The following is a 288,358-nucleotide window of genomic DNA, read 5'->3' as shown; positions in this document are numbered from 1 at the left end:
TCACTGAAAGAGGCAATGGAGAGTCCTAATGCAAAAGACTGTCAGGAGGCAGCTGACTTGGAATATGAGTCACTGCTGGAAAATGAGACATGGGACTTGGTCGACTTGCCAAGAGACAGAAAGGCAGTAGGATCCAGATGGGTGTTCAAAGTCAAGCATCATAGTGATGGAAGAGTGGAACGATACAAGTGTAGACTCGTTGCCAAGGGCTACAGACAGTTGTATGGTTCTGACTCTGATGAAATGTATTCACCAGTGGTACGATTCAGCTCTATTCGTACATTACTGTCCTTTGCTGTTCAAAAAAATCAACATGTCCACCAGATCGATGTTGTAACTGCATTCCTCAATGGAAACCTGGAAGAAGAAATATACATGGATCAACCAGAGCGCTACACCAAACCAAGGCAGGAACATCTGGTGTGCAAACTAAAAAAATCAATCTATGGACTGAAACAGTCTCCTTGCTGTTGGAGCAAGGCTTTCACAGAGTTCATGATGGAAATTGGATTCAAACTGAGCACATCAGACCCCTGCGTGTTTGTGAGATCAAGACAAGAGCTTGAAATACTTGCAGTTTACATGGATGATATGATCCTGATTACAGAGTCACCTGAGAGCATGGACGAGCTCAAAGCGGCTCTCAAGGAGCGCTACAAGATGAAAGACATAGCATGAGCTGTCCTACATCCTGGGCATCTCTGTGATCCAAGGTAAAGAAAAGAATCGTGTCATTCTTCAGCAGAAGCATTACATTGAAGCCATACTTCGGAAATATGGAATAGATAATGCAAATCCCCTGGCAACTCCTGCAGACGCCAACGTCAAGCTGAAAAAGAGTGACGGTGTCAGTGAGGCAGTGCACCAACATACCTATCAGTCAATGGTTGGAAGTCAGCTGTATGCTGCAATGGCGACAAGACCAGACATACTGTCGCTCAAGCTGTGAGTGCTATGTCAAGGTTCAATGCCAATCCGGATGCTTCACATCTGACTGCTGTAAAGAGGATACTTTGATACTTGAAAGGGACATTGAATCTTGCTCTGAAGTATGAGAGGTCAGACTCTGGAGCTTTAATCGGATACTCATATGCTGACTGAGATCAGGATGATCGCCGGTGAATAACAGGCAACATCCTCTTTCTGAGTGGAGGAGCAGTGAGCTGGCTCAGCAAGAAACAAGCAACATTTGCACTTTCAACAGCAGTCTATGTCCACAGTGATCCTTGAAGACAACCAAGGAGCCGTTCGCAATTGCAAAGAATCCTGTAAATCACTCCGGGACCAAACACATAGACATTCACTACCATTGCATCTGTGAATGTGAGCAGAATGGACAAATGGAACTGCAATATTGTCCAACAAATGACATGAAAGCGGATATCTTTACCAAGCCACTAGTTAGACAGAGATTTGAATATCTCAGGGGAGAGATTGGACTTTTTCCTGTTTAAAATTGCTTGACAGGTGTATGAAGAACACTGCCTGGTCCATGCAATTTCTGAAAAATGTGAAAAAGAGTTCCAGTAAAACCAATATGAGAGGAATACTGTTTTGAAAAAAAAAAAAAAAGTCTGCAAAGAATGCCAGAAAAGGGAGTGTGTAAAACAAGTTTAAAATATTATTTTCTCAGGACTTGGTGCTATTGTAAAAGTAAGTGGGTGTTGTAAATGGGCAGTACTTTTACCAATAGATGGCACTACTGCTCTATCATCGTGTTACTTCTGCTTGTATGTGTCGAGTGAACGTTCTGTGTGTTCATGCTCCCTGCAATAAAGTTTGTGTTTGAAAACAATAAAAGTCCTGTGTGTGCATGGGTCGGAGGAGCTCTCTTGGTTCATGAAAATTGCATTGCTGGCCAAGAAAGCACTCCAGCGTCTCTACTTCCTACGCAAGCTGAGAAAAGCCAGAGCCCCACCTCCATCATGACCACTTTCTACACGGACACCATTGAGAGCATCCTGATGAGCTGCATCACAGCGTAGTACGGCATCTGTATTGCGCCCAGCTGCAAGAGCCTCCAGTGCATAGTGAGAGAAGCTGAGATGATTATCAGTGTCTTTCTGCCCTTCTCCAAGGTCATCTGGAGGTCCAGGTCACCTCACCTGCAAGGCCATCTGTATTGCAAGCGATCCCTTCCACCCTTCCACGCAAACACACGTTGGGCTCTGTGCCCTCTCCCCCTCCCCCCGCTCGCACACATACACACATTGGACCCTGCAAAAACTATCAAAGAACAATCATGTACTCACCCACACATACAAAAACTGTTGCACAGGCACTTTTTAATGACTGCCTTCCCTTTTAATACCACTACACCTTAACTTTTTTTGAACTTCACAATAACCGTATCAGCTCGTCATAACTTGCTGTTGTCTGTGACCTTATGTATGATTTTTTTGTACTTCTTTGTTTTTAAATTTTTGTCATTTACCTACTGCTAACAGCATCTGAAAATGTGGCATTAATTTAGGGATTTACAGAAGTTCTTGTAGCAAAATTCAGTAATTAATAAAATACCAACTCTCCAAACCAAGAGTACACCCCCTCTATTTTTTTCTAATAAAAATATTCAAAGCTGAATCAGTTTAAAAAAAATAAAGATGAGAAATAAATATAAAAAAATGCACTTTCCAATGCTCAATATGTTTCATGCTGGTTATTAATGTATTTTCTTCCATACCTCTGAATGTTTGCATGACGGTCAGAGCATACTTGGTAGCCTTGTCTGTGTGATGTCATAGGATTATGCCAGATAAGCAATTTTGTCTTAGGACCCTCTTTAATGTTCCTGTTACCATGGCAACTGCCTCAAAATCTAGGGTAGTCGTTTCTTTACCTCCCTTAAACAAATAATCTCTATATCTCCCCTTCAACTGGTAATAATTGTGTGTGTGTGTGTGAGTGTGTGTGTGTGTGTGTGTGTGTGCGTGTGTGTGTGTGTGTGTGTGTGTGTGTGTGAGTGAGTGAGTGAGTGTGCATGTGAGAGAGTGCATAAGTGTGTGTGTGTGAGAGAGAGAGAGAGAGACCACTTGCATGCACTAATTTATTTGAGATACAGGTGTGCTTTTCTGTACGACATGAATAGAGGTGCATCATTCATGGGTAATGATCCATGAATGAACATATCTCAACATCTTACAGATAACAAACTCTCCCTCATTCTCTACTGGACTCATTAAACATTACCATTTTTTTTTCTTTATTTGCAACTGCTACTTTGCACTAAGAAAACCGTCATGCTGCCATTGCACCATATAGTATCATGGTATTTCCTACTGACCTTTGCACTACACTGTACACAAAATACTTCAGCCATCAAATATGCACTTTAAACATCATATATCATAGTTTAATGTTTACAATTTAATGTAACAGTGCACTTTACTGCTAATTTGCACTCTATTGTTATCATTAATATGTCACCGTGGGATTGTGAGATATGTCTTCTCAATGCCTCTGTATGTCCAGTATATGCGGAGAAACTGTCAATAAAGCTGATTTTGACTATGCATTTTAGTTTTACTAACACTAAATTTTGTAAATAGAATATATTCTCTGTCTCTGTCTCTCAGACAAACACACACACACAAATTCCAAACACTCGATCATAGAATCACTCCAAGAAACATCTACTTGAACCAATGTAGTGTTTGATAGTTTCCATGGTAACATGAAGGAACCCAAGGAAGAGAACTAACATATTAAAAGAGAAGACTGCCCCCCAATGGCAATAAAGGAAAAGGTAAAAAATAGGACAAAGAGAAAAAGATGAGAACAGTGTGTTTGGCTAAACTTGGGAACTGCTGCAGCGAGAGACATTAGATAATCAATTATGGGAATAAATTTATTGAGGCATGCAATTAATGATTATTCTTGCATATTATCAAATCTAACTTGTTGACTGTTAAATACAAGCAGCTGAACAATTCCTCCTGTGAACCTGAAGTAATGATCACATTTTAGTGCATGATGACAAAATCAATTATTTTTTTAAAGAATGGACACAAAAACCAACTAATATTCCCCTTTTCAGAACCACTGTTCTGGCAACTGGGCACTACTTCTCAAATTGTGAGAGAGAAAGTGAATAGCCTCATAGCCTCCAATGGCTTACAAAGTGTACTACAATCCTCCGATCCAAAAAGTATGTCAGCTGAGCTTGTGGCTGATGCGTTTCAAATAATACCGCATGATGAGAAGCTTGGCATGTCCACTGATGATGAACTGTAAATAAATGAAAGGAGTTTATGTAGTTGAAGCTAACCACTGGTTTGCACCCATGCCATCACAGCTAAATTGGCCATGCCAACCCAATTATAGAAGTCAATGATCTCGAATCATTACATTGCATGCTGGAGAAAAAAAAACAAACTTATGACAGAAATTTATTTCAAGTTTATGGAGGCAATGTTTGATGTGAACCAGACAGAGCTGGGCGCAGTGATAGTGGCCCTCATGCATTTTCTCAGGGAACTTGTTGACATAATGGCAGATATACAGCTGATTTTTTTACCGCTTCCTTATCAGCATAGACCCCCAGGACTTTAAGATTTTCGTGGTTTGAGGGCAACAATCAAAGTCAGCAGGTCATTGAGTACACCTTAAAAGTGCATGTCATTTGAAATTTTCCATCCCCTTCAATCACAATGTATGGTTTGAGGGCTGCAGCTTTGCATGGAAAAAAGGAACATGGCTCTGTGAGGACAATTTTCTTGAGGAATTTCTATATGAAGGACTTGCCTCCTTCCCCACCAATGAATAATTAATCTCCATTCTGAAGACCGCAAATTCCATGCTATCAGAGTCAAGGATCAATATCTGAAAAAAGCCTCTAAAAGTTGCATGGTAATTGAAGCCTTTCTTTCTGAGGGCTGGGTTAAGAGCATTTTCCTGCTTACTGCTACAGCTTAGTTAAGGACTTACATGTAACTTAATGTCTAAAATATTCACCTCTCAAGTGATCTAGGAGAATAGGGCCTTTCTGAGAAAGAGAATCCTATCCCCTATTCTCTACCCTCTTGGACATGTGCTCCCTGTAACACTCCAAGGAATGCCTCTAGTTAAAGAGTTGTCATCAGAAGCATCCAGCTGCAACTCTCTTCTCTCCACTAACAAGAAAGAACAGAAGCATCTAAGGACAGATTCCCTTCCAGCACTTGAAAGCTCCAAACTGAAAGAACAAACATACCTGTGTCTCTTCTTGCCCTGAAATACAAGGATCTCCTTATTTTTCGTGATGATTTTTCCATGGCCATATCAGCAGTCACATACCTCAAAACAATACCAGTGGAAGGACACACTCAAGTTTGTTTCTTCCAAGGCTGGAAAAATGTATTGCTGAAATAAACAATGACACCCAGAAACTCACATTTTACAAAGATAGTCATATTTCCTCATGTTCTGAGCCAGTAACACATCTGTCGAACACCAACTGGTTTGAAGAACTTGCCCACTGGTAGAGACATGTTCAGCTGGGTCAGAATTCTTTGCTCTTACTGAACCAGTTGCATATTCTTATCTCTTTCACCACAGAGGCCTCTGTACCTGAAATAGGCGTACACGAGTTTGAACAGTTCTCTAGAGGAAGTCCCTCTGTCAAACAATAGCCAAAATGATCAAAAGAATCAGGTAACACACACAAAAAACGCAAACAAATGAAAAAAAAAAGATGATTAAACACAAGCAAGATCATGATCATCAATAGTGAACAGCTCTATGTCTTTGCTGAAAAACATCAAGTGGTGCCATCTCAAAGGCAATTGTGCTGAGGAAGTTGTACCCTATTATTGATGCAAATGGCCTACTGAGAGTCACTGGGCACAACCCTCTTCTTATATTCCATGGCAAAAGAGACAACCTGTCATTGCTCTAAAATCATCACATTACTATCTTATTAGCGTGACATAAACCTGTGGATGACAAACGCACGTCCTGCCTTGAGGAAAATAGTAATACTTAGGCCTTTAACACTCACTACTCCTGACACATGGCTTGTGTCTGGGAAAATAATTATTTAATAATAATTTTTCCTTTATTAATGCTCATGGGGAAATTCATTCTCTGTAATTAACCCATCATGGATGAACTATGAGCAGTAGGCTGCTGTCCACCCATGCCTGGGGAGCAGTTAAGGGTTCAGTGTCATGCTCAACAACACTTTGACATAGATGTGGCTCGCCAGATAGAAATTGAGTTTAAAAATGAAGAAAAACAAAAATGTGAAGGGGCAAGACACGGCTAAAGTCATTGGTGTGTATGTTCCAACTGCATTGCTCTGCAAATAGAAAAAGCGTCTGTTGAGCGCTCCAGTGTTTGTCATTAATGGTTCACTGTAGCTGCAGATATTAAGGAAGTTCTGTTTGTCCACAAGCAAGGCCCGACTCCTTTCTTCTCTTCTTGTCCTTTGGGAAGCTATGTAGACTGGAATTAGTCCCTTTAACACACGTTCTGGCACAAACCTTTGAATGGAAATTGCCCTTAGACCAGAAATTGCACCCAAAAGTAGCACTGTGTGATATTATTACCGTAAATACCATTGTGAAAATATTTTATGTAACTGCAAATGTACTGTTCTATGTGAAACTATGCTTATTATCTGAACCCATGTTTATGCTGAAGATAATGTCTTGTTCTCAGTGGAAAAGTACTGAGTGTGTAATTCTCACATAATTGACCGATAAGTCAAAATTGTAGCATGTACTCAGCCTTGATGAACCAAATTTCTATATCTAAATCAAATGTCTTCTAAACAATATGTTCTTCACCACCTCATGTGTAAAACCAAGTAGTCCAACAAGCACAGCTCTGAACTGACAGGACATTGACCTCCAAGATGGTACCTCCTCTCCTGCAGCCCACTCTGTGCTATGCATGACTCAAAATAAACATCCAAAGATCATTCTGACCATTCTTATTCTTCTTCTTTTGGCTTTTCCTTTCGGAGGTCACCAGAGGTCTCCCTGTAGACCCCCTGACTGGCAACTCCAATTCCAGCATCTGTCAACCAATATATCAACTATACCTCCTCGATTACATGACCAAACTATTTCAGTCTGGCTTCTGACTTGCTCTCCAAAACATCTAACATCTGCTTTCCTTTTGATGGACTCATTCCTGATCCCATCCTTCCTTGTTACTCCCAAAGAGAGCCTCAACAGCTTAATCTCTAAGACCTCAAGCTCTGACTCTTCTTAACCATCATTGGAGTATTGAGGGATCACGTGAGGTCCTTGCGTATGTGGACATGCCAGTATTAGACGCTGCTCCCCCTCTCAAGCTCAAGACTGCAGAGGAGCACTGCATGATGAGGTCTCCTCCTTCGTCATGCCCACTACCGTCTCCCTGGCCTTGTCTGTGTTGATGGTGAGGTTTTTGTCCTCACACCACTTCAGACTGGCCATATCCATCCTGTAGGTGGTTTCATCTCCACCGTTGACGCATCCTTTCACTGCGGTTGGCTGGGAAATTCAGGATGTTGTCGTCCTCATGAAACGTGAGTCGTAGTTGAACAGGGTGTAGAGGATGGGGCTGAAGACACATCCCTGAAGAGTGTGTGTGTTTGTGATGCTGGCTGAGGTCTTGTTACCTATCTGACAGACTGGGGTCTGCCAGTGAGGAAATCTGGGAGCCAGTCAGAGGGTGGGATGCAGGCCATGGGTGGACATTTTGTGGAGTATGACCATGTTGAATGCAGAGCTATAGTCTACAAAGAGTATCCTGATGTAGGAGAAGGAGTAGTGGAGGGTGGCGGCTATGGCGGACCCGTTGGGCAAGTATGCAAACTCCTGGGGGTCTACGGTTTCTGGAATGTTGTTCTGAATGTGGCCAAGAACCACTCATGATGATCTGAGTGATAGCTACTGGCCTGTAGTCATTCAGGCTGGTGGGCGGGCTACTCTTGAGGAGGTGGGCGAGGGTTGTGTTCTTGAAGCAGGTGGGGAAGGACGAAGGGCTCTAGCGAAGGGAGCGGTTGAAGATGGCAGTGAGAACATCAACCAGCTCATTGGCACAAGGTCTGAGGGCCCATCCCAGGATGTTATTAGTCTGGCCGCCTTTCGTGGGTTGATCCTTCTCAGCGCTCCAGCGTACCTGGTCTGATGATTTGGGATGTCGTAGAAGGTAGCGCAATCATCTTGGGAATTGAACATTGCTGGTTCAATTCTCAGGTCCTCCCTGTGTGTCAGTGTTGTGTAGAAATACATTGAATCCCTAACTGCTCCCCTGGCACTGGTGGATAGCAGCCTACTGCTAATGGTTCATCCATGATGGGTTAATTACAGATAACACAATTCCCAATGGGGATTAATAAAGGATAAATCAATTTATTATCAATATTGTTGGGAAAGAGGAGGGGAATTGGAGGTTGACAGTGTGTAATTCATCTCTGAGTTGTGGTTCTCAAAGACAGCGTAGAAGATGTGGAGGTCATCTGGCAGGCTGTCCGCAGATGCCGATGCTGGTGGAATTTTAGTTCATGATGTGCTTTCGGCATTGCCACAACCGCCCAGGATCAGCAGTGGAATAGAAACCATCCAGCTGCTCTCTGTACTGATTCTTGGCTTTTCTAATGTCCCTCAGTCAGTACTTAGCAGCTTTGTACTCATTGGCAGCATGTGGCATACCTGACTGTTCAGCCAAGGCTTCTGGCTGGGGATCTTCCTGACTAATATTGTGGACACAATGTTGTGAAAACAAGTGATGTACCAAGTCACATACTCAGCATTCTCCTGTATGCGGACAGAAGATTACTCCTGAGTGGCTGCGGTCTTGAGCACATCCCAGGTGGTCGTAGCAAAACAGTCTTGCAGGATGTCATCTGAATCTAGGGTCCAGAATTTGATTTATCTGGTTACGGTATTTGTCCGTTTCAGTCTATCTCTACATGGGGTATAGAAAACTGATGTGATCTGATTGTCTGAAGTGGGAGCAGGCTGCAGCCCTGTACGTGCCATGGATGTCGCTATACATGTGGCTCAGGGTGTTTGTCTCAGGTGGGAATGTCCACATGTTGGTGGTATGTGGCTAGTACAGTTTGCAACGTGCACTGGTTGAAGTCGCCATCTGCAGCGCACAGGGCATCAGGGTGTGTTATCTGCATCTCACTGATGACATCATGGATCTCACCCAGCGCCGCAGTGAAATTAGCCTGCAGTTGGATGTAAACAGTGGCTAAAAATACAGCAGTGTAGATAATAGGGATGGCATTTAAGCAGCAAGAATTCCACATCTGGCAAACATTGTTTTCATACAGTCCGCACGTTCAAACAAATGCAAATTATAACAATTTTAGTCGATGGAAAACCACTTGTTTTCTTCGTAAATTTCATAAACTCATCGGTTATAAAGTAAAGTGAGATGCCAAAATGGCGAATGTTCAATCAATTCATTGATAAATAAGAATAAGAATAAGAATAATATGTCAATTTTTTTGAGCCATGTTAAAATTTCTGACATTTGATACATAATTTAATGTATTCAACCAACTTTAAGCATGGGAGGAGTTCGGCGAGACCAAGGAGAACAAATTCCAGTAGCCTTTGAGCAGATTCTGGTCCACCATTCGGCGGTTCAGGGGGGGAGGCAGTGCTTCGTGAACACTGTGTACAGTGGGAGCGGGGCGCTGTTGACCTGAACTCGAGACAATTTAGATTGGTAGAGCGAATATTTCCAAGACTCCACCAATCCTGTGAAAGCGCCTTCCAATGAGGAAGCAGAGCCGGCTGGGGCTGAGGTTGCTGAGGAAGTCAAAAAGCTCTGCAGTAGCGGGTCCTCAGGGGTGGAAGAGGTCTGCCCTGTGTTCCTCAAGGCTTTCTATGTTGTAGGGCTGTCCTGGCTGGCACACCTCTGCATCATTGTGTGGACGTTGGGAACAGTGCAGCTGGGCTGGCAGACCGGGGGGTAAGTGGAGGAGATGAAATATATTTCGGTGTTGTTCACTAGTGAGGGAAAGATGAAGCAGGAGATTGACAGGCAGATTGGTTCACTGTCTGCAGTGATACAGACTCTGTACAGTTCTGTTGTGGTGATGAGGGAGCTAAGCCAGAAGGTGAAGCTTTCAGTTTACCAGTCGATCTACATTCCTACCCTCACCTATGGTCACCAGCTGTGGGTAGTGACCGAAAGAACGAGATCGCAGATACTGACTTCAGCTCTTATTCTTCACTACTTCCACTTAGTCTTCCACTACTCTTTGTCAACTTTATTGTGTGGGTCATCAACTTTATCCCTCTATAGTTGCCGCAATTCTGCATATCCCCCTTAATCTTAAATATGGGCACAATTACATTTCTTCTCCATTTCTCAGACATCTTCTCACTTTCTAAGATCCTTTTGAATAATCTAGCCAGATACACTTCCTCTGCCTCTCCAAGACACTTCCATACTTCCGCAGGGATATCATCAGGACCAACTGCCTTTCCACTCTTCATTCTCTTCAATGCCTTCCTAACTTCACTTTTACTAATTTGTGCTTTTTTGCGGTCTACAATAGCCACCTCTTCTACCCTTGCCTTTCTTTCATTTTCCCCATTCATTAGTTCTTCAAAGTACTCCTTCCATCTTCCCATCACTTTTTAAGCATCTGTCAATGCATTTCCCTCTCTATCCTTAATCACCCGGACCTGTTGTACATCCTTTCCATTTTTATCTCTCTGTTTCGCCAACCTGTATATATCATTCTCACCCTCCTTACTTTCCACCTGAGCATACAAGTCATCGTACGCCCTTTGTTTTGCCTTTGCTACCCCTCTCTTTACCTTACATTGTATCCACTTGTACCCCTGTCTGTTCTCTTCAGTCCTCTCAGTATCCCACTTCCTCTTTGCTAACCGTTTTCTCTGTATATACTCCTGCACTTCCTCATTCCACCACCAAGTCTCCATATCTACTTTCCTTCCAGATGACACACCAAGTACTCTCCTACCTGTCTCCCTGATAACACTACCTGTTGTTGTCCAATCATCTGGAAACTCACCCTGACCACCCAGAGCCTTTCTCAACTCCTCCCTGAAAACCATGCAACACTCCACACTCCTTCAGCTTCCACCACTTTGTCTTCTGCTCTGCCTTTGTCCTCTTCATCTTCCTTGTCACCAGAGTCATCCTACAAACCACCATCCTATACTGTCTGGCTACACTCTCACTTACAACTACTTTGCAGTCATTGATCTCTTTCAGGGTACCTCATCTATACAAGATGTAGTCTACCTGCGTGTTCCTACCTCCGCTCTTATAAGTTACCCTATATTCCTGTTTTTTTCTGGAAGAAGGTGTTCACCACAGTCATTTCCATCCTTTTTGCAAAATCTACCACCATCTGTCTGTATACCATCTGTATACCAAATCTGCCCATCACTGCTTCATCCCCTCTATTGCCCTCACCTACATGTCCACTGGAGTCTGCACCAATTATCACTCTCTCATTTCTGGGAATATCAAAAGCACATGACGGGGTGCCAAGAGAGGAGCTCTGGTATTGTATGAGGAAGTCTGGAGTGGCAGAGAAGACAATGACATTGGGATCTGTAGTGAGAGCAGAAAACAGGTAGAGGAAATTCTAGAGAGGTGGAGGTATACTCTGAAAAGGAGAGTAATGAAAGTTAGTCTCACCAAGACAGAGTATATGTGTGTGAATGAGAGGCACTCGGGTGAAGCTACAGGGAGTGAAGCTCAAGAAGCTGGAGGATTTCAGGTACTTGGGGTCAACAGTCCAGAGCAACGGAGAGTGTGAAAAGAGGTGAAGAGACGGGTTCTAGCTGGTTGGAATGGGTGGAGAAAAGTGTCAGGGGTACTATGTGATAGAAGACTATCGGCCAGAATGAAAGGAAAGGTGTGCAAGACAGTGGTTAAACCAGTGATGCTGTATGGCCTAGAAACTGTTACAATGACAAAAAGACAGGAGGCAGAACTAGAGGTTGCAGAGATGAAGATGTTGAGGTTCTCTTTGGGAGTGACCCGGATGGATAGGATCAGGAATGAGTCTATCAGAGGAACAGCACATGTTAGATGTTTTGGAGAGAAGGTCAGAGAAGCCAGACTGAGATGGTTCGGTCATGTCCAGAGGAGGGATACTCAATATATTGGTAGATGGATGCTGGAATTGGAGCTGCCAGACAAGAGGTCTCGAGGAAGACCAAAGAGAAGATTTATGGATGTAGTGAATATGAAGATAGTTGGTATGAGAGAGGAGGATACAGAGAACAGGGTAAGATTGAGAAAGTAGATTCGCTGTGGCGACCCCTGAAGGGAAAAGCTGAAAGAAGATACATTACATCTTTCTTGGCAATCCTTAATTTTTGTGAAGGATGTATGCCCACTGAAATGCCAAAATGACCTGGCACACCTGTATATATATACACACAAACACACACAGCTAACACACACAGTGGAACCAGCTAATTGAAGTGGACACGAGGAAAGCAAAAAGCTGTCTTACCTAATTGAGACAAATACAGCTGGTGGTAATCAAAGGACAAGCAGCTTGTTTCAATGTCACTCCAAAATAGAGGTTACCCAGTGATGGAACAAGAGCATGGGAAGAAAATAGAATATATGACCCCCCCAATTTGATCTAGTGCTATAGGGCCCATTGTGACAGAGTTATTCGAGACTTTTAAGAGATCAAATAGATCTATGAACCATCATAAACATACTTCAATACTATGAGGGATCAAATTAATTTATCAGAAAAGTATTTTCAAATACAGCAATTTCAAAAGTAGTTCATTTTTGTAAAAAATCATTCTAAGAAATGGAAAAAATTACTGCCTGGTTCCAAATCTGCTCCCAGAAACTGAGTCATCCGTCTTAAATAGTTCAACTTTGTTTGTGTAACTGGTGCATCAATCTCAAATGCTTGGTTTATTCTTCAAAAATAAATATAATTTGAGCATCAAGTAAAATCATTGCTTTTGGCAACCTCATCAGGTGGACTCTGTGCTATTGAAAAGGAGGAACACATGAGGAGCAACCATATTCAAGTAAACAAGCTAAACAAGAAATATGTTGCTCTATTCCTTTTTTCTGGAATCTCTAAATTCCTCTATTTATAATTCATAGGTAAATATTGTGAGCTTTTGTTTTTGTTGTATATTTTTTTATAACACATCCAAGCCTGCAACATACAAAGCACCCTATGGTATCAGCAACATCACATACTTAATTTTAGAATTTTTGCGTCCTAAAAAGATTATTTTAATCAAATAAGAAATAACATTTTGTGTTAGTATGTATGTTTAAATTCTACTTTTATCAGGTCTGAATGGGTTAAAAAAATATCACAAAAAATAGAGACTGACCTAAAAAGGGAACTAGTTTTTGGTGCTGTGATTAACTCACTGGGGACAAACATTTTATTTTCAAAGTAGAATTGGTTCACCTACTCCCTATTGCACATCTGAAACCAAGGGTAGTAGAAAATAAAATTAAAGATACAAAGAATCTTTGCCATTAACACCAGTTTCCTTTTTAGCTTTTAGTCTCTAATCACCCTGTCTTTCATTGTTTGATATCCTTTAAGCCACAGGAGCAGAGCGATCATGACTGTGAAACATAATTCGTTCTTCAGATGCTAGCATTATTCAAAGATTTTTTTATTTTTTTTAAAGTAGACATTTCATGACATACAAGCCTAAAAATGTATTTATGGATCTATGCATGCATTATACACATGTAACTGTGTGTGTGTGCGTGTGTGTGTGTGTGTTTGTGTATGCGCATGTTCAATATGCTCCTTCCACAAGTTCACCCACGCCTCATTAACAATTGAAGGTCTTGGGTGTTAGCTGTAATGACAAGAAAAGAGGTTATCAGGCCTTTGTGATACAATAAGCAAAGGGGGACATAGAGTTCATCTATTAGCTGTAGTTAGTTGCTAGCTATCTAAAGCAACCATTTATTTACTTATCTATTTTTTCTTATCTAGGATTTTTCTAGCTGAATTCTGGCATCCAAATTTGACATGTCTTTTTTTAAAATGAGTGTGGATAGCTCCTACGCCTCAAAAGTTGAGCATGTAGAGCAAAATGTGATGTGTACTTAATTCCGTTCATTATTTGAGAAATTTCCATCTATCATTGAATCTTTTGAAATTTGATTTCTTGTATCAGGATGCCCTGGGTGAATGTATTCAAAGGCTAAGGGAATTTCATCCCACTTATTTTATAAATAAATATAATGTCTGTTTGTTTTTTTCCTTGGATCTATACTTGATCACCTATCACACACACACATGCACACACACACACACACACACACACACACACACACACACACACACACACACACACACACACACAAACACACACACACACACACACACACACACACACACACACACACCAAGTTTCACATTCACATTACCGCACCACTCCAGAAGATGTCATTGAAAAGAAGTGTTTTGGATCAAATCTGACAATTTTAGGTTCATGATAGATTCATGAACCAGTTTACAGTTTTGTGTACAGCTGAGTATCAATATTGAGCACTTATATATATTTCTTGTGCCTCAAATACAGACTTTTAACCTAAAACATATCACTGTTATTCAACCACCACGTGTTGAACATACAGGGGATCAAATTCTTTGTTCTAAGGATGGACCCCCATCCAGCATGCTGCAAATAAACTCACCTTCTCACATTCCCCCTATGTGTGGTAGACATTCCAGAGGTGAATGCCATAAGGCCCACCGGATTATAAGGCGCACCTTCAATGAATGGCCTATTTAACGTCCCGGGGCATGGTGAATATTCCAGTGGTTAGTGTGGGTACCAGAGACTCAGTCCTCTATCCAAGTACTCTATTCTAAAAAAGTTAACAAGTCCATCAGCCCATCACTGTATCCCTTGCTGGACTGTTGCTCACTAGTATAACTATTGAAGACTGAATACATGGGCTCAACTTGTCAGCTCTTAAGGATTTGGAGCAGGAACAGGTGCGGTCACTGCTGTCAAAATATTTATCTGTATTATCTGGATTGGAGGGTGATTTGGGCTGCATTATCTAAATTTCTCACAAAATTCCTCTGTTGGATTCAGTCCCAGTGAAACAGCGCTGTAGGCGCATTCCTCCTTTTGACTATGAAGCAATCATGTCCCATATCAACAAGTTCCTCCAGAAGTTCATTAGGGAAAGCAATTGCCCATTTGCCTCCCCTATTGCTCTCGTAAAGAAAAAGGACGGCGCTTATGTAAACTGCGCTTCAGAGGCCTGAAGGGTAAATTGGTCTCAACACTGGTCCAAGCCTACGCTGATTTTCATCTTTCGTTCATCCTCGAAGTGGATGCCAGTTATATCGTGTTAGAGGGCGTCCTGTCCAAGGAACAGGACGGGAAGGTGCAGCCAGTGGCCTAAGCAAGTGGAACCCTTAGACCCGCTGAGAGGAATATGAGTAATTACAACTCCATGAAGTCAGAGTTCAGGGGTCTCAAGTGGATGATAAGTTGAGGGAGAAGTTTGGGAAATATTTGTTGGGACACCGGTGTATTATTTACACGGACAACAACCCCCTAAGACTACACCTAAGTAATCTGTCTACCTCCAAGCTTGTCATGGTCAAACATTGCTGGGCAGAACAGTTCGCATCATTTGACTTCAAATGATCAAATGATTCAAATGTCTAAATATTGCTAAAATATTGCTCCAGACCAGGGGTGTCAAACATACCCCCCCCAACCCACCCCACTCCCGGCCCGCAAGGAGGTTCGATCAGGCCCGCATGATTATTTGAAAATGAAAAATGCATAAAGGACAAGGATTTAATTTTTTAAATCAAATGCAATTTGAGAATTTTCCGCCAGGGGGCGCAGAGTAGGACAGGGTAGAAGGCAATCCGCATCACTGAGACATACCAATCAGCAGACGTTATCAATGCGCCATCTGCTGCTTGTTACAACATTGTTTCTACCCTGTTCTCTACCTCACCGCTACTCCCTCATTAGCCAAAATGTCGTTATTAAAACAGAGAAAAGTAGATAAAGCGTGTAGAATTTTCAAAGAAAAATGGACTACGTCCTATTTATTTACGGAGACGCATGGGAAACCTTTGTGGTTGGTGTGTTTGCAAAGGGTTTCGGTATTTGAGTAATATAATATTCGGCGCCACTTCAAGACTCATCACAGCGAAAAATATAACAGCTTGCAAGGACAACTGAGAAGAGATAAGATCAATGAATTGCTGGCGGGTCTGAGAAAACAGCAGTCCTCTTTCACCGATAGCTGAGAAATCAGTGAACAGCAGTAAAGGCCAGCTACCTAATTGCTAGCGAAAATGGGAAATTTAATGTTGGTCACCAGCTTCACCACAATCAAGTATGGTGGAATTCTACTGTTCATGCAACTCCATACATTTTCAGTATGTATTGTATTTGTATGCATGTTTCATGTATGAAGTTTACACATTTACAGGACAGTTGAATACTTTCTTCCACATTTAATAGCACTCTTTTTAGTTTGTAGGCTGTAGGCAGGGATTCAATTTAGATTTCATATGCACATGTGTAAATGGTTTAAAAATCCCTTTCTTTATAGGTCTCATTTAATCTTAAAGTGCATTATTATCTTTTTCAATAGCAATTAATTGTTAAAGTTTTGTCTCTGGGAGCAAATCTGCTGCAGATTGCTGTGCGTTGGGGAAGCGCACAGCTGGTGCTCATTACCTGCAAGCAGGCAAGGTCATTTGTGCTCACTCTGTTGCTGTTTACCGTACATTTGCATTCACTTTTGCTCTGGTTCTATTTTCTGTGCTCTTGCGTTTGCTCTTACTCTGTTTCTGTTTCTCTCACTCACGCTTTTCTGTTTCCCATGATGTTTCCCCATTATACCCTCAGTCCTCTCAAACTCCCGTGCCCCCGCTGAACCCTTGGTCCCCACAGACTCCCATGCCATTGGCTCCATCCTTCATCCTTCCCTCCTGGCAGTATAAATGACCGCATCTTGCCTGCCCGCCACTTCCCCAACTTGACCCCACGCCTGGTAGTGTACACCAGTGCATCTCACCTAGCTATCACTTTCCCAATGAAAAACCTCTCCTGTTGATTTATATCAGTGCATCCTGCCTGGCAGCCACTCATCCCAATATGCCAGGGTAGCCATTCCTCCCTCTTCATGGTCTATGCAAGTGCTTACGGCTCAACCGTCCGTCCATCAACCAGACTCCCCTTCGACAAGCTTGGCTGCCAGGTCCCTTGTAACAGTTCAACACCCAGCCTTGCAGACCTCCATCTCTTTTGGTTCCACAGAAAAAAACAACTTGGTGTGGCAGGCAAAATAGAGGGATAGATAGCATTGTTTGAGCGCTTCTTGAATATAGTTAGTGGACTATACTTTGGGACTGATTAGGGAAAGATTCAAGGAAGTCCGAGGAAGTGACAAGTTGGGGATTAAGTCTATGCAACAGCCCCAGGGGTGATGTGGGGGAAACTGAGAGCCTCATGCAAAACAAAAGACATCATGATAGGCAGAGTACTGAGGGAATTTCTGTGGAGCGCAGTTCTTGGGGACTCTCAACTGAGGTTGCTAGGAAGGGAATCAGGGGTTTGGCTTTCTTTTGAGGCACCTTCCATGCATGTTCAATCCCAATGGTAAATCTTGCCAGATTCCCATGAAATAACAGGAGACTGAAGTATGAGCTAGATACAACATCTGCCATGGAGCTATCAAGGGCCAGGAAAACTGTATTTACAGTGCGGCGCAACTACCTGGATCTCTACAGGGCCAGCCAAGAATCTCAGTGGATGGGCAGAAGCCAGCTAGTGCTGGAGTTGACTGTGAGGGGAGTGGAGAGCAAGTGGCACAAGTCAAGGGATATGAAATTGACAACCGAGCCTGAATTGGGAGATTTTTGGCGTAGACGAATGACAGAGCGGTAGAGAGTGTCAGGTTTGTAAACAGGGTTGCACACCAGAAATTATAGCATCACTTCTGATTTATTCACTCGAGGATGTGGCAATGACATGCCCATGGCCACCGAAGTATAGACACATCCCTTAACTCGTGCAGTGCTCACACAGCTGTGAGGTTGATGGGGTTTACTTGCATCAAGTCTTGGCACTGGTCACCTGGTTTAAAGCTTGACCTCCTATTAGTGGGGAGCACCTAAACAATGCGCAACCCAGATGGCCAACTAGATGAATTTCTCCAGGCCTAGACTCTTTTCATAGATCAAGAGTGGCAGAAAAAAAGAACTGGATCTAGACCTTGGAGATATGTTGTTAGTAGGGTAGTGCATTCATCCCAACCACTTGCAGAGGCTAGAGAACAGATCTTTATGGAGTACTCCATGATGCTACATGAACCCTGGCGGATATAGTGCAGCTGGGTCTGTGTGGAGGAGTCATTGATGGGCAACCCAAAGACTTCTTTGAAATGTTTGACAAAAATTTTCCTCAGAGTCTACAAAAGGGCCATCTTGCTGACAGAACTCTGCCCTCCAAAGTGGCTTTATTTAACAAGGCTTCTGTTGATTGTTCACTGACAAGGTGAATGCTTAAATTTTACTCTTGTGAAACCAAAGGTTTAGGATGCTGACATGGAAAAGAAAGGTAGACTTTGACTAAAGTCGTAGTGTCGGTAACGAGATTTCTGACCTCCTGAGAAGGGGCAACATTCAAGCGGTTGAGGGGAAATTCAACCCCAAACATAAATGCTTATTCTGAAATTTCCTGTACCTGAGGAGTTTGCATACTATATCTCTATATTAGATCATCTTTGAATGACATTGAAATGACCTCTTACTGTTTTTTTGTTTGTCGTTTCATAAACCACTATAGACCGGCGGTGATCCCACTCAGTATGATCTTTTTAATGGTGTTTGGCTCAACAAAAGAAACTTCAATCATTGATGAGGTTCATTTAAGATAATGATGTCAGGGCTTAGCATTGAATTCTCATACATTCATCACCTACTTGGCTCACAGCTTCTGTTACCTCTCAAGTTTTTTTTTTGTAGTTTTCCATTGTTCCAATAAAACATTTTACCTTTTCTGTGGCATGTTGCTTTGTGCTGGCCCTTGGTTAATTTTGTCAACACAGATTAACAAAAAAAAACAAAAAACATTTAGATCAAGTGGTAGCTACTATCATTGTTTGGCAATAGAAAGCAAGTTCGACAGTAAGTGGATGAAATCAAATATGCTGTAGTGCAGTCTATGTATGTTTTGATATATCACAGGTGATAATGAATGGAAAAATAAAGACAAGACAAAGTCTGTGACTATTTGATTAGAATATTGAGTCTTCTCCAGGACAGCAGGGATCAATATCCATGTTGACTATGCTCACATTCCCCATGTGCACGCTTGAGGTTTGTGTACATTTTTACATGAATGATTATTTTATTCTTGATGTGTATGTGTACGAGAGAGAGAGAGAGAGAGAGAGAGAGAGAGAGAGAGAGAGAGAGAGAGAGAGAGAGATTGTTTAAACATTAACTGAATCTGTACATCTGTCTGCTGTACAATATAGAGACATAGTGCGATGGCAGAGGAATGGTGTTTGTTGGCCATCTGGCCAAGTGCCAGTGCACAGCTCAAAAGAAGGGAAAGGAGACAATCGACTCTTCAGGGGCATCTCTGCTTCTCATCTCTGCCTCCCCAAATCCTTACTACCAATGACAGACCCTTAAGCCCGTTGCTTCCCCTTCTACCACATAATGATGCCCAGGCTTCTGAGCCCTCTCTTTCTCTCCCTCTGCTTTTCTTTTTTTCCGAATCCCATCTTTTCCTTGCAGTTGTCCAGAAGAGTAGAAGTACCAGAGGTTCTATTTGTCTATAGAAATTCATCAATAGTTACTGCTGTAAAAAAAAAAAATATATATATATATATATATATATATATAAAATAAGTATATTAAGAAAATTAACATATTATCCTACAAAAAGATTACTTCCAAAACAGAACCATATATAAAAGTGAGGTTGTCTTCAAGTACAAAGAAGGGAAAATATCCCGACCTGGTTGCGGAGTGTCTGGAAGCTGGCAGAAAGACCACCAGCTACCCTGTTGAGTTGGGATGCCGAGGCTTTGTAGGGCTGTCAACCATGTGCATCTTAAGGACCCAGGAGTGACCAGAGGCAGCTTGAAGAAAGCGGTGAAAGAGCTGGCAGAGGAGGCAGAGAAAAGCAGCTTTTAGCTCTGGCTGAGGAAGAAGGCCAGGTGGTGGGGAAAGAGCAGCTGACTCCAACAACAGCAGCAGGATTAACACCACTCAGAAGAGTGACAGGGAGATGTCCCTGTTGCTGTCCCGTCACCCAGAGATGTCCCAGGCCCAAAGGGAGCAAACTTTGATGATGGTGGGTCCTGACTGGCAATCCTGCAGTGGGTGTCCCTGCGGCTGACCTATGGGCGCCAGAGGAGATGCGATGTTATCAGACCACCAGCAAGCAAGGAGTCGACCCCTTCAAAAGTGTGCATGCAGATGTGAAAAAGTGACCATATTTAAGAGGTTGCAAATCCACCAAGGGAAAACAAGGTGCAGTCAGGAAGGCTAACAACAACCTCACACTGCGCCAGCAGGTAAGACAAGAGGGACTAACAGCAGGGTTGAAAACCACAGAGCCAATGGACCCAATGTTGCTGATGGCATGAAGGGCACACAGCAAGAAGGCCCCCTGGTGGAGGCAGGCCCCTCGCATGTGCAGCAAAACCCAGTACCCACCATTTCACACAGAACAGAGGTACAAGGAGAGACTAAGGAGCCAGCAAGAAAAAATAAGATCAAATTGCCAAAATCAAGCAAAGCAGAGGCATGGCACATGGCGCTTTAGGAAAACCTGGGTACGTGCCTCAGCCCATGCCACCAGCAGCTGGATTCAACACCATGCATACCAAGCTCAAAAAAGTCAGGCGAGTTGTTAGGAAAGCAAGGTCTTCTTCTGCCCCTGGCCCTAATTAATTCCCCTATAAGCTCTACAAGAACTGTCCCAAGGCGCAAGTGCTGCTATGGTACCCGATGAGAAGTGCCTGAAGGAAATAACCTATCCGATCAGAATGGCAGATTCTGTGCACCTGCACCAAGACAGGGCCAGAGACCTCTGACCAGCGAAGACAGAAAACCAGAAGTTAAGTTCCAACCCTTGAGTCATCAGATTCCAGGAGCCATCTTCCAAGCTCCCATGGTCAAAGCAAGGGCCATCCACCAAGCTTGGACCCAAGCCAATACAGATGCAGCAATATGACATCTACCATCGCCGACCACCTCCAGAGTGACTTTTCCAGAAGAATTGCAATCATTTTGTCATGAGTTTCTGCCCACAGGTTCAGAAATTCAGCACATTATGGCAAAGATTCTGAGACCAGTAGACATTGCCAAGGTTCTAGATGCACTACCAGACCAGCAGACATCAGCACAACACCCTGATTTGATCCACAAGGATAACAATGTCTATCATCATGCCCTGGATAGAATGTGTAGGGCCATGAAGACAACCTTCCCACCTTGCATTAATATGGCTGCTATAAACACATGTAAACTAAAGACAGATGAGTCAGTAGATCATCACATGACCCTACTGCTAAAGCTGGTCAAGGAAAACACCTGTTTGGAGTATCCAGATTTCGAACGCCTGCTACCATCTGTGACGGAAAGCCTGCTATGGGAGACATACATGAAGGGGCTCCTGGGAGGCATTGCAACCCAGGTACGGCAACAATATATTGGTTATCAGGAGGACTGCCAATGGACTGAGCTGCACAAACATGCCCGACACACACAACAACAACAAGACAGCAAGAATGCAAAAGATCGTATTTAATCATGTCAACCCTTTCGGTATAAGTACATGGAAAACAGATTGCATTTTTAGTCGATTCAGGTGCAACCCAGTCGGTAATAAGGTCTGGGGAACTACCAACAGAAAAGCTAAGTGGCGAATCCATATATTCTCTTGAGGTTGAAATATAGTATATTGATATGATTTGTTTAAGTAGCAATTGTGCTCAAGTAGATATAAGGCCATGGACAGCTTTTTGTTTTAATTACCCTTCATGTTGAGTTTGTTATATACTACACAATTTTGTGCTACTCATCAAAAATGACTGCTCCAATAAGATACATCATAAAATTATAGTTATTCATATTGCATCACTGTTTGTTGTGTTAGGTTGTTTTATCAACTTGAGCTCTTGTGAGTAATACGGGCTTGTCTTTTTTATTACCATTATTATTATTTGATTATTTCTTTTTATGGAATTTGTGCCTCATTGGTCTGAACTCATAAATCTTGAATTTAAGTGGAGTATTTCATAATAAGAAATAATCAGGTGAAATATAGCCTCATGTTAAACACAGACTATGCTGAATTAAAATTACAAGGACATATGTTTTGAAGTCATCGAGAGAAACACCTGTTATGTTCCTTGTGAAAGATGAACTGGTAGGTTTATGATTGTCAGTAGGACATTTTCCCCAAAACATTTCTGTGTTCTCATCAGACACTTCCTCCTCTGATCAGTCCCCATTTTCAGTTTCCTGTCCTCTCTCCTCATCATCAGTGTCATCAAATACATAGCTCAGAGAATGTTAAAGGTCTGTACATTCTTTGCAAGAACAGATAAATGTGTTCTCTTTACCAGCACTTGCTTGGGAGTTCTCAAAGCTTGTTCTTAACAAATCAGGGTGCGCAATGGGTAGCGTTTCTGCCTCACAACATGAGGGACCCTGAAGGAACCTGGTACGATACTACGAAGCTTCTGTGAGGAGTTTGCATGGCGGTACCATTGCAATATATTCCCGAAGGCTAAATGGTGTGTACAAATGAAGAACGGTCTTCACCCTGGTCATAGGAAGTCAATCCTAGCATTATACATCGCGCTGCAGTGGCTAGTAACAACACTAGTAACAATAAATTCTTCCCCTCATCAATGTCAAAAGTCGTTCTCCAACTTTATCAGCTCAAAAGTTGCCATCTTTGTCAAAGTCCACTCTATTGTCAATTTCATACAGAGGATTGAAATATCGTTTCTCTAAGACACATGGTACAAAAGAACAAAAAATAAAAATAATGCCACAGATAACAGCAAGTTTAGACAAGGTAGTAGGCTTATCATACAAGTTAAGGAGGAAATGTATTTGGGGTTGGGGGAACACAGAGCCCATAGTGTGTTTGGGCGGAGGGAGGTGGGTGAAAGGGTAGGGGAGGCAGAGCAAAGAAGGAGTTGAGTTTCCTGACAGCCTGGTAGATTAAGCTGTCTTTGGGCTTGCTGGTGCAGGCCCGTAGATGTCCCAATCTCCTCCCTTATTGAAGCAGGCTAGAAGAAGTTGTGAGACAAGTGGGAGGGATTACCTGCAATACGGAGGGCATGGCAGGTGAAATGGGTGCGGTAGATGACCTGAAGGTGAGAGGGATACCAGCAATCCTCTCACTTAAAGCAGGATACATTTCAGACACAGTACCATGCTGTGATGCAGCTGCTCAGGGTGCTCTTGATGGTGCCCCTTTAGAAGATGCTCGTGATGGATGGTAGGGCCCTGGATCTCAGCTTGCAGAGGATATAGATATACTGGTGTGCTTCCTTGCCCAGTAATGCAGTGTTCATGGTCCAAGAGAGGCCCTCTGACACGTGTGCACCATAGAACTTGGTGCTGCTCACCCTCTCCACCAGAGTACCATTGATGGTCAGAAGGGTGTACCAGGTGCACTTTCTCCTGAAATCCACAATAATCTCTTTTGTGTTCTCCACGTTCAGAAAGAGATTGTTCTCTCTTCAGCACTCGGTAAGGCAGCTCTCCTTGCTTCTGTAACCAGTCTTGAGACCAACCACAGTCGTGTCGTTCACATACTTGATGGGAGGTTTGGTGTTGCGTGTCAGTGTGCTGTAGCGGGATCAGCAGAATGAATAGAAGGGGGCTCAGTACACATCCTTGGGGGACTTTCTTTGTCCACAGTGGTTGTGCTGTATGTGTTTCTGCCAATATGTGAACTAGTAGGTATTCAGGTAGGTGGGGGGATAACCTGATGTACTACATGACCAGGTGCTCGCAGCACATCATCAAAATGGGAGTGAGTGCAACCGGGAGGTGGTCATTGAGGCAGGTTTATTCAGGACTGTGACGATTGAGGTGGCTTTGAGGCATTTCGGAACAACAGCCTGTCTCAGAGACGTGTTGAAGATGTCCAGGACGACATAATGTGAGGTCTTTCACACAGTCTCTAAACACACAGCCAGGAATGTAATCAGGACCAGGGGTTTTGTATGCAAAACAGTCAGTAACTGGTTGCTAAGAGGAGGTGGTGTCTTCTGTTCAGATATGCTGTTCTGTGCCTCAGAGCGAGCGAATATTACATTCAGCTCATTCAGCAGAGAGGTTTGGCTTTCACAGGCCCATGGTGCAGGGTTGTAGTTCATGAGGGTCTGTAGCCCCCTCTACAGGCTGTGAGTTCCATTTCTGTTGCTGAAACAATGAGCAATCCTCCTTGAGTACTGCCTCTCGGCCTTCTTAACGCAATTGGGCAGGTTGGCCCTGGCTGTCCTCAGACCAACCATGTCCCTGGCTTTGAAGGCAGTATTCAGAGCCTTGAGGAGCCTGTGGACCTGGCCTGTCAGCCAAAGTTTCTAGTTGGGATGAACAGTTATGGTCTTGTTCTCTTTGACATCATCCATACACTTTGTGATGTATGTTGTGAAAGACTTGGTGTAGTCTTGGAGGTCTGTTGTGTTGTTGGAAGTGGCAGCTCACTTGAACATGCCCCAGTTTTTGTGTAGAAGCAGTCTTGAAGAGCCTCTGGCCAACTTCATACCTGCATACAACTGGTCTACTGACTTTGACCAGTCGTCTGCATGATGGCATTAGCATGACAGAGATGTGATCAGAGACACCAAGGTGGGAAGGGGCGAGGGCCATGGAAGACATGATCCAGAGTATTGATCCTAAATTGGGAAAGTTAATATGCTGGAATATGTTAGGTAACACATTCTTTGGGTCAGCATGTTTTATGTCCCCAGTTATGTTTAGGAAGGCATCAGGGTAGGCTTTCTGCTGCTCACTGATGTGTTGGTGAAGCTCTTTCTGAGCCTCCAGCCTGGTGTTGGTGGTGGTTATAGGAGGGATGTCCACAAGCAGTATAGCCATGAATTATCTTGGTTGATAGAAAAGCCCCAAATCCAAACAGTGTTGAGCACTGTTTACAGACCACAACAACATTGCAGCACCAAGCATCACTAATGTAAACACCAACCGCTACCACAGGTCTGACCTCCCTCTATAAGAGCTCTGTCCTCTTGATAGCATGATAGCTTGGTGGCACTGTCTGGAACGCTGTCTGTGAGCCATGTTTCCACAAACCCAGACACTGCACTACTTTACACCGTCTATGGTATTTTGTAGTGGGTGTATATGGTCCATTTTCTTGTCCAGTGACACCTCTGCACTTACTCCTCTTCTGTTTCCTTGTGCCAGCTGTGTCGATATCACAATGTTTTTTGTAGCGTTGTTGCTGTTTCTCTCAGATTCCTGTAATGCTCCAGTGGGCTGGCACCAAGAGGACTTAACTGGAGTTTTTAACATGAATTGGTTTAGTGTACTATGGACAACTGAAACATGTATTTGCTATAAAGCAAGGATTGGGCTATCATTGCAATGTTGAATTAGGAATAAAATAACACAAAACAAAATTTGAAAAAAATGTATAAGGAGGAATGGGAGAGAAACACTTATGTTACAAAAGCAGAATGCCCAGTCCCAGAGGAGGGCACTACAGGTCATTGCAAGTCAGTAGCAGAAATCAGTACATAATTCAGTCGTTTATGAATAGGCTTCATCGTAATTTTTCTGTGTCTCTAGATTTCATTTCCAATGGTTGTCCTTCAGATTTGGTTATCCAACTGTGCTCTGTGTATTGATGCATTTTAACACTGTGTATGCTATTGACGAGATTCCTGCAATATGTGCAAGGGTTTTACCCAGTGTCCAGCCAGGTTAAGATTTGGCTGAGGTTTTACTGGATTGGGTGTTCTTTAAGTTGTGATTTGGCTGGAAACTGCCAGGCTTCTTTGGCGACACTGTCCAAAGCTAAAGACAACTGACAGGATAGTTTGAGCTTCTTTTTTAATCTTGTTTATTATTATTTTGATCTTGTGATCTCACTACTCCTGTGACGTCGTAAGGTTATATTATCAATAACATTAACAGTTGTATAAACAGTATTGTAGCAAGCCATGAGTGTTGGGGTTTTTGTTGATACTTGTTTTCTGTGGGATTTTGGGGTTGCTGGGAATTTTGTGGGTGTGGTTTGGGGTGCAAGGAATTCTTGGGTGTTTTCACCTGGAATTGAGCAGGAAAAGAGTTGTATTCCAGTCTTTTGTGGCGTGGCTGTGGCCAATAACAGCTACTGCTAATTAAACAGACGTTTTACTGTCAACCAGGTGTTTTCCCTGACTAAAACGCTACAGTATGTTACAGGAAAAAAAAGTCTGCTCAGGTCTCACAGGCATCTGATTCAGAAGTTTTCTGCAATTCTTTCTTGTTCCATAATTGTAAGATGTGCATACAGCGTTAGGGAGTGCCTTGCTAACAAATATCAGCAAGCATGTAAACAGCTGTGTGTGTGCCACATTAATGAGCCCAAACAAGCTGCTAAGAAGAAGACTGGCTACTGGTGTTACTCTCCTGCACCACTTGAGATTGCGAACTGAAACTGATTTTTGGTTGCTTTTTTGCAGGGCGGGAAATGAGAAACTAGTGTTCTTTTTGTTATCTTCTTAATTGTGTCATAAAATGGACAACCTTAAGAAGAAAATTAAAATCCGGTTTGGATTACTTTTTACTCATTTAATTTATGAGTCCAAATAGGCAGCCACATTCTGAAAATGCATGAAGCATTTTTACTCCTGCATTTTATTTTTAAATTTGACACTTGTACTTGAAATCTGATAACATTTTGCCAGGGCATGTTTTGAAAATAAACTCAAATGTCTTTTGCTTTTTGATATAGATTGTGTCACAGAATGAGCAGTCTGGAAGAAGAAAATGAAAATTTAGTTTGAGTTACTTGGATTACTCATTTAGTTATGACTAAAATTATCCAGCCATGTTCTGAAAAAGCATCCGGCTCATGCACTTGAATTTAAATTCTAATCATTATTTGTTTCCATACAAAATACAGTATTTGTGACAAAATTTTTCTCTCTTTGTGTGTTAGTGTTTGTGGGTTGTTGACTCCTTTATTATCAAAGTGCACTGCTGGGATCATATCTTGCCTTTTACAACAAGGCAGGAAAATGACTGAAACATGTATATTCTCCAAGCCTCGAATCCCTCTCTCAGTATTTTCAACTGGAATGTAGTCAAAATATAACCTCATGACTAAGAATACTTTTCTCTTGAATCCAATTTATTTATTTGTTTATTTAAACAAATCCTAGGGAAATGTATTTATTTTTGTTGTAATTTAATTTTTTTAAATTTTACAGTTACCAGGCAATCATTTCCTTACTTTTTTAACATATGTGATACTCTCTACATCTCACATGTAAAGTACAAGGCCAAGTCATCTACAAGCTGCTTTTACTTTCACAGATCATAATCATTTGGTAATAGAGAAGCACACTGAAATTTCAGAAATATTTGTTGTATCTAGACAGCACAATTTTTCAGTGAATTTTAAATCAATATTCTTTTTGCTAGACATTTTCTTCGATGGTTCTTTGCTCGAGCCACCCCCTCACATATACTTTATGCTCATCACCTTGTGGGCATATATGAAGAGCTGAAACACAGCATTTTTTTTTAATGCAGGCCTGGAATTGAGGGTTCAAAATGTTTTTGAAATTGTGCCCTTTTGGAATGAACCAGAACTTGGTTCCAAATTTGCTGATCACAATTTGAGGCACGTTGGTCCTAGCTCTCCAATCACTGTTGGAATCACTGTTGCCTTATATCCCAGCATCATTTCCTATTTGTCTCCGGTCCCTTATGTCTCCTGAGCTGTGCATGTGTTCTTGTATTTCTTGTCAATCAGCAGAACATGTGTTTGCTGTCCTATTATCCAGATTCATACTTCTTGTGCACCAGACAACTTTTTTGGTGGAGGTTTCAAGGATAACAAGATGTTTTAAGGGGGTTAAGTAGAGGTTAAGGGGGGAGAGGTTAAGTTAGGGCATGTTGGACTGATGACTCACTACACAAACCACGAATCAACTTCTGTGTATGCCATTGTTCATATTTATTCCATCACCGAAAAACCATGCAAAACAAAGCAAAGCACAGCTGGCTGTTCCAAAGGTTCAGTTCAAAAATTGTGTTCTCCTCACTCACTCCCTCTCCATGCAACTGCCGCAGTGAAGAATGCCCAATCAATCTGCAGAATATCCCCAGAAATGAGAGAGTGGTAATTGGTGAAGACTTCAATGGGCGTGTTGGTGCAGGCAATAGAGGGGATGAAGATGTGATTTTCAGATTTGGTATACAGGATAGGAATGCAGAGGGACAGATGGTGGTAGATTTTGCAAAAAGGATGGAGATGGCTGTAGTGAACAACTTTTTCCAGAAAAAAACAGGAACATGGGGTAACTTATAAGAGCGGAGGTATGAGCACGCAGGTAGACTACATCTTGTATAGACAAGGTAACCTGAAAGAGATCAGTGACTGCAAAGTAGTTGTAGATGAGAGTGAAGCCAGACAGCACTGGATGGTGGTTTGTAGGATGACTCTGGTGACAAGGAAGATCAAGAGGACAAAGGTAGAGCAGCGGGCAAATTGGTGGAGGCTGAAAAGAGAGGAGTGTTGTATGGTTTTCAGGGAGGAGTTGAGAGAGGGTCTGGGTGGTCAGGGTGAGCTCCCAGTTGATTGGACAACAATAGCTAGTGTTATCAGGGTGACAGGTAGAAGAGTATTTGGTGTGTCACCTGGAAGGAAAGTAGATAAGGAGACTTGGAGGTGGAATGGGGAAGAACAGGAGTGTATACAGGGGAGCGGTTAGCAATGAAGAATTAGGATACTGAGAGGACTGAAGAGAACAGACAGGAGTACAGGGAGATACAACGTAAGGGAAAGATAGAGGTAGCAAAGGCAAAAAAAAAGGTCGTATGATGACCTGTATGCTTGGTTGGATAGTAAGGAGGTTGAGACTGAAAGGTTGAAGCAAGGGTAGAAGACGTGACTATTGTAGACCACAGCATAGCGCAAATTAGTAAAAGTGAAGTAAGGAAGGCACTGAAAAGGATGAAGAGTGGACAAGCAGTTGGTCCTGATATACCCATGGAGGTGTGGAAGTTTCTAGGAGAGGTAGCGGTAGATTTTTTGACTAGATTATTCAACAGGATCTTAGAGAGTGAAAAGATTCCTGCGTAATGGAGACGAAGTGTGATAGTGCCATTTTTAAGAACAAAGGGGATGTGCAGAATTGCGACAACTATAGAGGAATAACGTTGATGGGCCATACAATGAAGTTATGGGAAAGAGTAGTGGAAACTAGACTGAGAGCAGAAGACAGCATCTGTGAACAGCAGTATGGCTTCATACCTAGAAAGAGTACTACAGATGCAGTATTTCCCTTGAGCATGCTAATAAATAGAGAAGTACAGAGATGCATTGTGTTTTTGTAAGCCTAGAATAAGCATATGGCAGGGCGCCAAGAGAGGAGCTCTGGTATTCTATGAGGAAGTCTGGAGTGGCAGAGAAGTATGTTAAAATGGTGCAGGACATGTATGCTAGCTGTGAGACAGTGGTACGGTGTGCTATAAGGCTATCAGAGAAGTTCAAGGTGAAGGGGGGACTCCATCAGGGATCAGCTCTGAGCCCCTTCTTGTTCGCAATGGTGATTGACAGGCTGACAAATGAGGTTAGACAGGAATCTCCATAGACCATGATGATCTGTAGTGAGAGCGGAGAACATGTTGAGTAAAATCTAGAGAGGTGGAAGTATACTCTGAAAAGGAGAGGAATGAAAGTTAGTCCCAAGTCAGAATATATGTGTGTGAATGAGAGGAACTTAGGTGGAATGGTGGGGCTACAGGGAGTTGAGATCACCAAGCTGGAGGATTTCAGGTTCTTGGGGTCAACAGTCAAGAGCAACGGAGAGTGTAGAAAAGAGGTGAAGAGACAGGTCCAAGCATTTTGGAATGGGTGGAGAAAAGTGTCAGGCATACTATGTGATAGAAGAATTTCAGCCAGAATGAAAGGAAGGTGTATAAGCCAGTGGTGAGACCAGCGATGCTGTCTGGCCTTATAACTGTTACAATGACAAAAGACAGGAGGCAGAACTAGAGGTTGCAGAGATGAAGATGTTGAGGCTCTCTTTGGGAGTAAACAGGATGGATAGGACCAGGAATGAGTCTGTCAGAGGAACAGCACATATTAGATGTTTTTGAGAGGTCAGAGAAGCAAGACTGAGATGGTCCGGTCATATACAAAGGAAGGATAGAGAATATATTGGTAGACCGATGCTGAAATTGGAGCTGCCAGGCAAGAGGTCTCAAGGAAGACCAAAGAGAAGATTTATGGACGTAGTGAGAGAGGATATGAAGGTAGTTAATGTGAGAGAGGAGGATACAGAGAATAGGGTTCGATTGAGAAAGTTGATTTGCTGTGGCGACCCCTGAAGGGCAAGGCCAAAAGAAGAAGATGTACATATATATTATATATATACATATATATATATATATATATATGTATATATATATACACACATACACACACAAAAACAATATGGCCAAAAGAATTCACTCACCTGCCTTGACTCACATTTGAACTTGCATAACATCCCATTACTAATCCCTAGGGTTCAGTATGACATTGAGTCCATTGGTCCACCCTTTGCAGCTATAACAGCTTCAAGTCTTCTGGGCTGGCTGTCCACAAGGTTCAGGGGTGTGGTTATGGGAATTTTTGATAATTCTTCCAGGAGCCCATTTGTAAGGTCACTTACAGCTGTTGGACAAGAAGGCCTGGCTCTCAGTCTCTGCTTAAATTCCCCCCAAAGTTGTTCTATCGGGTTGAGATCAGGACTCTGTTCACGCCAGTCAAGTTTATCCATATCAAACTCTGTCATCTATGTCTTTCAGGACCTTGCTTTGTGCACAGGTGCAGTGGTGTCACCGCTGCTCCATATGGAGAGGAGTCTAATGAGGTGACTTGGGCATTTGGTTAAATGCCTCCTGGATGCTTCTTCGGTGAGGTGTCCTTAAGAAGACCCCAGACATGCTGGAGGGATTGTGTCTCTCGGCCAGTCTTGGAATACCCCAGGATCCCCAAGTGGCTGGGGAGAGGGAAGTCTGGGTCTCTCTGTTTCAGCCGTTGCCCCGGCAGCCCTATCCTGGATAAGCAGTAGAAGATAGATGGATGGATGGATATATATATATATATTTATATATATACTCAAATGTATTATAACTGCTATTATAATACCTTACATTTCCTTGCAGGATTTTTTTGATCTGCATTTAAACCATCAGAGATGAAAACCATGAGCACTAGGCAGTGAATGTGCTCTGGTAGAAGGGTGATTATGGGTGATTCAGTGCCTTGCTCAGCAGTTCTTTGCAAATTGATTTTTTGGTTACAAGACAGCCATCCCACAATCCAAGCCATACCGATCCTTGAAATGATGTCTGTTATAGACATGTTGCTGTGCACGTGACATGCAATTGCTCTCACACCAGAGAGAAACAAAGCATTCCTGCCATGTTGATACCTGTCAACATTTGCACTTGAGACAAAGAAAAGGAACAAATCAATTTCAAATGCAGTCAGACCACATTAATAATTTACATCTAGTTGCAGATTACTCTTAATATTCTTATATAATCCCCAACAAACACACATGCATCAACCTTGAGAAATTCCTGTGTAAAATTTTCAAGGATGCAACTTCATAGGTCAAACAGGAATATTTAGAATCACGTTGTCCCTCGTCATGGCATCCAAAAAGAGCATATTAGCAAGGGCAGGATATGTAATGAATGTGAGGTTTGTACTTTAAAATCAGACACACTCAACTAAAAGAGGAAAAGAGATGTCTCTGAGGCACATTATTAAATATGATGGAGAAACATGCAGCCAATGCTTCAAAGACAAGAGCTTTTCACTTTATCTAATCCCAACAAAGGAATGCTTATTCTTTTGTTCTAAGCTCCCTCTTTCTTCCATTTGAACATGGAACGAGGGATCCGGGGAAGAAGGGAATGTTTGCCCAGTCCAAACAGGGAGAAAATAAAGTCTTTGTTGGGTTTTTTGTTTAGTTAATCTCACTACTGCTGATGAGTGAGTCGTAGAGCTTATGATCATCTCCTCTGAAAAGAAAGGGAAAAGTGAAAATGGGGGCTTTAAATAAGAATAAAATAATAATAAAGCACACCAAAAAGATAAATACATAAAAACAAGCACCCTCCATCTTTCTCTGGGTTGACCAGCTCTTGCCACACGCTTGAGTACAAACACATATCAATCACTAGAGAGAACAGATAAAGAAAATGAACAAACAAAAATAAAACTTGACACTTTAGTGCTATTCGCCACCTCAAAAGGATTATTCTTTCTAATCTGTTCACATGAGTAAATGTAGTCCAACAGTGGTTGGAAGATAATAAGCAAAAAATGATATATACATATATATATATAGCTTCTTCTGCTTCTTCTTCTTTTTTCGGCTTTTCCCTTCAGGGGTCCCCACAGTGAATCAATCTTCTCCATCTACTATCACTTCTCTCCAAAACATCTACATGTGCTGTTCCTCTGATGGACTCATTCTTGATCCCAACCATCCTGGTCATTCCCAAAGTGAACCATAGCATTTCATCTCTGCATCCTCTAGCTCTGCCTCCTGTCTTTTCATCATTGGAAATGTCTCAAGGCCATACAGCATCGCTGGGTTCACCACTGCCTTGTACACCTTTCCATTCATTCTGGCTGATAGTCTTCTATCGCATAGTACCCACGAAACCTTTCTCCACACTTTCCAAGCTGCGCTAACCCGTCTCTTTAACTCTTTTCCACACTCTCCGTTGCAACTAACTTTCATTCCTCTCCTTTCCAGAGCATACCTCCACCTCTAGATTTTCCTCAACCTGTTCTTTGCTCTCACTACTGTACAGATCACAATGTCATCTACAAACATCATGGCTCATCAGATTCCTGTCTAACCTCATCTGTCAGCCTGTCCATCACCATTGCAAATAAGACGGGGCTCAGGGTTGATCCATGTTGGAGTCCCACCTCCACCGTGAACCTCTGTTACCCCCACAGCACACTGTCTAACAGCTAGCATACATGTCCTGCACCAGTTTAACATACTTCTCTGCAACTACACACTTCCTCATACAATGCCAGAGCTCCTCTCTTGGCACCTTGTCATATGCTTTTTTAGGTCTACAAAAACTGAATGCAGCTCCCTCTGGCCTTCTCTGTACTTTATTGGAATTCTGAAAGCAAATATTGCATCCGTAGTACTCTTTCTAGCCATGAAGTCATACTGTTGTTCAGAAATGCTGACTTCTGCTCTAGTTTCCACTACTCTTTCCCACAACTTCATTGTATGGCCCATCAACGTTATTCCTCTATAGTTGTCGCAATTCTGCACATCCCCTTTGTTCTTAAAAATGGCACCATCACACTTTGTCTCCATTACGCAGGAATCTTTTCACTCTCTAAGATCCTGTTGAATAATCTAGCCCTTTCCACTCTCATCCTTTCCAATGCCTTCCTCACCTCACTTTTACTAATCTCTGCTACTTTGTGGTCTACAAGAGTCACCTCTTCCGACCTTGACTCTCTTTCATTTTCCTCATTCAGCTCTTCAAAGTACTCTTTTCATTGTCCCGTCACTCTTCCAGCATCTGTCAATACATGTCTTTTCTGTCCTTAATCACCATGACCTGTTGTGCATTTTTTCCATCTTTATATCAATGTTTCACCAACCTGAATAGATCATTTTCTCCTTCCTTACTGTCCAATCCAGCATACAGGTAATCACACGCCCCTTGTTTTGCATCATTATTTCGACCAACTCTCTACCTTTTCCTGTCATACTCCGAAATTCAAAGTCCCTTCTCTCAGTCCCAGACTGTTTCCTTTCCTCTTTTCTCTCTGCTTCCAAACACGCCTTCCTCCTCTCTTTCTTTGACCTACAGCAGCCCTGTTTCCATTAGTTCCCTGTAGGTCATCGGTGCCAATGGCAGTTGTTGTTAACCCGAGCCTCGACCTATCCAGTATGATCTGGTTATTATAGTTGTTTTGTTTGTTTGGTTTTGGCAAAAGTTTTCCACCGGATGCCCTGCCTGACGCAACCCTCTTCCTTTAATCGGGCTTGGGACCGGCTCAGGGAGACACTGGCCCATGTCTCCCCCAGGCTGGCTCAGGGCGACAACGGCCAGTGCCGACCTGAGGCTGCATTTGGGAATCCAAGCAAATGTTGATTTATAATCTGAAATATCAGTCAGTTCTAAAGTTAAAAAAGTTTCTTTCTGGATACATCCCGTTGACAATTTTGTTTCCATATTTCTTTCCCTTTCTCATATTTTCCTCTCTTTAGAAACAATGTGAACGGAATTTGAACAATTCTATATACGAATGATCTCTATACATTCATTTTTGGTTGTTCAGATCAGTGACGTGTGTTCAGCAGAGGCCAGAGAGGCCGGGCCTCACCTGTCATCATTGAAAGAAAAAAATGTAAAATGAAAAAATAACTTGATGGTTATATTCATTGAGTGATTTGTACTATAATTATTTTCCACTTGATAACGCAATTTTTAGTTGTTTTTTTTTTCCGCAAAACCGCTGAAAAAAAATTGCATTTACTGTTCAAATATGAAGGAGAGACATTTGGTGACACAGCAAACAGCTGAGCCCACTATGAATCACACAATGATTATATTAACTGCTGGCATCCTATGCACTGAGACTGTATTGCTGTCTCTGTGTGTGTCACTATTAAAAAAACACTTTTAATATATGAACTAAATTTCCATAGATTAGCTGATGTGTATTATGTTTTTCGTCAACAACTGTAACGTGTTTCTTTTAATCATAAAACAACTGCGAAGAGACATTAAGTGTCAGGGTTTCATACCTGATCCCGATTTGTAATCAGCGCCAGCTGCAGCAGATGCCGCTAATCAAGATCCCTATAAAGGGCAGCGGCATGCGCTGCCTGGCGCCGGGGGATTGAGGCTCTCAGACCACTGCAAAGCCCTGCCACGACTGGACCCCGTCCCTGGCTGCAACCCGTCCCGTCTGCAACCCCTCCTGCCATTTCAACGCAATAAAAGCGCTTTCAACCCATCCCTGCTCTGAAGTGTGGTTCCCCGCTTGAGTCCGCCCCAGCGGCACGTGACCGAATCCCCCGGCCCACATGGACTCAGGGAACCGCACCCACCCGCTCCGTGGGGCGCCAGGAGGTGCCCATTGAGGGGGGGGACTGTCAGGGTTTCACACCTGATCCCGATTTGTAATCGGTGCCAGCTGCAGCAGATGCCGCTAATCAAGATCACTATAAAGGGCAGCGGCACGCTCTGCCTGGCGCCGGGGGGTTATGGCTCTCAGACCACTGCAGAGCCCTGCCACGACCGGAACCCATCCCCGCCTGCAACCTGTCCCGTCTGCAACCCGTCCTGGTGAGACCCAGCCTCCGCAGTCCCGTCTGCTACCCGTCCTGCCTGCCCGACGCCTCTCCCTGGTCGCAGAGTGCCCGACGCCGACCCTACCCAGATCCTGTGTCCCGTCTGCAACCCGTCCTGGTGAGACCCAGCCTCTGCAACCCATCCCATCTGCAACCCGTCCTGCCATTTCAACGCAATAAAAGCGCTTTCAACCCATCCCTGCTCTGAAGTGTGGTTCCCCGCTCGAGTCCGCCCCAGCGGCACGTGACATTAAGAGAGGCACGCTGTTACGGTGCCTTGTGGTGGGGGGCACTGGTGATCCCAGGGATCCGTCTTACTACTCAGCTACAGAATAATATAATTAGCAATAGCAAGCTGCAGTTAGCAAGTCAAGTGCAGTCATCCAGTTTTTTTTTTTTTTTTCTCAACCTCATCAGGCTGTACAGCTCACGAACGGTGAGGGATGAATGTAAGTCTCCTGGGCAGCTTCTCAACTTCCTGGCCCAGAAGGATTTCATCCAAACCTTTCCTGAGACGACTAAGTTGCTCCAGCTGGTGGTCACTGTTCCTGCTACGACAGCATTGCTGTAGAGGTCATTCTCAGCACTGAAAAGATTCAAAACATTCACTTGGGAAAAAAAATAGTAATCCGAGAGGGACTATAACTGCCAAGTTTTGGGGCAGATCTGAGTTGTGGTTGCTTGTTATGTAAGTTGAAGAGTTGATCTGAAGAAACTAGGTGTAAAGGTTTTTTTTTATGCTACTGGGTGTGTTGTTCATTGGAACAAAAGATTTGCGCACATGGACCAGGCCAATCTGCACCCTCCAAATCACTAAGAAAGACCCACCACCAGTACCAGCCCCTGGTCACATCCACATGAGCCTCAATTCATGTGATCTAACAGGTTTCACTCCTTTGTTTGGCTTTACCTTTTAACATTCCAATCTAGGTAATCTCACTGATATGCTCTTTTGTTCCAACGAACAACAACCCCAGTAGCTATAACAACCCCCCCTTACACCTCATTTCTAAGAAATTTAAGTCCAGTTGCCAAGACAAGAAGATTTTGACAAGAATCTAACTGTAAACTGCCCAATTGTCAGCTGGAGGTTATATGGTGATGAGTCCAATAGGACTGCATAAACTTGAATCTGATACTATGCAAAGAAAGTGGACCCAGCTCTGGTGGTGTTCGAAGAGACCAATAATCCCTGCAGAGACCCCTCACAGAACTTTTCGTGAGTGTGAGGCAGTCCTCTAAGTTCAAAAAGCAGAATTAAACAGAATGGGCACAGTCTCGCCAGCATGGGAACCCTAAGCCAGTGTTTACTGTTCTATGACCTCAATGGAATCTGCATTGGTCCTCATGAATCAAAGGTATGATCTTCAGCCAGTATCCTCTTTTTGTTACCCTATTGCAAGCATTCCCTAGGAGACAGAGGAATGTGATCCCCTGTTCTTTGTACAGACCCTCGAGTCCCCCTTTTTAGAAATTGTGACTGACCCCTGTGGCAAGGGATTGGAACAATCACCAACTACAAACAAAACTCCTGCCCACTTTCTGTGGTCGACACCCGTCGGCTGAATACCTTTTTTTCCCAGCTGGGCAGCACCACAAGCAGCGAGAGATGGCCACCTGCAACACTCTCCACCCCCAATCAGCACACCATCTGCACACCAACTCACATCTATCTTCGCTGTCATATTTAACAGGTCACTGAAGGAGAACACTGTCCTGACATGCCTGAAGGTGAAGACCAAAGTTTGATCCACATCATTTCCTACCCCAATGCACTCAGCAGTCACATACATAAATTGATATGGCTCATTGCATCAACTCCAATAATCATGAAATATCATTACCATGACTGGTAATGAAAAAAAAATCAAGTCCACAATCCCTGCTGACCTGGACCAGTAACGTAGTGCCTGTAAAACCAACAGATGCACTGAGGATGCCATTTTTGTCCTACTCTTCATCGCTCTGACAAACCTGGAGACCCAAAACACATATGTGAGGATGTTTTGTTTTTGTTTTTTTCTTGACTTCAACTCTGTCTTGGACACAAACAACAGACATAGTTTCCTGGGAATGGCATTGGTTTCCCGTCTGGAATCATTTGACAGTAACATTTTAATTTGTTTGGTTTGTCCACCAGACTTTCCTGGCACCTTTTCACACTCACTAGAAGGTACAAATCAGTTAGCAGCTCTTCTTTACTCAATTGTCTGTGACTCATGACTAAAGAACCAGAGATCCATTAATGGGAATAAATCAAATAATTAGTCATTGGCTTCAGTTATTCTGGCACTGTGTACACTTATTAACAACTTTATACCTGACTGATCTCAATGAGCCACAGCCCAGTTACAAAACAGTGCTGGTGTGCTCTCCCCTAGAATGGCTCCAAGAGAGCTGCCTGATCTCCCAAATTTGTGCATGGTGCCCGTTAGTTTTTTTTCAAATCTAATAGCTCAGGAGATTCAATTTGAATTAGGGGTTGCAATAGCTGGTCTTGTCTAAGATAACCAAAAAAAGCTAGTGTGAATGCAACATTAGTGTCAATCATCAGGGTACGTCAAAACCTGAATTCTTAAAGTGATCATCACTTTGGACCATTTTTCTTTTAGGGGACCTGGCCAGGGGCCAAAGCCCCCAATAATAAGGCCTCACAGGAAGCTCCCCCGCTGTAATATGACAATTCAAACCATTACAGTGGGGAAAAATGTATTTAGTCAGTCATTAACTGTGCAAGGTCTCCCACTTAAAAAGATGATAGAGGCCTGTCATTTTCATTATAGGTACACCTCAACTATGAGTGATGGAATGTGAAGAAAAAAAAATCCAGAAAATCACATTTACTGATTTTTAATGAATTTATTTGCAAATTATGGTGGAAAATAAGTATTTGGTCACCTACAAACAAGAAAGATTTCTGGCTCTCACAGACCTGTAACTTCTTTTGTAAGAGGCACCTCTCTCCTCCATATATTACCTGTATTAACGTCACTTATTTGAACTGGTTGTCAGAATAAAAGACACCTGTCCACAGCCTCAAACAGTCACACTCCAAACTCCACTATGGCCAAGACCAAAGAGCTGTCAAAGGACACCAGAAACAAAATTGTAGACCTGCAGCAGGCTGGTAAGACTGAATCTGCAATAGGTAAGCAACTTGGTGTGAAGAAATCAACTGAGGGAGCAATTATAAAATGGAAGACATACAAGACCACCAGGTTTACCAGGGTAATCTCCCTCGATCTGGGGCTCCCCCCCTGTGGGGTCAAAATGATCACAAGAAAGGTGAGCAAGAATTCCAGAACCACGCAGGGGGACCTAGTGAATGACCTGCAGAGAGCTGGGTCCAAAGTAACAAAGGCTACCATCAATAACACAATACTCCACATGGCACTTAAATCCTGCAGTGCTAGACTTTTCCCCCTGCTTAAACCAGTGTCCTCCCCCCTGCTTAATCCAAATCCCAGAGAGAATTTGGATGATCCAGAAGAGGATTGGCAGAATGTCCTTTGGTCAGATGAAACCAAAATAAAACTTTTTGGTAAAAATTCAACTTGTTGTGTTTGGAGGAGAAAGAATCCTGAGTTGTATCCAAAAAACACCATACCTACTGTGAAGCATGGCAGTAGAAACTTCATGCTTTGGGGGTTGTTTTCTGCAAAGGGACCGGGATGGCTGATCCGTGTAGAGGAAAGAATAAACAGGGCCATATATCGTTAGATTTTTAATGAAAACCTCCTTCCATCAGCAAGAGCATTGAAGATGAACTGTGGATGTGTCTTTCAGCATGACATGTTGAGCTCCTAGTATCATTGGGACCTGCAAACCCCTCAACCATAATTAAGTGGCAGCTCAAGGAAGGGGTGATGTTAAAGTGTTTAAAAACGGCAATATGACAGTGTATAAAACCATAAGGCAGTTACTGACACGCATGTTTGATCCAAAACACAGCACCCAGGTAATGAAGGAGTGGCTTCGAAAGAAGCATTTCAAGGTCCTGGAGTGGCCTAGCCAGTCTCCAGATCTCAAGCCCACTGAAAATATTTGAAGGGAGTTGAAAATCTGTGGATTGCCCATTGGCAGCCCCAAAACATGATTGCTCTAGAGGAGAGCTGCATGGACGAATGGGCCAAAATACCAGCAACAGCGTGTGAAAACCTTTTGAAGACTTACAGAAAACGTTTGACCACTGTCATTGCCAACAAAAGGGTATATAGGAAAGTATTGAAATGAACTTTAGTTCTTGACCAAATACTTATTTCCCACCACAATTTGCAAATAAATTCTTAGAAATCAGACTATGTGATTTTAGGATTTTTTTTTTTTTTTCCGCATTCTGTCTCTCATAGTTGAGGTGTATCTCTGATGAAAATTATAGGTCTCTATCATCTTTTTCAGTGGCTGACTGAATACTTTTTTACCTCACTGTATCTGAGTTCATGGTATATAATTTTGATTTGATCTCAGTTTTGTAAGTGATTTATATGGGTGATCTTAGTGATCATTGAGTGATTTTTGCTGATTATTTGAACCTTTCACCTGCTAACTGTTAAGTAATGACTTGTTTCATTTTAAGGTGATTTGACATTCTTTGGTTTTTGTCAAATTTCTCATAGTTTCTAGGATATTTATAAATTTGTATCAATAAATACCATACTAAATGTGTTTAAAAAAGATAGCAAATGTTTTTTTTTCTTGATTTAAACAGACAGCCCCGCTAGGTTTTTAAGTTTTATATAAAAACAATATGTCAATGAAATTGATAGGTCTATGTCACTTTAAAAACACACATAATAATCTACAAATCTATTATTAATTCTTATTCTATAATTAATTCAGTATCCAAAAAAAAGATTCAGTCTATCAATTGCCCGTCTCCTAATGTACAGAAAAGAATTAACCTGGTTTAAAATAATATCAAGGAAAAGGCGGTCACTTACATGTTGCATCTCACTCAGAAAGATGAAATGGCGTGAAAGTTTAATGCCCAGAGAAGAGAAAGACGAAATTGGATTTTGAGCAACATTGTTAAATGAAGCTGTGTGGTGCCGATGGAGAATGGCCTCAAACACAAGGTAGCTATTTCTAGGTTGATTGAAAGAGCAAGGGCTCTTTCATTAATTGAGTGTTCATTACTGATGGGTAGAATCCACATGCATGGATATAGTCCCATTCAAATATACTGCTCAAAAAAATAAAGGGAACACTTGAACAACACAATGTAACTCCAAGTCAATCACACTTCTGTGAAATCATAGTGTCCACTCAGGAAGCAACACATATTCATTTTGACTTGTTTTAAGGACATTACATCAAAGTTGGATCAGCCTGGAGTTTGTTTTTACACTTTAATTTTGAGTGTGATTCCTAATCCAGACCTCCATGGGTTGATACATTTGATTTCCATTGATCATTTTTGTGTGATTTTGTTGTCAGCACATTCAACTGTGTAAAGAGCAAAGTATTTCATAAGAATATTTCATTCATTTAGATCTAGGATGTGTTTTTTAAGTGTTCCCTTTATTTTTTTGATCAGTGTATATAAACTCAGAAGTACACATGTCTGTCTAATCTGTCTGCATACACATGTGCACACGCACTCACTGGCACGCAAACATACACAAGTCTTCAGACACAAACTCAAACAGATTTCTTCATAATTAGGACAACACTGTATTCTTGACAAATCGAAGATCCACTGCCCCTCACAATTTTTCTTCATCTTTCACAAGAATGAAGAGGTATTTTATTTACAGAATAATTTCTTAATTTTATGATTGTTAATTTTCTTTATATTGATAATACGTGAGTGGGCTCTCGGAGCAGAGTAGATGATCCAGCAGGGGTGGCCAATCAGTCAGAGGCTAAGAGCCACACCTCTCCACTCCTTTCACCTCACTCTCTCGCTCTCTCTTTCACACAGAGACCTCTTCTCTGCCAGATTTCCTGTAAATGTCACACATCAACATGATAATGACAAAAAACGACTCCCACAGAACTAAGACTTTACATACTTTTCCATTGGCAAGCTTTTCAAGAATTCATTGAACCCTTCTGTCCAAGCAGGTTTCAGTTGGTCCTCATCACAAAGATGATGTCTCCAACTCAGCCGCAGCTTCTTCTGTTACCAGCAGGGGTGGCAAATAGCCCATCTCCGCATTAAATGGGTCAACGAGGAACATAATAGTAATGTAATTTTTGGAAAAACTGTGTCTGATTTTATGCCTGACCTTTCAAAGTGACCAAGTTGTGCTTGTGAAGTTCAGTCAACTTTGGAAATTCCTGGTAGACTGTAAAGCACAGTAAAAAAAACATAAAAGCAAAGAGCCACATGTGGCTCAGAAGCCGCAGGATGGCCAGGCCTGTACTACAGTATGTGCATCAGTTAAATAAAAGATACTGAACTTTAAGCTGGACAATCGATAAAGAGTTGCCAGGAATAAAGCTGTTTTGCTTCTGTCCCTCATCAAAAGCGTGTCAGTCCTGTCACGTCCCCGGGGGAAAGAAACCAATTTGCAAGCTGACATCTCAGACATATCTCCGGATGAGGGTATTGGTAACAAAATGTGTGTGTGTGTTTATGTGTATGTTTGTGTGTGCATGTGAATGTGCATGTATATGTGGGTCTGTGTCCGATGCTCAAAGGTGTTTGATAAATCTCCAAAAATTCTCCTGTAGTACATACACAGCAAATTTCTCAAAATTAAAACACTTACAGATTTATAGTAATGCAAGGGTACATACAGACATTGAACAGAATTTCAAGTTTTGCAGGCAAATAAAATGTTTCTGTTCTCACTATTTTTCTCAGCTTTAACAGAATTGAGTCTGGTTTTTCATTACTTTCACAATTAAAGTCTCTAGCTTAGCTTTTATTTACTTGAAAAATTTGATTACGTTTGAATTTTATATTATCTACTAAAGGTTGAGACTAAATTTCCTCAAGCTGTAGACTGTATGTATTTTGAAGAGGTTTTGCTCCTACTGAAGAAAGAAAGTATGAGTTTTTATTGGAGGCTATGTTTAAAATTATGTGACTGCATGAATAAATACAAGGACAGGTAATGTCCATCCATCCATCTATTACCGCCCCTTATCCAAAGTCAAGTCGTGGGGGCAGCAGCCGGAGCAGAGGCCCAGACTTCCTTCTCCCCAGCCACATGATCCAGCTCATCTGGGGCGATCCCCCAGCATTCTCTGACCAGCCTAGAGACATCGTGGATGTTTCCTGGGAGGTGTCCAGGAGGCATCCTGACCAGATGCCCCAGTTACCTCAGCTGACTCCTCTCTATGCGGTGGAGCAGCGACTCTACTCTGCGCCCCTCCCCCGTGATCGAACTTCTCACCCTTCTTCGAATGGAGAAGACTCATTTCAGCCTCTTTGATCCAGAATCTCGTTCTTGCAGTCACTACCTACAGCTCGTGACCATAGGTAAGGGTAGGAATGTAGATCTACCGATAGATTGTGAGCTTCACTTTTGCTCAGCTCCCTCATCACCATGACAGACAAGTATGGAGTTCACATCACAGCAGACAGTGCACTGATCCGCATTACAGTCTCCTGCTCCATCCTTCCCTCTCTTGTGAACAAGACCCTGAGATACCTGAACTCCTCCACTTGGGCCAAGACCTCTTCCCCAACCCGGACAGGGAACTCCACCTGTTTCCAGTATAGCACCATGGTCTCAGATTTGGAGGTGCTGATTCTCATCCCGTGCACTCGAGACCATGGACTGATAAAGCCAAAAAAAATCCCAGATAACCTTCAAACCCTGGCTTCGCTTAGAAATTCTTTCCATAAAAGTTATGAACAGAATTGGGGACAAAGGGTAGCCCTGGCAACTCTCATCAGAAACCAATCAGACTTACAACTGGCCTAAGGTCCACATTGCCTTTACGACATAGCATCATACACCGGTCATACAGGGACCAAGCAGGGAACCGAGAGGTGACATTCCAGTCCAGGAATGGGGACTGCCAAGCCCCCATGCTTCAGCTGCCGCCCAGCTCACACTACACCCGACCCCACTGGCCCCTCCTATGGGTGGTGACCATAGGGGAGGAGGAATCCATGTCGACCTTGCCCAGCTGAGCCCAATGGGTGCAGGTCAGGCCACCAGGCACTCGCCATTGAGGCGATCATACTGATCATAAGAGGTCCTCTGAGCCGCGCTTTGTCTGATCCCTCACCTGGCAACTGGTTTCCTTGGGTGACCCTTTCAGGGGTATACAGCCCCTGACAAGAAAGCTCCTCGGATCATTGGGACGTGCAAACCCCTCCACCACAATTAAGTGGCAGCTCAAGGAGGGGCTGATGTTAAAGTGTTGAAAAACGGTAATATGAAAGTGTATAAAACCATAGGGCAGTTAGGTCAGAGGAGAATAGCCAGACTGGTTCGAGCTGATAGAAAGGCAACAGTGACTCAAATAACCACCCGTTACAGCCAAGGTAGGCAGAACAGCATCTCTGAACGCACAGTACGTCGAACTTTGAGGCAGATGGGCAGCAACAGCAGAAGACCATGCCGAGTGCCACTCCTTTCAGCTAAGAACGGGAAACTGAGGCTACAATTTGCACAAGCTCATCGAAATTGGACAATAGAAGACTGGAAAAAGGTTGCCTGGTCTGATGAGTCTCAATTTCTGCTGCGACATTCAGATGGTAGGGTCAGAATTTGGCGTCAACAACATGAAAGCATGGATCCATCCTGCCTTGTATCAACGGTTCAGGCTGGTGGTGGTGGTGTAATGGTGTGTGGAATATTGTCTTGGCACTCTTTGGGCCCCTTGGTACCAATTGAGCATCGTTGCAACGCCACAGCCTACCTGAGTATTGTTGCTGACCATGTCCATCCCTTTATGACCACAATGTACCCAACTTCTGATGGCTACTTTCAGCAGGATAATGCGCCATGTCATAAAGCTGGAATCATCTCAGACTGGTTTCTTGAACATGACAATGAGTTCACTGTACTCAAATGGCCTCCACAGTCACCAGATCTCAATCAATAGAGCATCTTTGGGATGTGGTGGAACGGGAGTTTTGCATCATGGATGTGCAGCCGACAAATCTGCGCCAACTGTGTAATGCCATCATGTCAATATGGACCAAACTCTCTGAGGAATGCTTCCAGCACCTTGTTGAATCTATGCCACGAAGAATTAGGGCAGTTCTGAAGGCAAAAGGGGGTCCAACACGTTACTAGCATGGTGTACCTAATAAAGTGGCCGGTGAGTGTAGACCACAAGATCTCCCCAACCTGACCACCCAGAGCCTTTCTTAACTCCTCCCTGAAAACCATACAACACTCCTCCCTTTTCGGCTTCCAGCACTTCGTCCTCTTCATCAACAACTCTTTTGTCAACAGATTTGTGCCACAACCACCGTCCTTTTGTCTGGCAAAACTCTCACCACAACTTTGCAGTCACTGATCTTCGGATTATACAAGATTATGCATCATCTATACAAGATGTAGTCTACCTGCATGCTCTGACCTGCGCTCTTATAGGCTACTGTACATTTGAAAATTCTACCTCCATCTGCCCCTCAGCATTCCTATCCTCGAAACCAAATCCGCTCACCACTTCTTCATCAACTCCATTGCCTGCACCAACATGTCCATTGAAGTTTGCACTCTCTCACCTCTGTGTATATTCTGCATCACTTCATCTAAATCACTCTAGAAATTCTCTCTCCTCCTCCAGTTCACATCCCACCTGTATGGCATAGCAATGAGCATCATAACATCAATTTCCATTTTCACTTTTTACCAATGTGATTGGCTTAATAAGAATACCCCCAACACCTGACTCCGAAGACACGATTTGGTTGCAGACTTCCTAAAAGAACTCTGTATTGTGCTTTTCCCCTCTTGCATGCAAGATAAAAGCAACCTTGCTATATTTCTTGGGTGCCCTGACTCTTCTGTTGTTTAAGAATCTCTCAGCCTGCGAAAATTTTCACAACACTCTCAAACATAAATATTTATAAACACATGCAACCCCGCATATTCTGCCTTACGTTTCAGTTGAAGAACTCTCTCCCATATCTTAATTATAGCTGAATAAGAACTGCCTTTGTTGTAACACAAAACTTTATGCCTTTGAGTTTAAGTGTTGGAGAAATATGGCCTTCAGCAGGCTAAACTGGAAAGCCAGAGGCATATATTAGTGTGAAAGCATCCTTAAACGTTTATCCACCATTATTTTAGCACAAATATATCCCAATCCCGGAGAAATATGGGAACCCTAAAGGGATCCTATTATTAAATTCTGGCCTTTCCTGGAACCAGAATTCTTCTTCTTCTTCTTTCGGCTTTTCCCTTCAGGGATCGCCACAACGAATGGACTTTCTCCATCTAACCCTATTCTCTGTATCCTCCTCTCTCACAGCAACTACCTTCATATCCTCTCTCACTACGTCCATAAACTTCTCTTTGGTCTTCCTCAAGAACTCTCACCAGGCAGCTCCAATTCCAGCATCCGTCTACCAATATATTCTCTATCCCTCCTTTGTACATGTCCGAACCATCTCAGTCTGGCTTCAAAAATTATGCTCAGGGAGGATACATTCCTGTTCAAGGATGGCTGTGCTCAAAGATGGAAGACATGTCTAGTTGTCATCTTGTGAGTAATTGAAATAACAGAGTTATAAATATAGGGAGAAAACTCTAGCATGGACCGTTGACCCCAAGTACCTAAAATTCTCCAACTTCTTCATCTCCACTTCCTGTAGCCTCACCGTTCCACCTGAGTTGCTCTCATTCACACACATATACTCTGTGTTGTTGCAACTAACTTTCCTTTCCTTTCCAGTGCATACCCCCACCTCTCTAGATTTTCCTCAACCTGTTCTCTGCTCTCACACCAGATCATAATGTCATCTGCAAACATCATGGTCTGTGGAGATTTCTGTATAACCTTATCGGTCAGCCTGTCCATCACCACTGCAATCAAGGAGGGGCTCAGAGCTGATCCCTAGATCCCCCCCCCCCCCCCCCGAACTTCCCTGTTACCCCTGCAGCACAACTCACCACTGTCTCACAGCAAGAATAGAGCTTGTATACCAAATCTGGTGGTGCAGGCAATAGAGGGGATGAAGAAGTGATGGGCAGATTTGGTATACAAGATAGGAACGCAGAGGGACAGATGGTGGTAGATTTTGCAAAAAGGATGGAAATGGCTATAGTGAACACTTTTTTCCAGAAATGAGCGGAAATGAGACTACATCTTGTATAGATGAGGTAACCTGAAAGAGATAAGTGACTGCGAAGTAGTTGTAGATGAGAGTGCAGCCAAACAGCATAGGATACTGGTTTGTAGGATGACTCTGGTGACAAGGAAGATCAAAAGGACAGTGGCAGAGCAGAGGACAAAGTGGTGGAAGCTGAAAAGGGAGGAGTGTTGTATGGTTTTCAGGGAGAAGTTGAGAAAGGCTCTGGATGGTCAGGGAGATCTTCCAGACGATTGGACAACAACATATAGTGTTATCAAGGAGACAGGTAGGAGAGTACTTGGTGTGTCATCTGGTAGAAAAGTAGAAAAGGAGACTTGGTGGTGGAATGAGGAAGTGCAGGAGTATATACAGAGAGAGCGGTTAACCAAGAAGAAGTGGGATACTGAGAAGACTGAAGGGAACAGACCGAAGTACAGGGAGATACAACTTAAGGTGAAGATAAAGATAGCAAAAGCAAGAAGGGCATACGATGACCTGTATGCTTGGTTGGACAGTAAGGAGGGAGAGAATGATCAATACAGGTTAGCGGAACAGAGCGATCAAGATGGAAAGGATGTGCAACCGGTCCGGGTGATTAAGGATAGAGAGGGAAATTTATTAACAGATGGTAGAAGAGTGATCGGACGATTGAATGAATAATTTGAAGAGTTATGAATGGGGAAAGTGAAAGAGAGGTAAGGATAGAAGAGTTGACTATTGTAGACCATAACGTGGCACAGATTAGTAAAATTAAAATGAGGAAGGCATTGAAGAGGATTAAGAGTGGAAAGGCAGTGGGTCCTGATGATATACCTGGGAAGGTGTGGAGGTATCTGGGAAGGGCAGCCGTACAGGATCTTAGAGAGGGAGAAGATACCTGAAGAATGGAGATAAAGTTTGATGTAACCATTTTTAAGAAAAGGGGGGATGTGCAGACTTGCGGCAACGATAGAGGGATAAAGTTGATGAGCCGTACACTGAAGTTATGGGAAAGAGTAGTTGAAACTAGACTGGGAGCAGAAGACAGCATTTGTGATCAGCAGTATGGCTTAATTCCTAGAGAGAATACTACAGATGCAGTATTTGCTTTGAGAATGCTAATTGAGAAGTGCAGAGAAGGTCGCGGGGAACTGCATCGTTTTTTGTAGACCTTGAAAAAGCATATGACAGGGTGCCGAGAGAGGAACTCTGGTATTGTATGAGGAAATCTGGAGCGGCAGAGTAGTATGTTAGACTGGTGCAGGACATGTAGGCTTGCTCTGAGACAATGGTGAGGTGTGCTGTAGGGGTAACAGAGAAGTTCAAGGTGGAGGTGGGACTCCACCAGAGATCAGCTCTGAGCCCCTTCTTGTTTGCAGTGGTGATGGACAGGCTGACCAATGAGGTTAGACAGAAATCTCCATTGACCATGATGTTTGCAGAAAACATTGTGATCTGTACTGAGAGCAGAGAACAGGTTGATGACAATCTAGAGAGGTGGAGGTGTGCACTGGAAAGGCGAGGAAGGAAAGTTAGTCGCTATAACACAGAGTATATTTGTGTGAATGAGAGGAACTCAGGTGGAAAGGTGAGGCTGCAGGGAGTGGAGATCAAGAAGTTGGAGGATTACAGGTACTTGTGACCAGGATGGATAGGATCAGAAATGAGTCTATCAGAGGAACAGCACATATTAGATTTTTGGAGAGAAGGTCAGAGAAGCCAGACCGCAATGGTTTGGTCATGTTCAGAAAAGGTAAAGTGAATTTATTAGTAGACGGATGCTGGAATTGGAACTGCCAGGCAGAAGGTCTCTAAGAAGACCAGAGAGAAGATTTATGGACGTAGTGAGAGAGGATATGAAGTCAGTTGGTGTGAGAGAGGAGTATACAGAGAATAGGGTTAGATGGAGAAGGTTGATTCACTGTGGCAACCCCTGAGTGGGAAAAGCCGAAAGAAGAAGAAGACGAAGTACACCATAAAGAAGAAACACATCCACAGGCACAGAAGAATATACAGTTTAGCAGAATAGATCATTTGACATTGTCACCCAATTCAACACACACAGAAACTCACACACAGATAACGTGGAGTCTGTATGGATTCATGAAGATAGGGGCTCAGACAAGATTTGCCGCATTAAATATTAAAGGTCTAACCTTCTAGAGAGAGGAAATCAATCGAGAATTGTTTGTGTCTAGCCAGTAAAGTATGTTACATCCAAGGCAAATCAATGCACTATTAATCTGAAAAGCACTGACGGACTTGGACGCCAATGTCAAATTATTTGAACCTCTTCAACACCTCCCAGGGCATCATGATGATCAATAACAGTTTTGTCAATATCAGTGCTGGAAAACAAACACTATAGGTGGAGAAAAAGGAGGATGGAGGAAGAGGATTTTTCAAATGAATGTATTTTTAATTTAATAACACATCTGAGAGGTTAATATGTCCAACAGGATTCACTTGATTGTTGTTGGCAAATGATTAATCAACCACTCTTTTTCTTCTGTAAGTGAATGATGTTAGTTAGTTAGATGGATGGATGGATGGATGGATGGATGGATGGATGGATGATTCACTGTGATGACCCATAAAGGGTCACCACAGTGAATTTTTGCTATTTGTACATCAGTTGAAACTGTGTTACAGCTCAGTGTTATAGCCTCCCAATTACCTGCAACAGTTACTACTAGTGTCTGTATGACATTACAAAAGTAATGTTGAAGTATTGCTATGAGAATTCGAATACATCTAAAGACAATTAGGTACACTGAAGTTATATTAACCTCAAGTTCCCGTCCAAAGATTCTAATTTGATTCCATATTTTTTGCCCTTAAACAGGAAAAAGATATTCATAATGATATTTTGGTGAAAATATAGATATAAAAAAACAAATAAAAATATATGTATATGTGCAAATGTGTGCACATTATGGGGCCTTGCATCAGATATTCCACCTGTTAATTCTATAAAATAGACCACTATACTCTCCCTTCTGTATTTTTTAATAAGTAAAAGTAATTTGGTTTAATCTTGTGCAGCATCTCTGCTATACCTCTGTTTAGTCTTTCCAAATCGAGTCAACTACATTGTTCTCACATATGTACTGACTTACACATCCTAATGCTTGAATTTTATGGCATTGTTAAAACCAATACATACGGTATGCTCATTTTGCCATTCTCAAGTAACTTCAGACTTCTCAGCTTGAAACACTAAAGTTCATGATTCTTTTTCAACAGAATTGTCTTAGTATTAAGATCTATTATGACGATAGATCTATTATGACGATAATACAATCAATTGTGACCCGAAATCACAGGTGAGCAGGAAACATGTCATTAAAACTTCCAAAAATAAGGTAATCAGTATTATTGAATGTGCCCATGGTGGCTCCCTTGAAATAACTAAGGACATATCCAACTACTCCAGACCTACTGTGTCTACAAAGAATGGAAATAACTAATGTAACCTGAGGAAAATCTTAAGAGGTGGAGGTATGCTCTAGAAAGGTGAGGAATGAAGGTTAGTCACAGCAAGACTATGTATATGTGTATGAATAACAGGAACCCCAGTAGAATGGTGAGGCTACAGGGACTGGAGATCAAGAAGTTGGAGAATTTCAGGTACTTTGGGTCAACAGCCCAGAGCAGTGGAGAGTGTGGATAAGAGGTGAAGAGAGCTGGAGGTAGCAGAGATGAAGATGCTAAGGCTCGCTCTGGGAGTGATGAGGATGGACAGGATTAGGAATGCGAGGAACAGCACATGTCAGATGTTTTGGAGAGAAGGTCAGAGAAGCCGGACTGAGATGATTAGGTCATGTACAGAGGAGGTTTAGTGAATACATTGGTAAACGGATGCTGGAATTGGAGCTGCCAGGCAGGAGGTCGAGAGGAAGACCCAAGAGACATAGTGAGAGACAATATGAAGGTAGTTGGTGTGAGCAAGGAGTTACAGAGAGTAGGGTTAGATGAACAAGGTGGATTCGCTGTGTTGACACCTGAAAGGAAAAGCCAAAATGAGAAGAAGAGAAGAAGAAGAGAGTGTCATGAGAGACCGCATTGTCTGTTGTGATTTGGCGCTATATAATTAAAATTTGACTTGACTTAACCAATGCCTAGAGTTGGATATCAATAAAACTTGATTTTTTGGTAAGATCATTTAAAAAAAATCACATAATTTCACTGAAGCATCAAACAAAATGTTTTGCTTTTTGGTTTGTTGACTTGGATGTGATCCAAAATCCCACTGTCAAGTTTTTAGTTGTAATACTCTTGGTTGGATTATTAATGCCAGTCTGTAAATACATAATTCATTGAATGACAGTTCTCTGACCTCAATTGCATGCTTTGCGCTCATTTAGGATCAACCTGGTACACAAAACAATCAAAAGTTACACAATAGTTACACAAAAGGTACACAAAAGGTACACAAAAGTTCAATTATAGAGGTAATGGAGTTATTTTTGGTGCAGGCTGTTTGTAAACAGATGAGCATTTTGTCACCCAACTCCCCTGTCCCCTTTGCCCCCATCCAGCCTCAAGGTATCAGTGCAGTAATGATTTGTTTATTGTCAATCTGTATACATCTTATTCTGCACTCAGTGTCATGATGGGGCTGGAGCCAGTCCAATTGAGAAACAGGTTACACACTGGATTGACCACATATAATCATACAGCCATTAATTATGTAGAGACATAAACCCATTAGTCTTCAGTTAACCCTTTGTACATTTTTGAACTGTGGTAGATTATCATAGAGGCAATGGGCATGGGAGATGGCATGTGAACTCCACACATAAAGGCCCCAGTCAGAATTGAAATAGTAATGTTCCTGCTCTGAAGTGGCAGTGTTTACCATTGTACCTCTGTGACACTCTGTTATTTTACTGTACTTATTATATTATTAACTCCATAACTCCCTTCAATGTTTAGTAGTATACTGAAATTACTGCTGTTTTAATAGTCTGGCAGATAAAGGACCATGGATACACCACATTCATTCATTGTAACTGACATATTATGTTGCTGAAAGACCTCTTCAATGAAATCAGCATGTCATATATCGGGTGGGAGGCATTCACAATCATGTTTGACAGCTAAGACATCATCCTTCTGTTGTCTCCCACGACTTCCACGGGGTCGAAAGACCAATCAGGTCCTCATTATCAATCTGTCCAATCTTTTCCTGTCAGCGGTCAAGATACTGCTGTCCCAGCAGACATCTGTGAGCCAGGAGTGCTAACCATGGCACTTACCTATTATCATCATTACTATTGTTGTTCTTATTGCTGGTATTTCAGCAACCATCCATGCAATTTCCAGGTCTACTGGTATTAGTAGCAAAAGATCTGAACTGCATACACAACCCATTATTTCCATTCCCTGAAAGTTCACTGATATTGAGCTTGGTAGGTTGTTTTGTAGGTACTTTGATCAATCCTTTGGGCAGGTAACCCCTGGGAAATTAAAATTCCAATAAATAGAGCAGAAAATCAGGCATTTATTCAATTATTGTACAATTTTAACACCATTTCTGTGCTATTGTAACAATAACAGCAACAATTACGCTGCTGATAATAAATAACAATAACAATTGTAATAATAATAGTAGGCAGCACGGTGGCACAGTGATTAGCGCTTTGGCCCCACAGCACAAAGGACCCTGGTTTTAGTCTGACAGGGGACCTGTGGAGGTTGCATGTTCTCCATGTCTGCATGGGTTTACTCCAGGTTCTGCGGTGTCCTCCCACAGTCCAAAAACATTCAACAGGTTAATTGGAAATATTGCCCCAAATGAGTGAGTGAGTGAACGTTGTCTGTATACTGCATGTGGCACTGCGATTGACCGGCAACCAGTCAAGGGTGTACCCTGCCTCTCGCCTGACGACAGCTGGGATAGGCTCCAGGATAAGCAGCAGATGATGAATAGATGAATAACAATAGGGCAAAAAGAATGCGGGTCGAACTTTCCATGGGCTCATCAACCGCAGAAGGGACCAAGGATGCTGTGTTACCTTGGTGGTGGCCAAGTTTGGGGTCTTTACCAGTCCTCTGCTGAAGCTTTGCGTTAAGGAACATGAAATGTCACTCATCTGGGAAGAACATGAGCTGGTGTGCAAGGCCGAGAGTCTCCAGCAAGATATACTCAGACTCAATGAGATCCCAACTAAGTTCCTCAAGGCTCATGCAATCTCCCAGACTTGGTTCCAGCGAAAGTTGGATTCAGCCAAAAATCTCCCTCATCACAGGGATGGGATATAAAGTGCCGCTGCCCTTTATAGGGATCTTGATTAGCAGCAGCTGCTGCAGCTGGCGCCGATTACAAATTGGACCCAGGTGTGATACCCTGACATATTCGTTACCCCATGTTCCTGTCTTTTCTGGAAAAACTATTCACTACAGCCATTTCCATCCTTTTTGCAAAGTCTACCACCATCTGTCCCTCTGCGTTCCTATGCCGGAAACCAAACCTGCCCATCACTTCTTCACCACATCTATTGCCTTCACCAACATGTCCTTTGTAGTCAACACCAATTACCATTATCTGGGGATATTATGCATCACTTCAGCTAACCCATTCCAGAACTTCTCCTCTTACTCACATCTTACCTGTGGGTCATAGCCACTAACAACAGTGAGCATCACACCTTCAATTTTACAGTTTCAAACTCATAAGTCTATTTGACATTCTTTTCACCTACAGAATATTCCTAACAAACTCCTCCTTCAAGATAACTCCAACTCATTTCTCTTCCTGTCAGTACCACAATAGTACAACTTAAAACCTGCTCCTAAGCTTCTAGCCTCAATCCCTTTCTACCTGGTCTCCTGGACACAGCGAATATCCACCTTTTCTCTCAGCATCATGTCAATCAACTCTACCTTTTCCTGTCATCATCTCAATATTCAAAGTCCTAACTCAGTCCAAGACTTTTTCCTCTTTTCTCTCTGCTTTCAAACGCACCCTCCTCTGCTCCTTCTTCGACACACAGTTGCCCATTTTACACTGGTGAAGTCCCACGTTTCCTGATCCTGGTATACATCCACCACAAAGCCAATGCAGCCTCAGCCTCAGAGCATATCAGAATCGCACTTGACAGATTTGAGCGGATCTCCCCTGATGCCCACAAATTCATTACTGGTAATTTCAATCACTGCTCACCGGACAAGGCTCTTAAAAGGGGTCCAGCCGTATATCAACTATAAATCCTGTCAGGGAAATATACTTGACAAATGTTTCAGATCCATCCCTGATGCTTACAAAGCTGCCCCCCTTGACTCTGCTGACCATCACTTCATCCTGCTTGCCCCTGCTTATGCACTGTTGATAAGGAGAGCAGGTGGAATAACTAAGATCATCAGTCAGTGGACACCAGACAGCATGATACACTTCAGTGATGCTTTGAATCCATGGACACGATCGTCTCATATGTGCATCGAAGTATATCGGCAAGCAGGCAGGGACTGTCTCATCCTATATCTCCTTCTGTGTAGACAGGGTCATCCTCACAAAAAAAGTCCTGATGTTTGCAAACGACAAATCCTGGGTGACTTCGAAAAAAATCTTTGAGGATGAGAAGAAGGAGGTAGATAAGGAGGTCAAACAAGCCTTAAGTTATAAGAACAAAGTGGAGCAAACATTTACACAGTGGGATCAAAAATATGGCCTTGGTGAACACTGCTTCCCCTGGCTGTTCACCAATTTGAATTCCAGAAGGTTACCCAAAACCACTCCCCAATGACTTTAAAATCCTTCTTTACCCGCTTTGAGAGTGACAGCAGATTCCAGATAGAAACCTTGGTGTTTATTTTCAAACTTGACTGCTCCACCCTGGTCTTTGTCTTGAGGAGGTGCCGAGGACCGAGGCGAGCCAAGGTCCCCACAGCTCCTGGTCCAGATGGAATCTGAAGGCGCACTGTGCTGAGCAACTGGGGGGAGTTTTCCATCTCCTTTTCCAGAGCTCCCTGTCTAGCAGCACAGTGCCCGAGATGTGGAAACACTCAACTGTGATTCCCATCCCAAAAAAGGGGACCCCCCAAGGCCCTGAACGACCTCAGGCCAGTGGCTCTCACTTCACTGGTGATGAAGGCTTTGGAGAGAATTGTAAAGACTCACATCACCAGAGTAACCAAGCCCCCGGTTGATCCTCCCCAGTTCACCTATTGGGCTCGCAGAGGGGTGGATGACGCCAAGATATTTCCTGACAGACTACATACACAGACACCTGGAAACCCACCACAACACAGCCAGGCTCCTTTTTGCTGATTTCTACTCAGCCTTTAACACCCTGCAACAATGCATCAATCTATCTATCTATCTATCTATCTATCTATCTATCTATCTATCTATCTATCTATCTATCTATCTATCTATCTATCTATCTATCTATCTATCTATCTATCTATCTATCTATCTATGTTCCGATTTTCAACATTGTCATTTTTAAGTAACAGAAAAAGAACATCCTTTTTATGGGATGGGCACTCTTGAGTTCTTCCATCTTTTAGATATAGCTCCATTGAGATGGTATGTGGCTCATTAGTCATCACATCATGTAAACTATATTCATCTTCACCTTGCCAAGCAGGTGCTCTATGACCACCTGAAGCCTTCCAGTTTGTATTTGTAATAGTGTAATGGTGTAGCATACACCATTACATGGTCCAATTATGTGACACTTTTTCTTACTTTCATTTTAACCTTACATTAAATGAACTAAGAGTGGTATTGTTTGTTGTTTACATGTTCCTTACAGTTCATGTGTACATGGAGTATATATGTTGGTACAATATTAGAGAACATGTATTATGAACATTGCATTCAGCAGTATCATCTGAGTGCCACATCTCAGCTTTTGGATATTGATGTTAGATGTATTCATTTAACTAACCACACATTTCCATTCCTCATAATTTGCTCTTTTTGCCCCTAGTTTTACAGTTCAGGCCGCTGCAACAGCAAACTAGGGACAAATTAAGTGCCTTAAACACATTTTAGAGGCTTATGCACCAAAATTAATCATCTTTACTGTTGATAAAACTGCCAGCAGCTGACAATACTTCTTGGGGTTTTTTTCCCTTTGTGATAGAAAAACAATGTTTGTGTGTGAAACACAACATAACATATTTTGCCATTAGACAGAGGAAAAAAAAGACATCAAGAGGAATTGATACTTAACTTGGAGACTAAATAGAAGGATGGTTCATCTTTTAATTGAACAGCCCTTCTCATGATGTTTCACAGGCAAAAAGCTGTCAAGGAGAGTTTGGACCTCGTCAGTGTTGGTAATGCTCCAGAACACCAGGTGGCAATCCAGGTGTGTGGGAGGAAGTAAGTCTTGGCAGACTGAAATGATGGGCACTGTCTTCAAAGAGGATACCAAAATAGAGACACACACTGGATAAGTCATCCATGGTATTGATGATGAGGAATGCAAGTTTCTTTATCCAGTTTCCGGGAGACCATCAAGCAGTGAAAACAAAACTGACAGAAGAGTCATCTTTCTCTCTTGTCTTAGTTATTAGGCAAGAAAAGCAGTTCTCAAAAAAAAGCAATCTTGCTTCTACGTTCCCTTTCCATTTTAGCTCAGATATTATTTTCCTTTATTCTCCTTTCGTCTTTTCCCTTCAGGGGTCACCACAGTGAATAAACCTTCTCAGTCTAACCCTATTCTCTGCATCCTCCTCTGTTTCACCAGCTACCTTCCTATCCTCTCTCACTATGTCCATAAATCTTCTCTTTGGTCTTCCTCAAGACCTCCTACCTGGAAGCTCCAATTCCAGCATATACCAATATATTTAATATCCCTCCTCTGTACATGACCAAACCATCTCAGTCTGGCTTCTCTGACCTTGTCTCCGAAACATCTGACATGTGCTGTTTCTCTGATAGACTAACTCCTAATCCTATCCATCCTGGTCAATCCTTAGCATCTTCATCTCTCCAACCTCAAGCACTGCCTCCTGTATTATTGTCATTGGAACTGTTTCTAGGCCATACAGCATGGCTGGTCTCTTTTACACCTTTCCTTTCATTCTGTCTGATGGTCCTCTATCAGACAGAATGTCTAGCACCCTTTCATTTGCTTTTTCTAGGTCTACAAAAAGACAATGCAACTCCCTCTGGCCTTCTCTGTACTTCTCTATTAGCATTCTCAAAGCAAATACTGCATCTGTATTACTCTTTCTAGGCATGAAGCCATGCTGCTGTTCACAAATGTTGACTTCTGCTCTCAGTCTAGTTTCCACTACTCCTTCCCATAACTTCATTGTATGGCTCATCAACTTTATCCCTCTATAGTTCCCACAATTCTGCACATCCCCCTTATTCCTAAAAATGGGCACCATATAACTTTGTCTCCATTCTTCAGGCATCTTCTCACTTGCTAAGATTCTGTTGAATAGTCCAGTCAGAAAATCTACCACTGCCTGTCTTAGACACGTCCATGCCTCCACAGGTATATCATGAGGACCAACTGCTTCCCACTCTTCATCCTCTTCAATGCCTTCCTCACTTCACTTTTACTAATCTGAGCTATTTTATGGTCCTACAGTAGTCACTTCTTCTGCCCTTGCCTCTTTTATTTTCCACATTCATCAGCCCTTCAAGGTACTCTTCACATCTTCCTATCACTCTTCTAGCATCTGCCAATACAATTCCCTCTCCATCCTTCCCTTTCTAATCACCCGGACCTGCTGTATATCCTTTCCCCTAACAGCAGGAAGTTCCCAGTTTTGATTTTTGAAAAATGTTGAGAGGAGTGACGTAGTAGGGTTTGCCCCAAAAAGCATGGGGCAAACCCTAAAGTAGATGTACTGCAGTTTAATCATACACAACCTGAGAGAGGAGATTTTCAAAAACAGAAATGTCATTATATTCCCCTATTACTCTGATGGATCTAGTGAAGCTCTCGTAACAGTTTTAATCCCCAAATAACTGCTAGAATTTTACAGGTTGCAGATAGCTTTCTAGTGACATAACTGTATAGTGACACAGAATGTCAAAAACATGTAAATTAATAAACAATAGAGCCTCGCATGATGGCCAAGGACCCACTGGAGTTAAAAATAAAAACAGGAAATTGAATTGTATTCAAGTCAAAGTATTTACATAATGAATCACAAATTGTATTTTTACATATGAATAGTTAAGACTAATTATAATGAACACAACAATTAAAACATCATATAAATACTTTGTATAGGAGTTATGATTGAAAATCAACATAAACGTTCAACAGATTCATTTTTTGATTATCGATAATCATTATCCTGCACCAAGAGTCATAGTGAGCCTGGCGCCTATCTCAGCTGTCACTGATTGAGACCAGGGTATACTCAACCTCCTAAGCGGTTGATCACAAGGCCAAATAGAAACAAATACAACCAATTACTCCTTTGTTCATATCTTTGGTCAATTTGTAGTCTTCAAATTATCATTCTGCATTTTCTTTTGTACTGTGGAAGGAAAGTTGGGAAAACCTCACATAGACGGGGAGAATATGCAGGAATCAAACTTGGGACCTTTTTTGCAGTGAGGCAGTTGCACTAACCACTGTACCACCATGCCAACTGGTTAATTGTTTTTACTTTTCATGTGTAGTGTGGATACTTTCTGTTGTCAGAAATTATAAGAATTATTATATAAGTTATAATATAATTTGATATAACAATTTCCTTCAGGACTAATAAAGTTGTTCTCATCTCATCTAATATAATATAATATAATATAATATAACATAATATAATATAATATACACATTGACACAGTCGTTAGCACTTCCTCCCACAGTCCAAAAACATGCAGCAGGTTAACTGGAAAAACTAATGGGAAAATTGCCCTGGATGAGTGAGTGAGTGACTGGTTGTTTGTCTGTATATGTGTATATGTGTCTGTATAGTCTTCTTTTTTGGGGGGGTAGGGATATGGATCGGGCCAGGCATGTGAAACTTTGTTTTCAGGGTATTACATCCAAGATATGGCTGCCACTCACCTCAGTTATTTCATAGGACCCTGCAGCACCAGTTATTTAGATGATCAGATGAGCTAGAAAGCAAGTTGATCCCAAGGAATCGGCTCTCCCTGAGATTCAACAATTGATGGAAAGGCCATTTTTGCTGTGACTTTTTCCTGAGTTAAGTGCATTCAGCCAGAGTTGCAAATTGTTTTGCTGTCTTTCTTCCATTGTACACAACACTATTATCCCATTTCTCATAAAAAAATAAAATAAAAAAAAAAACCCGCTTTGGCCGTATTCTGTTTTGTTTAAAACGTAAGGCTGTTAAAGTAATAATCCTACGTCATCGAACCCTAAAAAGCATAAACCCACAGCTTGCTACAGTATGGATCTCTGCAAATACATATACAATTTTGGAAATTGATGACTGCATGGTATACCTTTACAAAAAGGATTATTACTAGACTCAGTAGGTGGAAATATATATAATTAGATTGCACTATTAGAATTATGTAAATAAGATAAATGACAAATGAAGATAAAAAATAGAATGACATGGGGGGAAATGTGTAGTTTGTAGTTTTATTTATTTATTTGCACACCAAGTAAATTTATATTCACCATTTCATACTCTAACTCACACATGCACATAGTGCAAGGTAGTTAGAATTAAATTAAATTAAATTAAATTAAATTCCTGCTGCAGACACAACAGTTGTTTGAAAACATCTAATATTATCTAACACATCTGGATATTTCTTGAGAAGGAAAACACAAAGACAAATCTTGATTGTAGGAATAAATAACATGTACTGAAGGTGAATTGTAAAAAATGACAAGCATCTTCTACACTATGAATTTATTTGTATAGACTATTCTTTTGTAAGCAAATTTAAACTGCACACAAACATTTGTAACTATTTTCTTTATTTTAAATATCATTTAAATGTCTCCTCAAAATGAAGCTGAAAGGGAAGGGGAAATGTGGTTCTGGCAGAAAAGAACATATGGCATCTGCTCAAGTAGAAAACCTTAGATATGGGGCAAAGCGCTGGCAACTGCCTGACTTGCATTAACATGCTGTCAGAGTTGTTCTGGCAGAAAACTAACTGGTGCACACATGCCTGCACTGTTCCCTTGGGTGTTGTAGGGTGTCTTCTTTTACTTGCCATACATACTGGACAGTATTATCAGGCAAGATAAACAAGCAAGAGGATCGTTGTTTCTCAGATCTCCAAAAAATTTCCCACAGACCAGATAAAAAAATTCAAAACCTGAGTGAAAAAAAGGGGAAACTCAAAGAGTACGAATACAGTTAGTTGCAGGAGAAAAAAAAAGGAAAAAAACCTGTTTTACAGGGATCTTTCCACTAACATTCGGCATCATGTTCTGTTTGATTTTTTTTATATATATTTCTAATATAGGATTTTTTAATTTGCTTATTGCTTACATGTGCCTATTTATTTAAATAGGCACTATGTGATTAATTCATAGTTAACAGCCATTAGAATTAAAAAAAAAAGTAGAGCTGGTGTGGTATTTAATAAGCTCCAATATGAACTTAAATCCTTTGTGGTGATGTGACTGAAAGAAATGCAGCCCAGCGTCTCTCTGAGCCAACCTCAGGGGGGCAGGCTAGTGTCTCCCTGAGCCATCCCAAGCCTGAATAAATGCAGAGGGTTGTATCAGGAAGCATCCAGTGTAAAACTTTTGCCAAAACCAGATATGCAAATCAAACTTAAAAATTGTATAACTGAACGGTCGAGCACCGGTTAACGACCATCTTTGGAACTGATGACCTACAGGGTACCAGTGGAAATTGGGCTACTGTGGGTCAAAGGAGGAAGGCGTTGTCACAAAACTGGCGGACCCGGGCAGGGAACCACACCTCAGAGCAGGAATCTGGATTGAAAGCGCTTTATTTGGATTGAACAGCAGATAGGGTGTCGCTGGTAAGCCCCTGGCCCCGAGACAGAGGTGCACAGGGCTGGGTCGCACCAGGACAGGAAAATCGAAGGTATGATGCTAAATGTTGTTAGTGGCTTTGCCCAACTGGTGGGAAGGGCTGATGAATTAGGAAAATAAAAGAGAGGCCAGGGTAGAAGAGGTGGCTGTTGTAGACCACAAAGTAGAAGAAATAAGTAAAAGTAAAGTGAGGAAGGCATTAAAGAGAATGAAGAGTGGAAAGGCAGTTGGTCCTGATGATATACCTGGTGAGGTATTGAAGTGTCCAGTAGAGGCAGAGGTATAGTTTCTGACTCGATTATTCAACAGGATCTTAGAGAATGAGAAGATGCCTGAAGAATGGAGATGAAGTGTGATGGTAGCCATTTTTACCCATTTTTAAGAATAAGGGGGAAGTGCAGTATTGTAACAACTATAGACGGATAAAGTTTATGAGCCTTACCATGAAGTTATGGGAAGGAGTAGTGGAAACTAGACTGAGAGCAGAAGTCAGCATTTGTGAGCAGCAGCATGGCTTCAAGCCTACAAAGAGTGCTACAGATGCAATATTTGCTTTGAGAATGCTAATAGAGAAGTACAGAGAAGGCCAGAGGGCGCTGCATTGAGTTTTTGTAGACCTAGAAAAAGCATATGACAGGGTTTCAAGATAGGAACTCTGGTGTTATATGTTAGAGTATGTTAGACTGGTGCAGGACATGTACCCTTGCTGTGAGACAGTGGTGAGGTATGCTGTAGGTGAAACGGAGAAGTTCAAGATGGAGGAGGGACTTCATCAGGGATCAGCTCTGAGCTCCTTCTTGTTTGCAGTGTTGATGAACAGGCTGTGAGATGAGGTTAGACAGGATTATCCATGGACTATGATGTTTGCAGATGACATTGTGATCTGTAGTGAGAACAGGTAACAGGTGGAGGGAAATCCAGAGAGGTGGAGGTATATTCTAGAAAAGAGAGGAATGAAGGTCAGTTGTGGCAAGACAGAATTTATCTGTGTGAATGACAGGAACCCATGTGGAACGGTGAAGCAACAGGGTGTGGAGATCAGGAAGTTGGAGGATTTCAAGTATGAAATGTTAGATGTGGAGAGAAGGTCAGAGAAGCCAGACTGAGATGGCTTGATGGTTCAGAGGAGAGATAGTGAATATATTGATAGACGGATTCTGTAATTGGAGCTGCCAGGCAGAAGGTCTAGAGGAAGACCAAAAAAAGATTCATGGACATAGTGAGACAGGATATGAAGATAGTTAACAGAGGGGGATACAAAGAAGAATAGTGTTAGATGGAGAAGGTTGATTCGATATGGCGACCCCTGAAGGGAAAATCCAAAAGGAGAAGAGTAGCTTCACAGTGATCAGCCAGCTGGGTCCACACTCATTAAGGATACTCCTCGCTGAGTGCAGTCTTAAAGCTAATACCTTGCTCCAAAAGTGTTGATGGGAGCCCATCAAGTCCTAGTGTCTGGCCCAGGGGCATCTGGTTTACAGCTGTGGTAAGCTCCCCAATAGTAAGGTACTGGTCCAGAGTCTCTCTCTCCTCCTGAGTGGGGGAAGGTCCTTCAGGGGATCCTCTCGGCTTCCACAGTTGCAGTCCACTCTCCCAAGGAGGTTGGTGTAAAAGCCGAGAGCATGAGCCCTCGTTTCTGCTTGGTTGGAAAGAAATCAACATATTTGCTTTGCTCATGAGGCAGACATTACATTCGCTTGGCTCATGAAGTAGATATTACATTTGCTTTGCTCACGAAGAAATCAACATATTTGCTTTGCTCATGAGGTAGACATTACATTTGCTTGGCTCAACATATAATCCAATCAAAGAGCAGCCCGGACAAATGACGCGAGGTCGGCGCCCACAGGGAGCGAGACGGACGTAGTGTAACATTAACAGCTCGCGATTGTAGGGCAGAAGGCCTCCTTCTCCAAGGTCACACCTGTTAGGAAGGGCAAGTTGTCTTCTTCTCTTTTCAGACATCAGTGTGAGACGGACAGGATGTGCTGACCCAGAGATTATGGTGAAAGATGGAGAAGGAACTGAGGCAAAGGGAAAAGACGTACGGGTGGAAAACAACTGCACACCAGGAAGACCCTGTTACGCCTCCTGTGAACATTCCTGTAACAACTGTATGTAACACCTGGGCAGAGAAAGAAGGGTGCTTTTTGCTTAGTGTTCAAACCATAAGACCCGTTTACAACAGGTGCTAAGGAAACAGCTCAAGTCCGGGCTTCTGTATTAGATGATTTTGTGTTAGGGATTTTTGGAGAAGCTTTGCTTCAAAAAAAAATATCTAAATTAATCCATCTCGGTGTGAATCGTCTTACTCCAGTCCGATTCCGACGACTTCAGTTGGTAGTCACTCTGCCTCCAGGTAGGCTTAAGCAGAGCATCAGTTTTTTCTGTGCATTAGATCTTTCCAGGTTGCAAAAGAATGAGCTTGGGGCATCCAAATCCTTAAGATGGAGGAACCAGAACCTGATCAGAGATCCCTTCACACTTTCATGGAGGAGTGTGCTGAGCTGGAGCCTCCCCCCCTGCAGCAAGGGCTCACCAGAAGCACCTGTGCCTCCACCCAGAACTTCCTCAATATTCCAAATTTCAGGTTCAAGATTCCCAATTACCTCCTTTGTCTTCACTGAGAAGTGAGACGTGTACTGCTGACAGAACACCAGAATCTGGGCCTTACTGACTTCCCACCATAAACTCAAAGCCTGAAAGTGTATTTTTTGTTTCCTTTACTCCTGCCAGAAAATAGTGAACTGTTGGCAGAAGCCCCTGTCTTCTAGGAGCTTATTGTTGAAATGCCAATACAACCTGACCAATTGGTCAGGAGTCATGAATATCTCAAATGCAACTAAATAATTTTTGGAAGAGCCAACTGGAGTTACATGGCATTTGACTAATTGGGGTAGGAGGGTCTTAGAAATGTGTAAGCTATCAAGTCTGGCCCTCGACTCCCGACCGCTGCAGGCCCAAACCCAGGTGTACTGTCCAGCTCGTTGACTTTGTATCCTACAAGTATCTAGCCAATCATAAGAGGATATGGCAGATCGGAGGGCGTGTGAAAATGTTGCATGGGATTCCCTATCTTCAGTATACTGTCAACAGCATCACAGAGAGTGCAATCAAAGACCCCACCCACAATGATATTGTCCTGCTGGTGAGTGAAAAGTTAATCCTGGAGAGTGTGGAACAAGTTCACTCTCTCCGCTCCGCTGGTCGGAGCGTATATGTTAACCAGGCAAAAGACAGGTAGCCACCACTACCCTCACAATCAGCAGGCTGCCCTTCACTCCCTCAGCGGAAGAACAGAAAAACTGCAACCACCTACCCCAGTCTACCTCGCCCTTCTGAAATGTGTGTTTCTCCTGCAAGAAGACCACATCCAACTTTGCCTGGAAACAGACATCTGATATCAGTGCTTTCTTGTTTCTGTCTCTCCAGCCACTAATGTTCAGAGAGCCTGAGAAGCGTGACCTATTTCTACAGGCTGTACCATTTCCTTTCATCCAAAGGGTCCAGATCTTCCAGTTTGTTAATGGGGCTGATTGATTTAATAAACGTATCAGTGTCACTAAAGTAATCTGACACATCAACCTCCTTATAGAAGGTATCCTCTGAGAAGTCATTAATGTCCTCTGAGGAGTAAAGATCTGTATGTGCCTTATTGCTGCCGTTAATTGAAACAATGACTGACTCCGACACACATTCCATGCCTTTGCCCTACACAGCTGGCTTCCTGTTTTACCTGTATCAGCAATGGGTGTCATCATGTGCCCCGAAAAGCTTGTGAGCTCACACATCCCGGCTGTCGTCATGGAGGTTCCAGCTGCGGTTCGCTCTGAGATGAGAACGGTGGGTCGCAGTAGGCACCCTCACCGCACTGAGTCGTCATTGACGAACAAAGGGGCCGGCCACACTTGACCTGCAGCACCAGCGGATGCAGCCGCACCGGTCACTGGTTTATCGGCAGGCGGGGCAGCCACCGCTGGCGCAACTGCAGCAATCAACAATTGCAGCAATCAACAATCAACACAGTCTGCATCACTGCTGATGCTGTACCAATCCACCTGTCGATTCCCCCCTCCATCCTTCCCTAACTCTTGAACAAAACCCCAAGATACTTGAACTCCTCCATTAGAGGCAGGACCTCTTCCCCAGACTGGAGTGGGCACTCCATCCTTTTCCATCTAAAAACTATATCTCAAATCTGGAGTTGCTGATCCTCATCCCAGCCGATTCAAATTCTGACTGCGATTTCTAGTGAGAGCTGGAGATTACCATCCGATAAAGCCAATAAAACCACATCATCTGCAAAAAGCAGAGACCCAATCATGTCCATTAAAGTTATGAATAGAATCAGTGACAAAGGGCAGTACTGGTGGAGTCTAACCCTTAACAGAAAAAATAAATCCAACTAACTACTGGCAACGTGGACCAGGCTCTGACATGGATCATACAAAGACCAAATAGCCCGTATTAAAGGTTTCTGTACCCAATGCTCCTGGAGAACCACCAACAGGATTTCCCATGGGATGCAATTGAATGCCCTCTCCAGGTCCACAAAACACATGTAGACTGGATGGTCAAACTCCAACGCACCCAAAAGGACTCTGCCAAGGATAAGAACTGGTTCACTGTTCCACAACCAGGACAAAAACCCCACTGCACCTCCTGGATCCAAGGACCCAGCGTACTCTCCTCACCGGCACCCCCAAGTAGACTTTTCCAGGGAGTTTGAAGATTGTGTGGCCCCTTGGAGTACACCGTCCAAACCCATTTTTAAAGAGGGGGATCACCACCCTGGTTTAACAATCCAGAGGTTCTGCCCCAGCCTTCTTCACACAATGTTGCAGAGGTGTGTCAGCCAGGATAGCCCTACAACATCCAGAGCCTCAAGGAACTCTGGGTGGATCTGCCAGTGAGGATCTCTACCTCAGCAACTTCAGCTTTGGAAATAGGAGGGTTCACCCAAAAGTCACCTAACTCTGCTCCTTCATTGGAACGAGGCCTTGGACATATTCCTCACATCATGGTCCCCACTATACACAGTGTCAACAGTGTACAGGTTCCCCCTCCTAAGTTTTTGGATGGTCAACCACTGGAAGTTGTTCTCCATGGTCTCACCAAACACCTCCCATACCTGAGTTTTTGCCTTGGCAACCACGAAAGCCTCATGCTGCCTGGACAGTCGGTACCTGTCAGCTGTCTCTGGAGCCCCAAAGGCCAGAAAGGCTTGGTAGGACTCAAGCTTGCACTTGTGGGTTCAGGGTTTCACACCTCAACAGGCGCTGACTACCTTTTGCCACAGCTGAGGACTGCTGCCTTGACAATGGAGGCAAGGAATAAAATCCACTTGGACTCAATGTCCTCCTTCTCCATCAGGACTTAGTTGAAGCTTTGCCAGAGATGAGACTTGAAACTCTGACAGGGGGCTCTGCCAGATGTTCCCAAAAGGCCCTCACAATACAGGAGAGCTCTCCAGCAGCCCCTTTAATAATTCTAAAAAGGGTGGGAAGACTGAAGTGCTACTGGAACCATAGGCACAGGACTTTGTTGTTGTCAATCCACTCGCATCATGGTTGTTGTTGTCATTGTCGCTCTGTTTCTGTTCTTATCCTAGTTGTTGCCGTTTTCTCGCACTCACTATCTTTTTTTTATTTTGTTGTCTATTCTTATCCTTATTGTTGTTCCCTCTGCTGTCTATTTATTTTGTTGATGCCTTTTGCTATCTTTTATTTATTTGTCTCTTTTATTTATATTTATACTCATATTTATTGATTCTGTCATTGTTGCGCTGCTGTGACAAAAGACTTTCCCCTATGGGGGTCAATAAAGAATATCTTATCATGTCTTGTTGAACCTGTCCCCCAACCCGAAGGCAGATGGAGGCTACCCTCTCATACACTTGGTTGAACCCCTGCACACAGGTGCCAAGTTGGGTGGCAATCGGTATGCCCGTACCTGCACAGCACTTCTCAGCGGAGAAAACTCCTGAATAGAAAAGAGTCAAACCCCACTCAAGCGACCTGGTTCCATATCCTAAGCTGTGTGTTGAGGTTAGTCCGGCTATATCTAGCCTACACGTTCTCACTCCAAAGCCTGTGTCAGATACAGACACATTGAGGCACCCCTTTCTCGTCATTTTTTAGAACTTGGAGAAGTGTCTATTTTTAGGAGTAGCGTTGGACCTACATTGACCCTTCAGGCTGAGCCCGGCTGACAAAGATATTCAATATGATTTCAATCTGTGTATTGTTAGTGAAATGTGTTTACTGCACTGTATTTCCCATCTATTTTCAATGTCCTTTTTTCAAAGCTACAGGAAGCCTGTGATAATTGACAAATTTGAGAAAACAGTGAGAACACTCAAAACAGGCTATAAGGAATGACAGACACACTGTTCTTAAGTTTAAATTTTATTATGACATTTATTAAACTGATTTTAAACACACACTCTTTTCTGAAACTGCCTTGCCTTGGTCAGTTTACGCTTTCCTGTGACAACTGCTTAATGACTTGGATCTCTTGGAATCAAATTGCATCTCTACTTGTCATTATCACATTAACCATAAAAAAGAAATGTATTCATTGTGAATTTTTGCTGACAGCTGATGCACACATACACAAACTCATCATCTTTCTTCTCCAAAACTAATCTCCAATAAAAGAATAATAATAAAGAATATTATCTTCAACAATCCTTTCACCATGAGTTTAGAATAAAGTCCTTGGAGATTAATGAACAAGGGAAATGCAGACACAGACAGAGATGGAGTATTGGCTAACTCCTGTTGAGACCTGGTTGATAAATGAGGAGTTTTTAAGAGGGAGTTCTGTTCATTTGCAAATCTCTGAACACGCTGTGGGTATTCTAAAAGACTGTCGGGTATGTATGTGTGTCTTGTGCCCATATTCTACACATGTATATATATCCATGTTTCAATCTTTTAATGCAATGAAAGGGCTCTGATTTCTTATTTCTCCTTATCTTAAAACCAGTGTCCTCTTATCCTTTTCCAATATGTAATCTGATGTGTTTTGCCTTGAAGAGCCTTGAGACACCTCTCCATGTTTACAATGCAAGAAATTAGGCTTACTGGAATGCAACCGCTTGTAAGATTAAGCGATCCTTTTCATTGAGGTGATATTGTACAATTTATCTGTTGAACTGAAAAAGCAAAGTAGTCCCTATTTTAACCTTTTGCATGAGAATAATGAGAGCTTATCAGTTTTGAGAAGGGTGAAACACAAAAATGGCGTGCAAATTTGGTGAGCTGCATATTTTATTATAATTTTTATTCTCTTTTCAAAAGAGAAGTGGAGAGGATACTTTTGAATTCAAAAATCAATTTATTAAAACATTGGAATTTTTAATTACACCGTTTATCTCAATAATAGTAACATGGCCATTGACTAAAAATGAAAATGTTGTCATTGATATGAAGAACTTATAATACACTTTCAAAAATGTCTTAATTAGTGCTTTGAAAACAAACACTGGATTCTTATTCTTTCCCGTTAGCTATATGGCTTATTTGGCAGAGCAGAGAAAAAACTTTAACACTGATACATTCTCATTCTTTCTTAAAGATAAGAGACCTGAGATGAGCACATACAATTTTAAAGGTAACACCAAGACCAAGAACCAACCCCTCAAACAAATGAAACAATTGCAGAGATCTGGGGCATTCAACAAATAATTAATCCAATTTTTCAGAGTATGAGCCAAACAAACAAGGTTCGCCCCAGGATAAAATTCTATACATATCTTTTCATAGATATAGCAGGATGTATAATCCTTCACAAGAGGTCCCCCATCTGTTTTTCAAGAATATACTTCTACAGGCATTGCCAGCTCCCCTTTGGGGAGGTGTGTGATCCAAGAAACTAAACCACCTCAACTCGGTCACTCCTAATAAAAGTTGGAGGTTAAGAGGCATGACACAGGTGATGTATACTTCTTTTTTGTCCTCATGTTGAAACTTTAAATGCAAGGTCCTGATGGTCAGCAGGCCATTTGTGTCTTCCATTTGTGTCTTTCATACCACACCCAGTTTTCAAACTTGAAAACTTCAGTCACCAATACACCTCCACATATACACCTTAAATGCTTGATTTACTGAAGGAACAAGCAAATGTGTACAGCGTACAAAAATCTGCACATCACATAAATGATAACACTTTTGTTAAAGGGGACCTCGCCTGGGGTGACCGATAACTTAACCCAGGGGCACCACCATTGTTTTACTAGTCCAATACATTCTAGCTTTGATGGCGTATAGTGGTTGTTCATGTTAACTTTGGCTTTATGACAGTGTTAATCTCTGCACTGTGCAGTGCAGTATATGATGCCACATCATGCTGCTTTTGGGCGCAATTTCCACTCTAAGGACAACAAAGGAACTGATGCTACACAGCTTCCCAAGGGACAAGAATAGAAGAAAGGAGTGGGAATTTGTTTTCCGGAATTTGTTTTTCATTTAGCCGACCCAAGCTGCTGAAAGACCTCATGGGTGCAGCTAGATTTAAAAGGACACTGAAATCAAATGCCATGCTGATAGTTTCCTCTAGCATATAAAAGATCCACAGGAAACTAGTTAAGCCGATGAAAAAAACACTGCGAGGATGTCAAAAACACGCTACTGCAGAAGTAGCATGTGATGGCGAAAGACCGGGCACTGACTAGATCACTGAGGAAGCTGACGCTCTCTCTATGTGAGCATAGCAATGCACTTGCTGCACACAACTTTTGCTTCTTCACGTCTTTGTTCGTCTGCATTTTGAAGGTGATATTGACTTCTGTCTTCAGCATTATCCTCCTCACTCATGTCTCTCAAGTTCAAGTGGGAAAGGTGGCACAGATGACATGTTTTTGCATCGTAGGCAAATGAATGGGACCAAACCCAGTGCAACCTTGTGATGTCACTACCCAGACAGCATTATGACGTTACCAACAGCAGCATACAAGTGAGGAGTTGTTTTTTTTTTTGTTTATTTTTTTATGTTACACAAATATGTATAAATATGTTGAATTATTAATTATTACTGTTTTTATGTGGCAGGTGCAAACTTTGATCAAATACTACATTATCATATATAACATCTTGGTAACTTGGGATCCCTTTAAGGAGTTGGAAATATTGATTGGCTTCTGCTTGAACAAATGGCTTTTCCAGTTGCCTTGAAACCATGCCTACTTGGAAAATGCTAAGGAGTGCCATGGAGGCTGACAACATCTCATGCAACAGTTTTGAGACCCTTCTGACCTCTGTACACATGACTGATAATACTGATGTGTCAAACAGTCATGGGCAGCTGGAAATCCATCCATGGCTTGATATGTTCCACAAACAATTCTTGGTCCTCACCCCAGAGGAGCATAACTATTGATGAGCAAATGATGCCTGTCAGAGGCACTCACTCCTCTGGAATCCTCTGTGATCTCGTGCTCTATAAAAGTGACACTTGGAAAAAACAAAAACAAAAACATAACACAATTGGGAATAGGATGTGACATTATGGTCAAACTGTGTGAAATTATTTAATGAAACCAGAGATACAAAGAATTTGGTGACAAATTATTTTGTTCAGCAACTCCGTTACTTTACCTCCTTCAGCAACACTTGCAACATCCGTTGGCTGGTTGTCAGCTTGAAGATGAAACGCCCTTGCCAAGAGCCATAGCTTAATTCCTTTACAACATTCTGATTTGATGAAGACAGTATTTTTCACAAATGTGCATTACTCATTCTACAATGTGTTAATAAGCATTTATGTATATACACAATGGACAGAATTGTTGGTACCCCTCTGTTAATGAAAGATAAACCTCCAGTAGACACTGAAATAACTTTTCATAAGTTATTAGTAACTATTACTGTAACTAAAAAAATAACTGAAAATGAACCAATGAAAACTAGGCAATACTTTTGAATTGTTGTTCACCAGAATCATTTTAAAAACAAACAAATGTAGGCCCAGACGAAAAATTATGATATTCTTAACTTAATATTTCGTTACAAAACCTGTTCCGATAATCACAGCAATCAGACAATTTCTGTAACTGACAATTAGACTTCTGCACCTATCAGCAGGTATTTTGGCCAACTCCTTGTGACCAAATGACTCACGTTGACTCAGGTTTCAAGGCTACCTTCTCCAGACGGCATGATGCAGCTCCTGCCACAGATATTCAATAGGATTCAGATTAGGGCTCATAGAAGGGCACTTGAGAATTATTTATGCTTTTAGCCATTCTTGGGAGTTTGTTGCTGTTTGCTTAGGGTTATTATCCTGTTGGAAGACCCAAGACTGACACCAAGCTCTCTAACACTATGTAGCACATTTTGCTCCAGAATGCTTTGATAGTCTTGAGATTTCATCACACCACTCTTCCGCTCTCAATTCATTTTTACCAATCTCTGCTACTTTGTGGTCTACAAAAGAGTCTTTGTTGGGACCCGGGGCTTGGAGTCTATGTGCATTTCCCTTCACCCCTGTTCTGCACCAGTGTGACTTGGACGTCAGCTTAGGGCAGTGCACACCTGTGATTCAACAGGCCTCGTCGGGCAGAGGATATGAAGAAGCCTGCTGCCAGGTTGTCCTCACAAGTTCCTTGTACCTGTTGCCTACATCATGCATCCTCTTGCAAGTTCCTTGTCACAGAGACTTGACGCCTCTCCTCGCAGGTTCCCAGTTCCTGAGACCCCAGTGAAAAGACTCCAGAAACAACCTGGGCCCAGCACAGCCCTCCATTCATCTCCCCTGAGGGCAGGCTTCTTTTATCAGCAAAAAAGATGTCTCACTCCAACCCTCTGTTAATTACAGAGGACTAAATCAAACCACTGTTAAGAAGAAATATTCTCTACTTCTATTTTCTCTCCTAATATTCTCTTAAAAGGCTCCTTGAGCCTTTTAACCTGCTTAAAGAGCCACCATTTTTTTCCAAGCTCCACCTCAGCAATGCCTACCGTCTTGTTCGGCTCTGCCAGGGAAATTAATGGAAGACCGCCTTCAAGAAACCCCTTGGACACTTTGAGTACATAGTCATGCCCTTCAGACTTTGCAATGCTCCAGCTGTGTTTCAAGCCCTGATAAATGATGTACTCTGTGACTTTCTGAATCTTTTTTTGTATGCATTTACCTGGATGACATTTCTTATTTACTCAAAGTCCGGCAGGTCCTCCAGTGACTCTTGAAGAATCCTTTCTACGTCAAGGCAAAGAAATGTAAATTCTCCAAGCCATCTGTCTCCTTTTTCGGTTACATCTTAGAGGGCAGACAGCTTTGCCCCGATCCTGAGAAAATTAAAGTGGTCTGGAGTTGCCCAGTCCTGCAAATAGCTCACGAGGTTCTTGGGTTTTGCCAACTTCTACCGCCGATTTATACGAAATTACTGTCTGACCGCTCTCTCCCCCACCTTCTCATGGTCTCCTGGAGCCAACTCCGCCTTCCTGGCGCTGAAGAGGTTCTCAAAGTACCTCTTCTCATCCAGCCTGACCCCGGCAAACAATTTTGTTCTTGAGGTTGATTCCTCTGAAAGGGGGGTTGGTGCAGTCCTATCACAAAGTGCAAACTCTGATGGAAAGCTTCAACTTGTGGCTTTTTTTTAATCCCGCAGGTTGTCCCCTGCCAAAAGAAGTTACAATGTGGGGGAACATCTTGCCATCAAGCTTGCTTTCGTTCCAGAACTTCCTCTCCTCAAATTCCCATCCCACCTGCAGGGCATAGCCACTAACAACATTGAGCATCACACCTTCAACTTCCAGTTTTAGACTCATAAGTCTGACATTCTCTTCACCTCTAGAACATTCCTAACAAGTTCTCTCAAGATAACTCCAATTCCATTTCCCTCCTTGTCAGTACCATGGAGGTACAACTTAAAGCCTTCTCCTAGCCTTACTATCTTTCCACCTGGTCTCCTGGATGCACAGTATCAAGACTTTCCTTCTGTGCATCATGTTGACTAACTCTTTTCCTTTTCCTGTCCCAATATTGAAAGTCCCTACTCTCAGTCCCTTGGTTCCCTGTAGGTCATCGGTACCAATGGTGGTCATTGTTAACCAGGGCCTTGACCGATCGGGTATGATCTGTATCAGGTTAATCACAAAAATCCTTCCTAAAGTGACTGTCATACAAGATTAAAGTCTTTAGTGTCTTATAAACTTCAACATGTTCCATCTACACCTCATGCCATTCCTCACGTCACTTCTCTATTATGGCATGAGATAACACAAGGTCTTAGGCCACTAGTGGACATAAAGATAACAGAAAGACCGCCATGATGTTCTGCCTTTTCTTTATTTCTTGATGTAAATTTCCACAGGCGTCTATGTTTAGCTCTCAAATTCAATTTTAACAGCTTTACTCCCACAAGGCAAGCTCCCATTGAAAGAGGGTAAAAAAAACAAAAGACAAAATGTTGTCTCTCCTCCTTCCCCTCTTTGCTTGTAGTCTTCAGTAGTTCTCTGCAGTGCAGTACAAACAGGCCGGGCGGTCAAAGAGTCTCGGGTGTCAGAAATGAGGGACAAGCTGAACGTGCTAGGATGTCAAGATGAGGAGACTGAGGCAGAGGAGAGCAGCTGTCACCCAACTCTTCTATCAAAACTCAGTGGAGACTTTATCCAAGTCACACACCAGTAGATTCACAAAGCTTACCTGAGAGCACAATCACCATATTATGATATCATTTTGCTTTGTAGGAATTTCTGAAATTTTTAATTTCTCCAGGGGGCAAGGGGATTCCTGATAAAGAATTTTACAATATAATAGTACACTGAAGTGTCAGGCCTGATGATGACTTTTCCTGAAAACAAATTTAAGACATACATCACCAATAAATGGAAAGCAAAAAAAAAAAAGGGGTTTTTTTTGCCTTATCATTTTTTTTTATTAGATTACATACGTCATTGCCAAATTGCAAAATGCAAATTAAAACAATTAATTTTGAAGTTTAAATTTGGAATAAACTCTTGCTTATCAGTGCACTTAGAATTCAACTATAAATATCTCAATATTTAAAGCAGATTTTTTTTTCTTTCCATCTTTTGCTTGAATGCAGGTATAAATTTTTACTAATCTCCCAAATAGAAAGATGTTGGTTCTTTCACAATAAAATGAACAATGGATACAATACAAAAGATTAATTTCAAACCATGACTGTGTGTATCATGGAGTAACAGCACCCTCCTTTGGATACAAACATCCCCACACCTGACATCAGCCCTTGAAGTGTTGTCATAAATCTTTTTCTGTATTCATGCATTAAGAATTAAGGATCCATTAATGTCCATCACTACGCAAGGTCACGGGGGATACTGGAGCCAATCCTATTTGCCATCACTTTGGTCTGCTCAGCCATTCAATCGCAGGACCATATATAGAGACAACCTTTCACGCTCTCATTTGCACATCAAGGATATTTTCCTAACTAACCTGTTTCATGCTTTTGGATTGTGACAGGAAACCCACACAGACTCAACATGCAAAGTCCACACAGAAAGGTCCCCTGTTGAAATCAAATGCTGTGAGGCCTAAGCATTAACCACTGTGCCACTTATTCAACTGAGTGGCACAACTTAAGTGTGTTCGACTGAGTTGAACACACTTAAACACTATGTCATACTTTGCATTATTTCACTTGTCGAGCACCGAAAAACATGAACGTTAGAATTTAATGAAAGTCAGGATTTATTTCCATCCATGCGGAGCACTAAGATTAGATATTGTGTTATTGAAAGTTTATATTATTACCTATACTTATAATTTAGCTTTTGGAACAAGCTACGGAGAGCCACCACAAAAAATAGTCCAAAAATTAAATAGATTCATTGATTAATTGTATATTGAGATTATGTAATTACAGTATCACTGAATCATTTTCTGAAAACAAAAAAAATGAAAAAAAAAATCTAGTGCTCCTCACTGCCCAAACTACAGAATAGTTGTTAACAAGAACTGCCTCTACAGCATATGGATCATTGACGGACTTTCCTTGATATGAGTATCATCAAGTTTCACAAGTATGTTATTTACTTATTACCAGCGTATAATTTATTAATATATTCAAGTATTTGTATTCTGAGCCACTATACGTTTCAGCATGGACTGCATGGATGACTTCCACTATCTGTCCTTTAGCTCATATTTGTAATTATTTTTGTGCCAAAGTAACAAAAACAACTGTCTCTATATATGTTAGTAACTATTTTGTCTTTAGAAAGATGCATATGGTTGCTTGACTGGGAGAAGATAGGGGTCTGTCTTGTTAAAGAACATTTGGAGTCCCTAAATTCTGTGCAAGAGCATGGCGGAAGGCTCTAAAAGCCCCAGGCTCAAATCAGCGCCAGCTGCCTCTACATGGGAAAGCTTTGAATGTTTCTTCGAAATCGGACCTGAATTTAATATAAACATTTCTGTGAATTTTATATCCAGTAATTGAAATTGAAGTAAGTCAACATAAAATGTCAAGATTTTATATCTTTCAGGTATGTAAGAAATAAAATTCAAAAAAGGGATAATCTAAATAAAACTGTAAATGTGAGTTTATATAGCCTTTTAAAATAAAATAGAAAATTAAACTATGTCAAAAGTGTGGCTACAATGCTGGTCTTTTGTGTAGAAGGTGACTGATAATCTTAAAAAAAACAGTAGTACTGAATATCCACTGCTTAGTATAAGTATTTGGATCCTGTATTTACCATTAATCATTTTTTCTGTAACATAATATTCAACAATATCATTGAATAAGCACAGTTAGTGTTGCAGTGTTATATTCTTATACTGCTATCCAATGCTATTAGTAAACTATTGTACATATGAAGAGTAGTCTAATTATTGATTTACACCTTAATGATATGGTGGAGCGTTGAAAAGTATTCAGCTTGCTGTTTGTAATTCATTTGTGCAATTCAATGAATTCTTATTCAGCTTGGCATCATTACCTCTAAGGTTCATTCACTCATTCATCATCTATATGACTAATCCTGCATAAGGGTTATGGAGCTGCCAGTTGTCATTGGGTGAGAAGCGGGTTACACTCTGGACTGGTCGGCAGTCAGTCAAATGATCACTGAACCACATTTAGAGATACATAGCTCAGTCATTCACATTTCTGTGCAGCTTAGGGTCTCCACCTTACCATCTGTATGAGGAAAGCAGAGAACCCGTCGGAAACCCAGAGCAGAGTCGGAGTGCAGACGGGAAGAACATATAAACTCCACACAGAAAGGTCCACTGAAGGAAATGAACCACTGTCCCACTTGCTGTGAGGAAAAAGTCCTAACCAATGACCCCACCTCTAAGATTATGAAGATACAATTAATAATGAAAAATAAAAATAATGATTTTACTATTGTTTGATGGCATTTACCGATACCTACTATAAAAAGTGAACAATTAATAAAGGGCATTGTGATTATTGTGATTATTGTTTCTAAAAAGTGGTAGAAGTTTTTCCTTAAATTGATATTTTACTCCTCAAGAAATGTATCTCGTCAAATAGTAGGTGTCTAAGACGGCACTTAATAAAAATAATTTCAAAATTAATATACCATCCCCCACTTTATATAGTGCTTGCGAGTAGAGGGCATTCAAATACCTGTCTGAAATCACATTCATATTAGTAAAATTTTGCACCATTGAGCTGATTTCCTGACTTGCAACACTTACCAAGAAAACAGAAAAATCCTTACAGTCAGTTGGAGTTGTATAAATTATTATGTTTAACAAAAGCAGATAACAAGTAGAGGGTGTTGTGTTTCGTTGATCCATTTTTTTTATGTTGAACATCCTGTTAAATTCTTTCCTTTCCTTTTTTGATGGGACGACAGGGTCTTGTGTTTCAAATTCATGGTCATAATGTGAAATGCTAGTAGAAACCAACTAATCATCACACATCCCATTAACCACACATTCTAACATTCTACTATTGCATATTTTCATGACTTTGGTGGTACACTACAGCACAATTGAATGAATGGAGCCTCCTTCAACCCTCAAAGCTTCCGTTTTCTGCCTCTGCATTATGTAATAAAAGATGACACATGTAACTCCTACTAGCTGGTAGTACAGCTTTCAGGTACTTGAAGCTAAGAATTCTCAGAATAGAAATCACGACTAGCGCAAACATACAGAGGAAGATATTTATGGAAGCAGGAAGCAAGACACTTATTTAATGATGAATGTAGCAATTACAAAAAAGTTGTACCTCCTTTGCCTCTTGTTTTTACCATATTTCGAGTTATGTCCATATTAACAATATCATTTTAAATTGCATTACTTATATACGTATATATGTCCTGCACCAGTCTTATATATTTACTTGTCACTGACAACTTTGTCATATACTCTCACACTTCTTTTATATGTGTCCTGTCATATGTGATTTTTTTAGATCTAAAAAGGCACATTGCAGCTCCCTCTGACCATCTCTGTACTTCTATAGCAACATTTTCGAAGCTAATACTGCATATGTAGTAGTCTGTCTTTGCATTAAACCATACTGTTTGCATACAAATGTTTACTTTTGCTCATAGTCTAGCTTCCACTTCTCAGTCCCATTACTTCTTTGTATGGCTCATCAACAAAATTAATCTTTAGCTACCACTACTCTGTGTATCTCCCTTCTTCTTAAAAATCTGCAACAGTGCACTGCTCTACTATTCTTCAGGTGTCCACTCACTCTCTAAGATCCTATTGAGCAATTTGTCAAAGCTCTATAGCCACCTCTCTTAAACATTCCAATTATATACCATGCGTCTGCAATGCCAATCAGGGCTACTTCCACAATAGTCCCTCTTCTAATCTCAGTTCTCTCTCATTAATCAACTCGTCAAAGTACTGTTTTCATCTTCCCATCATACTTCTGGCATCTATCACTGCATTTCCCTCTATTCTTCATCACCCTAATCTTTTGCAAAGCCCATTTCTTCTTAGCCAATCAATTTCTCTTTACCACCATTCTTTTTACCTTTGCTGCTTTGAGATGTCACACCAAGTACTCTTCTACCTGTCCCCCTGATCACTTTAGTTGCAGTTGACCAGACATCTGAAAGACCCTTCTGACCAGCCATAACCCCTTCAAACTCCTCCCTAAAAACCACATAATATTCTTCTTCTTTCAGCCTCTACCACTTTGTTCTCTGCCCTGTCGTTGTCCTCTTCATCTCTCTCAATGCCAATGTTGCCCGTAACTCATCATTTCTGTTGCTTGCACCGAAATGTGCATTGAAGTTTACAGAAATTACCACTCTCATCTCTGTGGATGCTCTGCATCACTTTATCTCACTCCAAAATTTTGATCACATCCTACCTGTGGGGCATAACCACCAGCATTGAACATCACTCCTTCATTTTCCAGCTTCAGACTCATAACTATATCTGAAACTCTTTTTATCTCCAGAACATTCCTTCTTCAAGATAACTCCTATTCCATCCCATCAATACCATGATTGATCGATTTGAATCTTGCTTCGAACCTTCTAGCATTACTACCTTTTCCACCTGGTCCCCTGGAAACAATAAATCTTCTTCCTGTGATTTTCATGTCATATATTCAAATTTCCTTCTCTCAGTCCTAGATGCTTCCATCTCTTTTTCTCTCTATGTCTTCAGACATGCCCTCCTACTCTCTTTCTTTAACCCACAATCTTCTCATTTTCCATCAGTACCCTGCAAGTTATCGGCACCAATGGCAGTCTGTTCACCCGGCCTTGAGCGATCTGGTATGGAAGATATGAATTCGATTTTGTTTGACACAGGTTTTGACACAGCCCTCTGCATGTTTGCGGAGGTTTACAATTATTTAGTAAATTACTGTAGGATTTCCCGAAATAAAAGTGATTATTTATTTCATCATCTTAATGCAGCTTCAGGGCGGCCTGGGCCGGTGTCTCCCGGAGCCAGCCTCGGGGGGGCACGGGCCAGTGTCTCCCTGAACCGATCTGGAGCCCGGATAAATGCAGAGGGTCGCGTCAGGAATGGAAATCCGGCATAAAACATTTGCCAAAACCATCATGCAAATCAAACCTAATAACCAGATCATACCGGATGGGTCAAGGCCTGGATTAACAACAACCGCCATTGGTACTGATGACCTGGAAACTGGGCTACTGATGAATGGTAACTGGGCTACTGCAGGACAAAGAAGGAGAGAAGGAAGGCGTGCTCAGAAGCAGAGAGAGAAGACGAAAGGCAAATGTCTGGGACTGAGAGAAGGGACTTTGAATATTAGGACTATGACAGGAAAAGGTAGAGAGTTGGTTGACATGATACAGAGAAGGAAAATGGATATACGGTGTGTCCAGGAGACCAGGTGGAAAGGTAGTAATGCCAGAAGCTTAGGAGCAGGCATTAAGTTATAACATCATGGCACTGACAAGAAGAGAAATGGAGTACGAGTTATCTTGAAGGAGGAGTTTGTCAGGAACGTTTTGGAGGTGAAAAGGATGTCAGATAGACTTATCAGTCTGAAACTGGAAATTGAAGGTGTGATGCTCAATGTTGTTAGTGGCTATGAGTGAGTTTGAGGAGAAGGTGAAGTTCTGGAATGAGTTAGATGAAGTGATGCAGAATATCCCAAGAAATGAAAGAGTGCTAATTGGTGCAGACTTCAATGGGCATGTTGGTGAAGGCATTGGAGGGGATGAAGAAGTGATGGGCAGATTTGGTATACAGGATAGGAACCCATAAGGACAGATGGTGGTAGATTTCGCAAAAAGAACGGAAATGGCTGTAGAGAACACTTTTTTCAGAAAAGACAGGAACATAGTGTAACTTAGAGCGGAGGAAGGAGCACACAGGTAGACTACATCTTGTGTAGACGAGGTAACCTAAAAGAGATCAGTGACTGCTAAGTAGTTCTAGGCGAGAGTGTAGCCAGACAGCATAGGATGGTGGTTTGTAGGATGACTCTGGTGACAAGCAAGATCAAGAGGACAAAGGCAGAGCAGAGGACAAAGTGGTGGAAGCTGAAAAGGGAGGGGCGTTTATGGTTTTCAGGGAGGAGTTGAGAAAGGGTATGGGTGGTCAGGTAAAGCTCCCAGATGATTGGACAACAACATGGAGTGGTGGAGAGGTATGTTATACTGGTACAATACATGTATTATAGCTGTGAGACAGTGGTGAGGTGTGCTGTAGGGGTAACAGAGAGGTTCAAGGTGGAGGTGGGACTCCATCAGGGACCAGGTCTGGGCGCCTTCTAGTTTGTAGTGGTGATGGACAGGCTGACAGATGAGGTTAGACAGGAATCTCCTCGAACCATGATGTTTTTTCCAGATGACATTGTAATCTGTAGTGAGAGCAGAGAAAATATTGAGGAAATCTAGAGGGGTGGAGGTATGCACTGGAAAAGAGAGGAATTAAAGTTGGTCGCAGCAAGACAGAGTATATGTGTATGAATGAGAGGAACTCAGGTGGAACAGTGAGGCTTCAGGGAGTGGAGATCAGGAAGTTGGAGGATTACTTGGGTACCCAGGTTCTTGGGGTCAACAGTCCAGAGCAACAGAGACCGTGGAAGAGAGGTGAATAGATGAGTCCAGAGACAGAGACAGAATTCTGAAAAAAAATCCAGAAAATCACATTTCTGAATTTAATTAATTTATTTGCAAATTATCAAGTGTTTGATCAAGAAAAAAGTTTATCTTAATACTTTGTTCTATACCCTTGGTTGGCAATGACAGAGGTCAGAGGTCAAACACCTTCTCAAGGTTTTCACACACTGTTGCTGGTATTTTGGCCCATTGGCCCCTCAATGCAGATCTCCTCTAGAGAAGTTGTATTTTGGGGTTGTGTCTGGGCAACACGGATTTTCAACTCCTCCAAAGATTTTCTATGGGGTTGAGATCTGGAGACTGGCTAGGCCACTCTGCGACCTTCTTATGAAGCCACTCTTTGTTGCCCGGGTGGTGCGTTTGGGATTATTGTCATGCTGAAAGGCCCAGCCATGATTCATCTTCAATGCCCATGCTGATGGAAGGAAGTGGTCACTCAAAATCTCACTATACATGGACCCATTCATTCTTTCCTGTACACAGATCAGTTGTCCTGGTCCCTTTGCAGAAAAACAGCCCTAAAGCATGATGTTTCCACCCCCATGCTTCACAGTGGCAATGGTGTTATTTGCATTCCTTCTCCTCCAAACAAGTTGAGTTCTTACCAAAAACTTCTTTTTTTGGTTAATCTGACCATAGGACATTTTCCTAATTATCTTCTGGCTCATCCAAATGCTCTCTAGCAAACTTCAGATGGGCCTGGACATGTACTGGCTTAAGCAGGGGGACACATCTGGCACTGCAGGGTTTGAGCCCCTGGTGACGTAGTGTGTTACTGATGGTAGCCTTTGTTACTTTGGTCCCAGCTCCCTGCAGGTCATTCACTAGGTCCCCCCATGTGGTACTGGGATTTTTGCTTGCCATTCTTGTGATCATTTTGACCCCACGGAGTGAAAGCTTGCGTAGAGCCCCAAATCGAGGGGTATTATCAGTGGTCTGGTATGTCTTCCATTTTCTAATAATTGCTCCCACAGTTGATTTCTTCACATCAAGCTGCTTACCTCATGCAGATTTAGTCTTCCCAGCCTGGTGCAGGTCTACAATTTTGTTTCTGGTGTCCTTTGACAGCTCTTTGGTCTTGGCCATAGTGGAGTTTGATTGTTAGAGTTGTAGACCAGTGTCTTTTGTACTGATTGTCACGGATGCGGGGGCTGACTCAGGCGGGGAACCACACCTCAGAGCAGGAATCTGGATTGAAAGCGCTTTATTTGGATTGAACGGCAGGTAGGGTGTCGCTGGTAAGCCCCTGGCCCCGAGACAGAGTTGCACAGGGCTTGGTCTCACCAGGACGGGTTCCAGGCGGGGTGACGGCAGGTTGGAGGCGGGAAGGACTGGGTCTCACCAGGACGGTTCTCGGGCTGGGTCAGCTGTTACACCGGCCGGCTGGGTGGGTGGGTGGGTCCAGTCGTAACGGGGTAGGGGTCCAGTGTGACAGGGGTCTGGGACACCCACAATCTTCCAGCACCAGGCAGAGTGAGCCGCTGCCCTTTATAGGGATCTTGAGCGGCAGCTGCTGCAGCTGGCGCCGATTGCGAATTAATCTCAGCCGTGTCTCCTCTCGGCTGCCGAGAGGAGATCCTGACATTGATAACCTGTTCAAACAGGTGCCATTATTACAGGTAATGTGTGGAGGACTATGGAGCCTTCTTACAAAAAGAAGTTACATGTGTGTGAGAAACAGAAATCTTGCTTGTTTGTAGGTGACCAAATACTTATTTTCCACCATCATTTGCAAATAAATTCTTTAAAAATCAGATAATGTGAATTTCTGTGATTTTCCACTTTTTTTTTTCGCATTCTGTCTCTCATAATTGAAGTGTATCTATGATGAAGGTTAAGGCCTCTCTCATCTTTTTAGGAAGGAGAACTTGCACAATTGGTGGCTGACTAAAGTCTTTTTTGCCCCAATGTGTAATCTCACCAGCAATTGATGTGTCTCCCCTGGGGCGTCCAACTTGGTGGATATGGCCAGAATTCTTCTAAAAGGAGGTGTCTAGGAAGGAAGCTAAAACTTGAATTTCCATCCCACTTCCAACCTGAAGTTGACAATTTACTAGTTTTTTTGACAGACCCATCCTCTATCAAAATGAAAGTGCTTACTCTCATACACACAGTTGGTAAAGTTCTCAGAGTTTTGTAAGTGGACCAGACGGCTCTTAGTAACTAGCCTGTGACACCATACTCCCTCAGAAACCCCAAAGGACACCACACTGGACACAGTCCTACAGCTTCCCCCATGTCTATATGGGAAAACTACCATGAACCTGGTGATGGTAAAACTACACTGGCATTAAGCCATCGATTGGTGCGTAATCCGGGTCTTACACAATGCCTTTCACCCTTAATATCTACAACAAAAGCAGAGACTCAAACTCCTCTCTACAACAATAACCAACACTATCCCTGGAGTAGAGTCTAATTATTTTTTAGCTGGTATCATTCAACTTGCTAGAGAAGTAATATTGCATTTCCCAAGAACCACAAAACCAAACATTGCCAAAAATACTTTATATTCAAAGACATTGCCTACTTGTTATTTAGATCCTGATAATTCAAAATACAAAGTAGAAATACCTAACTGATAATGCACAAAAAGCTTATGGTGATTTATATCCATAAACATAACCATATTTTAGCAACATATTTTTAATCCTAGCTGATATTGTTCAAAATTTAGTTGCCCATTTTAATAGTAACTGTGTGGAGCGTGCCCTGCTTCCTACAAATTGAAAAGACAACCTGGTCAGTCAGCTGACATTTATGAGGCTGTTAAAAATTTTCGGGCTAAAGATATTTGTATGTAAGTGTCAGAGAGTGGGGTAAGCAAAATCGAATTATCAAACCAGCTACATTTTTTAGAGTTCCCTTTTTCTTTTGTTGTCACTGCACACTTTGCAAGTAGGAGTCTATTACCTTAACAGACCCACACCCCTGTTGTCACAGAAGCAGCTACAGTTGATGCAGTGGTGATGCTGTCTTTTACAATACAGCTGCTGCTTAGCAACAAAGGCTCACATGGTATGTCTAAATTGCAGGCAGCCATGGGAACTAGACAGTGAGAGACAGATAACAAGCCCTTTGTTGTTTCACTTATATTCCTTGCCTTCCCTGTGGATTATTTAATTCAATTATGACTTTAAATTATAAAGAACAAAAAAATTAAATAAAATTTGCCCTCTTTTACTTTTCAAGACTATTGCAGTTGTAAAAAATATTATTGCTATTTGAAATATTTGTAATGCTGCTGTGATTTTGAATTTCCGTGTCGTCAGATCAATAAAGCTTATCTTATTCTATCTTATTGTATGGTATGGTAAAGTTAAACATGAATACTATATTTGATAGAGCGTAACTAGATCATCAAACTGTGATTTTATAGCCATAATAATTTTAATTCCATTACAATAGTGGAAGGTTTAAAAACCAGAAAATCAATTGGAGAATCTTGAGCACAGATTTGGGCCCACCTTCTTTTTTGCTAATTTTAGTGTTTTTATTCTTGCTGTTGTTTATTTTTAAATAAATGTCTTGCTAGGGTTCTGTTATGTATTTCTAAATTATGTGATTAACTAATACCTTCAATAATTTCCTCCAGACAGTTAGTCATTTCATACACTTTTACTTGTTTTTTAGGATACCAACAGACGACTTTAGCTCTTTGATTTAGAACAAAAAAATGGTAAAAAATCATTTGAAATCGTTTGACAGTCCTGAATATTGACCACACTGGTTCGTCAAGAGCAGAGAGTAATTTAATATCAATATTTATCACCCAAAGCATAATCCAAGCAAAATAATCAGTGATACTCTCAAACCACTTTATGTGTGTTCTTTTATGGAACAACACTGCCATCCAGTGCTGGCATTTTTACATGTTATTTTTCTAACTCCAATAAATATTGTGTGCAACAAATGACTACATGAATGATTATGGTCAATTATCCTTTTTATTCAGTTGTATTGGTAGCATGCAATTTGGTAACATTTCTGTCTGCCATGTACGCGAAAACAAGATTTTATTCATATTATTTTCATCGTGTTTTCAATTCATGAGTGAAGTTCCAAAAGCAGTATTCTGCAAACTTCTTATTAAATATTTCAGAACCTAAGGATGGTCTCTCTGCTTCTCACAGATGATCATATCCTATTGGCCATGCTCGTGTTCCTAAAGCTGGTGGATAGTCCTATTTGGGTTTAATAGAAGTACTACCACAAGGGAAAGGAATACAGATATATTTTGGTCTTTTTCCAGTGTGACTGAACTAGAAAAGCAAAACTCATCATTAATAGGAATGTTGTTCCAGCTCTTCTGTATGGTAAAGAACTTTGGATCATATATAAAAGAACAAGGTTGTGGACACATATGGGTGTAATAAGTTTCCTCCATAAATTGGCTTGGCTTGGCCTTAGATATGGCCAGGGGTGCCAAATATGTCGATCACAATTGACTGCGAAGGTAATGTTGGTAGATCACCAACAAGCCTTTCCAACATGATTTGAAAACCAAACATTCTTTGATCATGACTGATGATCATTTGGAAAACTGGCTACATGTGCCTACTGTCCGTAATATGCAGTTTTGGCTGACTTCATGCAGTGCAATGCAGTAAGGTAATGGTTAAAAATGTACACAGTTGTAGTGTGCCATAGGATTTCATGACTTATGCAATTTGCAATTTGCAAATGATCTGGGAATGCCTTAGGATAAAGAGAGCTACAGTACTTCAATGGGGAAAACACCGTGGTGACCTATTCTGTGTGCTGCCATTGTAACCAGACCGCAGATATGAGTTGACATAATGTTAATGAACAGTAGTTGATTGTATAACTTCTGCTGTTACTTTGAGAGTCAGTGCAACTCCAATAGTAAGAGTCTCTCTCAGATGAAGAAGAACTACCTTTATTGTCACATTCAGTTATACATAAAGAATATAACTTGAACATTACATTTAACCCATCATAGATGAACCATGACCAGAAGTGGCTAATGAGCAGCACCAAGTGAGCAGTTAGGGGTTCAGTGTCTTGCTAGACAACACTTCAACTGGAAAGGAGGAGCAAGGGAATGGAACCAAGGATGTTTGGTTTAACCAACGACCACTCATCCCCGGAGCCATGCTACCACCTGTTGTATTTTACAAACCACCATTACTCATCATATTTTATGTGTGAAGGAAAAATGAAAGAATCTGAGATTGGCTAAAATAAAAATCTTTAGTTCTGCTCTTGGGATTGATCGGCATGTCAGAACACTTTTTCTGACATGCCGCAGCAACACTGTATAATTTCTTGAGGGAGTTTATTGTATCACAATTTTGGTCTGATCTGGACAATGAGGTTGTCACTGCCGAGAAGAGTCACTACTGCTCCACTTGGAAAGGAGCCAGATGAGATTGGACAGGCATCTGATCAGGATGCCTCCTGGATGCCTCCCTGTGAGGTGTTTCAAGTGTGTCCAACCCAGAGGAGGCACCAGGGAAGACCCAGGACATGCTGGTGGGAATATGTCTCAAAGCTGGCCTGGGAAAGCCTTAGGATCATCCAAGTAGAGCTGGACCAAACAGTCTTGGAGAGGGAAGTCCAGGCCAGTTTGCTTTGGCAGCTGCCCCTGACCACAACCCAGATAAGCAGCAGAAGATGTATATATGTATGTATGTATGTATGTATGTATGTATGTATGTATGTATGTATGTATGTTTGTTAATTAAAAAAAAAAAAGTAATTATACAGGTTATTCAATTTAAACTATTTGAACAATAATGAAAACATTTTAACAGTGAAAGCCGACTCAAACATTCAATTACAACACAATTAAATGACAAAAAAGTAAATACGGTGGTTAATTTATGGCAAAATGTATTATCCTAAATAAAAACCAATTGGCATACTGATAAAAATAGGGAAAAACAGGAGGAATAACACACATACTGAAAGAATGAACTAGCACAAACCAGCGCTAAATACAAACAGCCCTGCCAATAATGATACTTAACATCTGAAAAAATTAAAATAGTCTACTTAGTCAGGCCTTGAAAAGTATAAATATTTATTTGTGGAAATAAAAATTCTCAAAAAAAAACCTCAATGTTTTCTGCTGAAAAGACTAGAGTAACAAAGTCAGTTAAAACAGTTATAAATAGTTTATTGAAATGTCATTGTTGATTCTTCAGGTAATGTCATCATGAAAACCGCAAAAAGAGCAGAAGTCAACCCCGCCCCACTTCCACTTAACCCAAAAGACCTTAAGTCTTACAACTACTTTGCGCATCCCTTCAGCACACAATGCCTCCGCCTTACTTTAATTTTTTTTTTTTGGATTAGATTAGATTCGATTTTATTGTCATAGCACATGTAAAGATACAGAGGATGCATGTAAGGATACCTATTTCAGCCCACTTTTCCACCTCTGTGAATTTTAAACTGCCCTACCATCTGCAAGGCATATGTTTCATTCACACTCCAGAATCTTCCCCAAAAAGTACATTAACAGCAGACACTTAGCATTCCCCCATTTGGACTGCATTAAAGTGGATGAAAATACAGTCCCGCCCTCCTCTCCTGCTTTTTTTTCTTAAGGATGGATGGAAGAAGACTGAAACAAACTGCTTAATTTCTTGTTTGCTTGCACGGCCTCTCTCTCATAACCGCATGACGCATTGCTTAACAAACACTTAGGTGCAACGTAGTTGTAGTATTTACATTTAGGATTTTTACGATTATGTAATCTTTCAATGATCCGTGAATTCATGCACACGCACAAAACAAAACAGGAGGTTTCAGTATGATTCTATTCAGTCATTTTTTTTCGATTTCAATCACCACTGAAATATTATTATTTCCTTTATCTTAGAAGACCAAGTCCTTACATAAAACTTAATTTTTAGGTCAATTCTAATTAATTAATTACAGTTCAGATGTGTTCGTATTCCACTATATTTGGGTGCTTCGAGTCTCGCCCTCTCTCCTCCAACGCAAACAAACCTCCAACCATGAGACCAACATACATTGGGCTACAGACACTGCCAGCCATGTCCTGCCTCTAAATATATTATTTGATTTTCCTTTTTATCTATTAAAATACGACGTGTTGCTGATTTTTTTCTAGCACTCGTTTTCATAATATACAATTTTAAACCCCAGCCTTTTTTATTTTTTATCAGAGAAAATGTCTTCCCTTACGCAGGAGAGGAGCTCTGATGTAAAGCTGGCGAGCGCGGTGATGCTCCTGCTGTCGCTCTCCGGTAAGAAATAACAATCGAACTGTTCATTACGCTGATACATTGATACCCCGATCAGCCCTTCGATCCACCAATATCAAAAATATAATGTTGCATATTTGGCTTATTTCCTTTAACTGAAACAAAAATCAAGGCTTGTGTGAGGGAGGGGGTGGCTTTAATTCGAGATAATTTTTGGATAATTGTTACACCAGCATTTATCAAAATTGATAAAAAGGTAATCTATCCTTACTCATTTTATTTTACAAACACTCCTCCCTAATCCCTCATTTAGTCATAAATAGACATAAAATTGGTAACGAGTGTATCACTGCACCAAAATGTGGTAATTGTTGAGGACTTGAGGCGAGGTAGTTGTGGCGACCCTTGGGACCCCAATGGGCCCGTCCTCAGTCCAAGGCCAGGGTCAGGATCTCCTAGCCGATGGTGGATGAGACTTACTGTATCAGAGGTTGGTTCAAAACTACAGCAGAGAGCAGAGAGAAACAGAGACAGAGACTGTGTCTGCGTTTTTTTCCAGCAGGACTCCGATTTATTGGTTATGGTGAGTTCTTTTTATTGGTACAGTAAAACATACTGTATAAGGAAAGGGATGTGGAACAGCACATATTGTAGTGTTTTAGTCAGGGAAACACCTGTGTAATGGTAAAACATCTGTTTTATGACCAATATTTGTTGTTGGCCACAGCCACGCCACACAAGCCTGCAATACAACTAACTGTTCCCGCTCAATTCCAGGTAAAAAAAAACAGATTTCATTGCACCCCAAATCACACTCACAAAATTCCCAGCAATCCCAAAATCACACAGAAAACAAGCATCAACGTAAATCCCAACATTTTTCTCTCACTACAGTATAGTAGCGTTTTAGTCAGGGAAAACACCAGGTTGATGGTAAAACATCAGTTTAAGAAGCAATGGCTGTTGTTGGCCATAGCCTTGCCACACAAGCCTGCAATAAAACTACTGTCCCCGCTCAAGTTCAGGTAAAAAAAAAAAAAAAAAAAATTGTATTCCTTGCACCCCAAACCACACCCAAAAAATTCCCAGCAATCCCAAAATCACACAGAAGCAAGCATCAACATTAACCCCAACATTCGTGACTCGCTACAATATCTTCCGGACTGTGTAAAGAGGTACCTCTTCCAATGTCAGCTAGAGCAGTAAAACAGACAGTAAAGATAATAGGAAAAATACAGGGAAATATTCAAACAATTGGATGGTAACACAATATTTAGTCATGATGCATGTTGGCCTCGCTACTGTAAATGGTAGTGTAAAGCAAGTCAGTGTGGCTCAGTATGTGTTTGAATAGTAATAGGCCTGACACTGTTGCTTAAATAAAGATACATTATATAATCTGAATTTTCACATGGTTTATGCAATTTAAACTACTTGTATATGAAGTCAGTCATGTTTATTTTGCAGTCTAGATTATTAAAAAAATCCCAAATAAATCTCTGTATTATCTTTGTTGGCCAGAGGGTGTGTTATGTCAGCAGTGAGCTGGCAGGCTGTCACAGCTAAGAAGTACAAAGTAAGCAATCTTATTCTGACACTTTTAGAATGTGGAACTTATAAATAACACTCCACCAATGAACCAGTCACTTTAATAGTAATTATAACAAGTTTTAAATCTTATCTGTTTCATACCCATTTTGAAATAGTGATAAGCAATTACAAAATTGCATTTGTCAAGCCTCTACACTCATGATTAAACTGTAATATTTTGTTAGCATGATAAAAATAGATAATTCAACAACAGAAAATATCATCCAGTTCTTCAAGAGGAATAAGTACTTCAACCTGAATAATTTGAATTAGAAACAAGGTCCCATTTTTCGGCGCTAAACTAAAAAAATAAAACAACTTATTTGGTCTGCTACCATCACAAAATCAAGAAGAGGTGCAATTTTAAATCATCATTCAATCATATTTCAGCTGGCAGAAGTCTTCACAGTTGTTGCTATCTGTACAAACAATATGGAAGTTGAAACCCAGATGCCCAGTCTTACGTAGATATAGATATTCATAACTATATATATCATTTTATTTTTTCCCAACATTCCACAGCAGGTAGCTGTTCATAGAATTGGATGATGATCCTAAGCTGTATACAGAATCTTATATACACGTATGTGAAATAAATCTTATATTTCAATGGTCAGCAGTAAAGAGCCAATTCCATAATGTTTAGCTTTAGAACAGGTATGAATGTAGTTTACAATTGAAGAGAGAGGTATATTAATTTTTCACATACTGAAGAAGGAATTGTTCAATTGTCTTTGTAAGAAGGTTTTTTTTTTTTCATTTGTTCACACATTATTGAACTCTGAGTATAATGTCATCGTTGAATTGAGTTGTGAGTTAAGTTTGAACTATACACACATAACTAATGATCTTAATGCTGATTTTTCCCCAAGTGTACAAATTGTACTACAACTACTATTTTGATACTGTAAAATGTCAGGTCAAAAGTAATAGGTGGAATCTGGTAACACAGTCTCTTAATCATTTCACAAACAAGCAAAAAACTTGGATACTATGGATAATTTTGAAAACATGATGAGTCATTTCCACCTTGGCATATGTATTCAGAAAAAAGTGATCCCCTCTTCTGCTGTCTTACTATAACTCGTTGAATGTGAAGTTAAACATACTTACATACTGTATGTATGTAAGTATGTATGTTTGGGTCACAAATCAGTATAAATCAGTTTTTTGAACAACCATACAAATCTGCTTTTTTATTGTTGAAACACTATTAACTATATTTTGACTGAAAATTACATTTTAATGTTTGTACTGAAATGTTTAACTTGTTTGTACTGAAATCTTTAACTTTTTTGTACTGAAATGTTTCACTTGTTTCACTTAAATCTTATTTGAATTATCTTATTATTCATTCAATTATTCATACCAGTTATTCTACGCTCAAGGTCACAGGGGGCTGGAGCATTTCCCAGCTATCATTGGGCAGGAGGTTGGATGCACCCTGGACTGATCCCAAGTTAATCCAAGGGGCTCATATAGAGACATTCAACTATTCACTCTGCTCTTCAAAAGTCTGGGCAATTTAGGGCTGTAAATTAAGCTACTGCATGGGGTAGGATTTTGGGAGAGAACCAGAGAACCCAGGGGAAAACCACACAGACAGGAAAAACAGGCAAACTCCATTGAGAAAGGTCTAGTCAAAATCGAACCAGGGACCTTCTTGCTGTGAGGCAGAAGTGCTAATCACTGATCCACCCATCTGTTATTCTTATATTTACATATTTATGGTAAGAAGATATATGTTGCACCCTAATTCTATTGTGTTCTTTTAGCCAATGAGAGAAGAAAGTGTACCAGGTGCTGTTCTTTCCCCAGTTGTCCTCTGCCCTTTCCACTGACCTTCCAAAATTAAAAGGGAGTACAAGAGAAATACATAAAGAGCATAGAGATGAGAACATACATATATATTAAGAAATGATTTGGAATAAAAAGAGGTGTGAGAGGAGCCTGGTGAGGTCAGTGAAGATGGAGAGAGTGATGAGGGAGGGGCTGAGGGAAGGAGGGGTAGCATGAGGCTGTTTCGCTGCAGTATTTCATCTGTGAGCAAGTCTCTGTCTCTGTATCCTCTTCCCATTATACACAACAGGACTGATGAGTCAGCAGAACTGTGTATCCAAAAGATTCCCAATATAGTCCAGATATTTTTGCAGTAAAGTAGCATTACAGATTTACAGAGCAAAGAATATGTGAATGTGTGGTGGTAGTGGTACATGTCTGAACGTGTTTAAGGTGGGTGAGTAATAAACAGATAAGCATCGTATGATGGGTGGACTTTGATGTAACACACCTTGCATGCTTAGCTCATTGCTAATGATGGAGTGTGCATGCATTCATGTGCAGGAAAGAGATCAACAGTAGCTTTTTATTTTGTATCACAAAATAACCATGTATCTAAGTGCTTTTGTGTGTGTGTGTGTGTGTTTGTGTGTGTGTGGTTGCGTGCGTGCATGCATTTGTGTTTTTGTCAGTCTGTCAGTCTGCCTGCGTGCATAAAATATACATAGCTATGGCTGTGGGTAGGATGTAAATGCGCATGGGTGTGTGTGTACCGCAGAGAGGTAGGAGCCTTTCAGAGTGGTGCAGAAGCAGTGGGAAGGGAGCCAGAAACACCCGACTGCAGAGGAAAGAGTGCTGCAGTGTCCTATCACTCACACACGGACACGCACATGCACCACCCCCCCAGTGCAACCCCCCACAGTTTTTTTCACCGAATACATAATAGGGGCATACTGTCATCTAGGGTTTAAAGTGCAGGCTTTACAAAAGTTTAACAAATGTGCTGTGATAATTGTTTTTAATAGGGGATATTTCATTTCATGAGTAATTTACACCTCAGAATACTGTCAAATTTGTGTTAAGTTAATTGCAGTAGACACAAATAGTAAGAGTTCAAAAAACATTACTTCACTTTTCGAAGTTGGCACCCACTAAAAATTGCTAATGAGGAACTGTTGTTTTTTGATTCAGTGAAGTAAAAAAGGAATTCAAATTAAAAATACAAATAATATACAAATATGTTTATTGAATTCTCTGTCCGCTTAAAAATGTTCCAGAATATATTGCTTCTGTACAGCTCTTTCGGAGAGGCATATCTTGCCTCCGTCACATTGTTGAACTTCTCTATATAATAGTTTTTTTTTTTTTTTAAAAGGGTGATTTTACATAGAGAAAGTGCTGTTTGCAGTTAATCTATTAAACCATTGATATTTTCCTCCTGCATTTGAATGTAAGAAATTATGTCGACTTGCAGGTTTAAATTTTTGTGGCATTGTCACATAACTTTTGCTCATTGTTAGTTAACTATCTAAAGTTTTACACGTAAAGGCTGTTTTTCTTTCACTCACCTGTAGAAATCTGCAAAAGAACATTTCTCTTGATCAAGACAAAAGTTATGTGCAAGCATGTCAGGATCTTCAGTTATATCAGCAGGAAAAAATATACTTTTAGCTACCCCCTGTCGTGCATGTAGTAGGAGACATTGTGTGCCCTTTCAATTGAATGTTGAATGTACAATATGTGTGCATTTACTAATTGTAGATATACCCAATCTGGAAAAACTTCTAATAATTAAATGCAGTCATTTTCCTTTATATCTTAAGCATTGAGAATGAGTAAGCTGTTGTTAATATTTGCTATTTACCCTGTGTTTGTTATTTATAGGTTGTACCAGCCTGGATGTCAATGTGCCAAGTAAGATAAATGCTCTAAATGGAACAACTGTCAAAATCACCTGCACGTTCACTTCCTGCTATAGAATAGATTACAGCAAATTCGCCATGCACTGGACATACCAAGTATCGCTCAATGATACAGAGGTGATGGTAAGAAGGCAAATTAAACATTGTTTGGTGCCAGATTTTGAAACGCAAAGCCAGCTAGTGAAAGGCTAGTAGAAAATATCAAAGCAGGGTGTGACACAAAGCTGTACATTCATGTAATGTTCAAAAACCAAAAAAATGCTCTTGTTACCTAAAAATGAAGTCACCATTATGTAATATTTTTTCCACACTTTCAAATTGGAAGTTCTTGCTATTAAATTCAGATAGGGGTAGTATCTCCAGAAAAGAGTTGGATTTGCATTATTGAGAAAAATTCACTTTTATTTATGTTTTCCATCTGTAGTAATAAACTATTTCCTTGGTATCATCATATTATCTTCTAGTTTTTTTTGGGAAACTGACCTATTGTATTAAGTCATACATTTTTTGAGATTTGTTCAACAGTGAGAGATCAGGGAAATTCAATGGTTCTGTACTATCTCAACTTGAGATGAATCAGTACAAAGGGGTGCACCAAATATTCAATATCTATGAAAATGATAGGTAAGGAAATGTATGTGTTTATTCATGATTTATTTGTGTTTGTATTTATTTTTATTTTTTTATTTGTGTTTTTTTTTTTCTAAATGCATAACTACATAACTCAAAAAGCTGTCACGTCTAGAGGTTCAGCTCATTTTCATTTTATACACAGTCAGCTTTTTTTTCAGCTCTTTGCAATTTCAAAGTTAGAATTTTAAAAGGTACTCTGTCTGTGTCTCCCCAAAGTTTATGATATACAATAGGAAAAGTAAATCAGTGTCATTGCGCTCGGACCGGTTTGGAGAAAGGGTCAACTTTGCTGGGAACCTGGACAAGCATGACCTGTCAATCACCCTATCAGACGTTAAGCTCGAGGATGAGGGGATTTACAACTGCTATGTGAAAAATTCCCATAGCATCCAGAGACATGGTGCTATACATTTCAACGTTGTTACAGAACGTAAGGCATTAACCCTACCCTTTTGTAAATACTATTTTTAAAGCACAGTCTTAACCTGAAGAAAATCTGTGCTTTTTATCTGACAGTATCACCTCTGAAACTTGTAAATTACACAAAAGAATCGTCCTGTGCCATATGTCAGAAAGCAGATTTGTGGGGGAATAGAACCCTGACTGAAGGAAGTGCACTGTAGTCTTAGCTTATACATTAATTTGAGTTCTGTAAGAGAGATTGGAGACTCACAGCCTAATGAATGAAACCAAGATAGGATTTTCATTGCTGACAGTTATCTGGCTGTCAAATCTTCAGCTTGATATATGTTCATGACTTTATATAATTTTGTAATTCTTTTGAATTGTCCATAATGAGCACTGAACATCAGCTTCAAACAAGAAATATGTTAATTTAATATAGGAAAGGTGTTGAAGAAGATGATTCATTATACTTTGAAAAATAGTGTTTTTTTTAAGTAAAAAACACAAGTTCAGCAGCATAAATGAAGATCATTTGAAGTCTGAAAGGCCAAAAACTACCTTGATTTGATAAAAAATTTAAAAAAGAGGGTATTTAAACTTAACAATTATTAATGTGAAAAAACAATGCTTGTCACATTTTTTGGATAATTTTTACAAATTGCTTTGTCATAAGAATGAGTGCATGCCTGAAGATTTAGAGAGAATGTTTGCTTTGAGATGAAAATTCAACTGTAGCTCATGCATGTTTATTGCTATGAAATGAACCCATTTGTCTAATATCTAAGATCACATGAAACATCAAACACATGTCATTGTGTGTGAGGAAAGGAATTTTGGAGATCATGGAGACTGACAGGAATGGTTAAGCTTTTCATTTATGAATCAGGTTAAACTCACTCCATCAGCATGCTATCTCAGCAGCATTTCCTTTCCACTCAGTTTAATCAGCCCAATATTGCTTTTAGTATTGCACTTGTTTCAGTGCCTTGTCTACAAAATATTAACCCCACCCTTTCAATTCCTCAGTTGCCCCTCCAAGGGACTCAACTATTGCTGTTGCTATAGGAGCTTCAGTGGGTGGAGCACTAGCTCTACTTATTCTTTCCATGGTAATTGTGAAGTGCCTTCGTCAACATCTGAAACAAGATCCAATTGCAGAGGGAAAGAAGGAAGAGGAAGAAAAATTGGACACTGAAGGTGTTGTAGAAGAGGGAACCAAGTAAGCAATGTTACTAAAACATTTCTATTATCAAACAGAATTAATAGCATCGATATATTTCTGATTCTCAAAAAGAGATGTTATATTTGAACTCAAATAACCCAAAAAAATCCAAACTGTAGTCCATCATATTTCATCAAACAGCACGAATTGCGCCTAAAATACGGTATATAGTCCCTCTTTGAAGAATTTAAGGTAAGTTTAGCTTCATTGTAACAAGACATTCAAAGTGATTATGATGCCCTAAAAGGTTTACTGACATTGCTGCCCAGCTTGCCTCACTTGATGCTCTTAAGTGCTAAAGGGTTTAAGCAGATATAATGAAACCATATTGGTTTTTGGTGGTTAGTTAAGCTAACTGTACAAATTCTAATAGATTTTTATTCGCTACAAAAATGTATTATTGCCTTTCAAAGAAAACTACATATTTCAAATGTTGTAGTGTGTATGTGGAGGTGGGGTACAACTTTCCAAAGTACTGGTAATTAAAACAGCCATCATTCTTGTTCATGGGGCCCCCACATTCATTCCTCCAATCGTAAGAAAGCACAGCATGGGTAAGTGCATTACCTGTGCACCTGGTTTTCTCGCAGCAGTGGACAAGGCCATCACTGGTTACAATGCTGGCCCACTGCGAATACAGGGCCTTTCTTTGTCAAGCATAGACTGCTGGCCAAATTGTTCCTTGTCGTGCTTCTATCAGATCGTCGAGCATGTGAGAGCCCAGGGTATTTGTGCTGGTCCTGCTGGAGCTGTTTGAAGTTGATGTTTCCAAATTTGTGGATTGTGGAAGGGACCTTGAATCATCTGGACTGCCGTCTTTGGAGTTATCATCAGCCAAGGCATCACGGAGGGCTATTACTATTGGAGTCCCCTCTCCCTGCTCCTCCACACATTGGCAGTGTGGACATTGCTCCTCCTCGCTTGGCCAAACAAACAGTGCATATGCGTTGGTATGGTGCAAACCAGCTCGGTGGCAAATTTTGAATTAATAGTCCTGCAGAATCTCCTGCTACTGGGCCAGCTGCCCTTTTATGCTCTTTAATGTTTAGATGCCAGATGAGGGAAGCACTATCGATACCTAGGAGAAACTGTTGTCCATAGAGGTATGGACAGAAGCAACAGAGGAGCCGGGACTACAGTAATGCAGTAATTCTACTCTGGGTGGCTGAGGGCATGACTGAAGTAGGCAATGACCCACTCTCCTTGCTCCCCTAACTGTGACAGCACTGTACTATGGCCAACATTACTGGCATCTGTGTCCGCAATGAAGGCTCACTGAGGATAGGTCAGAAAAGCCTTGATGAGTGCTGACTGGAGTTGGGAGAAAGCATGGGCACCCCATTGAAACACCCATCCCTTCCGGCCTTAGCATGTGCAGAGGGCTGGCAATTGTGGAAAAGTCCCTGACAAACCAACGGTGGTAGGAGGCAAGGCCCAGGAAGCACCACACCAACATTGTGGGGATCCGGTCAGTTCCTCCTGGCTATCTTTGCTGGGTCAGTGGTTGCCCCAGCTTTGCTTACAACGTGAACCAGATGGATGTCACTCAGCAGAACAGGCTGCACTAGGTGAAAGCAAAGACCAGCCAGACAAACGGTGAGGAAGACAGCTATTTGGTTGTCCAGCAAACACTGGAAGTCTGCCGCTTGGACAAGGAGGTTATCCAAATAGGCCGCAAAGCAGCTCGGTGGAAAGTCACTCAGGACCTTCTCCATCAGGTGACATGGGCATTGCAAAGCCCAAAGGGCCCTGATCACCCTGATTAACCACAACCCTTGGCCAGAGGAGAACACAGTCTTTTGATGAGCCTCTGGTGCTATCTTAACCTGCTAGTAGCTACCCCTAAGGTTGAGGGCGCTGAACCAGTGGGGCCTGGTCCAGGGCGTCATCCACCTAGACCAGGCAGTAGGAGTCCTTACAGGTAACTGTTTAGTTGGCAATTGTCACCACAGAAGTGCTAGGATTCGTTCTTTTTCTTGACAAGGTACACCAAAGCTGCCCAAAGGCTGGTTGATTCCAGCCTCCGACATTTCTTTGATCTTTTGTTTGGGTACAGACCACCTGGCAAACAAAAGACAACGGGGGCAGGGACGTATTAAATAGGTCCCGCCAGTGTCAATTGCATGCTGAACCAAGCTGGTCTGTTTGAAGTCCTCATATTTTGCTCCATAAATGTTTGAAATAAGGTCTAGTAGGTTCCTTGGCAAGCTCTCCTCCAAGTCTTCACAGCTCCACTGTGCAGGTCATCAATCTCCTGCTTTGTTTCCTGGGATAGCGGCTGAGGTGGTTCCAGCACTGTAGGCTGTCTCTCTTCGATACGGGACAATGAGGTGGTGGGGTCTTTAGCCAGAGATGAGGTGTGCCGGAGTCCTCTCTCCAGGATGGAGCACAGTGGCTTCCAAACCCAGGTCCAGTGTTGCCCGGGTTAGATCAACCACCGCTCTCCATTTCTGCAGCAAGTCCAGGCCGATGATGCAGGGGGCCTGTATCCTTGTCAGAACCTGTGATTTACAGGGGGACGGTACCCAGACGAGTCTTGTCCCCCAACGTCTTGATGTGCTCAACAGTGACAGTAGGGATGCCAAGGATGATGTTTTTCCAATCCTGCAGTCTTCGTTAGGGGTGCCTGGCAAGGCCCCATGGCAAATCAGTGAGATGGTGGACTCAGTGTCCACTAAGGCCCTGAATCCGGTGCCATTGATGCTGCAGTCCACATATAGTGAGTTTGACCAAGACAACCAAGCCATAGTTGGGCCCTGGAGGCTAGCAGCGGTCTCAAGTGACAGTTCTAACACCAGCTTTTAGGCGTCAGTTAGCCCTCCGCACTCTGTCGCGGTGGTTACGGGGATGTCCCTTTTTGTCACTCACCATATAGTTGGTTCGACAGGCTCTTTCTCACACACTGAGAGCAAAATCCCCTGCTTCCAGAATGTGCTCCATTTGTTCTGCTTCACTAAGGGCTCCAGTTAAGGTCTCTGGAGCACACACACAGATATGTTCTGTAAGTCGTGCTGGTACGAGGCCCAGGATAAATACTTGGAGGGCCAGGTCTTCCTGCACGGCGGTGCTGAAGGCGGGGTTGTGCTGTGCTTGGAGTCGAATCTGCAGCAGATACGCACAAGTACTCTCCTCCTCTCCTCCGACGGTTGAATAGCTGGTCCAGGGATTCTGCCTTCCAAGGCTAGGACAATGTGGGTTACTATTTCCACCAGCAACCAGTTGTAGAAGTCCACTACCATTTGCACTTGAATGACAAAGGTCTCTTGAGGTTCTTCTCAACCTTAGTGAGGTAGCTTCATCATCTCCTGTGGGTCTTTTGCTGATGTCTTCAAAGTCTGCGGCAGGACACTGCATGGAAGCCTTGCACAGATTTTCTCTATTTCCCCAAGCTTTATTGCCATCATAATCATTCAATGTGGCCATTTTTTTTTTTTTAATTTTGTGATAAACTCAGGTGCAGCATTCCTGCAGAGTCCCCACAGGACCCGCTCATTGTAGCACGTTGTTGAGCCAAGTGTAGGAATATGTCAAAAACAACAACAAAGCAGCGAACGAACAATGACAATTGCAGACAGAATTAAAATGTTGGTGCTCGTTTCACTGCGCATAATTTAAGGGTGGAACAGTAGCAACAAGGTGAACAGTATTGGGATTGATTTTCCCCTGAAATTCATTATCCCGATAACAGGATATTTTGAAACAGATACTCTCCTCCTCCATGTTCAGGCTACCTCTTCCCAAGAATTATGGGCCATTTGCAAGTCTATACATAACACACTAGATGTTTTACCATTTTTCTTGCTTTAATACTTTCTTCCTGAAAACTACCCATCACAGATGGTATATATCTGATATAAAACACAACCTACTCTTCTACATCTGCAAAAAAGAATTTTGAAATGTTTTTATTGATAAAATAGCCATAGTCTAACCCAAGAAGAAAAAACATTTTATTTATTTTGATTTATTTAAAATCAATTTTATAAATTAAATAAAATATGAGCTCTCCTTCGCTAAACAAAGATACCCAGCATTGTGAACAGTCGCTCCTGCCCATGCAAGATCTCATACGGAATAACAATGGCTAAGTAGTCCCGTACTTGGCATGCTATTGAGCATGTTGTTCCGTTCCTCATCTTCATGGAGGGAAGCAGCTGATCTCCTTATAGGTTGTGCCCAGCATACAATGTCCTGGTCCACTTCACTGCTGTTTGCGTAAGCATGAATAATGTCCACTTTGTGCTATTTAGTTTGTGAAAATGTCTTTAATTTTTTTGCGACACCCCACGCTCTACGATGCCTTGATGCGACTTATACTGCAAAATGTGTAATGATAAGAGTACAGTGTAATACCGTTTATGGTAGGTTGATAAGTTTGTGGGAGGCTCGTTAAGGGTTACGTGAGGTTCTTTGAGGGTCTATATATCTAAATACCATCAAAATGATCACATCTCTAATTTGCGGAAATTCACTTTTCGCGGAGTCTTGGAATGTAACTCCTGTGAAAAGTGAGGGTACACTGTATTGTCAACATTATATGTTCATGCTGCTTTGGTAGAAACAGAATGACTTGTGCAGTTTGAGTTTAAAACATCAACATAAAACAGCTATTAAAGCTTTTGCGTTTCCTTGGCCGTTCATACCATTTGGTAAGTATCATGCAGTCTTTGTAAAATCTTGTGATAACATTAGAGCATTATAGCACTTTTTTAAGATTTTTTTAGAACTGAAGAAGACTTTAAAGATGAAACATCTCTAGAAACCTGAACAAGCCCAATTGCTATGACGAGATTTTAGGAGTGCCACAACCTGGATGACAGGGAATCTTTACAGACACAAAGCATGTAGTCTGTTAACATTTTTTGTCCTGTAAGTTTATCATTCCTTTACTCAATGTGGTTAGTTTCTGTTGCACAATCCATGCATGTTCTTCACATTTAGAGATGCTTCCAACAAATTTTTGATAAATCAATTATGTCACTTGGCAAGAGGAAGCACTAATATACCCCATTTTTTAAGGGACTCATCTTGCTGAAATTATATTCTCCCCCTTTTGTCTTCCATAGTGAAACTGGCTTTAAATACAGAATGTCAGCTTTGCTGCCCTTTGTAATGCTGCAAATTTATGAAAATAAATACAGCTTTATGATTGCTTCCAGAGGTTAGGTTTTATTGTGAAGCGTTAATGCCAATCACTGCACCAGCATGATGTCACTCAATGATTTTTATAAGCTTTGTTGGTTTGTTGCTTAATTGATCTGTCTGTCTTTCAGAACATTGGTAGGTTGGTTGAGTGGTTAGTTGGTTGATTGTTCACAGAGTTTTAATAGCCTGGAGGATTGTCTTAAGGATCCCGTAGAACAAAGAATCCAGCAACTCATTGACAGAAACCTAGGTTTGCTCTTCATCCTCTTAGATTGAAAAAGCATGGCCTAACTATCCATTATTAAATTCTTTTAATTTAAGCTTTGCAATTTAATGAATATTCAGATATATCCTATTTCATCAATCAAATTGGTTGCTTTTTTTTCTTTTTTTAATTATTTTTTTGTTTTTTTGACCGGGGGAATATCTTGATCCTTGTGCTACATAAGGGTTACAAGACTATATATTGCACCTAAGAAACTAAAAAACCTAAGAAATTGCTAAGTAAATTTAGGGGCACTGTACTAAATTGAGAGGTATAGCTCTCTTTATCAGTTTCCTGTGTGCAGCTCATTTAGAAATTGTTTAAAAGAATAATAATCATAAACATCATTATAATAACAATAATAATAATAATAATCCAAGAAAGATTAAGACAGTTCCAGGAAAATGCAGAACCTCTGTCCTTTATTGCAAGTTAATCTTATATTATTATTTGTCAATTCTCTCCTCATTTGCAGGAACCCATAATCAGGTCATCTGATGAATTGGCCTTTGGAGCTCTTACCCTAACACCTCCTCTGGTAACCCCTGTTCCATATTTACCATTCTAGACTGTGGTTGACCTGTCTCTGAAACACATTCCTTAAAAATGCACATATCAATAAGATGAACTCTCTTGCATTCCCTGCTCCTTCCCAAGTATGTGGAATTCATAGAACATTACTGTATAGTTAGACTATGGTATACATACATGTCTTAAACATTTTTCACTATTGATTCGATACAAGCTTAAAATTGGGGAAACAAATAAATGCAAACATTCTTTTTTGGGAGCTGATAATAGAAGGCGTGCATGTATGATATTTATGAGATCTACAAAGCCGTTTCCAAAACGCTGATCAAATATAATTTATTACATTCAACACTATATGTGTTTTTTGTTAATAATAGATAATTGGTTTTGCCATCATCCAACATACATTTGAATAATATTCTAAAACACTCAGATTTCAAAGATTTCGAACATTTAAAATCTAATAATGATGTTACCATACTTTTCAGGACAATCTCATCCATTCTCAATCTTTAATTTCATTGAAAGCAAAATCATTCCCTGCCTATGTTTATATGATATGATGCTCATACATATAGCTGATGGAGGACAAGAGACTGTTGGATTTATCCAACATCTGACATCAAACATTCATTTCTGTAAGGTAACTTTGTTACTATTTTTTGCTGTAGAAAATCAAATAATGTTGTTTACTAAAGCGTCACCTTCACAGTTTGTTTTCAAACGTATTATGAATGTGTACAAATCTACATATTTTGCAATAGAACAGTAAATGCGTTCAGTAAAATGTGTTCTTGACAATTTATCCAGAGATGTTCTGGTCATTGCAAATAGAAACACTTGATATTTAAGAATATTTTTGGTTTCAAATATTTTTTAGAAATGAGTCAGATGTGTTCAATAAAGCCATTCATCCTACGCAATATGACTGTGGGCTCCTTGAAAAACAAAACTGTAGTAGAGTATTCAAAGATCGATTTGTTTTATAAAACAATTTGGAAATAAAAAACAACCAGGCAGAGAAAAAGTATTCTGATACTTAGAAGCTAAGTCCATGCAAGTTTGGAGTATTGTGTAGACTACCTTGTCAAGGCTAATTAATTAATAGATTTGCTGTGATTCCTTTCTTCTAGTTAGCAGTTTTATTTTCAAGTTTATTTACTATTAAATATACAGTATATAAATTTCTGAATGAAAAAAGCTGGTTAATGCAATGACATTCTCAAGTGTTAAAGCACATTCTCATAAGCCAAACATGCCAGGCATCACTATCTTTCATCACCCATAGGATGTACAGTCTACCCTGTGTGTATTATATGTGAATTCAGTTGAGCAGCTTTCATAATGTCTATATGCAGTTAAATTCACTTTTTTTAATTAATAGAGAGTGCATGTAAAGTAAGGCCTCAAATAATTCTGTCAATATTTTTGCTTTTCTTTCAGACATTATCCTCCACCTGGAGATCTATAGTAATCACTGCCTGAATACCACCCACGAATTGCATTAACCCCTGCTGCATGTTTGTTCGTGCAAGTAGACAGAAGTGTGCCTCTATGTATGTGTGTCAGACATGTATTTTTGTCCTTGAAATAATCCAGGTACCTTTTTCAACTTAATGATAACATTCAAAAGACAACTTGAGTCATCTATATTGTTGGGTATTTATTGCACTTGTGTTTCTCTTTGGTAAACAATAGCAACATTTTCTGACTGGCAAGGGCTAGGCAGTATGTCCTCAATAGTATTGTGACAATTTTAGCAAAACATTTGTTTTTATTTCTGACTGTCTACAGAATATGTAATGCTAAACAAGGTTAACTGCAATTTTATCAAGTATTAAAGCAAAGATATGTTTATAGTGAAATACTACCCAATTTGATGTCACTGCAAACAGAGAAGCATGCTCATTTGCTTTGAGTCCATTTGAAATATGGTAACATGTAAAACATAACAGGAAAAGGAAAGGGAAAAATAAAAAAAATGTAAAAAATAATTTTAAATGCAGTTTTTTTTGTCAATTGCAAACTATTTAACAAGATTCTTACTTGAATACTTTCAAAAAAGCAGGTAAGAATTGGATTAAATTTGAAATCAAGGCATGCATTATTTAGGACTATATGGACTATACTATTTTGGACTAATATATACATATTTATATATATAAGGCACATACTTTCCATCTTGTATCAAAAAGTATAGAATATTTCGCATTTGCTGATATAATTCAGAGCATGCTTTTAAAGGAAATAACTGAAACAATCAAGAACTACAATGCATAAAATCCTCAAGGTGTTATTCTGGACATGTGCAGTGCCCTGGTGATTAGCATGATCATTGAACTAGTGTAAGTTCTGTCTTTTGATTTTGTTGAAACATTTTCAATATTAACAAAACAGTTTCATTATAAAATTAGCTAATCACTTATTCAACATTTTACTTGTAAGATCATCCCTGAGTTTTATCTAATTTTGATGCAATAGCTACAAAAATAATTTTGATGAGAATGATATCAACAATTGAAGAAAAATTAAATGCACAAATATACACACAAAATAAGCATGTGTGCCTGCCTGTGTGTAAGTGGGTGAGGGTGTGTGTTTTTTTTAATTATTGTTTAGTAGCAATAAATGAATGATTTATCAAATTTTGTCAAAATTTGATGTACGTTTTCTTTAGTGACATAATCATGCTACAAGTTGGTTGGATAGAGAGTGCTATAATGTTTGGTTTGGTTTGTGTTTTGCTGTGGTTTGTGTGGAAACAATGTGCATTGTAATAAATGTCACAAACACCAAGTGATGAGAAATTAAAATATTATACAAAGTTATTGATTTTTCTTTAGTTCAAGAACTTCTGAAATCCAATATCTGTAAAGTATGTGTAAAAATTTGTAAAATATGCAAATTAATTTATTCAATCATTTATGATAATGTTACATAAAACCATGCTTTGAGGGTGATAACTTTAGGTAGTGCAGCGGTAAGCACTTCTGCCTCACAACAACAAAATTTGGTTCAATTCTACCAGGGACTTTTCTGTATGGAGTTTGCATGGTCTCCCAATGTCTGTTTGAGTTCCCCCTTGGCTCTCTGGCTTCCTACCACGCCCCAAATACATGCAGTGGGTTCCTTAGTGACCTTAAATATCCCACACATGACAATGAGAGGGCCCTATGATTGACTGATGACCGGTCTTGGTCAAGGTTTACCCTGCCATTTGCTTGAAACTGGTATAGACTCCCGTCCTCCGCATACCTACAGCAGCATAGCATAAGCCCAATAGTTAATCGTTGATGAAGATCATTTGTTCATGAAAGGTTTTCTTGAAATTCTAACATAATATCAAGTTAATCTGCCAAACAGAACAGAACAATTATTTGCAAAGTGAAGGTACTGTTGTTTTGTCAGTTTACCAGTAAGTTCAGTACTGTACAAAACTGTACAAAATTATAAGCAATCAATAATTTAGAAAGAATGATGATCATCAGCACATTTCCTTAAATATGAGAAGCATCTTTGTAAAAAAGCCAAACAGCATGAGATACACCAGAAATACACCAGAATTAATTTAAACATCAGAAAGGGATTTGCAAAAAAGTAATTAAGTCGGGCAAGATTAGGAAAACTTAATTTGATTATATTAAGACATCTCTGAACAGAGGAGGGGGCCTCAGACACAACCTTTCACAAATGTACAACGCTGCCCTGGGATCCATTCCAGACACATTTGCACACATGGACCAGGCCCATCTGCACCCTCCAAACAACAAGGAAAGACCCACCACCAGAACTCGCCCCCTATAATGTCCCCATGGGCCCCAGTTCATGTTATCCAATAGGTTTCACTCCTTTGTTTAACTTTTTAGCTTTTTTAGCAGGTAATCCCAGTAAATTGCTCTTCCAAACAAAAGCAGCCTCCATTAGCAAAATAACCCCCTTTACACCTGGTTTCTGCAGATCAACTCTTCCCATTTACACAACAAGCCACCACAGCCTAGACCCACCCAAAAACCTGGGAGCTATATGTAAACACTCCCCATAGGTCCTTAGAACTGAAGAAGCCTCTTGGATGAGGAGGGAAACATCTTCAAGTGAAGAAATTCAAGTCCAGTTGAAAAGAAAAGAAGATTTTGACACCAAATTCCCAATGACCTGGATGGCCTGAGAACCTCCACAGACATGGAGCACCAACCATATGTGTGGCATAATTTGACTATATCAAAAATGAAAAGTGCAATACAAAACTGCCTGCTAAACAATAATTAATTGGAATATCCAGATTAGGCAACTAAGTACAATTAGTTCACTTCATTTTCATTCCAGATATGCTAAAATGAACTGTTCATGATCATCTGGCTTGTATCCCACCAACCATCCAGAGGTTACTGGTTGTGATTGGCCCCAGTATTCAGGGAAACAGGAAATTAACATATTAATGTTGATTAAGGAGGAATCAGGAAATGGGGAAAAAAAGGAGAGAGTCCATATGATCTGCAAAATGAAAAAAACTTGAGACTTTTAATGTTGTTACTTCATAAAGAAAGTCTATTGAGAAACATTTTTCAATTGCTGTGTCAACATTTGTAAAACATTGGAAGTTACCTACACTGCTCTCACATTCACTTATGATGTTGACAAAACCTACATTATTTTGCGAAGTGTATTTGTTCCCAACAATTTATTTAGAGGTGCTCTATTACATGCAAATAGAAAGTCAACAATTTAAAGGTGGTTCATAGTGGATTACCGGTCAAAGTGTGCAGCTTTGTAAATGTGTGTGTGTGTGTGTGTGTGTGTGTTTGTATGTGTGTGTGTGTGTGTGTGTGTGTGTGTGTGTGTGTGTGAGCTCAATATCATTGTATAGTGTTTTAATTTATTTCCTCGGTTATTGCACTAATTAATACAGTTGTTCTTATCTTATCTTATCTTAAATCAATCACTAAACCATGTTTAGAATTGAGAAGGAGTTATCATTGACCAGCCTGGAATATGATGGTTTCATTAGAACAGGAGTTATCTGCTTTTACACATTTGTTATAAAGTGCAGATTAGGTTTAAAAGGACAAGAGAAATCAAACAGGGACTGTCATATTGGGACTGGTTCAGCCAGATGAGAGTAAGAAGTCAAACAGCATGAAAAACTATGATTCCTCTTACAGACACTTGAGTCCAATGTACTACTTTTCACGCTCCTCTTTCAATACCTTAGTAGCTTCTTTGAGTTGATTTACATCTCAGAAGATCTTACATAATTTTTTTTTTTTTTTACCTTTTTTTGTCAAGACAAAATACACGATAAAGCATGCGCTTTACAAAAATGCAAATTATGTGACATACATATATAGCTTTTGTAACTATTTTGTGACATAAATGGTTATATCATGTATTTCAATTCTTTAGAGCCTCTAACGGTTGACAAAATTCAAGATCTTCATTTTCATTGCACAGGCATGAGAATGGGAGAGAGACAGAGAGAGAGAGTGAAGGGAGAAAAAGAGAGTGACAGTGAGAGACAGAGAGAGAAACACGTGTCAAAATTAAAACACATGAAATGCAAGTTGCTCTTAAACTTACGTTAAAACCTACCTCTTGATGCCAATGGTTTCCATACTGAAGGCTGTGGAGGCTGACACATTGACTGACATAACAAAAAACAGGAGAAAAAGCATAGACAAAAAGAAGACCAATCACTTTTTCACAAGGAAAGAAAAGATGTTGAAATGAATAAGTGGCTGCTTGCATGAAATTCAGTGCAGGGATGGGCTTAAACAGGCCCACCTCACTTTTCCTCCACTCAGTATGATTTCTGAAAATCTGCTCGCTCACCAGCTGCTGCAAAGCAAGAGAGACAGAGAGAGAAAGGAAGATGGGGCAGGAAAGGGGGTGGGGCAGTGGAAAACCACATCAAACTGAAGGGTGACAGGAAGGTTAATCACAGTAGACGGTGAAAGTAGTAGGTCGGAGAAGATGGAGGTACATGCAGGATTGCATCGCTTTACTGCAGCATTTTACATTACCTGCCTGACCCAGAAACTGATGACCCACTCCCTCCCTCTGCTTCTCACCTCTACTCCTTTGCCTCTAGTTATCCCCCTTCCCTCTTTATTGCCTTCTCACCCCTCATTTACTGTTCTATATATATCTATATATCTTCTCCTTTAACTTATTTTTTTCTTCCTATCACTCTCTTATCCCTGTCTCATCCCTCAGCAACGTAATGTCCTTGTATGTGCCACCTTCTATCTATACATAGCAGTCAAAGTCACCCTGTCTAGATCAGGTGTGTGTATACATATGTGACTGTTTGCTTGCATGTGGGTCAAGTCTGGAGTGTTTACAAATAGAACACATTTTCTTTATATTTTGCTATCTATCTATCTATCTATCTATCTATCTATCTATCTATCTATCTATCTATCTATCTATCTATCTATCTATCTATCTATCTATCTATCTATCTATCTATCTATCTATCTATCTATCTATCTATCCCTGGGCATACCACCCAAAGGAAGGGCCAAGGGGGTTGGATGCTATGTGAGCCGGGCGGTAGCTGGAGCAGGGGATCATGGTGGTCATATCCTCGGCTACAGGAGCTGGCTCTTGGGACATGGAATGTCACCTCTCTGGCAGGGAAGGAGCCCAAGCTGTTGGGCAAGGCTGAGAGATGGACTGTTTCTTATTCTCGATTTGCCCCGGTGAGGGGCGCCGGCAGGTGTGGGCATATTAATTGCCCTCCGTCTTGGCGCCTGCCTCCGCCTTAAGGTGGGGGGATGGTTTCTGACCCTTGTTTATGGCTATGCACCCAACAACAATTCAGTTTAACTACATTCTTTGGTTCCCTAGAGGGGCTGCTAGAGAGCTCTCCTACCAGGGGACTCCCTCGTTATGCCGGGAGACTTCAACACTCACGTGGGCAACGACAGTGCGATTTGGAAGGACATGATTGGGAGCAATGGCCCCCCTGATTTGAACCAAAGCGTTGTTTTGTTTTTGGACATCTGTGCTCGTCACAGATTGTCCATAATGAACACCATGTTTAAGCATAAAGGTGTATAGATATGCACTTGGCATCAACACACCTTAGGCCACAGTTCTTTGATCAACCTTGTGGTTGTATTGTCTTGACTTGTGGCCGCATGTCCTGGACACTCGGGTGAAGACGGGGCAGAGCTGTCAACTGATCTGGCCCCAATGGTGGGGGAGGATCCCAAACCTAATGTGAGGGTCTGCTGGGAACTTCTGGCAGAGTCCCCTGTCAGATGGAGTTTCAACTCCCACCTCTGGCAGAACTACTACCGCATCCCGAGGGAGGCAGGAGACAATGAATCCGAATGGACCTTGTTCCGTGCTTCCATTGTTGAGGCGGCAGACCAGAGCTGAGGTTGTAAGGCGGTCAGCACCTGTTTGGGCTGCAACCCTCGAACCCACTGGTGGACTCCAGCAGTGACAGATGCCGTCAAACTGAAGAAGGAGTCCTATCGGGCCTTTCTGGCCTGTGGGGCTTCGGAGGCAGCTCACATGTACTGACAGGCCAAGCGACATGCGGCGTCGGTGGTTGTCAAAATATCTTGGCCGTGGCAGGAGTTCCGGGAGACCATGGAGAACGACTCCTGGTGGGCGTCGAGGAAAATCTGGTCCACCAACCGGCAGCTCAAGAGGGGTAAGCAGTGCTCTGACAAGTGAGAGCGGGGCACTGCTGACCTCAACTCAAGACATTGTGGATCGGTGGCAGGAATACTTCCGAGACCTCCTCAACCCCATTGAAACGCCTTCCAATAAGGAACCAGAGCCGGGGGACTCTGGAATAGACACAAACTATTTCCGGGTCTGAAGTTGATGAAGCAGTCAAAAAGCTTTTCAGTCAGGTCTCTGGGGGTGGATGACGTCCATTCTGTGAGCCTCAAGGTTGTGGATGCTGTAGGGCTGTCCTGGCTGACACACCTCTGCTGCATTGCTTGGATGTTGGAGACAGTGCTGCTGGACAAGCAGACCGTCAAGGGGATCTGTTTTGGTGGCCGCAGGACAGAGACTCTGCTTTTTGCAGATGGTGTGGTTCTGTTGGCTTCATCAGGCCCTTGATCTCCAGCTTTCACTGGAGCAGTTCACAGCTGATTGTGAAGCAGCTGGGATGAGGATCAGCACCTCCAAATCCGAGACCATGGTTCTCAACCAGAAATGGGTGGAATGCCCACTCCGGGTCATGGAAGAAGTCCTGCTGGTAGTGGAGGAGTTTGCAGCGATGCGGACTCAGTGAAGAAGGAGCTGAGCCAAAAGGGGAAGCTCTCAATATACCGGTCAATCTATCTACGTTCCCACCCACACCTGTGGTCATGAGCTGCGGGTAGTGACCGAAAGAACAAGATCGCGGATACAAGCGCCTGAAATGGGTTTCCTCCACAGGGTAGCTGGACTCTCCTTTAGAGATAGGGTGAGAAGTTCAATCTTCCGGGAGGAGCTTTGAGTAGAGCCGCTGCTCTTCCACATAGAGAGGAGTCAGATGAGGTGGCTCGGGCATCTAGTCAGGATGCCTCCTGGACAGCTCCCTGGGGAGGTAGTCCGGGCATGTCCATCTGGGAGGAGACCACAAGGAAGACCCAGGATATGCTGGAGAGACCATGTCTCAAGGCTGGCCTGGGAATGCTTCGGGGTCCCCCAAGAGGAGCTGTACCGTGGCAGGGGAGAGGGAAGTCTGGGCCTCACTGCTCCGGCTGCTGCCCCTGAGACCCGACACTGGATAAGCGGGAGAAGATGGATGGATGGATGGATGGATGGATGGATGGATGGATGGATGGATGGATGGATCGATGGATCGATGGATCGATGGATCGATGGATCGATGTTTTAATCTAATTCTTATCGGTCTCCTGTACATGTCCAAAATAAGTACTTTGTATTACATCCCTGCAGTCTTACCTCTCATCTATACCCCTGGTATCAAATGTCAAAAAGAGGAATCACCTGATATAACAATTGTGTGTTAACATGTCGGTGTTTCGTCATTATGGGTTCAGAATAACAGATCTTTAAAAAGCATAAAAAGAAAAAAACATGAAAAGGGATGATAAAAATCCAAAAAATCTGAGATACTGTGAACTATACATCAGTGGTACGTGAAGTGTCCTTTCTTGCAGTGATGTACATTAAAGAGAACTGAAAAATACAGAGGACAGAGAAAAAATGTATAATATTTTATTTAAAAAAAACAGATTGCCTTCTTTTGGTTTGTCAGTGGACTCCTACAAGACTCAAACTCAGACTATTGAGCAATGTCCTCTAATTTAATTGAGAATATAAACTTTGCTGCTTTCATAGTAAACTAGATACTAGGGAGTGTAGGTTAGTAAACTTTATCCAATGTCCATTAATCCAAAGATGAGACAGAGAATAAATTGTGTTTTCATATGTTCTTAGGATTGGAAGTTATACTTCATTCTTTGGTGTAATTGTGCACTTATATTTCAAAATAAGGAAGTAACATTAACTAACTGCAGGATATATTGTATTTTGTGCTAACAAGCTGTCCTGATATCAAAACCTCTTTGGATGTTCCTCCCAGTTAAGAAGTGAGAAGTAAAGAGTATATACCTCATTTACTGAAAAATAAAAAAAATAAAAAATGCAAATATGAAAATGCACAAAAACATTTGTGATCTAGTTAAAAAGGTTATAGGTGCTTTAAGATTGGGGAGAACCATACCCAGGGTGTCTGGCCTACTTGCCTTAGCTGCACGGAAGAGAAACAAAGCCATTTTTGATAAGTCATAGTAATCATGGTAATCATAACTAAGTAATTATCACTGCTATATGAATAACACTCAAAGAAACAGGCTATTAATTCACCCAGCACTTATGCTGTGTAGTTGTGTTTAACACCACAATTCAGCATGGCACTATTGCATAAGTCAATCACATCAAGACACATAAATCTAGCGAATGAGGTCAGAATGCACATTTAGGATGTGGACTAGCTATTTGCCGCTGCCACCTCAGGGTTGTGTTAAAGGCTTTGTTAAGATTTATGAAAGGCATGTTATCATTGTATGATATTTGTGAAGGACATGCTGACGGTCAGTGCTGCACAGTGGCGAAGTGGTTAGCGCTTCAGCCTCACAGCACGAAGAACTTTGGTTTGGTTCCTACAAGGGGACCTTTCTGTGTGAAGTTTGCATGTTCTCATCTGTGTGGGTTTCCTACAAGTTCTCCAATTTCTTCCCACAGTCCAATTGGAAAAAAATTGGGACAATTGCCCCAGATGAGTGCGTGAGTGAATGGTTGCCTGTCTGTACATGTGGACTGGTGACCAGTCCAGGGTGTACCCTGCCTCTTGCCTGATGACATCTTAGATAGGCTCCAGCATCCCCCGTGAACTTGCAGGATAAGCGGCAGACGATGGATGGATGCTGTAGGTCTCAGCATGTCCTGTTTTTGTATGTTGCTTGTAGATAAAACATTTAAAGATCAGTTTATTGTAGGTATGATGTGTAATTGGAATTAAATCTACAAGCAATTGGTCAGTGCTCAGGATGTGGTACTTCTGATTAAGTTAATGAAATGTTCAGACAATAGTAGAAAATTTAATCGGCCATGTTTTGGTAAGTAAGTTATTGTCACATGTTAAATTTCATATACTTTTTATTTTTGTTATTTTTGTATTGTAGGTCGTCTGAGATATATCCATAGGCTTACATTCTATTGAGTAAGTCAAGGATTCAGCGGGGAGACATAAAACTAAACCCTTAACATCTGTTGTCCCTTCTTTCAAATTGTGAGACACAAGATATTTTGTCTACAACTCATGGCCAAATGTCATATCAAACATGTTGAAAATAGAGATTTTGAAACATAATGACATGTGGTAACATTAGTGAAGTTCTGACCAAGTCTGTCATGGAATCTTGTTAACATTGTCAGAAGCCATATGCCTACACATAGGTAATGTGGCTAAAGCTTTAATGTTATGAAGTTAAGTCCAGAATTACATCATACTAGCATCTTGTAGAACAGATAAATAAAAAATGAAATTAAATAAATCTAGAAAGGTCTTTCATTGTATAGACCTGTAAATTAAATGAAGCTTGTAAATTAAAGGAGAAAAATAATACGCAGTCAACGCTCTGTAGATATCTAAAGAGCAAGACGGGAAGCAAGACAAAATGCATGACTGCGTGTGTGTGTATGTGTGCGTGTGTGTGTGGGGGGGGGGGGACACGGGTATGCGGTGTGAACCACCCATACTGCGTCCAACACATAGACCCACTGATGTTAAGCTAACTCAGCATTTCTGCGCTGGGAACGTGTAAACGTGTTTGTGTGTATGTGCGTGCGTATGTGTGCGTATGTGACAGTTTACTCTCTCCCTATGTCACACTTCCCTCTCTCTCTGTCTCTCTTGCTCGCTTCACCTCTACCTCCGCAGTAACAACCCGCCTCGCTCATTTCTCCCTTTGCTGGCCGGGGAAACATACACAGACACACATACACACACGCATATGCACATACACCGCATTTCTGCACGGCTGCTGACACCGCTCCAGCATATCCGTGTACCCTCTCCATCCAGTCACCCTTCCCAGCGTGTGTCTTTCTCCGCCGCGGTGCTTTTTTGACGACCCTGCTAAGTATTGGCTGTTACTCCTGTTCCTCCGGCTGCCGCTGCTGCTACCGCCGCAGAAGTGGAGCTTTTTCTGACACAACCGCAACCTCGTCCTCTGCCTCTCGTTCTGCATTGCTGGATAATCCTCAGTGGGTAGGTGGGCAGAGACGGGCGACGGAAAACAGGAACCAGCGCAGAGAGTCTTCATCCAACCACTGCACTCTTCAGGGCATTTCGTGGGTCTGGAAGTGGAGTGTAAATAGCTCGTTAAACATACTTCGTCGATTAGTTAATGTACCTCTGTTAATTCCTAGGACGGAGTGAAGGGGGTTAAGACAGAAGAGGATAAAGCTGATTGTAGGAATTCAGAGTCTTTTCCATCGCTCGGTGTTCCAGCTTTATCCAGAGCAACACAAATCAGACAAGTATTCGGAAAGAATAAAGGACAGACATCTCATAAACACAGAGTCAGACAGGTCATCATGGTATCACTGGAAAACACCAGCTCCAGTCTTTCAGGTCGGCTGAGACCAGGAGATCTACTTGCTGGTCTGGCAGTTGCACTGACATTGGGTGAGCTATACTTCTCTCTCTCTCTATATATATAGCTGCTATTCCATTCTCTATTAATACACTTCATATGTGTATGACATCCAACCTTAATTTTTCCTGGGGAATAAATAAAGTGGGTGATGCCAGTATGTTGGTAAATTAATCACTCTGTTTAGGTATAAGCTCATCATGATATCTTCTCCTGCTTTTTGTTACTACCCTGGTCAAGGTGGTACCTCCATAGGTGTCACACTATCAAGCTGTGCTCCAACACCTGCTGTTCAATATGTTTTGCTCACCTGTCTCATTTTGCCCAGCTCAATCTGTTCAGCACTCACATCTTAAGGCAGAAAAATGGCGATGTCACATGTTTGTTTGCGTGTTGCAATAACATTTAATCCTTGTCTGGTATTGGACACCTATGACAACTCTTTTAGTAAGTGGATTAACCTGCTGGGTCTCTTCCAAAATTAAGTATTATTTCATAATCAAAAATAAACAACAAGCAATCAGGGACTATACGTTTGTTTATAGTGCTATAAAAAATTGATTTGCTACATCAGCTTGGCTATTTGTGTTTGTGATTATGTCTACAGGAAGGTAGTGGTGCAGTATTAATGTGTTTGTTTTGTTATGTTAAAGTGTCCGTTAGTGCTCCTAGCCCCATCTTCCTGGAAGAAATGCTTCCTGGAGCATACAAGTTCTTATAATCCCTTTCAAATTGTTCTGAAGAGTTCCAAGCAGCTCTTCTTTTGCTTCAGACAACTGATATCCAAATTATTCACAAACTATTATCTATAAACCACAGAGTAGTTATTTGTGTCCCATTGTACTTCAGCAAGTTTTCTATTTCTGATGATGTAAATATTATTTTTACTGAGGTGAAATGGAACATCTGTGAGTAATTTCACCCATAGTTCTGCTGGTTTTCTCTTTACCAAAAAATAATACATTGGAAAAAAAAAACCTCCTTAGATTCCCTTGAGGTAAAATCGTTTTGATATATTTTTTAAAGAAAACGCTAGTCATTCTGCATGAAGAAGCTACAGCTAACCCAAAGCTGTGGAATTATGCTAACAAACCCCCTATCTCTGGAGCTCCTTAAAGGGTCAGCATGAAAAATGTAATTTGTGTGACGCGAAATTTGCCTTGGCTGCTCATCCTAGCTATAAAGGAGCCTAATCTTGTGTGCTCTTGTTTACCTGCAGTTTCAGGGTTCAGTCACTGAAAAAAGCTTGTTGCATTATCAAGCCCCTCTAGAATCTCCAGCGTCTCAATACTTTTATGTTTTCCCCAGTAATAGCAAAGTTCTATAAATGTGTTAGTACAATAAATTAACTACCATACTTGGAGAATATACTTGACCAATATTGAAATAATTGCTTGAAATAGGTCAGAGGATATCTAGTGCAATGTTCTTTTTCAATGGTAATATATTCATTAAATATGTCTTATGTTTTGCCATGTGGTCAATAAAATCCAATACTTAACCAAAGCTGAGCTTTGCAAAACTGACAAGTAAAATTTTGATTCATGAGGACTGCAAAAGACAGTTGTTCAAATATAATCCAAACAACCATGAAGTATATGTCATGACGCCATCAGTAATTACCTTATTTTTGAAGCAATATGTTTTCTCTTTCTCTTCTTAAACTAATATCATTTGTGTAGATATTATTAACTTCACACATTTGTGTAATATTAGAATATTATATTATTATATTATTTCTATTTGCATCCACATGCACAATATTCAGAGGCAGCTGTGGGTATTTCATTATTCCAAAAATATCCTCTTACATTTTGTTATTTCTTCTACAATATACACTGAGACATTTTGACAAATTGTGAATATATGATACATCACTTAGTTTGGCTTTAACTCTTTCTACACCTGAGCATGAGTAATTCAAATTCAAGGTCTTTCCATCTCCCAATATTATATGCAAATAGTTCAATTAATGGTGATTCATTTCATAAACCTGAAACTAACTATATTATATTATATTATATTATATTATATTATATTATATTACATTATATGTTGAATAAAATTTGTTAAATGTTTTCAAACAGACAAGTACAACTCTCAATTTCAAGTTGACAATTTTGAAAACTTGAGACTTTTTTCATGCTGTTTGTGAATTTAAGTTATATTTACTCATTTGTTCAGAGCAATCACTTGCAAGTAACATTTCAAAAAAGGTAAAAAAATATTTACTTGTCATAACTTAGCTCGATCAATGACACTTGGGTTAAAATTAAAATTTGTTCTTTTTTTTCTGACTTCTAATAATGATAATTATAATTATAATTATAAAAAAAATAACTAAGATGTCTTACTAGACACTGACGGATATAAGCCTCAGTTGGAAAAGTAAAACTTAATTGAAATCCACTTAACATAAATCAATATGGTAGTAGAAGAAAGATGTAGCAATGATTTGTTGTTCAATTAATTTTTAAATTGTACTATAAAAGATAGGCAAAAGTATGCAGAAAAGTTGAAGTTACTTTCATTGCATTTTGTTGGTTTGGTTCTATTACTCAATGTCCTTATATGTATATGTATGCAGCATTTGATGAACTATGCAGGAATATTAGGATGTGCATTAAACATAATTCAATTGTTTTTCACCACAATAACTCAGTTAATTGGATTAGTCTGCCCTGCTGTTATTCATTCAACTCACACCTGTCACTTCTTTCCATCATCCCCTATGCACCTTCATTTTTCACTGGAAAATCCCACCCCCTCATCTCTGCCACCCTTTTAACAATGCCTCATCCCCTCCCCCACCACAGAGCTAAGGTCAGTTCCCTATCAGTTCACTCAGAAATACATTAACTCACCACACTGGACAACTAAAAAACAACCTTTGAAAACCAGCCAAGGACATGTGTCAATTTCATCACTTGCATCATGTTCCAAATTACATCACTTGCATTATGTTCCATTAGGTTTTCATGTTCAGATAACTGATTTCCGAGAAGAACGTGAAGGAAATTTGATCTTGGAGCTATAAATATCTCATTTGAACAACGGGTTTGAACTTATTTACACACCAGTACAACCACACAGAGGAAATAACCTATAGGCCAACTTGCTACAATTTTTGGGGGGTGTGACAAATTGTGAAGATGGAAGAAGAGTTGGGAGTTATATGGGGAGGTAGAAGAGAGGTGTTTGGCAAGGGAGTTCTGAAGTCTATTTTTGCAGTGGAGGGGCACATTCCTCCTGGATATGTAATAGATCACTCTGATTCACTTGCATAAATGATTTTAAAGGTTGTCTCCCAGTCATTTATTCATATATTCTCTCAAGCATTTGGTTAGAAGACTCAGTGCTTAATTTATTAGTGCTTGTAAAAACCAATAGAAGTGATTCAGAATTACTCTATTACAGAATTAAAACAGAAAAACAAGCTATGATTCAAACAGTTTAGTCTAGTACACCAGAATTACACTAACCTGTGGAAAGAATCGTTCCTCTTTTTGTGGCAGTTACAATCACAAAGAAAATGCTAAAGAAACTAGTATAGTTACAAAACAAGTATGTTAAAACGGCACAACACCAGAAACAATCACATTCGTTCAATGCACCAAATGGTTGAGGCACAAGAAATTGGAGTGAGTTATTTGCTATTCTACATATTCTACGAATTAATTTTCTGACAAAAATGTTGCAAAGATAGAAACATTTCTGCCACAAACTGGTGGGAGAATGAAAAAGTGATATGCTACATTAAGCACTGAAAACAATATGTTGACTTATGTCTCAAGAAATGTCTGACACTGTTTTCATCATGTCCAACTGCAATGTGATCCTGAGCTGGTCAGTGGAGAAGGGGCTGTTTATTTATAGGACTTGAGTGCATACCTTAGGAGTTAGATAAAAACTACATCAGCTGCTGTCTAAAAAAAGCAACAGAAAGTAGTAAATAATAATTAATCATTTAAATCATATCTTTTTGTTCACAATGTTGTTGCCTATCATAAAAATACAAGAAACACACTGGAAGTGAAAGAAAGAAGTCATTTTTTCATGTCACACATTTGAGTGGACAGATTATTTCGTATTCAATGAACTCTATTAATATGTCAAATAAAGTGAATGATGTACAAAAGTCAGCCAAAGAAGTCAGTCAAAGAAGGAGAGGAGGAGGGCGTGTTCGGAAGCAGAGAGAGAAGAGGAAAGGCAAGAGACTGGGACTGAGAGTAGGGACTTTGAATATTGGGACTATGACAGGAAAAGGAAGAGAGTTGGTCGACATGATGCAGAGAAGGGAAGTGGCTGTAAGTGTCCAGGAGACAGGAACGGTAGTAAGGCAAGAAGCTTAGGAGCAGGCTTTAAGTTGTATTATCATGGTACTGACAAGAAGAGATATGGAGTAGAAATTATCTTGAAGGAGGAGTTTGTTAGGAATGTTCTGGATGTGAAAAGAATGTCAGATAGACTTGTGAGAAATTGAAGATGTGATGCTCAATGTTGTCAGTGGCTATGCCCTGCAGGTGGGATGTGAGATTGAGGAGAAGGAGAAGTTCTGGAATGAGCTAGATGAAGTGATGCAGAATATCCCCAGAGATGAGAGAGTGGTACCATATTTTTCAGACTATAAGTCGCAATTTATATGTGCGACTTATACTCTGGAGTGACTTATATGTGAAATTATTGAGTTCTCTTGCTCTGATGTGTGTGTGTCTGTGTCTGCGTGTGTGTCTTTAATATAACAGCGATCGTCACACACACGCCAACCAATCAAAATTCTGCGGGGTGGGGGGTGGGGGTCATGGCAGAAGTGCATTCTGAAAAAAGATGCTACCAGCAACTTCTGTACCTATGAAAATTGATCATTTCAACATTCGCGGTAACTTATAAAAACAACTGAGAAGGACTGAACAAAAATAGGACAGAAAAGAAAATCATATTCTGCAGGTTACATGGCGCAATCAACTCTCTATCAGAGCAAGGACACCATCCTGTCGGGATTAATGGAATAATTGGAACTGCAAGTGACATGAATCTGACGTAAGCGATGTACCGGTAGAAGAGGAAGCGGCACATTGTCTACTTTCGGAGTTGGCGGAGTTGTTCAGAAGTGACACTGAAGAAGAAGATTTTGTTGGATTTAGTGATTAAGGGTGACACTGATTGTTTTGTTGTAGCATGTGCTATATGCTATTGTTGTTTTAATGACTCTTACCATAATATGTTACGTTAACATAACCTGCCAGGGACGTTCTCAGTTAGCTGTTTATGCGTCATATAGGCTATACTAGGCTATACTTATTCAGCCTGTTGTCCTCTGTTCTATTTTTATATTAAATTGCCTTTCAAGATGAAATGTCTATTCTTGGTGTTAGATTTTATCAAATAAATTTCCCCCCAAAAATGCGACTTATACTCCAGTGCAACTTATATATGTTTTTTTCGTTCTTTATTATGCATTTTTGGCTGGTGCGACTTATGATCCGGAGCGACGTATAGTCCGAAAATACGGTAATTGATGCAATGGTTCAATGGGCATGTTGGTGCAGGCAATTGAGGGGATGAAGAAGTGATGGTAGATTTGGTATACAGGATAGGAATGGAGAGGTACAGATGGTGGGCAGAGCTGGAGGTCACAGAGATGAAAATGATAAGGTTCTCTTTGGGAGTGACCAGGATGGACACGGTTAGATGTTTTCGGGAGAAGGTCAGAGAAGCCAGACTTAGATGGTTTGGTTATTTACAAAGGAGGGATAGTGAATTTATTGATAGACGGATGCTGGAATTGGAGCTTCCAGGCAGGAGGTCTTGAGGAGGACCAAAGAGAAGATTTATGGACATAGTGAGAGGATATGAAGTTAGTGGGTATGGGAGAGGATGATACAGAGAATAGGGTTAGATGGAGAAGGTTGATTCGCTGTGGCAACCCCTGAAGGGAAAAGCTGAAAGGAGGAGAAGATGAAAGAAAGTCAGCCATCTGGTCTGAATAAAAGAAAATCATTGTATGCTAGAACAAAAAGGGGATTATGTCTCAAAAAAGCAACAGAAAGTAGTTAAAAAATAATCAATCATTTATATCATACCATTTTATTTGGAATGTTGCTGGCTATGTAAAAATACAAGAAACACCGGAAGTGAAAGAAATAAATAATTGTTACATGTCACAAATTCCAGTAGACATATTATTTTGTATTCAATGAACTTTATTAATATACCAAATACAGTGGATGATGTAAGGAAGTCAGCCATCTGGTCTGAATAAAAGAAAATCATTGTATTGCTAGAACAAAAAGGGAATTATGTCTCATGACTTACAGTCATGGCCAAAAATTTTGAGAATGACACAACCATAGAAACATCTGGCAAACACCTAAAAACCCTGAAGGAACAGACTTTGTGAAAGTGTCATTCACAAAACTTTTGGCCATGACTGTAGACCTCTGTGTTACAGTCTTGTTCACCATTCCGCTTCTGTCTGTAGTGTGTGTCTTTTTGTGACAGGGCTTCCTATTCTCCTCCAGAGACTCACTTTAGAAGCAAATGCCATTGAGTGGAATAATAATGATAAATATTGAGGTTGAGTGTAGTTATGGCCAGTTTGGAAGACTTTGGGGCCAAATTTAATAGCTTCAACCCAAGTCAGTGTTTGCCTGAATGTTATTAGGCGGTGTTAATTATTACTGTAGACCTCAGATTATTTTCATTCACTGACTGTGTGTTTTCCATACTTTGAAGTATTGCAAACTAAGAAGTTACATGTTTTCCTTTCCCTCCCCCTTAGTCTGTTTCATCTGATGCTGTTGGATTCAGTTTGATAAGAACTCATTTAATGTTAGTCTTTGTTGTTTTTTTTTCCTGATCTTCTTTTTCTTTTGGCTGCTTCCTTCATGGGTTACCGCAGCAAGTTAACCACCTCCATCTAGCCCTATTCTCTACACTACGCGTGCAATTATTTGGCAAGTTGTATTTTTGAAGATTAATTTTGTTATTGTACAACTACAGTGCTCTTGGTCAATCCAAAATGTTAACAAACCCTCAAACCTGAGCATTTAAGTGGCAAAAGTGAAGTTTTGGCTTTCTTAAGAGAATATCTATATGTACACCGTTATTAGTCCACTAAATGAAAAACAACGATTTTCCCATCTCACTTGCTTATTTTAACCTGTTAAAGTGAGAACAATAAACTCAAAATTTACAAAAAAATTCTGAATTTTCAAAAAATAAACCTAAGCAACCACAGCCTCCCAGACACTGTTCAGAGAGGTAAACTGTTTACCTTCACTTTAAATTTCCTGCTTAAGAAGGGCTCAAAAGTTCTCAAGAGGGAGATGAAGAAGGGGGTCATGGCATTAGCTGTTCATCTTTAAGGCCCTTACTGGCTGGCCAGTAAAGGCCTTTGATGCATGTGGTACTTTGATGCATGTGATGGAGTATTGTCTTACATAAAAATCAAACTTTTCTTGAAAGATTCAAACCTTTTCCTGTACTATTGCTTGAAGAAAGTGTCTTCTAAAAATTGGCAGTCGGTCTGAGAGTTGATTTTAAGTAAATTTTCAACCCAAGAAGGTCCAACTAGCTCATCTTTAGTAATACCTGCCCATACCAGTACCCCACCTTCACTTTGCTGGCTTCTAAGTCGAAGTGGAGCTCTGTGTCTGTTACTGATCCATCCACAGGCCCATCCATCTGGTCCAAGAGTCACTCCCATCTCATCAGTCCACAAAACCTTTGAAAAATCTGTCTTCAGATATTTCTTGGCTCCTTCTTGAAGTTTCAACTTATGTGTCTTGTTCAGAGGTGGTGCACTGAGAACTGAACACCTCCTACTTCTTGACACTACATGTAGGTTGCAGTTGTGGAATTTGGCAGCACTGAAGGATAATGGGTTCCTGGTAGCTTCAAGTTCGATGCTTCTCAAATCTTTGGCGGTTGATTTGCATCTTTTCTTCTCAACAGGTTTTTTCCAACTTTGTTGACTATTTGCAACAAAATGTTTTATGGTTCAGTGATCAATATCTCAGATATCAATATCTTAGATATTTCAAAAATTGCCGCATCCCTCTGAAGACTTTTTACAATTTTTGACTTTTCAGTCACTGAAATCTCTTTTTTGGCACATTTTTCCTGAGGAATAGAATCCGCCTAATAATTATGCACACCTTTATATAGGTTTTTTATCTCCTTAGGCCACGTCCTCCTTCTTTACACAAATATACATGACCTGATATGCATTTAATCCAATAAGCATTCAAGTTAATGCAGCTTGGAGTTGGAAATTAGTTGGAAATTGTGGATAAAATTATGATATGGTCAAAATAATCCCTTGCCTAATTGTGCACACAGTGTATATCTTCTTCTCTCATTCCAATTTACTTCATGTCTTCTTTCACTTCATCCATAAATCTTATCTTCGGTCTTCCTGTGGCCTCCTGCCTGGCAACCTCGGCATCCTTCCACCAATATATTAACTGTCCCTTCTCTCAAATGTCCTTAGAATCTGAGTCTGGCCTCCTTGACCTTGTCTCAAAACCATTAAACATGTGCTGTCCCTCTCTCCCTCTGATGGATACTGTCCATCCTAGTAACTCCCAATGAGAACCTCAACATCTTCATCTCTGCTATCTTCTGTTTACTGTTTTTCCCTGATCCATTAATCTGATATCGACGCGTGCCATACTGATTTAAATGAGGGTAATGTTCTGCAATGATTTGGCACTAAATAGTTATGTGGAACCATAATCGTTGGATATGGCACAAAAGGACATGGGAGCAAAACTACCTGCTCACCAGATGTTATTAATTAATAGTTAATTCGATTTACTATTAACAGGACAATGGCTATTGAATGCATATGTGGTAAGATATGCAAGAACTGACATAGCCTGCACCAGGCCAAAATTAGGTGTATGCAGAAAGGGATAAAGCTACAGGTCACTGGAACACTTGTGAGCTGCAGGAGGAGCTAGGCCCAGAGTCATCTCACAGTTGCTAGAGCCTCCAAATGACACAAGCACTGAATGCACACAGGACATCAGAAAATCATCAGGTGATGTTGCCCCAAACTAGTAAGTAGAAGGAGTGGCTCCGGTTTGAGAAAGAAGCTGATACCATCTTGGAAGAAGGTTCCAAAGGGAGAGCTGAATTACTCCTCAAGACTATGAACACAGTCATCATCAGCCTAGTTGCAGAGAGGTTTGGGTAAGAAGAGAAGCGAACAGTGAGGCCCCTGACAAATCCATTTGGATTCATGAAACAGCTCCTAAGACAGAAACGCAGCAGGCAACTTGTCTGCCTCAAAGTTGATGTTGATCACCACGTCAAGGAGACAGTAATGAATGCAGAGAGGAAGACCTGGCCCCAGCAGGTCCCTGATCTGCCCCCACCAGCAGCGGCTCTAGGTTTTGAGAGGAAGGAGCCAAGTTGGAAGGAGATCCAGGAGGTGGTCAAAAGGGCAAGAGCAAGCACCACTCTGGGGCCCAATGGAGTACCTCATAAGGTTTAATAAAACTGCCAAACGCTACTCCAGAGACCCTGGAAGATCTTGAAGGTGATTTGAAAGAGGGACAAGGTAGCAGACCAGTGGAGACAGGTGGAGGGTGCGTGGATCCACAAGAAGGAAAAATCCCATAACATCAATCAGTAACAGACCATCTCGCTGCAGAGTGAGGAAGGGAAGTTCTTCTTTAGCCTCATTGCCAGGCAACTGGCAGTCTACCTCTTTAAGAACTCCTTCAGTAGAACATTGATACCAAGGTCCAGAAAGGAGGGCTCCTGAAGGTATTCGGGTGCCTGTAGCACACGATCATGGTCGCACAGCTCATCAGGGAAGCCAAGTAGAACAAGGGGGACGGCGGTACTGTGGCTGTGCCTTACATTGAACCGGCATCACAAGCCAAAAAAGTTCCGGGACCTCATACTGGACTACAACGCCAACTTCCACCTGTGAGTCTCTTCTGGATCAAGAGCCTCCGTCTTGCACAACCTCAAAAAGGGGATCATCACCAGATGTATGACCTCTTTGCACTCTCCATGAACATGCTAGAGACGTTTGCAGAATTTCAATTTAGGGGGCCCCTCACTGAGTCAGGAGTCTGACAGTCACCCATCCGCGCCTTCATTAACAATTTGACGGCGACAACTACATGGAAGGTTACTGGCAGATTTTGCTTCTCACTTGGCACCACCAATATACCATCACTCACTGAGTAACCTGTGAAGAGCTTGGAAAAGGTGTTTTACTGCAGCCCGAGAGACGCAGCCTCCACACAGGCAACCAACCAAGACCTGGAGATCTGGTTAGCCATAGTGGACAAGTCTGGCCTCCCTGGCAAATTCAAGGCCTGGATTTACCAGCATAGTATTCTCCCTCGGATCCTCGGATCCACTCTTGATCTATGAACCAGGAAATGGAAGCAAGCTGTCGAGCGCAAGGTTACATGAACCAAGCTGTGGAAAACTGAACACTATCAGCTAAAATTCTTGAATCCATGCTGTGTATGAATTGTTGCTGGGTGGAGATACTACCTTGCCCACTCTGCCAGGGGAGAGGAACTTTGGAGCACATCCTGAGCTGCTGTCCAAAAGCCCGCAGTGTGGGGTGCTGCCACTTGTAACACAACCAGTGCCACAGCAAGAGCCTTCGCCCAGTAAAGAACACCATTGCTTTCATCAGAGCTGGGCAGAAGTCCTCAGTGGCCTCCTCTGGCCTCTTGACAATGGCGCGCTATTTGGAACTAAGAGTTGCCGTGGAGAAGCAGAAGTTTCCTGAAGTTCGACAAGAAACGTTAAGGGCAGATATCGCTCTTACCTCAGTAGTCTCCAAAGAGGTAATGCCTTCGGAGGACTGTATGGAATAGGCCAATGAGAGAAAGAGGTTAAATTATTCCGAGCGAGTGGAGGGGTCCTGAATGGTTGCTATGGTTGGCAGATGAGATGTCAACCCATCAAAGTGTGATACTGAGGATTTGTGGACCAGTCCCTCTGCTGAGCCTACAAATTGCTGGGCATCATAGGCACCAGCAAGTGAAGGATGATCAGGTTAGCCAACAATGCAGCAGGAGTGGTGTCGAGCTGGCTGTGGACCAGGAGGGGGGAGGCATGGCATGCAGGGTAGCACTGCCAGCACACAAGCTGGTGCTTGATCGACCCAGAATCAGACCCCCTTTCTCAGCGGACCCAGCTTGGAGAGGGGGTCTGATTGTTTCAAGTACCAAAGCACCCCGTGATCCCAGGTTACATCACTGATGATATGTCCAGGGGCATCAGATGATTTATCTTAAAACATTGGGCTAATAAGACTACAATCACTGCCAGTGGCTGCTGTCCACAATGTAAAAGCACTGCTCTCCCCAGTCCCCAGTTCACTAAAGTTTTGTTACTGCATGAAGATCGCAATATAAATTTTTTGGTTTTTGTGTTGTTGTTGGAGTTGTTGTCAAGGCTGCTTTGTCAAAGAGTATGCTATGATTTTATCTTTTTTTTTTCCATTACTTTTCCTTTTCTTTCTTTTTTGTTTTTTTCTTTTTTAAATTTAAACATTGTTTTTCTATTGTCACCCTTTCCCTTTCTTTGCTCTCTCAGGTGTATGGAGTGTTGGCGGACTGGAGGTTTCAACTGGCAAAGTATCGTCAATCGAAGCAATGAATGGCTCCACAGTCTTGCTACCCTGCACTTACTCCTCCTGTATTGGCATTAAAGACCTCTACTTCAACTGGAAATTCAATGACAATGGCACAATGATGAAGGTATTATCAAATTCACAGGTTTAAGCAGCATGACTAAGATAAATATAATGCAATATATTTATCATCAGATACATTTATTTATTTTTATCCACGTATTTAGTTATGTGAGGCCGTGATTCCTATAGAAGGCGTGGAGCCCAGGGTTCTTGTGTACCATGATCGCATGGAGTTTGTTGGCTCATCAAAGAACCAAAATATCTCCGTCCTGCTGTATAACATCACTTTTGATGATGAGGGAGAATACACCTGTTTCGCCAGAAACCCAAAGGAAAAGGGTCGCAATCACAGTGCTATCTTCACTCTCTTTGTGGTGGACCAAAGTACGTAATATATTCCAAAGAAGGAAACATCAAATTTCTAAGAGTGTCTTTTCTCCCCGCTGATGTATTTTCCTTTCTCCTTACTTTCAGTGAAAGAAGTTGATAATACTTTAACAGTCATCATTGTCTCAGTGCTGGGTGGAGTTACTGGCTTAGTTATCATTGTCATGGTGATCAAAGCCTTGGTTGTTCACTTCCTGCTGAAGGATGACGAAAAAAAGTAAGTGAGATTTAGGAAAAGTAATGGGGGTTAGATGAAGAGAATGTGTCAAATTATGTCTAAAAGAGTTTTAAAAAATGAACTCTTTTTTTTTTTTTATTCCCTCTGACCTCCCTGTACAATGTCTATCAATTGAGGTCAATCAATATAAAGTAAAACAGAACATCCAGTGAAAATGCAGCCACACTCAAGAATTAGCATTTTATTTGATAGCAAAAAGACATCTCCTTTAGTCATCATAATTTGTGTTCCCCCTATCCATTTAGGTCTTATTTTAACCTCTGGCTTTCAATCTCCCACAGTAAAGAGTGCCTGGTGAGCTCCTCAGGGATTGACAATACAGAAAATGGACTTACGAGAGCCAAAGCTGACAACAAAGGAACACCAAAGGCATAAGAAAATGCAAAAGTATATCTCTGTTTGTATGTGTTTGACAATTGAACACACTCTGAAAAAAATGCCATTATCAATGGACTTTTTATCTTAATTGTGGCAAAATAATTCACTATGTAAATGCACATATAATTCATGCTTGAGATTTGAAAATCGTGAAATGTGCATTTGCCTAGATTCCTAGACATTCTAATTTACAACATGAAAGCCTATTTGTTTGACAGTTTATCAAACCTCACCATTTTTATCGTTCACTCTACAGTGTAGCCGTACACGAAGAGTCTCTGACCTTGTAATGCTTTGTTTTTGTGTTGTTTTGTTTTTGCAAGACTATGTAACTAGAATACAACACTAATACAGTGGAGTGAATCATGACCTTATGTGCCAGTGCTTTTCAGGACGGGTTTCAATTTAAATGCATTAATCAGTCCAGGTAACAAAATATTTCTTACTCTTTGAATTCATAACTGTGAAATTTGGAACTAAACAACCCTGACCACTGACCATTCTAAACTTGCTTACTTTTCTTGCCCCACTGGGTTGTTAAAATCTGCACCATGTCATGATGTTAACAGACCAGCAGAAAAATAATGTCTCTCGAACAGAAACTCACAAAAATGCTGTATTGATGATTGTATGCACGATACATTGCAACACAGACTTGAGATATTGCGAAGAGAAAAAAATATACTGATTGAAAAAGTGAAAATGCTATTTACTGTTTTGGATAACTAGCCAGGTATTTCCCTTACTGCATCTGCTGAAAATCCCAATTTATTTATTGCAAGGCCAAGGTTTGACATTATTTGGGTTATTTGGTTCATTCAAACAACAGAATCTAATCAACTCCTGCCTAACAACTGGGCTTTCGATAGTAGGTAGATGAACCAGTGATCCAGTTATGCACATTTTATTGTTTTGCTTTAGATAAATCACAGGTGCCTGTTCTGCTTCATCTCTCTCTGTCTGTGGGAGGATAACCCCCCCCAAAAGCATACTTAAAAAAGAAAAAGATCTTCATCAAGACAATTCCACAATCCCCAGACTATCCAGCTTCATATAGAAATTAATTAACAAAATCATGCTGCTTCTGAATTATAACCAATGCATTTCTTGCATGTGCATATTTATATAACTTGAAATAAGTATATGACATCTAGCACCATAACAATGGTACTTTTTGGTCTTTGTATGGATCCATTTATCCAGCACATAAATCTTAAATGAACTATGACCATGTAATGTTTGACAGGTAGTTCACAACACTGCTAAGTGTTCTTACCCCTTTTGAAAGGTCATTACATTTGTTTTAAAATAATAACCTTCGGCTATTATTGGGAATGGAAACAAAAGACTGTGCGGTTGAAGATTTCTCCAAATAGAGATCCCAAAAATATAGTTGGGAGGACCTTATTAGAGACAGCGATTAACATAATTTGAGAGCACATTCTACATCAAATGGCTCTCACATTATGTCACAATAATTTGGAATTGCACAGAAATAGTGAACCCTATAGTGTGCTGATACTGCCCTGGTGATAAAGGTCCCGCTACATATGGACAGACCGATGCAGAAGAGTATTGAACAAAAAAATGTCAGGAAATAGCAACAAACGTTGTGCTGGTAGAATTAATGAATTTGTCACAAGAAAAGAAAGAAATAAAAACTTTAGAGAATAAATGAAAAAATATATCATGGTACAAACATACAATTGAAACAGTAAATTTTAACATCTCATCTTGGCAACTGGACTTGGTTAATTTCTTGAAGGTGTTTCACTTCTCAAACCAGAGGCTTCCGTAGTCCTTAACGTTAAGGTGGGGAGTTTCGGGTATAAAAACCCCAGGGGTATGCTACCAAGTCTGCCTCTTACCGTGGTTGAGTTGGAGTGGTGACATCCTGGTTTGAATAAGGTCAGATGTGAGTCGTCTCACCCAGTTTTTACATTAATCTTTAGTTTCACATGAGTCCTGGAGTAAGTATGTGTTAATTTGCCTATGTACTAATTTAAGACCAAATTGTAAAGTTATCTCCAAATTTGCCCTATTTAGGCCTTGTAGTTTGGTTAGCCAGTCCAGTGTCCATAAAGTGTACATACAAATATATATATATCATTTTTATATTCTGCACCCACCCCTTAATTTAGTAATCTAGTTAAAACCGAGGTTAAGTTGTAAGATCAAAATGCAGGAAGGTGAAAACCTTCACAGACAACATGGCCCCATCAGGTTCACATCTGAGGACTTACTGAAACAGATATGAATTGACCTAATAGGACCGTGTAGGCACAGAACATACCCACAATTTCTGTGGAAAGGAAAACACAGGCATCATGAGAGCCCTTAAATCCTTTGGGTTTCTAATCAGGCCTTTGAAGACAAGGTAAGATAGGAAAAAAAATGAAGCAAACTGCCTCTAAGAGGAAACAGGAATTTTCCAAACAGATATTGCTGGTTTTTCCAAAATAGGATCAGAATCTCGTTAATCGGCAAATGTACAATGCATACAGGAATTTTTCATGGTATGACAGCCTTAAAACACCAATTTCCCATGCACCCTAAGCACTCCAAAAGTCTGAGCTAGACACTTTAACATCATCTGACAGTAGCTTAAGAATCTCGTCTATGTTATCCAATACAATGTCAAATATCCACACCAGTACATTGGGTAAACCAAAAAAACAATATACAAATGGATGGCCCAGCAGAGGAGAACCAAGTTTTAGACCAGGTCTCAGAAGTCCATTTGCATCTTAATAACAAGGGAAACTCTTGAAGATAGAATTATCTGCATCTTGGTCAGAGGTAGCTTGAGGAGAGGGAATTAATGCTACTATGTTCTTTAAAAACTATCCCCTGCTCTCGTTGTGATTTGAGAAGCTGATAAATATGACTTGCCATACCATCTCACATAATAATGACATCTAAGCGCTGAACACAAACACAAGCCTGTACTTCTGATCACAGACTATGAGCCACTTGCATAGCACTAGCCTTGCATTTAAATCAATTCAGCACTTTACCACTGATCTGGGTGGCTGCACAACTTTTGTATAACATTTGAAAATTTCACATTTGTAATTAGTTTGAACTGAATACATGTCGGAAGCATCACATAATATGGATTTTGTTAATAATCACTATGAATCATGTACCATGTTGTCATTTTCCAAAAGCAATTAATTTGTATTTGCAAAAACCCCACTTGTGACAGCCTTCTTTTCACTTGTAATAGAGTGCATTTCCTTTTGCGTTCAATGGAAGCAATAAGACAGACATCCAATTATGCAATAATAATAATAGTCACTTTATAGTCGTGTTCGGATAGGATCTCGATCGTCTATCCCAGGCACTGTTCATTACATTATTATATGCATATGCAGTGTGTTACTATATGTCATTTGGACTAATGAATTAGGTTCATAAATGTACATTGGACAGATTTATATAAATTGGATTAATCTATAAACTCCATTTGCACTTGGCACATGGTTACTAGAAAAAAAAAAAAAATGATGAAAGACATTTCAAAGAGCATTACGTCCAAGCTACATCCAACTTTGATATCTCATATTTTTCACCCAGGATTTCTTTGGAGAAAAATATTAGTGTTGACCAATGATGATAATTTGAAGTCATGTTTAGTATAGAATGAGAATTAACGCAAATAACTTACTTAGGAATATAGACAAGCTTTATGATTTAACCAACATAGATAAACCCTGACAAAGAACTATTGAATTACTGAATATAAATTATTTACCAATTCTAATCCTTAAGTTAAGCCACATTAGTTTTTGTATTCCTTTCATTCACTGTTTTTCTTGTCACATATATTATTACAACATTATTATCAGTGGACAAAGTACTTCTACTTCAGTAAAATTCTAATGCAGCACTGGGAATTGTAATAACTAGTGATGAGACATCTAATGAAGTTATTAACATAGAATCCAGTATAACTTCACTGAATATACAGTTTGGTAGAGATCTGGAATTATAATGAAATAACCAATAATGAAATAACCAATTATGAGTTTATCCATTCCTCACTTTGAGATTAAAATTTTGCTTGGAGTAAATGGGGTCAAGATTGATAACACTTATACAACTGAGGACTAATTTTTTTTTTATGTATTACTTTGGGTGTTTATAGTGTAACACTGACATCTAATAGCGTTGTCATAATATTTTTGCACAGTATTAGAAATGTTATGTTGCCTTTGTTGTGATGCGAAATTGATTGAGTTGATGCAAGGTTAAAAACACAAATACTTGATGTGATGAGGCCCTCTGCAAAAGAGGGGTCACACATTCAAAGTTTTCAACAGAGAGGAGCAATATTGTGGATTGAGCCTTTTCTTGCGTGTACTTGCTTAAGTCATATTTGTCCAAAGAATTACCTGATTGTGTGAATCCAGGTAGGGAAAGAGATTCATATTCCTTGTTAATTACAGCCACAGTCACATTGTGTGTTCATCAGTATCACTGTTATTCATTTTTGTTTGTTTTAATTATATCCTTCAATCTGCTTTCATCAAAAACTTTAAACTATAACTGTAAATTCTGCTCTAGATGTGAACAAACAGCCTCTGTATTTTATATCCAAAAAACACATTTGAATTATGGAACCACTGAAACCATTCACTATTTTATTCATTGGTTTCATATTTTCAATCAATACATTTTGAGCTATTTTCTGCCCTCAAGGTACAACACAGTACAGCAAATTTGTATGACTGCCATTTAGTAATGAAAGCCTAAAGAAATTTTGATTGAAAGCAGATGAAGCAACATGACTTCGACTTTATTCATTTTGTCTAAGACAAAAAGTGTAAACATAATGAAAACAGGTAACACTGAAACCAATGAGTATTTTGTATTCATCTGTTCTGGGATTATACATATGGTGTACAAATACACTACATCCATTAGGAAACACATAAACCAGTGTGTAAAGAACATAAAGTCTTTTTGTCCACCGTTTCTCAAATAAGGACTACAGGGAGCAGTGAATAGTTGATAGTGTTAGTGATCAGGAAAATCCGTCACCAAGATAAGAAGCCTTGATTTGCCACAATGATTCCTTATAGTTAGTAACTGCTCAAACTGCCAGTGCAGCTGAAACTCATACTGCCAATCCAGGAGTCTCACGTCTGCTGTTACACCATAATGACACAAATTCAGCAGCCTACACTGAAAACTATAAACATATCATACCAGATCTATACATGTATTGCAATTTTATTTGTAACGATAGCATGCCAGTACTAAATTATGTATGATATTGTTGAGTATTACTAAAGTATTGGCCACACTGCCAAGCCTGACATCTGTTCTCTGCTGACCACATTCCACTCAAATATAAAGATCTCAGTTTTGGTCTTTTGATGATCTTGTCAGCAGAAATCAATCCTAATCTGAGGGAATGACAAACAAAGTTCAAGGGCAATGGTCTCGTTTCAGATCAAATAAAGGATTATTTTAGACTGATAAAGCATTTCTATGGTAAACTTTCCAAGGCAACTGACTCTGCCACAATTTTCATATTTAATACTAATTTACATGTCAAAATCTTGCAAAAAAATTATTGCTTGCTGCTCCAATGTTCACATCTGCCACTCAAAGGTTGTACATCAACTCTCCTGAATGTTCAGCTGTTTGTCTGTGTTTGCAACCCTGATGCTCATGTTCCCCTCATGACTATGCACCTCCAATGTTTGACTTGTTCAAAAATGACATACTGAAAATAAAATGTTGATTCTAATTGCAGACTACTGTTGTGTCTCACTGTGTCTTTATCTGTTAAAAAGAATGTTCTTTTATCAACCCCCAAATATTGATTTAGAATTAAATCATACATTGTCTTTTGAAATATACTCTTAACAATTATGAACAAAATAAAATACAGCCTAAATCACTGTGCCCTCTGCAAAGTTTGCAAAGACTTCATACCATACGAATTATCATGAACTTAAAACTCAAATTGTAGCTGACACTAGAGGTAGTACCTCTCACCCTACGGGACTTTTACGTTATGGTTTATGTCCAGGGGGTTTCCGCTATAAGGGCAAGAAGTTTTGTTCAGCTTTGAACTGGTCGCCAGTCACAGGACTACATATAGAAACATAGAACCATATACTGACTCATTTAATTTTAGAATCTACATATACTGCACGTGTTTTGGACCAAAGTCGGAATCAAAATCAGGAATCTTCTTACCGTGCAGTCTTCTTGCCAATAATAATAATATGCATAATTGTATTATATTTGGGATTATATATTCAAGAACAACATTATAACTGCAAAAACAAGCATTTTCTTTTATTTTTTTTATTTTTATTTTTTATGAACTTTAACGTTAATTTAAAGGCATACTTAAAAATGGCTTTAATTTTTCAAGACATCATCAAGTATATTTTAAAGTATAATACTAACTACTTTAAATGTGTTGCATTGACAGCAATTTAGACAGTGCATGTGACTATATATATTACAATTAAATACTAAATCTTAATTTTGCCCAAATGCCCCACCAGTAGCCCTCTGAAGAAACTCTTGTGGTTACATGTAGGATTCTAACTACCTGGCTAATAAACATTGATAGAAATACTGGCTGCAAACAAATGAACTCAGTTTAATGACATTTTTCACCTTTTGTTGCCAATCTGCTGCGCAGTAACTTTTTTGTCATAACACTGTAGTTTGCGCTAACTACCACTAGAGGTCATATGAAGTCCATACATGAGGAAACCACAGGTAAGCATGATGAAGTACTTAGTGTAAAGAAAACAAAATATCTGAACATAAAAAGAATTCAATGCCACAATAATTGCAAATTAAGAATTACAGACTCATTAAGAATTATTAATATTTTGTCTTCCTGTAAAAAACCTAAACAATGCTATTAAATTCTTACTTTAATGGTTCCGTTCATCGATGTCATCTGAGTTTAATCTAGAATATTATACCTAATTATCCCTAATCAGTAAAGTAACTTAAGACAATAGCAGCATTAAGTTACAAGAGCCAATGTGCCTTATGGTTCTGATTTAGTTTTTGGGTCCAAACAGAAGAGCCAGTCAGGTTCAATTTGAAAAAGCAAAGATGAAACATAGTGGGTACACTGGAGATTTCCCAACAACTCATATATTGTTCAGCAAATTACCATTCAATCAAAGAGACATCCATGTCTAGTTTTCTCAGTATAATGTAAATTGATTTCTTTTAATTGGATGATCTCTGAAATTATTTTATTAAATACATTTTTCTAAAGAAAAGTATAGATTTGATTAGTCTATCATACGGTCCAGTTACAAGTGTAGAATTTGTTACTTGTTCTCAGAAAGCTCTAATCCAAAAATCTTTAATATTCCTTTTTGAGCAGAAGTCAGGGCTTCCTTTCCCATCAGGGTTTGGCCTCCTCCGTGGCAGTTCTAACCTTAGCATCCTTTTACCGATAAAGTCATTAACCCTCATCTGTATTTGAGGATATTCTGTAATGATCAAATCATCTATGTCTGGATTCTTTGATCCTATCTCCAAAACATCTTACATGTACTGTCCCTCTTTTGGACTTATTCCTAATTCTATCCTTCCTTTTCACTCAGATAAAGAACCTCAACATCTTCATCTCCTCTAGCTCCAGCTCTGCTTCCTGTCTTTTCTCCAATGCTGCTGTTTATAAACCAAACAACATCGCTGGTCTCACCTTTCATTTTGGGTGATGCTTTTTCATCACACAGTACCCCTCACACTTTCCTCCACCCATTCCAACCTGCTCGAACCTGTGTCTTCACCTCTTTTCCACACTCTCTGGACTGTTGATCCCAAGTACTTACAATACTCAATCATCTGTATCTCAAGACCCTGTACCCTCACAGTGCATATTGTGTTCCTCTCATGGACACACATATATTCAATCTTGCTGTGAATAACTTTCATTCCTATCCTTTCAAGACCATACACCCACCTCTCAAGATTTTCCTCTACCAACTCCCTGCTTGCACTACAGATGACAATGCCATCTGCAAAGATCATAGTCTCTGGTCCTGTCTAACCTCCTCTGTTAGCCTGTCAACGAGTGCAAACAAGAAGGGGCTCAGAGGTGATCTCTAATGTAGTCCCACCTCCACCCTGAGCCACCACTTCTCTGTCACACCTACAGCATGCCTCACCACCGTCTCACAGCTTGCATACATGTCCTGCAGCAGTCAAACGCATTTCTCTATCTCTCGAGACTTCCTCATACAGTACCATATTTCCTCTCTCGGTACTCTGCCATATGCTTTTTTGAGATCTACAAAGGTGCAAAGGTCAGCTCCCTCTAACCTTCTCTCTCCTCCTCTGTCAGCATTCTTAAAGCAAATACTGCATCCGCAGTACTCTTTCTCCGCATGAAACCATACTGTTGATCACAACTGCTGACTTCTCAGCTCAGTCTAGTTTTCACTGCTCTTTCCCATAACCTTAGCTTGTTTTAATTTTCCTCATTGATCAACTCTTCAAAGTACTCTTTCCATCTTCCCTTTACTCATCTGATATCTGTCAATACATTTTCCTCTCTCTACTTAATCACCCAAATCTGCAGCACATCGTTTCCATTTCTATCTCTCTGTTTTACTAACCTGTATGTCTCTCTCTCCCTCCTTACTTTCCGACTCAGTATACAAGTCATACACCCTGTCTTTGGCCTTTGCACATCTATACCTTCATCTTGCCCTGCATCTTCATGTACTCATGTCAGCCCTTTTCAGTCCCCTCGGTGTCCCCCTTCTTCCTTGCTAACCTCTTTCTCTGTATATACTCCTGTACTTCCGCATTCCACCACAAAGTCTCCTTATCTACTTTCCTTCCAGATAAGACACCAAGTACTCCTACCTGTCTATCTGGTCACGTTAGCTGTAGCTGTCCAGTAATCTGGAAGCTGGCTACGCTCCCATCAACCACTACTTTTCAGTCACTGATCTCCTTCAGATTCCAACATCTGTACAACATGTAGTCTATCTGCATGCCTACTTCTGCTCGTTTCAGTTACACTATGTTCCTGTCTTTTCTGGACCAAAGTATTCACAGCCATTTCCATCCTTTTTTTGCATTTTCTACCACCATCTGTCTCTGTGTTCCTATCCTGGAGGCCAAACCTGTCCTGTCACTTCTTCATCACTTCTTTTGCCTGCACTAACATGTCCATTGAAATCTGCACCAATTACCATCTCTGGGGATATCCTGCGTCACTCAGTCAAACCGTCTCCAGAATTTTTCCTTCTCCTATTACTCACATCCCAGCTATTGGGCAGAGCCACTTACACCATTTAACATCACATTTTTATTTTCCAGCTTCAGACTCAGCAGTCTATCTGATGCTCTTTGCACCTCTAGAACACTGCTAACACACTCCTTGTTCAAGATAACCCCTACTCCATTTCTCTTCCTGTCAATATAATGCTCATATAACTTAACACCTGCCCCTAAGCTTCCAGCCCTTCAAGCCTATTTTTCCACCTGGTCTCCTAGACAAACAGTAAAACAGTAAAGTAAATCCACCTTCCTTCTCTGCATCATGTCAACCAACTCTCTAGCTTTTCCTGCCATCGTCCCAATAGTCAAAGTCCCTACTCTCAGTCCCATACTCCTTCCTTTTCTCGTCTCTCATGGTTTCTGAGCGGGCAATCCTCTTTTCCTTCTACAACCCAGAGTGGCCCAATTTCTACTGTTACCTTGCAGGTTACCAGCACCAATGGCAGTATTTGTTAACCTATGCCTCGACTGATCCAGGATGAAAGTCATGGATTTGATTTGTATATTGGGTTTTGGCGTAAGTTTTATGCCGGATATCCTTCCCGGCACAAACCTCTGCATTTATCCAGGCTTGGGACTGGATTTCTTGAAAGCATTTAGGTTTGATTGAGTCTAAAAAAAAAAAAATAAATAAAATATATATATATATATATATATGTTAATAAAATAAAATAAAATAAAATAAAATAAAATAAAATAAAATAAAATAAAATAAAATAAAATAAATATATTATGGCTACCCCCCTTGAAAATTCAAGATTGTCAGGTACATGTAATACAGTCTGTGAATCACAGTTGAAAAACACAAAGCATTGCATGATGATTTTTTCTCTCAGCAGAAAAGTTGTGGTGGATGTATGAATCAAATTTTACTCCTGTGCAAATATAAATATCCCTCCCACATTAAAACATCCCATCAGCTTAAACAAGGAATGAGAAGTTACTTATTTTCAATGATTTTCTTTGAATGTACCAGTGTGTCCCATTCCAAGTAAAATGGCATTTGTATCTGAGTATATTGATATTTTGTTATATTACTCTGTAAGAGGAGGAAGGTGTGTTCGGAATCAGGGAGAAGAGGAAGGACAAGAGTCTGGGACTCAGGGTAGGGACTTTTAATATCAGGACTATGACAGGAACAGGTAGACAGCTGGTTGACATGATGCAAAGAAGGACGGTGGATATACTGTGTGCCCAAGAGACCAGGTGGAAAGGTAGTAAGGCAAGAAGCTTAGGAGCAGGCTTTAAGTTGTACTATCATGGTACCGACAGGAAGAGAAATGGAGTAGAGTTATCTTGGAGGAGGAGTTTGCTAGGAATGTTCTGGAGATGAAAAGAATGTCAGATAGACTTATGAGTCTGAAACTGGAACTTGAAGGTGTGATGCTCAATGTTGTTAGTGGCTATGCCCCACAGGTGGGACGTGAGTTCAAGGAGAAGGAGAAGTTCTGGAATGAGCACAAAATCTCCAGAGATGAGAGTGAGAATTGATGCAATGGTTCAATGGGCATGTTGGTGCAGGCAATAGAGGAAATGAAGAAGTGATGGGCAGATTTGGTATACAGGATAGGAACACACAGGCACAGATGGTGGTAGACTTTGCAGACTTTGAAAATGGCTATTGTGGACACTTTTTTCCAGAAGACACAGCGGTACGAGCACCCAGTTAGACTACGTCTTGTATAGACGAGGTAACCTGAAAGTGATCAGTGACTGCAAAGTAGTTGTAGGTGAGAGCATAGCCAGATAGCATAGGATGGTGGTTTGTGGGATCACTCTCATGACAAGGAAGATCAAAAGGACAAAGGCAGAGAAGAGGACAAAGTAGTGGAAGCTGAAAAAGGAGGAGTGCTGTATGGTTTGCAGGGAGGAGTTGAGAGAGGGTCTTGGTGGTCAGGGAGAGCTTCCAGATGATGAGACAACTACAGCTAATGTTATCCGGGAGACAGGTAGGAGAATACATTGTCTATCATCTGGAGGGAAAGTAGACAAGGAGACTTGGTGGTGGAATGAGGAAGTGCAGGAGTATATACAGAGAAAAAGAAGCCAGACTGAGATGGTTCGGTCATGTACTGAGGAGGGATAGTGAATATATTGGTAGACAGATGCTGGAACTGGAGCTGCCAGGCAGAGGGTCTCGAGGAAGACCAAGGAGAAGATTTATGGACATAGTGAGAGAGGATATGAAGGTAGTTGGTGTGAGAGGATACAGAGAATAGAGTTAGATGGAGAAGGTTGATTCGCTGTGGTGACCCCTGAAGAAAAAGCTGAAAGGAGAAGACGAAGAAGACCCTTTGACAGAATGACAGATGATATGGGAATTTAGTAAGGTGGTCTCTACTCTTTCACTTTTCTTTGATTTTAATTGTATTTTTATAGAGCTGAAAATCATTAATCTCTTGTGCCCCTGAGTCCCTGTATAAGGACATTTTGAATTCTCTCCAACTTCTCTGTCGTTATAATTCAAGGCTGATTCATGACTTTCCTTTGCAGGGTGGCAGGGCACAGCCTTAGAGATAGGATTGGGAAACACGGAAAGCCAGGGGTGGCTTGGATAGAACCATTCCCCCTGTGTTGAAAGGTGGCAGGTGACATTGTTTGCGCATTTGTTAAGGATGGATGCCTCCCATTTAAGTTGTTCTGGCCACAAACTGGGAAGAGGTCAGGTGGCTGAACCAGCACATGCTGGAGGGAGTATATAGCCTGTCTGGCCTGGGAGCACCTTGGGATCCACTCTGCCTAAAGCACATGTGTCTTTGCATCAGATAAGCAGTGGGACAGTGATGATAATGATAAATCGCAAAGGTAGGTTAAAAGGTTGGTACACAGACCCGTTATGTACAATACCCTTTCCACAAAAATGCATCCTTGGGTCTAAAATGTCAATTATTTGGGTTTCATTGTTTTCAGTTACTGTAAAATTGAGGAACTCTAATAAATAATTGTTCCCATTTCAGCTGGATAGAAAGCAGAGTAAAAAAATACTGTATACTGTATGTGTGCATGCACATGTACACCGCTCAAAAAATGAAGGGAACACAAAAATAACACATCCTAGAGCTGGGTGAATGAAATATTCTTATCAGATACTTTATTCTTTACATAGTTTAATGTGCTGACAACAAAATCACACAAAAATTATGAATGGAAATCAAATTTATTAATCCAGACCTCCAGTCTGGATTGAAGGTCAAAATTAATCAGTGTTGCTTCCTAAGTGGACAGTTTGATTTCACAGAAGTGTGATTGACTTGGAGTTACATTGTGTTGTTTCAGTATTCCCTTTATTTTTTGAGCAGGATCTATATCTATATCTATATCTATATCTATATCTATATCTATATCTATATCTATATCTATATCTATATCTATAGATAGACAGACGGACAGACGGACAGACGGACAGACGGACAGACGGACAGACAGACAGACAGACAGATAGACAGATAGACAGATAGACAGATAGATAGATAGATAGATAGATAGATAGATAGATAGATAGATAGATAGATAGATAGATAGATAGATAGATAGATAGAAAGCAGTCAGCTGCATTAAGCATCCTAGGTTATTGATTGGTTTCTATCTTGTCTGTTTTTTTTATTGAATTGACCAGCAGCCGGGAACTGGACAAAGATCCTATGGCTTGCTGTTATGGGAAATGGAGATAATTAAACTTGATTGACTGTGTCATTGATTACATGTCATGCATCCATGTTGTCAGACCTCATGCAGGAGTAGCATCCCACTTAACTGTTAAAGATGAGATGTACTTTAAAGCTGTGTGTCTGTGTGCCCGTATGTATGTGTGTGTGCATGTGTGTGTGCCAAATATCACTCAGAGATAAATATGTCCATAGCCAATAACAATTCCATCAATACCTCTCTCATAAATGGTCTTAGGAGCGCATCATTATCTGTCTCTGTGATGGATACTGAGCTCAGAAGGTTGTTAAATGCACTTTACTTCAATCCAAGGAAGCCCGGGTCATTAATCCGCTGCATCGTACAATCTCCTGTACAGTGCGTTACATAGATAGATCTTGCTGATGAACCAGAAGCACATGGGTTTTATGTTTCAACTGTGATTATATATTGGATATGCATATATCGTTCAGTATCAACAGGGAAACATTTTCATCAGCTTTTTCATTCTAGATAGGAACGCTGTGACTGAGTTTTACGTCTGTGTTGAGGCATTGCAGTGTTTCAAAGTTATTGCTGCCACAAGTCCACTAGAGGGAAGTAAAGTATAAAGAATCTGTCATGACACGCTCGCACTCTAACTGGCTCAATTTTATGTATGAACTAAAAAATATCAAAAATATCACATGAAAAGTGAAAAAGTCATGCTTAGAAGGGCAATTAAGTAAAAAATAAACCAAAATACACAACAGTTAAGGAACAGCTTTATCAAAGCCTCAAAACTTCTGTATGTAGTATTTTTATTTCATTAGAAAAGGATTATTCAATTTAACAATTAAACATGTGTTTAATACATGTTGGCTATCAAACGTGGTCATTCATAAAGTGTTCTTCATTAATATGTTTTTATAAGGTATGCTTAACGTCTGCGATTTTTTTGGTTAAATAGAAGATGGATATGAAATTTCCGATTTAATTATTTCAGAAATTAGAAACGTAGTTTACTGAAATGTGGATCATTAGGTAATTTATAAAGTGTAGAAATATGTTTGCATAACAAGTATTGGGTAAAAGTTATTATTCTCACAGTCATTAAGACATGTGATAGTGGTTTGAGACAGGGTTGATAAATGTTTTGAAATGGTCTTTATGTTGTAATGAGTGTTCCAAGTGGTCAAAACCTATGTGCTGCTGTGTTTGTTTTTCTCAATCTTAACATAGTTGTTTTCATAGCTCCCAGAATATCAAAATTAGCCCACAATAAAACAATATCAGATGACAGTGAACTGATATAAAAGTCCACAATCCTTTTCTTCAGTTAAAATTCTCCCTGGTCTTACCTGAGTAAATAGCAATTAATTCTGATGCATTTTTTTAAATGCCTTATTTAAATGAGGAATAAATCTGGAAAAGTGATTATTCAATTATTTTACTGCAATCCAACACCCGAACTGTGTGAAGTAATCAAATGCAACCAGTGAGGCACAATAAAATATGAATCTGCAAGCTGTTGTTCCTGTGATGAAAATAATATTGAGTTACATTAAGGAAAGTGAAAAGTATTTTAAATCTAATTTAGCCATTTTCCATTATCTTTATTGTATTTTTTTCTTTTTCTTTTTTTCATCTCACTGAGAGAAATGAATATTTTGACATTGATTATTTTATTAGCATTTCTCCCAAGGTATTTGTTATTTTCATATTCTTAGAACAATCTTGCCTCTAGTTTATCTTCTGTCGACATCACCATAGCTTAGTGAGAAACAAATTTAAATTCAAAGAATGCAAATGCAGTAAAGGAGTCAGCATTCTTGACAGGGCCAGCATATTATGTGTTTTTTTTATTAAATTGACTATAAAAAATGTCTACAGACACTAAGAAATAACGTATCTAGAGTAGCAAGTTTGACAGAATTTCTTGTATTTTCATTTCATTTCTTCATTTCTTGTATTTTTTGTATACATACACACAGTATTCTTGAAATTGTGGTTTTAGCCAGAAATATCAACTTCCTCACATGATCCAAATATATTTCATTTGCTGGTTGTAACAATGCTCCCAGTCTTTTGAGACAGCAGCGGTTATTTACTGTATGAAGGAGCCAACATAGCTTCAGTTCCACATTGGAACAATAATAAAACAAATAAACGCATTACATGTACCACAATAACTGAATTTTTGAGTATGAATAAGGATAAGATATGTTCTCACGCTGCTTGAAATTTTTAAAAACTTGTGTATGTATAAATGTTCACAGGTATCCCTTCATTATTAGTTATATGCACATTTTCAAAAGCTATTATTGATAAACGTAACAGTGTATTTTCATTCTGAATCTATGTCAAAGTGTTTCTTTTCATGTCGACATATTTTATATATCTAATGATAATAATAATATTAATATTAAAAATAGTAATATCTAGAATTTAATTAAACAAATACATTTAATCATGGGGAGATCCTATTCAAAAGGAGTTTGCAACCTCATCTTCACACTGAAGTAATGATATAGGGTGGAAAACAATTGCAGTCAAATAGGTGTAATAAATGGTGTAGTAAATTGACCAAATTCTTTGCAAAAATAAAACAAAGACTTACCAAGTTGTTAATGCAGTTTTCAAAACACTTGAATAATTCTAAAGAATGGATATAGAGCCACATCTAAATGGAAAGGGTGTGGGCCTATATGGTTCTTAAACTGGGGCTTGTTACTTATAGAAAAAAAAAATCTAGGATATAATACAGCATGTAGCTGTTACTTATCTGTAGAATAAAGTCAAGGTCAAATTGAGTTGAGTTGATTTCCATCGTTATTCATTGAGTAATCGTTATTTTAAACGGTTATTTAAGATATGAACTTTTTTATAAAGATCATATATTCATGAACAATAGTAGGCCACAAGCTCAACGACGATCAATTGACCAATTCCATCGCTCAGAATTCAGAAATCTCGCAGCGCGAGATGCTCGTTTGTCAACTTCAACCTCGTCTGCAAGCTTATTATATTTAATGTCACCCCCCCCCCCACACACACACACATGACGGAATAACCTTTTAGAGTTTTTTTTTCCACATAAACAAATAATGTTTACTCTGTCGTAATTCCATTTGGAAATCCTCTTTTCATTGTTAATTTCTACGGTGCAAAAAGGAGGTCGCACCGTCTGTTAGCCGATTATTCGAACCTGTAGTTTAAGTCGAAGGGATGGGCGGGCAGGGCACCACCCATTAGTTTTCAAGTGTAAACACAGTTCCTGATCTCAATTAATTATTGATAATTGCATCTCGCGGGACAGTTACACAACGTGAGCTGGGAGCGGAGCCGAGCTTGTTCCACATGATATGTACATATACATATATATATGTGTGTGTGTGTGTGTGTGTGTGTGTGTGTGTGTGTGTGTGTGTGTGTGTGTGCGCGCGCGCGTGTGCTCACGTGCGTGTGTTTGCTTGTGCGTGTGTGTTTGTGTGTGTGTAGCTTCGGGGGAGAAAAGAGACGAAAAGAAAGAAAGGCGGAGAGAGGAATGAGTTATTGCGGTAAATGAAAACTGTTTCCATTTAGGCTAATTGGCTGCGCGCATTTAAACCGTATGTGTGCAAAGGGGTGCGTGTCTGTCTGTCTGTCTCTCCCTCTCTCCCTCTCTCTCTCTCTCCCTCTCTCTCTCTCTCTTTCTCTCTCCGTGTGTGTGTGTGTGTGTGTGTGTGTGTGTGTACATGTGGTTATACATACTTGTGCGCGCTTGTGGGCGTCCGGCCATCCTCTTGGATACGGCGGTGCTTAATACGGCCATTTATGTCATTACGGTACAGGTAGTGTGGTAAAAATTCGCTGTAAAGTAGACTATCAGCGTTAACCATTTTAACTCGACGATTTAAGTCGTGAAAGTTGATTATAAAAACCCCGTCGGTTTCGTTTTGAATATCTTTCTGGATTGAAATAAAGAAAACCCATTGCGAATAAATAAGTTTCAGGACGTGATTTGCTTGCGCGGATCTGCTGAGGGATATCCGCGGCCTGCGCTGGCGTTTTTCGTGGTTTCAAAATTACGCAAGTTCCAATTATTTGCGCTTCATTAAAATTTCTCTCGCAATAGTCTTATTTTGAAAACGTCAATGACAGGTTTTGGCCGTGTCTGCTCACCCGTGGCATGGCATAATGTCATGACTCCCAATATGGGTTTCAACACATGGAATCGATAACGAAAGTTCGCAACCCAATTAAGAGTTCACACACGAGGTCAATGTGATCTCATGCACATCTAATTAATTGGCAATTATCTTAATTAGCCCGTCGTTGCAGGAGGCAAGCAGGAAACACCTCCATTGCGAAGCTTTTTTTCTGATAATGCGAATAGTCTATTTTGAATCGTCCTCCGTGCGTGCCAGTGTGGCGCACGACCGGCACCGCATTTTCCCCTATATTTGAGTCATTATTTGAATACGCCTCTATACAGTGTTTACGTGATAACAGCAGTCAGGCAGTGATGTTACTTTATTGACTTTGTATGCATTTATTACCTTTAAAGTGTGAGAAAAAAATCTGCTGTGTTTTTGTTATTTATGTAATTTTGCGGAGTCATTATTTGAGAGCCGTTGCTAATTTCCAAGTAATGAAATCCATATCCTACTGATAAAATATATTTAACGGGGATTAATTCTTACCTCTTAACATGATAATTGCCAGGAAAGGAAGGTAGAGTTGGGGGTTGAGTTGGGGGTGGCCTGTGGGAGGTCAAAACGGGAATACTGCTGTCAATCTAGCGAAACACCGGAAGATGCGATTGATCTGGGCATATTCATGTTAACAGGTGCAGCGGTCAAAACGAAATAAATATTTACAAACAATTTAATGAGAGCAAAATAAGGAAACGACAGTCGTGGAAGAAAGCGCAGAGTAATGTGACTTTAATTAACCGGAAAAGGTTTCGGGGAAAAAAGGGGGGTCCTTATGGTTAATGTTATCACTGCCCTGAAAAAGTGAACGGTCTTCATAAAGTAAAGTTTTCATGTTGCGCAGATGTTTTCTTAGAATTATGTATGTTTCAAAATGCGCGCTCTCCCCATTCAACCTGCAAATGGAGTCATATAACTTAATTCATTTTTTTATCAGAATCATTTCGCCAAGTTGCAAGTTTCTGTTTTTATTTATGTTTACAGAGCGGATTTATAATCCGGGGAACTTCTTCAATAAAAGTTCCCCCTCGTGTGATAATTGCAGAACAGAAAAAAAGAGAAAGGGGAAAGTTGGACATGTTTGCAGTGTCCCCCGCTCTCTCGCTCTCGGATCGTTTGAAAATCTGACCCGACAGAAGATGACCACAATTTAGCCGTCCCGACCGGATCAGGTTCCTACTACAGTGACAGACCGTCCTAAAAACTTTTCCTGGCACTTGCTAGCCGGCAGATTTTGAAGGGTCTGTGCGCATGTGCGAAGGTGTCCAGACTGACAATGCTGGAGAGATAGAGCGTTTTGGATTGAGAACCCAGAGAAAAAGGACAGAGTAAAAACAAAAAGGAGGAAAAAGGGGATCCAAGAAAAAAAGTCCTAACAAAACCTACGCCGAGAGACTGGCACCATGAGGTCCAAAGGCAGGGCACGGAAACTGGCCACGAGTAGGTGCAACATCCCTTTCTTTTTTCCCTTTTAAAATATATCATCTCATGTACCTATAGACTTTCGCTATTATCACCGCGTCTTCTATAACTTTCTGTGACGATGTCGTTTCCACTCCAATCCAGTTGTCCTCAAATAGTAGAAATAAAGAAGGCGCGGAAAAAAAACGTGATGCCGCTGGTACTTTTAATACATATATATTTCAATGCCTCCATCCAAAATGTTTAAAGAGAAAAAAAAAGTTAAGAGAGCGATGGAAGAACTTTCCGCAAGAAATCCCCCCTATGATTGGACTCTCTAGTTGCATGTAGTGGGCGCTGTAGTATAATGTAGTGTGATGGAGGTGGAAATCGCAAGCTCCGTGCGTCTGCAGTTGTACTTCCATCGCTGCGCACCGCTGCTGCTACTGCTGCCGCTGCCGCTGCCGCTGCTTCGGGATGCAAGTCAGTCGAATACCCGAGAAGCTACTTGGACAAAAGACAGGACGATGGAGGGGTGATAATCCAGGGGAAAGAGTGGAGACTTAGTCTTTTGAGGCGCGGTGAATGTTTTTAAGATATAGGTATGTTTGTGAGTTTGTTTCGTGCAACTTGTTATGGAAAGAGCTATTCGTGGTTGGTTAATTAAAAGTGTGTTCCAGAAGAAAAGAAACGGAAAAAGAGAAAAAAAAACCCAAACATACAGCCGAGTTTGTAGGGATCTTGATTTGAGGTTGGTTACAAGTTTAAACACTGACTTCATGCCATTCGATTACTGCAGCTTCTTACCATGTAGTGTGAAAAAAACTGTTAAAAAACATTTTTGGGCTTTCCTCAACATTAGCTTTGATTAATTTGAGCAGGCCTATATGTTACTGAAAAGCTTTTGTCATTAAATCGATTTAATTACCTGGACGCAATCAGCCATAGCCGTTTATGCAAGGAGATGATTGATAAGGCTGTTCATTCATTGATTTGCTTCAATAAATTATCACATTTTATGTCAAGCTGTTCCCCTCACACTGTAGTCCGCGTGTTATCTTATTAGTTTGTTTCCTTTCATTGGAGCTTTCCCTGATTGTTCAGGAATTTTAATGCAGACAAAATGACACGTGCACGCGAAGACGTGCGCTCATGCACACGCTCTCTCTCACACACACATATACACACGTGTGTTTAATTATTTTTGTTTTAGCTCAGTGGAACACTTTGTGATACTGAGGCTCTGCTTCGCTATGTTGTGTGTTCAGAGCTTAAATGGCGTGCTAATAATATAATTTCCTTTATCCATGATTATAATTAAAATTACAGCCCCAAAATTAAATGTGGTGTTTCACTTAAACATAATTTATTTGTAAAGTGACTTGATTACTCAGTGCCAATGAGCAGCAGGGTGTGAAAAATCATTACAAAAGCAACTTACTGATTTGAACAAAAAGCCAATTAAGTAACAGTGATCCGATGCTTCGGACATTTTTGATCACATATGTGATGTTCAGTAAGAAAAAGACTACACACACAAGTGCATGCACGCACAAAAGGACATATACACACATGTGTGTGCGCACGCATACACATATACACACAAACACACACACACACACACACACACACACACACACACACACACACACACACAAATAGTCCCTCCAGGTCTTGAGTGTGAAACCCAAAACATGTTTTAGCCTTTTTTTTATGACACAAAAGGGAACCAGTAAAAACAGAGCCACATCTCGAGTGCACTGCAAACAGAGTCACTCCAACAAAATTGAAGGAATGAAGTTTGAGTTGTATTTAAAGATTATTATTATTCTGGAGATTTACATTCTCTTAAGTCCAAATGGGAGAATGGTCTGCGTCCTCAGAGGCGCGGGCCTGCGCTGGCCTTCAGCCAGTTCTGCACAGAGTCAACAGTGAATATTTAAATTCCCAGACCCCTCATAAGAGCCCTGCTGGTAAATGCGTTTAGTGTGTGCCTCTCGCCTGTCCGCAGAAGTTGTGTTAAAATGGGCATGTAAGGGGCCTCCTTACAGAAGAGTCGCATGATTTCCAAAAACGGGGGCCTATACAATAAAGGAGTTGATGGAGGAGGTGGTAAACGTTAAGGTGATTGATGGAGGTTAACGAAATAGTTTGCACGTCCGAATGCAATGTGGTGCACCACAAAAATAACTTTTTTTGCTAACTAATTAAGTGTAGCCAAGATTTGCAGGCCAATCACCATGGTGAATTGTGAACTATAGACAAATATGGCTCAGGGAATTTGATGGTCCAAACCATCCATTTATAAATGGGGGGGGGGGGGGGGGGGTTCACATTGCATATGTGTTTCCAATTAAAATCCTCAGTGTATAGGTATATCCTAGTGTATTGTAATAAATAATCAGAATGATGACCAATATCAAATAAAATACATAACATGAAGCTTACAGTGATAAAGCATGACAAGTCTGAATTAAATCATGAAGACGAATGAAAAGACGGTTGAACATGAGCCATGTGATTTGTGTCACAAAACCCACAAGTTGGACACGAAAGGTAGTATTTTGTTACGTGCATTTTTGGTTGATTACACTTTCTGAATTGTGAGTTTTTAATTTATTTATTCATTTTTTTAACTTAAAGCATCTCACATATAGATGCCTTTGATTTGCAAGTGTGCCGTTTTGCAAGCAAGGAGGAGAGGCAGGGTTGCCGTCACATCGGGTAATGGGCAGTACAACTTGCATTTGTCTGGCAGAGCTCATTAAAATGGTTAATAGATCGACCCATTTGAAAGGTGAGAGAGAGCAGGCCGGCGCGAGGAACGTGTAATAGAGAGCGCATTTAAACAGCCCTCGTCCTGCTCTTGGCTTGCTCCGGTACAATTGTCCTATTATCTCCTCCTCTAGTAATGGACTGGGTCAACAATCACTGAAGCTTGTGGCAGAGGTTAGTTTGAAGGCTGAAATGAACTTGTTTTCCTATTCAAATAAACAGCCATTCAATGGGGCAGTCAAACTAATTAGTTTTCTTATATTAGGCCCAAAATAAAAACTCTAATATGAGGAATATAGATAAGAGGTTAAAAAAATTTTAAAGGTGGTTTATTCTGGAAGCATTTTGGAGGTTAGTCTACATCCCTGGCATGCACATTTTAGTCATATTTTTTTGCTTTGCTTTGACTTAATTCCATATACTTTATTTGCTGATGGCATTTTCAAGTGTATGTTTACTTTAGATAAATGTTTCGTTAGTAACGCACACTTAAAACTGAAGAGACGCTTGCACTTGTAGACAGAACGTAATAGATGTCATGTGAAATAGTTCTTGTCAGTGATCAGTCCAGAGGGACAGCCACAATAAGCACGCACATTCACAACAATATGCTGTAACATTTTTCTTCTTAATATAGACTGTAACGGGAAAACAGCAAAATGCTTGTTTGGCCAGGTGTAAAGCATATCACACCACACACACACACTCACACACACACACACACACACACACACACACAATCTTGTACGCATGAGTGGTGTGTCTGCGTATGTCAGGGGTGATGTGGGGGCAGGTTCAATACTATGACCTAGGTCTGCTCGACTATCAACGCCCCCATCTGTTTGACATGTCATGCACTTTCCTCTTTGCTTACGATGAGAGAAGTGTCTCATTCCCTCCCTCTTAGAAAATGGTTCTTTTGGAAGGTCTCTGATGTTAATGAGTCATCCAGGACTCCGTCTCAGGGCTGTAAAAAGAGAACTGATGAGGTTAGTGGTTTGTTTATGCAATGTTGTCACCTCCTTGAAGGATCGCTTCTGTCCCAAGAAATTGGGAGCTTCTACACCTTGTCATGTAGCACCCCCTCGCCCCCATTCCGGAGGACAGGAGTCTATATCCAGGGGCCTCTAAATGCTTTCTTCTGCCTCTCTTACGAATGCCTTCACCCAAGTCTGTCATATTTGACCGCATAGAAGTGGAAAGATGATTATTTGATTTTAAATGCTGCTTTGGTGGCAGGTGAAAAAGTAGATTCTAGTAGTTCTATGATTAAAAACAATCTTAGTAGAACGGCATGTGTTCATGTTTTCGTGTGTGTGTGTGTGTATAAATGTGTGTGCTGGGTGGTATAACAACCCAGACAGGGCAGTGTGGGAACACTAAGTAATAGAGGGAGGGCTGGAAGGGGAGTGTGCAGCGACATGTCAAGCCTGGGAACTGCTGTGTTTACCACTGGGATGCCATACCAGTTCAGAACAATGAGCTAGCATTACCCCTTCTAAATAAAAAAGGCATTTCTGCTCTTGTCTCTGCGAAAGCTTATAGACTAGAGATAGGGAGTCCATACAAATGTGTCCTGTCTGTGAGCAGTCTGGTCATGCCAAGGTGGTGCCAAGACTGAAGTCATTTTTAAGAGAACAGACCCAAGTTAAACATATTCTTATATCTACTATTTGAATATGTGTGTGTGTGTGTGTGTGTGTGTGTGTGCGTGCATGTGCATGTGCCTGTTTATGTATTCATGCATACTCACTTTCTCTCACTCTCTTTCTCTTCATTGTATGTCTCGCTCTCCAAGGGATGTAAGCATATATGAATTTTGTAAGGATTGACTGCTACGATGTAGAGTAAACATTGCAGTTTTCAAATTCTTGACATGCCACGGTTTTCTCATTATAGATTTTTGTGTGATAAATGGCATTTTGCTGATTTGAAAAGTTCCACCAGACATCATTTAAAGTGTCATTATTATATCTACGGAGTTATATTGTCAGCAGATTGCTGATGATGTGGTTCACCTGGTCTATTATGGCAGTGCTGTAAAGTCATACTCCATGGTGGTTGAAATATAAAATAAAAAGAAGAAATATGAAGAAAAAGACCTAAATCATTTTATACATAAATCAATTAGCTGGAGCAGGTGTAAAGAACTCAGCCTTAAAGACTGAACTTGTGTTACATCTGCTCACTTAGCTCAGTAAATTTTTGAGAGCGTTTATGAAGAGGACGGCTAAACAAGGATACCACTAAACTAAACAAGGATACCAAGGAGCTTGATACCACTTAATGCCGGTATTATGTTGTCATATATTAACCTGACAGCTTGCTAATAGTTTCCAGGCTGTGGTCTGATAATAATCTCTGCATTTTTTTATATAAAGGACATCACCTTGCCTTTGGTGGCCTTTTTCATTTTAAGGCTGTAAGTAATAATTGTTTCAATAATCTTCATTTCTCTTAAGATTTAATTTAGAGTACTGAAATGTAAAAAAATACCACTATTGAAAGGTTAAGAAGTAATCATTGAGCTCCTTTCACTCTTTTTTTTCCAATGATGCATTTTCCTTATATAGTCAGCTTATGTAGGAAGATAAAAATGTAGCCATTGCCTCACATTTTTTTTCCTTTTTTTTCTGTGCCTTTTTTTTTAGTATTACATTTCGGTATTCATGATAGTGTTTTTCTGTGTATATTTCTTGGTCTTTTAATCACTGTCATGGATATTTGAAAAAGAGAATGATCCTTTCCCCTGTTAGTCGCTACAGAGGGAACATGTAGCTATAAACAGGAATTATCCAACAATTGTTTTGTAAAGATGGTGATAACACTGTATTACAGGACTGCTAGGGGATCTCCCTGGGTATATCCCCTGTCCTCTGGGATAGAGTTAGTGAAAGAGGATGGGATGGGCGAGTCATATCTGATTAACAGGAACAAAACAGGGCATCAAGTCATGCCCCTTTGCATCTGAAGAGGGAGTACAGGACAGGACAGAGCAGAGTGGTGATGTGTGTGTGTGTGTGTGTGTGTGTGTGTGTGTGTGTGTGTGTGTGTGTGTGTGTGATTCCTGTACACCTTTCATCTCTGCAACAACAATCCTATTCTCCACCCCAAAGCTCATTAAGTGCTGACCTCTCAACCCCTTCTGGATGGAGGGATGAGGAGACATGATTAAAGCTGGGGGCCATCCTGATGAAGTTTGTGGTTCAGCACATTTACCTGATTTGATCTGATAGCAGCTGTCTTGCTTGTGTTAAAGTTCTGAAGCAGCGATGTCTACACTGAGAAGTGCACATACAAAATCCTTTGATTATATGATGTCATATAGAAAAAAATATGTTTCACGAAAGAAAATATTGACAGAGCGAGGCACCTTTGCTGTGGATGAGTTGTGAAAAATCGGAGTCACCTTGAATTTCACGGTACCCAGTCTTTGGGAGACAACAATACTCTCCTCACTGTTCAACTTCCTACCCCTTCCTACCCAAAAAGGAAACAACACATCCTTGTCCTCCGAGATCCATCTTGATGACTTCCCATCTGCACATGTTTGTGTCTGCTCAAACCAAACACCTTCAGTGTGTGTTTGCCATTGGTCTGCCTGGGGTGCTACAGAGGAAAGAATGTGGCTGTGGAAAGGAATGCGGGGCTGATTAGGATTGCTTACCTGTAAGTGAACTGGACATGCCGATGTGTGATGAGTCTGAGGAAACAAGGGAACAATAGGACAGTAGAGATTCTTTTCCACACCACATTCCAGTAAAGCTGCAGCCAGGGCCCCCCTGCTCGGAGCTTTGATGAACCATTCTCACAGCTTCCTGGGATTGTCACCCCTGCGCAAACACAAAAACATAAACTGACTTGTGAGCGAGGCCGGGGAAGAAAGAGCACAGCCCTCCTCAGGATGTCCTGTTTTGATTAGTGTTAGCATCCTAAAAGCACCATAGAAATATTATTCTAACATGGAGAAGAGCTTCATGGTGACACATCCACTCCTTTCGACTCAGTGACCTGAGTACAGATACACTACAATGAGTGTGAAATCAAAGCGGTGCTCCTCATCCAAGGATCTTACAAAGGAAATTCCGAGGAAAGCGGGGTGATAAAAAGGATAGCAAGAGGTTTCTGGGCCTGTCAACAGGTGAAAATTTGTGCTTTCAAAGCACTGTGTGACATAAAAATGTTTTTAATCTGAACCCTCCAACCGATAGATCAAAATTCTCTTCAATAACTGAATTCCAGCACCAATTCTTACACACAGTGTCCTCTCTAAGTCACAGTCATCTTTTTTGTCTCCAGTGGAATCAGAAATCGGTGAAGTATTGCAGCATGGTTTTGTTGCTTTGCTGGCACTTGAGGGCTTTAGTTTGACAAGAGGGCACCACTTTGTTCACCTCTGTGTTCAGAACAGACCCCGCAGGGCATTGGGCTTGGATGTCTCTGTCAGGACTGTGGCAGGACTGAGGCAATGGGGGCCCCTGCTCCTGACTGGGTCAGTGGACAAGCTAATCGATTTTATCTGTTTCGCACACCATGCCAATCCCCCTCTGACTTGATATTCACATGTTCACTGTTCAAAGGATTATTCTCACTCCATCTCCTCTATTGCCCTTTTTTATTTTTTCCGTTTGTTTTCCTTTATCTCGCACCACTTCTCTGGTGTGTTCCTGTTTAACTTTTGTCTCCTTGGTTTTGTCTAAATATCTTATACATATAACCCCCACCACATCATGTCCATCTCAGGGTTGGCAGTCTCCTTGAGGGAGGCTGATGGGCAGGCAAAGAAGCCATCGTTTTCTTGATCATTCCTCTGGATGAAGCATTGGAACAAGTGAATGAAAGCTTTGGGAAAGGTCTGGAAACTTCAAATTCATCAGTGTAAGGAGATACCACGTCGACAGTTAGCAGATGGCAAGCCAAGTACAACACGGACAGCCGCGTGGGCTTACAGCACTCAGCTCATAGACAGACAGAGAGAGACCAGACCAAACACCAAACTCATCTCTGTTCTTGGAAATAACATATGTAAGCATTTTAGATCTTGTGATTCTCTTGCACAAAGTACAAACAGCAGAGTAAGTGAAGGATTACACAAGCAATCATAACTAATAAAGAAATTAAACAAGCAAGAGGGCATGATGGAGCAGAACCAAAGGCAATATTCATTCAGATAATGGGTACATTTTGGTTTCATTAATTAAAGCTAGTTGGTAAAAGTTTGTGACTTCTATAGAAAAGGGCTGTACTGTTTCATAGCTTCATTGACTGGCTGAGTATGCCATTTTGGCTCAGTGTGAAATATTGATTCTATAATCAGTTTCAACCAAAACCAGCATGGTTATTTACCTGTAGATGCTTTGCAGAGATTGGACAAAAATCCTCTGGGCAGCATATGGTGGGACATTGCAGGTGTGTGTCTTTCTGCACAGCCATCAATTGCTGCCATCTGACAGTTCAATCTATGAGGGGGCGGAAAGGAGCAGCCAGATGGTTAGCGGGGCCGGTCATAACTGTGCATGGAGGCAGCCAGTTGCATCAGTGATCAATAGCAAAAACTGTAGAAGAACAAAAAAGTATGAGGGAGAAGCAGAGGGACATAGAAAGACAGAGGGTGAGCGAGAAGAGAGGGGGGGGAGAAAAAAGGTGAGGTGTGGTGGACTAAATGCAGCTGAAGGTCAGTTCTTGGTTGTGGAGTAGATGACAAACAGGCTGTCAGATGCCAAGAAATTGAGATATTCATGCGAAACTGCACAACCAAAAATATAGTCCCTTGCATGTGCAACACACAGACATAACTGTAAACAGACACAATCATTGCCATAAAGGCTTGATTGAGAATACAGCAGGGGAATTTAGAGTGAGACATTTTTATGAATTCTATAATACAAGGTGTTTGCAGCCTACACCACTCATTCAGCGGTCAGTTTGGGCTATGTTGTAGTAAAAGACTGGCATACTATGATAAAAGAAAAATGTCAACGATAAGGTTGCCAGTCCTGCATGGCCCTACCTCTGCTGCCTACCATGTTACTAGGGGAACAGCTGGCAAGCTCTATCTAGTTATATTTACTCAGTGTCAAAAAGTCAAACATAGTCTCCCTCAAACAGAAAGAATTACATAAGCTCTACAGCATTAATCATATTTTATAACCCTGTGAATGTCATTTTCACCTTCTCACCCATGTTTTTCCTCAGAATTTTTTGTTTCAAATGTTGATGAGGTAATGATTTGACATTGTGGGTGACAGTATTTGGCCAGGGTACTTATAGAACAACAGAGAGATTTCTTCATCTTCCCAAAGGCCTTGTATGGCTGAACTGATCGTTTATCCTGCACTATCTCTCCCAGACATAGATTTACACAAACACACACACACGCACACGCACACGCACACGCACACACACACACACACACACACACACACACACACACACACACACACACACACACACACACACACACATGCATGCACATACACTATCTTGCTGTGGACACCACTGAGTGATGATGAGTCATTATAGAGAGGGTGCCCTTTGACATCCTGCAATCTTTAAGGATCACTCTGGCAGAATCATATTCCCAAGTGCCAAGTTTCTGTCTATATGCCTGCCTGTCTGTCAGGCATTCAGGCTGTAGGTCTCTCTTTTTCTTACTCTCTCTCAATCTTTCTCCCCTGAGTTTCACACACCAGTTCATCCTAGACATCTCTGCCTCTGTTTATTTTAACAACAAGAAACAAGAAAAATACCACCTTTTTCTTTTCTGAATGTTGAATTTTTTTCAGTTTTAAAATGAGAATCCCATATTGACATAGGATATGGGATGTATATATTCCATAAGCTATGTAAGTGTAAATTTGTTCAGGAGATGAACAAGGTGATATGATTCTTTCATTAGTTGTGTAAAAGATCACTTGTGTCTTGTATTTTTGTCTGAACATGTAATTTTGTAATGGGGTTGACATACAAAATCACCCAAGATAAATTCAGGGTTGAATAGAGTAACACATCAATTTAATGCTGGTTATCTGAGTTGCCATTAATTCTGTTTTTCCTTCCTAAATGGTAAGTAAATAGTGTTAATAGATCAGACCGATTTTAATCCAAAAATGAAATTGTACATTTTTTTTAGATATTGTAGAAGTAACTAAAGTTGCAAAAGTACAACATTGTTTTGCTTTTTGTTACACTTTTCTCAGACATGTGTATTCTCTTGCAATTTCAACCTCTTCAGCCATTCATTCCATTAGTGGATCCAGAATAAATCTAAATGTAAAACATTTAATATCAAAGATTTAATGACAGTGAATTTATTTGTTTAACTGTCTAACAGAGATTGTCATGTAAGTCCTTAAAAGGGTACTTCCCATTTTGCAACACGTTAGCTGCACAGTAACATATGTTTACATGGTTTCAAATATGCACACAAATCAAAAAGCACATTTTAAAAGACTATTAAATTTGTATGAGAGTTAGCATCCTTGCTTTCTTTTTGCTGGGATCTGCTGCAGCGATTCTGTACTGCCTTCAATTTTTTTTTTGCTACCACAAGGGGGCACACTAAATTATCTCAATACGAAAGCAACAAATCAAAATTTAATGACATATAATGCAGAGAAAAGAAAGTGTCCTGTTTTTGTATAGTGACTCAACGCTGAAAAAGTTTTAGTTTTCAAACCAAATAAATAATTATAATACAATGATGATATTATATAAATACTATAAAATGTAATCGTGAAACAAACACCAAATAGGTTCTCAGTAAGTTTCACTTTATTGAAGTTGGGAACAGTTTCTCCCTTACAGCTGCATATTCCCTTCATATTTCTGATGATCTAACTGGTCTTGAGTGTGCTGACTAACAGCGAGATGCCTGCACATCAATCTCGGAAATACGCGTTATGCTCCCTAAAACTTTGGTCAGGAGCAATTTGCATTACTTATTGGTTGTAATAAGTAGAAAGACTCTGTTTTTTACCCTCTTATGCATGACCATGAAATTTTGCATGTATGCCACATAGTCACGCAGTACATTAAAGCAGGGTTAGGAAGTTACTTTGTATTCATCTCTTATCCAGTGCTACTTTGCTAATTCAATCCCACTTCTATAGCAGGTGTATTGTGTGAATCAGGCTGCTAACATGTTTGTTGTACCCTGGTCTATTTGATCCTTCCCCTGACAAATGTAATTTGTTCAGCGTGATTTGATCAGTTTTTTTATTTTTGTGCTGGTGAGAGCATGTAAACCATCCATACAAAAGGAGTTTAAATGTTTTGCGACTGTGAAAGAGGAAACTCTATTACAGGTGTCCTGAACTGTGGGGGCCTGCCGTCTCTGATGAAATGCTCTTTGGACGTTAATGCAATTCTGCTTGTGCTTTGCCTGGAAACTGGCAGCCTCTGGGGTTTTAAAACTTGGCTTAAATGCGAAAAACAAAGTCTAGATTCAAATTAAGCAATTTGAATGGTGGAAACTTTGAAAGGAACTTCCTTATGTAATGTAATCTTGTTTGGACACCAGAGAATCCTCTTGTATAATTTCGTGATGTTTCATGGAATACATATTATTGTATGTTTGTACAAAGGATGCTTCTCGTAAAGTAGCACTCTGCAGCACAAGTGCTGTATACTGTGTCACACCTTCGTCAGAAAACATACCGAACAAACACAGACAGCAGTTTTAAGTACTGCCAACATAACAGGTGAAACTGACATGATTAATCGCAAAGATATACCATTCTTTGGAAGAAGTTAGGTATGACGAGCCAAGAGCACTATGTGATTTGTGACGGGATCACAAACAAATTAACAACAAATTGCAGTTATAACATATGGTCTCAAGATTCACTTCTGACAAGTTACCTCTATAAGCTGTCATCACACAACCAAATCGAGAATTGTTAGTTATTACTGAAGCCAAGAAAGTGAAGATGGTTACTGAAGAAAATTATTTTCCAAACTGAAAACTTTCACTTCAGCTTTGAATACTTTGACTGCCAGGACACCATCATAATTTACTTCCACCCTTATAAGTCCAGCAATGGCTGTCTGACATGTCTTTTTCATTTTTATGTATTGAAGATTGTAATAGAAAAATATGAATACTGTCATTCTATTCAATGGCCAGAGAAACCAAGAAAAACTTTTCCATCAGACTATCTTTCATACTGATCTAATTTGAATGAAAGAGATCTCCTCTGTGAACCCTGTGGCTCCTGCTGGATCAAGATCAAGTGCTCATAATGCTGACTTCAGGCAAGATGGGTCTTGAAAGAGGTGACACAAAACATGGCACTGACCAACAGAAGTGAGACAGATGGACAAATAGACAGATAGACATTGATACAGACATCCTGTCTCAAGACCACAAATAGATATAACAATTAAGTCAGGTCTGTTCATTTTCATTCATCTGACCTTTGCACCCTCCCACCTACACACCTGAGGAGATAAATTACAACTTACATTGGTGGCCAAACCCAATGTAAGTTGTAATTTATCTCCTCAGGTGTGTAGGTGGGAGGGTGCAAAGGTCAGATGAATGAAAATGACCAGACCTGACTTAATTGTTATATCTATTTGTGGTTTGAGACAGGATGTCTGTATCAATGTCTATCTGTCTATTTGTCCATCTGTCTCACTTCTGTTGGTGCCATGTTTTGTGTCACTCTTTCAAGACCCTCTTGCTGAAGTCAGCCATTATGAGCACTGATCTGATCCAGCAGGAGCACAGGGTTCACAGAGGAGATCTCTTTCATTCAAATAGCATCAGTATGAAAGCATAGTCTGATGGAAAAGCTTTTTCTTGGTTTCTCTGGCCATCTGAATTGAATGCATATACATATTTTTCTTTACAATCCTTCACATACATTAAAACTGAAAAAGAAAGAATTCTTGTGACGATCTTGTGAGATCTTTTGATACAGCATTGTTTTCAAATATAATCCTTCAAGATAAGTTTGCTTGTAATTTCCTTGTCAGGTTGGCACATCTGACAATGTTAAGCCAGTAAATTGTTGAGAGAAGGCTTCCTGGGAGTGATTACATTTATCATGTATAATTAGCAAGTTCTGCTTTGTCTAAACACGATGACCCTTGACCTTGAGTGTGACAGTTGAAAGTTGGTGGTTCCAGACACGCAAATCTAATGGCCAGTTCATGCTACTTTACCAGCTCTGGTTTCTAGTCTTGGGACCCCTATCAGGGAGACATTATTTACATGTTCTTTCAAAAAAGAACATTTTCATTTCAGAACTTTTGGTTTGGTACAATCAAAACCTAAAATACAGGTATATTGTTTGACTAGACATACTGATATTAAAGTTTTCCCAAACCCCCTTTTTACCGAGAAAGACTCATTATCTACTTGCATCTTAGATTCCTGGAAAATGTATACATTGCACCTTTGTCATATTACATGCATAAAAAGAAAAATATAAATACAGTCATTAGCAAAACTATTCGACTCTGATCAGCAGCAGATCAAATATAATAATGTTACAGTGAATTAATGTGTCAATAAAATGTATTGTAAGTTAACAGAAATAAATGTCATTGTAAAAAAATGCACCAAAACTGCATGGTAAAGTTCACCATCGACTACTATTGAACTGAGTAGAGCAGACTTGAACAGAAAATCATCAGAGTTGTGCTTTATTAAAATTCTCTAACCAGGTAATATGATGCTATTGTGACACATGTTGCCTGTAAATCTTTCTTCACCATCATAAAACTTGCAGAATTTATATAAACTCAAAGCCTTTGTAAAACGTTGTATTAACTTGTTTATCCCATGCGGGAACATTTTAGACTTTTTTCTGTATGACCTTATGCCTTACTGATTAATTTTACTCTTGAACTGAAACTCAGCCTTTCTTTCGCCTTTTTCTGCCCTTCATCTTCTTCTACTCCTATCCATTGCTTTGTCATTTGTTGTTCATTTTTTTATTCTGAAACCCTTTCTATTATAATTCCCACCTATTATTTCTGTCCTGAGCCCTCATTAGTCATGTCCCTGTCAGACTCCAGCTGCACACTCCCACTCTCCCACACACAGACACAGACACACAGACAGACACAGACACAGACACACACACACACACACACACACACACACACACACACACACACACACACACAGACACACACACACACACAGACACACACACACACAGACACACACACACACAGACACACACACATACAGACACACACACATTTAAGCATCACCCATACCCTTGCACATGCACAGGTATGGAAGTCATCAAGGCAAGGTCAAAGGTTCTCCTCATTACTCAGTAATAGTGAAAACTTTTGGTGTTTTACGCATTGCTATCAGAAAAAAAACAGGGTGAAAATGCAGCAGCATTTAGTGTTGGATGGCAGGGAAGAATTGAAAATACAAGACTTTGAAAACAAAATGATAGTTTTTACAGATGGATGAGATACCAAATAGAAATAAAATGATGAAAACACAATAGACAACAAAATAGAATACGTTGTTGTTTTCTGTAAGCACTAATCCAATCCTCCTTTTAGTCTGCATGCCAGCTGCAATGTAATGATTGGCATCAACACACTGGCAACTAGTCGTATACATGACTGGTGTTTCCTGACAATAAACATCTCTGATAGTCATTAATAGTCCATCAGAAGCATTTTTGTCTCATTCTGCCATACTCTCTCTCTCTCTCTCTCTCTCTCTCTCTCTCTCTCTCTCTCTCTCTCTCTCTCTCTCTCTCTCTCTCTCTCTCTCTCACACACTCTTTCTCTCTCAGTCTTTGCTTATCTCTTTGTACTTGCATTCGCTTCACTTCCTTTCTACCCAACACCCAAACGCACCATGATGTATTATATACACACACGGATACAAACACACACAGCCATAAACCCAAACACACAGACACACACACATAAAAACTTACTTTTCTTGTTTCATTCACTCTAACACTCTTGCTCCACATGTGCGTCTCTGAAACAGAAACAAACACTTACAGTTCTGAAACTGTATACTTTCATGAGACATAATACGCTGACGTGACAGAAAACCGACCTGGAGAATGTGTGCATGTTCAATTTCGGCCTGGGAGGTCAGAGATGTGTGTGTGTGTTTGCGTGATTGTGTGTGTATGTGTCTCTTGTAGAATTCAACTGGGACCAGTCAGGGAGACACTGGTGATGCAGACTGACGGGGGACATAAACACTCAGAAGTATAGTGAAGGGGCTCATTGTCTCAATCGCTGCCTTGTCAGTCACTGTGTGTAATGGAATGATCTGTTTCTGTATGTTTATCTAATTGCCCAATCAGTCTCTTTGTCTGTCTGTATTCTGATATGTCTAGCTCACTGACTGAGTGTCTTAATTTCTTTCACTAACTGTCTTTTATCTCTTTAAAATTAAAGGTAGCAAGCAGGTACACTTATCCTAAATGCCTTTTGGATGTGTTCTTGAATACTTTAGACAGTGTGTCTCCAACTGATTTTTCTCATTTCCTCCTTGCCAAGTCAAGAAATGTTATAGTCATGCAAAGCATGCACCAAAAAGGGCAAAGCGGATTTTGAAAAGGCACATAATTTGTTGAGTGATGCAGCACAAACAATACAGTTATTAGTTGTGGGATTTCTAAGCTCCAGTAAGGAGGAAAATGTATGTGGGGTTTATTAGGCTCAGGGTGTTGGGACAGTGATGAGGTGTGTGAGATCAATGGGAGCTAAGTTGCAGGAGAAAAGTGGCAGGAAAAGGTGAGGTGAATAGAATGTTAGATGAGTTTTGTTGATTTTTGTCTGTGTTTTGTGTGTTCAATGTGTTAATTTGTACGCAATGTAGCTTGCATGACCGGTAATGCCTAAGAGCTTGTCTTTGATATCAATTCAATTCACACCCAAACAATAACAAGAATTGAAATGCAGTGTTGGAGGAGTGTTAAATTGTTTAGATTATTTTCAAAGGACTTTTGTTTTTATCTTTATATTTTCTCAATTTTTACTCATTCAGTAAATCATGAAAAAATGCCACAATTTGTAAAAGAGTACATTAAAATGGGCAAGAACCCCTTTAACAAATTGGCCAAACTTGCCTACCAATACAGACGAAACCATAAAAACTCATGAAAATGATTGTAGTGACACGTCAACCTGTAAGACAGGATGAGTCTTAACCCTTCAACTACATCTCCCATATGCTAAGATCTTTTGAAAGCAATTTTCTCTCACATATCATGAGGCATTTTTCTGCATTACATTGCTGATGGTTTGTTCTTATTACAGCATTCAAAATCATCAACAAAACAATGAAGATCTATTCCCATTACAAGGTTCACATGTCAAGCAGCTTTATTGTCATTCCTAATTAAGGGGACCTGCAGAGAGCAATATAAAAATAGTATTGTAACAAGTATGTTACCAGATTAATATCCACAGTGGATAGGTAAGTAGTTATTGTCATGATCCTTTTTTCTTGAGTGTGTTTCTAGATGTTTACCTGACAAGATTTCTAGCACACATCTGTTAAAACAGTGGCATACAGGGGTCTGAATTGTAGTTTGTAATAATGTATTTAGTGTGAGAAGAAGCTGGGTGATTGACACCTCAGTTAAACATTGAAGGGGCTCTAGGGCCATGTCAGTTGATAGACACTGTGCATGTATGTTTCCCTTTATCTTTATGTCAGACTCTGGTTCACGGGAACAAACACACACACAAACGAACACATAAATGGACACATAATTGCTATTCATTGTTGATGAACAATACAATACAAACTCAAACTTAAACTCACTCTAAAATAACCCACCCAGCTCTTTGGTAAAATTAAAAATAAATATTTTTTGCTTGGATTATTTGTTTTGGTAATGAAAATTCAGAAGGAAGAAAAGAAATAGGGAATGAATGACTGATTATAGAAAAAGATAAAAAAGAAAGAAAAAGCACATCAAGATTTAGATTGCAAGCGATAAAAGGGATTTACAGATTTTTTGTCATGTGTGCAGTAACTTTGTCATCCAGGTAGTATAACAAGGTGTTAGTAAAACAGAAGAGAAATTAAATAAGTAAATTTCAATTCAGGTATTCAACTGAAGCATTACATATAAAATACTTTAGTTATATGTTTTACCTTATAACATGACAAAGGCCATCATCTTATCACAAGATCCTTACAGAGGCTAAAGCTTCGATGTATCCTGAATTAGTAACCATACATTTTGAACTTGTAAGATTTTTGCCCCCAAGTTGCCCGTGAATTTGTGTTTTTACAACTACATCATAGAAATAAACCCAATGGCCAAGGAGGGATAGCTGTCAATGGTCAGAGCAGATAAGAATGACAAAGCTCTACATTAAGCTATGACATTGCCAGGCCTCTCACCTGCCTGTCTGTCACACAGGGGCACTCAACCATCACAGAGTACTTGTGTGGACCCATGCATGCATGTGTTAGTGTGTGTGTGTGTGTGTGTGTGTGTGTGTGTGTGTGTGTGTATGTGTGTGTGTGTGTGTGTGTGTGCGTGTGTGTGTGTGCGTGTGTGTGTGTGCATGTGTGTGTGTGCGTGTGTGTGTGTCTGTCTATCTGTCTGTCTGTTTGATACATGCATTTTGCCTTGTACGAGCTATACGCCCAGCTCTTCTCGTACTACCTCAGTCTTGGACTGTCAAGAAAACATGAGGCCATGGGAGATAGTGGCTTGTTCTCCAAGCCAACCCTCGGCCTGCACTGTCTCTTTTTCTCTTCTATGTGCCAGTCACCTACTGCTGTGGGAAAAGCAGAGGATATGAGGCCCTAAAAACAGATCATTGTCCGCCTCCTAGATTAAAGCTAGAGAATGTGACCATTGTCCACTGAATGGCTAAACCTTCCTGCTGTCACTCAAACCCTGCTCTGAGCGCTACTTCATGTCTAAGAGGCTTATCTGCGCTGAAAGGCCCCTAGCTGCTCCGGGGAGAGAGGACGTAATGAAGCGTGTTTTTTTTTTCTCTGTAGGGAGAAACCTGCTGCAGGGTTTGGTGATGGGATTGAGGGTAAGGATTCAGGGGGTGGATGTAGCCAGTGAGACAGCTGCAGCGTCAATTCCCTCCCCTCACCCACCCCCAACTCCAACTGCTCCTTGTCTTTCTAACTGCCCTCTCGACTGAATTGTCATTTATCTAGTCTCACATGAGAAGGAGTGCAGTATACAAATGGCATACAGGGTCTGAACTCAGTGTGATTATGATGAGAGGCATGGGACATTATGTCGGGACGTGCCCAGGGACCTGCCTGTTGTCCGCGCTCAGCCATCTGTGAGGATGATCAGCAGGCCGCTGACGTGGTCCTGCTTTGTGCTCTGCTGTTTGAGAAGGGGAAAGTTTAAGTGCTTCTCCAGTTCAGGGCTGATCACCAACCAAGGTGCGAGGGTTAGCTAAGTGGCTTGGTTGAGTGTGTTTGCGCATGTGCATCCATGCTTGTGTGCATGTTTGTGTTTGAATGTTTAGATATATTTTGTGTCTGTGTGTGTTTGTCTGTGTTCATTATCTTTGCTGTGCAGAATATATTATAACCTCCTTACACTTCCTCCTGATAACCTCCTGATATAAGTGAGAGGGATTATTGTTTAACAATATTTTCTAATTGCACTTTCAAACGATTAGTAGCTGATTCCCCTCAATCTAATGATCGCTCTTTAACATCATCAGTGTAACTACACTGTTGCACTTGTTGTATTATAAAACGTCTGGCAATTCTTCTACCACTGGTATGAAAAGGTTTCCTCCAGGGCCCTTACATTAGTGCCTGGAAGATTTGAAGAGGTCCTCAGATTGTAGGCTGTGCTCTCCCGTTCTCTATGGCTCTGCTTTACTCGCTCTGTCGTGATGGGCACACCTGCATCCCCAGCAGCCTCCCATCCGTGTATAGGAATTTCAACATATTGAAACCAAAGTCCATGAATCAAACACATTTGACAATAAATGAAGTACTTTTCAAATGTGAATTTGATTCCACTCATGTGTCATTTAAAGACTACCTTAAAATAAACACACACACACCACACACACACACACACACACACACACACACACTCATACATGTCAATGTAGTGTCAGAAAATAAAATATATAACTTTTATTGTTTGCGATCCCTTCTTGATAGTATTTTACAAATTTTTTGTTTATGTTAATTGGAAATGAATGGAAAATGACAGAAAGAGTAATTATAACTTATCCTTTATTTTCCCCTTGTGGTGAATTTCATTTACCGCAATTAATCCATCATGGATGAACCATGAGCAGTAGGCTGTTGTTGACCAGCACCAAGTGAACAATTAAGGATTCAGTGTTTTGCTTGACAACACTTTGATGAGCTAGGAATCGAGCCAGGAATGTTCAGTTCCAAAGATCATTACTCTACCTCCTGCGCCATGAAGCCCCAAATACTTTTGTAGCATATTGAATTTAAATGTATGAATATTTTGCTTAATCTGAGCTATAGATATTTTAGGTTATACCGAATTATAAATGTTCCGCCAAATACATTTTTCAATCTTCAAAATAATGGAAAATGCCACAATAATTAAGGGTGCAGAAAATTATAGTAATTAACATTTTATTAATCCCTCATGGAGAGATTTGTTCTCTGCATTTAACCTGTCATGGATGAACCATGAGCTGTTGGCTGCTGTCCGTCAGCGCCAGGGGGAGCAGTTAGAGGTTCAATGTCTTGCTCAACAACACTTCAACTGGAGGATCAAGAAGCAAACCAGGAATGTTCGGTTCCAAACATGATTGCTTTAACTCCTGTACCACACTGCCCCCATTGAGCAATAACTACATAGACCCATAATTTTTCACATTTTTTTATATCTTTATCAGTCATTTGCACAATATTTGTGTCTGCGTTAGCCCGTCATTGATTATTCATGATCAGTGGGCAGCCACTGATCGGCGTCCTGGAAACAGTTAGGGGTGACTGTTCTTACTACTGCACCTGAGCCAATATTAAAACCAAAAAGTTGAGGCAAATGTCATTGATAAAATGGCAGGGACCTTTAATAAGGGCACATCACAAAAATTTCCATTGTAATCATGGTAAGATTAAATTAACATATCATGAAATTAATGGAAACCGCAAACTTATTTACTTTGTGCCTACAAAATTTAATGAAAACCTATCTATTTATTTATTCAGTTTGGCAGAGTCAGAGAGAGACCTTGGTGTATGTCGTCCCAATCCCATGCACTATAGGAAAGTCAAACGTGTCCTTATATTGTCCCATGACTCACCAACAAACCATATTAGTCATTGATATATCAAGGCATAGCAAAGATAGCAAAACACCCCCATGAGTCTTTGCAGTAGTGTAACCAAAAAGAGCAAGCACTCTACTGCTACACACCACAACAACTGCACCAAAAAACAACTAAAGAAACAATACCACTACTAATATACATCATCATCATAATCATCATCATCATCATCATCATCATCATCATCTTCCCTCATCATCATCATCATCAGCAGCAGCAACAGCAGCAGCAGTATCATTATCTGTCATTCTTCCATAAGTTGAATTTTCACAAAACCTTGAATTAGTTTGACCTGAGAACCCAATCAGGGTTAAGCACTGGCTCTGATGGTGAATGAAAGTTAACTACATTATACAAACACACACACACACACACACACACACACACACACACACACACACACACACACACACACACACACACACGCACACAAAACAAAAAAACCTTTTACAAGCACACAGACAATGTTTACTCATGCCTCAATTGTCAGACCAAAGTCCATCTATTACCTCTATTATTGTGACCTCTGGCCTGGACATCTTGTGCAGTATTTACTGCGTCTGGGTATTCTGTGTGTGTTGGGAGGTAGAGTGAGTTAGAGAGTAGGGTAAACCAGATGAGGGGGGTGGTAATCCTAAGTGGTGTGGCCCAGCTGTGACGGGTAGCCCACTGGTCCATTTAGAACTCTGAGCCCATGCTGGGATATGGTGCATCCCAACAAACTGAAGGGACTCTTTCCGGGTGGGAGTGTGATCTTGGTTCTGTAAAAATGTCAAAAAATGAATGTCAAATTTCAGAAACATCACTTATACAGCAAGTCCAAATGCAATTTCCCGGTGTCCTGTGGTGCCCTGTCATTTCTCATGTGTTCAACAACTCCAAAGTATAGGCTGATGCACCAAAAGATTACCTAAATTGTAAGAACTTATTAATACAAGATACTTTAATGTCTCTACTTTTAATAGTTTTGTATCCCAGTTTTTGCACCTTATTTTGAAACAACATAACACTTTTGTCCTTAATCCCACAAAATGATTTTGTCTACCTCAAGAGGATCCATATCACATTCCTGTGATTTTGAACACTAAATAGAAAATAGACAACATATCAATGATTTGCCCGATATAATGTGTCCATGAACCCAAGAGTGATAGATGCCACATTGTGTTGGAGATGGAGAGTGGGCTTGAAGGTTCTTTTTCAGTAAACATTTAAAAGAGTAGAGATTTGAACAAAAGCACTAAGAAGGAGCTGTTTTGTTGCCCCTTTTTAACCTAAATAGGCGGTCTGTCCGACAGGGGCCTTGGCTTCAAAGTATTATCCCACACATGCAATTACCATTTCTATCAACTCGGAGAAAGATTATGCTTTTTGGGTGTTCCTCTGAGTTTCTTCCAGTGGTTTCACTTGGTGAATGTGACACGTTTTGTGTCTCCCACCCACTATTGAATATAAAAGTTCTCTATTCTCCAAGTGAGCTGAAGAGAGTTCTGCACAGGGGCTGAATAGACACTAAATCTTTCAAGGTTAGGACTTAACCTTCTCCCACTCTAATTCATCTTCAAACTTTAGTCTGAATCCAATCAATATCAGATGATTGGTAAACAATGTGCAATGTCTGATAGGCAGGTACCAAGGACCCTCAATGGGATTGCAAATGCTTTGTGTGTCCCTAGTCGCTTTTGCTCCAAAGCACTGTCACAAAAAGTGAAATTACCATTCAGTTGGAATGATGCCATTCATCTTTGTCAGAGCGCCAAGCTCAGCACACAAGCCGTTCCCCTCAAATTAATTCCTTGTTTTGCATCAGCTGAATTTGCCCAAATCCAGGAGGATGGCTCCGGCTCCACCTCGCCTGCATTCTTCATTGTAGCAATTCCAGCTGATTTCGCTATACATAGGCCCTGAAGCGTTATTTGCCTAATTCACAAAGAAAAAAAAATAGATATGAAAATAAGTCAAGAAAACAAGATAGATATGGTGGTAAAATTTCAGAAGCCCTACATGTTTCAAATTTAAGTAGCTTAATACACATAGTGTACTTAAAAGACCCCAGTGATGCTATTGTTGATTTGCCATTTCATGTTGCAAAATCGCATGGACAAAGGTAATATCTCCCCAGAGCCCCTTTCCCATTTAATAGGAAGGTAAAGGCAATGAATAATGAATGTTTGAGGAATCCATTTGTTATCCTACTTGAGATATTGTACACCTCTGGTCAGTTTAAACATAATTCAATGAGAAGAGAGTGTAAACACTGTTGCTGACTTTCCTTTTTAAATCAACTTTTGATGTGCAAACCCCAAAGAAAATTGCAGTCTGTCAAAGAACAACTGCTAAATTGTCCTTTCTAAATAAAATATATGACATGCAAGTCTTTGAGGGAAAAGCAAATAGAATAAATAACTAAATCACCAAAATTGGAGCAAATCTTAAGATTGAGCAACAAAAGATTTCAACTAAAACTGCTTTCTGCTTCTATTCTCTAAATTACTCCTGCCTATTTGGAAACCCAGCCCATTGCTCACATCCTTGTTGCCTTTTCTCTGCTTCTGTCAAACTTAACCCAGTGTTGTTTCAGAGTGCAGTACTCATACAGTGATACCAATAATGAGATTTTAAAGACAAGTTCCTCTGTCCTTTCACTGTCCTCTCCCTTTAAAACTCAAATGCTAAAAATGGTCCAGAGGTTTTTATGGTTATGGTGGATGTGACCACTGATTTGTGAGCCCCTATATTTATGTTTATGGAACATGGCTCATTTTTTTCATCTTATCTGCAAGCACATGGACAACATAGTTTAGCTGGGTTTATTTTGATGTTTGCTTTTCCAGCATAATGTAAGATTGAGTGCAATTGCCAGGAATAAAGAATGAAGCCCTGGGGTCAAAGGCCTTTTCCTGTCTCCCTCCCTGGCATTGAGTAGAACACTGTCTCTTTGCCCGATTCCATGTTTAGATTAAACAGAAATATGTAGCATTTCTAAGCATGGCAAAATGAGGCCTACATACGTACATTTTTAGATATACAGAATTTAATAGTGTTTAACTTTACACAGTCTCATTACAGAGGTAGATGAACCATAGAAAGAGAGGCAAAGCTGCTGCCAGATATAAGTGGGTCAGGCCTGAGAGACTGCTTTTCACCTCAGACACCTGCAGCTCTCCACAGATCCCTCATCAAGTATCACTTTGTTCCAGAGCTGCTCCATTGTCAGCTGAAGAGCCCTCCAAAATTTACTCTGAAAACCCCCCTGTGCTACTCCAAGTAGACTCAGCTCCGCTCTCCACAAGAGAGAGACAAAACAGCAGATTCCATAGCACCAGCCCCTTGGCATTCCCTTGCTATTGGGAGATAAAGAGGGGAACTTTGCCCTGATTCACTCCTCTGCTCTTCATCCCTTCCCTATCTTTCATCGAAGAGATGAGGGGGAAAAGAAGCCTAGATCTACGTCGTGTAGCAAAGGAGTGGTCTCAGGGTCAGAGAGTGATTGGAGAGGAGCAGAGTGGTTCTTCTTTGCCTCTCCAGTCCTCTTCTGTGGTCACTGAGAGATAACTTCCACTGGGGTTACAGGGGAATGTGGGTGGAGAGGAAAGCAGAATAGCTATTCACTTCTTTCTGTCTGGGTGGACTATATTTAATCTGCCTGACAAGATGGATGTTTCAGAGGGAATTCTTCATTTATCTGCATAAATGAATCCATTATACTTTGTTTTTTCACCCATTTTCATTATTCTTAAAAACTGAGAATCAAGGTCACAACAAGCTTTGGGATGAATACTGGTAATGCCACTAATGGATCTTCACCTTCTTACACACTCATGGTAGAACTCATTGGTTCATTCAACCTCTTCTTAAAGCAAAGCAGAAACAACAACCCTTTCCCAGGAACACAGACAAGCAGAAAGACCTTCACTGTAGTTCTAGTGTAGCAAGACAGTGCAGAACTTACATTGGACTAGATGTGGAGGAGTTGGAAGTGATTAAGGAGAAATATGCCTGTCTCCTTGTAATGTCAGTAATAGGCAAGAGCACATCAAAGTCCAGACCTGTCAGAATGATCCAGATCAAACCAGCTCCCATCTGGAAGCCATAACTGACTTTTCACTCATTTAAACACTCTTATAACACACTGAACAGAAGTGGAGCTCCTGTCTCTGCTCACCACTCATCACCACTCAAATTCATATCAGCAATGTTTGCATTGTGTGAGTATGTGTGTGCATGTTTATGTGTGTGTGTGATTTCCCTCATATTGTCCTTCTCTGTATGCATTTCCATATTCCCCGGCTTAATGGTAAATCCATATGTTTCATATTTGTGTGTTAGATAACAATTTGTTCGATGATTAATGTCTTCAGTCAATTTTCCAGTCTTGTTTTCACAGAATTTGGGAAATAATATCAATAATATGCCACTGAACCTGGTTCAACTAAGAAAGCAATATCCGTACACTATTGAATGCATAGGCAGATCATTTAAAGCAGCATAACCTGTTGAACGATGATATCAAAATTATTCATATGCTATTCATTGGTTTAAGTATAATTATGGAATGTAGACCTGCTTCTTTACTTCACCCCAAAGTGTAGAATAAGTATTTTGTCCATGCAATAACTATTCAATAGTGAGTACCTGCTTGCTTACATCGTGTTGACTGCAATCCTGCACATATATTATGTTTCCAAACATACGCTGGACACTGCTTTAAGTGTATTTTAATTGGCTTCGAGCCGCTTTCCTAAAACAAACAGATGGTGGTATAGTTTGTGGTGTGGTGTGACTGGTGACTGATGGGTGACTGCAGTCCGAGGAGGGTGGAGCCTGATTGCCTGTCTGTCCACTCCACCAACATCAGCATAATACAGACCTGCTTTGTCTTTGAGTGTGTTTATTTAATGTGATGGCATGTCTGTATGCATGCACAATTCTCCCTGTCTAGGTAGGAAGGGCAATAATTGTCAATAATCATCACATTCAGCTCATAATGTCCTAAATTATTTTTTTGCCTAGCAGAAAGAATCTTGAGTGTAGAGTTAGCGATTTTATATTAACATTCAAGGTAGGCGTATCAGCTGAAAAGTCTGATCCCTGTTGTTGCAGGACCCTCTCTTGTGTCGGGGAATGTACAGAGGACATTAAAAATGTCTGATTAACCAAAACCTTTAAAGACACATTTTTCCCTATAAAAGATATTTAAATATAGATACGAAAGCTATCACCAATCCATCAGTCATGATAAGCAAATATTAGTTTTCATAAGCTCATGTTGATTGCTCTAGAGTTAAAAATATGATGACTGAGTCCATGATCTTTTTATGGTGCTTAAAAAGGAGTTTTGAAAAAGGGGGTGAAGCTGGTTTTCTGTGTCTTAGCTCAGCACATGTAAGAAAACACCTAAAAACTACTCATTTTACAAGAACCATGATTTCTCTCCTAATAGGGCCAGCCCCACTCTCATAAAATCTAGACATCTAGTATAAAACACCCTCATGAGATGCTTTGCCTGCACCAAGCAATAGCCATCTGCCTCTAAAAGTCCTCTGCCAGTGATTGAAAAAAAGAAAAGCTGGGCTTCCCTTCAACCTCATTAACTTGTTATAATAAACGAAACAATATGTTTTTAATGAATAGCTACTCCATTCCCCTTTCTAGGCTCAGAGAGACGGGCAAATTGTGGGTATCCCATGGCTGTAGCTAGTAGTCATGAAGATGGATGTGCAAGGTTATTGGGGGATCTGCCTCGTGCCCTTCTCCTCTGGTATGTCCCATGGACTGACAGATACGTTGTGGTGTTTGACTCACAGCAACATAAAGCTCAAGCTGCTGTCATCCCAAACCTAATCCTAGAAAAGGCCCACTTTTGCGGATTCACTTAAAACATTATCCATCTCGCATTCAAACCTTGACGGATGAAATTAATCAAAAACTAACAATATGTTTACAAATATAGGCACAAATGTATTTCTCAAGGAGATATCCTAATCAGTTCTTTCAAGATTCTGACAAGGGTTGATTGTTACAGTTGATTACTTGATTGGTGTCAGTTTCATTTGAAACGAACAAGCGTATAATATTTTGTTTTGCATTTCACATCACAGCAACTGACATTCGTTATACTTTTAATACCTTATATTTGTTACTACACTTAATGTAGAATTATGATTACGGGAATATCAAAGTATAATTTCTCTGCTGGATGAAGGGTCTATAATTATAGACCCTTCATTGTAATACACACACACACACACACACACACACACACACACACACACACACACACTCAACAAATAGAAATGTTAATTTACTTGGGCTTGCTCCTGATGTGAGATGTAGCTTAACTGTACATTTGGCCTTTGTGTAAGTACATGTCTTTCCTTTTCCTTTGATGAAGCATGAATATAAGAGAATCTGAGTGTACAATCGCAGTTAATATCATTATCATTTCATATACTGTGTGTGCGTGTGTGTGCGTGTGTGTGTGTGTGTGTGTGTGTGTGTGTGTTTGTGTGTGTGTGTGTGTGTGTGTGTGTGTGTAGCCAACCTCTGCCTCATTGTTGTTCTGTGACTTATATCCTCTTGTCTTGAAATGTTCATATTGTTTTTCTCATGGGTTGTCATTTTGAAGACCCAATAGGCTGAAGGTTATTTAAATAGAAGAATAAGAAATTAGACTGACTCAGACAGAGTGTGAGGTTGTGAGTGACCATGACCCCTGCGACTCTGTTCAACATATTTGTAAACAGGATGTCAATAACACTGGGAACAAGCTTGGCTAACAATGACTTTTGTCTCCTTCAAATTTGTGCTTGTGTTTGTGTGTGTGTGTGTGTGTGTGTGTGTGTGTGTGTGTGTGCGCGCACGCATGCAGTAGGGGGTTCATGCATGAGCACAAGCTGTGTGTTGGGAGTATTGTTAAATTACACATTTTACTTATTAAAAACTTCTAAAATTTACACTGAATAAGCAGCACCCCGATTTCCTCTGAAATGCCCTTGTAAGTCTTCTGTCTAAATATAATCCATGTTAACTTTGTCACATCAGATAAGCACCAGCTAATGTGATGAAATTTATGGCTTGGCATGGCTGCTGTACTAATACAGCAGCGGATTGTGTGAAGCTGTACTAAGTGCATTCAACTGTCAGCTCTTATTGTGGTGTCAGTCCTGCCCTCTAATTAGTGTCCTCAGCAGGCAGGAAGTGGGCCTGGCCTGGACTAATCTGTCAGTGAGGCCAGACCATCCTAGCCCTCGCGACTGTTTCCTTAGATAAACCCAGGGCCCTTTATCTAAAAGAGTCGTGACACACGGGGGCTCTGGGAAGCCCCTATAGTGATTCTGTTATTACTTGTTCAATCTACACATGTAATCCATTGCTGGTCTGATCACCATGGTGACAGGTGTTGATTGAGCATGAGAGGGAGGAAACATCATGAAGGACACTTCCTGGCAGACAGTTTTATCAGTGAGGGAGCAGAGGGGTCATAGAAAGGGTGGATGAGGTTATCACATCCTCGTAGTCATGTACTGTATGCAACTGGTGCACCTTTGGAAGTATGGCAGTAGCCCAAAGTTGCTGACCAAGGTAACTGTCTCTTTCATATAAACACGGCATGAGTTATAGCAACATGAATTTTTCAGTTTAGTTTACACTCTGCTGCGATGGTTCAAAAGGTCATAAAATAGGTGGAAAGGCTTTCTCTGGTACAGTTGTAATGACCAAAGATTGTTTATATAATGTCCGTGGGCACTGACATTTCCTGGATAGATCTGGCACACTTGCTTGGATTGTCCTTTTAATGACAAATGTTTCAGGAGCAAGATGTATGGTTTAGTTCTCAAGATACTTGCAGAATAGGCTGGGTCAAGATGAGTGAAAGTAGGAGTGGGGAAAAGGGAAAGTGATGGGGTGCCTGGACTTCGCCACTCCTCCTCTGGCACCCTCCCTTCCCTCACTCTGTCCTTTTTTCCCTTCTTTTTCTCAACACAAGCAGAGTCCAATTCCTCCACTTGAGCGCTCAGAGCCAGCAGTGGGCTGATTAGTCCCACACCCCCAGCCGTGCTTCGCTGAGGACTCTGTGGCGGGATGACTTCAAATGCACCTCGCTCCCGCCACCCCAAATAAAACCTGACTGGTCCTAATGGACATGTTTTAATCTCCTTGGGTTATTTGAAGATTTCTCCAGTCCGCAGCTGGTCACAGTGGAAGCAAATTCCTCTTGCTTTGTTGATTAAACCGTTTGCCTCTCGTATGTTGCTTATCGTCCAGCAACTAGCTGGTCTTTTTAATTAAAAATGAGCCACCACAAGTATGCAATTAACAGCTGGTAATTATGGAGCTCTTCAGAAGTGCAACACTTCACCGTCACTTCAATTATATAATGGACAAGTGGCTTTTTGATCTCCAAATGAGTGAACTCTTGTAATATTTGTTTAGTAGCAGATTTGGGGGGTTAATTGTGGCCTATGGTGGCCTCCCTCTTCCATGATTGATGTAAGAGCAGAAAGAGGGATATTAAAAACTGGAACAGTCCATCAGGATATGCAAATCACACCTTCATGTTAATGAGCACGCAATGGCCTCAGCTTGCCAGCCGCAGCGTTTCATGTGGGGAGGAAACAAGTGCTCACTCTGCCACAAACTGATTAGTACATTTGAATTTGAAAGTTTAATTAAGTGCTTCTAATACAGATTGTTTTGGAGAGTGACATAAAACAGGAAATGGTTTGATACTTAATTTGGCTGCCTTTTGATTGCAAAGCAAGCATGGATAAATTTGCCATGCAAGTGTGAAAGCACCGAGTGCTATCCCAAAGGAGGCAGAAGCATGGACTTCATTTAAACCTCTTGCCGATAACTGATGAAAATGTATTTAATGACCAATCCACTCTTTGAGTGTATAAAGCGGAACACTTGTTCAGTTTTAATTACAATTGATTTCCATCTATCGCCGTGGCATTTTTGGATTAAAGCTACTATTCTTTTACTCAGCATAGTTATCAATATGTAGAAAAAGTGAACCACCATTGATTTTTTTTTTCAACATGTAGAAGGCTAAATTGGAATGATTATTTATTGGTCAGAACTGTTTGATGTCTTTCAGGGATACTTTCTGTTCTTCACTTCCTACAGGACCGCTAATGCATCTTGTCATTCTGACATAGACAAATAGATAATTTTTCCCAGTTTGATTTGGAATTGTTTTCCCCCCTGTCAACATACACTGATAATGTTCTGTTTCTTTGGCCAATAGAAGGACATTTTATCTACAACAGTTCTGATTGAAATGATTAAAAAAAAATATTATCTCAGATTTGATGCTGTACATATTTAAATGTATTCATCCTAAATTCAGAAATATAAGCTGTATTTAAGGTCACAAAGAGAGGATTTATGATCATTGTGAAAGACAGTTAGTTGGTGTGAGAGAGGAGGATACGGAGAATAGGGTTAGATGGAGAGGATTGATTTTGTTGTGGAGACCCCTGAAGGGAAAAGCTGAAATGAAAAGGGGAAGAAGAAGCTGTATAGGGTTCATGAATACCTATGAATTTGGATCTGGTGTTTTGATGTAAGTCATAACCTGATAAACTGTTTCACTTCATGATGAACAATTTTCGACAACCTGTCATCCATTCTGCAGTCATACTCCTCGAATATGTTCAAATCAAGGCAACCAAAAAAGACAAAAACTTGAAGTCAGGATTCTGTAAGTCACTCACAGACTTTGGAATTCTCCTTCGGTGAATATTTTCTGCTCATTCGGAAACAAACACCAAGTACTTCAATTCAAACCAGGTCATTATGGATTTTTCTTAAAGAAAATGTCAGTCATTAAAGAAGCCCATGTGACTCCACTTAAGGCTCCTGTTTGTTAGGATAAGGAAGACGTTTTTATCCCTTTTTGGTGTCTAAATGATGCACAGAAGACTTGTTACTGGACAGTTTTCTCATTTAAACATCTGACTTTCTCTCAAGGACTGTGTGTGTGTGTGGGGAGGAGGGGGGAGTCATTGTAATCTGAATGGTTGTTACTGTCATGTTCTCCTTCCTTCCTTCCTTATTGTCCTACTGCTTTCCCACCTTAATCTCAGTGTCATTTGGCAACTGTCGTTCTCTATTTGAATTCTCCTTACTAAACTCACACACATACACAGGCACACAGGAACGCGCATGTCACACATACCTTGCCCAATGCTACAACTTCTTTTCCTTTCAGGCTGCTCCCTTCCGGGGTCACCACAGCAAATCAGCTTTCTCCATCTGACCCTATCCTCTGCATCTTCCTCTCTCACTCCAATTAACTCCACGTCCTCTTTCACTGCATCTGTAAATCTCCTCTTCAGTCTTCCTCCATGCCTCCTGCCTGGTAGTTCTGACCTCAGAAACCTTAAATATATTCACTGTCTTTCCTCTTATCAAAAAAAAACCTCTGCCTGGCCTCTCTGACTCTTTATCCAGAGCATGTAACATGTGATGGCTCTCTGATGGGCTCATACCTGGTCCTATCCATCCACATCACTCCAAAAGAGAAACTCTGCGTTTTGATCTCTACTTCCTCTGGCTCTGCCTCCTCTCTTTTCCTCTGTGCCACTGTTTCTAAACTATACAACATCAGTGGGCTTCCCAATGTTACAGCCTAATATTCAGATAAAAGTTAGATATGCTGCACTATTCATACAAACAAAATACAATATATGATTATTTTTTTTTACCATAGATCCAGTATTGCTGTCGTATTTATTTCTTGTCACATGCATAATGTAACAAACTATTATAAGGGTAAGAGTTAGAACTGCCTTGAACTGTATTTTACAGAAGAGCATCACAAGGTGGTGAAAACAAGTTTATTTTTCAGTTTCTGACTAACTCATAGCTCCAAGTAAATTATTTTAATATCTAATTATGTTAAAATAATGTTAGGCAGAGTAAGATCCCAATGTCCCTTTCCTTACTTGTATTTGCTTCAATGCTTTGTAATAATATTAGAGCAAGAATCTATCCAAAAACAAGCAAATATAGCAATTTCTATACCCACACATTCTATCAAAAGGTAATTTATCAAAGATTACTCAAGAAAAGCATTGTCATTATTTTTGCTGTTAATTTAATATCAGTACATGTTGATGATTTTTGTATGTAATTCACTTAGTTATTCAAATCTCAGCAATAATTGGACCAAAGTGATAAATTACCATGGAATGGAGTAACACATAGCAAAGACAAACTATCGTTAATCTGTCTCTCAGTCCTGACAATGCAGTGCAGCATTAAATTGCAGACATACATACAAAACTGTGTAGAGCATTGCAGAGCATGACAATCAGCATATAGAGGAACAATCCCTCTATATTGCCCAGTTAAATCAAAATAGAGGGAATTTGACGACCGTAACAAATAACATAAACAACCTCAGTGCTCTGAGGGGGATTTTGTTGCTCGGGGCATGGAGCTGAATGTTAGCCCTCCAACAATCATTAAACAAACATCCTCTCCAGTACCTTTCCAGGCCCAGGTCCACATGTCACCCTGTGGCTTGGAAAGTCTCAGCTGCTGTGAACATTATTGTATGCAACAAGTTCTGTAACAAAGTTAAGGTGGAATTGGCCTGTTGCTGTACAAGTGCTAGAGGCAAACAGACCCTGAGTGGAAAGCAAGCCTCAGACAAAGTCTATTCACATCTGAAAATATTAAATGGAAGACGTCAGGCTGGTAGTAGGTGGTCAGCTTGTCACATTAAAGTACTCATGTTTTCCGATTAAATATAGAAGAGGGCAGTTTCTGGATTTAGAGGGTTTGGTGGCTCTTGTTCCTAAAAATGGTACTGAAATAAAAGTGAAATTATAATACATATATTTTTTACAGTCAAAAAGGTTATTAAAAGTAAAAGGAAATCATCCTCAATTGAAATAGTCACAAAGCATCTCATGATCCTTTTTCTATGACCAAATTCATGCAAAGTCTGTTAACTCTGTCGGCAGGCAAAAATCTTACAAAACTACTTCAGACACAATTTCTGTTTTTTCTTTGTTTGTTTTATCTAAACTGTATGTTTAGATTCTTCATTTTTCAGCATTTAAAATATTCATTCATTCATTCATTCATTCATTCATTCATTCATTCATTCATTCATTCATTCATTCATTCATTCACTCGCTCATTCTTTCTTTCTTCCTTTTGTTTTTTCTTGAATGTTTCCTGTTCAATCCCAGTGTTTGATTAAAGGGATTTTTAAAGTCAAACAAACTCTTCTTTCTTTCTACAGCTTAACACAAGGGCAAAGGAATGCTGGAAATAACACTGGTTGATTCTAGGGCCACTTATATGCATACAACCATCCACTCTCCCTCTTGGTGTTTTGTGGGAGAATAAGCTACTGCACCATTTTTCCTTGGATTCTATTCATTCATTTATTACTTTGTATCAAAAAGATAATTACCTCATGTAAATGAGCAATTGTCTGGAGAGAAAATCTCCTGTGGGGAAAAACTACCTTCTAGGAACAAGAAGGCTGTCTTGTAGAAACACGTAATTATTTTGTGTTCCTAAGTTATACAATTAAATATGTTGTAAGTACAAGATGAGTAATTTGAATGAACAACTTATCTTTCCAGAAATAGTTGAAATAGTGTGTGAAGACTGTTGGATGTCATGGACAAAATAGGTGTAATGTATGATCCATAAGTAGCCTATGTGAGCAAGAGACGAACTGCACAAAAGAAAGCATTCTGTACAAAAAAGTACATTTCGCACATGACATAGGACGTATCTAATTGCATTCTGTCGCTGCAGAATCTATTTGAGATGGTTCTGTATCGGAAGTGACTATGTGTCTTTAAGGTGTCCAATTGATGAGTGCGAGTTTGTCAGATGTTTCAGTCCAGAGTTTAGGGCCATTTGTCATTGGAGGGAATCATTACATGTGTCCTTAACCCCCCACACCTCCAGCAGCCAGGCAATGTGATCACTACTGACCCCCTGTGACAGCCACAGCACCTTCATTATGTCAAAGCAGTCACCCTGTCACTCCAGCAACACTAACTGTCTGTGTGACACCCCTGGGTGGAACTCCAATCTCTCATCCAGAGGCCTATCTGTCTCCAGGCTTGTCACTGAATGTATCTGTGTGGGTGTTTAATGTGTGTGTGTTGGTCTTTCAACACTACTTTTGTTTTTGTTGCTATTTTTAGGCTTGATTTAAAAATCTGAATACTGCAAGTTTTGAAAAACAAGAATTTCATAATCCTGGCTAGTTATAGTGATATATTTACCCATGTTTCTCCAAATAAATACCACTGTTGCACAACCTCCTCTGGTGTCCATGAACAATATTTTCAGAGAAAAAAGCCCATCCCTAAATTTTCTTATTCCTTCACATGCCAGATTAAGATCTCCCTCCCAATTGGATAATTTCAGATAACACACGAGGGAATGTTATTACTTCTCCCCCATTTTCTAATCAGTAATTATTCAATTATGTCCCATTAGTGAAAGGGTGTTGCCAATGCTGCAGCCCTGGGCATTTAGCCCCCGCTCTCTGTCAGGGGTAGACCCCAAGGGCCTTGCAGAATGCCTGTGATTAGTGTTGCATCTGCAGAGAGGTGACAGAATCCCTCTTCAAATATTTTGTCTTCATTTTACAGCTCTGAAATGTAATTATAGAGCAGCAGTTCATTACGGCAGCATGGGGCACTTCATGTTTTATGCATGCTGCCTCATTTAGGCCTTTATTAATGAGCCTGGCCTGAGTTGGCTGCTTGAGCCTAGACTGTGGATTGCACCATGGCTCAACTGCTCAAGCTTAGAAGTGGGTGTGATAGTGATATAAATGAACAAGAATGAGCAAAGGGAAGAGACTGAATGAAGGGTAGATGGAAAAATGCGATTGAGAAAAAAAAACAACAAAAAAAAAGAAAAAAATGAATTGAACTAAAAGTTTGAGTGGTCAATGCAGTGGTCACTTTACCACCCTTCCCCTCTTCATCGAAGCAGCAGGCCCCTTAACGTGGCTTTATAGGTGCGCTGGGTGACTTGGCTTTAAGGCATTAGATTAAAGGAGTAGGGGCAGCAGGGGTGACTAACTGCACCTCCCTCAGCAGAACAAACTCCATCTGCATCTAACATTGAGACAGATGAGGCCAATTTGGCTCCTTAAATATCTAGGCTATGATGGATGTGGAGTAGCTATGTATGGTGTAAAGGTGTGAAGGGAACAAGGGAGACCGGTAAAAAAAGAGACATTTCTAGGGAAATAGAGAGGAAGGGAATAAAAAGAAAAATATATGAAGAAGGCAAATTATTGAGCATGACTACCTTTAGGACATTTGCGAAATTAGTGTTGTTCTTTTGTCAGAGCAGTTTTTGTGATACAGTGACTAACAGAATATAACAGGACAATTCAGAGCTGTGTTTTCTTCATACATCATGACATCATACATTTTGTGCAGGACAAGCCATAATGGGTAGCTTGTAAAAATATAAATCAACAGGGCTAACAATAGCAGTATACAATTTTTGTTTGCTGCCAAAACACAGTTTGTATTTCCAGGTTTCAATTGAGGCAAATGTAAAGCTAATGTGCCGTGGCAAGAAATATATGTGGCCCAAGCTGATCCTCCACACAAAAAAAAAAAAAATCTGTTGGGACAGTGGCCAATTGCGCTATAATGTGCTGATGCCGACCAGCCTTTTTTTCCCTGCAGAATTCAGTACTGGATATGGTTATTTATACACCAATATGAGGTATGACTTCATGCATATGATCCCCATCAGATGTGCCCATTTGTTATGGGCAACACTTAGATATGCAGCTGTCAATCGTCTGACAAAATATGTTCTATAATGTTAAAAACATTTAAATGATAGTCATAGTGTTAATTTAAAGTAGTAGCATTTGCAGATGCGTTTTTAACTGAATAATGGTTGTTTCACAGCAAATTCGAGCTCCCCTTTGATAACTACCATCCTCAGGCCAACATAAATATTTTATTAAGTATAATGGAAATTGTCAAATCAATCTAATTGTGTAATGCATTATGAAGACATAAAACTTAAACAAAGCACATATGCTATCATTTCTCCTAATGACCAGGCCAGGCTGGGCAGGGTGAGCTTTTGTTTTGGTACCCAGGGGGCCTTCCTTAGGCCTGGGGGGTTGGTGGCAATAACCACTTCGGATACTTTAGATGCCCCCCCTCCATTCTGCTTTGCGCAGACCATCCTCACTCGCATTTCATCAAAGGAATCAATTTCTCAAATGTGTACGACTGTGAGCCATAAATATATTAGAGCTTCGTGGCATTTAGCCACAACATGAAAGCAAACAACTGAAGCAATAAAGAGCAGAGTAAGAGCCCTTCTGAATATGCTTCATGAAATGTATTGCAAATGTAACTTCATGGGAAACATTGATTTAGATTTATAAAGCTTATTTATTATATTTTTTTTATGATATTGCTTTGTCTCTTTTCAGTAAGTTTTTCCCTATCATATCGAGCTTTCTGGATATCTCGATATCGCGCTTTTTACTTTCTAAAAAGATAGAAACAGGGCAATTAAGAAGGAGGAAAGAAACGGCTCAGATGGTCTGAAAAACAAATCAAAAGCTTTGGTGATATATTTAGGGGTGAACTGGAATTGAATTAAAGGCGAAGTGTGTGTGTCCATATATCAAGGGTGCATAACCACATTTTGGCACAGGCTGAAAATCCTTTGCTTCCGTTGACAGTGTTTCATATTTGTCAAAACTCACTGTGCTGTATTTATCCTAAAAATACAAATTTTGTATTTCCTTCACAACCCTCCTTTTCTCTTTTATTCTCATTCTTGTCCACTTGCCACTGAGAATATGGGTCATCATTCAGGAATAAGAAAAAGGCGCAGAACAGAAATGGGGGATATAAAAGGACAGAGATGCCTTTAAGCTGCATATTGTGAGTGACTTGATGTCAATCATGTCAGAATTGGTGGTTTTCAGATTAAAACCTAATGCCATTATCAATGTATTATTCTCTCCTCCTGTATGCTTTCTTGACAAATAAATGTTTTGTTATTCCCCTCAAAGATTAAATAATTGATGACCAGAGTTTGAGGACATTAGACTAGTATCCAGAAATTGACAGATTGTCCTTTAAATCAAAAATCTGAAAGGCTACACATTTTGTGATTATCCTTTTCCCTCAAGAATAAAGTGAAAGACAGTTAAAATGGCAAAATATTTGTTTCCCTTGATGCATCTTTTTAAACTTACTTCTATTTTATTACAAGCAAGCGTTCTCTTCCTCCCCGCTTCATACATATCCATGCACGTCTCTTTCCATCTGCCGTATCTTTCTTTGTGCACCATGTACAAACATACATCTTTATCAAGCCTGTGTTGTCAGACAACATTAGATAATTAATAGGCCATTTGTCAGGCCTGTGAGAAACATGTTAAAATCCCTGAGCTGCTCCCCAGATAAATCCTGCTGCTCATACAGATGTCTTTGTTGTGTCAGCCTGCCACAAGAGCTGCAGATTTACCTTTAAAGGGCCGTAATTATTAATCACAACTAATGCTAATTAATTAGGTGTCCATGTGTGCACAGAGGGACTAGCTCTAAGTTTCAGTTTGTTGTGCATTGTAAATTGGTTACTCAGCCCTTAATGCAGTGTTTTCATTAGGAAAGCCAGAATAGGTGACTAACACAAAAAACGAAAAAAAATGATAAAAAGACAATGCCCATTAATTAAATGCTAAGAGCTTTGCACTTGTTAGTCTGGGCAGTGTGTGTGTTTGTGAGCGTGTGTGTGTGTGTGTGTGTGTGTGTGTGTGTGTGTGTGTGTGTGTGTGTGTGTGTGTGTGTGCGCATGTGAGAGAGAGAGAGAGAGCGAGAGAGAGTTGTGTATTTGCATATATTATGTATTTTGTGGGGTTTGGCAGTTTCATTTGTGAGATTATTTATGCAATGAATATAATTGCAGGGTATTGGTACTGAATGTTGTCAATGAGAAATGCACATTTTTTAATTTCCTGTCAAAGGGGGTTTAAAAAATTAATTCTTGGTTAATGGTTCCACAGAAAATCCTCCACATAGAAAATGTGCTTTCAGTGAACTCCCCAAACAGTCAAATGAAGCCATAAACTTAAATATTCCCCAAGAAAACAAGCTTCAGCCTCTTTTTCATAAAAAGGGAGAGTTAATTAGAAAGCTTATTGCCTATTGCGTGGACCTTAAAATACTCCCCCCCCCCCCCCCCCCCCCCCACAACCAAGGCACAAACTGATCTACTTAACATTGCGTGGTAAATTATCTTTAACTACTTAATTGATTCAATCATTATTATTTATTTTATTTTATCTTTTCTTTTTTTTTGGGGGGGGGGGGGCAGTTGCAGTAGCTTTGCTAGTGTCAAGATGAGCTAAATAGGTATAAACCCCTTTTCATTTGAATTCAGCCACAGTGATATATTACCAACCTAATGGGTCCCAGAACTCCCTAACTATAAGGGTATATCCTTTGTGTTTATGTAGAGCCATTAAAATGCGATAATGTATAATTTTATGCAGAAGATGATAGTTTGGGAGTTGAACAGCAAATAACATGGTAGGTATTGCTTATGTAGCTTGAAAGGGAATTTTACTACTTCCATAAGTCTATCTTTTTTGTCATTGTCACCCCAATAAGCATTTTGAATGCTTATTGAATTTGTAATTGTGATACGTGCATTGAAAAAGAATGAAAGCAAGAAAGACAGAAATTACAGAAGTTTATTACAGATTTTTGAAAGTGACTGAATGAGGGGATTGTGCTTTATTATGTTTGAGTTGAAGCACAAGTATATAAGGCTCTTAGGCTGGGATTACAAGACCCATATATTGTCTAAAAATAACTTTTACAAGTTCATTGGTCAACAATACGACTCTTCTTTCTGGATTGATGGTTTAGATAATGTGGGAATTAGTCAAAGCAGATTATTATGCAAACAATGGTATGGTGAAAGCATAAATAAACTGGAACTAATTTTAGTGAACGCTTGTTTGTATGGAAAAATGTGATTTTTTTTTTGTCTGCGAATAATTGGTTTAATTTTGCTTTAAAAAATATATTTCATTTGTTAAAGAAAATTCCTTGCTTATTTGTTAATTGTGTACCAATAAATGGTGAGCCTATCAAGTAATTAGCAATTTAAGTTTCTCAGAGTCTTGGACATGTTTTATAATCTTTCACTAATTTCTTGTTAATGTTCTGATTCTTTCAATTCTTGTTATTAAAAATCAAAGAAAAAATTACATAGTTAGACAGCATTCAATATATCAATACAGGGCCCTGCCTTACATTGATTATCACAGGAAAAAAACATTTAAATGATTTACATCCATAGTAAAAGGTAACAATATAAGCAAAGACGTAATTTTATTTTTTTAAGAGGTGATGAAGGGAAATGCAGGAAAAGACTTTTGTGAACTGTGGATAATAGTAACACAGAGACAGAAGAGGGAAGCTAGCTATGTCGACAGGTAGGTTATTTTTCTCTGTAAACATATGTATCCATTTGTCCCTTGGGTCTGTCCCTTTGCCGTCCCATTGGCTTTGGCTGGGTCACACCTCCATTAGGGGCTTTGTCAAAGTGATTAATAGCTCTTTCTATCATCTTTAATTCACTCCCTGATGTTGGCGGCCCTACTCGCTGCTCGGGGTAATCATGTGATGTATGAGTTCACCCAACACCTTATGGCAGAGGTGAAAATCATTCTGCCCATGTAGATAGCAGGCCTGGCAACAGTCTCCCTTTTAATAAGAATTAATGAATTTAGTATGAAGCAAGAATATTTGACCGCAAAAGATTTAAAGCACGTATCTGCATCTGTTTTTAATGTATGTCACAAATGGAGATTCAATTGTTTTCCCCGTTATAGTCTACTAAATTAGATCTTTTATATATGCATTCGTGAATTCACTTGCATTGTTCTTTAATGATAAACTTGCAATGACGCTCTTATTTCTAGTGCCGAGCACACAAATATAAAATAAGCTTCAGAAAGGCAGAAACATGCAAAGTTCCTTGCACTCAAAGAAACTGGCAAACATACTTATATTGTATATGACTGTCTCTTTAGGACATCTTACAACACTACGAGTCCTAGGAGGGCTTTCGCCTTTGACTTGTACATGAAACCAAAATTTTTAAAACTAAATAACATATCATATTTGCTTTCAGTTAATGTTTATCTTATATATACACAAATGTATGGGTATGAACTGAAATGCTCTCATTGAATCCAGTGGACTGAGGAAATTTCTGGTCTAAATCAAATTTAATCTTTGAGACTAATGTTAGAGGGGAAATGTTAGAAGAGAAACAGCATTGGAGGGATACTGTTACCTTTAAAAGCTCTTGTCCCTCAACCATATGGTAGACTTCACATCTAGGAGTCTAACCACGTTACACAGTCCCTGTGCTGAAAATCATTACGCTGAGTCTTAGAACCCCATTGGATTTCATACCTAACTAGGTTCAGCAGATTCCTTTAGATACTTTCTCTGCAAACATGCCTGGCCCACACAGTGTGTGTGTCAAACACAATAGTTGCACAGACTGTTGTGAGAAATTGCTGTGAGGGAATGATTTATAGAAATTATGAAATGGTTGTAGCTCTAGTTTGACAAACAAACATGACATCCAAAAACAGAAAGATGTCATTGACAGTGTGGCAATGAATGTAACACATACTTTCAGGCAAGGTACAGAATGAGAGTAGATAGTCCAAGCATTTCATAGGAAAAAAAGGCATGTTTTCACAGGTTAAGCCTGCACATTTGGAGTGAACTGAAGGGGCCACTCCAAATTAGCTGGTCACATTTTTCTGAAATCGTTTATTACTGGAACCTGGAACACGTTTTCATTTGGACAGTATTAAAAAATGTGTCATCTTATTATATTTTGTCTGTCAGTGTTGTAGCCAACTGCCCATTTCTTGAATCCAAGTCTTAAGAGTCAGACTGATGACTGGCTCACCAAGACAAGGTATAGAGTTGAGTCCATTCACCAAGTCCATCCTTTAGTTTGAGCACATTGTATCATGCACAGTACTTTACATATTATAGTATTAAAGCAGTTAGTGTACAATGCCAAAAACATAAAAGCAATAAAAATGAAAAAATAATGAATGAATAAAGAGGGGGAAAAAAAATTGATTAAGTCAATAAAGAGCCTTCTTTTTCTTTCAGCTTTTTGGGTTGCCACAGCAAATCAACCTTCTCCATCTAACCCTGTTGTCTCTCTAAAAATATATATACATCTTAATCTATCGGTGAACTGCTTCCATTGCAAACACATATGATAATTTGTGACTTAGTGATTTCAGCCTAAAAGCTAGATTATTTTACATGACTCTCATCTTGTCCAGAAAATATATCATTTATATTTATAAGTAATGTGATACCTCCCCATTAAGTTACAGTAATGTGTCTAGAAGCCATTGACAGCTCAAACAAAACAAAAAATAATCACAATGAAATTATTCAAGTAAGTGTTTTCACCAAGTGCTAATACAAGGTAGGAAAAACCAAATCTTTAGTTTGAAATGCAAATGCTTCAGAAGAGTAATGAAGCGCCATTCATAATAAATTTTGAGAAGAAAATTCCTTAATTTCTTTTTCTTCTTCTTCTTTTTCTTTACCTTTCGGCTTCTCCCTTAAGGGGATCAACTCCATCTAACCTTATTCTCCGTATCCCCTTCTCCATCTCGCCCTATTCTCTGTATCCTCCTCTCTCTCCCCAACTAACTTCGTATCCTTCAAATCTTCCCTTTGGTCTTCCTCCAGACCTCCTGCTTGGCCGATCCAATTCCAGCATCTGTCTACTAATATATTCACTATCCCTCCTCTGTACATGACCAAACCATCTAGGTTTCTATGACCTTCATTCCAAAACATCTAACATGTGCTGTCCCTCTGATTGACTCAATCCTGAAAGAAAATTGCGTAAGAAATTAATTATTGCTTTTGTTAAGTCTAGAGTTTGTACCTATTTGTACTTTTTAATTGTCAGTTTATCAAGCAATGTTGTATGTCTGTGCATGTATGTGTGTATGTATGTATGTATGTATGTATGTATGTATGTATGTATGTATGTATGTATGTATCTATCTATCTATCTATCTATTTATCTATCTATCTATCTATCTATCTATCTATCTATCTATCTATCTATCTATCTATCTATCTATCTATCTATCTATCTATCTATCCATCTGTCTGTCTGGACTTGTCTATCTGTATGCCTATATCCATACATCTATCTTTGCCTCTACCTGGCTATATTTACTTATCTAAATAATGAAATATGTATGAGACACTCAACCGGCATTTTCTAATGTATTTTCACCAGAAACTTTCATAATCAATTTTAAAGAAGCACAGATTTTAAGACTCATTTGTTAAGTATGCAAGCTGCTAAAATAGAGTTTGCATGAAACTTTGTCCAGGTCTCAAATTTATCTTCAATGACCATTTTTGACCACCTGTGGCAGTTCACAGTGACCACTTCAATCAGGAGCATAGTTACTTCATGGTGGGTGAACAATGAGAGTGCGTGTGTATCAGTGTACACATGCATATGGATCAAAGGTTCCATGGCTGACAGCGCAGCAGTACAGTGTCACACAGGCAGCGAGTGAGGAATGTTCCTCAGTCCAGGGATGGTTTTCGGAGCCTCATTAGTAGAGCTCCTTCACCCCACAGTCTGTCAGTATGTGTTAGGCACAGCAAACCACAAATGCACTCTGGGGGAGCAGCAACTGCTTATGGATCATTTCCGGCATTGAGTGTCTCTGTTTTACTATCTGACATCTTGCTGAAAGCTTGTTGCGTTTGATAGATTTCTGTTGATCCATTTATTCAGTTATCTCTGACGATATGATTGAAAACTTGACTGTTTTATTGACACATTAATTTACCTAATTCTAAATCTCTCTGGTGTGAGGTTCCCATAATTTTGTCGGAAAAAAAAACAAAACTTCCAAGCACTTCTACAGTGTGCCGCATCAATTTTGCACTACTTGCACACAATAACAACAGTCCAAACGGCTACTGAACTTTTCTGCTTCTCTGTGTACCTTGTAGAAGAAAGAAAGACATCAAAAAACATTTTAAATAGAATCAATTCTCATTTGACACATTGTCCAAACTGTAGATTCTGCTACAATAAATGTTAAAACAATCATTTGTTGGAGGACATAGATATATTTATCAAGTCTCCCCCCTTCTCACACACACATACAGAGCAGACCAAATGATGATGAAATAAGTATCATGTATCATGTATCACACAGAGAGCTTCATAATTGCCATTAATATTTTACTAATTTATTATTTTATTTTGCAAAAAAAAAAGAAATCATGTTTAAATATCTTCAAAAGACATGATAAGCAAACAGACAAGCCTCTGTAGATTAATGAATGTAAAGTTCAAAATGTAAAATTGTAATATACTATATAGCTTTACATTGACCATTGCCCTCATTTGGAGATTTCTTTGTTTTTGCTTTTTCAGATGACGGGGACAATGATTTCTCTCTGTACCCATCTGACATCCTCAATGATTTGTGTGGTTCTGAGGAGAATCCTGCACCATCTTTGGCCCTGACAGAAGACCAAGTGTCTCCTCCACTTTCTGATGATGAGGCTTCATCCCATCAGCCCTTATGCTTCCAGCACTCGAGCATCTTTTCTCCCCAAGAAGACTTGACCATTCCCCTAGACTTTGAACTGCGAGAGTCATCTGCTCCAGGTGTTGGCCTAGGCATCTGGAGCCGCAGGAGCATTGACGTTGGTGAACGCTTTGGACCATACATTGGAGAGCACACGCCTTGTCTCAAACACCCTTCTCATGGCTGGGAGGTAGGATGATGAAAATACAATTTACATGTGTATTCTTTACAACAATAGTGTGTGTTCCTTCACCAAGATGGAAAATAATAACATTTGGTGGATGGTATATGCCAACATTTATTGTTGTGTACAACCCTAATACCTTTTAAACCCCTTTTTTATTTTGGTTCTTTCTTCACCTACCCAAATGACTCAGTTGCACTTGAGGCATTACCTTTTATTTATTAATCTATTTAAACATATAAATTCATCATAACTTTCCTAGCTCAATTCGTTTTTCTTAAATTGACCAGTTTTTACCTGCAAGGCTTTAACGTGCCGATTAGTTTTATTTTTCCATCCTTACATGGATAGTTTTTGCTCAACTATATTGTATATTGATGTCGTCAAGTGTAAATATAACTTTGTATTCAAATTGAAAGTGGTTAGCATTCGTGATCCAGAAAGTATCCATTCTGTAGTATTTGGACTAGTTCACACTAGATGCATATCAACTCAGCTGCAGTGTAGACTTACATGAAAATTGCAGTTTTATGGTTTCTCAGAAAATGTAGTAAAACACTCCATCACTAACATCAGTCACTTGATATTGTCACCCCAGATTTGGTCCAGTAACCACGAGGCTATGTTTGCTGTTCGTTACCCTGTGATGTAATGTTATCCAAGAGCTGTTTAAAGAAAAAGAGCCAAGGTTGTGCTCTTAACTCAATTAAAATGAAAAGCCATAAATCTTTTTTTCATCCTAGTTAGGGACCAAATGTAACCATTGGCAAATCACATACTGGTCAAGCAGTGGAGAAAATCGAAGCAAGGGTCATAGGACACGGTCAAAGGTTAGATGTGGTCTCTGTCAGAGTCAGATCAGTTTGTTTGTTTTTTTTCACAAAGCGGGAGGAAGGGCCTGACTGAGCATCATCTTCTAAAAATGGACCACTAAATTTGGATTTTAGGATTTACCTTTTTCCTTTTGTGTTACGGAGACAAGCTCATTTAGGACTGACCATGCAGACCATTAACTGAAAAGTGTCTGACAGAAAAATAAATCAGAAGATCATCCAGCATCCAGCAGTATTAGTCTTTAACTAATGCTTGGATAAATCATTTTACATTTTAAATTGTGTTTGAGCCACATAACACATTTCATAACATCAGTAAAAACGGCATTTGTAAAAAATACTCTATCCTCACTGACATTTGAGGAAGCTATCTTGTGTATTTGTTGTTCTGCGGAATGAAAAAAATGAAATAAAAAGAGTTTCCATGAATTTAAATCCAGCTGTACTTCATAAGGGTCTTGAATAATAATTTATATTTAAAAAAAACCTAAGGAGCTGGAAGTTCAAGTGTGTGCGTGTGTGTGTGTGTGTGTGTGTGTGTGTGTGTGTGTGTGTGTGTGTGTGTGTGTGTGTGTGTGTGTGTGTGTGTGTGTGATTGTGATTGTGAGTTAGAGTGTCTGGGATAGTAGAGTGGGGGTTGGAGGAGCTTGAGGGGAAAGATGGGATCTTGGCGAAGCAGCACTGTATCACGATGTTTAATTGCCATCCTGACAGTGAGCCATAACTCTTTCCATTAAGTAAATAAGTTGTAAAGAATTTATGATGAAATGCCACATTATTCAGAATGGATATTCAGAGATGACATCCCCATGCATTAAATATGGTAAACGCCATTAAGCTCTCCTGCCCCCTTCGTCAATGCCCTCCTGTTGCCCCCCCTAACTCTCCGCCTGGAAATCGTCAATATGCCAATAAGCCTGCAGTGGGTCTGTAAAAATAAAATTGATTTGGGAAATGTGAGTTAAGATAGATATGTTTGCTTTCATCATCAATTCTGTGCAGCATGGTGAGGTGATGTCACCGACCAGGGAACGATAAAGTGGCCCTCCCATCTGGAGTGTTTGATGAAGGGCCCTGAACAACTAAGGCTAGTGGTGACAGACTGGGGGAAGTTTGTCACCAGAGAGGCCACAGCTTCTCAGCACCATCACCATAAATTTGGGGGCTTTATTCATAAAAGGGAAGAGTGAGTTATGGGGTCCATGATGCTTTATGAATGCAGGAATAGTGACTTATGGGAAAGATAGCTTCAGTAAATAAAAGGTTGAAAGGCAGCACTGAGGGGCTGTCAGGCTGTGATGCTCACCTACATGTATGCAGAGCCAGAGAGCTGTGTCAAATATAAATGAAGAAACAAATAAATATCGATGTATTTTCACAAAGAGATACCAGTTTTTTTTAATGTGAAACTAAACCTAAGGATTCAACTATGTTTTTGATAAACACTGTTTTGAATTATTGGTTTAGAGACAAAAAAATCTAGGGGGGCCCTTTCTTGCAACTTTGAAGGGAGCTTTTGCTGATTTTTCGTTCATCCCTTTCTGATTAATTTGGAAATTTCTTGCTCAGTTCTTATCAAGTACTTGCTGATGTATATTTTTCTTTCTATCCAAACTGTCAAAAAGATTTTCAATAACCCCCTCTCTGCTCAAAGATTTTTTTAAAAGTAATTGTGTCAAAAAGAAAACAAGACCAACAAGAGGACCATTAATTCATTTATTTTATAAAGTTAAGATTAAAATAAGTTCAAGACCAAAATCATGATTTATCACTGGATTATAAAGTCTTTTTGCTCTTTCACAATTTGTTAAGTAATGTCATTAAGATCAAACACTAAACCTTGAACTTGCATGCCCTCTTTTATTAACATATAACCAACTTATAACCAACATTTTCCATTTTCCATTCCATTTCCAACATTTTTTTTGCTCCCTTGGAAATACTCTATAATGCCTGGATGCCCACAAGTCCATATTTGGCTGTCTCTACATCTCAGACGTTGATACATTGATATTCAAACTCCATTTTTGGGTCTGTCATCTTCTCAGCAAAAGTAACAATAAGACAGAGAGTTGGAATCAGAGAGTGTTATCCTGCACTCAATGAGTCTTTGGGTTCAACCAGACCCATAGCCCCATGGGATTATGGACCCTTGGTTTAAAAAAGCTGGGTGCCTCCTGCTCGAAGAGTGATGGGCGGAGCAGGTTAGGGGTTCGAGAAAGGATGGTATGGTGGGTAGGGTGGGCCAGGGGTGCTTAGGTCTATTGTGAACCTCTTGAGTGAGAGGCAGAGGCGATAGTGCCGATGGTGGGGAGGTGGTGAAGGAGATTAGCAGCGATAGTGAATGGGAGCCGAGGATTAGGTGGCTGGGCTTGGTCTTTCCTGGATCTGTCTGTCTCCTCAACCTTCTGGTCATAAGAGGATGGAGGTATAGAGAGAGGCAGATGCTTGGCCAGACAGAGAGGCCTCCAGGTTACATCTTTTATAGTATTGTCAGCTGAATGAAACCTTAATATTTTAACAAAACAGTAACAAACACAAAAAAAGGAAAAAAAAATATGCTCAATCAAAGACATTCAATTTAATGACATTGATTTGGTCTTAAAGAAGTTGCTCACCATGTCTGCAAAACAGTCAGCGCGAAAGCAAACTAGCAAAGACCTCTGTGTTATTATGACATTTTCCTTTTACATGTAGAAATTGTCTTTACAAAGGCAGTTATATGTCTGCTGCTGCATTTTTTCAACTTTGATTCAAAGGAGAAAAGGAATGACGGGTGTTTGACGAGGCCATCTTTTTTGTGCATAGATAAGCTGTTGTACTGAAAGAATGCAGATGTCTCCGGCTGTCTGTCTGTCTGTCCCCTGTGCACTTACGACCTGTCACCTCGCTCTTATACAAGGGGAAAGAGCCACTCTCAGGCTTGACTAAAAGACCCTTAATCCCAGAGCCCCAGCCACATCCCATCCACTGTCAAGGGAAATGGCCCTACCCACAGCATTGCTTAGAATACCAGGCGCAAAGGGATGAACTTCTCTGTCACTCACACACCTTTCCATGAACACCTCCCAAAAAAAAAAACACACACACACACACACACTTTTTTTTTTTTTTTTTTCAAAAAGTGAAAAAGACTTAGGTCTGCAAAGGCAACGTGAATGTGGTTGTCAATCCATTGTGCCTCATGAACACAATGGCTCGAACTGACATCATTCTGGGATCTGTTTTCTCTTAAGAAGTACACAAACTGGCTGTTGAGACACTATGTGTAATGATAAAGAAATACCTTACAGAATACACTTGGGTAATAATTGCACGAGATTTATTTCAAAGAAGCAGATGAAGGACATTTCAATATGTTGAGTTTGAGGAGGGTAATGTCTAAACAAGTTGTGAGTGCTGTTTATGTCCAGTTGGCAGGGTTGGTTGGAGGAAGATGTAAGCCCTATGTAAAGGGTTGTTGTAATTGTTGTAATTCCGATCCATCAAATAAAAATCTTATCTTATATATCCCTCATTTCAGTTTTTACTGTAAGCACTAACCTTTCTTGCTTTATAGAAGGGTGTACTCTGATTTTCTTTTCAAAGAACAGAATCAATGACATCATCCATGCTTTTTCTATGTGTAATGAAACCATCAATGAAACAGTCATAAAATGTCTCAATAAGGGGCTTTATCTATAGCAAATTGTTATATTGTTATATGTTTTCTACAAATATCAAATAACTACAAGAACCAGCTAGTCGGCTGGGAAAAATATTATGCCAATATTATGGCAAACTTTATCATCACAACTTCGGTTTATTATCATTATTATTATATGGTTTCATTGTGAAGCAGCAGTTACTGCTACCACCTCACAGCAAGTAGGTTTCTCGTTGGATTTTGACAGGGGGTCTTTCTATTTGGATTTGGCGTGATTGCCCAGATGTATGAATGAGAGAATGAATGGTTCTATATATCCCTATGTGGCCCTGAGATCAATTGTCAGCTAGTCTGGGGTTCTACCCCAGCTCTAGCCCAATGACAGCTGGGATAAGGACCAGCCTCACAACTACCCTGATTACGATTCAAGATTAAATATTCATAGTTCAGAAACAGAATCAGAATTAGAAAAACTATTTGTCCCCGAGGGGCAATAGGAGGTCGATCACATGGGTAATTGGGGGGTACGTTGAACATGGTACATATTATCATGTGTACCACCTGTAAATGTGGTTCCCTGTACAATGAAATTGTTACTTTGCCATCCACAGTGCATCCAGATATGTGTGATAAATATACTGTAGGTATAGATGATGAATTATCCAAATTGAGAAAAAAAACTAAAATGTGTTGAAGAGATGAAATTATTCCCAAAGTTTTGAAACAAAAGGAGATAAAAGCTGTTTCTGATCCCACCTTTCAATGTGAATATGAGTGACAATAATTGCAAAAGGATGATTGGTCTGTAAATTTAGAAAAAAAATACCCATATGTTTTTCTTTTTTTCAAGTTAGGGATAATTCTGATCAACATGTTATGCATCACAATATGCATTACATTGTGCTGATCTTGTCTTAATGATCATTGGAAGCCAAATATCATAATAAAATTAGAATTAAAAATAGTTTAATCAATAACTCCGTCACCTGTATTTATTCATTGTAACCTGTTTCATTTAAAAGCATTTTTTGTTTTAATTAAGTTTGTTGGTTCAAAATACTAATTGGATTGCTTCCAACCCATTCTTTAGACCCCACCTTTTAAAACACCCACTTCAATTAAGTCTGATTGCTTATGTATCTTTCACCCGGAGTTTCATTGCCTTGGATTATAGCAATGTCCATTCAGAATCACAAATAGAAAAACAAGCTGGGGGTCCATCTTCCTGCCCCTTTTGTTGACTGGTAATCCCTTTCTTTTGGTTGATCTGTTGTGATGTAGACAATTATGTTGTGACTGTGTTTGTGTGTGTGCGTGCGTGTGCATGTGTGTGCGTGTGTGCGCGCACGCATGTGCGTGTATGTGTGTGTGACAAGTGCTGATATTCTAAACCATAGTGACAGAATTTGGTAAGATAGGAAGCACCCATCTAAAAGACTATAAAGGATTGTGAGTAAGTACTGGTGTGATTTTTCATATAATTTGAGTAACGGGTATTCTTGCTTCTAAACTACAAAAGTTACAAAAATAAAATAAATTAAAAAATAGATTTCCACCTCAATCTTGAACACAACTCCCCTCCTCTTCTTCAGTCTTGTTCCTGACTTCCCCCTCCTACTTTCTCTTTCTCTGTCTGGGCTCCCAGCAGGAAGAGGAAGCAAGGTTAACTAACTGAACAAAGTCAGAGTGAATTGCAGTAGGACAAAAGTTGGCATGACTGGGGGCTGTGCCAGTCGGAAGGTGTAGCAAGCAACACAAAGCCAGGTGAAGGAGGCCCTCAACAGGGGGCCATTGAAGCAGGGCAAAGGTCACAGACCATAATAGATTTGAAGTGAATGGAAAGGACTTATTTGATTGAAGCGGGAAGCTAGAAAGAGGAGAGATTTCACCTGCTTGAAAAGCTTGGCTGGGAGGGGAGTCTCATTTGTTCCCCTCTGAATAAGACCTGTCTGGACAGCAGACAAAAATCTGCCTAGCTGATAGCTCATGGTGGGAGGCACAACAAACACAAACCACATTCTGACCTTAATAAAAAAAATTAAAAAAGGCTAACCATTCATGATCACTGAAGGCAAATGCAATAAAAATGACACATGTCTAGACCAGCACTAATATGACACAGTTTATTTGTAGGTACAATTGGATATACTGTAAATGTAATTGCCTTGTAAGACACATTAACATCATTTGTCCTCAATTGTTACAGGCCCCTACATTCCTTGATGGTGATGTATAGTGCATGCTTGTTGAAATAAAATAAAAGTCACTCTCAAAGTCATGAGATGATTCTGTGTCATAAGCAAATTATGCATCATTAAACGAGAAGAGACAGTATAGGATAGCATGTATCTGTGTCCAAATGCATCAGTGTTTTCCTAATTTAAACATTAGATCAACAAGTCTTTAAAATCCCAAACTAAAGCCCTCAGTTTCATTCAACATATGTATGAATGTGGTGACAGTTAACAACAGAATCCATGTAAAAGGAATGTTGGCTATGGAGGTTGTCAGTTATCGAGGTCCTGGTGAATTTTTATTCAAAATCTTATTGTAATGGAAACTGGACTTGAATTTCTTTGGTTGAGATGTTTACTCCTCTTTCCAGAGGCTTCTTCAGTTCTAATGGCCTGTGGGGAGTCTCTGACTATAACTGCCAGGGTTTTGGATGGGTCTAGGTTATAGTGACTTGTTATGTAAATGTAAGAGTTGATCGGCAGAAACTAGGCCTAAGGGGGTTGTTATGCTAATGGGATGTCATTCGTAGGGGACAAAGGACCAACTTTGTGAGATTACCTGGCTTGCAATGTGAAAAGGTAAATCTAGACAAAGGAATGAATCCTGTTGGATCACATGAACTGAGGCTCATGTGGAAGTTAGCGGGGGCTGGTTCTGGTTGTGAATCTTTCCTGATTGTTTGGAGGGTGTAGATGGGCCTGGTCTGTGTGTGCAAATGCATCTTGGTATTAATCCCAGTATGGTGTTGTATGTTTGTGACAGATTGTGTCTGAGGCCCCCTCTGTTCAGAGATGGTTTTCTGTATTGAAAACCAGTTCTGTATAGCTTATTTGACTCCTACGTTGACCCATCTGTCTTCTCTGGCCAGAGTACAGACATTGCTGTCTTCAAATGAATTGTCCTTGTCCATTAGGTGTTGGTGGACCGTGGAGTCCTGTCTTGAAGTGGTGGCTCCCCTGTGCTGGGCCATCTGTTTGTGCAGAGGTTGTTCTGTCTGTCCAGTGTAGATGTCATCACAATCCTCAGTGCAAGTGACAGCATACACCACATCCTCCATTTTCATGCCTGGGTGTTTTGTCCAGTTTTTGTCTCAGGGTGTTGTAGGGTTTGAAATGTACCGGTATATGGCGTTTGTTGAACATCCTTCAGAGTTTCCACAAAACACCAGCAACATATGGTATGACGATGTTCTTTCGTTTGTTGGTATCTTCCTCTTGTTTCATGTTCCTTCGTCTGGTGGTTTCCGATTTGGCAAAAGCCCAATTAGGGTAGCCACAGGATCTCAGGGCTTTTCTAATATAATGTACCTCAGTCTTGCTGCTTTAGGCGGTTGATGGAATGTTCTGGGCCCGGTGGTATAGAGTTCTGATTACCTCTAGTTTTGCTCAAGTGGGTGGTGTTAGTCAAAAAGTAAATACTGATAGCTGTTTGTTGGTTTTCTGTAAATCTTGATGTCTAGGCTGCTGTCCTGCCGGATGTGAACGCAACAGTCCAAGAAGTGGAGTTGATCAGCAGTGACATCCTCCCTTGTGAATTGATGTGGCCATTTATCATGTTGACGTGAACGATGAACGCTTCCACCTCATTCCTAAAACCTAAAACAGTTGCTTGGCGGTATTCCCGTGAAAGATGTGAGGGCCTTGATCTCAACCTCCTCCACGTATAAGTTGCTTCAATTGGAGATTCGGGCAAGCCCATGGTGCATCCATGTTTTTGCTGATAGAAACTCCTGTTGAACTGGGAAAAGTTAGTCTGTAGACAAAGGTCCAGTCGGGTGCAGATGTGATACGTAGTCCTTTGTCCCCAACAAACGACAGCCCCATGAGCATAACAACTCCCCTAAATCTAGTTTCTGCCAATCAGCTCTTCCATTTACATAACAAGCCACCATAACCCAGACCCACCTAAAACTCCTCAAGGTCATTAAAACTGAAGAAGCCTCTTGGATGAGGGATGAAATATCTTCAAGTGAAAAAATTCAAATCCAGTTGCCATGTCAAGAAGATTTCAGTAGAAGAAACGCTATGTAGAAGAGCCAGAAGCAACTATGGTTAATTTCATAATGGAGGAGGAAAATGAATAGTAGTATGTAGTGAACATGTAGCCCACGTCCCTTTGCCAGAGTGGAGGATCGATCACATAAATGGGGATCTGGTGGGCCCTCTAACTTCTTCTAGAAAGAAGGTTCACTCACCTCCCACCAAGGTAGATAGGATGAATCAATGGGTGTAAGCCAACCTGATGGTATCTTCAATGACAGCTAAGATAGCCCAACTGCTCACTGAGCCAGGATAAACAGGTTTTGCCATGTCACCTGACATCTCATCCACATAATATACCTCCAAACTCTGGACCACCATTGCTAACCACCTGGGATTGAAGCTCCACCGCACCACCAGCATATTAGCCTCGGGCTAATGGGTTGTGCAAGTGCTCCCACCATTCCATGAAGGCCACTCTACTGGCCAATCTCAAAGATAGTGGGTAAAAAGGCTTCCCAGGGGTCATGCTTGGCATCACAGCTGCCCCTATGGAGGACCAACAGTCTTGATCAGCCCAATCCCTTAGGTTCCAGGGGGTTGTTTTCTTGATGCCTCCTTTCACCGGTCAGCAGCCAACGAATGCACTGTGCTAAGTTGATGGAGCTCACCCAGTTTCTACACTACCTCGGGGACGTCCTCTTATAGGTACATCTCAAAAAATGTGAACGTCATTAAAAAGTCCAACATTTTTCGTCAATCCTTTCAGAATGGGAAAACCATATGTTATGCAGATTCATTACACATGGAGTGAAATATTTCAAGCCTTTATTTCTTGAAATTTTGACGATACAGATATTAAAACACAAAATTCTATGTCGCAGAAATTTGAATATTACACAAAAGCAATACATTTTTTTGAGATGTAACCGAATTAGGCCCCAGACTCCAAGGGAAAGGCCAAGGGTTTCCTCACCCCTCGCACTGCCCTCTTCCTGCATCACTGTAACAATCCTAGCTGGAGGGCAGATTTAATTTTTTTTTCTTTACATGATGAATTCAAGGGGGTGTATGTAGTAGACATATATCATAGAAGCTGGCAGTGTACAGGTGATAAGCTGGTCAGTTGTTTTTTGTAATGAATGAATAAAAGACAAATCTTTCTACTTCCATATTGAATAACCATTCAATGAATGGATTACAGTGGCGCAGTGGTTAGTGTGTCGGCCTCCAGCACAAAGAATTCTGATTCGATTCTACGGATTCTCCGGTTTCCCCCCACTGACCAAAAATATGCACGAAACCATTAATTGGATTTATATATGTGTGTGTATATAAATATATAACAAAAAAGTACCCCCCCCCCAAATAACACATAAAAACTCACCACCACATAACATGCACACACAGATACACACATAAACTATGGCCCCTGCATTTAACACAGATAGAAGTGAAAATGAGGGAACCCCCAAACAGTGTGCAGGAAACAGGGTTGATGAATTCCGTCTGCAGGGCACAGACTCAGCCTCATTGATACCTTATCTGCTTCCCCTTAAACATACCTCTGATTATTTCCAAATGTCTTTGCAATGGGGATGGTAGGGAGAGACAGCAGCTTTGGGATAAAATTTGCAAGTTTTTTATTGGTCCAGGGAGAGGAAAAGGAATAGAAACAGGCAACTCTGTCTTGCCTTCCTTGCCCCAACTTGCTGCAAGAGCTTAACAACCGGTCAGATCACATTACCCAGGCAGTAAATCTAAGTACCGGTTAACGCAAATAATCAAGAGCTAATACTGCATTACAGAAGCACTTTTCTCTGTGTCTGTAGTCATAGCTGTACAAACAGGCATAAGCAAAGGATCAACATCCTCTTTGCCTCTTGCCAGACTCTATCTTGTGCTCTCACGGCTATTATAGTCTGCACACAGTCACAATCTACACATACTTATATCGCCATATATCCCTTATGGAGTGTGCACCATTATGCCTGTTTTATACACGTTACATTCACATTTTCAAGCTCCGTTTTTGTGTCTAAACTGGTTCAAAGGGTAATGACATGGTGCATTCTAGTTTGAGAGCTTATTACTTGGTTAAACACTAAAAATGCATGCAGGACCACATTCAGCACAGTAACACCGTACCTCTCTTCCAATTACTCAATATTGCCGCTCCAATTAGAGTGCAGCAGGTCCAAAACCAGTACACAGAGCTGCCAAGTTTCAAGAGAGAGAAAGCAGAGGCCCTGGGTGGCAGTAATGAGGTCTTAACCCCAACTTTGTTCTATTATGTCATAATGCTTTAATTCGAGCCATATGATAGGCCGCTGTGCACTCTTATGTTATTGGAAAGACAATATTTGCTTGCTTGCCCTATGTGTACACCTTTAGATCTGACCTGGCAATAAGTGTAAAAAACTATAGTTTTCTGAGAAGGAAGTGATTGTCTGTGGAAGAATTCCCTTAAAGGGGTTGAAGCTGAATTTTGCCTTCAAACACAGTTGATGAAATATATGATACATGTTATTCCACATCTAAAGTTGCTGATGGATTTATCATCACTTCTACTCTAACATCATTCATATATATCTATGTTACAGATGATAAAATCAATGGAAGGGTGATGCAGTCTGTGATTGGCCCATTTTAGAGGGAAAAGACACTTTGATAGCTATTAGTGAAATTATATTGATATTTGGATGATTGTTACAAGTACAAATCTTCACATCCTGATCTATTTTCCTCCCCATTGGAGACATTTTATTTTATCTGCGAGAGCTGATATTTTAGAAAGTAACACATTAATATGTTTTAGCTTCATGAAACTTAAGCGTTTTACACCTTACTGAAATATTAGGCATCCATATATGGCATTTAAAATAGTGGGTGTGCAGCCTCAGAACTGAAGAACCCTCATAGATGAGAGGTGTAAAGTCTTTAAGAAGAAAAAACTACTTCCAGTTGCCACGCCAAGATATGACAATAATTGAAAAATAGATATAACCCCAATAATTAAAACATCCCCTATAGGCCGCTTCATTGATTCTTGTTAATATACTTTGTTGGTAAAACAGCAAAGGGGAAGTTAGTGAACACACCGTTAAAGCATCACTTTGAAATCAACAGCACCCTTTTCCCTGCAAAACAATGAGAGGCAAGTGCTCTGAATGAACTGTGCATTTAAACAAGCGTTTTTTCTTCTTTATAATTGAAATATTTTTTTCTAAATTTCTTTCATTTTACATATTCTTGATAGAATCATAGATTAATTTCATTATTTAATTTAAAGTACTTGTTTAATTAAATTTTATCCTGATGAGACACTCAATAAGTTTCTGCTTTGTTAAAAATAACAAAAATGAAACTTTAAATGTTGTAAATGAATTATCCTAAAGTTATCCTTGTTGTATTCACATGCTGCAAGTCTGATTTTGAGCATGTCCTGCAGAAATACATTTTTTTTGCTACGATGTAACAGCAGGTTTTACAGGTTACATTTTAATAATACTAATAAAACATATTTTAAATGATTTTAAGATAAGATAAGATAAGATAAGATAAGATAAGATAAGATAAGATGAACTTTATTGATCCCAATAGATCCACAAACATTTGATCAACAGATCAACAAAATGTTGCTTACTCATACAAATTGAGAAATAGAGAAGATTATCCTCCTGCATTTTAACAGAGAGCTGACGGAGAGAAGAAGAGTTTAAACATCCTCATGCATTTTGTTCTAGAGTGGTGGTTGTAAAAAGATAGGATAGGTAAAGCGAGGCAAATAGACAGGGTGAAAACAAGAATAGATGAGGCAGAAGAGAAACAAAGATGGATAAAGGGAATTGATGAGCACAACAAAATGAGTCACAGTGAATGAAAATGAGGCAGAATGAGGCAAGGAGCTGGAGAATGAGCTGAATGTGTATGTCCTGTCTCTTGTACGTGCCAAGGGAGATAGATTTCCTGATGGAGGGTTCCCAAATGTCCCTGGGAAGTCTGTAATAGGATTTTCCAAGATGTACCAGATAGTATGTGAAGGAACTTTGTTCGTGGGTGCTCACAGATAAGGGTTAATGCAGCCCAAAGGTTCCCCCACTATACAAGGTCCTCTGGGAGTCTATCACTCCCTCTTCGTCGGGCTACGATGTCAGCACCAATCACTCACAAAGGATTTCTTCCTGCAAAACTCAGAGGCCATTTCTGACATCTCCAACAAACTAATTGATATCTCCATTCCTGGAAAGCGCTGTGAAGTCCTAATGAGTTAGCGTCTTTGCTGCAAATGAAAAAATCTCCTGCAAATCAATTTCCCTGCTGAACTGTGTTTTGTCATCAGGTTGGATGGGAGAGGAGAACAGAAGGGGAAAGAGGAGAAGAGAAGGGAAGAGAAGAAAGGAGAGGAGAGGAGAGGAGAGGAGAGGAGAGGAGAGGAGAGGAGAGGAGAGGAGAGGAGAGGAGAGGAGAGGAGAGGAGAGGAGAGGAGAGGAGAGGAGAGGAGAGGAGAGGAGAGGAGTCATCTCCTCTCCTCCCATCTCCTTCAGTTGTTCTGCCTCCTCATGCCTGTTTAATGGCCTCCTCCCTTTCCTCCAGGGTACTTTATGGAAGGCTTTGTAATATCTTTAGAGTTGTGGGTAGCCTCTGATTGAGCTATGCGCTGCTTCTCCCTGACCCTGAGTGAGACTGGGCCTAGGTCCAACCACCACCCAAGACACAAAGCTATAAATCATCCTGCTGGCACCACGCTACACTTCCTGAACAGCTACCAGTTCCTATAGGGGACAAAAAGTCCTTTGTGAGCCTCTAGACAGCAAGAGCCTCTGCACTCTTTGAGGATTCCGAGGTTTATGAGAGTGATGCTGCTGTGATGAGAAAGAGAGTTCACAGACACGCACTTTTTCTCTCTTATTAAGTTTAATAAGTAAATGACCTAACTCTCTTTAATAGCCACCAAATGTGAACACCTGTTGAACAAGGGGTTTTTGAAATTGTTTTCCAACATGTGACATGGCTTGACCCTGCTCTACTTAAGTCTCCTTGAATTTTGTAGCAGGATTTTATTTTTGTCTATGGATATTGGTCCCTTTTTGCAACTGAACCACCTTGAAGAAACACAGTGTAAAATGAGCATGATGTAATTTTCAATACTTCACGATATTGTGGGAATTAAGAAAAAACTCTTGACATACTGTCAACAAAACTATTGAATTCATTTTTGTCAAGCCTCTGCCACTATGTCCAGAGTGCTGATTTGACCAGGATGCTAAATCTATGCTTACCAACATGGTTATTGAGATAGAAGAAAATGCTTGAATGAAACATCCATTTGTTCATTCATTCATTCATTGTCCATCTATACTGCTTATTCTGCACTCAATGTCCAGGAGGGGATGGAGCCTATCCCAGCTGCCATTGGATGAGGGAAGTATCTTGGACCAGTCACTAGCTGATCATAGTGAATGGTATATTGTCATTTCCAAATGATCAGCTCTTTATCTTTATTTTAAAAAAAGAATTTCACAACACTGAGTGAAGGATAGGCATTATAGATTATGAATGAATGAAGCTTGTTGATTAAACTTGCAATTGACTGTTAAGTGCAGTTACACTCAGTAACTGTTGAAAATCCAAATTTACAACAAGTTCTGTGTCCTCTTCTTTAATCTTGCAAACAAGTACAAGGGGCTTTCAACAACAATTGCCCATAAGAAGATTAAAGCTTGTCTTAGTCATACTGGTACCCTGCTGTTGAAAAGTAACCCTATATCATCTTTCAATTACTTCACATGGTTAGTATCATCCCTTTTCAGTCACTACAAGAATTGTTAATGTGAAGCATCAGGCTACCAGAGCCGAGGCGGCCCTCACCAAAGGTGGCCTCGCTCCATCACTAACTCTTTTCCTTACATTCCACATTTCCACCAGTCTCCATCCTCCTTGTGTGTTTGGATGGCTCTGCCTTACTGTCAGGCTGTGAGGGACGGCTGTTTTCCTTGCAGGCCATATCAAGACAGGAGATGGCCCCCAGGGGGGCCTAAGGATGTGAAGCTTCTGACATGTCCCGTAAATCTAGGGTGTCCCATCTACACTGCTTGATCTGCTCACAGCAAAGAGAGCACCAATGAGGCATGCGGGCGAGCATTCCTTAGGCCATTCTCACACACACAGCTCTGAGTTTTACTTGGAGAATTATACAGCCCCTCTTCCCTGACAAGTGATATGTTCACTTCTGCCAGTATGTCTTTCTCCAGCCAAATAAGTCCTCATATCCTAACCTTTTTGTCAAAAGGTTCTATAGTAAAGCTTGCTTGCTTAACGGATGGTCCCATGTTTGTATGAAAGGATGGATATAATTATGTATTATTCAACAAAGAAACAGTTACACACTGTCTGTGTTGATATATTTAATTCCCATATTCCTTTGCCTGTCTGTCTCCAAGAGGCTGACCCTGGAGCTGGGTTGGCAGTTTAACAAAATTTTAACCGTCTATCTCATATACACATTTCTTTGCTGCTTCTTTTCAGACAACATTGTGTGACAGTCCGTGGGGTTGAAGCTCATGTTTTAAATTTGTGTAAATATCTGCCTGAAATATAATGAGATCTATCTATCTATCGATCTATCTATCTATCTATCTATCTATCTATCTATCTATCTATCTATCTATCTATCTATCTATCTATCTATCTATCTATCTATCTATCTATCTATCTATCTATCTATCTATCTATCTATCTATCTATCTATCTATCTAGCCTTTTTTTTCATTTTTGCTCCATCTCCATCTGTTTCTGAATGAGGATTTTGGTCCAGACAAGTCCCCAGACTTTCATAACATCCATTGGGAGACAAGCCAATGTATAGATACACCAAATACTGTAGACTGGAATAAAAGAATGACCAACCAGCAAACAAACATCAAACACACACAACCTTTTCTTCACATTCAGCCAGCCCCATAAGCCACGATAGCCAGATTTTTCACCTAAATGGAAATGCAGCCTGTCACATCTTCGCAGCCTCCAACCGTTCTGTCAGTCCAATCTGTCATAGTGCACAGGCAGCCGCGCAAATAGGCCTGCCACTCTTACTGTCATCTGAGTAACGGATGTCCCCTGTTACCATAGGGTGGGACTAGGCAGTGCTCAGGTCCACTTTTATTCTACCTGATTTTTCCTCCATCATCCTATCTCCTCCTCTCACAGCTGCCCTGGTTTATGTGTGTTTGTAGATTCTTTGTAATACACAGACATGCTTTATTTCTCTCTGCATGTTCACACACACACACACACACACACACACACACACACACACACACACACACACACACACACACACACACACACACGCACACACACACACACACACACACACACACAAATCCAATGCTCAAATTTCCCATTGAGACTCAAAAGCAAGGGTGGGGTGAAATAAATTGTGTCGTAGATTAGTAACCCTAACAGCTATCATAAATAATGTAGACCTATTTGAAGGAGAAGATGGGGCATTAGAAGCTATTTACACTGCAGCAGTTAAGCTATCTATCAGCATGGGACATCCTATTGATAAGAAGGGGATGATGTCATAATAATTTATGGTGATTCGTGATGGTAAGGCTACAGAACGGATTTCGGGATGACGGTACCGTCACTTTTTTAGTCTTGGGGTATGATGTATTCAGTCATCAATTGAACAATATGGTGGGTGGCTGAGGGAGGGGCAGCAATAATGGCCACTGACACTCACACATACTTCAAACACACAATAGTTTAGACATACAGTGCATGTATGGATAACCATACTGCATGGACATAGACAGCTGTGCTAGTCAACACACACATCAAAAATTCATACGACCATGCAGACACAGTGCTAAGAGTAATGCCATTAGCATAATTAGTACATGTAAGGATTCTTAAGAGGGATGTTGCAGTGGAGAAATACAGTACATATCTGTCACCCAGCTCCACATACAGCATAAATAAAGAGCAATGAAACATTTGTTCTTCGCTGATGTAGTAAGGTGAGCCAAAGGCTATATTAGATACTGTATAGTCTGAGAAAGAGGTAACACTTGGGGATGAACAATCAGGTCACATTGACAAATTGAATTGGATGATGATTCTATGTAATTTCGAGTGCAGGATAAGCGGCAGGCGATGGATGGATGGATGGATGGATGGATGGATGGATGGCTGGATGGATGGATGGATGGATGGATGGATGGATGGATGTTGTAATGTAATGTCAAATTTATAAGATTCATCAACAGAGGAATATCTAAATGTCTGAACACTCCCTATGTGTCAAACTCAAATTATTACTTGTTAATGTACCTCATTTTCCCCACTATAAGGCGCACCTAAAAACCTGAAATCTTCTCAAAAACCAACAGTGCACCTTATAATGCGGTGCGCCTTATATATGGATCAATAGTGAGCCACAAGAGGTCTCGCAACTACGGGAAGCAGCCGCCAACTCCATTTTCTCCCGTAGAAGAAGTGCATGCAGGGATATATGACTGCGCAAATGGCACAATTTCATTTCCATTTGTGTGTGTGTGTGTGTGTGTGTGTGTATGTGTGTTTGTATGTGTGTGTGTGCACGTCGAAGTAGCAGCAGTAAAAACAGTAATGGGGAATTCCAGTCTCACACCACTTGTGTGTGTATAAAGGCCCCAAAATGGCACCTTTCAAGAGACACGATTATGATGCAGAGTTTAAACTCAAGGTAATCGGTCACGCAGTAGAACACAAGAACAGAGCAGCCACGAGATAATTCAACACTGGCGAATCAATGGTACGGAAGTGGAGGAAGCGACAAGATGACCTGCGGCAAGTAAAAAAGACTAAACTGAGTTTCCAAGGAAACAAAGCGAGATGGCCACAGTTGGAGGACAAACTTGAGCAGTGGGTTGTTGAACAGAGACCAGCAGGTAGAATTATCTCTAGTCACTATTTGGATAAAGGCAACGGCGTTAGCTAGGGACATGAGCATCGATGAATTTAGAGGCGGTCCTTGGTGCTTTTGTTTTATAAAAAGCTTTGAACTGTGACAAATTGAGTTAGAAATACATTGTTTTCAACAAAGACGGCGCATTTACCATTAAGAGCCACCGGTACATACGGTACCGTATTGTGAATGCACTAACTTGTTTTGGGAGTGAACAGAGTTGTCAGAACGTTGGTTTGTATTCTATTAATAAAGTTTGACTGACTTATCTGACTGTTTTGTTGACATTCCTTTTAGCGCAGCTACATTTAGTAGATGCATAACACAACCCCAGCCACTACTGTAGCTTTTATTATATGTGCCTTATAATGTGGTGTGCCTTATCTATGATTTTTTTTTAAATGGCCATTAATTGAAGGTGCGCCTTATGGTGCGGAATATACGGTATTTAAAATCTACTTTTGACACCTTTGCTGCATTTCTAGACCTGACAATGCACGCAAAACCTTTTTTCAAAACTTAACACTTTTTTGTCTTAATTAAACATATGAACTTATTTATCACTGCTCATATACTTCTATTCTTACTGTTTGTCTTCGGAGTATCTGCCTCCAAATTATATACATCAATTTCATTCTACAAGTTTTTTGGTGGTGCTAATTGTAACCACTGTAATCAGTGCTCTTAGACATCCATATGTCTCTGTTATGTCAGTTGTTTCAGTTGTGCAAGAAACAGCAATGTATTACATACTTCAGGCTAACTTATACCTTTCAAAATAAATGGTTCAAGAAGTGATTGAACTACAGAAAGGCAGTCTCCAAGAGTATAGTGTGTTCGTATCGCAGAAAGGGGGGAATAAAAGGGAATGGTGGTAATGTGTGTGTGTGTGTGGTTGTGGTGGGGGGTACTGGCACCACTCCACAGTGTTCTCCTTCGCTGGCCCCTTAGAGTAGCAAACATTATCATGAATATTAGTTCAGAACTTCTGGCACCCATCCAGCAGACACTGCCCTCCGCCTGTATGTGTGTGTGTGTGAGAGAGAGAACGAGAGAGAGAGAGAGAGTAAGTGTGTTGATTGGTGGGGGTTAAAGCAGCAGGGTTCAAGCTCCTTCATATACACATCAACACAACAATAACACCCCCTCATTGCTACAGCAAAGTTAAGAGAGGCGGCACAACAACATGTGTGGAGCCTCAAGTCCTGCCCAGCCCTGATAACAAGTCCAAGCTTTTAAAAAATAAGCAAACAGCAAACATATGTGGCTGTTTGATGTCCATCTTATCTAATGTAACTTTAAATTTGCAGAGTTTCTTAAGCCAGATCAAACTAATCTGTGAGAGTTATTTTTTTCTTTTTTCTTTAATGAATTAATATTGAGAAAAAAACTTCCTGAAAAATACAAAGCATGCCGCTGTGTTGGTGCACCAGTGGTGTTTCAGGCAGGCGTCTTTCATGCTCTTAATGAGAAAATGGCAAGAAAGCCATGAAGCAGAACTCTGTAAAGAGTTGTTTTGCTGAGAAACACAAGTTGTTTGGTCATTCCTTGAAGAATTGTAAGAAATTAGTGTTGTGCCTGCAGGAAAAGATTCATTTGTAATCTCTTGAAAAACAAATGAAAAAAAGCCCAAATCAGACCAAAATAGCACTTGAAAAATCAACAATCTTCTTTGTATTTTACATAGCTTAGGAAAATATATATAGGAAACACATAAGACAGTACTGTAATCAGATGCTTCAGGAGTTAAAGCAATGATGCCTCTGAATAGGGAGGTTGCTGCCTGGCACAGGGCTGAAATAACAGAGAAACACATAGACCAAAGCAAGAGTTGATAGGGCACCTCCCTTACAGAGGAGGGTGCGCAGCCTATTCAAGAGGAACAAGGAGACACAATTCAACCAGGTCATTGCTGGGTCAGCAAAGCCCATGAACCGCAAGCTGTGAAGTACAAACAGTGGCAGTTAGGAGAGACTACATGAAAAGCCAGTATACAAAAAGGTTTTTTTTTTTTTTTGTTTTTTGTTTTTTCATTTTATTTGGTTCAGCTGTCTGGGCTTTACTAGGTCAATCACTGAGTATCAACCTATTGAACACCAAGAATGGGAAAATCATTGAAGGACAAGAAGGTTAAATATCATGACCACATTTCGAACGGATCTGGGCTCATCATTTACTATATGTCAAATAATGACAATGTGTCGCATTATTTAAACATCTGAAGTAGTGGTCATGCTGAAAGACTTTAATTTGACGGGCAATGATATCCTGTTCTTAATTTTTGATATCATTAATTCCTGCAAATTTTTTTATGTAACTCATAATTTTCATTTTTGTATCCGCAAGAATGTAATACATTGACGTAAGTTTGTACCTTCGTAAAGGAGCCGCCCTGTGTCCTTTCTCTTAAGCAGGTAAATTTTATTGTGTGTATGTGTGTTTGTGTGTGTGTGTGTGTGTATACATGCGTGCATGTGTCCAGTTTTACTTGAGTGGGGCGTCATCATGTCATCATGGACAAGACTGTTTCAGTGTTTCAGTTTTTTTGGCTTTCTTTTTAAAATTCTTTTCCAAAGGTCATGTATCTTTTTCACCTTTCAACAAAGCTTGCAACAAAAGGCTAACAGAGGTGTTGCTATGACAACGGTAGGTCAGGGAAGGGACAGATGGCACACACACACACACACATATATATATAGATATATGTATATATCTATATATATGTATGTGTGTGTGTGTGTGTGTGTGTGTTCGTGCGCATGTATATGTACTACTACCATAGTTGTTCTTTTATAAGTAAACACTGCCTTGTTTTGCATAGGTACTGTCCAAAGGCCAAGTTGTAAGTATGTTGCATTTCATAGAATAAACATGTCTATACTACTGTTGCAATGTTTGTGGAGGTTCTCAGTCATCCAGGTCATGGTGAATTCTTGTTGAAATCTTCATGTCTTGGCAACTGGACTTGAATTTCTTCACTTAACATCTGAGAGGCTTCTTCAGTTGTAATTACCTTTTGGGAGTTTCTGAATATAACTGCCAGGTTTCTGGGCGGGTCTAGGTTATGAGGACTTGTGTAAATGGAAGAGTTGATCTGCAGAAGCTAGGTGAAAGGGGAGTTGTTGTGCTAATGAGGGTGTCGTTCATTGGAACAAAAGAGCAATTTAGTGGGATTACCTGGATTGAAATGTGAATAGGTAAAGCTGAACAAAGGAGTGAAACCTGTTAGATCACATGAACTGAGGTTCATGTGGACATTACCGGGGACTGGTTCTGGTGGTTGGTCTTTCCTGGTTGTTTGGAGGGCACAGATGGGCCTGGTCCATGTGTGCAAATGCGTCTCGGTATTGACCCCAGTACGGCCTTGTACATTTGTGACAGGTTGTGTCTGAGGCCCCCTCCTATGTTCTGAGATGTTTTTTTCCGTTATGACAAAGATGGTTTCTTTTACTCCTTTTACTCCTCTCTCAAACTGTTGCAATGACAGATAAAAGCAGAGCATAGAATTTGTTGATATCAAGTTTAAAGTCTGTCCAAATGATATTGCAGTTGTAGCAATCAAAATGTAATGAAAATGTTCAAAGAGATTATTCAAATTGAAAAAAAAAAAAACAAATATTGTCCAAGCCAGCGGTCATACAAGTCATTTAAATTATGCACAATGAGGTCTCTGCTGCACTTGCCCCATTAAATGTGAACAAGTCACCACATTCCCAGGTCTCTATCTCAGCTTGTCTTGGGGCGGAGGGAGGCTGGAGGTTTTGTCTTTTTTATCCCTTTGTTACAGTGCCCCCTCAATAAATCTGGATCTGATAAATAGCCCATGAATAAGGGGATATTTTAAATCTTAGTGGCATAGGGAAGATTTAGTGGGCAGAAGCAGAGTGACCTCCTTTCTAAACAACTACAAAGTGGTCACTCAGAGAGCCTTATGAGGCAGAAAAAACCTATGGTAGTTCATTAAATCTCCAGCATAAAGATGGGACTGCCGTTGGAGTGATTTAAGGCAGCAAGGCGCATAGATCTATGGTGGCACTCAGTCCCACCTCTCATTTTCTGTCTGTCTCACAGTGAGAAAATAAGTAAACATTTCTATGCCACTTATTAGCTGAGCAGTTGTGAGGCATTTTATGAGAAGGATAGAGAGAAAGACACTGACAGAGAGAGAGGGGGGGGAGGTTAAAATAAGTGTGACAGCATGTGAATTGCAGAAAGACAGTCAGAAAACATGGTCCAAGATTTTTTTGTTTATGCAACATTTTCAATAGGAGCAAATATGCAGAGGGTTAATTGGGTTTGCCTATGATATTTGTTAATTTTCGTAATTATTGGTTATTGTGAGTATGTTTCCAAGTGGATGACCTTAAGACAGGCCTATAGAACATCAGTTTATGAACCAACTGTTTACTCCATATCACTTAAATATTTTTCCTTAAATAAGTATTTGAATTTATACTGAAACATTTATGCAGTATTATGACCAAGCTAATGTAAAGATAGGAAACTAATATGTTTTCTACACATTTATTTGTGCTGTAACTTTGTTTTCAGGTCAGTTTGGAATTAAATGAATAAATGTACATTATCCATCCACAGCAGGGAAATTACATCCTGACACTGGGTGTCAATTTTAGAAGCAGGTCTCACCTACATACAGATGCACAGAGACCTTGAATACATGCATCAATGGAGATGTAAAAGAATGAGAGGAATGCCTGTTATAGGTGCCAAGGAGCAATATAGGGGTTCATTGCTTGTTGAGTGGAACATCGGCAATGCTCAGGAAGTGAACTATATCTCCTTGTCTTGCTAATGGTCCACACGCTGTACACAGTGGTTTTGTAGGTCTTCAACCAGCATGGCAAGTCCCCACAAACTGAGCCAATGCCATCCTCAAGAATCACTAAAGACTAGTACAATTTGCAATTGTTTATATAAGGTTCAAATATAAATGAAGCACTGATAGCAGCAAGGGAGGTTACCTTGCAGAGTGACAAAGTTTATTTTCCTCATTGGTATCTCTGCCATCAAGAGCTGTGATAATGCTGTCTATAAAATCAGAATAGATCAGTTTAAGTTAGACAAAATGAGGACAAAATAATTCTACAGGCAGACCTCAATGTTCACTTAGAAGTGTGTGTAGTACCAGTTGGACTAATGGATCTATAACAATATGTCTTTGGTACCCGTGGGAAGAGAGGAGCAGAGGTGTCAACTAATCACCACAGGGTGATGAGTTGGATCAGCCCACCACATCCTCCAGGAGGTCAGCTACACGGAAAGTGAATGGTCCATGTTCAAGGCCTCAATTGTGAAAGCAGGTTTCCTGAGCTTTGGTCAGAAAATATTTGTTACAAATTTAGAGCCCATTTTGTAGATCCTGGCAGTGAGGGAGGTGTCACACAGAGGATGGAGGCCTTAAGGGTATGGCATGGCCAGGGGTCTTCTGAAGCTGGAGATAGCCAGGGGGGGCAGTTAGGGATACTGACTATTGGGTCAAATATGCAAACACCATGTTGTAGGAGGATTTTGGAGAGACCATAGAGAAGGGATTTCGGGTGGCCCTGAGGAGCCCATGTAATAGAGTCAGACAACTCATGACAACAAAACCAGGTTGGCCCACTTTATCTGCAGTATGGGTAGAGATTGATCTTATTTATTGATCTTAACCAGGGACATTGTGAAGCGGTGGAAATAACACTTCCAACTCTGTGGAGGAGCCATACCTAAAATACTCTGACGAGCCTTCGTCCATATCTGAGATTAAGGTTACAAAGGCAGTCAAGAAGCTCCTCAGTGGCAAGGCATGAGGTATGGATGGGATTCATCCAAAGATTCAGAAGTCATGCCTCTTTAATAACACATGCAGGTCCGAGACAGTGTCTCGGGATTAGCAGACTGGGAAGGTGGTCTCCATTTTTAAGAAAAGGGACCAGACGGTGTGCTCTAACTAGAGAGGGATTGCATTGCTCAGCCTTGTATGAAAAGATAACACAAGTGTTCTGGAGACTGACTGATTGTTGAACCTTAGATTAAGGAGGAACAATGTAGACTCTGTTAAGGTGAGAGAACAGAGGACCAGCTCTTCACCATGCAAGGATTCTGGAGGGTTCCAGGCATACACTCATTCTCTCTACAAGTGCTTCATGGATTTGGAGAGGAGGTATGATCGTGTCCCATGGGGTATTCTGTTTGAGGTGCCAAAGGAGTATGGGTTCATTTCTTTTTAGATATTTTCTTTTATTATGAACCATTAGATTTCTTTATAAATGTTATGAGAGCTACATTCACAATCACATATTAAGTGGGAGTTGCAATCTGCCAGGGCTGCCCTTTGTTACCAATTCTGTTTGTGAACAGAATTTCTGAGCAGAGTTATTGAGAGGAGTGTGACTGTCATGGAAACCTCAGAATTGCTCCTCTGCTTTTTGTAGTTTGCCAAATTACCTGAAATAGACACTGGGGTGCTTCATTGCTGAGTGCAAAGAAGTCGGGATGAGAGCCTGCAACTCCAAATTAGAGGCTATGGCTGTCCCAAAAACTAGTGGATTGTCACCTACAGATTGGAGGAGAACTACTTTCCCAAGAGTTTTAATTTCAGAATATGAATCAGAAACAGAAGTATGGTATGGATCCGGGAGGAAATTGAGTATTCTAAGGCTTATTTACGGGTGGGGGTGAAATAGATTAGTAACCTAACTGGATTGCAATGGCATCTGTGGTAATGCAATCACTGCTATAGTCAGTCTTTGGTAAGAAAAAGCTTACAGCTAGAGGCTTAGGAGCCGGCTACAGGAAGAGAAATTGAGGAGTTATGTTGAAGGAGTTTGTTAGCAATGTTTTAGAGTTGAAAATAATGTCAAATAATTTATGAGTCTGAAACTGGAAATTGAAGGTGTAATGCTCAATGTTGTTAGTGGCAATGCCCAGCAGGTGGGATGTGAGTTAGAGGAGAAGTTCTGGAACGAGATAGATGAAGTGATGCAGAATATCCCCAGAGATGAGAGAGCAGTAATTGGTGCAGACTTCAATGGCATATTGGTGCAGACAATAGAGGGGATGAAGAAGTGATGGGTAGATTTTGAAAACAGATTAAGAACATAGAAGGACAGATGGTTGTAGACTCTGCAAAAAGGTAATGAACACTTTTCCAGAAAATACAGGAACATAGGGTAACTTTTAAGAACAGGGTAGGAGCACACAGATAGACTACATCTTGTATAGGCGAGGTAACCTGAAAGAGATCAGTGACTGCAAAGTAGTTGTAGTTGAGATTGTAGCCAGACAGTATAGGATAGGTATAGGATGGTGGTTTGTATGATGACTGGTGACAAGGAAGATCAAAAGGACAAAGGCAGCATAGAGCAGTGGTCCCCAACCTTTTTATAGGACAGTGCTTGACAATTTTACCATGGACCGAGGGGGGGCGTAGATGTTTATATTGTAACTATAACAATAAACACAAATCCACTGTGTGAATCCAACCTTTCCCCTTCGAAAAGAAATTTTCCATCTGAAGTCTGTTTTTACTAATTTTGCGAGATTGTGGGTTACATTTTTGACGCTCAAGTGACCGAGATGTAACCAAGAGATTCCGGTCATTTTTCAAAATGAAATATTTTTCAAAATAAAGATTGTTCAGATTCAGATAATAAATCCAACGGAAATAATTGATTATTTCCTATGTGGCCTGGTATCAATTGACCCACGTACCGATACTGGTCTGCGGCTCTGGGGTTGGGCACCACTGGCATAGAGGATAAAGTGGTAGAAGCTGAAAAGGGTAGAGTGTTGTATGGTTTTCAGGGAGGAGTTGAGAAAGGCTCTGGGTATTCAGAGAGACCTTCCAGATGAGCGACAGCTAATTTTTTTCAGGGGAGACAGGAAGGAGAGTACGTTGGGTATCATCTGGAAGAAAAGTAGATAAGGAGGCTTGATGGTGGAATGAGGAAGTGCAGAAGTATAGACAGAGAAAGCGGTTAGCAAATAAGAAGTGGGACACTGAGGGGACTGAAGAGAACAGACAAGGATACAGGAAGTTACAGTGTATGGTAAAGATAGAGGTAGCCAAGGCAAAATAAAGGGCATATGATGACTTGTATGCTCATTTGTACTGCAAGGAGGGAGAGAAAGATCTATACAGGTTGGCGAAACAGAGAGATAAAGATGGAAAGGATGTACAACAGATCCGGAAGATTAAGAATGGAGAGGGAAATGTATTGACAAATACTAGACGAGTGATAAGAAGATGGAAAGACTTCTTTGAAGAACTGATGAATGAGGAAAAAGAAAGAAAGGGAAGGGTAGAAGAGGTGACTGTTGTAGACCCAGAGATTAGTAAAAGTGAAGTGAGAAAGGCATTGAAGAGGATGAAGAGTGGAAAGGCAGTGGGTCCTGATGATATACCTGTGGATGTGTGGAAGTGTCGAGGGGAGGCAGCGGTAGATTTTCTGACTAGATTATGCAACAGGATCTTAGCAAGTGAGAAGATGCCTGAAGAACGGAGATGAAGTGTGATGGTGCCCATTTTTATGAATAAGGGGGATGTGCAGAATTGTGGCAACTATAGAGGGATAAAGTTGATGAGCCATATAATGAAGTTATGGGAAAGAGTAGTGGAAACTAGACTGAGAGCAGATGTCAGCATTTGTGAACAGCAGTATGGCTTCATGCCTAGAAAGAGTAGAAAGAGCACTACAGATGCAGTATTTGCTTTGAGAATGCTAACAGAGAAGTACAGAGAAGGTCAGAGGGAGCTGCATTGTGTTTTTGTAGACATAAAAAAAGCATATGACAGGGTGCCAAGAGAGGAGCTCTGGTATTGTATGAGGAAATCTGGAGTGGCAGAGAAGTATGTTAGACTGATGCAGGACATGAATGCTAGCCGTGAGACAGCGGTGAAATGTGCTGGAGGGGTGGGGTGAGACTTCATCAGGGATCAGCTCTGAGCCCCTTTTTGTTTGCAGTGGTGATGGACAGGCTGTCAGATGAGGTTCGACAGGACTCTCTAGGGACCATGATCTTTACAGATGACATTGTGATCTGTAGTAAGAGCAGGGAGTAGGTTGACGAAAATCTAGAGAGTTGGAGGTATGCTTTGGAAAGGGAAGGAATGAAGGTTAGTTGACGAAAATCTAGAGAGTTGGAGGTATGCTTTGGAAAGGGAAGGAATGAAGGTTAGTTGTAGCAAGATGGAGTATATGTGTGTGAATGAGAGGCACCCGGGTGGAATGGTGAGGCTACAGGTAGTGGAGATCAAGAAGTTGGAGGATTTCAGGTACTTGGGGTCAACAGTCCAGAGCAGTGAAGAGTGTGGAAAGGAGGTGAAGATAAGGGTTCAAGCAGGTTGTATTGGGAGGAGAAAAGTGTCAGGGATGTAATGCGATAGAAGACCATCAGCCAGAATGAAAGGAAAAGTGTACAAGACAGTGGTGAGATCAGCAATGCTGTATGCCCTAGACACAGTTACAATGACGATAAGATAGGAGACAGAGCTTGAGGTTGCAGAGACGAAGATGCTGAGGTTCTCTTTGGGAATGACAAAGATGGATTGGATCAGGAATGAGCCTATCAGAGGAACAGCACATATAAGATGTTTTAGAGAGAAGCCTGACTGAGATGGTTTGATCATGTACAGAGGAGGGATAGTGAATATATTGGTACAGGGATGCTGGAATTGGAGCTGCCAGGCAGGAGGTCTAGAGGAAAACCAAAGTGAGGATTTATGGACATAGTGAGAGAGGATATGAAGGTATTTGGTGTGAAAAAGGAGGATACAGTGAATAGGGTTGTCTGGAGAAGGTTGATTTGCTGTGCCAGCCCCTGAAGGGAAAAGCCAAAAGGAGAAGAGGGATCAGAAAAGTTGACCCTCATTTAACCATTCCTTCAATGATCCAACTTAACCTAGATTTATGAATTCTGATCATGGGCAAAATAAACTGGTCCTGAATACAAATAGTTGAAATGAGTTTCTTCTGCAAGGTGGCTGTACTTAGCCATAGAGATAGGGCAAAGAGGAGAGAAGAGACAGAAAAGTTTATAGTCGAGCCAATTGCGTCGAATAAAGTCGGTTGCGGTGATTTGGACATTTGACAAGGATATATCCTGGGCTCCTCCAGTTAAAGGTGTTCCAAGCATGACCAGCTTGTAAGAGTTCCACGTACAGAGCTAAAGTTCATTGCTGGGGACAGGGGATCACTGATGACTTCTTCAGACTACTGTCATCATGGTCTAGCCCAATTTTACAGGCGGGACTAGTAATGACTGAATGTCTTAATGACTCTCCTCTCCTCTCCTCTCCTCTCCTCTCCTCTCCTCTCCTCTCCTCTCCTCTCCTCTCCTCTCCTCTCCTCTCCTCTCCTCTCCTCTCCTCTCCTCTCCTCTCCTCTCCTCTCCTCTCCTCTCCTCTCCTCTCCTCTCCTCTCTCTTCCTCCATTCTCCTCTGTCTTACCATGGTTTTGCTCTCCTCTCTTTAATTCTTCTCCTCTCCATACCCACACCCCATTTCATGTTCATATAAAAATGTAGAATCTGATCAGTGGAAGTTCATGTCCTAATAGTGAAGTAATGAAAATAGATCTGTTGGCCATCTGGTTGCCTGCATGCCCCACCGTGCTGCTGTGTTCAATCAGTTATGAAAGGCATTAAGAGGAGAATGCGATCTGCTTTGGTTTTAAGAACAAAGATAACATTCACAGTTCTTATCCTCTTCTCCTCCCAAAATTAAAGTCATTAATCAGCAGTCATGAAGTCAACCGTGTGTGAAGGTGCATGTATGTCTAGTTAAAAAAAGAATAAAATAAAAGAGAAAAAGAAAAAAGGGAAATATAAGCATAGAGAATTTGTATTTCATTCTTTACCTTTGCAGGGAAAACTTGTGAAGGACATTAATAAAGTGATTTCTCACAAAATGTGGGTAAAGATATTTTACCTAACTTATTTTTTAAAATTTAGTATTATGTGCAGCTGTGTATCAGGATAATCAATACTGGAGAGTTAGGGTGGAGTTCAAGTAGGGAGGTTAACAGCTAAAATTGATTGGTATGACGTTGGCCCTGGAAGAAGAAGAGGTGACATAGGGAGAAAGAAATCAAAGAGGGGCTTTGTGTAAATGAATGTGTCTCACCCTGATCCAGTGTCACCCTGATGGCGAGTCATTAATCACTACCCTGACAAAAAACACAGTGAGCAAGAATTGTATGCTTGATAGCCAAGCACATATTATATATATATAGGTGCTTAGACTCATTTATTTAAAATGTGTGTCATAATTGTGCATTTGTTTCAATGGCTCTGAAATCCACCTGCCCTACTAGAAAGTCTAGCTCATATCCACAATTGACTTTAGTTTTAATTTCCAAGCAAAACCTTTTCAGCTCCAAGGTGAAGGGAAAAGCAGTTGCTAGAGAAGGCACAGACAGGGTCTTGTAAGAAAGATTTCCTTTTTTAAGTTATTTTTTTAACTTATAAATTATTTAAATTATATTTTTAAAACTAGACTGAACAAATGTGAAATTTAAACTTTTTAATGATCCTACAAAACCTAACCTAACGTCCTAAACCAAACCTAGCAAATAAGCTTTCTTAATCTTGTTATTAGTTTAAACTGCCACAGGGGAGGTCTAGCTTGCTATAACAGAAATTGGCACCCATAAGTTGTTGGACTTTCCAGAGCTGGTATCCTACACACAGACTCTACTCAAAGAATTGGCTGCTGGCCTCGGCCTCTCCCTCTGTCCTCAGTCTGGCCTTAGTCTGGGCTCACTTGCCCCGAGTCCTGTCAAGCCTCCAATACATCTCCCTTGGAGCATCACTCCATCTCTGATCTCCTCCACTCTGCTGAGTATTGCCAAGTACACACAACAGTATCCCAGCCAAATTCAGGGATGACCTGACAGGCATACTGCCCCAACTGTGGGTAGAACCCTTTCACTCATACCAAACATAGCTTCCCTCATCAATTACATCATAAAACTTGGATCTTACATTCCTATTACCCTTTTATTAATGGTAGTATAAAATGACCTCATAGCAGACATGGACAGAGATAAAGACAAATACTAAAACAACATCTGAAAAAGACATCCATGCCAAAAACATCACAAGTACATTTATAATGCATTGAAATGTTATGTGTTGTTGTGTTGTAAGACTGAACTCTTATACACTCTTCATTTACAAATCTTTCAGACACATTTGCTGTAAGTGAAAAGATAGATAGATAGATAGATAGATAGATAGATAGATAGATAGATAGATAGATAGATAGATAGATAGATAGATAGATAGATAGATAGATAGATAGATAGATAGATAGATAGATAGATAGATAGATAGATAGATAGATAGATAGATAGATAGATAGATAGATATGTAATTCATTAAATATTGTGAAACACATTACTCCTCTCACTTTCTAACATTCATAGTTGGGTTCTTATGATTGTGTCAATTGTTCAACCAGTGTGGCATACACATTACAGAAAGATTACAAACAGACTACTCATAAACTGATGTTTATGTTTCTAGCTCCTAAAGAACAAATGTCCACATTTTAAAAATGACAACAGCAATAATATTAATAGTAATAATCACAGTGGCACATCAGCGAGCACTTCCGTTTCACAGCAAGAAGGATCTTGGTTCAATTCCCTTGGGGGCCTTTCTCTGTGGAGTTTGAATGTTCTCCCCAGGTCCTTGCGGGTTTCCTCCGGGTTTTCTGGTTTCCTCTTGCAATCCAAAACCAAACAGAATGTTAATTGAAAATCTTGCGAAACTCCCAAGATGTGTGAATATGAGAGTGAATGGTCATTTGCTACTACCTGTATATGTGTCTCTGTAATCAACTGGTAACCGGTCTAGAGTGTACCCTGCCTCTCACAAAATGACAGCTTGGATAGGCGCCTGCATTCCCCATGACTCTGAATAGGATATGCAGCAGACAATGGATGGATGGATATAATGATAATTGTAATGATAACAATAACAATAATAATAATAATAATCATCATCATCGTCATCATTTTCTGATAATGTTTGTTGGCAGTTTTACAATTGAAAATATGTATTGACATTGTATTAGTATATTAACTTTTTGGTTTAATTACTCATTTTTATAAATTGCATCTTCATTTGCTGTTCAGATAAATATTGTGTTGATCTTGGCATGGCATTGCTCACTTTGTCATGATTCTGAGTGTGACTAAAAGCCAGGTTTAGACAAGCTTGAAGTAGCACCTCTGATGTGGCCTCCTTCCCTGTGTGGGGGTGCATATAGTGGCACATAGCTGGGGTATAATTTAGTATTTCTGGTGAGCTCTCCAGCTCAATAGTCATCAATACGGCTGCTTGTAAAATGTGTCTGGGACCAGTTGGAGGCGGCTGGCTTGTTAGGTGCTGGGAATATTTGAGGCAGGTGGTAGAACGCCAAAGCCAAGGTCCATATGGATCTGATCACAGAACAGTAGTGGCTGCTTATGGGTTTTTGTTGCTTTACTCCAGCACATGGTGTCTCTCTAAGACTTTGCTGTTTTTTCACTGTGTGTCTCAGTATCTGCCAACACCTTTGCCTTTTCCTGATTTTTTAATTTACTTGAGTCACTGTTTCGTGTTTGGTATTTAAATGTATGTACTATATATGTTGTTTTTATTTATTTACTTTTTTCGGTTTAAACACAATGTTTGGACAATCCTATTTAGTGTACACATACTCACACATATTAGCAATCTCCGTAGAAAAGCCAACGCAGACAGAGTGATATCACTTTTACATATTTGTTTTCTAGAATGTCTGGATTGGAATCACAACATCATGTTTTCAAATGAGCCAAATGAATCCCCTGTCCCCTGTTTGTTTCAAACCTCAAAAATTTACTGTTGGCAGTGGGTGAGGGTGGCTGGAGTGTTTAAGAGGGGTGCAGAATCATGCAGTCTGCCTTGGCCAAGGGAACAGAATTTAGGCCGAGCTCAACCCAGCCCTCAGGGCCTGTGCATGTAGCCGAGCTGCTTAATTGAGAACTCACATGACACTGAGCGCTTGTAAATTACAATGTGCTAGACAGACAAGCTACAGTTAAGCCTCCATCTTTGTACCAATCCCACAACATATGGCTTGTCTGTGTCTGAGTTGGCAAGTATTATTTGTATAAATGCTTTTTTTGCATCGTTGTGCATTGAGTTCTAGATATGGTTATAAGACCTTGTTTAAATATAGTGTGAGCTTAGTCACAATAATCTTGTAAGCTAATGTCACGTTCTTTTAGATAAATTTTGATCACAAAATTTAACCCTCTTCCAGGGATGTCACTATCAGTATCAATGGTCAAAGGCTATTGTCTAATCATTTGTGTTTATTTATTTTTAATTAAATAATGAATTTACAACTTGTATCTAAGAGTTGAGTCTTAGCATACGAATCAAAATCCCGATCATTACATGCATCCACCTAAATGTTAACCTAATGTATTTGGATATTTCTTTACTCTTTAAAGAACAAACCCAAACATGGCAGTAACAAATAGGCTGATATTGATTGTGGTGAATAGTATTATAATGATGATGATGATATATTATATTGCTGTTTCTTTGTTTTTATTATTATGTCCTTTTTTGTGCACCACACCAGCAGAGTGGAGTGCATGTGTACATACAGAATTGTCAGTCAAGCAGTCTAACTGATTTTATTTTGAAGTTGTAATGAGTGTAATGCAGTTTTTTTGCACTGCTAAAACCAATTTGGCAAGCTGGGTGCTGTCAATCAGTCTCTGTCAGCATGCATTTGTGGATTAATGTAGATACTTGTGTCTATGTGTTGTAAATTATGTGTGTGTGTGTGTGTGTGTGTGTGTGTGTGTGTGTGTGTGTGTGTGTGTGTGTGAGTGTGTGTCTGTGTGTCTTTTCGTGTTTGGGGGGTAATTGCCTTTGTTGTGGTTTTCAAGAGCATTTGTTGACTTGTATAACTGTCTTTAAGCAGGACTACACCAATCCTACTACATTAAAAAATCAAGTTGAGGAGTGTTGAGACATGAAAGTACCATTCAAATTTCAGATTGGTTTAACTTTGAGATAGTTGAAAAAAAAAAAACATTTTAAAAAAGAAAAAAAGCAAGCTTTCACGTTCTCTGAGCATGAGCGTTTGATACACAATGAAGATAAATAAAATATTACATTCACACTACAAGGTGACTACCAACCCATAAGCTATTCTATGTGTGTGTTGAAACAAGAGCTAACAAAATAAGTAACAAAAAGAGTATTACCTAAGGTCCTATAAGGTCCTATATTCATTGTTAAGCTTCCACACATTCTGTTAAATTCCTTCACCACTTACAATCTTAACCCATCTCAAAGATGGGTTAATAAATAGATAAATAAACAAATAAATAATTGAATAAATGAACAAACCCTGTTCCCTAGTTACGCTATTTATGTAAAAAAGTCAAATAACTTATTTTTTCAACCTAAATTCTTACATTACCATTATTCCGACAACACCTTCAATCAAACATCAAAAGGTACAGACACATTTCTGGTTGTTTTTGCTGTCCATGACATGTTGTGGTTTTTGCACTGTTTGTTTATTAATCTTTATAATGTCTTGGTAAATTTGGCACAAACCCCACGAGGGGTGTATGAGCTAAATATGAAACATTATTTTAGGAATGGGCTTAATCATTCTCACCTCATCACTAAACCAACTCACACTCCTGCACACTCCCACCTATCTTAACAAATAACAAACTCTGTGACACAGACCCTCACCAATCCACATTTACCACTTTGCACACATAAAGGTCTACCCTGTCATCTAGACATTGAGCTGCAATTCTCACACAACACTTTCATTCCGAAATCTACAAATACCCACATTGTCTCTTTTCATATCATATCTATCTCCAGTTCATATATTTTTCCTTCTATTTATTTATTTGTAATTATTTATAATTATTATTATTTATAAATCATTTATAATTTTATATTGCACGTTGTGACTTTTCTGGTTTATTGACTGATTAGAGTGATTTTGTCACACACTAACATGAAAGACATTACACAAGCTATAGAAGGTCAGTTGTATATTATCATTCAACAAATATTTCTACTACCATCATACTGGCAACATGCTGAACAGAAACAAGCATGCGCCACCCTACTGTATGGAAATGTATCTGGTAATGTACAATTTGGCATTTTTAAATAAAGAAAATTTTAGAAATTGATACTGATAGCATCAATCAATCAATCAACCAAGAATGTATAGAAAATACATGGATAACATAGTGGTGAAATATTAATATTCATTAATAATCGTTTTTTGTTGTTGTAATTATTAGTTTTCGAGTCACACCTGCCTCCCCAGTCATGTATATGACTTTGCAAAAGTAGATTCACATACTTTTGTTCTGGACTGAAGGTTGAGAAAAGTGAAACAGGTGACTTTGGAGATCAGACTACAAAGTGACCAGTAAGAAAGCCACCGCAGTGTTGGTATCCTTGTTCTTTTTGTAAAATGCATGTTAATGTATCAATGAAATGCAATAGAAAAGAGGGGCATCTACAGAAATGGCTATTTAAGATGACAAGATTAATTCGTCCATAAGAAAAGGGTGGGCACACCTGGCACAGCCATCAACAGCTCTTCCGATTTACTGTTGTACCTGGACTCATTCAAAGAAAGAAGACCGGCAGAACATTGTACAGTACTCGACTCCAGTAAAGCACTGTAGTCAACTAACCAATGAGGTTAGCCAAGAAGTCAACAACATATTATGGAATTAATGTAAAGGAGTGAAACAGAAGTTGAAGGGCACATTCACATACATGTCTGATGTCCAATAAACCACATGATTATCAAAAGTAATTGTATGTCATTAAAAACTAACCATTACTACTAACCAACTACTTTTGAATACCGTATGACATTTTATTTTGAACAGGTCATCTTTATACACATATCCATAACAAATTTTGAGATATAAGAATACTTGTTGGGCATGTATTTTATCCAGTAAATGAATAAATAAATAGATAAATAGATAAATAGATAAATAGATAGATAGATAGATAGATAGATAGATAGATAGATAGATAGATAAATAAATAAATAAATAAATAAATAAATAAATAAATAAATAAATAAATAAATAGCATTACTTTTAAGGTGACTTTGAGTGTTGGATGTGAGCTGAAGTTTTGATTTTCTTTTTTCAGTTAGCCTAATTTGAATGTATCCATGGTCTCTGAGACTAAATGGATTTTGTTATTCACTCAGAATTGTTGCTGTCTGTATTGTTTCTTTTGCTGAGAATGATCTAACACCTTAAACACCTATGACACATTTTGTGTTTTTTGTTGTTTTCTTTTATTCCCATATGAGTTTAGAATATTCAAATTAATATTGATTATTTATTTCAGGATTGCTTAATGAATTGTGTCTTTCTTTTTACTGTAAACTGATCCAAACATTTGCAAAGAGGTGCACACAAATTGTGGATTATCAAAAAATCTTTTTTCTTTTCTTTTCAAATTTCTCTTGCACATATTTCTTCCTTTGAATCTTTGTGTTAGTGGTGTGTGAGCAGGCAATAGCAGGGCAGCTTGAGAGCAGACAGACATTCCCTGCTCCCTGCAGAATCAGGCCCCATCAATCATTTTAACATGTTAATTAGTGGGATTTATTTTATTCAGCAGAAATAACAGTGAGGATTCCATTACATAAACTGGCCTGAGGGTAAAATGTGTGTGTGTGTGTGTGTGTGTGTGTGTGTGTGTGTGTGTGTGTGTGTGTGTGTGTGTGTGTGTGTATTATATGGTTTGTGTGTGCCTGTTTCTCTGTCTGTTTTCCTGAGTTTCTGTATGTGCATGAATATGATTGGGGGAAGTCCTATGGAGGAATCATTGTCTCCTTGTGTAACACCCAAATTCTGTCAGGTATGCTCCATATACTGTACATACATATATATATATATATATATATATATATATATATATATATATATTCATCCATCCATCTTATTCCGCTTAGCCTGCACTGAGGGTCGCGGGGATGCTTAAATTATTCTATGAAGAATGTATTCATAAAACACATGTAAGTTTTGTTTAAATTCTATTAAGAATATATGTAAACATTTAAGAATAAATATATATTTAAATATATATAATTTGCAGTGATTTAGTTTAGTTGTTATATGACAAAGCATACGACAAAACACAAAGTGAAAGTTTAAGTATTTGGACCCCCAATTCAACAAAACAAACAAATGGAAAATATTGCCAATTTTTCAGTAACAGACTTGATGCATTCAACCAAAGAGCATTCCCATTTGTGCATTGAAAGTGGGCCCACATACAAGATTTACACTCCATTGCTTACTTTCAGAGTGTAGATTAGATTAGAAAATAATACATGAGTTCAAGTTACTCCACTTGACAGTTTATGATAGGTTTCATGTTGCGTGAACGGCTAAGACATGGACTATATCACAACCTCGCTAAGACAAGACAGGCTGTGCATCTTTTGTGTTTGAATGTGTGTGTGTTTTCAAAGGTTAAGGCGTTGTTAATAAATGTCATATACGTATGATATAAGCGTAGGTGGACACTGGCTCACCTATTTAAATTGTCAATCCAATTTTTGGGGGTGTTGTTTCATGAGATAAATGACTTTTTTTCAATCAGTGCTCAATCACTGAGGCAGGGCGTGTGCCACTGACACTTAAAAACAGAAGATGAAAGGCAGGAGAGGGAAACAGGAGCAGGGAATCTGATCCGTCTTGTCTTTATCTGGCCTTGTAAAACAACCCCAAGCTCCACAGTCCAGCATGGACATGCATGTGAGTGTGTGTGCCCGTGTGCTCTGTTCCTTATAGTGAAAAGTGAATGAAGATGTGCTTCCTGAAATGTGAAGCTAATGGAGGCATGAACCTTTATTATGCATGTATTTTTTGCATCTTTTTCACACATTTTATAAATCATACATTTTTATAACTATCAGTCTAAAAGTGGTTTTCTTTGCAACTTAGAAGACGAAGGAGGACAAGAACATTATCAAAGTTATTAACACCTTGTCCGTGTAATATCTTACAAAAGATGCAAGAGATATTTTCTATATAGGAGAAAAGATTGTTACAATCATAAACAATTAAAAATCTTGATGTCCTTGAAGTTTAAGTTTTTTTAGTATTTATCTCAAATAATCAAGCAGAACAACTTGCTTGGTGTGATTTAATTTCATTGTTCCAGGAAAACTATGCCCTTGTGAGGGAGGTACACAGTTTCTGATGAATCATAAATGCATTTAGAAGCATGAAAGTATGACTATGAGTAATACGTGTGACATGCAAGACTGTTTGATTGTTTTACCACCTGTACCCACCATATCCAAAGATTAGTGCCTCCCTCACTGACACTCAAATCAAACACAGCTCGAGTTTCTCAGCTATCTTTTGTCAAGCATGTTAAGTGATTTTTAAAGTGGCCCATATCCAATTTCTCCACTGGGCTAAATGAGCCACTACCTTAATCTATCTAAAACTTTCCCTCTTTTTTGTTCTACCATGGTCCCCTCTTTTATGCTGTTTTAACATTTAAAAATAATGTTAAGAAATAAGAGTATGTGAGTCATTACCAAAGGTACTGTTTTGTCTTGAGATTGGTTCCAAAGCTACACATTTGCAAGGCTTGTCTATGCTTATCGGGCCATTTTTCAAATGAGCACAAAGCTCATAGCTCACTCCTCATGCAGCATTTAAGTGACATCTTATTTGCATAACCAAGATCGGGGTTGGTACACAGGGATGTATTTGCGGTGGTTAACGAAGTGGCTTGGAGAGTGCTTGGATGGATACTTGCCAACTAACCCCCCAACAAACACACACACACACACACACACACGCACACACACACACACGCACACACACACACACACACACACACACACAAAAACACAACCAAGCACACACACAGAGTGTACCCACTCTAAAACTCACAAATTTTGCTCCCTGTGACAATGGTTAGGTCAGCCTAGATAAAGCATGTCCATTACAGTCTATCGAACTTGAGGGGGACAGAGAGACAGACAGCAGTGTAAAACTGGGGTCGGAGTGGGAGGACTTTGACGAATACTAAAGATGGCTATAACTCCACTTGTCTTCCCAGGAAATTTTAGCTTTTTTTCTGCAAGTCAGATAAGTGTCTTTGAATCAAATGGGTTTTAATCAGCAGTGCCTAAGTGGCTATATACATTAGCATAGTGCCTGTTTGGAAAGCAGCGCTGGTGCTGCTCTCTGGGGCTCGCTATGTCTTCTTTATTTTGTTCAACATGGTCCATGTGCAATAAGGGAGAGTGAAGGAGTGAATGGATAAAAGTGAATTAAACTGACAGTGGGAAGAGATTTGAATCAAAATGATGACTGACTTATATTTCAACTTCAACTTTTTTCCTCTTTTTTCTTTTACCATGTCAGTCTTCTCCGATTCCTTGCTCCTTGCCATTTCTTCCGTTTCTCTTATCCTGCCTTCATTTTGCAGACCCCCTCACCCCCCCCTTTTTTTTCAGTGGTTAGCTTGTGGTTATGTGGCGATATGAGTTGATGGGTGGTGGTTGGTGGCTGTTTTGGAGGGTCTTTGGAGGTATTCATCTGTGTCCATGTGGTTGTGATTTGGTCAGGATGGTGGAGTCTGGCCTGCTGCGGTAGCGTTGCATGTAGAATTCAAAATAAAGACTGAAAGGGAACTGGGGTCATCATAAAACATTGATTTGGATCTGTTATCAGAATGCTTGCAGTGGCAGTTTGGATATGTGGTTATGATGCAGTGGACGTTGAAATTTTGCAATATCAGTTCAGGCAGAGTGTTGGCTTTGACACAAGATATGTAATAAATGCTTGTTAAAGGGTTTCTTAAGTTAGAAATTGTTGAGAAATGTACATGACACACATTTAATCATATTCCAGACATTCATTCATTAATTTATTCCTTTCACAAGTCCTTGTCATTTTTGACTTACAAAGAGCCCCCTCAACATACTGAAAAGCTCTGATGTTTTTTTTTTATTTTCTTTTTATTTCCCTTCCATCAGTTTTTCTTTTTTTCTTATAATTATTTTTTTCTTATAATTCATTTTCCTTTTCTTTCTTTTAACATAGTTGCTTTTCTTTACTTACCTCTCTGCAATTCCCTTTATTCTCAGTCCTGTTTTCAACAGTTAGAAATCTGGTTTTAGGGGTTAAACTCACTATGGAGTATTTACACAAAGTAATACAAAATTTGGTAAAATGTTGCCAAACCATCATGGATACAATAATGGAACAAAATAAAAATAAAAAAAATAGGTGTAACAAAGTCCCATAATAATATAGTAATAGTAATAGTAATAGTAATAGTAATAGTAATAGTAATAGTAATAGTAATAGTAATAGTAATAGTAATATAGATTTATGCCAAGAGGGAGCACTGGCTTAAATGTGAGAATGCAGAGTGTAACACAATGCATGTGTTCCTACATTAATGCATACTCTCTCAAACACCCACCCAAAAACACAGTTTAAAAAACACACATACGTGTGTGCACATAAACACACACACACACTCAGGCAAGCATACAATTAAGCAGTAGTTCACGACAAAATCTGTTGCACATTCTTCTTCCAACAATATGAGGAATGCCCAACACATTAGCATCAATTCATCCATTATCTACTGTTTATCCTATTCCGGCTCACAGAGGATGCTGGTGCCTATCCCAGCTGACATCAGGGGAGAAGCTGGGTGCACTCTGGACTGGTCACCAGTCAATCATAGGATCACAACCTGTTGCCAGTCAATCAGAGGGCCTCATTTATAGACAGACAACCATTCAGTCTCTCATTCATACAGCAGGGCAATTTTTCCAATAACCCAGCTGGGAGGAAAGCTACGCAGACACGGGGAAACATGCAAACTCCACACTTATTTCCTGACCACTGGTTAATAGTAATGTCAGATGTATCAGCACACATCAGTATCTGTAGCAGCAACATTAAGATGTGAAATCTACTAAAGAAGACAACGGAAATTTATGCAAACAAATGTTCATGCAGACAAACACCTATGCAAACTAGCTAATGCCAGTGAGTGGTAGTGGCAATATATACAAGTGTATCTGTTGGTATTTGTACATTCTGAAAGAGATCAATAAACATATATTAAATTGGGCAATTCAATTCAATTTCAATTCAATTTGGATGCATCAGTGTCTTGACAACTAGGACAAGGGGTAATGGATCAATGGCAAATTATGGCGAGGAAGAGAACATTTTCTATTTTATCACTTTTACCTTTTCTTTTATCTATTATCTATCCATTTTAAATACGGTACAAACTTATATTTGCTATTTATTTCCTTCTTGCGCTCCACCGCTTTTTCTATTCCACAGAACATGACATCACTCTTCACTCATTTTGGTAATGTGTAATTTTCTTAAGTTGGCATGGTCAATGGCACACTGCAGCTGATAAAGACTGATTAGCCATAAATCTAGCTGTGGTCAACAGTTACGTCATGTCAGGCAGAGAAAGGCATAACAATAGGATGCTGGCTGAACACGTGTTTGTGTTAGAATGGGAGCATATATTGGTGCCACTGAACAATAAGGGTCACCAGGCTTTATTAATCCAATGCTGACTGATACTGTGCAAGAAAGAGTAATCGTCTTTTGAGTTTAAAAATCAAGCCATAACCCCCCAACATGATGGTAACATTCACTCCTCTATGGATGAAGTATGTGAAAAACTTGATTTTTTTTCATCTAATTCCGTGTGTGTGTGTGTGTGTGTGTGTGTGTGTGTGTGTGTGTGTGTGTGTGTGTGTGTGTGTTCATTCATAGTCAACTCTGATAACATAACTAGTTTACGTTTCAGTTTGTTGTACAAAACCAGCCTATTATATTGTATTGCTTTTTTGCATTAAAACCCAATATAATGGTGCCACACCGCCAACATGTTAATTGATAAACTTAACTGACCTGCACATTTCAAAAAGTTCTCACATACATACTTACAACATGGGTTGTTATTTCATGTTGCAGATGTAAGATTACAGAACCTTAACCTACTTTAAAAAATACAATTTTAAGACAAGGCGATAAATGTTCAAAAAGATCTCTAGTGACTTATGACTGTTGGTTATAATTCTTGATAAATTAATCAAATATATCACATATATTGTTGATGGATTAGTCACTGAGCAGTGTCTGAGCCTACCTTTCATTCATTAAAGTGTACAATTTAAAATATTAAATGATTGACACATGTTTGGATCACTGGAGGGAAGTGGAGCACCCAGAGGAAAACCCTTGTGAAAACAGTGAGTGCATCCAACCTCCACACAGAAACAACCAGTATTCAATTTGTGCAATTAAAGTGCAATTATGGATTGACCCATCTGGAACTTTTCCTAGCTCTGCAAATTTATACGGAGCCACAGGTATATCCACTCCCCGCAACTTCCTAAACATTTAAGCTCATTATATTTGACTCTGAGTGATGTACTGATAAAAGAAGAAAGTAACTAGGGTTTTTCCCCTGTGTTTTCTTCCTGCTAATAAAACAAGTGGTCCTAATTGGGATTATGAGCTGGCTGTGTGACCTTAGTTCTCCTATTTTGGTCTATTCAATTCAAACAGTGCCTTGAAACTCCTCCCAAAAGTCTTGACTTGATGCGTGGTAGGTTTTTAATCTCCTGCAATTTCAATATTCACACTTTACATCTGAGTACTCTGGTGTGTGTGTGTGTGTGTGTGTGTGTGTGTGTGTGTGTGTGCGTGTGTGTGTGTGTGTGTGTGTGTGTGTGTGTGTGCGTGCGTGCGTGTGTGTGCGTGTGTGTGCGTGTATGTGTGTGTGCGTGTGTGTGTGTGTGTGTGTGTGTGTGTGTGTGTGTGCGCATACATTTGGGTGTGCACATGTGTATCCAATTGTGTGTGTAATATTATATTTAGATTGCTTGATTTTCATTATTTACAAAAAGAACAGTAATAGTCAAAACCATCACTCGAACCCTTGCAATAACAATGAAAATAATTGGTTTTGCATATATTCTGGAATAGTAATGGACAACTGAAAACCTTTTTAAAATTTTTCATCACTTTTCTTATTTTTCACACCAATCAATAATTCAACAGATTAAGCAAAAATAAAAAATAATGAAAGTTGTGGCCTCAATTATTATCTTTCATCACAATATAACAAAGCTCATAGTGTTATTTGAAGCTGATTTAGTGAGTTATTGACAATAATCATAATCCAGTCGAACCCCCAGTTGCAGTTATGCTGTCCCTTAATTGTGAACTACTTTAATGTACAAAATAAACCAATATTAAATTCAATCATAATGGACAACATCTCAGAAAAGTGATTCGAAGCACTTCTTGTGGTATTCTAAACTAAAAAGAATAATGCCGGGCCTAAACCTATCATGGTGGCACTCATATCATTGTGAAACCTTGTGATAATTTGACAGTGTATGTATGCATTCATCATAGGCAACACAATCTGTCTGGACTGTGAACACATGCTGTTTCACTCAGTGAAGACAAGTCCCTCTTCACCTGGTGTGTATCCATGTCTATTTCTTTTTGAAATTGCATTAATATTAGCACATGATAATGAAGGCTCTGACACAGATAGGGGGGGCCCTCTCATTTACCCTAACTCTTTCCCTGTGTATGTCTATGTCTCTCTTTTCCTGTGACAATCTAAACCAGATGCTACGGGTCACAGAGTTAAGGAAGAGGGTGATCTTGGTAGTGGTTTGCCTGTGTGTTTGTGTGTGTGTGTGTGTGTGTGTGTGTGTGTGTGTGTGTGTGTGTGCGATTTCAAGGGGATCAAAAGTCAGGACAAGGGGTAAGGGGAGGAAGGGTAGGAATATGCCAAGCCCGGAGTCATTCGTCATTCGTTGAGGTTCGGGCTAGAGGAGTTGGGTATGTGAGGTGGGGGGTTTCATGGGTCATTAATTTGCTGTCCTTTGTTTTGTCAGTTTGTTTTCATGAGGATTGAAAGTAAAAGCAGTCAGCCTGAAAATTGTCTGCCTGCTCTGCAGCATGTTCTCCCCTCAGGGCTGACCAAGCCACCCCTGGGATGAAGGTGGGGCCGGGTAGTTGTGGGGTGCTGACACAAGCAAGGAGGTAGAGTGAGGAGGGTGAGATGGGGAGGGGGACACACAGGTTTTGACCCCACTTCCCTTGCATACCAGCCACTTCGTCCAAGATTGATCACAGATTACAGATTGTAATTCTGCCCATGTATGACTCCCCTTTCCCTTTCTCTATGCCTCACTTTTCCTACAAACAGGCGATCAGCCAGAGATAAGGGCTCAACCTGCCAATTAATATCAGGAAATGAGTGGAAGCATTCAAACGCTAATCAATGCACACTCATGAACAGGCATGATGATGTTCAGCCAAGGAAACCGTGCTTTATGTTTTCTTGGCATTGCTCAACATTTGGCTTTCTAATGGTCAGCATTTTAGTACTTGCAAAACAGCTTGTCCGTGTTTTATGACGTGATTGTTTAAACAGTCTCCACAGGTTTTTTCGTTGTACTTTTTTCACATTTTGCTAGACAATACTTCAACCTATGAATGCATATTCCTTGTTTTACCCTTTCTATAAGGCAAAGTTATACTTTTAGGTGTAGGCCAATGTTTTCTTCTAATAAAACCTAACAAACAAATATAGTGTATACATGATGAAAAACTGCTCACTGCAGCGAAATGAAGGAAAAGGAAAAGAAAAAAACATTTTTTGTCAATTAAAGATACTGAATACTACATACTGAATACTTCTAAATATTTTAGAAAATATACATGTAGTTGAAGCCTTAAGTGTAACCAAAATGTTTTACACTATTTAATGTGTATTTTAGATGTGTGTTTGAAATTGTGACCATATGCATGCATTAGAAATGTGTGTCTGCGTGTCTCGCCCACTACACACAGAAATATTATAACCAGAGAAATATGTGGAGTTAAATACTTTTCTTCTCCAGTTACACACCCTGCTGTTTTTTTGCAGCACCCTAGAATTCCCATTGCTGCATCACAGGTCTAACCAGTGGGGGTAGGAGATGAAGTGGTTCAGGTGAAAGAATGGCCATTTAGTAATTAGTTCATAAGTAGTGACCCAGTTGCAGCTTGCCTCAGTAAAACATTGAATATATATTCTTACCATGTATAGGTAGCTACCTTAAGTGGCAGTGTATGTAGCATGTAACATTCTGGGGGCAGTGTGGCACAGGACGAACCGAACATTCCTGCTTCAATTCCCGCCTCTTCCTAGTGTGTCGAAGTGTTGTTGAGCAAGACACTGAACCCTATCTGCTCCCTGGCGCTGGTGGACAGCAGCCTACTGCTCATTGTTCATCCATGATGGGTTAATTGCAGAGAATAAATTTCCCCACGGGCATTAATGAAGGATAAATTACTATTATTATTTTATGTGTGAATGGCTTTGTAAAATACTTTTTGTGTCATTAAGGCATAAATCCATTTAAATAGGAGGAGAAAGGGACATGAGACAAAATGAGAATTTTAGCCTTTAGGTGTTGTCACATTAAATTGAATACTGACTGAATGTTGGTAGATATTGCATTGCAGGTAAACTGAAGCAGATTGGATAACTGAAAAAGGGGAAGAAGCTTCTTCGCTCCCCTTCAAATGGAAATAGAAGACCCTTCTCATCGTCTCTTCCTCGACTGCCAAGTTAACATATACATTTTCCCCAGATTAGCTGTAGCAGCAGTCTCAAATGGTGTCCAGCATAATCGGTGTGTGTGTGTGTGTGTGTGTGTGTGTGTGTGTGTGTGTGTGTGTGTGTATTTGTGATATACGCGTGTCTGCATATTTGTATGTAGGCTTGGAAAATACATGAGGGCACAATGTTCTATGCTTTGTTTTATGGGGCTCCATGGCTAAAAATCTGAGTACTGTGTATGTGTGTTTGGGGGAGGGGGTGTTGTTTGTGTGTGTGTGTTTTGTTGGGCGAGGGTTTGGATAGGGAGTTGATGATGAAGAAAGGAGGGTGCAGAGGGGGCATATTTTACAGACACCCCTGCTGAGTGCTGTGTACCCACATTATTATGAGCGCACAGATCTTCAGGCCTGTAAAAATACCAGTGCTCCACTCAGCAGCAGCATACAAAGGCAAGGCCTCGTGCTTTGTTACTCTCTCTCAAAAATGCCAAGTGAAATCAGCCTCCCTCCTTTTTTCTCCCTCAACCTCTCTTCATCCACCCCAACAAAGACACACACACTCATACACACACATGCTCACACACAGATTTCCTTCTTTCTCTGTCTCTTTTAAAGTGTGTGTAATGGTGTTGTAATTTCTCTCTGTCTGTGCTCCGGGAGGCCCAGAGCAGCCAAATGACTGAGAGTTGACTAAAGTTTCACAACATGTAATTAGGACCTAAGTAGCAAGGTCAGTACAGCCTGCCCCTGCAGCCACCACTGTCACCCCTCCTGTCCTGTCCTGCTGTTATCTTTCTCTTTCCATCATTCCTTTCTATTCACTTTTTAATTGTATCCCATTTTTACTTCCCTAGCCCCTCTTTTCCTGTCTTTTTGTTTCCTATTCCAATTTTTCTTCTCTCTCCTTTTTCCCTTCCCTTCTTCCCTTGGTTAAATGAAGCAACCAACTTTACCCATTTAGATATATCCTGCCCTCTCCCAAAAAAGAGTGGAAATGATTTGAAAGCCTCTTTATAGAAACATTTAATTTTAATTGTAGTTTTTTTCTGTTATAAATGGTTAATTGAAATGCCAGAGGGTAGCCTGGCTAAAGTCAATAAAACAGTCCTCAGAATAGAAGTTTATAGGGGTTGTCTATGTATATAATTAAAGCCTTCTGGCGCTTTAGAAAAAAAGAATCTGTGAAATAAATTGTAATGCCAGAGCAGCATGTAGAGAGAGAGGGGAGTGAACAGAGCTTCTCATAGCAATACTGGAGACTTTATAGTAAGTAAAAGTGCTACTAATATAATTATTATTATAAGTTTATTGTAAAATCAATCTAAAACACAAAGACAACATTCTACTGTAGGAACATATAGTTTCACAGACATGCATTCAAGCAATTGAGGTAACATTGCATTGAAAATCTTATGTATTCTTAAATGCAATAAAGTTTTTGCTACTGTTACAATTCATAATCCAAATGATTGAATTAGAAATACTCTTAACATGTAGGACAGATTAGATGTAGATCTTGAACATATGTAAGCAACAAAAGAAACTGATTCGTTTTAGGTCTCATCTGCCTATTTATATCTGTTATCTAAATGAAAGAAATAGACATAAATTCTAGCTCCATGTAATTGAAAATGGGACAATTCAGCATTTAAATAATGTAACTGTCATGGATCTCACTATGCCTCTGCTTAAGAAAATGATGACATTGCAATGGATAGATGCAGAAAATGCTTTAGAAAGTTATAGGTTGCATTTTGTTTTCTCATATTTGCATCCATGACAAGTTTAAATGGCTATTAGTTTACTTTGGTCAGATTTTTAACATTTATGTTTGTTACTGCATGGTCGTGTTGAAGTGGAAAAGGTAGCTCAGACAGAGACACAGGTCACTGTCAAGAAGAGATGCACTTGAACAGTTTTCACTTTCTAGAATAAAAATCTTGAATGTTCTTCTGGTGATCAGACATCTGCAATTCAACACCAAGTCTTCCTGCCAACCAAGTATTAATCCTGGGGATGACTAGTAATCACTGCACCTATGATAATAAATGACAGCTCACTCTATGATGTAATTATATGCCCAACATGGTGCCCAAATGTCAGTTTAGCAAGAGGGAGTTGTAGAAGGAAAAATATACATGGAGATTGGATAAGAGAGATAAAGATAGTATTAAGACACTGGACCTTTTTTGATCAGACATATTGTTCAATCTATTTACACCTCAGGAAAACCTTCCTTTTTAGTGACTTGAAAATACATTCGTGATCTGCAAAGATGAGATGTATTGATGATGAGATCAAGACATTTTTCTATTTTTGTACACTGGGTTAACTACTGGGCAACCTGTATGTTGGACACCTTCAGAACACCGGGAAGCATCTAGTCAATGTCCATGCCAGCATGCCAGCTGCTTGAACTCCAACTGTTAATTTCCTCAGAAGCAAAGGAGCAGAGCCTCTAAGACTAAAACTAGCTACCCTGCAACATATTCATCAGTTCACCAACCATTATAAATTACCTCCAGCGCTGGCTAAAAATCCAAATAATGAAGTAATTAAAAAAGTAGCTTAAATTCCAGCTTGACAGTGACATGTGACAAATCAATGACAATGATATGCTACTCCTCATTGATTTGTAAAACAGGATAGAAAACACTACCACTGTCAATACCAAAACAAGTCAAAAAAAAAAACAAAAACACTTTCAGTGAATAATTGAGAGAAACATGTAAAAAGGCAAATACTTGAATGTGATTGTCATAATTGATTTGAGCAGCTTTTTGTCCCTAGATTGAAATGCACACAATACACAAATCCAATACACTTTTGGATGCTGTGATATGCAGTTACCTGTGACTGTCTGAATCTCCAAAGCTAAATTCATGAGGTGGTTTGACCATTCATGAGCAGTGGTCAAATTCTAATATAAAATTACACACTACTAAACAAATCATTTTATGGTTATAGTTTAATATTGCCAGCCTGATTGGCCAACACAGAGAGCCCATGGCCATCACCACTTTTTCACCAAATACAGGTTGTACCCGACTTTGAATAGAGATAAAGTAGTCCTTGACTTAAATTGAAGATGTGGTCCAAAATCCCTTTTGTAAGTATAAATATTGTAATTTGGGAGATGGCCTACATAAAGAATCGGGATAATTTAGGAAAATAGAACAATTTAAAGTAACATACAGTATAAAATAAATCTATTAATTGCTGGACCTAATTACAAAGGATCACTGGGGTAATGTTGCTTATCCCAGCTGTCATTGGGTGAGAGGCAGGGTTCATCCCGGACTGGTCACCAATCGCTCACAGGGGCAGATATAAAGGCAAACATTCTCTCACTCATTCACACATCTGGGCAATTTTAGGGGCCCCAATTGACCTTTAGCATGTTTTTGGGCTGTGGGAGGAAACCCACGCAGACACAGGGAGAACATGCAAACTCACAGAAAGGCCAGGGTCCTTCTTGCTGTTAGGCGAAAGCACAAAGCTTCGCTACCATGCTAATATGTCACTTTCATATGCATTTTTATTCCCATAGATATACGTTACACTGGTTATAACGTTGCTTTTAGATTTTTTGGTGCTTGCATTATACATGCACATTTATGTGTTCTGTTCGCACATTTGTTTATGGGCGTGAAGTTATGTGGTTGCATTATGTTGGCCAGACTGATGATAAAACACAGTGCCATGTACAGATAATCCTCCAGGATCTTTCAGTCTAAAGAACAACAGTGGACAACATTCTGAAACTCCCCACTGACCTCACTGCAGCCTCTGTCCTGTTATTTTCTCTCTGCCAGGATCTCTTTCACTCTCTGACTCTCTCTGTAATATCTCATCAATTGCTCTCTTACCCTTTCTTTCCATTCCTCTCTCTTCCTCCCTGTTCTAATCAGTAGTTGGACAACTTGTAGGTGCCAACCTCTCCAGGGGTACTAGATGCAGTGACTCTGCTGCTTCATTTGTCCAAACTCTTATATAGTGTAAAAAAAGAACCATAGTGACCAATTTATAGTTCGAATAGGTGCAACTTTTTTTAAGTAAAATGTGGCATCAGTAAATTGGTGCCAATGAATCTAATTTGAATCTGCAGCACAGGAGTCTGATACCAAAGATCAAATGTTATCCAGTAGCTTATTAAATCAAATCAAACTTTACATCTATCCGGAAAAAAAGAAGTATGGAGGATCAGGTCTTACAGATGTGTGCATGTGTGTGCATGTGCTTGTGCATGTGTGTGCGCGTGTGTGTGTGTGTGTGTGGGGGGGGGGGGGGGGGGGTAAAGAACAGATCCAACTGCGTCATTAACTCCCAATTAGATCTGGTAAATCTGAGCCTCACACTGCATTGTGTGTGTGTTGGGGGATGGGACGGGGGGGAGTGATAGAAAACAAGCTGCTTGGCTAGGTGTTAAATCGAGGCTGAGAACATGACTATAGCAAACACATTAAATTCTATTTTATGTTTTATGGTATTCATGCACAGTAAATATTAGCCATATTTGAGGGTGAAGATGGCGGCTATTGTGGGTACCGTAATGAACCGAATAGTTGACTTTTAGCATTCCCATAGCATTACGGTACCTATTGATTTCATGGTAGGGTTAGGATTTGAGAAACAGATTACAAACATTTTTTAGATGGTTAATGTTAATTTTCAATTTAACTACATTTGTGACAATTACTTAGAAATTGTCCTTTTATTGATTAACACTTTACTTGCAGGTAAATTATTTACTGCACACATCGATTGCAAATTGCGAAAATTGCAAATTGCTATTGTATTGTTTTGTTCCTCCAACATGTTTTCAGTGTCTGTGATGACTCCAGCACAGTGATCATGAGTCATAGAGTAGACTTTAGATGCTTTGATTCTCCTTTGCTATTGTCAACCACAAATAGCCATTTTTAATTCTTTAACTATAGGTTAGACTGTACAGCTGCAGCTTCTCAGGATAACTTCTACTTTTGTTCCTCTGAATATTTAATTTTTAATTTAATTTTTCCCTTATTTGTATGTCTTTGTGTGCATGTGTGCATAAGTGCGTGTTTGCGTGTGTGTGAGAGAGAGAGAGAGAGAGAGAGAGAGAGAGAAAGAGAAAGAGAAAGATTAACAGATACAAAAATGAACCAACGCGAGGAAATGTATTTTTTGGTCTCATGAACAACAGAAGATGGATGGAGGGATGGAAAGTCAATATGCAGACCTTTTTGTGTGTGTTCGTTTTCAAAGTACTGCAGAAACCTATCATAAATGTTGCTGAAATGTGTGCATGCACTGCAAACCGTTTCATTCAGTAAAAAACTCTGTGAAATCCAAAAAGTTGATGAAAAGTACCTCTTGAAATGTCTGGTGTTTGCCACGTTGGCATTCTTGATTTATTGGATTTCTTTGAGGACATTCACATTTGGACTGTTGTTTGGGGTTTCGTGGAGTTCTTCTTGGCATCCAAAACAGGAATTGGACCTGATTCACATTATACCCTCCAATGGCATGCCAGGCTTAGTTACAATTTTTTGGGGCTTGGCAGAGCAGAGTTTGCCTTGGCACAGCTTGGTTTCCATCGCTATTTCAATGACTTCTAAATTTTAATAAATGGCAATAGTATTGCCCATCTGCGGTAAGTTTGGTGATCTTGAAGTGCATTTGAATTTGTTTAAAAAGATTAAAAGGAGAGGATAAGCAAAAATATTATCTTTTCGGGTGTGTTAAATTAACACGGCGCATTGGTGTTTGGTTCTTCAAACCTGGTGAACTCAAGTACAGCAGCTGGAGTGACCCCTAACAGGTTTTGACAATAGATGCCCCTTTACAGCAATAACCAAAATACTCAATGTCTCGTGTTTTCTGATTTTCACACTGTCCTTCAGAGATTCCCTCTATTATTATCTTTCCCTGTCCCATCCTCTCATCCTCCCACTGTGTTTGTGTGAAGAAGCTTGTTCCCCTGCTGAGACAGGGTGCAGGCATGCCAGACTGAACGACCTCAGGGAATAATGCTTTTTGAACCTCTCTTGTCCTCCTGGTTTGATGCAGTGCATCTTTCTGTTGTTGGGTGTCTTTGTGCGGCACACCAGGAGGTCTATTACTTCAGACCCCTCCAACCACAGTCTTTCACCCTCCATAAAATTCCCCCATTCCCTGAGTAGTACTAACGTCTCCCATGGCATAGGAATTGGGGCACAGTATAAAATAGCTGCTGCCTATGTTCATAGATATTAAATTTCATTATCTTCCATTTTGTGCTTAAAAGGTGTGAGTGATACTACTAAGCAGCAAAGAAAATCTTCAGCCATATATCACAAAGTCTGGCCCATATATCATTTTGTATTGGTGTACCTGCTTAGAAATCCCCAAAATCTTTGATTTTTAAAAGCATCTAATTTTCTTATAATAATTTCAAATTCAGCCCTAATTTAAATGGCCTTGGTATTGGTATTGGTATTGGTATTGGTATTGGTATTGGTATTGGTATTGGTATTGGTATTGGTATTGGTATTGGTATTGGTATTGGTATTGGTATTGCTATTGGTATTGGTATTGCTATTGGTATTGCTATCATAGGTCAAACAGAGATCTTGTACAAATCATAGCATTAGATACAGATTAATAACCTCTCTCCTGAACAGAGGCAGCTACTGATGAGCATTTTGTATGCCTGGAGCAATGTTGACTCTCCATGCCTGAAACACATGCCAGCAGTGTAGGGCTTCTCCCAGGGTATTAACTTGGGATCTAAATGTTTTCATTGGGGATTTCGGGTGATCACAGGGTCAGAGGGCACAATTATATATATAGACCATGGTCATCTATGGATTACCTTACTCCATCCTCTCCTCTTGGGTTACTCAGGACACTGAATCCCCCACACTTCCATAAAACACCAGCAACCGTATCTGAGAAGAAGGCATCATTGACAACATTTGTAGACATACACTGACAATTCAGTGTTTTGTTTTTTTTTGTTGTTTGTTTGTTTGTTTTGTTTTTACTATTGTAGTTGTTATTTAACATCAATAATTATTTTTAACAGAACTTTCAACTGTATGATAACAATGGCAAATACTAAAAATTTGAAAAAATTAGGCCTTTTCTGTGAAAAACAAATTAAAGTCAAATGGTTATTGATTGAATGATCCACTATAAAGTTTTGAACGAAAATGTGCATTACATGAGATTAGACTTCTCCCAAAATGTAAATGTTCTTGTCAGTTGACTTGTGTTTTAGCCTTAAGAAAAAATAGGCATTAATCCTGCAGTTAGCTGAAGACAAGGCATCCAGTGATATTGGGCTCAGCCGGTTGCAGTGCACCTAAATATTTGTGATTTCAGTGAGTTTCATTATCTGTAGAGGTTCCCAGTCATCCAAGTACGGGAAACTTTCTTCGTCCATAAATAACTCCTTATGTTTCACCTTTAAAGCATGCTCAATTTACATGAACATTAAGCGGCGTTTCAAATGCCATAAAACAACTGAAATACAAATAATGATAAAAATATTTTTAATAAAAATTGTATGTATACCTTCCATGTATGAGATAGATTGATATGATAAGGGGGTGAAAAAAACTACTGTTATTACGTTATACTGTGTTGTGGCACAAATGCCATCTGTGCATTCATGCAAATTTTCAAAAAAGGCAAGTAATGATTGAGACTGGCACAGAGCAACCAAGTAATGGTTGCCTTGTAAGCCTTGTGTTCAGCAACAGTTCACAATACTTGTTATGTTCACTGTTTTATTTATACTGTTTTGTTGTCTTGTTGCCTAAAGCATGCTAAAGATTAAAACTTGTCAAGTCTTCTAGACTTCACATATTGATTTGAAATACGTATCTTTTGTCCTGTGGATTAGGGTTAAAGTTAGTGTTGAAGTTTTTTGCACCAAAAAAATGACCTTTGTAATACAGCCAGGTAATTTTCATATGTGGGTGATGGATTCCTTCAAAGTTAGTATAAGGTAATAGTCTGGTACTGTGTCATTGAACATTTTAACAAAACTTTCAAGCAAAACTTCAAAACACTTAAACATGTACTTCGGAATTATCAACATAGCTTTTGCCTTTACCTAACAACCCGCAGACCTCTGGATTTGAACATCAAGCTTTGGATCTAAAGTTTGTAACTACCTTCTGCTCACATTTGTTTGATCATCATTGAAGCAAACTTTGTCATTAACGGTACAACATGTTTTTATTATCAAACTTATTATGTTTTGTGTGGCAAATCTAACATTGTTGAATTTGCAAGTCTTCTTAAAAAATCAAATCCTTCAACAATTTAAATGTTTACATTATCACACTGTATTCAGACTAGAAAAATATGTTTAACCAACCTATTGCCTCTCAATATCAGTAATGTACAATGGCTCTCTTGCATGCCATTCCTCAGGAGTTGTGTATCTTCCCCTCAGTGACCACTGATGGGCCTTTACGGTAAAGCACTAGAAAAGCTGAAAGGGCGTATGTGTATGAGAACACCCTGACTACCATGCTCTCCTTGTGTGAATACATTAATTCATTTACCACTTCGAGGTCGCCAAACCCAAATATTTGCCTCTGCACATATTTAATATTTATGATGATGAAAGCAAATATTGCTTGGTGGATTGAGTGACATGGAAAGGTCAAGCTCTGGGCTTGGTCAGAGGGGTTAAGACGGAATGTTGTTGGTGAGTGTGTGAGTGTGTGTGTATGTGCTCTCCTGAGAGAGTCAGTCCACATCATAGGGACAGCACACACAGCTCTGTTTGCCCTAGAAAACACATGCAAATATAACATATTTGAGCACACAATCTACATGAATTTACCTTGTATGAATTCATGACCTTAACTCTCAAGTTGTCTTATCAAGCAGCTGTATCGATAAAAGATGCTTTAGTATAAATGCAGGTTCAAACAAACTTAAATTCCCTTGTTTAATATGATTTATCCTTTATTAATCCCCATGGGGAAATTCATTCTTTGCAATTAACCCATCATGGATAAACCATGAGCAGTAGGCTGCCATCCACTAGCACAGCAGTTAGGGGTTCAGTGTCTTGCTCAACAACACTTTGACGATCGGGGAATGTTCAGTTCCAAAGACAATTCCCCTACCGTCTGCGCTATGCCGCCCCCTTAATGCAGATACATCACAGAATAAACATCACAGATACAAGTTTTCATCTGTATTAGTCTTCATGCTTATGTGCACATGCAGACCATTTGAGGGTGTGCATTGTAATAAAATGAAACATTAAGGGGGACAGTTTTACGAGCTGGTCTAAGATCTGCATCAGCTTGGATAATATTCTCTTTCCTTTGGATTGATCTCCTTCACAACCGATTTCGGCTCAAGAGTTGCATGACTAAATGGTGCATACCTAATCTCTTTTGAACTGCAACTGAATAGAGGCAATCCTAAATTGTAATATCAAGTTTGCTGACAAACTCTACTTTCAGATCATCTTGCAAGAGGCTTTTGTTAAATGGAGTGCCCTTTTCTAAAACTCAAAGTTAAGTATGTTAAAGAATATGACCTCAGTTAACCGCTACCTCTATTTTAAATGTTCCTTTTCCTTGAAAAGACCCGACACTTACATGTAAATTAAAAAAATACACGATATTGCCTTGCCATTTATAAGCAGAACATTTCTGCCCTCATTTACAACCAACAGACTGTTACAATATAATATTTAGAGGTGTTGTAGAAGCAAAAAGCAAAAAGAAGTGATCCTTTTTACACACTATTCAACTATTCACCTCTCTGCCCCTATCTCCCCAGATTTCTGCCTTTTATTCTTTCTATCCTGCAGCTATCTTTCTTTCCGGCCTTCCTCCTGTCACCTTTGATAAGTTATTGTGGAAGAGTGTGGAATGTACACAGACCAGAGATCTTGATGAAGTGTCATTGTTCTATTTGAAAGGCACTTTGCTTTCTTCTTCAACTCCTTCGGATATGGGGAAGGGAAGGGAATGACTTCATGGCAGAGTGATAAAGAGTATTTTAATGAAAGACATACAAAAAAAGCTTGGTGAAAAACAGTAGAAAACTATGAGACAATATTTGAAAGTTATTCACGTGTAGTTCACACAGCCAGAGAGACATATGAACTAGATGACCTGGTCAAGGTAAAAGCAGGCGTGAGGATCTGCCACAATAGTGTGTTTTAAAGAGAAACAGAGAAACATTCAGGGATTATGGAGTCCCTGATGTTACATTGGCATTTCCCTGACGTTCCCTGTGCCATTATTGGGAAAAACACGACCTGATGCTGTTGTGCATGAGGAAAAATTGTTTTGCACATTTCACTGAAAGTGCTCGGATCTTCCATTGAGTCTTGGACTAAAAATCCTGACAGACTTATTGATGTGCAGATTTTAATGGGAATTTTTGCTTTGTTACAGGTCTCAGCAGGCTTTTGTGAAAACCTGTGGCAAGCAGGACTGTCTGTACTTCTTCTTCTTCTTCTTCTTCTTCTTCTTCTTCTTCTTCTTCTTCTTCTTCTTCTTCTTCTTCTTCTTCTTCTTCTTCTTCTTCTCCTTCTTCTTCTTCTTCTTCTTCTTTTCCTTCCAGCTTTTCCCTTAAGGAGTCACCACAAACAATCAACCCTCTCCATCTAACCCTATTCTCTGTATCCTCCTCTCTCATTATGTCCATAAATCTCCTCCTTGGTCTTCCTCGAGATCTCTTGCCTGGCAGCTCCAATTCCAGCATCCATCTACCAATACATTCACTGTCCCTCCTCTGTACATGACCAAACCGTCTCAGTCTGGTTTCTCTGACCTTCTCTCCAAAGCATCTAACATGTGCTGTTCTTCTGACAGACCCGATCCAATCCATCCTGGTTGTTCCAAAAGGGAACCTCAGCATATTAATCTCTGCAAACTGCAGCTCTGCCTCCTGTCTTTTCATCATTGGAACTGTTTCTAGGTCGTACAGCATCTCTGATCTCACCACTGTCTTGTACACTTTTCCTTTCATTCTGGCTGATAGTCTTCTATCGCATGGTACCCCTGACACTTTTCCCCACCCATTCCAACCTGCTTGAACCCATCGCTTTACATTATTTTCACACTCTCAAGTACCTGAAATCCTCCAACTTCTTGCTCCCCTCCCTGTAGCCTCACCGTGCCACCCGGGTTCCTCTCATTCACAAACATATACTCTGTCTTGCTGCGACTAACCTCCATTCCTCTCCTTTCCAGCGCATACCTCCACCTCTCTAGATTTTCCTCAAGCTGTTCTCTGCTCTCACTACGGGATCACAATGTCATCTGCAAACATCATAGTCCATGGAGATTTCTGTCTAACCTAGTCTGTCAGCTTGCCAATCACCACTGCAAACAAGAAGGGGCTCAGAGCTTATCAATGATGGAGTCCCACCTCCACCTTGAACTTCTCTGTTACCCCTATAGCACACATCACCACCATCTCACAGTTAGCATACATGTCCTGCACCAGTCTAACATACTTCTCTGCCACTCCAGATTTCCTCATACAATACTAGAATTCCTCTCTCAGCACCCTGTCATATGCTCTTTCTAGGTCTACAAAAACACAATTCAGCTCCCTCTGGCCTTCTATGTACTTCTCTATTACCATTCTCAAAGCAAATACTGCATATGTAGTACTCTTTCTTTGCATGAAGCCATACCGCTGTTCACAAATGCTGACTTCTGCTCTCAGTCTAGTTTCAACTACTCTTTCCCATAACTTCATTGTATGGCTCATCAATTTTATTCCTCTGTATTAGCCACAATTCTGCACATCCCCCTTATTCTTAAAAATGGACACCATCACACTTCATCTCCATTCTTCAGGCATCTTCTCACTCTCTAAGATCCTGTTGAATAATCCAGTCAGAAACTATACCATTGCCTCCCCTAGACACTTCCACACATCCACGGGTATATCATCAGGTCCAACTGCCTTTCCACTTACAATTATCTTCAGTGCCTTCCTCAATTTTCTTTTACTTATCTCTGCTACTTTGTGGTCTACAATAGTCATCTCTTCTACCCTTTCCTTTCTTTATTTTTCCTCATTCATCAGTTCTTCAAAGTACTCTTTCCATCTTCCCATTACTCTTCTAGCATTTGTTGATACATTTCCCTCTCTATCCTTAATCACCCAGACCTGTTGCACATCCTCTCCATCTTTATCAGTCTGTGTCGCCACCCTGTATAGATCATTCTCTCCCTCCTTACAGTCCAACCGAGCATACAAGTCATCGTACGCCCCGAGTTTTGCCTTTGCTACCTCTATCTTTACCTTACACTGTATCTCCCTGTAGTCCTGTCTGTTCTCTACAGTCCTTTCAGTGTCCCACTTCTTATTTGCTAACCACTTTCTCTATATATACTCCTGCACTTCCTCATTCCACCACCAAGTCTCATAATCTACTTTCCGTCCAGATGACACACCAATTACTCTTCTACCTGTCTCCCTGATAACATTAGCTGTCGTTGTCCAATCATCTGTTAGCTCTTCCTGACCACCCAGAGCCTCCCAACTCCTCCGTGAAAACCATACGCGTCTTAGTCGCACCGTCGTCCACTTGATCTTCCTTGTCACCAGAGTCATCCTACAAACCATCATCCTAGGCTGTCTGGCTAAGCTCTCACCTTTAACTACTTTGCAGTCACTGACCTCTTTCAGGTTACCTATTCTATACAAGATGTAGTCTACCTGCATACCACCGTTCTTATAAGTTACCCTGTGTCCCTGTTTTTACTGGAAAGCCATTTCCATCCCTTTTGCAAAGCTCTTTGCTTTTTTATATTCTTTTTATTTTTTTGTTCTTCTATTTTGATTTTTCTTTATATTTAACCCAGGCAGGTGCATGGCTTATTATAAATCTATATAAAGGTGAGGATATCAAAGATTGTGACTCAAAAAGACAACCAGTGTATTATAAGGGAATCCTGCACATGTGATTTGTAAAATCTGAATGTGTCATTAATTTGTTTACTGAATAACATTCTACAAGCAAATAATGAAAAGTTTTTAACTCCTGGTTGAGGCATTTAGTTTCAACATAATACTGTGTCCTATTTGGGAAAGGTCAACTAACCAACTTGACGTTAAACGTCAATCATTTGTAGTAATTGCTGAGAGTTAACACCTTGCCAACTAGCCCTCTGAGTGATATACGTACTAGATATTACTGTATGATCAGATTTTTTTGCCAAAACTGATACTCCCTATGTGTTGCATTTTTTTTATAAACTTTGTGATTATGTATTGGAGGACTTTTCTCAGAGTGTCAAGATATATTAAACTTTTTTTTAATCATTAATGCCATACTAACATTTTTTGAGCTGAAGATCTTTTTACTGAGGGGTGTATCTTCAAGGAACAAAACTCCAAATGGTTTTACAAAATAAATGCTTTAATTCAGACTTGAATATGCCTTGTGGGCAATAATAAAAGACAAGTTGAGCTACTTTGTGTTAATTTGTAGGCTAAAATTATTGTTTTACCCCCTTCACCCATAAAATAATTATGGGTGAAGGCCATATTCACGATATTAGGGTGAAAGTTAGAGTATGTGTGGGCAGCTCTCAAAATCCCCTCTCTTCTTTTGTCAGCTCCAATCATTTGATGCCATTGAAACACAACAAGACAGAAAGACCGAGAGAGCAAATGCGAGTGCCAGTATAATGGTGCAGAGCAGCGTGATGCAATGTGAGATAGCAGCTGAGCGAGTTTTGCTCTGTACGTATTTATGTTTGCTTGAGCCCGGCAAAATGACTGAATTATCTTTTATTCTGGGTTGTGAACAGTGTACTTGAAATTTGAATTCTTATTCATCCCTCATTACCCTTCTACTCATCATCCTCCCATCTTTCACCCATAATTGTTCACTTTGCTAGAAAAGTTCAATTGGAAGTGTTAGCAGTGGTAGGAATGGCTGTGCAAGCAGGTGGAGGAAAATTCTAAACCTGTGAGGACAGCTTGTAACCCTAACCTCTATTCTACTGTGTGTCTCCCTTTTCTTTGACATTGGATATGGACAAATTTGGCATTGTGTTTAGTTAGGGACAATGAAGATTGTGACGAAAGCCAGCAATCCTAGACTCAGCACTCCAGTTGCATGAGATGGGATAGGAGTGATTCCGTAAGTAAGATTCCATCATTCTCATGGGCAGTGCCAATGAAGTGTGTAAACTTTGTAAGACAGGCACTTAATGTAGGTCAAAAGCTTTTGCAGTCACCAAAAGATTGAATTGTCTGCAAACTCTAAAATTAATGTTCAGTGTCATCAGATAAACAGCTAGCGGCCAAATGCAAGGAAGTATGCCTAAAAATTTACCAAACAAGTGCAAGTAATAACTTTTTTTACAGAAAAACAGTTTTACAGAAAATAAATAATTTGAATAATATAAATATACTGTCTTTTTCAACAGCACTTTATACTTTTTATCCTTTTTATAAAAAAATAAAAAAACTAATAAGGGAAACACATTAAAAGCCATGAATTGCACCTTATACCTTGAGAGGGACTGTACAATAATGAACAACTACAGATTTTCAAAAATAATTCAACTATCATTTTACTTATCTTTGTCAAAAAATTAAAGACTATCTGTGTGTAAGTCTGTGTGTGTGTGTGTGTGTGTGTGCGTGTGTGTGTGTGTGTGTGTGTGTGTGTGTGTGTGTGTGTGTGTGTGTGTGTAATACGGTTGTGTCGACATAGAGCTATTAGGCTATATATATACACTGTCACAGTCTCTTGTCTCTGCTCTGTTGAATGTAGATGAGGGGGGAAATTAGTCAGTGTGGGAATATAGGAGGAGACAGATACCCGTGTCCCCACGCATTCTAATAGGAAGACTCCTGTTTCCAATTATAAGTGGCTACAAAGATAACATGATTTGAGCAAATAGTACCATTGCATGTGTACTTGTCTGGTGCCCGGAAGGGGGGAGAGGGTCAGAGTAAAGCTAGGACTAAACCCGTAAATAATTACAGCGAACAGGAAGGAAGTGATATTGCGGGTATTTTTATCTTCCTTTTTTCCAAGTGTATTTAATTTTTGTTTTTTTGATTTTGATCACGCAGGAAGGGGATTCAAGATAATTTAAACAAGAATCCAAATGTTGATAGCTTTGATACAGTATATTGTTGCTTTACCTTCACACAACTTGGTAATCAAAAAGTCCAGCTCTTTATCTCTTTTGTACTTTGTTGTATTTCTCCTTCGGAATGGAGAAGCGACCAAGAAACTTCAAGGACCACAACTTTTACTCTCTGAACCTATTTTACTCTCATTCCACACTCTATCTGTCTCGCTCACCCTAGCATGACCCAAACATGCGGCCTGCGGATTAGATGTGTTTTCTATGGACATACAGAGAAGGTTTGGAGACTCCAAACCAAACCTCAGTGATGCCAGGCCTATGGGGGAAGGAGGGCCCCTTTTTGAGGAAGTCATCACAGAGTCCAAATAACAGGGCCGTCTCCGCCTGGGGCCCGCTGTCAGGGCAATGATCGATGGTCTCAGTCTCAGATGCCTGCCCCAACTGGCCCGTGGTGAATAAAGACAAGGCAAATATAGAGACAGAGATGGGGTCATCCCTGCCACGGTATGGATGACAGTCAGTCAGACAGTGGGATGAAGAGAGGAAGAAAGTGAAAGAGAGCCTTGTACAGTTAACCCTACCATGTTGATTGCTAGTCTCTTCTTTGATTCAAATAACAGACTTGTCATGCTGTTTTATTTCTTTGTAAAATGTCCAGAAATTTTTGAGACAGTGCTAAATTTTAGTGATTGCAGTTCCCGCAGCTGTGGCCACAGGAATTCACCCAGCCTTCCTTCCTTCTTCCCTCTCTTTCCTACCCTTAATTCTATCGCTCACTCATATCGCTCAGTCTTCTCCCATTTTCCTCACCTCTGTGCTTATCTGAATTTCTCCCTACTGTGCCATGATAACTTAAATCCTTAAGGAAATTTCTGATAAGCACTCTTTTTTTTCAGTTTTTACCAACAACTATGTATCTTCCCTTGTCATTTATGTTATGTTATGTCTTCTCTATCTATTGTTCAATTAGCACCATTGAAATGTCGAGATTGTTCTATAGTCCTATAAAAAGAGGAGTTTGAGACAAACTTCTGCCAATAAGGAGGATGATGACAGATGCTAGCTAATAAAACAGACTGCGCATGAGATAAACGTGACTAAAATGACATGGCTCAAAGGGCGTTAAATTACTCTAGACCTATAACATCTGTTCCCTGCTTTTTATCACCCACCTAATCTCTGACACATTACCTTTACAATAATCACTACCCAAGACTGTAAGAAGGAACAATACGCCTTAGAAATCATAGCAACAATCAGGTTGTTTTTAATGGCTATCCCGCAAATAATGGTCCCACTTTGGATGCATCAAGAAAAATCTAAAACATTGACAAATTAAAAATGTTTAATGATCAATTAAGAGTTTTGTTGGGTCATTTTGTTATTTTAAGTATCAAATTACAACATCAATTACACATACTTTTGGTAGAGGTCATAGTAATGTTAATAAAAAGAAAAACTTTGTGAAAGCCATTTTGTCCGAGAGCCCAGCAAGCCATTGTGAGAGCAGAAGAGTTTGGGTGCCTTGAAGGCCTCAACATACAAGTACTTATTGTTGTCTCACTCTTCATATGAGTCAGACCAAGCTGGCTGAATTTACTTGACCCATAACCTGCGCCGTCTTTTCTCTCCTCTGAATATAGTCTTTCTCTAACACCTGCCTTTATTCTTTTGTTTTTTCCATGTATGGGCATGTAATAAATTGCACTTGAAGGACATCGAGCAACTCGTTTGCTCTTTCTCAGGCCAAGGAGATAGAAAGTCCTAACTTCTTGACCCAACTGACCCAAGAGATGAAATTCATTTGTTTTATTTTGGAAAAATTTTGGTTAGTGAAGGCAAACTTTTATGTTACAAATAAGGGAATTAATAATTACAATTATTTCATATAGTCATATACAGATTTTTCTACAATAAGATTATGTAATTGTGTAATGCAATCTGTCTACAGGCATGTGATAGAAACAACTTAGCATAGAAAAAAAAATGCTTTGTCAGTTAAGCTTAGATATTCTCGTTGTAAGGCAGAAAATCAAAGTGAATATAGATCATGATAAATTAGTTCATCATTGTTTTTATGCTTGTGTCGAATTTGAAGTGGCACATTCAGTAATTCAGCTTTAAATGTCCCCTAAAGGATGACTGACTTATGACGAATGAAAAAATAATAAATACATTAATTAATTAATTTAATAAAAAGACAGCTGCTTTCCTCACCAAGTCACACAGTTTTCAAAGCAGCAATTCTTTGCTCATTCCAGTTTCCATACAAGCATTTTCCTCTAAAATCCCCATTATGCCTGTATGCCCTATTTAGTCACATTGGTCCCATGTCAGGCTGCAACAGTATAAGAACTTGGATAAATAAGGTGTAATTTGAAAATGTTGTTGTTGTTGTGTCAGCTAACTTTTTAACTTCATCTCCAAAAGCAGCACTTAGTACTTTCTAAGATGTTTATTTTTTCTTTGTTCTTTCTTTCTTCCTTTCTTTCACTCTTTCTTTCCATTATTAGATTTATTCAAACTGTTCACGAAGAGTAACAGTGAGTCATCTACGTTTTTTTCCAACACAACTGGTGGAGGAAATTAGCAGGCAGGAAATGAGTTGAGCTTCTGCTGTACTTAGAAAGATATTCAGGGGAAATTACTACAAATGATCAACTGAGGGAGAGCAATGACTAAGTTTAATGGCTTGATCTTTTCACGTTCTGTTGCAGTAAGAAATGCAAAATATCCTCTAAATAGTGTACATCACTGAATTACTCTTTCTGTTCAATTTTAAATCTCGAGTGATTCAGTGCAGTAGGTCCTGTTGGTAAGGAGACACTATTACAGGGAGAAAATTGATCAGGTACAAAGACAAAAAATAAATCTATCTGTGAGTAAATTAGTTAAAGTGAGTTCTTTGGTGAGAAAATTTCTCATCTCTCTGACTTAATTTTATAGCAGAATGTTTGTAGAAAGAATACGCTGTAATGTGTAAGTGTTTTTTTCCCCTCGCTGTAGAGAATATAAACTAATGCTTTACATTTTGCCCAGATCCTATTTATCTAAGACTGGATGATTATAAACTGTACATGTCTGTGTTCTCCATGTATCTTTTTGCCTTATACTAGTGTAATGTGGGCATTCTATGTTTTGATTTCTAAATTCATACAAATGTTTGGGTTTAAGAATGCATTATGGCAAACAGTTTCTGTGCTGATTTCAAAAGTTTCTAACAAATGACTGGGACAAGCCAGACAGATATGTTTGTACTATTGCTTTCTATTTTACTGCGACATGTCAGCTGCTTGCACTGTGTGCAATAGCAACAGTGCAGGTGGGCAGCGTCACAGGTTTGTGGGAAGATTGTTGTTTAGATGTTGTAGTAAGTCCTTGCTTGCATCTGTGGGTGTGTTTGTCTTATTCCTTCATGAGGCAGGTCATTTGGTCTGTTGCTTTAAAACAAAAAGGGCTTACGTCCAGTTTGCTCCCAGGAGGAGGCTACCTTTGGCCAAAAAAGAAAGCAAGAGAACGAGAGAGAGAGAGAGAGAGAGAGAGAGAGAGAGAGAGAGAGAGAGAGAGAGAGAGAAAGTGAGTAAGACAGAAACCACAAAGCATGTTTAAGCTATTCGACGCACACTCCTCAACACTACTTATTGAAGGGTCAAAGTAGTTAACTAGTGGCTGGTGTTCAAATGGGTTGTACTCCAACTTCAAACAGGGGACATTATGGCCTTGCATGCCCACAGGATATTGCACACTAAGGCAACTGAACACGTCTGGATTAGAGAGAGGATGCTTTGTATTGAGTCTATTAGTCCCCTAAACCGATACTAATGAAGCTGTTTCCTGTTCAAACTGAGCAGCTCAGGGGAAGCTAGCGCTAGGTTTTAATAAGGCCCTGTCCAATCGCTGTTAAGACACTGGAATTTTTTATCATGGTACTGAGTGGGTTAGTAGTGGTTCCAAGCAGAACCTCCCTTTGGAAAAGTTAATTACACATGATTAATGGAGCGTTTTCCTTCCAATGATATCAGTGACAGCACAAAGCTGTCGTAAGGCTTGTCAAGGCCAATTCAAGCTGAATAAGTATTTATGTGATCGCATGTGATGGGCCTCCTCTCACCAACACCAGCCCTCATCAATCAAGCCCTGCTGCACGCAGTAGTGGGAAATTGGTCTATCAGCGTGGCTGCCTCGCCCCCCTTCAACCCCCAACTGCCAACAACACCATCACAACCACATCCCTCCCTCCCCATTCAATCAGGCCTGGGGCTACAATGCTTCTTTAGCTCTTACTTCTGACCAACGCAGGGGTCACAGGGGGGAAAGTGGGAGCCAGAGCTGAACCCATCCATTACAGCTCTTGTTTCTCTCAGTGGCAGCCGGACGACGGGATTCTATTAAGAACACCGTCTATTCAGCGCTGAGATTACACCAGGGCCCTTGCTCAGAGCACACCTCTCCAACAACCCACGAGCCTCTCACCAAAACCTTATACTTCCCCTGGGGGCCTTATCGCCCCTGTCTGGCGCCGAGACAACCACCATCCTTGCTACACAGCTTGGTTGAACTTTCTTTTTTTTTTATTTTGCACAAGTAGTTGTGTTATTTATTTATTTTATTATTATTTTTCTGCAGTCAAAATCACAGTAATGACTGACAGAAAGAAAGAATGGAACAAAAGGACAGCAACAGATGCTTGAAGAGGAACAAGAGCAGTCACTTTAACCTATATAGACCTTTTCCTGGCTGGGATGTGGTCACACTAACAGCTTGCCTTTACTGCAATTGATTTGGAAGCTCTTGTCACACATGCAACTATACCCCCCCCCCCCCCACACACACACACACACACACACATATGAACACATGTTCACCAAAGCAATGAAGGACATTCAACCACAAAAATAGAGTCTCAGCACCTGGCTAAAGGATGTATAAACAGACTCCAATGGGTAACATCAGAGTCAAAATTTCGTTGCAATTACGCTGTAAACAGATAGGTCAGGCTGCCAGTTGTCTAATGTTTAAGAAGCTCGTTTGTCTTCTACCTGCTTGAAGACTCTTTTCATTTATTTTAGATGTGTTAGAACTTTGGAGTGAGAAAGAGGGGAGTGCTGCTAGGGTCATGCCCCTCCTTGAATAGATGGGATCTTTCAGAGAAGGAAAGGGAGAGAGACAACGCTTCTGTCAAACAAATAGAATTGAATGCATTTACTATTACAAGGATTTCCGCAGTGTGTACACAGTCACTTCTGCTTGATTATGAATATCCCCCTTTATCTTATAAACATGTGTTGGGAGAGCATTTGTCAGAGTTAGAGGGTTGGGGGTGTGAAGAGAGTGGAATTCTGTACTCCAGTCAGAGGGGATGATAGCCAAACAGAGAAGAGATGGGTAAGGAAAGAAGTAAATTAAAAGATGGATTATTAAATGAAAAATATCTAGGTTTCTAGATGAAGAAATAAATGAAAAAGATGATAAATAATCAAAGGATGATTGAACAAGTTATAGTAATCAGCAGCATGGACAGTGGAGGTTAATGAAAAAGAGGGCAGAGGGTTTCCTGGGAAGGGAGAGGACAGGAGGAGAGTCATTCAGGGTGGGGCTGTGAGGTTTACTCTCCCAATACTTTGCTGCATGGTTTGGAGTTGGCAGCCAGCGCACGATTTAACAGGATTGGAATGCTTCTTCAGGGGCAGCATAATCAGCACCAGCTTCCTCTGATTCAAAAACTATAGGCTTTGCTCTCCACTCTTTTGTTTTAGCCAGGCTTTGCTGACAGCATGGAGGAAGCAGCCATCTGATGGTCAGAGGAGATGCTGAATGTGGATAAACAGTGTTTCTAGAGGTGGGAAAGGGAGAGAAGCATACACACTTCAGTGTGACTAATGTGCCTGTGTGTTGATGGCAAGAGCACACATGAATGTGTGTTGATTTGCACATACACTGTGTTGTATTGCACCCATTTTTCTGGCCTCCCACACTGGAAAATGCAAGATAGGGTGTTTGAGGGATACTTTGCACACTCTTAAGTTTTCTGTCAGGCCAGTCATTTCCAGCTGCATGCTTAAGACTTTTGTCTCTGTTAAATGTTGTGTGACAATGGGATTTTCCAATGTGCCATCTAGATAAAAAAGTGAATTCAGTGAGAGACGGTTGACGGAGGGGGATATTCTGATAAGAGCTGAGATGGTATGGTCATAGTCCAGTGGTCCTTCATCATCACTGCAGCCCCAGATATATCTCCTCTGTCTCTGAACCACTTGCATTGGAGTTGTCTCATTGCTTTTACCTTCACTAACTCATACACACTCACAATACGCACTGATAAACACACCTCTATTCCATCTTCACAGCTCTAGATAATCAATCGATCCTCACAGCAACCCAGCCCAGAGCAGACACCTGCAGGTGATTGATCCCCAAATCAGTCTCTCACAACCCCTGTGCCATAAAAACCATAACAACCCATCATAAAAGTTGATTTATCTTCAGCTGGCTCTGGCCCACACCGTTAGAATATTAACCCAAAAGTGTATGACACCAGAATGATTGGTTTAGAATTAAATAAACCTGGAGAGTATTGACGACCATGTCTGATGGTTCAAATCAAATCTGACTACCCGGTACTAAAATGTGAGCCTTGTAGGGATATGCACACAGAGAACTTTTGTAGTTGTGTGTGCATTTATTTTTATGCAATCTATGGTGAGATAATGCAGTAATCCATGTTATCACAATCTCTAATTAACTTAAAAGTGGAAAGCTATGGAATTAGAATCTGCTTTAATGGTATCCATGATTATCGATAACTAATTGTGTTTTTTGTGGGGTTTTCATGCCTTAATTCTGCTTTATTCATGCAAAATGTGATCCTCAATGGTATTTTAACATACAGTAAATTATTTTTGTAAAAAAGTCTTAAAAGTAATAATGGGAAATTGTAGTGTATTACAAAATGAACTTTACTGTAAGCATAGACTGGGAGTTTTGGTTCATTCATGTTTTTGATTTGTTGTGTTTATGTGTTTCCGTGTGTGTTTTAATCCATGTGTGTGTTCCTGTAGGAAATAGTGTCCAAACCACATTTTAATGAGAGCGTTGATCTAGATGCCAGAAGCATGTTGTACTGGCAGGAGCATCAGCATGTGTCCTGTGCTCAACAGTGCAACAAGCTCCAGGGTTAAATATAATCCCAGACTAACTCTGGGGCTGCTTTGATGCTACTGAAAGCCAGTGAAGCCTTTAATGGGAGCCACTTCATGTCTCTGCGCTATGTGTGACCTGCTCAGCTTTCCTTCTTTTTAGGTTGTTGCAACTGATTTGTTGTTTTCTCAGTTCATTCTGAGTTTAGTTATGTCTAAAAACTCTGCATAAAAACACAATTTTCTTTATAAGATATACAAAAAAATACTCAAAAGTAACATTCACACAATTTCTATGCGATGATGTTGTTCTCCCTTTTTAAAGCTGTCAGATAAAAACTAATTTATGTTGTTTTTATCTTTACTTTGTTCAACAAAACTGACGTTTTTTTCAGCTTGAGAAAACAAAAACAAACAAGATAGATAGATAGATAGATAGATAGATAGATAGATAGATAGATAGATAGATAGATAGATAGATAGATAGATAGATAGATAGATAGATAGATAGATAGATAGATAGATAGATAGATAGATAGATAGATAGATAGATAGATAGATAGATAGATAGATAGATTATATGATTATATAATATATATTCATACTATGTATGTACATATAAAAGCTATAAAAGCTTTGACTTACATTTTTTTCTCAATATGAAATGTTTTATTTCATCATCAATTTACAAATTGGTCATCCAAATCAAGTCAAATACAAATCTTTGTTCTATCATTGCCTTTAACCCGAGCCCAATAAATGTAATAAATGTCGTGACACTCATTAAGCTAGAGCTTAAGTGCTGTATTCAGCTCCAAACAATTTTACCTCTTGTACATAAAAAAGTCTTAAGATAATATCTATGGACATTTTGAGCCAATTTGTTCACCCCGTGGCAAATGGCAACATGCTCTAATTAGCCCTTCCCCTTCTCTCCAATTGGGTTGTTTAAGTTTCGATTCTGTCCCTTGCGTATAGAATCGTTGTGCTTGTTGAATTTATGTTTGAAAAACCTGACCTTTGGCTTTTGTGCACTTTTCACGCAGCCCGTACAGACCATATACAGTGTGTCCCTGCATCAGGAGGTTTTGCAGCGGAAATGTCTATGATTACAACAGCTTGTACTACTTTTATTACATTGCTGACATCTAACACCCTCCTCACAACCACCACCACTACCACTACCTTGATTTTCTTTAAAACCCTTCTCTCTAAAATCACATTCAACAGTCATCCTATTTCAACAACAATACACATAATAAAAAATCTTTCATTGATTGTTGCCATTACTTCACTGCCATTATTGTGTTAATTTCTTCCTGTTGCTTCGATCATTGATAATCATCATGAACATGCAACATGGCTTCATGTGTCCAATGAGCATTTATGATTTGTCATTTATAAAGTGGGAAGTTTGGCAAACAGATGACTTTATTTCTCACAGAATTTGACAAGAAATTACAACCCCTGCCTTACTCTCTCCCTGCCAGAATGCCTGACTGACCCCCGGCAAATGAAAATAATCCACAGTAATTATAAAGTGGGCTGGTCTGGTACTGAGAGCCCCCGAGAGGCCGTGTAAACATGGCGGAGGGGCCAATGGAAAGGGGGGAGACCCGTGATGGTGGGGTGAGGGGGAAAATGACCTTGTCCACATAAAGCAGTGATTTATGAAGTGCAGGGCACAGCAGCAGGGCTTCTGTCTTCTCCTGCAGAACCAAATTAGTGAGGTGGAGATTAACATGCCGCTCACAACCTCCCTACTTCCAGACCCAAGGAAATGTTTTATTTACATTTCCCTTTTTCATTTCCTCCGCTCAGTTTTGATTTTAATAGGTCAAGGTATATCTTCTGAATAAAGCAGCTTAGAACTGTGCGGTTGTTACTTAGTTCACTGGGCTGAGTGATGGATGAAGGATTTGCGTGTAAGAAGAGGAAAATCTTGGTATTGTAACCTTTTGCTTCAGTTGTGATGAAGTTACCCCAAATTTAAGCTTAATAAAACGAAAAGAATGCAGCATCTAAGGCATGGTCATGATAGAGATATAATGCAGCTTTTCACTGATGGTCCATGGGAGATCTCCCAATAAATAGTGGAACTATTTTATATGGATTTGGTTGCAGCATTTCCTTTCTCTCTTCCTTTTTTTTGTCTCTCATCCCTCTCTCCTGGAGGATATTCTGGAATTTACCGCACAGGCCTACACTGTGTTTCCATGTGGCCCCTCAGCTGCAGTGGTAAAGGCTCTGCAAGCTCACTGGCTGGAGTCAGTTTGCAATGCACACAGGAATCCCCCTCTTCTGCATGTCACATCTAACTATACATGGCTCCAGACTGAACAGCAACATCCAAATCACTTGCAAAGCTATTCAAAGATTAAAACAAAACCGGGGCAGCTTGTAGCCATGGAGCCAACCCTTAGATCCGGAAGTTGATCAGAAAGATTTTCTGCATCCATGTATGAATTAGTTATTGCATGACAGAATTCCTTAAACAAATACAAAAAAGCCGCAAGCAAAATAAGCAGAGACCATTTAAGCAATTTAACTTCCTTTCAAGAATTTCATATCAATTAAAAGCCACAGCACTAAGTATTATCTGGATGCTGTATGTTTTGAAGAGTCCCTCAAATAAGTATGGAATGCTGCATGGCAAGATAGTCAGGATTAATACACCCTGCAGCCCATATGTGTTTAATATTAATTTGTTGATAAACAGCTTTTCCTCACCGGTAATACGTCAAAAAGCCTGGGATTTTTCAGATAAAATAGATCAATTTAATCTCAGCATCAGGATGGCGGTCCCAAATAGACACTTAATAAAACCTAACAAATGTTTCTCTGGGTTTATTAACAGATGAACAACTGTTTTAAAGTCACGCACATCAGCCTTTTCATTGGTGATTCAAGGGCTTTATTTCTACTCATTCAGGTGATTGAGCAAATAAAGTGGAATCATTTATACATAGAGTCCAAGTTTGTTGCACAATTGTAAAATACTTTGTACAAATGCTTTGTAATTTCAGTCGCATAGACCAGAAAAAGGCCTCTATCTTGATAACTACGAAAAGAAAAAAAACAAGCAAAGAAAAATTTGACTCGGAGCATTCAGGCTCTTTAACTGTGAGCACTGAACATCAAGTAGCTTTTTTTTCACACTGAAGAAATAAAGGCCATAACTTGATGCATTAATCATAATTGATTTTAAAATTTACTGTAATACAAACCATGAACACTGTGCCAAAATAACTAACAACTTATAAAGCTTGATGGGAAAATGTCTCTATAGATGATATTGCTGCTGCCTTGGTTTTAACTTTAGTGAGCTGTTGTTTTATGCAACATATATGGGAATCTGACTGTCATGCTAAAGTCACTGTTATGGAAAAAATATCTCTAATCATCTTAAATATGGAAATCCTGGGAAGTAGAGGACGTCTGGGTGTTTAGCTCGGTTGAGCGCGCCATCTGCTGACGGGGATAGAAATACAGCATCAACTCCGGTGAAAGGCTCAGGGTGTCCTGCCACTGTTTCCTGTATGAACCCCGATAATACCACACATTTCCCCCTGTAGGCCGGATTTTTTAGACGTTTCCCTCATTTTCACCTCAAAATAAATGTATACAAAAAAAGAAGACGAACAGAACTCGGTCTTTTCTCACGACCAGACCCTGGCAGGCCGTGGAGCAATCACTTTCCCAGATTACTTGTATTTAATACACAATGCATCATAAAACAAATCCCTCATCCTGACAGGAAGAAAATAGAACAGCTCATTCGACTTGAGCTTTCCCAATTTATGGCTAAATTAAAAAAGGTTCCAACAATGGACAAGTCGAGGAGAAGCAGGAAATCAATGACCGGGCGGTCCGGGGTCCCTCCTCGGTTCTCAAGGAGCGCAAGACGATGGGAATCGGTGGCAAGGTCCCGCCTTATTTACACATGATTTTTCCTGTCCTTCCTGCACATTCGCTCCGCGATTTCGCAAAACAATGAGCATTATCTGGGATGGAAGGTCAATGTCACAGAGTAAGGCGTTATCCATCATCATCTACTCCAATCAGTCTGAGCCTTGTCCTCCCGTTTTATGAGCTGCCTAATAAAAAGTCGGCCAAACAGACAACTGGAGTTTCGTTAATTTTTAGTCACAGATTTAGTAACAATGCACGTTTTAAATGTCAAGACCGGATCTTTAAATGTGGAAAAAAAGAGACATGATTTTGTGCGCCGCTTGCAACTGTGTGCGGTGATGGCTCTAAAATATTATTGTGAGTGTCCGACGTTGACATCTGCTTGAGAGTAATTTTGTTCTTTTTGGTTCTATTGTTTTGTGATATTGAGGTATTAGGAAGTACCCCAAAATTCATACGAGGGGAACTCGTTAAGGAGTTCCCTTGAGGGGTCTCTCCCCGTTCTTTGAACAACTTTTTTTCCCCGACGCGCAATTTCGAAACAAGACTAGTTGTTTCCCCGATTGTATAAATACAGGAATCAGAAACGGTAGACAACCAAAACCGAAGTATTTAATTTGGCTCGTTTCGCGATCTAACCCAAAGACCCTCAAATGTGCTCGGTCAGTCGTTAAAACCTATGGAAACACGTGTATAGTAATAGACCACTTTGACTGTCACTGGTTCATTAAAGTGCGCTACCTCTGCCGCACTATATCCTTTTAGTTGCCCCATCCCGACCTCTCATTGACCCCGCTCAACCTCTCCAACCCCGGGCCCCTGTCTCTTTAAAATTTACTGCGGAGAAGAGTCGCTTCTGACCAGGGGGACTTCAGCGGAGACGTCCCTCATCGGACTCGGGCGCACTTGGGATGGACGCGCGGGCATATGTCTTTACCAAGAAACGCCCCAAAGAAAAAGATCAGACAGGATGCGCAAAGCAGGGAGCGACGCTTGAACCCCTCCCCGCCCCCGCCCGTGCTCGTTGTTTTTTTTTTTTTTTTTGTTTGTTTGTTTTATTCTGTTTTTTTTTTTTTTAGCTGTCACATAAATGACACATCCCGACTGGCAGAAAAGGGGGTGGGGTGGGTGGGGATGAGAAAAATGAAAAGTTGAATGGCTACTATAGGACACCTGGGTGCGTCAGGACAGGAGGGGTGACAAGAGAGGAGCGGACGAGCCGGGCGAAGCGCACAGAGAGGAAAAGTTCCAAGCAAGTTGATACATAATAGAGGGACGGCGATGTCTGCAGGACAGTGAGATCGATGATCTTTGCGCGTCTCTTGGAGGGGTCTTGCAAGACAATATTGTGAGAGGATTTACTTTTACTGAGCGCGCTGGTGTCCGAGGGACAGTAAAGTGTGCGCGTCCCGTTGCGGACTCGACTTGTCCTGCAGCTTCGAGACCCCACAGAGGCATTGAAAGTAATGGAGAGTGAGCCGTAGTGAAGGGATTGCTTTTCTTTTAGTCGTTATTGTTTTTTCGAACGTGACGTTTGCTTCAGTATTTTTTAAAGGAGTTCTCATATTCATTCCTTTTACAACGCCTTTCTTATCCCGAGAGTTTTAAACTACTGCAAGTTGGTGTGAAAGAGTTTCCACGGTAAGATTGTACTGATTTTAAATACATATATATATACATATATGTATATATATATATGTATGTATATATATATACATATATATATATATATATATACATATAATTACTATTGATCCCTGGCACTGACAAACATTCTCTGATTAATTGTTCTGATCGGACAATTTTGATCGTTAAATATTATTAAGACCAGGACCCGATTTTGCAGGATAAATGTCTACATCCAGTTTTAGGCTTAAGCAACCCAAATATGTATTCATTACCTGGTTATGCAAAGACGGAAGACGCTCACTTGTCAGAGATTATGCAGTGGTTTAAAAGAATCTCATAATAATCTGTTTAAGATCCGATAACAATTATTGGATAATAAATCACAATAGTATCAAACAACATAATCCGTCGAAGGAGATCCTATAAAACTGTGACTTGTATTATCCTTTAATTGTAAAACTCTCATAACCCCGAATCACACTGAGCTCGTGAAGAAGACCAACACAACCGTACTGTTCCTTTATGGTCATTATATCTTTAATTATTATTGTTGAAATTTTTATTGTAGCTATTTTGTTTTCTCTCTACTAATGAGTATGTTATCTATGTAAAACACACAAATTAAGGATTGACATTCTTTGTTTCATTTATTTATTTAGCTTGAATTTGTTATAATATATTATTTCATTATTTGAAATAGTTCAGCGTTGGCTAAGAAGGCAAACTCATTCAAAATTGCATACTTACAATTGTCCTACAAAAACATTAATTAATAGCACGATGTTTTAACATTTGTTTGGTCACACCTTTGATAATCTATTATTATTATTCTTATAATTATTATTAGTAGTATTATTTATAGTAAAATTATTTTATTATTATTGTTATTGTTATTGTTGTTGTTGCTGATTGCTGTTGGTAATGACCATATAATACCATATAATAAATAGTATAGTATAATGAAACTGAAACATTTGACTGAAGTTTCAACTTCATTTATTGCCATATATTGTATTTTATTGGATCATTTTATTGAGTATTTGAGACAATATATCAGTTACTATTACGGTATGTAAATGATTTTCCTTTGTCTTGTCTCTGAACGCAGCCACATTGTTTTATATTTTTGAGTGTGTGTATGTGTATATGTGTGCGTGTGTGTGTGCGTGTGTGTGTCCCTACATTTGAGTCGTATTTCTCTGTGGGAGGTATGTGGTTAGTCAGTGTTTGGACACAGTAACCTGGACTGATACTAATCAAAGTCTGATCTCTCGCTCTGTCTCTCTCTCTCTCTCTCTCTCATGTTATCTCTTTCTCTCTTTCTCTCTCTATCTCTTGTTCCCCTTGTCTTGCTTTCTCTAGATCTTGGACAGGTCAGGCCGTGTAAAATTCTGTGTGGATGCCAGCAAGCCAGATATCGGGAGCTGGCTGAAGCACATTAAGTTTGCCCCTGCAGCCAAGCAGCATAATCTGACAGCGTGCCAGATAGATGATCAGGTACGTAGAGATATCTAACAGTGCTATATGATTCAAAGACATCAGAGGAGTTGGTGTTGGTTAAAAGTTAAACATACAATTAAAAAAAGAAAAATGATGTGTGAATGGTTTGATTTTAAACTCCCCGAAGATGATGATTCTTTTCCTGAATGTCAGTCTAGGTTGACTGAATCTAGTCTGACATAAAGTCATTTGAGGTGATATGACTGAAAGCTATAATCTTTCGTTGGCTTACTCTATTGACAAATATTCCCTTGTATTTCACCCTGCTTTCTGCTACTGGTGTGTTAAAAAGTGCCATTGTGATCTTGGTCAGATAGTCCCACGGTTTGGCCACCCTGCGTTAAATTCACACAGAAACACAGCTCTCCCTCATGCTGCACTTCAGATACTCCATGCTATCAGCGTATGTTTTCATTCTGTAATTGTGCGCTGTCTTCAGCCATGTAAGGACCACAGGGCAGGATCAGAAGCGGCCTCGCCAAGATGATAGTTCCACACACTTCCTAGTCATGCTTGCGATATAAACTCTTAGATATGCCTGGAATGTCTCAATCTTTTCTGGCTCACCTGGGTGTACAGTAAAATGCATGATGCATTCAGAAGGGTCTGCTCATCTCAGTAATCCTAGGGGCAAAGATTCCTGGTACAAAAACTCATTCAAGAAAGCACTTTCCTTGACATACGTGTGGGACATCGCATAGCATAATCCAAAAACAAAAAAAACATTATTTTGCTTTCAAGCTTTTCATCGCTTCTCAGTCAGAAGTTTACCTGTTGATACATTAGCAGAAGCTAAACAAGAACATGTAGTAAGGTATTAATAACCTCTAGGAAGAAAGACCTGTGTTCTGTAACAAACTCCGAAATGATTTTGAAAACATTTTAATACAGCTTTTCAGAGAGCAATCTGCAGCCCTTCCCTCAAATGTCACCACTCATGTTCCACTTTTTATATGGTCTAAGTTAAAGGGAGAAAAAGTTTCAAACCCGGAGAGACTTCCTTTCAAGAAAATCTAAAAGACAGAATCTTTCTGTAAGCACTTGCCTTCTCTCTTTAAAAGAGACAAACAAGCTGAGAGAGCTTTCCTGAGTGGTCCTCTCTACGAGGTGTGACTTGCTGTCAACACCATGGTTCTGCTCTGGTAACTGTGTAAGGCGCCAACAGGTCACAGACATGGCTATGATGAGCTGATTGTTAAGTATTACACACTGTCACAATGCAGCACAATGTGCCATCTTTAAGCCTTCCGGCCAACATCAGTGTTTTAAAAAACACACTGTAGCGTCCCACAATGCCTGTCTGTTTGTTCAAATCAAATAGATCAAATGGGGTGGTCTTGTAAAGCTGCAGTCAGATTTTAGAAGTTTGTGCTTGTAAGTGTCTTTGCCAATGTGGAATTATTTTTGTCCTACCATGTGCTCTAAAATTTCTGTTTGTCAACTGGATGTCAGTGAACAGTATTTGTCTTTGTCTCTGGCATGTGTGCATACACCTGTAACTGCTTGTATTTCTAAATGTATTGAACTTGGGTGTGCAAGCTGCAAACCTGTTAATTGTTCATTGTTGTTCAGATGACTCCCTGTGCTACTCATTCTGAGCTGAGAATTAAAAACACACAGTACCTGATTCCAGCAGGGTTTTACTGCCTCTGAGAAGTGCTGAGTCTAAACGTAAGCTCAAACCACAAATTACACACACACACACATGCACACACACGCACACACACGCACACGCACACACACGCACACACACACACACGCACACACACACACACACACACACACACACACACACACACACACACACACACGTACCATTATCAGATTTTCACAAAGGAGTCTGAGTGGGCCCCCTGTTGCTCACACATTACTCACACTGCTAAATCTCCTCCAAAAAATGAATTCAAACAAATCTTCCAACACCGTTTGTGCAACCGAAAAGATTTACTACATGGTTTATATGAAGACAGTGTCATACAAACACAGGAATTTCCAGGTGTGTTGGTCATTCTCTGGTTATTGTTCTTTTCAACCATCAATTCAGCCTCACCAGTGTACGAGTAAAACCAACATTCAGCCTCTCATTTCTGACCTTCTTCTGTCTTTCATAAAACTTTAGCTCCAATCTCAGGAGGGTGAATGAGTGAGGGAGGAATTACTAAAAAGAAAAAGAAAAAGAAAATGAAAAAACAAATTTTGTCTTGCCGGGTGAACTCTGAACTCTGTCTGGAATCCTATTTCTTTTCTTTCTTATCTTCTCTGGATTTTTTGCTCTTCATGTCCACTCTGTTTTAATGGCATCGCTAAAATATACTTGAGAAATCAACAGAGAAAATAACCACAAGACTTTGAAGAGGAATTTTTAAAATTTACACAGTTAATGACTTTACTTATTTACTATTTATTCACACACAACATCTAATTATAATTTAAATATATTTCCCATTTGTTTTCATACCTGTGTTTTATGAACCTTGACATATCTGATACTTTACTCAGAATAAATATTTGTCAAAGTGAAAATCTGTGTCATCATTCAGATGATTACCATTGAAGCAAAATAAATGGTTTTACCAAATGCTGTGTAGCATATGTGTAAATACATTATATTATTCTCAAATAAAAAAAAACAACATTTTAAATATGACAATTTGGTTAATAATTTACATATTTGACACTCCAGGAACAGAAAAGATGCAGGGGGCAGGTGTTGGAGTTTAGGAGTTGCTAACAATGATGAATTGAATACAAAACTCAAACTCTGTTGCAAAAATAAATGAAGCTCATTTATATTTTTAATTTATGTGCTGGTTTATTTTGTCAGGTACCCTCCAAAATATAGATTTTATGAAAACATCTGACTAAACACACAAATACCTTGATTGCATCCATTATTTTGGAAGGGCCACCCTGCCTTAAATTTCACTCTCTGCCCATCTCTCCTATAATATTTGTTTATGTTTTTATTTCCTTGTGGATAAACAAAAACAAGGAATCCACAGCACTACTTGCATGGATGGTTCTAACACAAGATAATTTTGTCATTAAAATGATTAGGGCAATTAGTGCCTTAAACCCCTTCACTGCTTTCTACACATTACTGAGTCAATTGAAAGGAAAATGGATTATGAATGTAATTAACATCATCCAATGAGCCCCTAAAGAGCATTTCATAAGACAGTGCAAAAGGATATGAATGTTAATCTCAATCACTCTATTGATTCTCACTCAGTATTGAGTGGGAGGACGTGGCCAGGGGGCATTTTGGCAACTCTTAATGACAGCCGTTAAATACAGAAGCTCCGGAGGTAAAATCACGACGGGATCATAATTCATGAAGACTGAGCTTGAATATATTTTTTTTCTTTAAAAACTCCTCGTCAATAGAGATTAAAAATGTATTCTAAACAATGGGCTATCAATTCAAATTATGTTTTGTAACATTTTCAGACATTATCTCCTCTCCTTTGACCACAAAGTTACTTCACTTTATTTGTTTACATTTTTTTTCATCTACAATATCTTAATCCAAAATCAGCTTAGAAGTTATCAAAAGATCCTAAATAATAATTCCAAAGTCAGAATTAAATTAAGTTATCTTAAAAACACCTAAAAATGCACACAATAGCTGATTGTAATCTTCTGAAATTAAGTGTCGAAATTGCAGGTATTCTTGCAATATAAATTCTGAAGAAATTCGCAGAAAATTGCACAAAATGCTTCCTGAATGCAAATAAACAAAAATGTTGAGAATTAACTACATGGAATAATGAGTAGACACCTCATTGTATATTTTTCATGTAGTTCACGTGTGATCATTCATACCTAAGCAGATATGTGTTTTGATATGTAAAAGGGGCCTCTCGTTCATCAGTCATCATCACGTTCTAAAGAGTTTCAGACTGAAAAAAATAATACTATCATTTTGTAAAAATGTGTCAATTTTTACCATATGGCTTGGGAAATGAATTTTTACAACATCTAAAACATAACATTAGCTCTCAGTTCAGTATGTGTTTTGATGAAGTCACAGTGTCTGCTCTTTCATAATTCCAGCTTCCCACAGTTCCCAACAGCCTGGTTCATGTACTTTGCTAGATTCAGCTGCACATGTTGACTCATTCTTTTTATTGCTATCTAAGTCACAAAAAGGGCATGTTTAGAAGCCAAGAGATAATGACTGCCAAACAAACTGCATTATTGTATGACCCTTTTTAGCGCAAGGGTATTTCTTCACATGTGGGTCGAAGTCCCGACTGATGCAGGTTTTCTGGCATTTAATAATAGCTCTGATAGCTGCCATTATTTTCCAAAAAAACACGATTGGAGACTGATTCTGATACAAGAATATGTTTTCTGATCAGACAACCCAAGGGCTATGATCTGTTAACATCTAGAAAGAAATACGTTGTTACAGAAACACTGCATCTAAGAAAACTACTTTGTTTTTAAAATAAAATTTACAGGGGCAATTCAGGACAAGAGTTAACATTGCATGAAAGGTGAAATTCAACTATTGTGTCACAAACTTTGTGCCCAGAGAATTCCCTTTATTTATAATGTTATTTTTCACAAATCAGTTCATTTGCAGGGAAAATGTTAATTGCATAATAATCATGCATAATGCATGAGCACAAATAAATAACACATAAAGGGAAATATTAGTTGAGTGGATTCATGATTTTTTTTTTTTTAACTAAAAGAATATCAGAAAAAAACATTTGGACAAAAAACACTATTCATATTCTATTCAGGCAATATTCAATAGTAATGGACTAAACAAAATTGAAAATGTTGAATAAATACCCAATCATTTCCAACTTGTTACTTTCAGTTTCAAAGCGTGATTGTGATTTAATGAGGCCTAAAGGCGTCAGAGTAGCTGAACCAAAGATAGTTTTTTATGTAGCTGCAGACTTTTCAGCATATTTTAGGCTGCATATTTGAGAGCAAGTGACATAAATGCTCTCAGCAATCAACCAGTCAGGCTGCATGCTCCACCCCCAAACCTGGACCTCCGGACCAGGGACCATTTTGGGCACAAACAAGTTACCTCAGAACTAAATTTAGACCCTGTCCCTGTGGTCAGAATGTATGCTAAGGCTTTAACCTGTAAATCAACATTTGAATGAAATGACCTTGCACTAAATGTGACTTGATGCTCATTCATCTTGTAAGGAAAAGTTTGGGGTGTCTTGTGTGCATTTGACTTAATCAAAGTTTACATGTTGCACAAATAAAAATGTATTATTTTTCTATTATTGGCTATGTAAAAATTTTGTTTATTCAAGTAACAAAGCTTCGAGGAACGTTGTACCTGTCAAATGAGCTCTGTGTGGGCCATTGAAGTTTGACATATTAAGCTTTGTAAGTTAAATTACATCTTTAAAATGATATCTTTGCACTTATGTTTGCGATGAGGAAATGGCCTTGACAGTAAACCGATTGGCTTCAGCTTTTGAACTCTAACACCCCAATTATCTTATCTGCTCTGTAACCTGTTAATTTAAGCCACTGTTAGTCTGCCATCTTGTGTGTTTATGTGTGTGTGTGAGTGTCTGTGTGTCTATGTTTATGTGTATCTACACAAAATCTCCACAAAAGGATTACCCCTGTGATAAAATAGTATGTCCTCTGATCTTGACCGGGCCTCTGCCCACTTGGCGTGTATTTGTCTATGCGCGCGCACGCCTATACGTGTGTGCGCTTTAGCTTTTTATCTACAGTGGCCCTTGAGTTGAGAAATGGAGCGGTTGGGAATTACCCTAATAGTGGTGCTGCATGTGTTAGTGCTTTTACTGCTCATTTACCCTTAAAATGTTTTTTGTGATGAAGCACCAAATGTTTGACTGATGCTTAAAAACAAAGTTGTAACAAACTGGGGAGTTTGTTAATGGGTCCCAAGTAGTTACTTATATCCATTATTATAATCCTGCAAAGCGCATACAAATAGATGTTCTTAGATAGATGGCTTGTATATGGCCATTGTATATGTTGCCTTATATAGCTGCTTTCTTCGATTTTTGTGTTTGATTTTTATTCTGCAAAATGACTTCATCAGTTGGTGCACACAACCAATACAACAAAGCTCAGCCTTTGTTAATGTTGTTTTTTTTTTAAATATTCAATCATATTTTATCCTTTTCTATTCTATTCTATCCTATTTACAACAATTAAACATTTTACCATTGAGAGGCCTTCCTACACCAACCTCAAATAATCAAATAATTTAGAATAAGTAGGATACTATGTGAAATGTCCAAAATGTACAAGTATAATGTCATGAATGAAAGTTTTAAAGAAAAAGGCTCTTTTGAATTTTGTTTTGAATAAGAATTTGTCAAAAGGTCTTTTGCTAAATAATCGAGATGCAAGATACATTAAAATGTTGTGGGTTCACCAGATGCATGCATTTTAAATACAACAAATTTAATCAGAAATCAGTTTTTTTTCGACGCATATCACTGAGTAAATTCAATTGTTTCATTTTTAGTGCATTTATGTAGTCATGTATTTAGTGCCTTTCAACCAATAATTTTACCAATGTGTTAGTCAAAAATTGTATGTGTTTACTTGCTGTGTAGACTGTTTACAAGTGTATAGCTTATTTGCATATGTATGTTCGTACTGTACTAATTCCAACCTCATTAACCTCTGCTGTGTTTTTGTGGCCATGATAAAAAAAAATAGTCAACTCAGAAATAGCTCCGACAAAGGCTCACCACACTCCTTCACTCCTTTAGTGACCAATCTATTGAATAAACTCACAAGAATAATCCTCTTCACCCACTGTGTTGCAGATCTTCTACAAAGTCACCAGAGAGATTTTCCCCGGTGAAGAGTTGCTACTTTTCATGAAGGCTGAAGAGTATTCATGTGATGTCATGGCTCCTGACATTCATGGTAAGCAACTCATAAACACGCACACACTTTGACGTACACGTGCATGTGTGCAAGCACATAGAAACATACACACTCTCACACACACACACACACACACACACACACACACACACACACACACACACACACACACACACACCCACACACATTCTTTTCATTGTCATATATTCAAAATCATCTCAATGTCCACCTTTAAATACCATGCAGAGGAGAGACAGTATCGCTGTGAGGACTGCGACCTGCTCTTTGAGACCAGCAACCAGCTGTTGGACCACCAGAAGCAGCCATGTGGGATGCCCCCCTCCTCCTTCCTGAACCCAGGTTTAATCCACGATTCTCATTGGTTCATGAACTGTAATGGCATTACAAGGAATGGGTAGTCGGCATTGTCAAGTAAAATTCATTAAGATTGTTCATACTACGCATAAAGGTACTAACAAATGTTTTGTGTTACTCACATAAATACATATCACATTTTGGTTGCCTACATAATCTCTGTGACTGAAAAGTCATTTTGAGCCTGGGTTTTTCAAAGGATGATTTTTAAATAGCCTTTTTTATTTTTTAAGGGAAATGTTCTTAATTTTGAATCACCATTGCAAAAAATCGCTTTAATTGGGAAGATTTTCTTTTTCAGAAGAAGAAAAGGGCCCACTTTATCCAAGAAAATGGCCTAGGAGACACAATGATTGTGTTGGTTGTTGAGAATTTTGTTGTTTTTAAAGGGAAATTTAATATCACTTCATATAGCCTTCCATATAGATATGTCCTGGGATGATATTCTGTATTAATTCTAATGTAAAAACATATATAATATCAATGCTGTGGAAAATCGTAGATGCTTTATTTTTTTATTTAAAGCTATTATTGTCTTTTCAGGAGGGGATATTGAGATAAAGGCCCAGGAACCTCAAGACCTACGACCTCTCCACATGTCTCGTAGTCTACATGAGTGTAAAGAGTGTGACCAGGTCTTCCCCGACATCCAGAGGCATGTCATTCTCACTAGATATCTCTCAGGAAGGGATTTTAAATTATTTGTTGGGAATTAGTGAGTATCATTTTATGTGTGGAAACAGTACTGAACTAATTGTTATATTCTCAATGTTCCTTTTTATTTTTCTGTTTCCTAAAGTTTGGAGGCTCACACTCTGTCCCATTGTGAGGAGAGAGAATATAAATGTGACCAATGTCCCAAGGCCTTCAACTGGAAATCAAACCTGATTCGACATCAGATGTCACATGACAGTGGCAAGCACTACGAATGTGAAAACTGCTCAAAGGTAAAGTGATGTTTTTTTTTCCTTTTTACCCTAAATGTTTTGTCTGCATATTTTATTGAAAAAGGTAGAATTACAATAATTAAAGAAGCAGCCATTAACTCCCCTGTGTGTTTGTATGGTTTCTCCCCCCAGCAGGTGTTCACAGACCCAAGTAACCTGCAGAGGCATATCCGTTCACAACACGTTGGTGCACGGGCTCACGCTTGCTCCGACTGTGGCAAAACATTTGCCACATCTTCAGGTCTCAAGCAACATAAGCACATCCACAGCAGTGTCAAGCCCTTCATGTGTAAGTCACTAAGACCCTACCTATGTAAGTCTGCTCAGTACGTTATAATAACAATATTGTTTTTTTGTGGTTTGTGCATTATAGAAGAACATTGCTTTCTTTCAGATATCAATGTATATTTTGTCTCCGCCCCTCAACTAACTTTTTCCTGCAAGATTCATACCTGTTTTAACCTTTTACACTTTTGCAAAATTTCATTTGAGACCATCTCCTTACTCCAAAGTCATATGGCTTTAACCCTTTGCCTGTTCTCTTGTTCCCTCCTGCAAATTCTATCTCATGCAAAACTCTCAACACACAAACACACACTCCTTTTTATTTTACTCCAACGAGCATATAGTAACACATAATATAAAGAATGAACTTCATCTCCACTGCAGACCCCTGACTACCGTCTCCTTCCTCTCTCCATTCATCACATGCACCATTCCTCACAAATAGCAACCACATGTATAGCCCCCTTTGCTGTCCTCCTTCTGAAAAGGAGTCCATTTGCTGTAATCAGCAGGAAATATGCAGGTCTAAAAACAACTAATGGTTGTGTAAAAAAAAAAGAAAAAAGGAAAAGGTGGTGCAGCCTCAACCAAGGAATGGGTACGTGTGTGTCCAAAATATTTATTTGTAGGAAGTGATACTGAATACAATATATGTGTTATGGACCTGGTTTGACTATGCACATCTGATTGTGTTTTTATGTTAATGTACACAATATGTCAATATTTTAAGAATGTATGTGTGTGTTTCTCTGGGCATCTTGCTGGAAGTGAAGCGAATAGGCTATTAATTCAAAACCCTTATTTGCCACTACTTAGCCACCGCTTCCCTCAGGAATGTGTTTATAGTATATTGTTTCAGTACCTTAAGAGTGTTTGAGTACAGATGTAGAGTGAATCAGATCAGACAATCAACTTGTAGTATGTGTGTTGTTGGTCTATAAATGTCACAACCACATGATTTATTATTATTTATTATACCAGGCTCTTTTCTTGTTGTTTGCACAGCCATTTGGCTGTATGAGATGGTAGCAGCATCCTCACACATACACACAATCACATTCACACTTACATAAACACAGATGCAGGCACGCGGGCACACACACAGACACACACACACACACACACACACACACACACACACACACACACACACACACACACACACACATCAAAGTCATTGTTAGTACAAAGTTAAGACTTTAATACAAATATTAATGCTCTGCGAGTAAATACCATTCCTACATTTTTGTTACTTTCATTAGATAATTGGACAAAAAATTCCAATTTGTTTGTTTGTTTTCCCAGACACAAAAAAATTACAAAAGAAATCAGATGAAGAAATAAATATTAATACAAAACAGTCCAAAATTTTTCCTCAGTTGTCTGAAGATGTCTGCAACCACATTTCTTCTAAATGGTTTCAAGAACCAAGCCACAAATTCAACTAATTTCCTGTATTGTGTCTACACATCAAAATTAACTTTAATAAGATCACCGCTAGTCTCTGCAACTATTTCTAATTCTCTTTTGGCCTATGTTTAATTAATTTACACAATAACTGCTCCACATCTCCAACTACTTAAATCACATTTTGTGCACCTTGTGGATTGAGGGCAGCCACATATACAGAGGTAATATCCTACTGTGAGCATAGCCACTCCTCGCTTTGAAGATTTTATAACGATGCAAGCAAGTCAATCATCCAGAGAAACTGTTGTAGCTGATCCGCAAAATATTCAGTGTTGGAATGGTCTCCACAAAAAAGGGCACCTTCCCCTGACATAAACTGTCATGGAGACTTTCATTAAATCTAAAACAAAAAGCATTTGGGAAGACAGTGTCAAAAGTATCCCACCAACAATCCCACACTTTGAAAATCTTTACAACCTAGTCGAAGTAGATCATTTTCACAGAATAATAATGACAAATGATAATAGTGCACTCAGTGTTGGTGGTGGGTCCCTAGGTATGGGTGTTACTGTACATGCCCCAGGGTCAGACAGAGACATGGACAAGCATACTGAAAAGTTGACTGTGGGAATATTACTGAGCTCAGGATGACAGGGACCGAGCTATAGTGACAAGGCAAGGTGAGGGAGGTGAAGGGGTGATGGGAGAGGTCCAGAGGGGTAAGAGGGAAGAGGGGCAGGAGAGGACGTGAGATCAGTCCCTGGGAACCGGACCGCAGGATAGGATTCATTCAACTCTGCTTCCTTCACAAACTTAAAATAGAGCTATTGTACCTCACATGCCTGAGAATGTGTGTGTGCCTCAGTGTGTCTTTTGTTGTGATTCAGTTTCTCTGTGAATATTTTCTGAATGCGCCTGCATGTCTCTGTATGTGTTGGTGAGATGTTTTGTTTATGAACTGCCTGGGAGCGTCTCTGGGAGGACAATGAGACTGGAGATGCCTGGGAATTTGGTTTGATGTGCAGGTGATGAATGGCAGCAGTTGACTCACTGTCCAACCAAGTTGCTTCATTACAATGCCAGGATCTGGACACACCTCATATCCCCATTTAGTTGGAAAAATATTGTCAGAATATTGGTGGCTCAAAGTATTGTGCACAAATGAGAAAAACTCTTCTCAGGTGCTGAGAGAAAGTTTCCAAAACAGTAGGATCAGGATATTTGGCAAGCATCTATTCACGTTTAAATAATGATGATGCACAAATCAATTCACATGTCTTCTTTTGTCATCAAATGTGCTTGTTGTCTCCATGAGTAAGTCACTGTGCTCCTTTGGCTGCATGATTATAATGTAGGCAAAAGATATAAAATGTCTAAGGGTAGTCGTATTATAAGTGGTTGTTATTTGTATAAAAAGCAAAATGTATCATTGTCCACTTTATGGAAACCATGGAAGCATCAGATGGAGGCTGTGGTGTCTCCAAAGTGGCTAAAATCTCGAATAAAGGTCCATGATGTCGCATGGACCTAAGATGTCACAGTTTTGAAACTGGTATTAATGCATTCCAATGAATTCTGGCCTGGGTAAAACTTGTCAGAAGAAAAATGTAGAAGCACACAGTATCTAGCTGTGTTTCATTTGTGACTAGGGATAGAATCACAAAGCAGGAAGAGGGTCATATGTGGAAAATTGAAAGTTAGATGAAACTATTGAGGAATAGACTGCTGATATTTTACAATGGTAATTTATAATGGTAAAAATAATGCTAATTTACAATGCATACAGCTCTTATATTTACTGTTTGTTTGTGATCTGATTTTTTTGCTTGTAAGAGTTGAAAAACCGTTTAACCTCACGTTTGACATGACTGTGTGTATGTGTGTATGGTTGTCTGCATACACTTTTGTGCATCACTTTTGTAAAAATGAGGCAGTTGGTTAAGAAAAGGTTTTGCAGTGGCTCGTCTTCTGAGTTTTTCTTCTTTTGTGAGGTCCTACGCTGGTTAGCATCCATGTAGTTGCATTACCACCACCCAGCTACGACAGAATAAATCACAATAAATATTATTCTATATTCTGTGAATTTTAAAATGACTTTTCAGTCTATCTTGTGAATTATAGCTGTGGTTGTATTTACATTAACACACACACACACACACACACACACACACACACACACACACACACACACACACACACACACATGCAGAAAGGATGAGAAGTCTAGCTTACTAAGCCCCCTCACACACATACACACACATTCATTGAAGTACTGCTGTTAAATCATACATTTTCAATTTGAGGTATGAGATCAAGTATTCTTTGTTGAGTAAGTTGAGTATGTAGCTGAGTTCTAGATTGTTTCCTTCTGCATTGCTGGACAACTAATCATTCTGAGAATATTTTACTTCACTTAATGCTTGACAATTTTTTTATGTATATAACAAGCAGTCCTTCCTGCTCTGTGGGACTCATCATCTATATATTTACACTTAATTTTGTTAGTATAATATGTATGTCTATTGGATGCTTTTGATACTATGTTATTCCTCCTTTTGTGTATCAGTGTTATCAAAGTTTGCTCTGATTGCTTCAGCTGAAGTGACAATTTGACCTCCGAGAAGTGATCGGGATGTTGTGTCAATGTATTCCCCTCATGTTTTTTTGTGATTTCATGCCTGATAAAGACAGCTGTTTAAAAACATTTATCATTTTAAATTACTGGCACAGCTCCTCTTGCACTTAAAAACAATTTGAATAGGAATATAAGGAATTCCTTTGCTCTCGTGGGAAATAGGGGTGTCGTATCATGTGATGTAACTGTGTGCATGTGTGTTTGGGATTTGTTGCATACTGATACCTTTTATGTTTGTCTCTGGGCTTCCGCAGGTGAGGTGTGCCACAAATCCTACACCCAGTTCTCTAACTTGTGCCGCCACAAACGCATGCATGCTGATTGTCGCACACAGATCAAATGTAAGGACTGTGGGCAGATGTTCAGCACTACTTCTTCTCTGAACAAGCACAGACGCTTCTGCGAAGGGAAGAACCATTTCACAGCTGGGGGGTTGTTTGCCCAGGGAATGCCCCTCCCAGGTGCCCCTGGCTTGGAAAAGACAGCCCTGGCAATGGGTCACAGCAGTGCTGGATTGGCTGATTACTTTGGGGCCAGTCGTCATCATGGTGGGCTTACATTCCCTGCTGCTCCGGCATTCCCTTTTAGTTTCCCTGGGCTTTTCCCCTCTGGGCTCTACCATCGCCCACCACTCATTCCTGCCACCAGCTCTCCTATAAGACAACCAGCCCATGCTCATGCTGCGGGGTCAGAGCTGAATAAGAGTCCCCTGCATCCTCCTAGCTCTGGAGCTAAAGAGCCCCAGGAGCTTTTAAGGGCTGTTCGTAATGATGATGGTTCACCTGAAAGTGAGATGCCAGACTCACAGTTTCACACCCAAAGCACTTCATCTTCCACGAAGCAGCGGAACAAGCAAAGTGACCAGTCCGAGAGCAGTGACCTGGATGATGTCAGCACACCAAGTGGGAGTGACCTGGAGAGCACTTCTGGCTCTGAGTTAGAAAGTGATATGGACAGCGAGCGGGAGCGGGGGGCTGCTCGGGAAAATGGTAAAGGCTCCAAGAGGAAGAGCAGTGATGGATCGCCCAAAAGCCTCAGTCTGATCAACAGCAGTGTTAAGACCTTTCCAGGACCTTCTCTCATCCCTTCCTCACTAGACGAGCACACAGCTGTCACAGGGGCTGTGAATGACTCTATTAAGGCCATTGCTTCCATTGCTGAGAAGTACTTTGGCTCCACAGGCCTGGCTGGCCTCCAGGACAAGAAGATTGGCTCGCTGCCCTATCCCTCCATGTTTCCCTTGCCTTTCTTTCCAGCTTTCTCGCCTTCTGTTTATCCTTTCACAGACAGAGACCTCAGACCTCAAGGCCTGAAGACTGAGCCCCAGTCACATGCTGATGACTGCAAAAAAGCTCAGAGTAAATCCTCATTCGAGTCACCATTTGACCTCACAACCAAGCGAAAGGATGAGAAGTGTAGCCCACTAACCCCCTCCAAACCTGAAGCATCTCACTCCACGGGTCAGGATCAGCCACTTGATCTAAGCTTATCAAACAGGGGGCGTGGCCACAGTATAAGAGAGGAAGACACAAAGAAGAACCTTGGCTATGAAGAAGAGAAAGCAGTTACGGAAATTCCAAAGGCAGACTCATCCTTACAACATGCCAGGCCGACTCCTTTCTTCATGGATCCCATCTACAGGTATTGTTATTCCCAGTAGTTTACTAAAAAAACATCAATTTATTGTTATTTTCATTATTATTATTCATTGGACAACACCAGTAGTAGTCGTATTAATAATCATAATAATAACACTCATGTGACTCAAAGTACAATGTCTGCAATTAAGTCTCTTGTACAAAACTATTGTGATTGCCAGTGATAAAAACAAATCAGAAAGAATGCTCTTTTTTTTAAGTATATTTTATATTTGTCTCAAGCTTATCAAAATCCTTGCTCCTGTGTCTTAAGAGCTAATTGAAATCCACTATTAGCAGGGTTGAGAAGAGGAGAATGAGTGACCCATTTGAGACTCTGAAAGACAAGTACATGCGACCATCACCAGGCTTCCTCTTCCATCCACAGGTACATTCTTACTGTGGTGTCAACTGTAACTTCTAAACATCTGATATGTGCCTTCCACAGTTTGCTTTACTTCGATTGAATGAATACTGTGTATTCTTGATTTGGGGACTTATTTGCTTGTCACCTTATTAATGAGATATACATTTTTATTAACAGAGCTACACATGAAATTACACATAATTATACGCAATCATTAACAATGGATACCCAAGATAAAACTAGATAAATGATGGTTAACATGAGAATTCAGTGATATCTAAGCTACTGCAACTGAAGTCCATTCTTGTATATCCGAAACCGATCTGGCAGAAAGAAAGGGTATATCGTTACATGTCTTCCTGTAATGTCTCTTTGATTACAATATAAAAAAATGACATGTTTCTAAAGTAGGGATTTTGGCCCCTGGGCTCCCTCTGCCAGCATTGGCATGTGTGCTTTTGTGCATGTATGAATTTGTGGGTCCATGATGTACTGTACTGATGTTCAGTTGCTCAACCTTACCCAGTGGGTGAGAATGGCTTGTCGGAAAGTGAAAACACCACTTTCTCAGGAACATGAGGGTGTTTTTTTTCTTTTCTAGCCATTTCAGGTCTGGTTTTTACAGGCTGTTTCATTTGTCTGATTTATGTCCCCTGTCCAGACCTCTGCTTTGGCCCAGCCTGCAGCAGCCACATGGCTGTCCCACATGCCTTAATGAGGTGTCCTATCAGTAGAAACACTAACAGAGTGCTTAGCCCATCTTTATGACTTTATGATGTCTGGACACACAAATCATTCCCAGAAAGACCAGACCAGGGTGGGCCCAAGTGAGACCAAGCAAGAGGCCCTTTGGAGGTTCTTTTCAGACACCTGACTCACTCTTGAGACGTATTTTTTAAAATTGAGTTTGCAAAGCTGCGGAAACAAGAAGTATTTTTTAAAGTTTTTTGATTCCGCTTTTTATTTCCTGGCAGTGTATTTTACTGCTAAGCAATATCAGATCGGATTACAGGTTGGAATTGCTGCATATTCTAATGCATTAAAAGAACACAAGTAAGTGTTCTAAAGTATTAGGGCCTCCTAAAATTCAATATCACAATCTCTGCAGATAGGCACCTTATTGTTCGCTCAAACTTAATAAGGCCAAGCTTGATCATCTTCTTCCCTTACGTGTCCAAACAAAAATTAGATAATTCATGCAGTTCTTCCAGGTTTTGACTGCTATCTTTTGTCCCTCTGTTCTGCCCCTCAGTTTCGTTTGCCAGATCAGAGAACTTGGGTAAGTTCCTCTTTAATCATGCATGGGCTGCTAAAACAAAAAAAAAACGTCATCTGTCCATCCCATCTTCACCCCACAAACATGATAATATCAACCTTATTGACAGTCTATTAGCTCCATTGTGATTGGTTGTGTCACTGTTGGCTGCTCTTTCTCCTTTTCCAAAAATAGTACTGCATCTGTCAGAGCCCAGCCTTGGCATGGAAGTACTTTTTCGAATGATGTACATTGTAACTAAAAAACCTCTTTTTTCAGTGGAAAAAACTACAATAACATTTAGAGCTCCAGTGCAATAAAAAAAATAAAACTGCTGAATTCAATAACATAAAGTTTCAAAAGCAACTTGAATTTTAAGCATTGAAGATTTTAATCTGAAAAGCTGTTTTTAGAATTATGAAGAATAAAATCCGAAGTAAACGAGTAAGATTGCTCCAATTATCTAGCACTACTGCTTTCCTTTGGAAGATCTAGCAAGGTAGATAAAGTTGGACCTTCATCTTAATTTATTTGTAGCAGGAACATTTTTGTCTCAAGATTTATTTTTGGCGACAAAGAATTTATGCATGTGTGTTGACACACACACACGCTCACACACACACACACACACACACACACACACCACACACACCACACACACACACAAACACACACAAACACACACACACACACACGTGTATATATGCATTTATCCTTCCAAGTTAGCTATGAATCTGGCAGGTAAAGGTATAGTGATGTTTGCACAGTAAAACATTTTGGTAGATAGGCAGCCTTTTATCAGATTGGCATTTGACTTAAAGGTGCAGCTTCCTTATGAGTTTAAGTAAGATGGATATTCAGTGTTTCCTTCCTGATTTACTAAATACGATAACATTTTCCTGAGTCCAACACAGGAAGGGCAGACATAACGTTCCTGAAAACATATACAGTATTCATTTGGTTGAAAGTGAAGTGGCAGCTACTTTTCAATTTGACAAGTGTAAATAGCACTTTAAATTGTATTTATTAGAATCTAGTATTCACATGACTGAATACAACTGGGCCCTCATTATAGATGTGTAAGTTTCTAAAAAGGGATAAGATTATAGTTTTTTGTTTTTGTTTTTTGTTTCCACTCTATCATCTTCAGATCTAGACAAGTGCTTTCTGAGTGAAGTTTAAAAAAAATGCAAGAGGGGAATTTCCAGATGACCTACACCCTAGTCATTCAACAGCTCAGAATTTTAATTGCTTATTTGGAAAGCAAAGCCATTGCAAAATGGGTATGAGAGAGATGAGTGGATGGTGGAGTAGAGGGTGGTGTTCAGGGGGGCTGCATTATATCAGCGTAAGGATAACAGTCTCTTTGGGACATTGACATGGGGAGGCAGTTCCTCACTCCAAACATCTGGTTCCTGATAAAAATCAACTATTCAGAATGCATCTGACTAATTAAGGCTCTCACAGCATCACAGACATCTGAAGATAGCCAATCAATAGCTAGTCCCAAAGCGACACTACAGCAACAAGCAAGTTCACAAATGTGTACACATTGCCCTAGGGAAGAGGAATAAGAGTGTGTGTGTGTGTGTGTGTGTGTGTGTGTGTGTGTGTGTGTGTGTGTGTGTGTGTGTGTGTGTGCGTATGTGTGTGTGTTGTATGCGTGTTCGTGTGCCCGCGTGTGTGTGTTTGTGTGTGTCCGGCTGTATGACTCTATCTGTATAAAATCTGTATAAAATGGAGGGCATCCTCTACAAAAAAGATTAAAAATTCTAATTCAAGTGATATTACCTACTCTATATTACAACTATTGTCAAAACAGATATATGTTTGACCGACTTCTTCCTCAAACTATGGCCTTCTCTGAATGATATATATTAGCAAGGCCACCTCATTCAGACTAATGTCTTGGAGAATGTTATAGTCAATGCAAACATATCTGTTCACAATTCTTCAATTCAACCAACCATTTTATACTGATATATGCACACATGAATGCCCTTTGCCTCATTTATAGGGGACAGAGTTGCAAAATTAAACTCATAATAGAGGTTATTGTTGCATGGCCAGATCAGAATTTCAAAGTTTATCAACTAGGTAATTTTACCTCAAAGAAGTACTTTATCAGAGCTGTTCAATATCACTGACAGCTTTAGAGACCGTAATATTCCTGGAAGTTATTTACTCTCATCAAGGGAGGAAGACAAACTGAGTATTCACTTCAGAGCTTGAGAAAGAGCCCAATGAAATGCACATCTAAAAAGAAATATGAAAGCCTTTCATCTCCCTTGCCTACACACAACCTCTTTCTATGTTCTGTCCATCAAGACCCTCTCTTGCCTTTGATGCATGCCATGAAACATTGGCATATTCCTAATCAAACAGACCTGACATGCCACATCCTCCTTCAGTGAAATGTCAATGGCTGTGTCAGGAACTTTAGACTTGGCCGTCACTCCTAATTAGAGCCTCCCAACACTGGGCTCCAACATCATCCATCAGCCCTTCATGCTTTGGGCTCTGTTCCCTACTGACTGTCTTTCTTCCTTTCTTTCTGTCTTTCTTTCTTTCTTTCTTTCTTTCTTTCTTTCTTTCTTTCTTTCTTTCTTTCTTTCTTTCTTTCTTCCTTTCTTTCTTTCTGCTGCTTTCCCTTCATGATCAGACTTCTTCTCTCATTGTCTTCCCATCTTTTCCCACTCACTCGACTCTATCTCAGTGAGAAGCGCGTGAGCGACAGAGGGTGAAAACAGGAGATGGAATATCAGAGTAGGAGCAGGGCTGCAGTGGTGGAGGCGAATCACCATTGATTTGTTACCTTATTGGAATAAGAATGAGGCTGAAAATTCAATACACACAAAATAATGCAAATTTGTGTGGCCCCTTTCTAAAATAGGAGAGGAAAACTCTGTGTGTGGGTTGATGGTCTGACAGGCCCTGTGCTCTACTGGGACACTCCCCAACCCCCCACATCCCCTGTCCCAACCCCAATCTCCCTGTAGCCCTGCTCCTTCCCCAAACTACCTCTCTCAGCACAGCGATATCATTATTACCCATGTCTGGCCCTTGATCAGTAATGTCAACATCTTTCATATTGACGAATGTGCTGTCTGCCCGCATTGTGCACAGAATGGTTTACAGCCTAGCAGTGGACATGAATCACTCCACACATGCGCATGCACCCACAAATGCATATGTACGGACACACACACACACACACACACACACACACACACACACACTCACACACACGCACAAGGACATGTATCTGAATACACATGGATACACACTTGCACACACAATTGCACAACATGTGCAATTGCGTTATCATAAATGTATACACTGTGTATAGCTACATACTCATGCATTACAGATAAACTTCTCATATATTGGTTGCAGTAAACCATCATGAAGCACACAGTTTCTTGTTTATATACCCACATATACAGTGATGACCAGCAGACAAGTACACAAATCTAGTCATAGCAAATTGATGAAAGGTAATGCTCAGTTTCATTAGAAAATGGGTTGTAATACCAACTTTTTGTTGTGTAATTGTCAAATGCTACCACTTTTCCCCAAAAAATAAAGCTATTATGTTTGAATAATGCTGTTTTTGGCTTACTATGGCATAAACAAGTATCAAATGTTCAAATGTCACTCACACATACCACAGATGTGACCTTGTTATTCATGAATCATTGATGATCATAATAAGAATTCGCCTGGTGCCTATTTCTCATCATTTCACCAGATATGGTGACTGTAAACAAGGCTTATATATCATAAGAGATGTGAATTAATGACATTGTAAAGTATTAAATATATCATCAGCAGACAGTAAAAAGTCAAAATTGATTTGATGAACAGGCTTTGTATAGACTTGTAATCCATGTAATCCGGTAGTAGTGTTTTTTTTCTAATCTTGAGTGAATGTGAGTTTATATCACCTTCATTATGCATTTTATTTTTCATTTTGCAGTGTTTTTATTAAAGAAACATTCAATCTTGTAAGTTAATTTTCATCTGACTGTTTAAGGTCCTAAACATACAAATAGAAATATATAATAGAAAGAATTGTGTATTCTGCTGAGGCTGCGCTTAAGCAGTAACCATACTGTCTGTATGTGTCTGTGTGTGTGTATATCTTCAGATGTCAGCAATTGAGAACATGGCTGAGAAGCTAGAGACCTATAGTTCATTGAAACCGGAGTCTGGTGACCTGCTTCACTCTGTCCCCTCAATGTTTGACTTCAGAGCCCCACCTTCTGCACTTCCAGAGTCTTTGCTACGCAAGGGCAAGGAGCGCTACACTTGCAGGTATATAATCCAATTGTATTGTCTATTATATCCTTTTTATTGTCTGTATTTCTGTTGTCAATTTTGTTTGTTTGTTGTATTCACACATTACATTGCTAGCATGAGTTTTGTTGCACATCATACACCTCTCTCCACAGCTTACTCACATCCCATTCAAAATTACATTTCATTCCCTTCATAGATATTGTGGGAAAATTTTTCCGCGTTCTGCAAACCTGACTCGCCACCTCAGGACTCATACAGGAGAACAACCATATAGGTAAGAAACATTGGTTTTGTGTGTGTGTGTGTGTGTGTGTGTGTGTGTGTGTGTGTGTGTGTGTGTGTGTGTGTGTATTCCTGGGTGCAGGTGATCATTATAATGCACAAATCTAAATTCTCACACCTAACTATATACAGACCATTTATTTTAAACTACAAATATGGCAAATTTTGTGAACTGTAGGAAAACCAATTGGTTATGTTTTCTCATGTTGTAAAAGCCTACAATAATTATCCCTCGCCATGTCAAATAATTCACTTGTTAAAGAATGGTGTGAAGGCTGGACTGGTTAAAAGAGGGATTTGGGTTTAAAAATGATAAAAATGAAATGGGGATTGATAATCTAATACCTTTATGTTAACAATCACTTTGCTGCCGAAAGAGGTATATTTTTTGTGTGTTTTGGAACTTTTGTAAGAATTATCGGTTCTCTGTCTTTAAAAGTTCAGATGCTGCGGAGATCTTTGCACCATGCAGTAATACAATGAATCCTGATCATTTACTACATTTGGAAAATGAGAACTCCCAGGCCAAACTCAGCTTTGTTGTTGCTAAGGTAGTGGAATGTTGGCCCAAAGCTTGTAGGAGGCCTGTTGACCACAGGGGAGAAAGACAGACATTGCCCCAGTCTGATAGCCTACACTCCACATGCTTGCATGCCATTAAAGATCATGGCTGTTTGTTGTAATTTTTTGTGGAGATAACCGGGAGTGCTCCAGTGGGATGGCCAATCCAGCAAGCTAATTCCACCAGAAGAAAAGATGTAATCTTCTTGTATAATTTTGCATGAAGAATCTTGGCAAGGGGCACTAATTTTGCAGGGATAAAACCATATTGTTGCGTGCTTATTTTGTAGAAGAATACAATTTTTATTGTGCTGGCTGGAGTTAAGAGGCAGCACTGTTTCACCTCAAACAAGCTACTCCATCATGTCTGGGACTGTGAGTGAGTGAGTGAGTGAGTGAGTGAGTGAGTGAGTGAGTGAGTGAGTGAGTGAGTGAGTGAGTGAGTGAGTGAGTCAATCAGTCAGTCAGTCAGTCAGTCAGTCAGTATACACCTGGGTGTGCATGTGAGTATTATACCTTTGTGTATGTTTCTTACAGAACAAAATGAGAGTTCCTGAGTTATTGTGCTGTTTTATCAACCATTAATTGCTTTTCCTGCAGGTGTAAATACTGTGACCGCTCCTTCAGCATCTCCTCAAACCTCCAGCGTCACATTCGCAACATCCACAACAAGGAGAAGCCATTCAAGTGCCACTTGTGCGACCGTTGTTTTGGTCAGCAGACCAACCTGGACCGTCACCTCAAAAAGCATGAGAATGGCAACCTATCAGGTAAAAAGCAGGGAACTACATCTCAAAACCAGTGTGTTATATTCCATTTTCCCCCTTTCATATGAGGGATAGAGTTGCCTATGTCAAAGGTGGTAATAAATAGCATTTGACTAAATTGAAAACACAATTTTACTTGTCTTACCCAATTATTGTACAGGCTGAGACATTAAATGCTTCTTTTGTTTCATTTACAACCTAATTTACCAGCAGCACAATTTCCTTTTTTGTGAAATAATTACTTTCATCAGCAACACAGACTTTATAAGTAGAATTGCGGTGGCTCTGAATCAGCAGAAAGGGGAATGAGTATAAATACATATATATATACACACATGTATGTATATATACATATGCATACATTTCTTTTTAAATTATTTTTGTGTGTGTGTTGTTGCTCTCATTGCTCAGTGATCCATAGCTTTCATTTGCAATAGATATTCTGTTAATGCAAATAACAGGAAACCAATCACATGCAACCTTCTTTCAGGCACTGCCATGTCATCTCCACAGTCTGAGTTGGACAGCAGCAGTGCCATATTAGATGACAAAGAAGACTCTTATTTCAATGAAATCAGAAATTTCATTGGCAATACAAGCCAAAGCCAGACATCACCTGACCCCTCAGAGGAAGGGTAAGCCTAATTTTGTGTACATCCCTGCATTCTGCACATCTTACAATTCTAAATCACAATGTCATATACATTTTTTGCTCTATTATTGCACTTTTATTTTATTTTGTTAAAACCATTTGGTGCTAATCAATGCTACGTTTTTTATAGGTAGGACACATCTGCAGCGATGAGAGTATTTTCAGTTTTTTATAATATCTCAGCACATTTAAAATCATGCCATTCAGTATACAGAACAATCATGCATATAAAGATCCAAGATAATAACAGGTCTCCGAAAAGTGCGGGAATAGCGTTCTATCGACATTACTTATACATACACACAGATATCCGAAGACATATAAGCAACTTTGACTTGAAAATTATGCACATACATTCTTGTAGCTGTGATTGGGTCAAATATGAAATGAAAGATCTGCACTGAGTCTCAGAGTTTGTTTTTATGTGCTTCGTGTTGGTGTGATCACAGAGCCAATTGTGAGGCATGATAGAGATCTAGGAAACTGGTTATGATCGAGCAAAAGGCCTGTGAGAGCATGACCAGGCTTGAGAGAAATAGAAAAAGGGGAGTGCGGATGTTAGCCCACGACACATCTGGAATCAACATGTCTGCCTACAGGAGGGGGGTAGAAGGGGAGGGGTCAAAGGGTCGACTCGTGTTTCCTTTCAAAGTGCTATGCTTCTGACTAGTTCTGATAAATACTTTATCCCCAGCAAATTACCACATTTGAAAGTGTAATTAGTGAATCTGTTTTCTTAATCACAGAGTTCTTAGTTTCTATTCTGAGCACTTCAAGCTCAACACAGCACAAATACCACCTTGTAAGCATCAAACTAAACTTTCCATCCCAATGGGAGCTCTGAAAATAGGACAATATTATCAGCTGCTGATGAAGGAGGGCACATGATACTTATGTGCTAAAATGGAGTCTTGAGTTTCCTCTGTTTCACTCAGTTCAATTCTCTGAATCCTTTGTGCGAGAAATTGCATTTTTAAGAGCTGACGAAAGACGTCCATGAGTGTAATTAGTGAATCAGTCTTAATGTGGTTCCAGATGATTTACCAAATGGTGGTTTCCTGTGGCGCTGAGACAGAGGGAAAAATTAAGACTCAGGCAGTTTGGATAGCTGGCTCTCTTTCACTCCACAGGGAAAGAGGAATGAGCCGGTTGGCAATGTTCTCATAACTCTCTCACCAAATGGGGCTGTCAGCTAAATATTTTGCCTATTAGATGAATATGAGATAGTAGAGAAAATAAACAAGAAGAGAGGCTGAGCACTCCAGTTAAGTGCTGCAGCGATCAAATCGGTGCTGCTGTGCCCAAAGGGGCCCCAGAGCCTCGATGACAAACGGGATTCCGGCTTTGCTTTATCCCAGCTGCCATGTCCTGCTTCAAACCCATTGCTTTCTCACTCTTTGTCCCATAACCTCAATTGTTTTGTATATATAGAGAGAGGATATGCACAAGTACATTCAGGAAAAAAGCACAAAAGAATGAAAAATTCTAGCTAATGGTTTAAATAAAGATGAGAGAGTACACTTAATATTTTGGGGGGCCGGCATCTTAACCGCTTGTAACACTCACTTCTCGCCAAAGGGCATTACGTTTCGCATTTTTGACACCTCATTCTTCAGACTACTTAACTTTCACTTGATTTTCCTCATACGTAGAAACTTTTGGTGCGCCTTCGACTGACACATAAGGGCTACGGTATTAAAAACTAATCAAAAGAACTTGAATTGTTTGCAGTCGTATGAGGCCATTTTAAACTTCACGTTCAAGGACACTGCAATGGCTTTATTAGATTTCTAATAGTAATGAGAAATTCAACATGAATTCCAAATATTTCATTTACAGAGTGGTTGACCCTTAGATGTTTACCAAAAAAATTCCGCCAAAGTTCTTGAGTTTAATAAACAATTTTTATTTCACACTCCTCTACCTAAGAGTACTTATGGTCTTTGACATATAAAATTCTACTAAATTCATACACTTTTACTGAATTAATCAATAGTCCTTGTCTATAGGTTAAATGGTCCATTTGAGCAAGAAAAGCCGTTAACAACCAGCCATGGGTCAGGTGACTTGGGAGATGAGGAAGTGGAAGACCTTGGTGCTGATGAAGAAGAAGGGGAGGAGGCCAGCAACACCCTTGGTAAAACCGAGGCAGAGACGCTTCCAAGCAACATAAGTGACGATATCATGCAGGATGAAATAGACTTCAGTGGGACAAAAGACTTGAAGGTGAACTGCAAAATCTCTCCAAGGAGGTAAATTTGAAATGAAGTCTGGGATAATCTTTATTAATTACTTTTTACACACAGTAAAAAAATGATGCAAAAAATTGTTTTATTTTGACCACCAGGTATAAAGATGAGGAGGAACAGACCAGCTTTGCAGCTTTGGATCACATTCGACACTTTTCAGACATTCACAAGCTGGAGGAGAGTGAGCAAAGTGATGGAGATGGTGATGAAGATGACAGATCATTTGACTCACCTTCCCTGAGTGATACTGTCAAACAGCCGCTTTTTAGGAAATCCAAGTCACAGGTATTTGAAAAAAGCTAGAAATATGCTGAATTTCCTCGAATGGCAACAATGTTTTGACAAGATGCCATCTTTGTTTACTTTATATTTTCCCAAATCATGATGTTTTCCTTATGGCAACTGAAAAGTTGTGTTTAGTTGAAAGATTTCCTGTATTTAATGAATTTACTCTAAGAAATACAAACTGACATCGGTAACATATAACTTTTCCAATCCCTCAGGCGTATGCCATGATGCTGTCTCTGGCTGAAAAGGACTCTCTTCACCAAGCCTCTCACACCCCAGTCACAATGTGGCACAGTCTGGCACGGGCAGCTGCTGAATCGAGTGCCATCCAGTCCCTCAGCCATGTATGATGACATCTGTCCTTGTCCTTTCAACTTTTACCCCCTTTCTCTGACGAATGGCACTAGGAGCCCATAGTTGGGCTGTTTGTGGCCTCTGCTCCAATTGTCTACAGAGTTACTGCTATGCAGAACCACAGCCCATTTGACCGCTGAGGGAAGCACCTTGTAGTCAAAGTAGGGTCAGTGTCAAAATGAAACCCAGCCCTGAAGAATCTCCAACAAAATTAAAAAAAAAAAATCCTTCTGAGCATAAAATTAGTCTTATAATACCAACCAAGATTATAGAAACCATGTTGATGATTTGATTGAAAAATAATACTGCTTGAGTAATAATGGCTGTATTTATTCTGTTGATTGTCTATGTTTTGCACAGCAAAGGCAGCTGGTGAATATGGAAAATGTGCTGATGTATTGTGTCTGGACTGCATTTATTTCTCAGCACATTCAAATCATTGTGAAGTTGTGTCTGTAAGACAACTGGTTTTAGACCAGTATGTTAAACTGTGCAGAAAGCATAAGGTCCCTGTCACTTTTGACAAGAAATGTCTTTAAAATGTGTCAAAAGGATTCAGTCTAATCCCCAATTGTTTACAGGTGTTTCTCCTAAAAATATGTAGTTGATGAAAATGAAGGGTGGGTTAGAAAGAACTACAATCCATTTAATGGTAGACATAGCAGTGCTTTCATTCAACTAGTCATTAAAAAAACAGGAATTTCACTGAAGCCCAGCCCTTTCTTTGTGCATTTTCATAACTGTGTATTTCTGCACAATCATAGCACTGAACACAAGTGTACCAACTGTTCACCGCACTCCTTCCTGCCCGCCTGCGCTATCTGTGAAAGGATATAAATAGTTTTTGTTGTTTTTTTCTGTTTGTTTTATTTTGTTTTTAGTGGAAGAGAAGAAAACGCTTTTTATACTGATATAAATAGTCAGTGCTGAAATTAACTGTTGTTCTGTAAAGGGTCATTTGTCTTATTCAAAACCCTGGAATCCATTCTAGTCAGCCAGCAATACCACTAAATAGCCTGAATGCTAGTCGTTAGCTTCTCCATGCTCGTGTGTCTTTTTTTTAGACAATCATGATTTCTTTTCTTTTTTTGGTGTTGTTGTCGTTGATATTTGCTATTGTATGTCAAATTGTATTTATTTCTTGGCAAACTGTAGTTTGTTTACCGAATAGCACTGCTCTTAGCCCATGTGAGGGACAAATTCCTCTAAGGGCCTTATCCCAGAGTTGAACGGGGTTTGTAGATTACATTTGAGTGCCCGATAGTATTAAACATACAATTCACTCCTTATTCTTCTAATGAAACTGGTTGATGAATAGATGTTAGTTTTTGTTTGTTTTGTTTTGTTTTCTAAGACAATTTAATCATTCAATTGTAAAAGATTAAAAAAACACTATAAAGAATGAAGTGATTTAAAAAAGGTATCAAGGTATAATTTCTTCAGAAGCGCATGACTGGTCTGGTAAGATCTGTATCTGACATTTTCTAACATTGTCTGAAAGTCTGTGTGATGTTCAGTTTATGTTAAACCCTTGTGCCAAATTTATTATAAATAACAGATCAATTTCATTTATTCTCCCTTTTTTGGGACTGTTTTTGTTTGTTTTGGGGTTTATTTCTGTTATGTTTTGTTTATAATCGATTTTAAAAAGTAATCAAATTGAGGTACTTTTTATGTTTTAATGCTTTCTACAATGTAACTGTTATGCATTTCAATTAAATACTGTGGGAGGAACAACTAAGAAATAAAGGACTACAATGTGGATAGACCTGTCTTTCATTTCGATCTGTGCCCACAATACGCTCCCTCGTTCTTTTCAAGCCATATAGTCTCAATGACTGCACATAATTTTTGGTGCAAACGCAGGTTTAATTGACAGACAATGAGCAAACCACCTGGCACTTAACTTTGGCACTCCCTTGGCCTCCGAAAGCGACAGAAAGGCTGAACTCTGGCCTTATTTTCTCTCTAGGTCCTGGCTCGCCATTAAGAGGGATAAGGAGAAAAGGCTGGAGTGAGTGAATGTGGTAGTGGGAGCGGAGGCAGGAATGTGTCCTCTTTATTTGTGTCTGTTTGTTGGGCATGATGGATGAGGTGGGTAGATGTGATGACCTGGCTCATCGCTCAAATACTCAATAAGAGTCCTATCCAATGCAGCAGGCCTTTCCATCCAACACCCCCCTCTGTCACCTCTGCCAGCCATGGTGGGCGGATATTGTAGCTGTGAGGGCTGGAGGTTCAGCAGCTTTATTGTCCAGCAAGTATAGATCCGGTGGGGGGTTGGAGAATTGGGCATGACAGTGAAGATGGCTGGCGCTGACAAAC

At 39.9% G+C, this 288,358-nt stretch overlaps 4 protein-coding genes and 1 pseudogene across 15 annotated transcripts; 3 read left to right on the top strand and 2 right to left on the bottom strand.

The window, feature by feature from the left end:
* Nucleotides 1–87,207: 87,207 nt before the first annotated feature.
* scn2b (sodium channel, voltage-gated, type II, beta) lies at nt 87,208–103,552 on the top strand. Of its 5 annotated transcripts, none has more exons than XR_015107464.1 (6): nt 87,208–87,457; nt 92,669–92,829; nt 93,556–93,769; nt 94,771–94,963; nt 100,852–100,914; nt 102,351–103,552. XR_015107464.1 is itself a non-coding variant. In XM_086164595.1 (4 exons), exons 1-4 carry the CDS (start codon nt 87,382–87,384, stop codon nt 94,965–94,967), a joined length of 648 nt encoding a protein of 215 aa, XP_086020721.1. In that variant the 5' UTR covers nt 87,208–87,381. The 5 variants fall into 5 exon arrangements, 1 of the variants encoding a protein (XP_086020721.1); XR_015107463.1 differs by lacking the exons at nt 87,208–87,457; nt 102,351–103,552 and adding exons at nt 87,631–87,998; nt 101,396–102,327; XR_015107462.1 differs by lacking the exon at nt 87,208–87,457 and adding an exon at nt 87,634–87,998.
* A 5,109-nt stretch (nt 103,553–108,661) lies between these two features.
* LOC147224285 (uncharacterized) lies at nt 108,662–144,401 on the bottom strand. The gene is made up of 4 exons (XM_086164981.1): nt 144,336–144,401; nt 143,331–143,390; nt 112,410–112,745; nt 108,662–108,887 (listed from the first exon to the last, which is right to left on the bottom strand). The coding sequence occupies exons 3-4, from the start codon at nt 112,709–112,711 to the stop codon at nt 108,662–108,664; spliced, it is 528 nt and encodes a 175-aa protein (XP_086021107.1). The 5' UTR covers nt 112,712–112,745; nt 143,331–143,390; nt 144,336–144,401.
* LOC147224286 (sodium channel regulatory subunit beta-4-like) lies at nt 112,346–131,488 on the top strand. Its single transcript, XM_086164104.1, has 5 exons — nt 112,346–113,076; nt 124,625–124,788; nt 124,889–125,108; nt 125,199–125,328; nt 125,631–131,488. The coding sequence occupies exons 1-5, from the start codon at nt 112,986–112,988 to the stop codon at nt 125,722–125,724; spliced, it is 699 nt and encodes a 232-aa protein (XP_086020230.1). The 5' UTR covers nt 112,346–112,985; the 3' UTR covers nt 125,725–131,488.
* On the top strand, nt 144,008–287,788 carry mecom (MDS1 and EVI1 complex locus). Of its 8 annotated transcripts, none has more exons than XM_086164101.1 (18): nt 144,008–144,281; nt 186,831–187,177; nt 260,666–260,800; nt 267,604–267,706; nt 267,914–268,027; nt 268,586–268,697; nt 268,842–268,989; nt 269,125–269,278; nt 273,574–274,960; nt 275,257–275,344; nt 276,576–276,602; nt 280,729–280,895; nt 281,077–281,154; nt 282,324–282,493; nt 282,981–283,125; nt 285,152–285,394; nt 285,490–285,676; nt 285,895–287,788. In XM_086164101.1, exons 1-18 carry the CDS (start codon nt 144,245–144,247, stop codon nt 286,027–286,029), a joined length of 3,777 nt encoding a protein of 1,258 aa, XP_086020227.1. In that variant the 5' UTR covers nt 144,008–144,244; the 3' UTR covers nt 286,030–287,788. The 8 variants fall into 8 exon arrangements, with proteins under 8 accessions (XP_086020227.1, XP_086020226.1, XP_086020223.1 ...); XM_086164100.1 differs by having other exon boundaries at nt 275,254–275,344; XM_086164097.1 differs by having other exon boundaries at nt 269,125–269,302; nt 275,254–275,344.
* LOC147224284 (uncharacterized) lies at nt 190,266–196,245 on the bottom strand (annotated as a pseudogene).
* Nucleotides 287,789–288,358: the final 570 nt, after the last annotated feature.

The sequence above is a fragment of the Fistularia commersonii genome, chromosome 18, assembly GCF_037954325.1.
Source record: "Fistularia commersonii isolate RoL2024-O1a breed Wild chromosome 18, RoL_Fcom_v1.0, whole genome shotgun sequence".
NCBI lineage: Eukaryota > Metazoa > Chordata > Actinopteri > Syngnathiformes > Fistulariidae > Fistularia > Fistularia commersonii.
The sequence above is the reverse complement of the archived record's forward strand: the minus strand, read 5'-3'. Positions and strand labels throughout refer to the sequence as shown.

Excerpts from the sequence above, each read along its gene's own strand:
- mecom (XM_086164095.1), top strand. The coding sequence starts at position 144,245 with ATGAGGTCCAAAGGCAGGGCACGGAAACTGGCCACGA. Across the intron at positions 267,707-267,913 it reads CATGGCTCCTGACATTCATG|AGGAGAGACAGTATCGCTGT; the intron begins GTAAGCAACTCA and ends AATACCATGCAG. Across the intron at positions 280,896-281,076 it reads AAGGAGCGCTACACTTGCAG|ATATTGTGGGAAAATTTTTC; the intron begins GTATATAATCCA and ends TTCCCTTCATAG.
- LOC147224286 (XM_086164104.1), top strand. The coding sequence starts at position 112,986 with ATGGTATCACTGGAAAACACCAGCTCCAGTCTTTCAGGTCGGCTGAGA. Across the intron at positions 113,077-124,624 it reads GGCAGTTGCACTGACATTGG|GTGTATGGAGTGTTGGCGGA; the intron begins GTGAGCTATACT and ends TTGCTCTCTCAG. Across the intron at positions 125,329-125,630 it reads CTGAAGGATGACGAAAAAAA|TAAAGAGTGCCTGGTGAGCT; the intron begins GTAAGTGAGATT and ends AATCTCCCACAG.
- LOC147224285 (XM_086164981.1), bottom strand. The coding sequence starts at position 112,711 with ATGAAGACTCTCTGCGCTGGTTCCTGTTTTCCGTCGCCCGTCTCTGCC. Across the intron at positions 108,888-112,409 it reads CAGCCGTGCAGAAATGCGGT|CAGCACTGTCTCCAACATCC; the intron begins GTATGTGCATAT and ends CTGCTTGTCCAG.
- scn2b (XM_086164595.1), top strand. The coding sequence starts at position 87,382 with ATGTCTTCCCTTACGCAGGAGAGGAGCTCTGATGTAAAGCTGGCGAGC. Across the intron at positions 92,830-93,555 it reads TCAATGATACAGAGGTGATG|TTTATGATATACAATAGGAA; the intron begins GTAAGAAGGCAA and ends GTCTCCCCAAAG. Across the intron at positions 93,770-94,770 it reads TTTCAACGTTGTTACAGAAC|TTGCCCCTCCAAGGGACTCA; the intron begins GTAAGGCATTAA and ends TCAATTCCTCAG.